Source organism: Myotis daubentonii, chromosome 5 (assembly GCF_963259705.1).
Source record: "Myotis daubentonii chromosome 5, mMyoDau2.1, whole genome shotgun sequence".
Lineage (NCBI taxonomy): Eukaryota > Metazoa > Chordata > Mammalia > Chiroptera > Vespertilionidae > Myotis > Myotis daubentonii.
Window position 1 is genome coordinate 9,829,554 of NC_081844.1, and position 288,358 is coordinate 10,117,911.

Genomic DNA, 288,358 nt, shown 5'->3' on the forward strand with positions numbered 1-288,358 from the left:
GTATTCTCCACATTTCAAATCATTATACACAAGTTCTGAGCTCTATAAACAGGAATTCTTAAAGTTCCGGAGATGTTAATATTATCAGAATTCTCGTCATTTCAAAGTTTCTACCTGTAATCTCGGGAATTGAACTCGGCTTTAAATGTACTTAGATTCTATTTACTTGTGTTTTAACTGTTTGTTACACGTTCATATTCATTTCCTGGAAAGAAAACTGAGTATTTTAAGAGTTTTAACACATTCTCACAGTTTCCTTAGAATTATATACTAGAACCTTGAGGATATATACTGTCTCAGTCAAAAAAAGCCGTGGCAACTCAGGATCAACTGTAAACATAAACAGTATTCTCCTCATTTCAAATCATTATACACAAGTACTGAGCTCTATAAACAGGAATTCTTAATGTTTGAAATGACATTGCAGTTAAAACGCCACTTAAAATAGCCTGAGTTGTTAATATTATCAGAATTGCCGACATTTCAGAGTTTTCGATCTGTAATCTTGGTAACTGAACTCGGCCTTAAATGAAGTTAGATTCTATTTACTTGTGTTTCAACTGTTTGTTACACGTTCATATTCATTTCCTGGAAAGAAAATTGTGTATTTTAAGAGTTTTAACACATTTTGACAGTTTCCTGAGAAGTATATACTAGAACCTTCAGGATATAAACTGTTTCAGTCAAAAAACGCCACAGCAACTCAGAATCAACTGTAAACATAAACAGTATTCTCCACATTTCAAATCATTATACACAAGTTCTGAGCTCTATAAACAGGAATTCTTAAAGTTCCGGAGAGGTTAATATTATCAGAATTCTCGTCATTTCAAAGTTCCTACCTGTAATCTCGGGAATTGAACTCGGCTTTAAATGTAGTTAGATTCTATTTACTTGTTTTTTAACTGTTTGTTACACGTTCATATTCATTTCCTGGAAAGAATACTGTGTATTTTAAGAGTTTTAACACATTCTCACAGTTTCCTTAGAATTATATACTAGAACCTTGAGGATATAAACTGTCTCAGTCAAAAAAAGCCAGGGCGACTCAGGATCAACTGTAAACATAAACAGTGTTCTCGTCATTTCAAATCATTATACACAAGTTCTGAGTTCTATAAACAGGAATTCTTAAAGTTTGAAATGACATTTTAGTTAAAACGCCACTTAAAAGAGCCTGAGTTGTTAATATTATCAGAATTGCCGTCATTTCAGAGCTTTCCACCTCTCATCTCGGTAACTGAACTGGGCCTTAAATGTAGTTAGATTCTATTTACTTGTGTTTCAACTGTTTGTTACACGTTCATATTCATTTCCTGGAAAGAAAATTGTGTATTTTAAGAGTTTTAACACATTTTGACAGTTTCCTGAGAAGTATATACTAGAACCTTCAGGATATAAACTGTTTCAGTCAAAAAACGCCACGGCAACTCAGAATCAACTGTAAACATAAACAGTATTCTCCACATTTCAAATCATTATACACAAGTTCTGAGCTCTATAAACAGGAATTCTTAAAGTTCCGGAGAGGTTAATATTATCAGAATTCTCGTCATTTCAAAGTTCCTACCTGTAATCTCGGGAATTGAACTCGGCTTTAAATGTAGTTAGATTCTATTTACTTGTTTTTTAACTGTTTGTTACACGTTCATATTCATTTCCTGGAAAGAAAACTGAGTATTTTAAGAGTTTTAACACATTCTCACAGTTTCCTTAGAATTATATACTAGAACCTTGAGGATATAAACTGTCTCAGTCAAAAAAAGCCATGGCGACTCAGGATCAACTGTAAACATAAACAGTGTTCTCGTCATTTCAAATCATTATACACTAGTTCTTAGCTCTATAAACAGGAATTCTTAAAGTTTGAAATGACATTTTAGTGAAAACGCCACTTAAAATAGCCTGAGTTGTTAATATTATCAGAATTGCCGTCATTTCAGAGCTTTCGACCTGTAATCTCGGTAACTGAACTCGGCCTTAAATGAAGTTAGATTCTATTTACTTGTGTTTCAACTGTTTGTTACACGTTCATATTCATTTCCTGGAAAGAAAATTGTGTATTTTAAGAGTTTTAACACATTTTGACAGTTTCCTGAGAAGTATATACTAGAACCTTCAGGATATAAACTGTTTCAGTCAAAAAACGCCACGGCAACTCAGAATCAACTGTAAACATAAACAGTATTCTCCACATTTCAAATCATTATACACAAGTTCTGAGCTCTATAAACAGGAATTCTTAAAGTTCCGGAGATGTTAATATTATCAGAATTCTCGTCATTTCAAAGTTTCTACCTCTAATCTCGGGAATTTAACTCGGCTTTAAATGTACTTAGATTCTATTTACTTGTGTTTTAACTGTTTGTTACACGTTCATATTCATTTCCTGGAAAGAAAACTGAGTATTTTAAGAGTTTTAACACATTCTCACAGTTTCCTTAGAATTATATACTAGATCCTTGAGGATATAAACTGTCTCAGTCAAAAAAAGCCGTGGCAACTCAGGATCAACTGTAAACATAAACAGTATTCTCCTCATTTCAAATCATTATACACAAGTACTGAGCTCTATAAACAGGAATTCGTAAAGTTTGAAATGACATTTTAGTTAAAACGCCACTTAAAATAGCCTGAGTTGTTAATATTATCAGAATTGCCGACATTTCAGAGTTTTCGATCTGTAATCTTGGTAACTGAACTCGGCCTTAAATGAAGTTAGATTCTATTTACTTGTGTTTCAACTGTTTGTTACACGTTCATATTCATTTCCTGGAAAGAAAATTGTGTATTTTAAGAGTTTTAACACATTTTGACAGTTTCCTGAGAAGTATATACTAGAACCTTCAGGATATAAACTGTTTCAGTCAAAAAACGCCACGGCAACTCAGAATCAACTGTAAACATACACAGTATTCTCCACATTTCAAATCATTATACACAAGTTCTGAGCTCTATAAACAGGAATTCTTAAAGTTCCGGAGATGTTAATATTATCAGAATTCTCGTCATTTCAAAGTTTATACCTGTAATCTCGGGAATTGAACTCGGCTTTAAATGTACTTAGATTCTATTTACTTGTGTTTTAACTGTTTGTTACACGTTCATATTCATTTCCTGGAAAGAAAACTGAGTATTTTAAGAGTTTTAACACATTCTCACAGTTTCCTTAGAATTATATACTAGAACCTTGAGGATATAAACTGTCTCAGTCAAAAAAAGCCGTGGCAACTCAGGATCAACTGTAAACATAAACAGTATTCTCCTCATTTCAAATCATTATACACAAGTACTGAGCTCTATAAACAGGAATTCTTAATGTTTGAAATGACATTGCAGTTAAAACGCCACTTAAAATAGCCTGAGTTGTTAATATTATCAGAATTGCCGACATTTCAGAGTTTTCGATCTGTAATCTTGGTAACTGAACTCGGCCTTAAATGAAGTTAGATTCTATTTACTTGTGTTTCAACTGTTTGTTACACGTTCATATTCATTTCCTGGAAAGAAAATTGTGTATTTTAAGAGTTTTAACACATTTTGACAGTTTCCTGAGAAGTATATACTAGAACCTTCAGGATATAAACTGTTTCAGTCAAAAAACGCCACGGCAACTCAGAATCAACTGTAAACATAAACAGTATTCTCCACATTTCAAATCATTATACACAAGTTCTGAGCTCTATAAACAGGAATTCTTAAAGTTCCGGAGAGGTTAATATTATCAGAATTCTCGTCATTTCAAAGTTCCTACCTGTAATCTCGGGAATTGAACTCGGCTTTAAATGTAGTTAGATTCTATTTACTTGTTTTTTAACTGTTTGTTACACGTTCATATTCATTTCCTGGAAAGAATACTGTGTATTTTAAGAGTTTTAACACATTCTCACAGTTTCCTTAGAATTATATACTAGAACCTTGAGGATATAAACTGTCTCAGTCAAAAAAAGCCAGGGCGACTCAGGATCAACTGTAAACATAAACAGTGTTCTCGTCATTTCAAATCATTATACACAAGTTCTGAGTTCTATAAACAGGAATTCTTAAAGTTTGAAATGACATTTTAGTTAAAACGCCACTTAAAAGAGCCTGAGTTGTTAATATTATCAGAATTGCCGTCATTTCAGAGCTTTCCACCTCTCATCTCGGTAACTGAACTGGGCCTTAAATGTAGTTAGATTCTATTTACTTGTGTTTCAACTGTTTGTTACACGTTCATATTCATTTCCTGGAAAGAAAATTGTGTATTTTAAGAGTTTTAACACATTTTGACAGTTTCCTGAGAAGTATATACTAGAACCTTCAGGATATAAACTGTTTCAGTCAAAAAACGCCACGGCAACTCAGAATCAACTGTAAACATAAACAGTATTCTCCACATTTCAAATCATTATACACAAGTTCTGAGCTCTATAAACAGGAATTCTTAAAGTTCCGGAGAGGTTAATATTATCAGAATTCTCGTCATTTCAAAGTTCCTACCTGTAATCTCGGGAATTGAACTCGGCTTTAAATGTAGTTAGATTCTATTTACTTGTTTTTTAACTGTTTGTTACACGTTCATATTCATTTCCTGGAAAGAAAACTGAGTATTTTAAGAGTTTTAACACATTCTCACAGTTTCCTTAGAATTATATACTAGAACCTTGAGGATATAAACTGTCTCAGTCAAAAAAAGCCATGGCGACTCAGGATCAACTGTAAACATAAACAGTGTTCTCGTCATTTCAAATCATTATACACTAGTTCTTAGCTCTATAAACAGGAATTCTTAAAGTTTGAAATGACATTTTAGTGAAAACGCCACTTAAAATAGCCTGAGTTGTTAATATTATCAGAATTGCCGTCATTTCAGAGCTTTCGACCTGTAATCTCGGTAACTGAACTCGGCCTTAAATGAAGTTAGATTCTATTTACTTGTGTTTCAACTGTTGGTTACACGTTCATATTCATTTCCTGGAAAGAAAATTGTGTATTTTAAGAGTTTTAACACATTTTGACAGTTTCCTGAGAAGTATATACTAGAACCTTCAGGATATAAACTGTTTCAGTCAAAAAACGCCACGGCAACTCAGAATCAACTGTAAACATAAACAGTATTCTCCACATTTCAAATCATTATACACAAGTTCTGAGCTCTATAAACAGGAATTCTTAAAGTTCCGGAGATGTTAATATTATCAGAATTCTCGTCATTTCAAAGTTTCTACCTCTAATCTCGGGAATTTAACTCGGCTTTAAATGTACTTAGATTCTATTTACTTGTGTTTTAACTGTTTGTTACACGTTCATATTCATTTCCTGGAAAGAAAACTGAGTATTTTAAGAGTTTTAACACATTCTCACAGTTTCCTTAGAATTATATACTAGATCCTTGAGGATATAAACTGTCTCAGTCAAAAAAAGCCGTGGCGACTCAGGATCAACTGTAAACATAAACAGTATTCTCCTCATTTCAAATCATTATACACAAGTACTGAGCTCTATAAACAGGAATTCGTAAAGTTTGAAATGACATTTTAGTTAAAACGCCACTTAAAATAGCCTGAGTTGTTAATATTATCAGAATTGCCGACATTTCAGAGTTTTCGATCTGTAATCTTGGTAACTGAACTCGGCCTTAAATGAAGTTAGATTCTATTTACTTGTGTTTCAACTGTTTGTTACACGTTCATATTCATTTCCTGGAAAGAAAATTGTGTATTTTAAGAGTTTTAACACATTTTGACAGTTTCCTGAGAAGTATATACTAGAACCTTCAGGATATAAACTGTTTCAGTCAAAAAACGCCACGGCAACTCAGAATCAACTGTAAACATACACAGTATTCTCCACATTTCAAATCATTATACACAAGTTCTGAGCTCTATAAACAGGAATTCTTAAAGTTCCGGAGATGTTAATATTATCAGAATTCTCGTCATTTCAAAGTTTATACCTGTAATCTCGGGAATTGAACTCGGCTTTAAATGTACTTAGATTCTATTTACTTGTGTTTTAACTGTTTGTTACACGTTCATATTCATTTCCTGGAAAGAAAACTGAGTATTTTAAGAGTTTTAACACATTCTCACAGTTTCCTTAGAATTATATACTAGAACCTTGAGGATATAAACTGTCTCAGTCAAAAAAAGCCGTGGCAACTCAGGATCAACTGTAAACATAAACAGTATTCTCCTCATTTCAAATCATTATACACAAGTACTGAGCTCTATAAACAGGAATTCTTAATGTTTGAAATGACATTGCAGTTAAAACGCCACTTAAAATAGCCTGAGTTGTTAATATTATCAGAATTGCCGACATTTCAGAGTTTTCGATCTGTAATCTTGGTAACTGAACTCGGCCTTAAATGAAGTTAGATTCTATTTACTTGTGTTTCAACTGTTTGTTACACGTTCATATTCATTTCCTGGAAAGAAAATTGTGTATTTTAAGAGTTTTAACACATTTTGACAGTTTCCTGAGAAGTATATACTAGAACCTTCAGGATATAAACTGTTTCAGTCAAAAAACGCCACGGCAACTCAGAATCAACTGTAAACATAAACAGTATTCTCCACATTTCAAATCATTATACACAAGTTCTGAGCTCTATAAACAGGAATTCTTAAAGTTCCGGAGAGGTTAATATTATCAGAATTCTCGTCATTTCAAAGTTCCTACCTGTAATCTCGGGAATTGAACTCGGCTTTAAATGTAGTTAGATTCTATTTACTTGTTTTTTAACTGTTTGTTACACGTTCATATTCATTTCCTGGAAAGAATACTGTGTATTTTAAGAGTTTTAACACATTCTCACAGTTTCCTTAGAATTATATACTAGAACCTTGAGGATATAAACTGTCTCAGTCAAAAAAAGCCAGGGCGACTCAGGATCAACTGTAAACATAAACAGTGTTCTCGTCATTTCAAATCATTATACACAAGTTCTGAGTTCTATAAACAGGAATTCTTAAAGTTTGAAATGACATTTTAGTTAAAACGCCACTTAAAAGAGCCTGAGTTGTTAATATTATCAGAATTGCCGTCATTTCAGAGCTTTCCACCTCTCATCTCGGTAACTGAACTGGGCCTTAAATGTAGTTAGATTCTATTTACTTGTGTTTCAACTGTTTGTTACACGTTCATATTCATTTCCTGGAAAGAAAATTGTGTATTTTAAGAGTTTTAACACATTTTGACAGTTTCCTGAGAAGTATATACTAGAACCTTCAGGATATAAACTGTTTCAGTCAAAAAACGCCACGGCAACTCAGAATCAACTGTAAACATAAACAGTATTCTCCACATTTCAAATCATTATACACAAGTTCTGAGCTCTATAAACAGGAATTCTTAAAGTTCCGGAGAGGTTAATATTATCAGAATTCTCGTCATTTCAAAGTTCCTACCTGTAATCTCGGGAATTGAACTCGGCTTTAAATGTAGTTAGATTCTATTTACTTGTTTTTTAACTGTTTGTTACACGTTCATATTCATTTCCTGGAAAGAAAACTGAGTATTTTAAGAGTTTTAACACATTCTCACAGTTTCCTTAGAATTATATACTAGAACCTTGAGGATATAAACTGTCTCAGTCAAAAAAAGCCATGGCGACTCAGGATCAACTGTAAACATAAACAGTGTTCTCGTCATTTCAAATCATTATACACTAGTTCTTAGCTCTATAAACAGGAATTCTTAAAGTTTGAAATGACATTTTAGTGAAAACGCCACTTAAAATAGCCTGAGTTGTTAATATTATCAGAATTGCCGTCATTTCAGAGCTTTAGACCTGTAATCTCGGTAACTGAACTCGGCCTTAAATGAAGTTAGATTCTATTTACTTGTGTTTCAACTGTTTGTTACACGTTCATATTCATTTCCTGGAAAGAAAATTGTGTATTTTAAGAGTTTTAACACATTTTGACAGTTTCCTGAGAAGTATATACTAGAACCTTCAGGATATAAACTGTTTCAGTCAAAAAACGCCACGGCAACTCAGAATCAACTGTAAACATAAACAGTATTCTCCACATTTCAAATCATTATACACAAGTTCTGAGCTCTATAAACAGGAATTCTTAAAGTTCCGGAGATGTTAATATTATCAGAATTCTCGTCATTTCAAAGTTTCTACCTCTAATCTCGGGAATTTAACTCGGCTTTAAATGTACTTAGATTCTATTTACTTGTGTTTTAACTGTTTGTTACACGTTCATATTCATTTCCTGGAAAGAAAACTGAGTATTTTAAGAGTTTTAACACATTCTCACAGTTTCCTTAGAATTATATACTAGATCCTTGAGGATATAAACTGTCTCAGTCAAAAAAAGCCGTGGCAACTCAGGATCAACTGTAAACATAAACAGTATTCTCCTCATTTCAAATCATTATACACAAGTACTGAGCTCTATAAACAGGAATTCGTAAAGTTTGAAATGACATTTTAGTGAAAACGCCACTTAAAATAGCCTGAGTTGTTAATATTATCAGAATTGCCGACAATTTAGAGTTTTCGATCTGTAATCTTGGTAACTGAACTCGGCCTTAAATGAAGTTAGATTCTATTTACTTGTGTTTCAACTGTTTGTTACACGTTCATATTCATTTCCTGGAAAGAAAATTGTGTATTTTAAGAGTTTTAACACATTTTGACAGTTTCCTGAGAAGTATATACTAGAACCTTCAGGATATAAACTGTTTCAGTCAAAAAACGCCACGGCAACTCAGAATCAACTGTAAACATAAACAGTATTCTCCACATTTCAAATCATTATACACAAGTTCTGAGCTCTATAAACAGGAATTCTTAAAGTTCCGGAGAGGTTAATATTATCAGAATTCTCGTCATTTCAAAGTTCCTACCTGTAATCTCGGGAATTGAACTCGGCTTTAAATGTAGTTAGATTCTATTTACTTGTTTTTTAACTGTTTGTTACACGTTCATATTCATTTCCTGGAAAGAATACTGTGTATTTTAAGAGTTTTAACACATTCTCACAGTTTCCTTAGAATTATATACTAGAACCTTGAGGATATAAACTGTCTCAGTCAAAAAAAGCCAGGGCGACTCAGGATCAACTGTAAACATAAACAGTGTTCTCATCATTTCAAATCATTATACACTAGTTCTTAGCTCTATAAACAGGAATTCTTAAAGTTTGAAATGACATTTTAGTGAAAACGCCACTTAAAATAGCCTGAGTTGTTAATATTATCAGAATTGCCGTCATTTCAGAGCTTTCGACCTGTAATCTCGGTAACTGAACTCGGCCTTAAATGAAGTTAGATTCTATTTACTTGTGTTTCAACTGTTTGTTACACGTTCATATTCATTTCCTGGAAAGAAAATTGTGTATTTTAGGAGTTTTAACACATTTTGACAGTTTCCTGAGAAGTATATACTAGAACCTTCAGGATATAAACTGTTTCAGTCAAAAAACGCCACGGCAACTCAGAATCAACTGTAAACATACACAGTATTCTCCACATTTCAAATCATTATACACAAGTTCTGAGCTCTATAAACAGGAATTCTTAAAGTTCCGGAGATGTTAATATTATCAGAATTCTCGTCATTTCAAAGTTTATACCTGTAATCTCGGGAATTGAACTCGGCTTTAAATGTACTTAGATTCTATTTACTTGTGTTTTAACTGTTTGTTACACGTTCATATTCATTTCCTGGAAAGAAAACTGAGTATTTTAAGAGTTTTAACACATTCTCACAGTTTCCTTAGAATTATATACTAGAACCTTGAGGATATAAACTGTCTCAGTCAAAAAAAGCCGTGGCAACTCAGGATCAACTGTAAACATAAACAGTATTCTCCTCATTTCAAATCATTATACACAAGTACTGAGCTCTATAAACAGGAATTCTTAATGTTTGAAATGACATTGCAGTTAAAACGCCACTTAAAATAGCCTGAGTTGTTAATATTATCAGAATTGCCGACATTTCAGAGTTTTCGATCTGTAATCTTGGTAACTGAACTCGGCCTTAAATGAAGTTAGATTCTATTTACTTGTGTTTCAACTGTTTGTTACACGTTCATATTCATTTCCTGGAAAGAAAATTGTGTATTTTAAGAGTTTTAACACATTTTGACAGTTTCCTGAGAAGTATATACTAGAACCTTCAGGATATAAACTGTTTCAGTCAAAAAACGCCACGGCAACTCAGAATCAACTGTAAACATAAACAGTATTCTCCACATTTCAAATCATTATACACAAGTTCTGAGCTCTATAAACAGGAATTCTTAAAGTTCCGGAGATGTTAATATTATCAGAATTCTCGTCATTTCAAAGTTTATACCTGTAATCTCGGGAATTGAACTCGGCTTTAAATGTAGTTAGATTCTATTTACTTGTTTTTTAACTGTTTGTTACACGTTCATATTCATTTCCTGGAAAGAAAACTGAGTATTTTAAGAGTTTTAACACATTCTCACAGTTTCCTTAGAATTATATAATAGAACCTTGAGGATATAAACTATCTCAGTCAAAAAAAGCCGTGGCAACTCAGGATCAACTGTAAACATAAACAGTATTCTCCTCATTTCAAATCATTATACACAAGTACTGAGCTCTATAAACAGGAATTCGTAAAGTTTGAAATGACATTTTAGTTAAAACGCCACTTAAAATAGCCTGAGTTGTTAATATTATCAGAATTGCCGACATTTCAGAGTTTTCGATCTGTAATCTTGGTAACTGAACTCGGCCTTAAATGAAGTTAGATTCTATTTACTTGTGTTTCAACTGTTTGTTACACGTTCATATTCATTTCCTGGAAAGAAAATTGTGTATTTTAAGAGTTTTAACACATTATGACAGTTTCCTGAGAAGTATACACTAGAACCTTCAGGATATAAACTGTTTCAGTCAAAAAACGCCACGGCAACTCAGAATCAACTGTAAACATAAACAGTATTCTCCACATTTCAAATCATTATACACAAGTTCTGAGCTCTATAAACAGGAATTCTTAAAGTTCCGGAGAGGTTAATATTATCAGAATTCTCGTCATTTCAAAGTTCCTACCTGTAATCTCGGGAATTGAACTCGGCTTTAAATGTAGTTAGATTCTATTTACTTGTGTTTCAACTGTTTGTTACACGTTCATATTCATTTCCTGGAAAGAAAATTGTGTATTTTAAGAGTTTTAACACATTTTGACAGTTTCCTGAGAAGTATATACTAGAACCTTCAGGATATAAACTGTTTCAGTCAAAAAACGCCACGGCAACTCAGAATCAACTGTAAACATAAACAGTATTCTCCACATTTCAAATCATTATACACAAGTTCTGAGCTCTATAAACAGGAATTCTTAAAGTTCCGGAGAGGTTAATATTATCAGAATTCTCGTCATTTCAAAGTTCCTACCTGTAATCTCGGGAATTGAACTCGGCTTTAAATGTAGTTAGATTCTATTTACTTGTTTTTTAACTGTTTGTTACACGTTCATATTCATTTCCTGGAAAGAATACTGTGTATTTTAAGAGTTTTAACACATTCTCACAGTTTCCTTAGAATTATATACTAGAACCTTGAGGATATAAACTGTCTCAGTCAAAAAAAGCCAGGGCGACTCAGGATCAACTGTAAACATAAACAGTGTTCTCATCATTTCAAATCATTATACACTAGTTCTTAGCTCTATAAACAGGAATTCTTAAAGTTTGAAATGACATTTTAGTGAAAACGCCACTTAAAATAGCCTGAGTTGTTAATATTATCAGAATTGCCGTCATTTCAGAGCTTTCGACCTGTAATCTCGGTAACTGAACTCGGCCTTAAATGAAGTTAGATTCTATTTACTTGTGTTTCAACTGTTTGTTACACGTTCATATTCATTTCCTGGAAAGAAAATTGTGTATTTTAGGAGTTTTAACACATTTTGACAGTTTCCTGAGAAGTATATACTAGAACCTTCAGGATATAAACTGTTTCAGTCAAAAAACGCCACGGCAACTCAGAATCAACTGTAAACATACACAGTATTCTCCACATTTCAAATCATTATACACAAGTTCTGAGCTCTATAAACAGGAATTCTTAAAGTTCCGGAGATGTTAATATTATCAGAATTCTCGTCATTTCAAAGTTTATACCTGTAATCTCGGGAATTGAACTCGGCTTTAAATGTACTTAGATTCTATTTACTTGTGTTTTAACTGTTTGTTACACGTTCATATTCATTTCCTGGAAAGAAAACTGAGTATTTTAAGAGTTTTAACACATTCTCACAGTTTCCTTAGAATTATATACTAGAACCTTGAGGATATAAACTGTCTCAGTCAAAAAAAGCCGTGGCAACTCAGGATCAACTGTAAACATAAACAGTATTCTCCTCATTTCAAATCATTATACACAAGTACTGAGCTCTATAAACAGGAATTCTTAATGTTTGAAATGACATTGCAGTTAAAACGCCACTTAAAATAGCCTGAGTTGTTAATATTATCAGAATTGCCGACATTTCAGAGTTTTCGATCTGTAATCTTGGTAACTGAACTCGGCCTTAAATGAAGTTAGATTCTATTTACTTGTGTTTCAACTGTTTGTTACACGTTCATATTCATTTCCTGGAAAGAAAATTGTGTATTTTAAGAGTTTTAACACATTTTGACAGTTTCCTGAGAAGTATATACTAGAACCTTCAGGATATAAACTGTTTCAGTCAAAAAACGCCACGGCAACTCAGAATCAACTGTAAACATAAACAGTATTCTCCACATTTCAAATCATTATACACAAGTTCTGAGCTCTATAAACAGGAATTCTTAAAGTTCCGGAGATGTTAATATTATCAGAATTCTCGTCATTTCAAAGTTTATACCTGTAATCTCGGGAATTGAACTCGGCTTTAAATGTAGTTAGATTCTATTTACTTGTTTTTTAACTGTTTGTTACACGTTCATATTCATTTCCTGGAAAGAAAACTGAGTATTTTAAGAGTTTTAACACATTCTCACAGTTTCCTTAGAATTATATAATAGAACCTTGAGGATATAAACTATCTCAGTCAAAAAAAGCCGTGGCAACTCAGGATCAACTGTAAACATAAACAGTATTCTCCTCATTTCAAATCATTATACACAAGTACTGAGCTCTATAAACAGGAATTCGTAAAGTTTGAAATGACATTTTAGTTAAAACGCCACTTAAAATAGCCTGAGTTGTTAATATTATCAGAATTGCCGACATTTCAGAGTTTTCGATCTGTAATCTTGGTAACTGAACTCGGCCTTAAATGAAGTTAGATTCTATTTACTTGTGTTTCAACTGTTTGTTACACGTTCATATTCATTTCCTGGAAAGAAAATTGTGTATTTTAAGAGTTTTAACACATTATGACAGTTTCCTGAGAAGTATACACTAGAACCTTCAGGATATAAACTGTTTCAGTCAAAAAACGCCACGGCAACTCAGAATCAACTGTAAACATAAACAGTATTCTCCACATTTCAAATCATTATACACAAGTTCTGAGCTCTATAAACAGGAATTCTTAAAGTTCCGGAGAGGTTAATATTATCAGAATTCTCGTCATTTCAAAGTTCCTACCTGTAATCTCGGGAATTGAACTCGGCTTTAAATGTAGTTAGATTCTATTTACTTGTTTTTTAACTGTTTGTTACACGTTCATATTCATTTCCTGGAAAGAATACTGTGTATTTTAAGAGTTTTAACACATTCTCACAGTTTCCTTAGAATTATATACTAGAACCTTGAGGATATAAACTGTCTCAGTCAAAAAAAGCCAGGGCGACTCAGGATCAACTGTAAACATAAACAGTGTTCTCGTCATTTCAAATCATTATACACTAGTTCTTAGCTCTATAAACAGGAATTCTTAAAGTTTGAAATGACATTTTAGTGAAAACGCCACTTAAAATAGCCTGAGTTGTTAATATTATCAGAATTGCCGTCATTTCAGAGCTTTCGACCTGTAATCTCGGTAACTGAACTCGGCCTTAAATGAAGTTAGATTCTATTTACTTGTGTTTCAACTGTTTGTTACACGTTCATATTCATTTCCTGGAAAGAAAATTGTGTATTTTAAGAGTTTTAACACATTTTGACAGTTTCCTGAGAAGTATATACTAGAACCTTCAGGATATAAACTGTTTCAGTCAAAAAACGCCACGGCAACTCAGAATCAACTGTAAACATAAACAGTATTCTCCACATTTCAAATCATTATACACAAGTTCTGAGCTCTATAAACAGGAATTCTTAAAGTTCCGGAGAGGTTAATATTATCAGAATTCTCGTCATTTCAAAGTTTCTACCTGTAATCTCGGGAATTGAACTCGGCTTTAAATGTACTTAGATTCTATTTACTTGTGTTTTAACTGTTTGTTACACGTTCATATTCATTTCCTGGAAAGAAAACTGAGTATTTTAAGAGTTTTAACACATTCTCACAGTTTCCTTAGAATTATATACTAGAAACTTGAGGATATAAACTGTCTCAGTCAAAAAAAGCCGTGGCAACTCAGGATCAACTGTAAACATAAACAGTATTCTCCACATTTCAAATCATTATACACAAGTTCTGAGCTCTATAAACAGGAATTCTTAAAGTTCCGGAGAGGTTAATATTATCAGAATTCTCGTCATTTCAAAGTTCCTACCTGTAATCTCGGGAATTGAACTCGGCTTTAAATGTAGTTAGATTCTATTTACTTGTTTTTTAACTGTTTGTTACACGTTCATATTCATTTCCTGGAAAGAATACTGAGTATTTTAAGAGTTTTAACACATTCTCACAGTTTCCTTAGAATTATATAATAGAACCTTGAGGATATAAACTATCTCAGTCAAAAAAAGCCGTGGCAACTCAGGATCAACTGTAAACATAAACAGTATTCTCCTCATTTCAAATCATTATACACAAGTACTGAGCTCTATAAACAGGAATTCGTAAAGTTTGAAATGACATTTTAGTTAAAACGCCACTTAAAATAGCCTGAGTTGTTAATATTATCAGAATTGCCGACATTTCAGAGTTTTCGATCTGTAATCTTGGTAACTGAACTCGGCCTTAAATGAAGTTAGATTCTATTTACTTGTGTTTCAACTGTTTGTTACACGTTCATATTCATTTCCTGGAAAGAAAATTGTGTATTTTAAGAGTTTTAACACATTTTGACAGTTTCCTGAGAAGTATACACTAGAACCTTCAGGATATAAACTGTTTCAGTCAAAAAACGCCACGGCAACTCAGAATCAACTGTAAACATAAACAGTATTCTCCACATTTCAAATCATTATACACAAGTTCTGAGCTCTATAAACAGGAATTCTTAAAGTTCCGGAGAGGTTAATATTATCAGAATTCTCGTCATTTCAAAGTTCCTACCTGTAATCTCGGGAATTGAACTCGGCTTTAAATGTAGTTAGATTCTATTTACTTGTTTTTTAACTGTTTGTTACACGTTCATATTCATTTCCTGGAAAGAATACTGTGTATTTTAAGAGTTTTAACACATTCTCACAGTTTCCTTAGAATTATATACTAGAACCTTGAGGATATAAACTGTCTCAGTCAAAAAAAGCCAGGGCGACTCAGGATCAACTGTAAACATAAACAGTGTTCTCGTCATTTCAAATCATTATACACTAGTTCTTAGCTCTATAAACAGGAATTCTTAAAGTTTGAAATGACATTTTAGTGAAAACGCCACTTAAAATAGCCTGAGTTGTTAATATTATCAGAATTGCCGTCATTTCAGAGCTTTCGACCTGTAATCTCGGTAACTGAACTCGGCCTTAAATGAAGTTAGATTCTATTTACTTGTGTTTCAACTGTTTGTTACACGTTCATATTCATTTCCTGGAAAGAAAATTGTGTATTTTAAGAGTTTTAACACATTTTGACAGTTTCCTGAGAAGTATATACTAGAACCTTCAGGATATAAACTGTTTCAGTCAAAAAACGCCACGGCAACTCAGAATCAACTGTAAACATAAACAGTATTCTCCACATTTCAAATCATTATACACAAGTTCTGAGCTCTATAAACAGGAATTCTTAAAGTTCCGGAGATGTTAATATTATCAGAATTCTCGTCATTTCAAAGTTTCTACCTGTAATCTCGGGAATTGAACTCGGCTTTAAATGTACTTAGATTCTATTTACTTGTGTTTTAACTGTTTGTTACACGTTCATATTCATTTCCTGGAAAGAAAACTGAGTATTTTAAGAGTTTTAACACATTCTCACAGTTTCCTTAGAATTATATACTAGAAACTTGAGGATATAAACTGTCTCAGTCAAAAAAAGCCGTGGCAACTCAGGATCAACTGTAAACATAAACAGTATTCTCCACATTTCAAATCATTATACACAAGTTCTGAGCTCTATAAACAGGAATTCTTAAAGTTCCGGAGAGGTTAATATTATCAGAATTCTCGTCATTTCAAAGTTCCTACCTGTAATCTCGGGAATTGAACTCGGCTTTAAATGTAGTTAGATTCTATTTACTTGTTTTTTAACTGTTTGTTACACGTTCATATTCATTTCCTGGAAAGAATACTGTGTATTTTAAGAGTTTTAACACATTCTCACAGTTTCCTTAGAATTATATACTAGAACCTTGAGGATATAAACTGTCTCAGTCAAAAAAAGCCAGGGCGACTCAGGATCAACTGTAAACATAAACAGTGTTCTCGTCATTTCAAATCATTATACACTAGTTCTTAGCTCTATAAACAGGAATTCTTAAAGTTTGAAATGACATTTTAGTGAAAACGCCACTTAAAATAGCCTGAGTTGTTAATATTATCAGAATTGCCGTCATTTCAGAGCTTTCGACCTGTAATCTCGGTAACTGAACTCGGCCTTAAATGAAGTTAGATTCTATTTACTTGTGTTTCAACTGTTTGTTACACGTTCATATTCATTTCCTGGAAAGAAAATTGTGTATTTTAAGAGTTTTAACACATTTTGACAGTTTCCTGAGAAGTATATACTAGAACCTTCAGGATATAAACTGTTTCAGTCAAAAAACGCCACGGCAACTCAGAATCAACTGTAAACATAAACAGTATTCTCCACATTTCAAATCATTATACACAAGTTCTGAGCTCTATAAACAGGAATTCTTAAAGTTCCGGAGATGTTAATATTATCAGAATTCTCGTCATTTCAAAGTTCCTACCTGTAATCTCGGGAATTGAACTCGGCTTTAAATGTACTTAGATTCTATTTACTTGTGTTTTAACTGTTTGTTACACGTTCATATTCATTTCCTGGAAAGAAAACTGAGTATTTTAAGAGTTTTAACACATTCTCACAGTTTCCTTAGAATTATATACTAGAACCTTGAGGATATAAACTGTCTCAGTCAAAAAAAGCCGTGGCAACTCAGGATCAACTGTAAACATAAACAGTATTCTCCTCATTTCAAATCATTATACACAAGTACTGAGCTCTATAAACAGGAATTCGTAAAGTTTGAAATGACATTTTAGTTAAAATGCCACTTAAAATAGCCTGAGTTGTTAATATTATCAGAATTGCCGACATTTCAGAGTTTTCGATCTGTAATCTTGGTAACTGAACTCGGCCTTAAATGAAGTTAGATTCTATTTACTTGTGTTTCAACTGTTTGTTACACGTTCATATTCATTTCCTGGAAAGAAAATTGTGTATTTTAAGAGTTTTAACACATTTTGACAGTTTCCTGAGAAGTATATACTAGAACCTTCAGGATATAAACTGTTTCAGTCAAAAAACGCCACGGCAACTCAGAATCAACTGTAAACATAAACAGTATTCTCCACATTTCAAATCATTATACACAAGTTCTGAGCTCTATAAACAGGAATTCTTAAAGTTCCGGAGAGGTTAATATTATCAGAATTCTCGTCATTTCAAAGTTTCTACCTGTAATCTCGGGAATTGAACTCGGCTTTAAATGTAGTTAGATTCTATTTACTTGTTTTTTAACTGTTTGTTACACGTTCATATTCATTTCCTGGAAAGAATACTGTGTATTTTAAGAGTTTTAACACATTCTCACAGTTTCCTTAGAATTATATACTAGAACCTTGAGGATATAAACTGTCTCAGTCAAAAAAAGCCAGGGCGACTCAGGATCAACTGTAAACATAAACAGTGTTCTCGCCATTTCAAATCATTATACACTAGTTCTTAGCTCTATAAACAGGAATTCTTAAAGTTTGAAATGACATTTTAGTGAAAACGCCACTTAAAATAGCCTGAGTTGTTAATATTATCAGAATTGCCGTCATTTCAGAGCTTTCGACCTGTAATCTCGGTACCTGAACTCGGCCTTAAATGAAGTTAGATTCTATTTACTTGTGTTTCAACTGTTTGTTACACGTTCATATTCATTTCCTGGAAAGAAAATTGTATATTTTAAGAGTTTTAACACATTTTGACAGTTTCCTGAGAAGTATATACTAGAACCTTCAGGATATAAACTGTTTCAGTCAAAAAACGCCACGGCAACTCAGAATCAACTGTAAACATAAACAGTATTCTCCACATTTCAAATCATTATACACAAGTTCTGAGCTCTATAAACAGGAATTCTTAAAGTTCCGGAGATGTTAATATTATCAGAATTCTCGTCATTTCAAAGTTTATACCTGTAATCTCGGGAATTGAACTCGGCTTTAAATGTAGTTAGATTCTATTTACTTGTGTTTTAACTGTTTGTTACACGTTCATATTCATTTCCTGGAAAGAAAACTGAGTATTTTAAGAGTTTTAACACATTCTCACAGTTTCCTTAGAATTATATACTAGAACCTTGAGGATATAAACTGTCTCAGTCAAAAAAAGCCGTGGCAACTCAGGATCAACTGTAAACATAAACAGTATTCTCCTCATTTCAAATCATTATACACAAGTACTGAGCTCTATAAACAGGAATTCTTAAAGTTTGAAATGACATTGCAGTTAAAACGCCACTTAAAAGAGCCTGAGTTGTTAATATTATCAGAATTGCCGTCATTTCAGAGCTTTCCACCTCTCATCTCGGTAACTGAACTGGGCCTTAAATGTAGTTAGATTCTATTTACTTGTGTTTCAACTGTTTGTTACACGTTCATATTCATTTCCTGGAAAGAGAATTGTGTATTTTTAGAGTTTTAACACATTTTGACAGTTTCCTGAGAAGTATATACTAGAACTTTCAGGATATAAACTGTTTCAGTCAAAAAACGCCACGGCAACTCAGGTTCACGTGTAAACATAAACAGTATTCTCCACATTTCAAGTCATTATACACAAGTTCTGAGCTCTATAAACAGGAATTCTTAAAGTTCCGGAGAGGTTAATATTATCAGAATTCTCGTCATTTCAAAGTTCCTACCTGTAATCTCGGGAATTGAACTCGGCTTTAAATGTAGTTAGATTCTATTTACTTGTTTTTTAACTGTTTGTTACACGTTCATATTCATTTCCTGGAAAGAATACTGTGTATTTTAAGAGTTTTAACACATTCTCACAGTTTCCTTAGAATTATATACTAGAACCTTGAGGATATAAACTGTCTATGTCAAAAAAAGCCAGGGTGACTCAGGATCAACTGTAAACATAAACAGTGTTCTCGTCATTTCAAATCATTATACACTAGTTCTTAGCTCTATAAACAGGAATTCTTAAAGTTTGAAATGACATTTTAGTGAAAACGCCACTTAAAATAGCCTGAGTTGTTAATATTATCAGAATTGCCGTCATTTCAGAGCTTTCGACCTGTAATCTCGGTAACTGAACTCGGCCTTAAATGAAGTTAGATTCTATTTACTTGTGTTTCAACTGTTTGTTACACGTTCATATTCATTTCCTGGAAAGAAAATTGTGTATTTTAAGAGTTTTAACACATTTTGACAGTTTCCTGAGAAGTATATACTAGAACCTTCAGGATATAAACTGTTTCAGTCAAAAAACGCCACGGCAACTCAGAATCAACTGTAAACATAAACAGTATTCTCCACATTTCAAATCATTATACACAAGTTCTGAGCTCTATAAACAGGAATTCTTAAAGTTCCGGAGATGTTAATATTATCAGAATTCTCGTCATTTCAAAGTTCCTACCTGTAATCTCGGGAATTGAACTCGGCTTTAAATGTACTTAGATTCTATTTACTTGTGTTTTAACTGTTTGTTACACGTTCATATTCATTTCCTGGAAAGAAAACTGAGTATTTTAAGAGTTTTAACACATTCTCACAGTTTCCTTAGAATTATATACTAGAACCTTGAGGATATAAACTGTCTCAGTCAAAAAAAGCCGTGGCAACTCAGGATCAACTGTAAACATAAACAGTATTCTCCTCATTTCAAATCATTATACACAAGCACTGAGCTCTATAAACAGGAATTCGTAAAGTTTGAAATGACATTTTAGTTAAAATGCCACTTAAAATAGCCTGAGTTGTTAATATTATCAGAATTGCCGACATTTCAGAGTTTTCGATCTGTAATCTTGGTAACTGAACTCGGCCTTAAATGAAGTTAGATTCCATTTACTTGTGTTTCAACTGTTTGTTACACGTTCATATTCATTTCCTGGAAAGAAAATTGTGTATTTTAAGAGTTTTAACACATTTTGACAGTTTCCTGAGAAGTATATACTAGAACCTTCAGGATATAAACTGTTTCAGTCAAAAAACGCCACGGCAACTCAGAATCAACTGTAAACATAAACAGTATTCTCCACATTTCAAATCATTATACACAAGTTCTGAGCTCTATAAACAGGAATTCTTAAAGTTCCGGAGAGGTTAATATTATCAGAATTCTCGTCATTTCAAAGTTCCTACCTGTAATCTCGGGAATTGAACTCGGCTTTAAATGTAGTTAGATTCTATTTACTTGTTTTTTAACTGTTTGTTACACGTTCATATTCATTTCCTGGAAAGAATACTGTGTATTTTAAGAGTTTTAACACATTCTCACAGTTTCCTTAGAATTATATACTAGAACCTTGAGGATATAAACTGTCTCAGTCAAAAAAAGCCGTGGCAACTCAGGATCAACTGTAAACATAAACAGTATTCTCCTCATTTCAAATCATTATACACAAGTACTGAGCTCTATAAACAGGAATTCTTAAAGTTTGAAATGACATTGCAGTTAAAACGCCACTTAAAAGAGCCTGAGTTGTTAATATTATCAGAATTGCCTTCATTTCAGAGCTTTCCACCTCTCATCTCGGTAACTGAACTGGGCCTTAAATTTAGTTAGATTCTATTTACTTGTGTTTCAACTGTTTGTTACAGGTTCATATTCATTTCCTGGAAAGAGAATTGTGTATTTTTAGAGTTTTAACACATTTTGACAGTTTCCTGAGAAGTATATACTAGAACTTTCAGGATATAAACTGTTTCAGTCAAAAAACGCCACGGCAACTCAGGTTCACGTGTAAACATAAACAGTATTCTCCACATTTCAAGTATTTATACGCAAGTTCTGAGCTCTATAAACAGGAATTCTTAAAGTTCCGGAGAGGTTAATATTATCAGAATTCTCGTCATTTCAAAGTTTCTACCTGTAATCTCGGGAATTGAACTCGGCTTTAAATGTACTTAGATTCTATTTACTTGTGTTTTGTTTGTTACACGTTCATATTCATTTCCTGGAAAGAAAACTGAGTATTTTAAGAGTTTTAACACATTCTCACAGTTTCCTTAGAATTATATAATAGAACCTTGAGGATATAAACTGTCTCAGTCAAAAAAATCCAGGGCGACTCAGGATCAACTGTAAACATAAACAGTGTTCTCGTCATTTCAAATCATTATACACTAGTTCTTAGCTATATAAACAGGAATTCTTAAAGTTTGAAATGACATTTTAGTGAAAACGCCACTTAAAATGGCCTGAGTTGTTAATATTATCAGAATTGCCGTCATTTCAGAGCTTTCGACCTGTAATCTCGGTAACTGAACTCGGCCTTAAATGAAGTTAGATTCTATTTACTTGTGTTTCAACTGTTGGTTACACGTTCATATTCATTTCCTGGAAAGAAAATTGTGTATTTTAAGAGTTTTAACACATTTTGACAGTTTCCTGAGAAGTATGTACTAGAACCTTCAGGATATAAACTGTTTCAGTCAAAAAACGCCACGGCAACTCAGAATCAACTGTAAACATAAACAGTATTCTCCACATTTCAAATCATTATACACAAGTTCTGAGCTCTATAAACAGGAATTCTTAAAGTTCCGGAGAGGTTAATATTATCAGAATTCTCGTCATTTCAAAGTTTATACCTGTAATCTCGGGAATTGAACTCGGCTTTAAATGTACTTAGATTCTATTTACTTGTGTTTTAACTGTTTGTTACACGTTCATATTCATTTCCTGGAAAGAATACTGTGTATTTTAAGAGTTTTAACACATTCTCACAGTTTCCTTAGAATTATATACTAGAACCTTGAGGATATAAACTGTCTCAGTCAAAAAAAGCCGTGGCAACTCAGGATCAACTGTAAACATAAACAGTATTCTCCTCATTTCAAATCATTATACACAAGTACTGAGCTCTATAAACAGGAATTCTTAAAGTTTGAAATGACATTGCAGTTAAAACGCCACTTAAAAGAGCCTGAGTTGTTAATATTATCAGAATTGCCGTCATTTCAGAGCTTTCCACCTCTCATCTCGGTAACTGAACTGGGCCTTAAATGTAGTTAGATTCTATTTACTTGTGTTTCAACTGTTTGTTACACGTTCATATTCATTTCCTGGAAAGAGAATTGTGTATTTTTAGAGTTTTAACACATTTTGACAGTTTCCTGAGAAGTATATACTAGAACTTTCAGGATATAAACTGTTTCAGTCAAAAAACGCCACGGCAACTCAGGTTCACGTGTAAACATAAACAGTATTCTCCACATTTCAAGTATTTATACGCAAGTTCTGAGCTCTATAAACAGGAATTCTTAAAGTTCCGGAGAGGTTAATATTATCAGAATTCTCGTCATTTCAAAGTTTCTACCTGTAATCTCGGGAATTGAACTCGGCTTTAAATGTACTTAGATTCTATTTACTTGTGTTTTGTTTGTTACACGTTCATATTCATTTCCTGGAAAGAAAACTGAGTATTTTAAGAGTTTTAACACATTCTCACAGTTTCCTTAGAATTATATAATAGAACCTTGAGGATATAAACTGTCTCAGTCAAAAAAATCCAGGGCGACTCAGGATCAACTGTAAACATAAACAGTGTTCTCGTCATTTCAAATCATTATACACTAGTTCTTAGCTATATAAACAGGAATTCTTAAAGTTTGAAATGACATTTTAGTGAAAACGCCACTTAAAATAGCCTGAGTTGTTAATATTATCAGAATTGCCGTCATTTCAGAGCTTTCGACCTGTAATCTCGGTAACTGAACTCGGCCTTAAATGAAGTTAGATTCTATTTACTTGTGTTTCAACTGTTGGTTACACGTTCATATTCATTTCCTGGAAAGAAAATTGTGTATTTTAAGAGTTTTAACACATTTTGACAGTTTCCTGAGAAGTATGTACTAGAACCTTCAGGATATAAACTGTTTCAGTCAAAAAACGCCACGGTAACTCAGAATCAACTGTAAACATAAACAGTATTCTCCACATTTCAAATCATTATACACAAGTTCTGAGCTCTATAAACAGGAATTCTTAAAGTTCCGGAGAGGTTAATATTATCAGAATTCTCGTCATTTCAAAGTTCCTACCTGTTATCTCGGGAATTGAACTCGGCTTTAAATGTAGTTAGATTCTATTTACTTGTTTTTTAACTGTTTGTTACACGTTCATATTCATTTCCTGGAAAGAATACTGTGTATTTTAAGAGTTTTAACACATTCTCACAGTTTCCTTAGAATTATATACTAGAACCTTGAGGATATAAACTGTCTCAGTCATAAAAAGCCATGGCGACTCAGGATCAACTGTAAACATAAACAGTGTTCTCGTCATTTCAAATCATTATACACTAGTTCTTAGCTCTATAAACAGGAATTCTTAAAGTTTGAAATGACATTTTAGTGAAAACGCCACTTAAAATAGCCTGAGTTGTTAATATTATCAGAATTGCCGTCATTTCAGAGCTTTCCACCACTAATCTCGGTTATTGAACTCGGCGTTAAAGGTAGTTAGATTCTATTTACTTGTGTTTCAACTGTTTGTTACACGTTCATATTCATTTCCTGGAAAGAAAATTGTGTATTTTAAGAGTTTTAACACATTTTGACAGTTTCCTGAGAAGTATGTACTAGAACCTTCAGGATATAAACTGTTTCAGTCAAAAAAGGCCACGGCAACTCAGAATCAACTGTAAACATAAACAGTATCCTCCTCATTTCAAATCATTATACACAAGTTCTGAGCTCTATAAACAGGAATTCTTAAAGTTTGAAATGACATTTTAGTGAAAACGCCACTTAAAATGGCCTGAGTTGTTAATATTATCAGAATTGCCGTCATTTCAGAGCTTTCGACCTGTAATCTCGGTAACTGAACTCGGCCTTAAATGAAGTTAGATTCTATTTACTTGTGTTTCAACTGTTGGTTACACGTTCATATTCATTTCCTGGAAAGAAAATTGTGTATTTTAAGAGTTTTAACACATTTTGACAGTTTCCTGAGAAGTATGTACTAGAACCTTCAGGATATAAACTGTTTCAGTCAAAAAACGCCACGGCAACTCAGAATCAACTGTAAACATAAACAGTATTCTCCACATTTCAAATCATTATACACAAGTTCTGAGCTCTATAAACAGGAATTCTTAAAGTTCCGGAGAGGTTAATATTATCAGAATTCTCGTCATTTCAAAGTTTATACCTGTAATCTCGGGAATTGAACTCGGCTTTAAATGTACTTAGATTCTATTTACTTGTGTTTTAACTGTTTGTTACACGTTCATATTCATTTCCTGGAAAGAAAACTGAGTATTTTAAGAGTTTTAACACATTCTCACAGTTTCCTTAGAATTATATACTAGAACCTTGAGGATATAAACTGTCTCAGTCAAAAAAAGCCGTGGCAACTCAGGATCAACTGTAAACATAAACAGTATTCTCCTCATTTCAAATCATTATACACAAGTACTGAGCTCTATAAACAGGAATTCGTAAAGTTTGAAATGACATTTTAGTTAAAATGCCACTTAAAATAGCCTGAGTTGTTAATATTATCAGAATTGCCGACATTTCAGAGTTTTCGATCTGTAATCTTGGTAACTGAACTCGGCCTTAAATGAAGTTAGATTCCATTTACTTGTGTTTCAACTGTTTGTTACACGTTCATATTCATTTCCTGGAAAGAAAATTGTGTATTTTAAGAGTTTTAACACATTTTGACAGTTTCCTGAGAAGTATATACTAGAACCTTCAGGATATAAACTGTTTCAGTCAAAAAACGCCACGGCAACTCAGAATCAACTGTAAACATAAACAGTATTCTCCACATTTCAAATCATTATACACAAGTTCTGAGCTCTATAAACAGGAATTCTTAAAGTTCCGGAGAGGTTAATATTATCAGAATTCTCGTCATTTCAAAGTTCCTACCTGTAATCTCGGGAATTGAACTCGGCTTTAAATGTAGTTAGATTCTATTTACTTGTTTTTTAACTGTTTGTTACACGTTCATATTCATTTCCTGGAAAGAATACTGTGTATTTTAAGAGTTTTAACACATTCTCACAGTTTCCTTAGAATTATATACTAGAACCTTGAGGATATAAACTGTCTCAGTCAAAAAAAGCCGTGGCAACTCAGGATCAACTGTAAACATAAACAGTATTCTCCTCATTTCAAATCATTATACACAAGTACTGAGCTCTATAAACAGGAATTCTTAAAGTTTGAAATGACATTGCAGTTAAAACGCCACTTAAAAGAGCCTGAGTTGTTAATATTATCAGAATTGCCGTCATTTCAGAGCTTTCCACCTCTCATCTCGGTAACTGAACTGGGCCTTAAATGTAGTTAGATTCTATTTACTTGTGTTTCAACTGTTTGTTACACGTTCATATTCATTTCCTGGAAAGAGAATTGTGTATTTTTAGAGTTTTAACACATTTTGACAGTTTCCTGAGAAGTATATACTAGAACTTTCAGGATATAAACTGTTTCAGTCAAAAAACGCCACGGCAACTCAGGTTCACGTGTAAACATAAACAGTATTCTCCACATTTCAAGTATTTATACGCAAGTTCTGAGCTCTATAAACAGGAATTCTTAAAGTTCCGGAGAGGTTAATATTATCAGAATTCTCGTCATTTCAAAGTTTCTACCTGTAATCTCGGGAATTGAACTCGGCTTTAAATGTACTTAGATTCTATTTACTTGTGTTTTGTTTGTTACACGTTCATATTCATTTCCTGGAAAGAAAACTGAGTATTTTAAGAGTTTTAACACATTCTCACAGTTTCCTTAGAATTATATAATAGAACCTTGAGGATATAAACTGTCTCAGTCAAAAAAATCCAGGGCGACTCAGGATCAACTGTAAACATAAACAGTGTTCTCGTCATTTCAAATCATTATACACTAGTTCTTAGCTATATAAACAGGAATTCTTAAAGTTTGAAATGACATTTTAGTGAAAACGCCACTTAAAATAGCCTGAGTTGTTAATATTATCAGAATTGCCGTCATTTCAGAGCTTTCGACCTGTAATCTCGGTAACTGAACTCGGCCTTAAATGAAGTTAGATTCTATTTACTTGTGTTTCAACTGTTGGTTACACGTTCATATTCATTTCCTGGAAAGAAAATTGTGTATTTTAAGAGTTTTAACACATTTTGACAGTTTCCTGAGAAGTATGTACTAGAACCTTCAGGATATAAACTGTTTCAGTCAAAAAACGCCACGGAAACTCAGAATCAACTGTAAACATAAACAGTATTCTCCACATTTCAAATCATTATACACAAGTTCTGAGCTCTATAAACAGGAATTCTTAAAGTTCCGGAGAGGTTAATATTATCAGAATTCTCGTCATTTCAAAGTTCCTACCTGTTATCTCGGGAATTGAACTCGGCTTTAAATGTAGTTAGATTCTATTTACTTGTTTTTTAACTGTTTGTTACACGTTCATATTCATTTCCTGGAAAGAATACTGTGTATTTTAAGAGTTTTAACACATTCTCACAGTTTCCTTAGAATTATATACTAGAACCTTGAGGATATAAACTGTCTCAGTCATAAAAAGCCATGGCGACTCAGGATCAACTGTAAACATAAACAGTGTTCTCGTCATTTCAAATCATTATACACTAGTTCTTAGCTCTATAAACAGGAATTCTTAAAGTTTGAAATGACATTTTAGTGAAAACGCCACTTAAAATAGCCTGAGTTGTTAATATTATCAGAATTGCCGTCATTTCAGAGCTTTCCACCACTAATCTCGGTTATTGAACTCGGCGTTAAAGGTAGTTAGATTCTATTTACTTGTGTTTCAACTGTTTGTTACACGTTCATATTCATTTCCTGGAAAGAAAATTGTGTATTTTAAGAGTTTTAACACATTTTGACAGTTTCCTGAGAAGTATGTACTAGAACCTTCAGGATATAAACTGTTTCAGTCAAAAAAGGCCACGGCAACTCAGAATCAACTGTAAACATAAACAGTATCCTCCTCATTTCAAATCATTATACACAAGTTCTGAGCTCTATAAACAGGAATTCTTAAAGTTTGAAATGACATTTTAGTGAAAACGCCACTTAAAATAGCCTGAGTTATTAATATTATCAGAATTGCCGTCATTTCAGAGCTTTCGACCTGTAATCTCGGTAACAGAACTCGGCCTTAAATGTAGTTAGATTCTAATTACTTGTGTTTCAACTGTTTGTTACACGTTCATATTCATTTCCGGGAAAGAAAATTGTGCATTTTAAGAGTTTTAACACATTTTGACAGTTTCCTGAGAAGTATATACTAGAACCTTCAGGATATAAACTGTTTCAGTCAAAAAACGCCACGGCAACTCAGAATCAACTGTAAACATAAACAGTATTCTCCACATTTCAAATCATTATACACAAGTTCTGAGCTCTATAAACAGGAATTCTTAAAGTTCCGGAGATGTTAATATTATCAGAATTCTCGTCATTTCAAAGTTTCTACCTGTAATCTCGGGAATTGAACTCGGCTTTAAATGTACTTAGATTCTATTTACTTGTGTTTTAACTGTTTGTTACACGTTCATATTCATTTCCTGGAAAGAAAACTGAGTATTTTAAGAGTTTTAACACATTCTCACAGTTTCCTTAGAATTATATAATAGAACCTTGAGGATATAAACTGTCTCAGTCAAAAAAAGCCGTGGCAACTCAGGATCAACTGTAAACATAAACAGTATTCTCCTCATTTCAAATCATTATACACAAGTACTGAGCTCTATAAACAGGAATTCGTAAAGTTTGAAATGACATTTTAGTTTAAACGCCACTAAAAATAGCCTGAGTTGTTAATATTATCAGAATTGCCGACATTTCAGAGTTTTCGATCTGTAATCTTGGTAACTGAACTCGGCCTTAAATGTAGTTAGATTCTATTTACTTGTGTTTCAACTGTTTGTTACACGTTCATATTCATTTCCTGGAAAGAAAATTGTGTATTTTAAGAGTTTTAACACATTTTGACAGTTTCCTGAGAAGTATATACTAGAACCTTCAGGATATAAACTGTTTCAGTCAAAAAACGCCACGGCAACTCAGAATCAACTGTAAACATAAACAGTATTCTCCACATTTCAAATCATTATACACAAGTTCTGAGCTCTATAAACAGGAATTCTTAAAGTTCCGGAGAGGTTAATATTATCAGAATTCTCGTCATTTCAAAGTTTCTACCTGTAATCTCGGGAATTGAACTCGGCTTTAAATGTAGTTAGATTCTATTTACTTGTTTTTTAACTGTTTGTTACACGTTCATATTCATTTCCTGGAAAGAATACTGTGTATTTTAAGAGTTTTAACACATTCTCACAGTTTCCTTAGAATTATATACTAGAACCTTGAGGATATAAACTGTCTCAGTCAAAAAAAGCCGTGGCAACTCAGGATCAACTGTAAACATAAACAGTATTCTCCTCATTTCAAATCATTATACACAAGTACTGAGCTCTATAAACAGGAATTCTTAAAGTTTGAAATGACATTGCAGTTAAAACGCCACTTAAAAGAGCCTGAGTTGTTAATATTATCAGAATTGCCGTCATTTCAGAGCTTTCCACCTCTCATCTCGGTAACTGAACTGGGCCTTAAATGTAGTTAGATTCTATTTACTTGTGTTTCAACTGTTTGTTACACGTTCATATTCATTTCCTGGAAAGAGAATTGTGTATTTTTAGAGTTTTAACACATTTTGACAGTTTCCTGAGAAGTATATACTAGAACTTTCAGGATATAAACTGTTTCAGTCAAAAAACGCCACGGCAACTCAGGTTCACGTGTAAACATAAACAGTATTCTCCACATTTCAAGTATTTATACGCAAGTTCTGAGCTCTATAAACAGGAATTCTTAAAGTTCCGGAGAGGTTAATATTATCAGAATTCTCGTCATTTCAAAGTTTCTACCTGTAATCTCGGGAATTGAACTCGGCTTTAAATGTACTTAGATTCTATTTACTTGTGTTTTGTTTGTTACACGTTCATATTCATTTCCTGGAAAGAAAACTGAGTATTTTAAGAGTTTTAACACATTCTCACAGTTTCCTTAGAATTATATAATAGAACCTTGAGGATATAAACTGTCTCAGTCAAAAAAATCCAGGGCGACTCAGGATCAACTGTAAACATAAACAGTGTTCTCGTCATTTCAAATCATTATACACTAGTTCTTAGCTATATAAACAGGAATTCTTAAAGTTTGAAATGACATTTTAGTGAAAACGCCACTTAAAATAGCCTGAGTTGTTAATATTATCAGAATTGCCGTCATTTCAGAGCTTTCGACCTGTAATCTCGGTAACTGAACTCGGCCTTAAATGAAGTTAGATTCTATTTACTTGTGTTTCAACTGTTGGTTACACGTTCATATTCATTTCCTGGAAAGAAAATTGTGTATTTTAAGAGTTTTAACACATTTTGACAGTTTCCTGAGAAGTATGTACTAGAACCTTCAGGATATAAACTGTTTCAGTCAAAAAACGCCACGGAAACTCAGAATCAACTGTAAACATAAACAGTATTCTCCACATTTCAAATCATTATACACAAGTTCTGAGCTCTATAAAGAGGAATTCTTAAAGTTCCGGAGAGGTTAATATTATCAGAATTCTCGTCATTTCAAAGTTCCTACCTGTTATCTCGGGAATTGAACTCGGCTTTAAATGTAGTTAGATTCTATTTACTTGTTTTTTAACTGTTTGTTACACGTTCATATTCATTTCCTGGAAAGAATACTGTGTATTTTAAGAGTTTTAACACATTCTCACAGTTTCCTTAGAATTATATACTAGAACCTTGAGGATATAAACTGTCTCAGTCATAAAAAGCCATGGCGACTCAGGATCAACTGTAAACATAAACAGTGTTCTCGTCATTTCAAATCATTATACACTAGTTCTTAGCTCTATAAACAGGAATTCTTAAAGTTTGAAATGACATTTTAGTGAAAACGCCACTTAAAATAGCCTGAGTTGTTAATATTATCAGAATTGCCGTCATTTCAGAGCTTTCCACCACTAATCTCGGTTATTGAACTCGGCGTTAAAGGTAGTTAGATTCTATTTACTTGTGTTTCAACTGTTTGTTACACGTTCATATTCATTTCCTGGAAAGAAAATTGTGTATTTTAAGAGTTTTAACACATTTTGACAGTTTCCTGAGAAGTATGTACTAGAACCTTCAGGATATAAACTGTTTCAGTCAAAAAAGGCCACGGCAACTCAGAATCAACTGTAAACATAAACAGTATCCTCCTCATTTCAAATCATTATACACAAGTTCTGAGCTCTATAAACAGGAATTCTTAAAGTTTGAAATGACATTTTAGTGAAAACGCCACTTAAAATAGCCTGAGTTATTAATATTATCAGAATTGCCGTCATTTCAGAGCTTTCGACCTGTAATCTCGGTAACAGAACTCGGCCTTAAATGTAGTTAGATTCTAATTACTTGTGTTTCAACTGTTTGTTACACGTTCATATTCATTTCCGGGAAAGAAAATTGTGCATTTTAAGAGTTTTAACACATTTTGACAGTTTCCTGAGAAGTATATACTAGAACCTTCAGGATATAAACTGTTTCAGTCAAAAAACGCCACGGCAACTCAGAATCAACTGTAAACATAAACAGTATTCTCCACATTTCAAATCATTATACACAAGTTCTGAGCTCTATAAACAGGAATTCTTAAAGTTCCGGAGATGTTAATATTATCAGAATTCTCGTCATTTCAAAGTTTCTACCTGTAATCTCGGGAATTGAACTCGGCTTTAAATGTACTTAGATTCTATTTACTTGTGTTTTAACTGTTTGTTACACGTTCATATTCATTTCCTGGAAAGAAAACTGAGTATTTTAAGAGTTTTAACACATTCTCACAGTTTCCTTAGAATTATATAATAGAACCTTGAGGATATAAACTGTCTCAGTCAAAAAAAGCCGTGGCAACTCAGGATCAACTGTAAACATAAACAGTATTCTCCTCATTTCAAATCATTATACACAAGTACTGAGCTCTATAAACAGGAATTCGTAAAGTTTGAAATGACATTTTAGTTTAAACGCCACTAAAAATAGCCTGAGTTGTTAATATTATCAGAATTGCCGACATTTCAGAGTTTTCGATCTGTAATCTTGGTAACTGAACTCGGCCTTAAATGTAGTTAGATTCTATTTACTTGTGTTTCAACTGTTTGTTACACGTTCATATTCATTTCCTGGAAAGAAAATTGTGTATTTTAAGAGTTTTAACACATTTTGACAGTTTCCTGAGAAGTATATACTAGAACCTTCAGGATATAAACTGTTTCAGTCAAAAAACGCCACGGCAACTCAGAATCAACTGTAAACATAAACAGTATTCTCCACATTTCAAATCATTATACACAAGTTCTGAGCTCTATAAACAGGAATTCTTAAAGTTCCGGAGAGGTTAATATTATCAGAATTCTCGTCATTTCAAAGTTTCTACCTGTAATCTCGGGAATTGAACTCGGCTTTAAATGTAGTTAGATTCTATTTACTTGTTTTTTAACTGTTTGTTACACGTTCATATTCATTTCCTGGAAAGAATACTGTGTATTTTAAGAGTTTTAACACATTCTCACAGTTTCCTTAGAATTATATACTAGAACCTTGAGGATATAAACTGTCTCAGTCATAAAAAGCCATGGCGACTCAGGATCAACTGTAAACATAAACAGTGTTCTCGTCATTTCAAATCATTATACACTAGTTCTTAGCTCTATAAACAGGAATTCTTAAAGTTTGAAATGACATTTTAGTGAAAACGCCACTTAAAATAGCCTGAGTTGTTAATATTATCAGAATTGCCGTCATTTCAGAGCTTTCCACCACTAATCTCGGTTATTGAACTCGGCGTTAAATGTAGTTAGATTCTATTTACTTGTGTTTCAACTGTTTGTTACACGTTCATATTCATTTCCTGGAAAGAAAATTGTGTATTTTAAGAGTTTTAACACATTTTGACAGTTTCCTGAGAAGTATGTACTAGAACCTTCAGGATATAAACTGTTTCAGTCAAAAAAGGCCACGGCAACTCAGAATCAACTGTAAACATAAACAGTATCCTCCTCATTTCAAATCATTATACACAAGTTCTGAGCTCTATAAACAGGAATTCTTAAAGTTTGAAATGACATTTTAGTTAAAACGCCACTTAAAAGAGCCTGAGTTGTTAATATTATCAGAATTGCCGTCATTTCAGAGCTTTCCACCTCTCATCTCGGTAACTGAACTGGGCCTTAAATGTAGTTAGATTCTATTTACTTGTGTTTCAACTGTTTGTTACACGTTCATATTCATTTCCTGGAAAGAAAATTGTGTATTTTAAGAGTTTTAACACATTTTGACAGTTTCCTGAGAAGTATATACTAGAACCTTCAGGATATAAACTGTTTCAGTCAAAAAACGCCACGGCAACTCAGAATCAACTGTAAACATAAACAGTAATCTCCACATTTCAAATCATTATACACAAGTTCTGAGCTCTATAAACAGGAATTCTTAAAGTTCCGGAGATGTTAATATTATCAGAATTCTCGTCATTTCAAAGTTTATACCTGTAATCTCGGGAATTGAACTCGGCTTTAAATGTACTTAGATTCTATTTACTTGTGTTTTAACTGTTTGTTACACGTTCATATTCATTTCCTGGAAAGAAAACTGAGTATTTTAAGAGTTTTAACACATTCTCACAGTTTCCTTAGAATTATATAATAGAACCTTGAGGATATAAACTGTCTCAGTCAAAAAAAGCCGTGGCAACTCAGGATCAACTGTAAACATAAACAGTATTCTCCTCATTTCAAATCATTATACACAAGAACTGAGCTCTATAAACAGGAATTCGTAAAGTTTGAAATGACATTTTAGTTAAAACGCAACTTAAAATAGCCTGAGTTGTTAATATTATCAGAATTGCCGACATTTCAGAGTTTTCGATCTGTAATCTTGGTAACTGAACTCGGCCTTAAATGAAGTTAGATTCTATTTACTTGTGTTTCAACTGTTTGTTACACGTTCATATTCATTTCCTGGAAAGAAAATTGTGTATTTTAAGAGTTTTAACACATTTTGACAGTTTCCTGAGAAGTATATACTAGAACCTTCAGGATATAAACTGTTTCAGTCAAAAAACGCCACGGTAACTCAGAATCAACTGTAAACATAAACAATATTCTCCACATTTCAAATCATTATACACAAGTTCTGAGCTCTATAAACAGGAATTCTTAAAGTTCCGGAGAGGTTAATATTATCAGAATTCTCGTCATTTCAAAGTTCCTACCTGTAATCTCGGGAATTGAACTCGGCTTTAAATGTAGTTAGATTCTATTTACTTGTTTTTTAACTGTTTGTTACACGTTCATATTCATTTCCTGGAAAGAAAACTGAGTATTTTAAGAGTTTTAACACATTCTCACAGTTTCCTTAGAATTATATACTAGAACCTTGAGGATATAAACTGTCTCAGTCAAAAAAAGCCGTGGCAACTCAGGATCAACTGTAAACATAAACAGTATTCTCCTCATTTCAAATCATTATACACAAGTACTGAGCTCTATAAACAGGAATTCGTAAAGTTTGAAATGACATTTTAGTTAAAACGCCACTTAAAATAGCCTGAGTTGTTAATTATATCAGAATTGCCGACATTTCAGAGTTTTCGATCTGTAATCTTGGTAACTGAACTCGGCCTTAAATGAAGTTAGATTCTATTTACTTGTGTTTCAACTGTTTGTTACACGTTCATATTCATTTCCTGGAAAGAAAATTGTGTATTTTAAGAGTTTTAACACATTTTGACAGTTTCCTGAGAAGTATATACTAGAACCTTCAGGATATAAACTGTTTCAGTCAAAAAACGCCACGGCAACTCAGAATCAACTGTAAACATAAACAGTATTCTCCACATTTCAAATCATTATACACAAGTTCTGAGCTCTATAAACAGGAATTCTTAAAGTTCCGGAGAGGTTAATATTATCAGAATTCTCGTCATTTCAAAGTTTCTACCTGTAATCTCGGGAATTGAACTCGGCTTTAAATGTAGTTAGATTCTATTTACTTGTTTTTTAACTGTTTGTTACACGTTCATATTCATTTCCTGGAAAGAATACTGTGTATTTTAAGAGTTTTAACACATTCTCACAGTTTCCTTAGAATTATATACTAGAACCTTGAGGATATAAACTGTCTCAGTCATAAAAAGCCATGGCGACTCAGGATCAACTGTAAACATAAACAGTGTTCTCGTCATTTCAAATCATTATACACTAGTTCTTAGCTCTATAAACAGGAATTCTTAAAGTTTGAAATGACATTTTAGTGAAAACGCCACTTAAAATAGCCTGAGTTGTTAATATTATCAGAATTGCCGTCATTTCAGAGCTTTCCACCACTAATCTCGGTTATTGAACTCGGCGTTAAATGTAGTTAGATTCTATTTACTTGTGTTTCAACTGTTTGTTACACGTTCATATTCATTTCCTGGAAAGAAAATTGTGTATTTTAAGAGTTTTAACACATTTTGACAGTTTCCTGAGAAGTATGTACTAGAACCTTCAGGATATAAACTGTTTCAGTCAAAAAAGGCCACGGCAACTCAGAATCAACTGTAAACATAAACAGTATCCTCCTCATTTCAAATCATTATACACAAGTTCTGAGCTCTATAAACAGGAATTCTTAAAGTTTGAAATGACATTTTAGTTAAAACGCCACTTAAAAGAGCCTGAGTTGTTAATATTATCAGAATTGCCGTCATTTCAGAGCTTTCCACCTCTCATCTCGGTAACTGAACTGGGCCTTAAATGTAGTTAGATTCTATTTACTTGTGTTTCAACTGTTTGTTACACGTTCATATTCATTTCCTGGAAAGAAAATTGTGTATTTTAAGAGTTTTAACACATTTTGACAGTTTCCTGAGAAGTATATACTAGAACCTTCAGGATATAAACTGTTTCAGTCAAAAAACGCCACGGCAACTCAGAATCAACTGTAAACATAAACAGTAATCTCCACATTTCAAATCATTATACACAAGTTCTGAGCTCTATAAACAGGAATTCTTAAAGTTCCGGAGATGTTAATATTATCAGAATTCTCGTCATTTCAAAGTTTATACCTGTAATCTCGGGAATTGAACTCGGCTTTAAATGTACTTAGATTCTATTTACTTGTGTTTTAACTGTTTGTTACACGTTCATATTCATTTCCTGGAAAGAAAACTGAGTATTTTAAGAGTTTTAACACATTCTCACAGTTTCCTTAGAATTATATACTAGAACCTTGAGGATATAAACTGTCTCAGTCAAAAAAAGCCGTGGCAACTCAGGATCAACTGTAAACATAAACAGTATTCTCCTCATTTCAAATCATTATACACAAGAACTGAGCTCTATAAACAGGAATTCGTAAAGTTTGAAATGACATTTTAGTTAAAACGCAACTTAAAATAGCCTGAGTTGTTAATATTATCAGAATTGCCGACATTTCAGAGTTTTCGATCTGTAATCTTGGTAACTGAACTCGGCCTTAAATGAAGTTAGATTCTATTTACTTGTGTTTCAACTGTTTGTTACACGTTCATATTCATTTCCTGGAAAGAAAATTGTGTATTTTAAGAGTTTTAACACATTTTGACAGTTTCCTGAGAAGTATATACTAGAACCTTCAGGATATAAACTGTTTCAGTCAAAAAACGCCACGGTAACTCAGAATCAACTGTAAACATAAACAATATTCTCCACATTTCAAATCATTATACACAAGTTCTGAGCTCTATAAACAGGAATTCTTAAAGTTCCGGAGAGGTTAATATTATCAGAATTCTCGTCATTTCAAAGTTCCTACCTGTAATCTCGGGAATTGAACTCGGCTTTAAATGTAGTTAGATTCTATTTACTTGTTTTTTAACTGTTTGTTACACGTTCATATTCATTTCCTGGAAAGAAAACTGAGTATTTTAAGAGTTTTAACACATTCTCACAGTTTCCTTAGAATTATATACTAGAACCTTGAGGATATAAACTGTCTCAGTCAAAAAAAGCCGTGGCAACTCAGGATCAACTGTAAACATAAACAGTATTCTCCTCATTTCAAATCATTATACACAAGTACTGAGCTCTATAAACAGGAATTCGTAAAGTTTGAAATGACATTTTAGTTAAAACGCCACTTAAAATAGCCTGAGTTGTTAATTATATCAGAATTGCCGACATTTCAGAGTTTTCGATCTGTAATCTTGGTAACTGAACTCGGCCTTAAATGAAGTTAGATTCTATTTACTTGTGTTTCAACTGTTTGTTACACGTTCATATTCATTTCCTGGAAAGAAAATTGTGTATTTTAAGAGTTTTAACACATTTTGACAGTTTCCTGAGAAGTATATACTAGAACCTTCAGGATATAAACTGTTTCAGTCAAAAAACGCCACGGCAACTCAGAATCAACTGTAAACATAAACAGTATTCTCCACATTTCAAATCATTATACACAAGTTCTGAGCTCTATAAACAGGAATTCTTAAAGTTCCGGAGAGGTTAATATTATCAGAATTCTCGTCATTTCAAAGTTTCTACCTGTAATCTCGGGAATTGAACTCGGCTTTAAATGTAGTTAGATTCTATTTACTTGTTTTTTAACTGTTTGTTACACGTTCATATTCATTTCCTGGAAAGAATACTGTGTATTTTAAGAGTTTTAACACATTCTCACAGTTTCCTTAGAATTATATACTAGAACCTTGAGGATATAAACTGTCTCAGTCATAAAAAGCCATGGCGACTCAGGATCAACTGTAAACATAAACAGTGTTCTCGTCATTTCAAATCATTATACACTAGTTCTTAGCTCTATAAACAGGAATTCTTAAAGTTTGAAATGACATTTTAGTGAAAACGCCACTTAAAATAGCCTGAGTTGTTAATATTATCAGAATTGCCGTCATTTCAGAGCTTTCCACCACTAATCTCGGTTATTGAACTCGGCGTTAAATGTAGTTAGATTCTATTTACTTGTGTTTCAACTGTTTGTTACACGTTCATATTCATTTCCTGGAAAGAAAATTGTGTATTTTAAGAGTTTTAACACATTTTGACAGTTTCCTGAGAAGTATGTACTAGAACCTTCAGGATATAAACTGTTTCAGTCAAAAAAGGCCACGGCAACTCAGAATCAACTGTAAACATAAACAGTATCCTCCTCATTTCAAATCATTATACACAAGTTCTGAGCTCTATAAACAGGAATTCTTAAAGTTTGAAATGACATTTTAGTTAAAACGCCACTTAAAAGAGCCTGAGTTGTTAATATTATCAGAATTGCCGTCATTTCAGAGCTTTCCACCTCTCATCTCGGTAACTGAACTGGGCCTTAAATGTAGTTAGATTCTATTTACTTGTGTTTCAACTGTTTGTTACACGTTCATATTCATTTCCTGGAAAGAAAATTGTGTATTTTAAGAGTTTTAACACATTTTGACAGTTTCCTGAGAAGTATATACTAGAACCTTCAGGATATAAACTGTTTCAGTCAAAAAACGCCACGGCAACTCAGAATCAACTGTAAACATAAACAGTAATCTCCACATTTCAAATCATTATACACAAGTTCTGAGCTCTATAAACAGGAATTCTTAAAGTTCCGGAGATGTTAATATTATCAGAATTCTCGTCATTTCAAAGTTTATACCTGTAATCTCGGGAATTGAACTCGGCTTTAAATGTACTTAGATTCTATTTACTTGTGTTTTAACTGTTTGTTACACGTTCATATTCATTTCCTGGAAAGAAAACTGAGTATTTTAAGAGTTTTAACACATTCTCACAGTTTCCTTAGAATTATATAATAGAACCTTGAGGATATAAACTGTCTCAGTCAAAAAAAGCCGTGGCAACTCAGGATCAACTGTAAACATAAACAGTATTCTCCTCATTTCAAATCATTATACACAAGTACTGAGCTCTATAAACAGGAATTCGTAAAGTTTGAAATGACATTTTAGTTAAAACGCCACTTAAAATAGCCTGAGTTGTTAATATTATCAGAATTGCCGACATTTCAGAGTTTTCGATCTGTAATCTTGGTAACTGAACTCGGCCTTAAATGAAGTTAGATTCTATTTACTTGTGTTTCAACTGTTTGTTACACGTTCATATTCATTTCCTGGAAAGAAAATTGTGTATTTTAAGAGTTTTAACACATTTTGACAGTTTCCTGAGAAGTATATACTAGAACCTTCAGGATATAAACTGTTTCAGTCAAAAAACGCCACGGTAACTCAGAATCAACTGTAAACATAAACAGTATTCTCCACATTTCAAATCATTATACACAAGTTCTGAGCTCTATAAACAGGAATTCTTAAAGTTCCGGAGAGGTTAATATTATCAGAATTCTCGTCATTTCAAAGTTCCTACCTGTAATCTCGGGAATTGAACTCCGCTTTAAATGTAGTTAGATTCTATTTACTTGTTTTTTAACTGTTTGTTACACGTTCGTATTCATTTCCTGGAAAGAATACTGTGTATTTTAAGAGTTTTAACACATTCTCACAGTTTCCTTAGAATTATATACTAGAACCTTGAGGATATAAACTGTCTCAGTCATAAAAAGCCATGGCGACTCAGGATCAACTGTAAACATAAACAGTGTTCTCGTCATTTCAAATCATTATACACTAGTTCTTAGCTCTATAAACAGGAATTCTTAAAGTTTGAAATGACATTTTAGTGAAAACGCCACTTAAAATAGCCTGAGTTGTTAATATTATCAGAATTGCCGTCATTTCAGAGCTTTCCACCACTAATCTCGGTTATTGAACTCGGCGTTAAATGTAGTTAGATTCTATTTACTTGTGTTTCAACTGTTTGTTACACGTTCATATTCATTTCCTGGAAAGAAAATTGTGTATTTTAAGAGTTTTAACACATTTTGACAGTTTCCTGAGAAGTATGTACTAGAACCTTCAGGATATAAACTGTTTCAGTCAAAAAAGGCCACGGCAACTCAGAATCAACTGTAAACATAAACAGTATCCTCCTCATTTCAAATCATTATACACAAGTTCTGAGCTCTATAAACAGGAATTCTTAAAGTTTGAAATGACATTTTAGTTAAAACGTCACTTAAAAGAGCCTGAGTTGTTAATATTATCAGAATTGCCGTCATTTCAGAGCTTTCCACCTCTCATCTCGGTAACTGAACTGGGCCTTAAATGTAGTTAGATTCTATTTACTTGTGTTTCAACTGTTTGTTACACATTCATATTCATTTCCTGGAAAGAAAATTGTGTATTTTAAGAGTTTTAACACATTTTGACAGTTTCCTGAGAAGTATATACTAGAACCTTCAGGATATAAACTGTTTCAGTCAAAAAACGCCACGGCAACTCAGAATCAACTGTAAACATAAACAGTATTCTCCACATTTCAAATCATTATACACAAGTTCTGAGCTCTATAAACAGGAATTCTTAAAGTTCCGGAGATGTTAATATTATCAGAATTCTCGTCATTTCAAAGTTCCTACCTGTAATCTCGGGAATTGAACTCGGCTTTAAATGTAGTTAGATTCTATTTACTTGTTTTTTAACTGTTTGTTACACGTTCATATTCATTTCCTGGAAAGAAAACTGAGTATTTTAAGAGTTTTAACACATTCTCACAGTTTCCTTAGAATTATATACTAGAACCTTGAGGATATAAACTGTCTCAGTCAAAAAAAGCCGTGGCAACTCAGGATCAACTGTAAACATAAACAGTATTCTCCTCATTTCAAATCATTATACACAAGTACTGAGCTCTATAAACAGGAATTCGTAAAGTTTGAAATGACATTTTAGTTAAAACGCCACTTAAAATAGCCTGAGTTGTTAATTATATCAGAATTGCCGACATTTCAGAGTTTTCGATCTGTAATCTTGGTAACTGAACTCGGCCTTAAATGAAGTTAGATTCTATTTACTTGTGTTTCAACTGTTTGTTACACGTTCATATTCATTTCCTGGAAAGAAAATTGTGTATTTTAAGAGTTTTAACACATTTTGACAGTTTCCTGAGAAGTATATACTAGAACCTTCAGGATATAAACTGTTTCAGTCAAAAAACGCCACGGCAACTCAGAATCAACTGTAAACATAAACAGTATTCTCCACATTTCAAATCATTATACACAAGTTCTGAGCTCTATAAACAGGAATTCTTAAAGTTCCGGAGAGGTTAATATTATCAGAATTCTCGTCATTTCAAAGTTCCTACCTATAATCTCGGGAATTGAACTCGGCTTTAAATGTAGTTAGATTCTATTTACTTGTTTTTTAACTGTTTGTTACACGTTCATATTCATTTCCTGGAAAGAATACTGTGTATTTTAAGAGTTTTAACACATTCTCACAGTTTCCTTAGAATTATATACTAGAACCTTGAGGATATAAACTGTCTCAGTCAAAAAAATCCAGGGCGACTCAGGATCAACTGTAAACATAAACAGTGTTCTCGTCATTTCAAATCATTATACACTAGTTCTTAGCTCTATAAACAGGAATTCTTAAAGTTTGAAATGACATTTTAGTGAAAACGCCACTTAAAATAGCCTGAGTTGTTAATATTATCAGAATTGCCGTCATTTCAGAGCTTTCGACCTGTAATCTCGGTAACTGAACTCGGCCTTAAATGAAGTTAGATTCTATTTACTTGTGTTTCAACTGTTTGTTACACGTTCATATTCATTTCCTGGAAAGAAAATTGTGTATTTTAAGAGTTTTAACAAATTTTGACAGTTTCCTGAGAAGTATATACTAGAACCTTCAGGATATAAACTGTTTCAGTCAAAAAACGCCACGGCAACTCAGAATCAACTGTAAACATAAACAGTATTCTCCACATTTCAAATCATTATACACAAGTTCTGAGCTCTATAAACAGGAATTCTTAAAGTTCCGGAGATGTTAATATTATCAGAATTCTCGTCATTTCAAAGTTTCTACCTGTAATCTCGGGAATTGAACTCGGCTTTAAATGTAGTTAGATTCTATTTACTTGTGTTTTAACTGTTTGTTACACGTTCATATTCATTTCCTGGAAAGAAAACTGAGTATTTTAAGAGTTTTAACACATTCTCACAGTTTCCTTAGAATTATATACTAGAACCTTGAGGATATAAACTGTCTCAGTCAAAAAAAGCCGTGGCAACTCAGGATCAACTGTAAACATAAACAGTATTCTCCTCATTTCAAATCATTATACACAAGTACTGAGCTCTATAAACAGGAATTCTTAAAGTTTGAAATGACATTTTAGTTAAAACGCCACTTAAAAGAGCCTGAGTTGTTAATATTATCAGAATTGCCGTCATTTCAGAGCTTTCCACCTCTCATCTCGGTAACTGAACTGGGCCTTAAATGTAGTTAGATTCTATTTACTTGTGTTTCAACTGTTTGTTACACGTTCATATTCATTTCCTGGAAAGAGAATTGTGTATTTTTAGAGTTTTAACACATTTTGACAGTTTCCTGAGAAGTATATACTAGAACTTTCAGGATATAAACTGTTTCAGTCAAAAAACGCCACGGCAACTCAGGTTCACGTGTAAACGTAAACAGTATTCTCCACATTTCAAGTCATTATACACAAATTCTGAGCTCTATAAACAGGAATTCTTAAAGTTCCAGAGAGGTTAATATTATCAGAATTCTCGTCATTTCAAAGTTTATACCTGTAATCTCGGGAATTGAACTTGGCTTTAAATGTAGTTAGATTCTATTTACTTGTTTTTTTAACTGTTTGTTACACGTTCATATTCATTTCCTGGAAAGAATACTGTGTATTTTAAGAGTTTTAACACATTCTCACAGTTTCCTTAGAATTATATAATAGAACCTTGAGGATATAAACTGTCTCAGTCAAAAAAAGCCGTGGCAACTCAGGATCAACTGTAAACATAAACAGTATTTTCCTCATTTCAAATCATTATACACAAGTACTGAGCTCTATAAACAGGAATTCATAAAGTTTGAAATGACATTTTAGTTAAAACGCCACTTAAAATAGCCTGAGTTGTTAATATTATCAGAATTGCCGTCATTTCAGAGCTTTCCACCTCTCATCTCGGTTACTGAACTGGGCCTTAAATGTAGTTAGATTCTATTTACTTGTGTTTCAACTGTTTGTTACACGTTCATATTCATTTCCTGGAAAGAAAATTGTGTATTTTAAGAGTTTTAACACATTTTGACAGTTTCCTGAGAAGTATATACTAGAACCTTCAGGATATAAACTGTTTCAGTCAAAAAACGCCACGGCAACTCAGAATCAACTGTAAACATAAACAGTATTCTCCACATTTCAAATCATTATACACAAGTTCTGAGCTCTATAAACAGGAATTCTTAAAGTTCCGGAGATGTTAATATTATCAGAATTCTCGTCATTTCAAAGTTCCTACCTGTAATCTCGGGAATTGAACTCGGCTTTAAATGTAGTTAGATTCTATTTACTTGTTTTTTAACTGTTTGTTACACGTTCATATTCATTTCCTGGAAAGAAAACTGAGTATTTTAAGAGTTTTAACACATTCTCACAGTTTCCTTAGAATTATATACTAGAACCTTGAGGATATAAACTGTCTCAGTCAAAAAAAGCCGTGGCAACTCAGGATCAACTGTAAACATAAACAGTATTCTCCTCATTTCAAATCATTATACACAAGTACTGAGCTCTATAAACAGGAATTCGTAAAGTTTGAAATGACATTTTAGTTAAAACGCCACTTAAAATAGCCTGAGTTGTTAATTATATCAGAATTGCCGACATTTCAGAGTTTTCGATCTGTAATCTTGGTAACTGAACTCGGCCTTAAATGAAGTTAGATTCTATTTACTTGTGTTTCAACTGTTTGTTACACGTTCATATTCATTTCCTGGAAAGAAAATTGTGTATTTTAAGAGTTTTAACACATTTTGACAGTTTCCTGAGAAGTATATACTAGAACCTTCAGGATATAAACTGTTTCAGTCAAAAAACGCCACGGCAACTCAGAATCAACTGTAAACATAAACAGTATTCTCCACATTTCAAATCATTATACACAAGTTCTGAGCTCTATAAACAGGAATTCTTAAAGTTCCGGAGAGGTTAATATTATCAGAATTCTCGTCATTTCAAAGTTCCTACCTATAATCTCGGGAATTGAACTCGGCTTTAAATGTAGTTAGATTCTATTTACTTGTTTTTTAACTGTTTGTTACACGTTCATATTCATTTCCTGGAAAGAATACTGTGTATTTTAAGAGTTTTAACACATTCTCACAGTTTCCTTAGAATTATATACTAGAACCTTGAGGATATAAACTGTCTCAGTCAAAAAAAGCCAGGGCGACTCAGGATCAACTGTAAACATAAACAGTGTTCTCGTCATTTCAAATCATTATACACTAGTTCTTAGCTCTATAAACAGGAATTCTTAAAGTTTGAAATGACATTTTAGTTAAAACGCCACTTAAAATAGCCTGAGTTGTTAATATTATCAGAATTGCCGTCATTTCAGAGCTTTCGACCTGTAATCTCGGTAACTGAACTCGGCCTTAAATGAAGTTAGATTCTATTTACTTGTGTTTCAACTGTTTGTTACACGTTCATATTCATTTCCTGGAAAGAAAATTGTGTATTTTAAGAGTTTTAACACATTTTGACAGTTTCCTGAGAAGTATATACTAGAACCTTCAGGATATAAACTGTTTCAGTCAAAAAACGCCACGGCAACTCAGAATCAACTGTAAACATAAACAGTATTCTCCACATTTCAAATCATTATACACAAGTTCTGAGCTCTATAAACAGGAATTCTTAAAGTTCCGGAGATGTTAATATTATCAGAATTCTCGTCATTTCAAAGTTTCTACCTGTAATCTCGGGAATTGAACTCGGCTTTAAATGTAGTTAGATTCTATTTACTTGTGTTTTAACTGTTTGTTACACGTTCATATTCATTTCCTGGAAAGAAAACTGAGTATTTTAAGAGTTTTAACACATTCTCACAGTTTCCTTAGAATTATATACTAGAACCTTGAGGATATAAACTGTCTCAGTCAAAAAAAGCCGTGGCAACTCAGGATCAACTGTAAACATAAACAGTATTCTCCTCATTTCAAATCATTATACACAAGTACTGAGCTCTATAAACAGGAATTCTTAAAGTTTGAAATGACATTTTAGTTAAAACGCCACTTAAAAGAGCCTGAGTTGTTAATATTATCAGAATTGCCGTCATTTCAGAGCTTTCCACCTCTCATCTCGGTAACTGAACTGGGCCTTAAATGTAGTTAGATTCTATTTACTTGTGTTTCAACTGTTTGTTACACGTTCATATTCATTTCCTGGAAAGAGAATTGTGTATTTTTAGAGTTTTAACACATTTTGACAGTTTCCTGAGAAGTATATACTAGAACTTTCAGGATATAAACTGTTTCAGTCAAAAAACGCCACGGCAACTCAGGTTCACGTGTAAACGTAAACAGTATTCTCCACATTTCAAGTCATTATACACAAATTCTGAGCTCTATAAACAGGAATTCTTAAAGTTCCAGAGAGGTTAATATTATCAGAATTCTCGTCATTTCAAAGTTTATACCTGTAATCTCGGGAATTGAACTTGGCTTTAAATGTAGTTAGATTCTATTTACTTGTTTTTTTAACTGTTTGTTACACGTTCATATTCATTTCCTGTAAAGAATACTGTGTATTTTAAGAGTTTTAACACATTCTCACAGTTTCCTTAGAATTATATACTAGAACCTTGAGGATATAAACTGTCTCAGTCAAAAAAAGCCGTGGCAACTCAGGATCAACTGTAAACATAAACAGTATTTTCCTCATTTCAAATCATTATACACAAGTACTGAGCTCTATAAACAGGAATTCATAAAGTTTGAAATGACATTTTAGTTAAAACGCCACTTAAAATAGCCTGAGTTGTTAATATTATCAGAATTGCCGTCATTTCAGAGATTTCCACCACTAATCTCGGTTATTGAACTCGGCGTTAAATGTAGTTAGATTCTATTTACTTGTGTTTCAACTGTTTGTTACACGTTCATATTCATTTCCTGGAAAGAAAATTGTGTATTTTAAGAGTTTTAACACATTTTGACAGTTTCCTGAGAAGTATGTACTAGAACCTTCAGGATATAAACTGTTTCAGTCAAAAAAGGCCACGGCAACTCAGAATCAACTGTAAACATAAACAGTATCCTCCTCATTTCAAATCATTATACACAAGTTCTGAGCTATATAAACAGGAATTCTTAAAGTTTGAAATGACATTTTAGTTAAAACGCCACTTAAAAGAGCCTGAGTTGTTAATATTATCAGAATTGCCGTCATTTCAGAGCTTTCCACCTCTCATCTCGGTAACTGAACTGGGCCTTAAATGTAGTTAGATTCTATTTACTTGTGTTTCAACTGTTTGTTACACGTTCATATTCATTTCCTGGAAAGAAAATTGTGTATTTTAAGAGTTTTAACACATTTTGACAGTTTCCTGAGAAGTATATACTAGAACCTTCAGGATATAAACTGTTTCAGTCAAAAAACGCCACGGCAACTCAGAATCAACTGTAAACATAAACAGTATTCTCCACATTTCAAATCATTATACACAAGTTCTGAGCTCTATAAACAGGAATTCTTAAAGTTCCGGAGATGTTAATATTATCAGAATTCTCGTCATTTCAAAGTTTCTACCTGTAATCTCGGGAATTGAACTCGGCTTTAAATGTACTTAGATTCTATTTACTTGTTTTTTAACTGTTTGTTACACGTTCATATTCATTTCCTGGAAAGAAAACTGAGTATTTTAAGAGTTTTAACACATTCTCACAGTTTCCTTAGAATTATATACTAGAACCTTGAGGATATAAACTGTCTCAGTCAAAAAAAGCCGTGGCAACTCAGGATCAACTGTAAACATAAACAGTATTCTCCTCATTTCAAATCATTATACACAAGTACTGAGCTCTATAAACAGGAATTCTTAATGTTTGAAATGACATTGCAGTTAAAACGCCACTTAAAATAGCCTGAGTTGTTAATATTATCAGAATTGCCGTCATTTCAGAGCTTTTGACCTGTAATCTCGGTAACTGAACTCGGCCTTAAATGAAGTTAGATTCTATTTACTTGTGTTTCAACTGTTTGTTACACGTTCATATTCATTTCCTGGAAAGAAAATTGTGTATTTTAAGAGTTTTAACACATTTTGACAGTTTCCTGAGAAGTATATACTAGAACCTTCAGGATATAAACTGTTTCAGTCAAAAAACGCCACGGCAACTCAGAATCAACTGTAAACATAAACAGTATTCTCCACATTTCAAATAATTATACACAAGTTCTGAGCTCTATAAACAGGAATTCTTAAAGTTCCGGAGAGGTTAATATTATCAGAATTCTCGTCATTTCAAAGTTCCTACCTGTAATCTCGGGAATTGAACTCGGCTTTAAATGTAGTTAGATTCTATTTACTTGTTTTTTAACTGTTTGTTACAAGTTCATATTCATTTCCTGGAAAGAATACTGTGTATTTTAAGAGTTTTAACACATTCTCACAGTTTCCTTAGAATTATATACTAGAACCTTGAGGATATAAACTGTCTCAGTCAAAAAAAGCCAGGGCGACTCAGGATCAACTGTAAACATAAACAGTGTTCTCGTCATTTCAAATCATTATACACTAGTTCTTAGCTCTATAAACAGGAATTCTTAAAGTTTGAAATGACATTTTAGTGAAAACGCCACTTAAAATAGCCTGAGTTGTTAATATTATCAGAATTGCCGTCATTTCAGAGCTTTCGACCTGTAATCTCGGTAACTGAACTCGGCCTTAAATGAAGTTAGATTCTATTTACTTGTGTTTCAACTGTTTGTTACACGTTCATATTCATTTCCTGGAAAGAAAATTGTGTATTTTAAGAGTTTTAACACATTTTGACAGTTTCCTGAGAAGTATATACTAGAACCTTCAGGATATAAACTGTTTCAGTCAAAAAACGCCACGGCAACTCAGAATCAACTGTAAACATAAACAGTATTCTCCACATTTCAAATCATTATACACAAGTTCTGAGCTCTATAAACAGGAATTCTTAAAGTTCCGGAGATGTTAATATTATCAGAATTCTCGTCATTTCAAAGTTTCTACCTCTAATCTCGGGAATTGAACTCGGCTTTAAATGTACTTAGATTCTATTTACTTGTGTTTTAACTGTTTGTTACACGTTCATATTCATTTCCTGGAAAGAAAACTGAGTATTTTAAGAGTTTTAACACATTCTCACAGTTTCCTTAGAATTATATACTAGAACCTTGAGGATATAAACTGTCTCAGTCAAAAAAAGCCGTGGCAACTCAGGATCAACTGTAAACATAAACAGTATTCTCCTCATTTCAAATCATTATACACAAGTACTGAGCTCTATAAACAGGAATTCGTAAAGTTTGAAATGACATTTTAGTTAAAACGCCACTTAAAATAGCCTGAGTTGTTAATATTATCAGAATTGCCGACATTTCAGAGTTTTCGATCTGTAATCTTGGTAACTGAACTCGGCCTTAAATGAAGTTAGATTCTATTTACTTGTGTTTCAACTGTTTGTTACACGTTCATATTCATTTCCTGGAAAGAAAATTGTGTATTTTAAGAGTTTTAACACATTTTGACAGTTTCCTGAGAAGTATATACTAGAACCTTCAGGATATAAACTGTTTCAGTCAAAAAACGCCACGGCAACTCAGAATCAACTGTAAACATAAACAGTATTCTCCACATTTCAAATCATTATACACAAGTTCTGAGCTCTATAAACAGGAATTCTTAAAGTTCCGGAGAGGTTAATATTATCAGAATTCTCGTCATTTCAAAGTTCCTACCTGTAATCTCGGGAATTGAACTCGGCTTTAAATGTAGTTAGATTCTATTTACTTGTTTTTTAACTGTTTGTTACAGGTTCATATTCATTTCCTGGAAAGAATACTGTGTATTTTAAGAGTTTTAACACATTCTCACAGTTTCCTTAGAATTATATACTAGAACCTTGAGGATATAAACTGTCTCAGTCAAAAAAAGCCAGGGCGACTCAGGATCAACTGTAAACATAAACAGTGTTCTCGTCATTTCAAATCATTATACACTAGTTCTTAGCTCTATAAACAGGAATTCTTAAAGTTTGAAATGACATTTTAGTGAAAACGCCACTTAAAATAGCCTGAGTTGTTAATATTATCAGAATTGCCGTCATTTCAGAGCTTTCGACCTGTAATCTCGGTAACTGAACTCGGCCTTAAATGAAGTTAGATTCTATTTACTTGTGTTTCAACTGTTTGTTACACGTTCATATTCATTTCCTGGAAAGAAAATTGTGTATTTTAAGAGTTTTAACACATTTTGACAGTTTCCTGAGAAGTATATACTAGAACTTTCAGGATATAAACTGTTTCAGTCAAAAAACGCCACGGCAACTCAGGTTCACGTGTAAACGTAAACAGTATTCTCCACATTTCAAGTCATTATACACAAATTCTGAGCTCTATAAACAGGAATTCTTAAAGTTCCAGAGAGGTTAATATTATCAGAATTCTCGTCATTTCAAAGTTTATACCTGTAATCTCGGGAATTGAACTTGGCTTTAAATGTAGTTAGATTCTATTTACTTGTTTTTTTAACTGTTTGTTACACGTTCATATTCATTTCCTGGAAAGAATACTGTGTATTTTAAGAGTTTTAACACATTCTCACAGTTTCCTTAGAATTATATAATAGAACCTTGAGGATATAAACTGTCTCAGTCAAAAAAAGCCGTGGCAACTCAGGATCAACTGTAAACATAAACAGTATTTTCCTCATTTCAAATCATTATACACAAGTACTGAGCTCTATAAACAGGAATTCATAAAGTTTGAAATGACATTTTAGTTAAAACGCCACTTAAAATAGCCTGAGTTGTTAATATTATCAGAATTGCCGTCATTTCAGAGCTTTCCACCTCTCATCTCGGTTACTGAACTGGGCCTTAAATGTAGTTAGATTCTATTTACTTGTGTTTCAACTGTTTGTTACACGTTCATATTCATTTCCTGGAAAGAAAATTGTGTATTTTAAGAGTTTTAACACATTTTGACAGTTTCCTGAGAAGTATATACTAGAACCTTCAGGATATAAACTGTTTCAGTCAAAAAACGCCACGGCAACTCAGAATCAACTGTAAACATAAACAGTATTCTCCACATTTCAAATCATTATACACAAGTTCTGAGCTCTATAAACAGGAATTCTTAAAGTTCCGGAGATGTTAATATTATCAGAATTCTCGTCATTTCAAAGTTCCTACCTGTAATCTCGGGAATTGAACTCGGCTTTAAATGTAGTTAGATTCTATTTACTTGTTTTTTAACTGTTTGTTACACGTTCATATTCATTTCCTGGAAAGAAAACTGAGTATTTTAAGAGTTTTAACACATTCTCACAGTTTCCTTAGAATTATATACTAGAACCTTGAGGATATAAACTGTCTCAGTCAAAAAAAGCCGTGGCAACTCAGGATCAACTGTAAACATAAACAGTATTCTCCTCATTTCAAATCATTATACACAAGTACTGAGCTCTATAAACAGGAATTCGTAAAGTTTGAAATGACATTTTAGTTAAAACGCCACTTAAAATAGCCTGAGTTGTTAATTATATCAGAATTGCCGACATTTCAGAGTTTTCGATCTGTAATCTTGGTAACTGAACTCGGCCTTAAATGAAGTTAGATTCTATTTACTTGTGTTTCAACTGTTTGTTACACGTTCATATTCATTTCCTGGAAAGAAAATTGTGTATTTTAAGAGTTTTAACACATTTTGACAGTTTCCTGAGAAGTATATACTAGAACCTTCAGGATATAAACTGTTTCAGTCAAAAAACGCCACGGCAACTCAGAATCAACTGTAAACATAAACAGTATTCTCCACATTTCAAATCATTATACACAAGTTCTGAGCTCTATAAACAGGAATTCTTAAAGTTCCGGAGAGGTTAATATTATCAGAATTCTCGTCATTTCAAAGTTCCTACCTATAATCTCGGGAATTGAACTCGGCTTTAAATGTAGTTAGATTCTATTTACTTGTTTTTTAACTGTTTGTTACACGTTCATATTCATTTCCTGGAAAGAATACTGTGTATTTTAAGAGTTTTAACACATTCTCACAGTTTCCTTAGAATTATATACTAGAACCTTGAGGATATAAACTGTCTCAGTCAAAAAAAGCCAGGGCGACTCAGGATCAACTGTAAACATAAACAGTGTTCTCGTCATTTCAAATCATTATACACTAGTTCTTAGCTCTATAAACAGGAATTCTTAAAGTTTGAAATGACATTTTAGTTAAAACGCCACTTAAAATAGCCTGAGTTGTTAATATTATCAGAATTGCCGTCATTTCAGAGCTTTCGACCTGTAATCTCGGTAACTGAACTCGGCCTTAAATGAAGTTAGATTCTATTTACTTGTGTTTCAACTGTTTGTTACACGTTCATATTCATTTCCTGGAAAGAAAATTGTGTATTTTAAGAGTTTTAACACATTTTGACAGTTTCCTGAGAAGTATATACTAGAACCTTCAGGATATAAACTGTTTCAGTCAAAAAACGCCACGGCAACTCAGAATCAACTGTAAACATAAACAGTATTCTCCACATTTCAAATCATTATACACAAGTTCTGAGCTCTATAAACAGGAATTCTTAAAGTTCCGGAGATGTTAATATTATCAGAATTCTCGTCATTTCAAAGTTTCTACCTGTAATCTCGGGAATTGAACTCGGCTTTAAATGTAGTTAGATTCTATTTACTTGTGTTTTAACTGTTTGTTACACGTTCATATTCATTTCCTGGAAAGAAAACTGAGTATTTTAAGAGTTTTAACACATTCTCACAGTTTCCTTAGAATTATATACTAGAACCTTGAGGATATAAACTGTCTCAGTCAAAAAAAGCCGTGGCAACTCAGGATCAACTGTAAACATAAACAGTATTCTCCTCATTTCAAATCATTATACACAAGTACTGAGCTCTATAAACAGGAATTCTTAAAGTTTGAAATGACATTTTAGTTAAAACGCCACTTAAAAGAGCCTGAGTTGTTAATATTATCAGAATTGCCGTCATTTCAGAGCTTTCCACCTCTCATCTCGGTAACTGAACTGGGCCTTAAATGTAGTTAGATTCTATTTACTTGTGTTTCAACTGTTTGTTACACGTTCATATTCATTTCCTGGAAAGAGAATTGTGTATTTTTAGAGTTTTAACACATTTTGACAGTTTCCTGAGAAGTATATACTAGAACTTTCAGGATATAAACTGTTTCAGTCAAAAAACGCCACGGCAACTCAGGTTCACGTGTAAACGTAAACAGTATTCTCCACATTTCAAGTCATTATACACAAATTCTGAGCTCTATAAACAGGAATTCTTAAAGTTCCAGAGAGGTTAATATTATCAGAATTCTCGTCATTTCAAAGTTTATACCTGTAATCTCGGGAATTGAACTTGGCTTTAAATGTAGTTAGATTCTATTTACTTGTTTTTTTAACTGTTTGTTACACGTTCATATTCATTTCCTGTAAAGAATACTGTGTATTTTAAGAGTTTTAACACATTCTCACAGTTTCCTTAGAATTATATACTAGAACCTTGAGGATATAAACTGTCTCAGTCAAAAAAAGCCGTGGCAACTCAGGATCAACTGTAAACATAAACAGTATTTTCCTCATTTCAAATCATTATACACAAGTACTGAGCTCTATAAACAGGAATTCATAAAGTTTGAAATGACATTTTAGTTAAAACGCCACTTAAAATAGCCTGAGTTGTTAATATTATCAGAATTGCCGTCATTTCAGAGATTTCCACCACTAATCTCGGTTATTGAACTCGGCGTTAAATGTAGTTAGATTCTATTTACTTGTGTTTCAACTGTTTGTTACACGTTCATATTCATTTCCTGGAAAGAAAATTGTGTATTTTAAGAGTTTTAACACATTTTGACAGTTTCCTGAGAAGTATGTACTAGAACCTTCAGGATATAAACTGTTTCAGTCAAAAAAGGCCACGGCAACTCAGAATCAACTGTAAACATAAACAGTATCCTCCTCATTTCAAATCATTATACACAAGTTCTGAGCTATATAAACAGGAATTCTTAAAGTTTGAAATGACATTTTAGTTAAAACGCCACTTAAAAGAGCCTGAGTTGTTAATATTATCAGAATTGCCGTCATTTCAGAGCTTTCCACCTCTCATCTCGGTAACTGAACTGGGCCTTAAATGTAGTTAGATTCTATTTACTTGTGTTTCAACTGTTTGTTACACGTTCATATTCATTTCCTGGAAAGAAAATTGTGTATTTTAAGAGTTTTAACACATTTTGACAGTTTCCTGAGAAGTATATACTAGAACCTTCAGGATATAAACTGTTTCAGTCAAAAAACGCCACGGCAACTCAGAATCAACTGTAAACATAAACAGTATTCTCCACATTTCAAATCATTATACACAAGTTCTGAGCTCTATAAACAGGAATTCTTAAAGTTCCGGAGATGTTAATATTATCAGAATTCTCGTCATTTCAAAGTTTCTACCTGTAATCTCGGGAATTGAACTCGGCTTTAAATGTACTTAGATTCTATTTACTTGTTTTTTAACTGTTTGTTACACGTTCATATTCATTTCCTGGAAAGAAAACTGAGTATTTTAAGAGTTTTAACACATTCTCACAGTTTCCTTAGAATTATATACTAGAACCTTGAGGATATAAACTGTCTCAGTCAAAAAAAGCCGTGGCAACTCAGGATCAACTGTAAACATAAACAGTATTCTCCTCATTTCAAATCATTATACACAAGTACTGAGCTCTATAAACAGGAATTCTTAATGTTTGAAATGACATTGCAGTTAAAACGCCACTTAAAATAGCCTGAGTTGTTAATATTATCAGAATTGCCGTCATTTCAGAGCTTTTGACCTGTAATCTCGGTAACTGAACTCGGCCTTAAATGAAGTTAGATTCTATTTACTTGTGTTTCAACTGTTTGTTACACGTTCATATTCATTTCCTGGAAAGAAAATTGTGTATTTTAAGAGTTTTAACACATTTTGACAGTTTCCTGAGAAGTATATACTAGAACCTTCAGGATATAAACTGTTTCAGTCAAAAAACGCCACGGCAACTCAGAATCAACTGTAAACATAAACAGTATTCTCCACATTTCAAATAATTATACACAAGTTCTGAGCTCTATAAACAGGAATTCTTAAAGTTCCGGAGAGGTTAATATTATCAGAATTCTCGTCATTTCAAAGTTCCTACCTGTAATCTCGGGAATTGAACTCGGCTTTAAATGTAGTTAGATTCTATTTACTTGTTTTTTAACTGTTTGTTACAAGTTCATATTCATTTCCTGGAAAGAATACTGTGTATTTTAAGAGTTTTAACACATTCTCACAGTTTCCTTAGAATTATATACTAGAACCTTGAGGATATAAACTGTCTCAGTCAAAAAAAGCCAGGGCGACTCAGGATCAACTGTAAACATAAACAGTGTTCTCGTCATTTCAAATCATTATACACTAGTTCTTAGCTCTATAAACAGGAATTCTTAAAGTTTGAAATGACATTTTAGTGAAAACGCCACTTAAAATAGCCTGAGTTGTTAATATTATCAGAATTGCCGTCATTTCAGAGCTTTCGACCTGTAATCTCGGTAACTGAACTCGGCCTTAAATGAAGTTAGATTCTATTTACTTGTGTTTCAACTGTTTGTTACACGTTCATATTCATTTCCTGGAAAGAAAATTGTGTATTTTAAGAGTTTTAACACATTTTGACAGTTTCCTGAGAAGTATATACTAGAACCTTCAGGATATAAACTGTTTCAGTCAAAAAACGCCACGGCAACTCAGAATCAACTGTAAACATAAACAGTATTCTCCACATTTCAAATCATTATACACAAGTTCTGAGCTCTATAAACAGGAATTCTTAAAGTTCCGGAGATGTTAATATTATCAGAATTCTCGTCATTTCAAAGTTTCTACCTCTAATCTCGGGAATTGAACTCGGCTTTAAATGTACTTAGATTCTATTTACTTGTGTTTTAACTGTTTGTTACACGTTCATATTCATTTCCTGGAAAGAAAACTGAGTATTTTAAGAGTTTTAACACATTCTCACAGTTTCCTTAGAATTATATACTAGAACCTTGAGGATATAAACTGTCTCAGTCAAAAAAAGCCGTGGCAACTCAGGATCAACTGTAAACATAAACAGTATTCTCCTCATTTCAAATCATTATACACAAGTACTGAGCTCTATAAACAGGAATTCGTAAAGTTTGAAATGACATTTTAGTTAAAACGCCACTTAAAATAGCCTGAGTTGTTAATATTATCAGAATTGCCGACATTTCAGAGTTTTCGATCTGTAATCTTGGTAACTGAACTCGGCCTTAAATGAAGTTAGATTCTATTTACTTGTGTTTCAACTGTTTGTTACACGTTCATATTCATTTCCTGGAAAGAAAATTGTGTATTTTAAGAGTTTTAACACATTTTGACAGTTTCCTGAGAAGTATATACTAGAACCTTCAGGATATAAACTGTTTCAGTCAAAAAACGCCACGGCAACTCAGAATCAACTGTAAACATAAACAGTATTCTCCACATTTCAAATCATTATACACAAGTTCTGAGCTCTATAAACAGGAATTCTTAAAGTTCCGGAGAGGTTAATATTATCAGAATTCTCGTCATTTCAAAGTTCCTACCTGTAATCTCGGGAATTGAACTCGGCTTTAAATGTAGTTAGATTCTATTTACTTGTTTTTTAACTGTTTGTTACAGGTTCATATTCATTTCCTGGAAAGAATACTGTGTATTTTAAGAGTTTTAACACATTCTCACAGTTTCCTTAGAATTATATACTAGAACCTTGAGGATATAAACTGTCTCAGTCAAAAAAAGCCAGGGCGACTCAGGATCAACTGTAAACATAAACAGTGTTCTCGTCATTTCAAATCATTATACACTAGTTCTTAGCTCTATAAACAGGAATTCTTAAAGTTTGAAATGACATTTTAGTGAAAACGCCACTTAAAATAGCCTGAGTTGTTAATATTATCAGAATTGCCGTCATTTCAGAGCTTTCGACCTGTAATCTCGGTAACTGAACTCGGCCTTAAATGAAGTTAGATTCTATTTACTTGTGTTTCAACTGTTTGTTACACGTTCATATTCATTTCCTGGAAAGAAAATTGTGTATTTTAAGAGTTTTAACACATTTTGACAGTTTCCTGAGAAGTATATACTAGAACCTTCAGGATATAAACTGTTTCAGTCAAAAAACGCCACGGCAACTCAGAATCAACTGTAAACATAAACAGTATTCTCCACATTTCAAATCATTATACACAAGTTCTGAGCTCTATAAACAGGAATTCTTAAAGTTCCGGAGATGTTAATATTATCAGAATTCTCGTCATTTCAAAGTTTCTACCTCTAATCTCGGGAATTGAACTCGGCTTTAAATGTACTTAGATTCTATTTACTTGTGTTTTAACTGTTTGTTACACGTTCATATTCATTTCCTGGAAAGAAAACTGAGTATTTTAAGAGTTTTAACACATTCTCACAGTTTCCTTAGAATTATATACTAGAACCTTGAGGATATAAACTGTCTCAGTCAAAAAAAGCCGTGGCAACTCAGGATCAACTGTAAACATAAACAGTATTCTCCTCATTTCAAATCATTATACACAAGTACTGAGCTCTATAAACAGGAATTCGTAAAGTTTGAAATGACATTTTAGTTAAAACGCCACTTAAAATAGCCTGAGTTGTTAATATTATCAGAATTGCCGACATTTCAGAGTTTTCGATCTGTAATCTTGGTAACTGAACTCGGCCTTAAATGAAGTTAGATTCTATTTACTTGTGTTTCAACTGTTTGTTACACGTTCATATTCATTTCCTGGAAAGAAAATTGTGTATTTTAAGAGTTTTAACACATTTTGACAGTTTCCTGAGAAGTATATACTAGAACCTTCAGGATATAAACTGTTTCAGTCAAAAAACGCCACGGCAACTCAGAATCAACTGTAAACATAAACAGTATTCTCCACATTTCAAATCATTATACACAAGTTCTGAGCTCTATAAACAGGAATTCTTAAAGTTCCGGAGAGGTTAATATTATCAGAATTCTCGTCATTTCAAAGTTCCTACCTGTAATCTCGGGAATTGAACTCGGCTTTAAATGTAGTTAGATTCTATTTACTTGTTTTTTAACTGTTTGTTACAGGTTCATATTCATTTCCTGGAAAGAATACTGTGTATTTTAAGAGTTTTAACACATTCTCACAGTTTCCTTAGAATTATATACTAGAACCTTGAGGATATAAACTGTCTCAGTCAAAAAAAGCCAGGGCGACTCAGGATCAACTGTAAACATAAACAGTGTTCTCGTTATTTCAAATCATTATACACTAGTTCTTAGCTCTATAAACAGGAATTCTTAAAGTTTGAAATGACATTTTAGTGAAAACGCCACTTAAAATAGCCTGAGTTGTTAATATTATCAGAATTGCCGTCATTTCAGAGCTTTCCACCTCTCATCTCGGTAACTGAACTCGGCCTTAAATGAAGTTAGATTCTATTTACTTGTGTTTCAACTGTTTGTTACACGTTCATATTCATTTCCTGGAAAGAAAATTGTGTATTTTAAGAGTTTTAACACATTTTGACAGTTTCCTGAGAAGTATATACTAGAACCTTCAGGATATAAACTGTTTCAGTCAAAAAACGCCACGGCAACTCAGAATCAACTGTAAACATAAACAGTATTCTCCACATTTCAAATCATTATACACAAGTTCTGAGCTCTATAAACAGGAATTCTTAAAGTTCCGGAGATGTTAATATTATCAGAATTCTCGTCATTTCAAAGTTTCTACCTCTAATCTCGGGAATTGAACTCGGCTTTAAATGTACTTAGATTCTATTTACTTGTGTTTTAACTGTTTGTTACACGTTCATATTCATTTCCTGGAAAGAAAACTGAGTATTTTAAGAGTTTTAACACATTCTCACAGTTTCCTTAGAATTATATACTAGAACCTTGAGGATATAAACTGTCTCAGTCAAAAAAAGCCGTGGCAACTCAGGATCAACTGTAAACATAAACAGTATTCTCCTCATTTCAAATCATTATACACAAGTACTGAGCTCTATAAACAGGAATTCGTAAAGTTTGAAATGACATTTTAGTTAAAACGCCACTTAAAATAGCCTGAGTTGTTAATATTATCAGAATTGCCGACATTTCAGAGTTTTCGATCTGTAATCTTGGTAACTGAACTCGGCCTTAAATGAAGTTAGATTCTATTTACTTGTGTTTCAACTGTTTGTTACACGTTCATATTCATTTCCTGGAAAGAAAATTGTGTATTTTAAGAGTTTTAACACATTTTGACAGTTTCCTGAGAAGTATATACTAGAACCTTCAGGATATAAACTGTTTCAGTCAAAAAACGCCACGGCAACTCAGAATCAACTGTAAACATAAACAGTATTCTCCACATTTCAAATCATTATACACAAGTTCTGAGCTCTATAAACAGGAATTCTTAAAGTTCCGGAGAGGTTAATATTATCAGAATTCTCGTCATTTCAAAGTTCCTACCTGTAATCTCGGGAATTGAACTCGGCTTTAAATGTAGTTAGATTCTATTTACTTGTTTTTTAACTGTTTGTTACAGGTTCATATTCATTTCCTGGAAAGAATACTGTGTATTTTAAGAGTTTTAACACATTCTCACAGTTTCCTTAGAATTATATACTAGAACCTTGAGGATATAAACTGTCTCAGTCAAAAAAAGCCAGGGCGACTCAGGATCAACTGTAAACATAAACAGTGTTCTCGTCATTTCAAATCATTATACACTAGTTCTTAGCTCTATAAACAGGAATTCTTAAAGTTTGAAATGACATTTTAGTGAAAACGCCACTTAAAATAGCCTGAGTTGTTAATATTATCAGAATTGCCGTCATTTCAGAGCTTTCGACCTGTAATCTCGATAACTGAACTCGGCCTTAAATGAAGTTAGATTCTATTTACTTGTGTTTCAACTGTTTGTTACACGTTCATATTCATTTCCTGGAGAGAAAATTGTGTATTTTAAGAGTTTTAACACATTTTGACAGTTTCCTGAGAAGTATATACTAGAACCTTCAGGATATAAACTGTTTCAGTCAAAAAACGCCACGGCAACTCAGAATCAACTGTAAACATAAACAGTATTCTCCACATTTCAAATCATTATACACAAGTTCTGAGCTCTATAAACAGGAATTCTTAAAGTTCCGGAGATGTTAATATTATCAGAATTCTCGTCATTTCAAAGTTTCTACCTCTAATCTCGGGAATTGAACTCGGCTTTAAATGTACTTAGATTCTATTTACTTGTGTTTTAACTGTTTGTTACACGTTCATATTCATTTCCTGGAAAGAAAACTGAGTATTTTAAGAGTTTTAACACATTCTCACAGTTTCCTTAGAATTATATACTAGAACCTTGAGGATATAAACTGTCTCAGTCAAAAAAAGCCGTGGCAACTCAGGATCAACTGTAAACATAAACAGTATTCTCCTCATTTCAAATCATTATACACAAGTACTGAGCTCTATAAACAGGAATTCGTAAAGTTTGAAATGACATTTTAGTTAAAACGCCACTTAAAATAGCCTGAGTTGTTAATATTATCAGAATTGCCGACATTTCAGAGTTTTCGATCTGTAATCTTGGTAACTGAACTCGGCCTTAAATGAAGTTAGATTCTATTTACTTGTGTTTCAACTGTTTGTTACACGTTCATATTCATTTCCTGGAAAGAAAATTGTGTATTTTAAGAGTTTTAACACATTTTGACAGTTTCCTGAGAAGTATATACTAGAACCTTCAGGATATAAACTGTTTCAGTCAAAAAACGCCACGGCAACTCAGAATCAACTGTAAACATAAACAGTATTCTCCACATTTCAAATCATTATACACAAGTTCTGAGCTCTATAAACAGGAATTCTTAAAGTTCCGGAGAGGTTAATATTATCAGAATTCTCGTCATTTCAAAGTTCCTACCTGTAATCTCGGGAATTGAACTCGGCTTTAAATGTAGTTAGATTCTATTTACTTGTTTTTTAACTGTTTGTTACAGGTTCATATTCATTTCCTGGAAAGAATACTGTGTATTTTAAGAGTTTTAACACATTCTCACAGTTTCCTTAGAATTATATACTAGAACCTTGAGGATATAAACTGTCTCAGTCAAAAAAAGCCAGGGCGACTCAGGATCAACTGTAAACATAAACAGTGTTCTCGTCATTTCAAATCATTATACACAAGTACTGAGCTCTATAAACAGGAATTCTTAAAGTTTGAAATGACATTGCAGTTAAAACGCCACTTAAAAGAGCCTGAGTTGTTAATATTATCAGAATTGCCGTCATTTCAGAGCTTTCGACCTGTAATCTCGGTAACTGAACTCGGCATTAAATGAAGTTAGATTCTATTTACTTGTGTTTCAACTGTTTGTTACACGTTCATATTCATTTCCTGGAAAGAAAATTGTGTATTTTAAGAGTTTTAACACATTTTGACAGTTTCCTGAGAAGTATATACTAGAACCTTCAGGATATAAACTGTTTCAGTCAAAAAACGCCACGGCAACTCAGAATCAACTGTAAACATAAACAGTATTCTCCACATTTCAAATCATTATACACAAGTTCTGAGCTCTATAAACAGGAATTCTTAAAGTTCCGGAGATGTTAATATTATCAGAATTCTCGTCATTTCAAAGTTTATACCTGTAATCTCGGGAATTGAACTCGGCTTTAAATGTACTTAGATTCTATTTACTTGTGTTTTAACTGTTTGTTACACGTTCATATTCATTTCCTGGAAAGAAAACTGAGTATTTTAAGAGTTTTAACACATTCTCACACTTTCCTTAGAATTATATACTAGAACCTTGAGGATATAAACTGTCTCAGTCAAAAAAAGCCGTGGCAACTCAGGATCAACTGTAAACATAAACAGTATTCTCCTCATTTCAAATCATTATACACAAGTACTGAGCTCTATAAACAGGAATTCTTAATGTTTGAAATGACATTGCAGTTAAACCGCCACTTAAAAGAGCCTGAGTTGTTAATATTATCAGAATTGCCGTCATTTCAGAGCTTTCCACCTCTCATCTCGGTAACTGAACTGGGCCTTAAATGTAGTTAGATTCTATTTACTTGTGTTTCAACTGTTTGTTACACGTTCATATTCATTTCCTGGAAAGAGAATTGTGTATTTTTAGAGTTTTAACACATTTTGACAGTTTCCTGAGAAGTATATACTAGAACTTTCAGGATATAAACTGTTTCAGTCAAAAAACGGCACGGCAACTCAGGTTCACGAGTAAACATAAACAGTTTTCTCCACATTTCAAGTCATTATACACAAGTTCTGAGCTCTATAAACAGGAATTCTTAAAGTTCCGGAGAGGTTAATATTATCAGAATTCTCGTCATTTCAAAGTTTCTACCTGTAATCTCGGGAATTGAACTCGGCTTTAAATGTACTTAGATTCTATTTACTTGTGTTTTAACTGTTTGTTACACGTTCATATTCATTTCCTGGAAAGAATACTGTGTATTTTAAGAGTTTTAACACATTCTCACAGTTTCCTTAGAATTATATACTAGAACCTTGAGGATATAAACTGTCTCAGTCAAAAAAAGCCAGGGCGACTCAGGATCAACTGTAAACATAAACAGTATTCTCCTCATTTCAAATCATTATACACAAGTACTGAGCTCTATAAACAGGAATTCTTAAAGTTTGAAATGACATTGTAGTTAAAACGCCACTTAAAAGAGCCTGAGTTGTTAATATTATCAGAATTGCCGTCATTTCAGAGCTTTCCACCTCTCATCTCGGTAACTGAACTGGGCCTTAAATGTAGTTAGATTCTATTTACTTGTGTTTCAACTGTTTGTTACACGTTCATATTCATTTCCTGGAAAGAATACTGTGTATTTTAAGAGTTTTAACACATTCTCACAGTTTCCTTAGAATTATATACTAGAACCTTGAGGATATAAACTGTCTCAGTCAAAAAAAGCCAGGGCGACTCAGGATCAACTGTAAACATAAACAGTATTCTCCTCATTTCAAATCATTATACACTAGTTCTTAGCTCTATAAACAGGAATTCTTAAAGTTTGAAATGACATTTTAGTGAAAACGCCACTTAAAATAGCCTGAGTTGTTAATATTATCAGAATTGCCGTCATTTCAGAGCTTTCGACCTGTAATCTCGGTAACTGAACTCGGCCTTAAATGAAGTTAGATTCTATTTACTTGTGTTTCAACTGTTTGTTACACGTTCATATTCATTTCCTGGAAAGAAAATTGTGTATTTTAAGAATTTTAACACATTTTGACAGTTTCCTGAGAAGTATATACTAGAACCTTCAGGATATAAACTGTTTCAGTCAAAAAACGCCACGGCAACTCAGAATCAACTGTAAACATAAACAGTATTCTCCACATTTCAAATCATTATACACAAGTTCTGAGCTCTATAAACAGGAATTCTTAAAGTTCCGGAGATGTTAATATTATCAGAATTCTCGTCATTTCAAAGTTTCTACCTGTAATCTCGGGAATTGAACTCGGCTTTAAATGTAGTTAGATTCTATTTACTTGTTTTTTAACTGTTTGTTACAGGTTCATATTCATTTCCTGGAAAGAATACTGTGTATTTTAAGAGTTTTAACACATTCTCACAGTTTCCTTAGAATTATATACTAGAACCTTGAGGATATAAACTGTCTCAGTCAAAAAAAGCCAGGGCGACTCAGGATCAACTGTAAACATAAACAGTGTTCTCGTCATTTCAAATCATTATACACTAGTTCTTAGCTCTATAAACAGGAATTCTTAAAGTTTGAAATGACATTTTAGTGAAAACGCCACTTAAAATAGCCTGAGTTGTTAATATTATCAGAATTGCCGTCATTTCAGACCTTTCGACCTGTAATCTCGGTAACTGAACTCGGCCTTAAATGAAGTTAGATTCTATTTACTTGTGTTTCAACTGTTTGTTACACGTTCATATTCATTTCCTGGAAAGAAAATTGTGTATTTTAAGAGTTTTAACACATTTTGACAGTTTCCTGAGAAGTATATACTAGAACCTTCAGGATATAAACTGTTTCAGTCAAAAAACGCCACGGCAACTCAGAATCAACTGTAAACATAAACAGTATTCTCCACATTTCAAATCATTATACACAAGTTCTGAGCTCTATAAACAGGAATTCTTAAAGTTCCGGAGATGTTAATATTATCAGAATTCTCGTCATTTCAAAGTTTCTACCTCTAATCTCGGGAATTGAACTCGGCTTTAAATGTACTTAGATTCTATTTACTTGTGTTTTAACTGTTTGTTACACGTTCATATTCATTTCCTGGAAAGAAAACTGAGTATTTTAAGAGTTTTAACACATTCTCACAGTTTCCTTAGAATTATATACTAGAACCTTGAGGATATAAACTGTCTCAGTCAAAAAAAGCCGTGGCAACTCAGGATCAACTGTAAACATAAACAGTATTCTCCTCATTTCAAATCATTATACACAAGTACTGAGCTCTATAAACAGGAATTCGTAAAGTTTGAAATGACATTTTAGTTAAAACGCCACTTAAAATAGCCTGAGTTGTTAATATTATCAGAATTGCCGACATTTCAGAGTTTTCGATCTGTAATCTTGGTAACTGAACTCGGCCTTAAATGTACTTAGATTCTATTTACTTGTGTTTTAACTGTTTGTTACACGTTCATATTCATTTCCTGGAAAGAAAATTGTGTATTTTAAGAGTTTTAACACATTTTGACAGTTTCCTGAGAAGTATATACTAGAACCTTCAGGATATAAACTGTTTCAGTCAAAAAACGCCACGGCAACTCAGAATCAACTGTAAACATAAACAGTATTCTCCACATTTCAAATCATTATACACAAGTTCTGAGCTCTATAAACAGGAATTCTTAAAGTTCCGGAGAGGTTAATATTATCAGAATTCTCGTCATTTCAAAGTTCCTACCTATAATCTCGGGAATTGAACTCGGCTTTAAATGTAGTTAGATTCTATTTACTTGTTTTTTAACTGTTTGTTACACGTTCATATTCATTTCCTGGAAAGAATACTGTGTATTTTAAGAGTTTTAACACATTCTCACAGTTTCCTTAGAATTATATACTAGAACCTTGAGGATATAAACTGTCTCAGTCAAAAAAAGCCAGGGCGACTCAGGATCAACTGTAAACATAAACAGTGTTCTCGTCATTTCAAATCATTATACACTAGTTCTTAGCTCTATAAACAGGAATTCTTAAAGTTCCGGAGAGGTTAATATTATCAGAATTCTCGTCATTTCAAAGTTCCTACCTGTAATCTCGGGAATTGAACTCGGCTTTAAATGTAGTTAGATTCTATTTACTTGTTTTTTAACTGTTTGTTACAGGTTCATATTCATTTCCTGGAAAGAATACTGTGTATTTTAAGAGTTTTAACACATTCTCACAGTTTCCTTAGAATTATATACTAGAACCTTGAGGATATAAACTGTCTCAGTCAAAAAAAGCCAGGGCGACTCAGGATCAACTGTAAACATAAACAGTGTTCTCGTCATTTCAAATCATTATACACTAGTTCTTAGCTCTATAAACAGGAATTCTTAAAGTTTGAAATGACATTTTAGTGAAAACGCCACTTAAAATAGCCTGAGTTGTTAATATTATCAGAATTGCCGTCATTTCAGAGCTTTCGACCTGTAATCTCGGTAACTGAACTCGGCATTAAATGAAGTTAGATTCTATTTACTTGTGTTTCAACTGTTTGTTACACGTTCATATTCATTTCCTGGAAAGAAAATTGTGTATTTTAAGAGTTTTAACACATTTTGACAGTTTCCTGAGAAGTATATACTAGAACCTTCAGGATATAAACTGTTTCAGTCAAAAAACGCCACGGCAACTCAGAATCAACTGTAAACATAAACAGTATTCTCCACATTTCAAATCATTATACACAAGTTCTGAGCTCTATAAACAGGAATTCTTAAAGTTCCGGAGATGTTAATATTATCAGAATTCTCGTCATTTCAAAGTTTATACCTGTAATCTCGGGAATTGAACTCGGCTTTAAATGTACTTAGATTCTATTTACTTGTGTTTTAACTGTTTGTTACACGTTCATATTCATTTCCTGGAAAGAAAACTGAGTATTTTAAGAGTTTTAACACATTCTCACACTTTCCTTAGAATTATATACTAGAACCTTGAGGATATAAACTGTCTCAGTCAAAAAAAGCCGTGGCAACTCAGGATCAACTGTAAACATAAACAGTATTCTCCTCATTTCAAATCATTATACACAAGTACTGAGCTCTATAAACAGGAATTCTTAATGTTTGAAATGACATTGCAGTTAAACCGCCACTTAAAAGAGCCTGAGTTGTTAATATTATCAGAATTGCCGTCATTTCAGAGCTTTCCACCTCTCATCTCGGTAACTGAACTGGGCCTTAAATGTAGTTAGATTCTATTTACTTGTGTTTCAACTGTTTGTTACACGTTCATATTCATTTCCTGGAAAGAGAATTGTGTATTTTTAGAGTTTTAACACATTTTGACAGTTTCCTGAGAAGTATATACTAGAACTTTCAGGATATAAACTGTTTCAGTCAAAAAACGGCACGGCAACTCAGGTTCACGAGTAAACATAAACAGTTTTCTCCACATTTCAAGTCATTATACACAAGTTCTGAGCTCTATAAACAGGAATTCTTAAAGTTCCGGAGAGGTTAATATTATCAGAATTCTCGTCATTTCAAAGTTTCTACCTGTAATCTCGGGAATTGAACTCGGCTTTAAATGTACTTAGATTCTATTTACTTGTGTTTTAACTGTTTGTTACACGTTCATATTCATTTCCTGGAAAGAATACTGTGTATTTTAAGAGTTTTAACACATTCTCACAGTTTCCTTAGAATTATATACTAGAACCTTGAGGATATAAACTGTCTCAGTCAAAAAAAGCCAGGGCGACTCAGGATCAACTGTAAACATAAACAGTATTCTCCTCATTTCAAATCATTATACACAAGTACTGAGCTCTATAAACAGGAATTCTTAAAGTTTGAAATGACATTGTAGTTAAAACGCCACTTAAAAGAGCCTGAGTTGTTAATATTATCAGAATTGCCGTCATTTCAGAGCTTTCCACCTCTCATCTCGGTAACTGAACTGGGCCTTAAATGTAGTTAGATTCTATTTACTTGTGTTTCAACTGTTTGTTACACGTTCATATTCATTTCCTGGAAAGAGAATTGTGTATTTTTAGAGTTTTAACACATTTTGACAGTTTCCTGAGAAGTATATACTAGAACTTTCAGGATATAAACTGTTTCAGTCAAAAAACGCCACGGCAACTCAGGTTCACGTGTAAACATAAACAGTATTCTCCACATTTCAAGTCATTATACACAAGTTCTGAGCTCTATAAACAGGAATTCTTAAAGTTCCGGAGAGGTTAATATTATCAGAATTCTCGTCATTTCAAAGTTTCTACCTGTAATCTCGGGAATTGAACTCGGCTTTAAATGTAGTTAGATTCTATTTACTTGTGTTTTTAACTGTTTGTTACACGTTCATATTCATTTCCTGGAAAGAATACTGTGTATTTTAAGAGTTTTAACACATTCTCACAGTTTCCTTAGAATTATATACTAGAACCTTGAGGATATAAACTGTCTCAGTCAAAAAAAGCCAGGGCGACTCAGGATCAACTGTAAACATAAACAGTATTCTCCTCATTTCAAATCATTATACACTAGTTCTTAGCTCTATAAACAGGAATTCTTAAAGTTTGAAATGACATTTTAGTGAAAACGCCACTTAAAATAGCCTGAGTTGTTAATATTATCAGAATTGCCGTCATTTCAGAGCTTTCGACCTGTAATCTCGGTAACTGAACTCGGCCTTAAATGAAGTTAGATTCTATTTACTTGTGTTTCAACTGTTTGTTACACGTTCATATTCATTTCCTGGAAAGAAAATTGTGTATTTTAAGAATTTTAACACATTTTGACAGTTTCCTGAGAAGTATATACTAGAACCTTCAGGATATAAACTGTTTCAGTCAAAAAACGCCACGGCAACTCAGAATCAACTGTAAACATAAACAGTATTCTCCACATTTCAAATCATTATACACAAGTTCTGAGCTCTTTAAACAGGAATTCTTAAAGTTCCGGAGAGGTTAATATTATCAGAATTCTCGTCATTTCAAAGTTTCTACCTCTAATCTCGGGAATTGAACTCGGCTTTAAATGTACTTAGATTCTATTTACTTGTGTTTTAACTGTTTGTTACACGTTCATATTCATTTCCTGGAAAGAAAACTGAGTATTTTAAGAGTTTTAACACATTCTCACAGTTTCCTTAGAATTATATACTAGAACCTTGAGGATATAAACTGTCTCAGTCAAAAAAAGCCGTGGCAACTCAGGATCAACTGTAAACATAAACAGTATTCTCCTCATTTCAAATCATTATACACAAGTACTGAGCTCTATAAACAGGAATTCTTAAAGTTTGAAATGACATTTTAGTGAAAACGCCACTTAAAATAGCCTGAGTTGTTAATATTATCAGAATTGCCGTCATTTCAGAGCTTTCGACCTGTAATCTCGGTAACTGAACTCGGCCTTAAATGAAGTTAGATTCTATTTACTTGTGTTTCAACTGTTTGTTACACGTTCATATTCATTTCCTGGAAAGAAAATTGTGTATTTTAAGAGTTTTAACACATTTTGACAGTTTCCTGAGAAGTATATACTAGAACCTTCAGGATATAAACTGTTTCAGTCAAAAAACGCCACGGCAACTCAGAATCAACTGTAAACATAAACAGTATTCTCCACATTTCAAATCATTATACACAAGTTCTGAGCTCTATAAACAGGAATTCTTAAAGTTCCGGAGATGTTAATATTATCAGAATTCTCGTCATTTCAAAGTTTCTACCTCTAATCTCGGGAATTGAACTCGGCTTTAAATGTAGTTAGATTCTATTTACTTGTTTTTTAACTGTTTGTTACAGGTTCATATTCATTTCCTGGAAAGAATACTGTGTATTTTAAGAGTTTTAACACATTCTCACAGTTTCCTTAGAATTATATACTAGAACCTTGAGGATATAAACTGTCTCAGTCAAAAAAAGCCAGGGCGACTCAGGATCAACTGTAAACATAAACAGTGTTCTCGTCATTTCAAATCATTATACACTAGTTCTTAGCTCTATAAACAGGAATTCTTAAAGTTTGAAATGACATTTTAGTGAAAACGCCACTTAAAATAGCCTGAGTTGTTAATATTATCAGAATTGCCGTCATTTCAGAGCTTTCCACCTCTCATCTCGGTAACTGAACTCGGCCTTAAATGAAGTTAGATTCTATTTACTTGTGTTTCAGCTGTTTGTTACACGTTCATATTCATTTCCTGGAAAGAAAATTGTGTATTTTAAGAGTTTTAACACATTTTGACAGTTTCCTGAGAAGTATATACTAGAACCTTCAGGATATAAACTGTTTCAGTCAAAAAACGCCACGGCAACTCAGAATCAACTGTAAACATAAACAGTATTCTCCACATTTCAAATCATTATACACAAGTTCTGAGCTCTATAAACAGGAATTCTTAAAGTTCCGGAGATGTTAATATTATCAGAATTCTCGTCATTTCAAAGTTTCTACCTCTAATCTCGGGAATTGAACTCGGCTTTAAATGTACTTAGATTCTATTTACTTGTGTTTTAACTGTTTGTTACACGTTCATATTCATTTCCTGGAAAGAAAACTGAGTATTTTAAGAGTTTTAACACATTCTCACAGTTTCCTTAGAATTATATACTAGAACCTTGAGGATATAAACTGTCTCAGTCAAAAAAAGCCGTGGCAACTCAGGATCAACTGTAAACATAAACAGTATTCTCCTCATTTCAAATCATTATACACAAGTACTGAGCTCTATAAACAGGAATTCGTAAAGTTTGAAATGACATTTTAGTTAAAACGCCACTTAAAATAGCCTGAGTTGTTAATATTATCAGAATTGCCGACATTTCAGAGTTTTCGATCTGTAATCTTGGTAACTGAACTCGGCCTTAAATGAAGTTAGATTCTATTTACTTGTGTTTCAACTGTTTGTTACACGTTCATATTCATTTCCTGGAAAGAAAATTGTGTATTTTAAGAGTTTTAACACATTTTGACAGTTTCCTGAGAAGTATATACTAGAACCTTCAGGATATAAACTGTTTCAGTCAAAAAACGTCACGGCAACTCAGAATCAACTGTAAACATAAACAGTATTCTCCACATTTCAAATCATTATACACAAGTTCTGAGCTCTATAAACAGGAATTCTTAAAGTTCCGGAGAGGTTAATATTATCAGAATTCTCGTCATTTCAAAGTTCCTACCTGTAATCTCGGGAATTGAACTCGGCTTTAAATGTAGTTAGATTCTATTTACTTGTTTTTTAACTGTTTGTTACAGGTTCATATTCATTTCCTGGAAAGAATACTGTGTATTTTAAGAGTTTTAACACATTCTCACAGTTTCCTTAGAATTATATACTAGAACCTTGAGGATATAAACTGTCTCAGTCAAAAAAAGCCAGGGCGACTCAGGATCAACTGTAAACATAAACAGTGTTCTCGTCATTTCAAATCATTATACACTAGTTCTTAGCTCTATAAACAGGAATTCTTAAAGTTTGAAATGACATTTTAGTGAAAACGCCACTTAAAATAGCCTGAGTTGTTAATATTATCAGAATTGCCGTCATTTCAGAGCTTTCGACCTGTAATCTCGGTAACTGAACTCGGCCTTAAATGAAGTTAGATTCTATTTACTTGTGTTTCAACTGTTTGTTACACGTTCATATTCATTTCCTGGAGAGAAAATTGTGTATTTTAAGAGTTTTAACACATTTTGACAGTTTCCTGAGAAGTATATACTAGAACCTTCAGGATATAAACTGTTTCAGTCAAAAAACGCCACGGCAACTCAGAATCAACTGTAAACATAAACAGTATTCTCCACATTTCAAATCATTATACACAAGTTCTGAGCTCTATAAACAGGAATTCTTAAAGTTCCGGAGATGTTAATATTATCAGAATTCTCGTCATTTCAAAGTTTCTACCTCTAATCTCGGGAATTGAACTCGGCTTTAAATGTAGTTAGATTCTATTTACTTGTTTTTTAACTGTTTGTTACAGGTTCATATTCATTTCCTGGAAAGAATACTGTGTATTTTAAGAGTTTTAACACATTCTCACAGTTTCCTTAGAATTATATACTAGAACCTTGAGGATATAAACTGTCTCAGTCAAAAAAAGCCAGGGCGACTCAGGATCAACTGTAAACATAAACAGTGTTCTCGTCATTTCAAATCATTATACACTAGTTCTTAGCTCTATAAACAGGAATTCTTAAAGTTTGAAATGACATTTTAGTGAAAACGCCACTTAAAATAGCCTGAGTTGTTAATATTATCAGAATTGCCGTCATTTCAGAGCTTTCCACCTCTCATCTCGGTAACTGAACTCGGCCTTAAATGAAGTTAGATTCTATTTACTTGTGTTTCAACTGTTTGTTACACGTTCATATTCATTTCCTGGAAAGAAAATTGTGTATTTTAAGAGTTTTAACACATTTTGACAGTTTCCTGAGAAGTATATACTAGAACCTTCAGGATATAAACTGTTTCAGTCAAAAAACGCCACGGCAACTCAGAATCAACTGTAAACATAAACAGTATTCTCCACATTTCAAATCATTATACACAAGTTCTGAGCTCTATAAACAGGAATTCTTAAAGTTCCGGAGAGGTTAATATTATCAGAATTCTCGTCATTTCAAAGTTCCTACCTGTAATCTCGGGAATTGAACTCGGCTTTAAATGTAGTTAGATTCTATTTACTTGTTTTTTAACTGTTTGTTACAGGTTCATATTCATTTCCTGGAAAGAATACTGTGTATTTTAAGAGTTTTAACACATTCTCACAGTTTCCTTAGAATTATATACTAGAACCTTGAGGATATAAACTGTCTCAGTCAAAAAAAGCCAGGGCGACTCAGGATCAACTGTAAACATAAACAGTGTTCTCGTCATTTCAAATCATTATACACTAGTTCTTAGCTCTATAAACAGGAATTCTTAAAGTTTGAAATGACATTTTAGTGAAAACGCCACTTAAAATAGCCTGAGTTGTTAATATTATCAGAATTGCCGTCATTTCAGAGCTTTCGACCTGTAATCTCGGTAACTGAACTCGGCATTAAATGAAGTTAGATTCTATTTACTTGTGTTTCAACTGTTTGTTACACGTTCATATTCATTTCCTGGAAAGAAAATTGTGTATTTTAAGAGTTTTAACACATTTTGACAGTTTCCTGAGAAGTATATACTAGAACCTTCAGGATATAAACTGTTTCAGTCAAAAAACGCCACGGCAACTCAGAATCAACTGTAAACATAAACAGTATTCTCCACATTTCAAATCATTATACACAAGTTCTGAGCTCTATAAACAGGAATTCTTAAAGTTCCGGAGATGTTAATATTATCAGAATTCTCGTCATTTCAAAGTTTATACCTGTAATCTCGGGAATTGAACTCGGCTTTAAATGTACTTAGATTCTATTTACTTGTGTTTTAACTGTTTGTTACACGTTCATATTCATTTCCTGGAAAGAAAACTGAGTATTTTAAGAGTTTTAACACATTCTCACAGTTTCCTTAGAATTATATACTAGAACCTTGAGGATATAAACTGTCTCAGTCAAAAAAAGCCGTGGCAACTCAGGATCAACTGTAAACATAAACAGTATTCTCCTCATTTCAAATCATTATACACAAGTACTGAGCTCTATAAACAGGAATTCTTAATGTTTGAAATGACATTGCAGTTAAACCGCCACTTAAAAGAGCCTGAGTTGTTAATATTATCAGAATTGCCGTCATTTCAGAGCTTTCCACCTCTCATCTCGGTAACTGAACTGGGCCTTAAATGTAGTTAGATTCTATTTACTTGTGTTTCAACTGTTTGTTACACGTTCATATTCATTTCCTGGAAAGAGAATTGTGTATTTTTAGAGTTTTAACACATTTTGACAGTTTCCTGAGAAGTATATACTAGAACTTTCAGGATATAAACTGTTTCAGTCAAAAAACGCCACGGCAACTCAGGTTCACGTGTAAACATAAACAGTTTTCTCCACATTTCAAGTCATTATACACAAGTTCTGAGCTCTATAAACAGGAATTCTTAAAGTTCCGGAGAGGTTAATATTATCAGAATTCTCGTCATTTCAAAGTTTCTACCTGTAATCTCGGGAATTGAACTCGGCTTTAAATGTACTTAGATTCTATTTACTTGTGTTTTAACTGTTTGTTACACGTTCATATTCCTTTCCTGGAAAGAATACTGTGTATTTTAAGAGTTTTAACACATTCTCACAGTTTCCTTAGAATTATATACTAGAACCTTGAGGATATAAACTGTCTCAGTCAAAAAAAGCCAGGGCGACTCAGGATCAACTGTAAACATAAACAGTATTCTCCTCATTTCAAATCATTATACACAAGTACTGAGCTCTATAAACAGGAATTCTTAATGTTTGAAATGACATTGCAGTTAAACCGCCACTTAAAAGAGCCTGAGTTGTTAATATTATCAGAATTGCCGTCATTTCAGAGCTTTCCACCTCTCATCTCGGTAACTGAACTGGGCCTTAAATGTAGTTAGATTCTATTTACTTGTGTTTCAACTGTTTGTTACACGTTCATATTCATTTCCTGGAAAGAGAATTGTGTATTTTTAGAGTTTTAACACATTTTGACAGTTTCCTGAGAAGTATATACTAGAACTTTCAGGATATAAACTGTTTCAGTCAAAAAACGCCACGGCAACTCAGGTTCACGTGTAAACATAAACAGTATTCTCCACATTTCAAGTCATTATACACAAGTTCTGAGCTCTATAAACAGGAATTCTTAAAGTTCCGGAGAGGTTAATATTATCAGAATTCTCGTCATTTCAAAGTTTCTACCTGTAATCTCGGGAATTGAACTCGGCTTTAAATGTACTTAGATTCTATTTACTTGTGTTTTAACTGTTTGTTACACGTTCATATTCATTTCCTGGAAAGAAAACTGAGTATTTTAAGAGTTTTAACACATTCTCACAGTTTCCTTAGAATTATATACTAGAACCTTGAGGATATAAACTGTCTCAGTCAAAAAAAGCCGTGGCAACTCAGGATCAACTGTAAACATAAACAGTATTCTCCTCATTTCAAATCATTATACACAAGTACTGAGCTCTATAAACAGGAATTCGTAAAGTTTGAAATAACATTTTAGTTAAAACGCCACTTAAAATAGCCTGAGTTGTTAATATTATCAGAATTGCCGTCATTTCAGAGCTTTCGACCTGTAATCTCGGTAACTGAACTCGGCATTAAATGAAGTTAGATTCTATTTACTTGTGTTTCAACTGTTTGTTACACGTTCATATTCATTTCCTGGAAAGAAAATTGTGTATTTTAAGAGTTTTAACACATTTTGACAGTTTCCTGAGAAGTATATACTAGAACCTTCAGGATATAAACTGTTTCAGTCAAAAAACGCCACGGCAACTCAGAATCAACTGTAAACATAAACAGTATTCTCCACATTTCAAATCATTATACACAAGTTCTGAGCTCTATAAACAGGAATTCTTAAAGTTCCGGAGATGTTAATATTATCAGAATTCTCGTCATTTCAAAGTTTCTACCTCTAATCTCGGGAATTGAACTCGGCTTTAAATGTACTTAGATTCTATTTACTTGTGTTTTAACTGTTTGTTACACGTTCATATTCATTTCCTGGAAAGAAAACTGAGTATTTTAAGAGTTTTAACACATTCTCACAGTTTCCTTAGAATTATATAATAGAACCTTGAGGATATAAACTGTCTCAGTCAAAAAAAGCCGTGGCAACTCAGGATCAACTGTAAACATAAACAGTATTCTCCTCATTTCAAATCATTATACACAAGTACTGAGCTCTATAAACAGGAATTCGTAAAGTTTGAAATGACATTTTAGTTAAAACGCCACTTAAAATAGCCTGAGTTGTTAATATTATCAGAATTGCCGTCATTTCAGAGCTTTCGACCTGTAATCTCGGTAACTGAACTCGGCATTAAATGAAGTTAGATTCTATTTACTTGTGTTTCAACTGTTTGTTACACGTTCATATTCATTTCCTGGAAAGAAAATTGTGTATTTTAAGAGTTTTAACACATTTTGACAGTTTCCTGAGAAGTATATACTAGAACCTTCAGGATATAAACTGTTTCAGTCAAAAAACGCCACGGCAACTCAGAATCAACTGTAAACATAAACAGTATTCTCCACATTTCAAATCATTATACACAAGTTCTGAGCTCTATAAACAGGAATTCTTAAAGTTCCGGAGATGTTAATATTATCAGAATTCTCGTCATTTCAAAGTTTATACCTGTAATCTCGGGAATTGAACTCGGCTTTAAATGTACTTAGATTCTATTTACTTGTGTTTTAACTGTTTGTTACACGTTCATATTCATTTCCTGGAAAGAAAACTGAGTATTTTAAGAGTTTTAACACATTCTCACACTTTCCTTAGAATTATATACTAGAACCTTGAGGATATAAACTGTCTCAGTCAAAAAAAGCCGTGGCAACTCAGGATCAACTGTAAACATAAACAGTATTCTCCTCATTTCAAATCATTATACACAAGTACTGAGCTCTATAAACAGGAATTCTTAATGTTTGAAATGACATTGCAGTTAAACCGCCACTTAAAAGAGCCTGAGTTGTTAATATTATCAGAATTGCCGTCATTTCAGAGCTTTCCACCTCTCATCTCGGTAACTGAACTGGGCCTTAAATGTAGTTAGATTCTATTTACTTGTGTTTCAACTGTTTGTTACACGTTCATATTCATTTCCTGGAAAGAGAATTGTGTATTTTTAGAGTTTTAACACATTTTGACAGTTTCCTGAGAAGTATATACTAGAACTTTCAGGATATAAACTGTTTCAGTCAAAAAACGGCACGGCAACTCAGGTTCACGTGTAAACATAAACAGTTTTCTCCACATTTCAAGTCATTATACACAAGTTCTGAGCTCTATAAACAGGAATTCTTAAAGTTCCGGAGAGGTTAATATTATCAGAATTCTCGTCATTTCAAAGTTTCTACCTGTAATCTCGGGAATTGAACTCGGCTTTAAATGTACTTAGATTCTATTTACTTGTGTTTTAACTGTTTGTTACACGTTCATATTCATTTCCTGGAAAGAATACTGTGTATTTTAAGAGTTTTAACACATTCTCACAGTTTCCTTAGAATTATATACTAGAACCTTGAGGATATAAACTGTCTCAGTCAAAAAAAGCCAGGGCGACTCAGGATCAACTGTAAACATAAACAGTATTCTCCTCATTTCAAATCATTATACACAAGTACTGAGCTCTATAAACAGGAATTCTTAAAGTTTGAAATGACATTGTAGTTAAAACGCCACTTAAAAGAGCCTGAGTTGTTAATATTATCAGAATTGCCGTCATTTCAGAGCTTTCCACCTCTCATCTCGGTAACTGAACTGGGCATTAAATGTAGTTAGATTCTATTTACTTGTGTTTCAACTGTTTGTTACACGTTCATATTCATTTCCTGGAAAGAGAATTGTGTATTTTTAGAGTTTTAACACATTTTGACAGTTTCCTGAGAAGTATATACTAGAACTTTCAGGATATAAACTGTTTCAGTCAAAAAACGCCACGGCAACTCAGGTTCACGTGTAAACATAAACAGTATTCTCCACATTTCAAGTCATTATACACAAGTTCTGAGCTCTATAAACAGGAATTCTTAAAGTTCCGGAGAGGTTAATATTATCAGAATTCTCGTCATTTCAAAGTTTCTACCTGTAATCTCGGGAATTGAACTCGGCTTTGAATGTAGTTAGATTCTATTTACTTGTGTTTTTAACTGTTTGTTACACGTTCATATTCATTTCCTGGAAAGAATACTGTGTATTTTAAGAGTTTTAACACATTCTCACAGTTTCCTTAGAATTATATACTAGAACCTTGAGGATATAAACTGTCTCAGTCAAAAAAAGCCAGGGCGACTCAGGATCAACTGTAAACATAAACAGTATTCTCCTCATTTCAAATCATTATACACTAGTTCTTAGCTCTATAAACAGGAATTCTTAAAGTTTGAAATGACATTTTAGTGAAAACGCCACTTAAAATAGCCTGAGTTGTTAATATTATCAGAATTGCCGTCATTTCAGAGCTTTCGACCTGTAATCTCGGTAACTGAACTCGGCCTTAAATGAAGTTAGATTCTATTTACTTGTGTTTCAACTGTTTGTTACACGTTCATATTCATTTCCTGGAAAGAAAATTGTGTATTTTAAGAGTTTTAACACATTTTGACAGTTTCCTGAGAAGTATATACTAGAACCTTCAGGATATAAACTGTTTCAGTCAAAAAACGCCACGGCAACTCAGAATCAACTGTAAACATAAACAGTATTCTCCACATTTCAAATCATTATACACAAGTTCTGAGCTCTATAAACAGGAATTCTTAAAGTTCCGGAGAGGTTAATATTATCAGAATTCTCGTCATTTCAAAGTTCCTACCTGTAATCTCGGGAATTGAACTCGGCTTTAAATGTAGTTAGATTCTATTTACTTGTTTTTTAACTGTTTGTTACAGGTTCATATTCATTTCCTGGAAAGAATACTGTGTATTTTAAGAGTTTTAACACATTCTCACAGTTTCCTTAGAATTATATACTAGAACCTTGAGGATATAAACTGTCTCAGTCAAAAAAAGCCAGGGCGACTCAGGATCAACTGTAAACATAAACAGTGTTCTCGTCATTTCAAATCATTATACACTAGTTCTTAGCTCTATAAACAGGAATTCTTAAAGTTTGAAATGACATTTTAGTGAAAACGCCACTTAAAATAGCCTGAGTTGTTAATATTATCAGAATTGCCGTCATTTCAGAGCTTTCGACCTGTAATCTCGGTAACTGAACTCGGCCTTAAATGAAGTTAGATTCTATTTACTTGTGTTTCAACTGTTTGTTACACGTTCATATTCATTTCCTGGAAAGAAAATTGTGTATTTTAAGAGTTTTAACACATTTTGACAGTTTCCTGAGAAGTATATACTAGAACCTTCAGGATATAAACTGTTTCAGTCAAAAAACGCCACGGCAACTCAGAATCAACTGTAAACATAAACAGTATTCTCCACATTTCAAATCATTATACACAAGTTCTGAGCTCTATAAACAGGAATTCTTAAAGTTCCGGAGATGTTAATATTATCAGAATTCTCGTCATTTCAAAGTTTCTACCTGTAATCTCGGGAATTGAACTCGGCTTTAAATGTACTTAGATTCTATTTACTTGTGTTTTAACTGTTTGTTACACGTTCATATTCATTTCCTGGAAAGAAAACTGAGTATTTTAAGAGTTTTAACACATTCTCACAGTTTCCTTAGAATTATATACTAGAACCTTGAGGATATAAACTGTCTCAGTCAAAAAAAGCCGTGGCAACTCAGGATCAACTGTAAACATAAACAGTATTCTCCTCATTTCAAATCATTATACACAAGTACTGAGCTCTATAAACAGGAATTCGTAAAGTTTGAAATGACATTTTAGTTAAAACGCCACTTAAAATAGCCTGAGTTGTTAATATTATCAGAATTGCCGACATTTCAGAGTTTTCGATCTGTAATCTTGGTAACTGAACTCGGCCTTAAATGAAGTTAGATTCTATTTACTTGTGTTTCAACTGTTTGTTACACGTTCATATTCATTTCCTGGAAAGAAAATTGTGTATTTTAAGAGTTTTAACACATTTTGACAGTTTCCTGAGAAGTATATACTAGAACCTTCAGGATATAAACTGTTTCAGTCAAAAAACACCACGGCAACTCAGAATCAACTGTAAACATAAACAGTATTCTCCACATTTCAAATCATTATACACAAGTTCTGAGCTCTATAAACAGGAATTCTTAAAGTTCCGAAGAGGTTAATATTATCAGAATTCTCGTCATTTCAAAGTTCCTACCTGTAATCTCGGGAATTGAACTCGGCTTTAAATGTAGTTAGATTCTATTTACTTGTTTTTTAACTGTTTGTTACACGTTCATATTCATTTCCTGGAAAGAATACTGTGTATTTTAAGAGTTTTAACACATTCTCACAGTTTCCTTAGAATTATATACTAGAACCTTGAGGATATAAACTGTCTCAGTCAAAAAAAGCCAGGGCGACTCAGGATCAACTGTAAACATAAACAGTGTTCTCGTCATTTCAAATCATTATACACTAGTTCTTAGCTCTATAAACAGGAATTCTTAAAGTTTGAAATGACATTTTAGTGAAAACGCCACTTAAAATAGCCTGAGTTGTTAATATTATCAGAATTGCCGTCATTTCAGAGCTTTCGACCTGTAATCTCGGTAACTGAACTCGGCCTTAAATGAAGTTAGATTCTATTTACTTGTGTTTCAACTGTTTGTTACACGTTCATATTCATTTCCTGGAAAGAAAATTGTGTATTTTAAGAGTTTTAACACATTTTGACAGTTTCCTGAGAAGTATATACTAGAACCTTCAGGATATAAACTGTTTCAGTCAAAAAACGCCACGGCAACTCAGAATCAACTGTAAACATAAACAGTATTCTCCACATTTCAAATCATTATACACAAGTTCTGAGCTCTATAAACAGGAATTCTTAAAGTTCCGGAGATGTTAATATTATCAGAATTCTCGTCATTTAAAAGTTTCTACCTGTAATCTCGGGAATTGAACTCGGCTTTAAATGTACTTAGATTCTATTTACTTGTGTTTTAACTGTTTGTTACACGTTCATATTCATTTCCTGGAAAGAAAACTGAGTATTTTAAGAGTTTTAACACATTCTCACAGTTTCCTTAGAATTATATACTAGAACCTTGAGGATATAAACTGTCTCAGTCAAAAAAAGCCGTGGCAACTCAGGATCAACTGTAAACATAAACAGTATTCTCCTCATTTCAAATCATTATACACAAGTACTGAGCTCTATAAACAGGAGTTCTTAATGTTTGAAATGACATTGCAGTTAAAACGCCACTTAAAATAGCCTGAGTTGTTAATATTATCAGAATTGCCGTCATTTCAGAGCTTTCGACCTGTAATCTCGGTAACTGAACTCGGCCTTAAATGAAGTTAGATTCTATTTACTTGTGTTTCAACTGTTTGTTACACGTTCATATTCATTTCCTGGAAAGAAAATTGTGTATTTTAAGAGTTTTAACACATTTTGACAGTTTCCTGAGAAGTATATACTAGAACCTTCAGGATATAAACTGTTTCAGTCAAAAAACGCCACGGCAACTCAGAATCAACTGTAAACATAAACAGTATTCTCCACATTTCAAATCATTATACACAAGTTCTGAGCTCTATAAACAGGAATTCTTAAAGTTCCGGAGAGGTTAATATTGTCAGAATTCTCGTCATTTCAAAGTTCCTACCTGTAATCTCGGGAATTGAACTCGGCTTTAAATGTAGTTAGATTCTATTTACTTGTTTTTTAACTGTTTGTTACAAGTTCATATTCATTTCCTGGAAAGAATACTGTGTATTTTAAGAGTTTTAACACATTCTCACAGTTTCCTTAGAATTATATACTAGAACCTTGAGGATATAAACTGTCTCAGTCAAAAAAAGCCGTGGCAACTCAGGATCAACTGTAAACATAAACAGTATTCTCCTCATTTCAAATCATTATACACAAGTACTGAGCTCTATAAACAGGAATTCGTAAAGTTTGAAATGACATTTTAGTTAAAACGCCACTTAAAATAGCCTGAGTTGTTAATATTATCAGAATTGCCGACATTTCAGAGTTTTCGATCTATAATCTTGGTAACTGAACTCGGCCTTAAATGAAGTTAGATTCTATTTACTTGTGTTTCAACTGTTTGTTACACGTTCATATTCATTTCCTGGAAAGAAAATTGTGTATTTTAAGAGTTTTAACACATTTTGACAGTTTCCTGAGAAGTATATACTAGAACCTTCAGGATATAAACTGTTTCAGTCAAAAAACGCCACGGCAACTCAGAATCAACTGTAAACATAAACAGTATTCTCCACATTTCAAATCATTATACACAAGTTCTGAGCTCTATAAACAGGAATTCTTAAAGTTCCGGAGAGGTTAATATTATCAGAATTCTCGTCATTTCAAAGTTCCTACCTGTAATCTCGGGAATTGAACTCGGCTTTAAATGTAGTTAGATTCTATTTACTTGTTTTTTAACTGTTTGTTACAGGTTCATATTCATTTCCTGGAAAGAATACTGTGTATTTTAAGAGTTTTAACACATTCTCACAGTTTCCTTAGAATTATATACTAGAACCTTGAGGATATAAACTGTCTCAGTCAAAAAAAGCCAGGGCGACTCAGGATCAACTGTAAACATAAACAGTATTCTCCTCATTTCAAATCATTATACACAAGTACTGAGCTCTATAAACAGGAATTCTTAATGTTTGAAATGACATTGCAGTTAAACCGCCACTTAAAAGAGCCTGAGTTGTTAATATTATCAGAATTGCCGTCATTTCAGAGCTTTCCACCTCTCATCTCGGTAACTGAACTGGGCCTTAAATGTAGTTAGATTCTATTTACTTGTGTTTCAACTGTTTGTTACACGTTCATATTCATTTCCTGGAAAGAGAATTGTGTATTTTTAGAGTTTTAACACATTTTGACAGTTTCCTGAGAAGTATATACTAGAACTTTCAGGATATAAACTGTTTCAGTCAAAAAACGGCACGGCAACTCAGGTTCACGTGTAAACATAAACAGTTTTCTCCACATTTCAAGTCATTATACACAAGTTCTGAGCTCTATAAACAGGAATTCTTAAAGTTCCGGAGAGGTTAATATTATCAGAATTCTCGTCATTTCAAAGTTTCTACCTGTAATCTCGGGAATTGAACTCGGCTTTAAATGTACTTAGATTCTATTTACTTGTGTTTTAACTGTTTGTTACACGTTCATATTCATTTCCTGGAAAGAATACTGTGTATTTTAAGAGTTTTAACACATTCTCACAGTTTCCTTAGAATTATATACTAGAACCTTGAGGATATAAAGTGTCTCAGTCAAAAAAAGCCAGGGCGACTCAGGATCAACTGTAAACATAAACAGTATTCTCCTCATTTCAAATCATTATACACAAGTACTGAGCTCTATAAACAGGAATTCTTAAAGTTTGAAATGACATTGTAGTTAAAACGCCACTTAAAAGAGCCTGAGTTGTTAATATTATCAGAATTGCCGTCATTTCAGAGCTTTCCACCTCTCATCTTGGTAACTGAACTGGGCCTTAAATGTAGTTAGATTCTATTTACTTGTGTTTCAACTGTTTGTTACACGTTCATATTCATTTCCTGGAAAGAGAATTGTGTATTTTTAGAGTTTTAACACATTTTGACAGTTTCCTGAGAAGTATATACTAGAACTTTCAGGATATAAACTGTTTCAGTCAAAAAACGCCACGGCAACTCAGGTTCACCTGTAAACATAAACAGTATTCTCCACATTTCAAGTCATTATACACAAGTTCTGAGCTCTATAAACAGGAATTCTTAAAGTTCCGGAGAGGTTAATATTACCAGAATTCTCGTCATTTCAAAGTTTCTACCTGTAATCTCGGGAATTGAACTCGGCTTTAAATGTAGTTAGATTCTATTTACTTGTTTTTTTAACTGTTTGTTACACGTTCATATTCATTTCCTGGAAAGAATACTGTGTATTTTAAGAGTTTTAACACATTCTCACAGTTTCCTTAGAATTATATACTAGAACCTTGAGGATATAAACTGTCTCAGTCAAAAAAAGCCAGGGCGACTCAGGATCAACTGTAAACATAAACAGTATTCTCCTCATTTCAAATCATTATACACTAGTTCTTAGCTCTATAAACAGGAATTCTTAAAGTTTGAAATGACATTTTAGTGAAAACGCCACTTAAAATAGCCTGAGTTGTTAATATTATCAGAATTGCCGTCATTTCAGAGCTTTCGACCTGTAATCTCGGTAACTGAACTCGGCCTTAAATGAAGTTAGATTCTATTTACTTGTGTTTCAACTGTTTGTTACACGTTCATATTCATTTCCTGGAAAGAAAATTGTGTATTTTAAGAGTTTTAACACATTTTGACAGTTTCCCTAGAAGTATATACTAGAACCTTCAGGATATAAACTGTTTCAGTCAAAAAACGCCACGGCAACTCAGAATCAACTGTAAACATAAACAGTATTCTCCACATTTCAAATCATTATACACAAGTTCTGAGCTCTATAAACAGGAATTCTTAAAGTTCCGGAGATGTTAATATTATCAGAATTCTCGTCATTTCAAAGTTTCTACCTCTAATCTCGGGAATTGAACTCGGCTTTAAATGTACTTAGATTCTATTTACTTGTGTTTTAACTGTTTGTTACACGTTCATATTCATTTCCTGGAAAGAAAACTGAGTATTTTAAGAGTTTTAACACATTCTCACAGTTTCCTTAGAATTATATACTAGAACCTTGAGGATATAAACTGTCTCAGTCAAAAAAAGCCGTGGCAACTCAGGATCAACTGTAAACATAAACAGTATTCTCCTCATTTCAAATCATTATACACAAGTACTGAGCTCTATAAACAGGAATTCGTAAAGTTTGAAATGACATTTTAGTTAAAACGCCACTTAAAATAGCCTGAGTTGTTAATATTATCAGAATTGCCGACATTTCAGAGTTTTCGATCTGTAATCTTGGTAACTGAACTCGGCCTTAAATGAAGTTAGATTCTATTTACTTGTGTTTCAACTGTTTGTTACACGTTCATATTCATTTCCTGGAAAGAAAATTGTGTATTTTAAGAGTTTTAACACATTTTGACAGTTTCCTGAGAAGTATATACTAGAACCTTCAGGATATAAACTGTTTCAGTCAAAAAACGCCACGGCAACTCAGAATCAACTGTAAACATAAACAGTATTCTCCACATTTCAAATCATTATACACAAGTTCTGAGCTCTATAAACAGGAATTCTTAAAGTTCCGGAGAGGTTAATATTATCAGAATTCTCGTCATTTCAAAGTTCCTACCTGTAATCTCGGGAATTGAACTCGGCTTTAAATGTAGTTAGATTCTATTTACTTGTTTTTTAACTGTTTGTTACAGGTTCATATTCATTTCCTGGAAAGAATACTGTGTATTTTAAGAGTTTTAACACATTCTCACAGTTTCCTTAGAATTATATACTAGAACCTTGAGGATATAAACTGTCTCAGTCAAAAAAAGCCAGGGCGACTCAGGATCAACTGTAAACATAAACAGTGTTCTCGTCATTTCAAATCATTATACACTAGTTCTTAGCTCTATAAACAGGAATTCTTAAAGTTTGAAATGACATTTTAGTGAAAACGCCACTTAAAATAGCCTGAGTTGTTAATATTATCAGAATTGCCGTCATTTCAGAGCTTTCGACCTGTAATCTCGGTAACTGAACTCGGCCTTAAATGAAGTTAGATTCTATTTACTTGTGTTTCAACTGTTTGTTACACGTTCATATTCATTTCCTGGAAAGAAAATTGTGTATTTTAAGAGTTTTAACACATTTTGACAGTTTCCTGAGAAGTATATACTAGAACCTTCAGGATATAAACTGTTTCAGTCAAAAAACGCCACGGCAACTCAGAATCAACTGTAAACATAAACAGTATTCTCCACATTTCAAATCATTATACACAAGTTCTGAGCTCTATAAACAGGAATTCTTAAAGTTCCGGAGATGTTAATATTATCAGAATTCTCGTCATTTCAAAGTTTCTACCTGTAATCTCGGGAATTGAACTCGGCTTTAAATGTACTTAGATTCTATTTACTTGTGTTTTAACTGTTTGTTACACGTTCATATTCATTTCCTGGAAAGAAAACTGAGTATTTTAAGAGTTTTAACACATTCTCACAGTTTCCTTAGAATTATATACTAGAACCTTGAGGATATAAACTGTCTCAGTCAAAAAAAGCCGTGGCAACTCAGGATCAACTGTAAACATAAACAGTATTCTCCTCATTTCAAATCATTATACACAAGTACTGAGCTCTATAAACAGGAATTCTTAATGTTTGAAATGACATTGCAGTTAAAACGCCACTTAAAATAGCCTGAGTTGTTAATATTATCAGAATTGCCGACATTTCAGAGTTTTCGATCTGTAATCTTGGTAACTGAACTCGGCCTTAAATGAAGTTAGATTCTATTTACTTGTGTTTCAACTGTTTGTTACACGTTCATATTCATTTCCTGGAAAGAAAATTGTGTATTTTAAGAGTTTTAACACATTTTGACAGTTTCCTGAGAAGTATATACTAGAACCTTCAGGATATAAACTGTTTCAGTCAAAAAACGCCACGGCAACTCAGAATCAACTGTAAACATAAACAGTATTCTCCACATTTCAAATCATTATACACAAGTTCTGAGCTCTATAAACAGGAATTCTTAAAGTTCCGGAGATGTTAATATTATCAGAATTCTCGTCATTTCAAAGTTCCTACCTGTAATCTCGGGAATTGAACTCGGCTTTAAATGTAGTTAGATTCTATTTACTTGTTTTTTAACTGTTTGTTACACGTTCATATTCATTTCCTGGAAAGAATACTGTGTATTTTAAGAGTTTTAACACATTCTCACAGTTTCCTTAGAATTATATACTAGAACCTTGAGGATATAAACTGTCTCAGTCATAAAAAGCCATGGCGACTCAGGATCAACTGTAAACATAAACAGTGTTCTCGTCATTTCAAATCATTATACACTAGTTCTTAGCTCTATAAACAGGAATTCTTAAAGTTTGAAATGACATTTTAGTGAAAACGCCACTTAAAATAGCCTGAGTTGTTAATATTATCAGAATTGCCGTCATTTCAGAGCTTTCGACCTGTAATCTCGGTAACTGAACTCGGCCTTAAATGAAGTTAGATTCTATTTACTTGTGTTTCAACTGTTTGTTACACGTTCATATTCATTTCCTGGAAAGAAAATTGTGTATTTTAAGAGTTTTAACACATTTTGACAGTTTCCTGAGAAGTATATACTAGAACCTTCAGGATATAAACTGTTTCAGTCAAAAAACGCCACGGCAACTCAGAATCAACTGTAAACATAAACAGTATTCTCCACATTTCAAATCATTATACACAAGTTCTGAGCTCTATAAACAGGAATTCTTAAAGTTCCGGAGATGTTAATATTATCAGAATTCTCGTCATTTCAAAGTTTATACCTGTAATCTCGGGAATTGAACTCGGCTTTAAATGTACTTAGATTATATTTACTTGTGTTTTAACTGTTTGTTACACGTTCATATTCATTTCCTGGAAAGAAAACTGAGTATTTTAAGAGTTTTAACACATTCTCACAGTTTCCTTAGAATTATATACTAGAACCTTGAGGATATAAACTGTCTCAGTCAAAAAAAGCCGTGGCAACTCAGGATCAACTGTAAACATAAACAGTATTCTCCTCATTTCAAATCATTATACACAAGTACTGAGCTCTATAAACAGGAATTCTTAATGTTTGAAATGACATTGCAGTTAAACCGCCACTTAAAAGAGCCTGAGTTGTTAATATTATCAGAATTGCCGTCATTTCAGAGCTTTCCACCTCTCATCTCGGTAACTGAACTGGGCCTTAAATGTAGTTAGATTCTATTTACTTGTGTTTCAACTGTTTGTTACACGTTCATATTCATTTCCTGGAAAGAGAATTGTGTATTTTTAGAGTTTTAACACATTTTGACAGTTTCCTGAGAAGTATATACTAGAACCTTCAGGATATAAACTGTTTCAGTCAAAAAACGCCACGGCAACTCAGGTTCACGTGTAAACATAAACAGTTTTCTCCACATTTCAAGTCATTATACACAAGTTCTGAGCTCTATAAACAGGAATTCTTAAAGTTCCGGAGAGGTTAATATTATCAGAATTCTCGTCATTTCAAAGTTTCTACCTGTAATCTCGGGAATTGAACTCGGCTTTAAATGTACTTAGATTCTATTTACTTGTGTTTTAACTGTTTGTTACACGTTCATATTCATTTCCTGGAAAGAAAACTGAGTATTTTAAGAGTTTTAACACATTCTCACAGTTTCCTTAGAATTATATACTAGAACCTTGAGGATATAAACTGTTTCAGTCAAAAAGGCCAGGGCAACTCAGAATCAACTGTAAACATAAACAGTATCCTCCTCATTTCAAATCATTATACACAAGTTCTGAGCTCTATAAACAGGAATTCTTAAAGTTTGAAATGACATTTTAGTTAAAACGCCACTTAAAAGAGCCTGAGTTGTTAATATTATCAGAATTGCCGTCATTTCAGAGCTTTCCACCTCTCATCTCGGTAACTGAACTGGGCCTTAAATGTAGTTAGATTCTATTTACTTGTGTTTCAACTGTTGGTTACACGTTCATATTCATTTCCTGGAAAGAAAATTGTGTATTTTAAGAGTTTTAACACATTTTGACAGTTTCCTGAGAAGTATATACTAGAACCTTCAGGATATAAACTGTTTCAGTCAAAAAACGCCACGGCAACTCAGAATCAACTGTAAACATAAACAGTATTCTCCACATTCCAAATCATTATACACAAGTTCTGAGCTCTATAAACAGGAATTCTTAAAGTTCCGGAGATGTTAATATTATCAGAATTCTCGTCATTTCAAAGTTTCTACCTGTAATCTCGGGAATTGAACTCGGCTTTAAATGTACTTAGATTCTATTTACTTGTGTTTTAACTGTTTGTTACACGTTCATATTCATTTCCTGGAAAGAAAACTGAGTATTTTAAGAGTTTTAACACATTCTCACAGTTTCCTTAGAATTATATACTAGAACCTTCAGGATATGAACTGTCTCAGTCAAAAAAAGCCATGGCAACTCAGGATCAACTGTAAACATAAACAGTATTCTCCTCATTTTAAATCATTATACACAAGTACTGAGCTCTATAAACAGGAATTCTTAAAGTTTGAAATGACATTTTAGTGAAAACGCCACTTAAAATAGCCTGAGTTGTTAATATTATCAGAATTGCCGTCATTTCAGAGCTTTCCACCACTAATCTCGGTTATTGAACTCGGCGTTAAATGTAGTTAGATTCTATTTACTTGTGTTTCAACTGTTTGTTACACGTTCATATTCATTTCCTGGAAAGAAAATTGTGTATTTTAAGAGTTTTAACACATTTTGACAGTTTCCTGAGAAGTATGTACTAGAACCTTCAGGATATAAACTGTTTCAGTCAAAAAAGGCCACGGCAACTCAGAATCAACTGTAAACATAAACAGTATCCTCCTCATTTCAAATCATTATACACAAGTTCTGATCTCTATAAACAGGAATTCTTAAAGTTCCGGAGAGGTTAATATTATCAGAATTCTCGTCATTTCAAAGTTTCTACCTGTAATCTCGAGAATTGAACTCGGCTTTAAATGTAGTTAGATTCTATTTACTTGTTTTTTAACTGTTTGTTACACGTTCATATTCATTTCCTGGAAAGAATACTGTGTATTTTAAGAGTTTTAACACATTCTCACAGTTTCCTTAGAATTATATACTAGAACCTTGAGGATATAAACTGTCTCAGTCAAAAAAAGCCATGGAGACTCAGGATCAACTGTAAACATAAACAGTGTTCTCGTCATTTCAAATCATTATACACTAGTTCTTAGCTCTATAAACAGGAATTCTTAAAGTTTGAAATGACATTTTAGTGAAAACGCCACTTAAAAGAGCCTGAGTTGTTAATATCAGAATTGCCGTCATTTCAGAGCTTTCCACCTCTCATCTCGGTAACTGAACTGGGCCTTAAATGTAGTTAGATTCTATTTACTTGTGTTTCAACTGTTTGTTACATGTTCATATTCATTTCCTGGAAAGAGAATTGTGTATTTTTAGAGTTTTAACACATTTTGACAGTTTCCTGAGAAGTATATACTAGAACCTTCAGGATATAAACTGTTTCAGTCAAAAAACGCCACGGCAACTCAGAATCAACTGTAAACATAAACAGTATTCTCCACATTTCAAATCATTATACACAAGTTCTGAGCTCTATAAACAGGAATTCTTAAAGTTCCGGAGATGTTAATATTATCAGAATTCTCGTCATTTCAAAGTTTCTACCTGTAATCTCGGGAATTGAACTCGGCTTTAAATGTACTTAGATTGTATTTACTTGTGTTTTAACTGTTTGTTACACGTTCATATTCATTTCCTGGAAAGAAAACTGAGTATTTTAAGAGTTTTAACACATTCTCACAGTTTCCTTAGAATTATATACTAGAACCTTGAGGATATAAACTGTCTCAGTCAAAAAAAGCCAGGGCGACTCAGGATCAACTGTAAACATAAACAGTATTCTCCTCATTTCAAATCATTATACACTAGTTCTTAGCTCTATAAACAGGAATTCTTAAAGTTTGAAATGACATTTTAGTGAAAACGCCACTTAAAATAGCCTGAGTTGTTAATATTATCAGAATTGCCGTCATTTCAGAGCTTTCGACCTGTAATCTCGGTAACTGAACTCGGCCTTAAATGAAGTTAGATTCTATTTACTTGTGTTTCAACTGTTTGTTACACGTTCATATTCATTTCCTGGAAAGAAAATTGTGTATTTTAAGAGTTTTAACACATTTTGACAGTTTCCTGAGAAGTATATACTAGAACCTTCAGGATATAAACTGTTTCAGTCAAAAAACGCCACGGCAACTCAGAATCAACTGTAAACATAAACAGTATTCTCCACATTTCAAATCATTATACACAAGTTCTGAGCTCTATAAACAGGAATTCTTAAAGTTCCGGAGATGTTAATATTATCAGAATTCTCGTCATTTCAAAGTTTCTACCTGTAATCTCGGGAATTGAACTCGGCTTTAAATGTAGTTAGATTCTATTTACTTGTGTTTCAACTGTTTGTTACACGTTCATATTCATTTCCTGGAAAGAGAATTGTGTATTTTTAGAGTTTTAACACATTTTGACAGTTTCCTGAGAAGTATATACTAGAACCTTCAGGATATAAACTGTTTCAGTCAAAAAACGCCACGGCAACTCAGGTTCACGTGTAAACATAAACAGTTTTCTCCACATTTCAAGTCATTATACACAAGTTCTGAGCTCTATAAACAGGAATTCTTAAAGTTCCGGAGAGGTTAATATTATCAGAATTCTCGTCATTTCAAAGTTTCTACCTGTAATCTCGGGAATTGAACTCGGCTTTAAATGTACTTAGATTCTATTTACTTGTGTTTTAACTGTTTGTTACACGTTCATATTCATTTCCTGGAAAGAAAACTGAGTATTTTAAGAGTTTTAACACATTCTCACAGTTTCCTTAGAATTATATAATAGAACCTTGAGGATATAAACTGTCTCAGTCAAAAAAAGCCGTGGCAACTCAGGATCAACTGTAAACATAAACAGTATTCTCCTCATTTCAAATCATTATACACAAGTACTGAGCTCTATAAACAGGAATTCGTAAAGTTTGAAATGACATTTTAGTTAAAACGCCACTTAAAATAGTCTGAGTTTTTAATATTATCAGAATTGCCGACATTTCAGAGTTTTCGATCTGTAATCTTGGTAACTGAACTCGGCCTTAAATGAAGTTAGATTCTATTTACTTGTGTTTCAACTGTTTGTTACACGTTCATATTCATTTCCTGGAAAGAAAATTGTGTATTTTAAGAGTTTTAACACATTTTGACAGTTTCCTGAGAAGTATATACTAGAACCTTCAGGATATAAACTTTCAGTCAAAAAACGCCACGGCAACTCAGAATCAACTGTAAACATAAACAGTATTCTCCACATTTCAAATCATTATACACAAGTTCTGAGCTCTATAAACAGGAATTCTTAAAGTTCCGGAGAGGTTAATATTATCAGAATTCTCGTCATTTCAATGTTCCTACCTGTAATCTCGGGAATTGAACTCGGCTTTAAATGTACTTAGATTCTATTTACTTGTGTTTTAACTGTTTGTTACACGTTCATATTCATTTCCTGGAAAGAAAACTGAGTATTTTAAGAGTTTTAACACATTCTCACAGTTTCCTTAGAATTATATACTAGAACCTTGAGGATATAAACTGTTTCAGTCAAAAAGGCCAGGGCAACTCAGAATCAACTGTAAACATAAACAGTATCCTCCTCATTTCAAATCATTATACACAAGTTCTGAGCTCTATAAACAGGAATTCTTAAAGTTTGAAATGACATTTTAGTTAAAACGCCACTTAAAAGAGCCTGAGTTGTTAATATTATCAGAATTGCCGTCATTTCAGAGCTTTCCACCTCTCATCTCGGTAACTGAACTGGGCCTTAAATGTAGTTAGATTCTATTTACTTGTGTTTCAACTGTTGGTTACACGTTCATATTCATTTCCTGGAAAGAAAATTGTGTATTTTAAGAGTTTTAACACATTTTGACAGTTTCCTGAGAAGTATATACTAGAACCTTCAGGATATAAACTGTTTCAGTCAAAAAACGCCACGGCAACTCAGAATCAACTGTAAACATAAACAGTATTCTCCACATTCCAAATCATTATACACAAGTTCTGAGCTCTATAAACAGGAATTCTTAAAGTTCCGGAGATGTTAATATTATCAGAATTCTCGTCATTTCAAAGTTTCTACCTGTAATCTCGGGAATTGAACTCGGCTTTAAATGTACTTAGATTCTATTTACTTGTGTTTTAACTGTTTGTTACACGTTCATATTCATTTCCTGGAAAGAAAACTGAGTATTTTAAGAGTTTTAACACATTCTCACAGTTTCCTTAGAATTATATAATAGAACCTTGAGGATATAAACTGTCTCAGTCAAAAAAAGCCGTGGCAACTCAGGATCAACTGTAAACATAAACAGTATTCTCCTCATTTCAAATCATTATACACAAGTACTGAGCTCTATAAACAGGAATTCGTAAAGTTTGAAATGACATTTTAGTTAAAACGCCACTTAAAATAGCCTGAGTTGTTAATATTATCAGAATTGCCGTCATTTCAGAGCTTTCGACCTGTAATCTCGGTAACTGAACTCGGCCTTAAATGAAGTTAGATTCTATTTACTTGTGTTTCAACTGTTTGTTACACGTTCATATTCATTTCCTGGAAAGAAAATTGTGTATTTTAAGAGTTTTAACACATTTTGACAGTTTCCTGAGAAGTATATACTAGAACCTTCAGGATATAAACTGTTTCAGTCAAAAAACGCCACGGCAACTCAGAATCAACTGTAAACATAAACAGTATTCTCCACATTTCAAATCATTATACACAAGTTCTGAGCTCTATAAACAGGAATTCTTAAAGTTCCGGAGATGTTAATATTATCAGAATTCTCGTCATTTCAAAGTTTCTACCTGTAATCTCGGGAATTGAACTCGGCTTTAAATGTACTTAGATTCTATTTACTTGTGTTTTAACTGTTTGTTACACGTTCATATTCATTTCCTGGAAAGAAAACTGAGTATTTTAAGAGTTTTAACACATTCTCACAGTTTCCTTAGAATTATATACTAGAACCTTCAGGATATGAACTGTCTCAGTCAAAAAAAGCCATGGCAACTCAGGATCAACTGTAAACATAAACAGTATTCTCCTCATTTTAAATCATTATACACAAGTACTGAGCTCTATAAACAGGAATTCTTAAAGTTTGAAATGACATTTTAGTGAAAACGCCACTTAAAATAGCCTGAGTTGTTAATATTATCAGAATTGCCGTCATTTCAGAGCTTTCCACCACTAATCTCGGTTATTGAACTCGGCGTTAAATGTAGTTAGATTCTATTTACTTGTGTTTCAACTGTTTGTTACACGTTCATATTCATTTCCTGGAAAGAAAATTGTGTATTTTAAGAGTTTTAACACATTTTGACAGTTTCCTGAGAAGTATGTACTAGAACCTTCAGGATATAAACTGTTTCAGTCAAAAAAGGCCACGGCAACTCAGAATCAACTGTAAACATAAACAGTATCCTCCTCATTTCAAATCATTATACACAAGTTCTGATCTCTATAAACAGGAATTCTTAAAGTTCCGGAGAGGTTAATATTATCAGAATTCTCGTCATTTCAAAGTTTCTACCTGTAATCTCGAGAATTGAACTCGGCTTTAAATGTAGTTAGATTCTATTTACTTGTTTTTTAACTGTTTGTTACACGTTCATATTCATTTCCTGGAAAGAATACTGTGTATTTTAAGAGTTTTAACACATTCTCACAGTTTCCTTAGAATTATATACTAGAACCTTGAGGATATAAACTGTCTCAGTCAAAAAAAGCCATGGAGACTCAGGATCAACTGTAAACATAAACAGTGTTCTCGTCATTTCAAATCATTATACACTAGTTCTTAGCTCTATAAACAGGAATTCTTAAAGTTTGAAATGACATTTTAGTGAAAACGCCACTTAAAAGAGCCTGAGTTGTTAATATCAGAATTGCCGTCATTTCAGAGCTTTCCACCTCTCATCTCGGTAACTGAACTGGGCCTTAAATGTAGTTAGATTCTATTTACTTGTGTTTCAACTGTTTGTTACATGTTCATATTCATTTCCTGGAAAGAGAATTGTGTATTTTTAGAGTTTTAACACATTTTGACAGTTTCCTGAGAAGTATATACTAGAACCTTCAGGATATAAACTGTTTCAGTCAAAAAACGCCACGGCAACTCAGAATCAACTGTAAACATAAACAGTATTCTCCACATTTCAAATCATTATACACAAGTTCTGAGCTCTATAAACAGGAATTCTTAAAGTTCCGGAGATGTTAATATTATCAGAATTCTCGTCATTTCAAAGTTTCTACCTGTAATCTCGGGAATTGAACTCGGCTTTAAATGTACTTAGATTGTATTTACTTGTGTTTTAACTGTTTGTTACACGTTCATATTCATTTCCTGGAAAGAAAACTGAGTATTTTAAGAGTTTTAACACATTCTCACAGTTTCCTTAGAATTATATACTAGAACCTTGAGGATATAAACTGTCTCAGTCAAAAAAAGCCAGGGCGACTCAGGATCAACTGTAAACATAAACAGTATTCTCCTCATTTCAAATCATTATACACTAGTTCTTAGCTCTATAAACAGGAATTCTTAAAGTTTGAAATGACATTTTAGTGAAAACGCCACTTAAAATAGCCTGAGTTGTTAATATTATCAGAATTGCCGTCATTTCAGAGCTTTCGACCTGTAATCTCGGTAACTGAACTCGGCCTTAAATGAAGTTAGATTCTATTTACTTGTGTTTCAACTGTTTGTTACACGTTCATATTCATTTCCTGGAAAGAAAATTGTGTATTTTAAGAGTTTTAACACATTTTGACAGTTTCCTGAGAAGTATATACTAGAACCTTCAGGATATAAACTGTTTCAGTCAAAAAACGCCACGGCAACTCAGAATCAACTGTAAACATAAACAGTATTCTCCACATTTCAAATCATTATACACAAGTTCTGAGCTCTATAAACAGGAATTCTTAAAGTTCCGGAGATGTTAATATTATCAGAATTCTCGTCATTTCAAAGTTTCTACCTGTAATCTCGGGAATTGAACTCGGCTTTAAATGTACTTAGATTCTATTTACTTGTGTTTTAACTGTTTGTTACACGTTCATATTCATTTCCTGGAAAGAAAACTGAGTATTTTAAGAGTTTTAACACATTCTCACAGTTTCCTTAGAATTATATACTAGAACCTTCAGGATATAAACTGTCTCAGTCAAAAAAAGCCGAGGCAACTCAGGATCAACTGTAAACATAAACAGTATTCTCCTCATTTTAAATCATTATACACAAGTACTGAGCTCTATAAACAGGAATTCTTAAAGTTTGAAATGACATTTTAGTGAAAACGCCACTTAAAATAGCCTGAGTTGTTAATATTATCAGAATTGCCGTCATTTCAGAGCTTTCCACCACTAATCTCGGTTATTGAACTCGGCGTTAAATGTAGTTAGATTCTATTTACTTGTGTTTCAACTGTTTGTTACACGTTCATATTCATTTCCTGGAAAGAAAATTGTGTATTTTAAGAGTTTTAACACATTTTGACAGTTTCCTGAGAAGTATATACTAGAACCTTCAGGATATAAACTGTTTCAGTCAAAAAACGCCACGGCAACTCAGAATCAACTGTAAACATAAACAGTATTCTCCACATTTCAAATCATTATACACAAGTTCTGAGCTCTATAAACAGGAATTCTTAAAGTTCCGGAGATGTTAATATTATCAGAATTCTCGTCATTTCAAAGTTTCTACCTGTAATCTCGGGAATTGAACTCGGCTTTAAATGTACTTAGATTCTATTTACTTGTGTTTTAACTGTTTGTTACACGTTCATATTCATTTCCTGGAAAGAAAACTGAGTATTTTAAGAGTTTTAACACATTCTCACAGTTTCCTTAGAATTATATACTAGAACCTTCAGGATATAAACTGTCTCAGTCAAAAAAAGCCGAGGCAACTCAGGATCAACTGTAAACATAAACAGTATTCTCCTCATTTTAAATCATTATACACAAGTACTGAGCTCTAGAAACAGGAATTCTTAAAGTTTGAAATGACATTTTAGTGAAAACGCCACTTAAAATAGCCTGAGTTGTTAATATTATCAGAATTGCCGTCATTTCAGAGCTTTCCACCACTAATCTCGGTTATTGAACTCGGCGTTAAATGTAGTTAGATTCTATTTACTTGTGTTTCAACTGTTTGTTACACGTTCATATTCATTTCCTGGAAAGAAAATTGTGTATTTTAAGAGTTTTAACACATTTTGACAGTTTCCTGAGAAGTATGTACTAGAACCTTCAGGATATAAACTGTTTCAGTCAAAAAAGGCCACGGCAAATCAGAATCAACTGTAAACATAAACAGTATCCTCGTCATTTCAAGTCATTATACACAAGTTCTGAGCTCTATAAACAGGAATTCTTAAAGTTCCGGAGATGTTAATATTATCAGAATTCTCGTCATTTCAAAGTTTCTACCTGTAATCTCGGGAAATGAACTCGGCTTTAAATGTACTTAGATTCTATTTACTTGTGTTTTAACTGTTTGTTACACGTTCATATTCATTTCCTGGAAAGAAAACTGAGTATTTTAAGAGTTTTAACACATTCTCACAGTTTCCTTAGAATTATATACTAGAACCTTGAGGATATAAACTGTCTCAGTCAAAAAAAGCCGTGGCAACTCAGGATCAACTGTAAACATAAACAGTATTCTCCTCATTTCAAATCATTATACACTAGTACTGAGCTCTATAAACAGGAATTCTTAAAGTTTGAAATGACATTTTAGTGAAAACGCCACTTAAAATAGCCTGAGTTGTTAATATTATCAGAATTGCCGTCATTTCAGAGCTTTCCAACTCTCATCTCGGTAACTGAACTGGGCCTTAAATGTAGTTAGATTCTATTTACTTGTGTTTCAACTGTTTGTTACACGTTCATATTCATTTCCTGGAAAGAGAATTGTGTATTTTTAGAGTTTTAACACATTTTGACAGTTTCCTGAGAAGTATATACTAGAACTTTCAGGATATAAACTGTTTCAGTCAAAAAACGCCACGGCAACTCAGAATCAACTGTAAACATAAACAGTATTCTCCACATTTCAAGTCATTATACACAAGTTCTGAGCTCTATAAACAGGAATTCTTAAAGTTCCGGAGATGTTAATATTATCAGAATTCTCGTCATTTCAAAGTTTCTACCTGTAATCTCGGGAATTGAACTCGGCTTTAAATGTACTTAGATTCTATTTACTTGTGTTTTAACTGTTTGTTACACGTTCATATTCATTTCCTGGAAAGAAAACTGAGTATTTTAAGAGTTTTAACACATTCTCACAGTTTCCTTAGAATAATATACTAGAACCTTGAGGATATAAACTGTCTCAGTCAAAAAAAGCCGTGGCAACTCAGGATCAACTGTAAACATAAACAGTATTCTCCTCATTTCAAATCATTATACACAAGTACTGAGCTCTATAAACAGGAATTCTTAAAGTTTGAAATGACATTGCAGTTAAAACGCCACTTAAAAGAGCCTGAGTTGTTAATATTATCAGAATTGCCGTCATTTCAGAGCTTTCCACCTCTCATCTCGGTAACTGAAATGGGCCTTAAATGTAGTTAGATTCTATTTACTTGTGTTTCAACTGTTTGTTACACGTTCATATTCATTTCCTGGAAAGAGAATTGTGTATTTTTAGAGTTTTAACACATTTTGACAGTTTCCTGAGAAGTATATACTAGAACCTTCAGGATATAAACTGTTTCAGTCAAAAAACGCCACGGCAACTCAGGTTCACGTGTAAACATAAACAGTATTCTCCACATTTCAAGTCATTATACACAAGTTCTGAGCTCTATAAACAGGAATTCTTAAAGTTCCGGAGAGGTTAATATTATCAGAATTCTCGTCATTTCAAAGTTTCTACCTGTAATCTCGGGAATTGAACTCGGCTTTAAATGTAGTTAGATTCTATTTACTTGTTTTTTAACTGTTTGTTACACGTTCATATTCATTTCCTGGAAAGAATACTGTGTATTTTAAGAGTTTTAACACATTCTCACAGTTTCCTTAGAATTATATACTAGAACCTTGAGGATATAAACTGTCTCAGTCAAAAAAAGCCAGGGCGACTCAGGATCAACTGTAAACATAAACAGTGTTCTCGTCATTTCAAATCATTATACACTAGTTCTTAGCTCTATAAACAGGAATTCTTAAAGTTTGAAATGACATTTTAGTGAAAACGCCACTTAAAATAGCCTGAGTTGTTAATATTATCAGAATTGCCGTCATTTCAGAGCTTTCGGCCTGTAATCTCGGTAACTGAACTCGGCCTTAAATGAAGTTAGATTCTATTTACTTGTGTTTCAACTGTTTGTTACACGTTCATATTCATTTCCTGGAAAGAAAATTGTGTATTTTAAGAGTTTTAAAACATTTTGACAGTTTCCTGAGAAGTATATACTAGAACCTTCAGGATATAAACTGTTTCAGTCAAAAAACGCCACGGCAACTCAGAATCAACTGTAAACATAAACAGTATTCTCCACATTTCAAATCATTATACACAAGTTCTGAGCTCTATAAACAGGAATTCTTAAAGTTCCGGAGATAATATTATCAGAATTCTCGTCATTTCAAAGTTTCTACCTGTAATCTCGGGAATTGAACTCGGCTTTAAATGTACTTAGATTCTATTTACTTGTGTTTTAACTGTTTGTTACACGTTCATATTCATTTCCTGGAAAGAAAACTGAGTATTTTAAGAGTTTTAACACATTCTCACAGTTTCCTTAGAATTATATACTAGAACCTTGAGGATATAAACTGTCTCAGTCAAAAAAAGCCGTGGCAACTCAGGATCAACTGTAAACATAAACAGTATTCTCCTCATTTTAAATCATTATACACAAGTACTGAGCTCTATAAACAGGAATTCTTAAAGTTTGAAATGACATTTTAGTGAAAACGCCACTTAAAATAGCCTGAGTTGTTAATATTATCAGAATTGCCGTCATTTCAGAGCTTTCTACCACTAATCTCGGTTATTGAACTCGGCGTTAAATGTAGTTAGATTCTATTTACTTGTGTTTCAACTGTTTGTTACACGTTCATATTCATTTCCTGGAAAGAAAATTGTGTATTTTAAGAGTTTTAACACATTTTGACAGTTTCCTGAGAAGTATGTACTAGAACCTTCAGGATATAAACTGTTTCAGTCAAAAAACGCCATGGCAACTCAGAATCAACTGTAAACATAAACAGTATCCTCCTCATTTCAAATCATTATACACAAGTTCTGAGCTCTATAAACAGGAATTCTTAAAGTTCCGGAGAGGTTAATATTATCAGAATTCTCGTCATTTCAAAGTTTCTACCTGTAATCTCGGGAATTGAACTCGGCTTTAAATGTAGTTAGATTCTATTTACTTGTTTTTTAACTGTTTGTTACACGTTCATATTCATTTCCTGGAAAGAATACTGTGTATTTTAAGAGTTTTAACACATTCTCACAGTTTCCTTAGAATTATATACTAGAACCTTGAGGATATAAACTGTCTCAGTCAAAAAAAGCCAGGGCGACTCAGGATCAACTGTAAACATAAACAGTGTTCTCGTCATTTCAAATCATTATACACTAGTTCTTAGCTCTATAAACAGGAATTCTTAAAGTTTGAAATGACATTTTAGTGAAAACGCCACTTAAAATAGCCTGAGTTGTTAATATTATCAGAATTGCCGTCATTTCAGAGCTTTCGACCTGTAATCTCGGTAACTGAACTCGGCCTTAAATGAAGTTAGATTCTATTTACTTGTGTTTCAACTGTTTGTTACACGTTCATATTCATTTCCTGGAAAGAAAATTTATATTTTAAGAGTTTTAACACATTTTGACAGTTTCCTGAGAAGTATATACTAGAACCTTCAGGATATAAACTGTTTCAGTCAATAAACGCCACGGCAACTCAGAATCAACTGTAAACATAAACAGTATTCTCCACATTTCAAATCATTATACACAAGTTCTGAGCTCTATAAACAGGAATTCTTAAAGTTCCGGAGATGTTAATATTATCAGAATTCTCGTCATTTCAAAGTTTCTACCTGTAATCTCGGGAATTGAACTCGGCTTTAAATGTACTTAGATTCTATTTACATGTGTTTTAACTGTTTGTTACACGTTCATATTCATTTCCTGGAAAGAAAACTGAGTATTTTAAGAGTTTTAACACATTCTCATAGTTTCCTTGGAATTATATACTAGAACCTTGAGGATATAAACTGTCTCAGTCAAAAAAAGCCGTGGCAACTCAGGATCAACTGTAAACATAAACAGTATTCTCCTCATTTTAAATCATTATACACAAGTACTGAGCTCTATAAACAGGAATTCTTAAAGTTTGAAATGACATTTTAGTGAAAACGCCACTTAAAATAGCCTGAGTTGTTAATATTATCAGAATTGCCGTCACTTCAGAGCTTTCCACCACTAATCTCGGTTATTGAACTCGGCGTTAAATGTAGTTAGATTCTATTTACTTGTGTTTCAACTGTTTGTTACACGTTCATATTCATTTCCTGGAAAGAAAATTGTGTATTTTAAGAGTTTTAACACATTTTGACAGTTTCCTGAGAAGTATGTACTAGAACCTTCAGGATATAAACTGTTTCAGTCAAAAAATGCCACGGCAACTCAGAATCAACTGTAAACATAAACAGTATCCTCCTCATTTCAAATCATTATACACAAGTTCTGAGCTCTATAAACAGGAATTCTTAAAGTTCCGGAGAGGTTAATATTATCAGAATTCTCGTCATTTCAAAGTTTCTACCTGTAATCTCGGGAATTGAACTCGGCTTTAAATGTAGTTAGATTCTATTTACTTGTTTTTTAACTGTTTGTTACACGTTCATATTCATTTCCTGGAAAGAATACTGTGTATTTTAAGAGTTTTAACACATTCTCACAGTTTCCTTAGAATTATATACTAGAACCTTGAGGATATAAACTGTCTCAGTCAAAAAAAGCCATGGCGACTCAGTATCAACTGTAAACATAAACAGTGTTCTCGTCATTTCAAATCATTATACACTACTTCTTAGCTGTATAAACAGGAATTCTTAAAGTTTGAAATGACATTTTAGTGAAAACGCCACTTAAAATAGCCTGAGTTGTTAATATTATCAGAATTGCCGTCATTTCAGAGCTTTCGACCTGTAATCTCGGTAACTGAACTCGACCTTAAATGAAGTTAGATTCTATTTACTTGTGTTTCAACTGTTTGTTACACGTTCATATTCATTTCCTGGAAAGAAAATTGTGTATTTTAAGAGTTTTAACACATTTTGACAGTTTCCTGAGAAGTATATACTAGAACCTTCAGGATATAAACTGTTTCAGTCAAAAAACGCCACGGCAACTCAGAATCAACTGTAAACATAAACAGTATTCTCCACATTTCAAATCATTATACACAAGTTCTGAGCTCTATAAACAGGAATTCTTAAAGTTCCGGAGATGTTAATATTATCAGAATTCTCGTCATTTCAAAGTTTCTACCTGTAATCTCGGGAATTGAACTCGGCTTTAAATGTACTTAGATTCTATTTACTTGTGTTTTAACTGTTTGTTACACGTTCATATTCATTTCCTGGAAAGAAAACTGAGTATTTTAAGAGTTTTAACACATTCTCACAGTTTCCTTAGAATTATATACTAGAACCTTCAGGATATAAACTGTCTCAGTCAAAAAAAGCCGAGGCAACTCAGGATCAACTGTAAACATAAACAGTATTCTCCTCATTTTAAATCATTATACACAAGTACTGAGCTCTAGAAACAGGAATTCTTAAAGTTTGAAATGACATTTTAGTGAAAACGCCACTTAAAATAGCCTGAGTTGTTAATATTATCAGAATTGCCGTCATTTCAGAGCTTTCCACCACTAATCTCGGTTATTGAACTCGGCGTTAAATGTAGTTAGATTCTATTTACTTGTGTTTCAACTGTTTGTTACACGTTCATATTCATTTCCTGGAAAGAAAATTGTGTATTTTAAGAGTTTTAACACATTTTGACAGTTTCCTGAGAAGTATGTACTAGAACCTTCAGGATATAAACTGTTTCAGTCAAAAAACGCCACGGCAACTCAGAATCAACTGTAAACATAAACAGTATTCTCCACATTTCAAGTCATTATACACAAGTTCTGAGCTCTATAAACAGGAATTCTTAAAGTTCCGGAGATGTTAATATTATCAGAATTCTCGTCATTTCAAAGTTTCTACCTGTAATCTCGGGAATTGAACTCGGCTTTAAATGTACTTAGATTCTATTTACTTGTGTTTTAACTGTTTGTTACACGTTCATATTCATTTCCTGGAAAGAAAACTGAGTATTTTAAGAGTTTTAACACATTCTCACAGTTTCCTTAGAATAATATACTAGAACCTTGAGGATATAAACTGTCTCAGTCAAAAAAAGCCGTGGCAACTCAGGATCAACTGTAAACATAAACAGTATTCTCCTCATTTCAAATCATTATACACAAGTACTGAGCTCTATAAACAGGAATTCTTAAAGTTTGAAATGACATTGCAGTTAAAACGCCACTTAAAAGAGCCTGAGTTGTTAATATTATCAGAATTGCCGTCATTTCAGAGCTTTCCACCTCTCATCTCGGTAACTGAAATGGGCCTTAAATGTAGTTAGATTCTATTTACTTGTGTTTCAACTGTTTGTTACACGTTCATATTCATTTCCTGGAAAGAGAATTGTGTATTTTTAGAGTTTTAACACATTTTGACAGTTTCCTGAGAAGTATATACTAGAACCTTCAGGATATAAACTGTTTCAGTCAAAAAACGCCACGGCAACTCAGGTTCACGTGTAAACATAAACAGTATTCTCCACATTTCAAGTCATTATACACAAGTTCTGAGCTCTATAAACAGGAATTCTTAAAGTTCCTGAGAGGTTAATATTATCAGAATTCTCGTCATTTCAAAGTTTCTACCTGTAATCTCGGGAATTGAACTCGGCTTTAAATGTAGTTAGATTCTATTTACTTGTTTTTTAACTGTTTGTTACACGTTCATATTCATTTCCTGGAAAGAATACTGTGTATTTTAAGAGTTTTAACACATTCTCACAGTTTCCTTAGAATTATATACTAGAACCTTGAGGATATAAACTGTCTCAGTCAAAAAAAGCCAGGGCGACTCAGGATCAACTGTAAACATAAACAGTGTTCTCGTCATTTCAAATCATTATACACTAGTTCTTAGCTCTATAAACAGGAATTCTTAAAGTTTGAAATGACATTTTAGTGAAAACGCCACTTAAAATAGCCTGAGTTGTTAATATTATCAGAATTGCCGTCATTTCAGAGCTTTCGACCTGTAATCTCGGTAACTGAACTCGGCCTTAAATGAAGTTAGATTCTATTTACTTGTGTTTCAACTGTTTGTTACACGTTCATATTCATTTCCTGGAAAGAAAATTGTGTATTTTAAGAGTTTTAAAACATTTTGACAGTTTCCTGAGAAGTATATACTAGAACCTTCAGGATATAAACTGTTTCAGTCAAAAAACGCCACGGCAACTCAGAATCAACTGTAAACATAAACAGTATTCTCCACATTTCAAATCATTATACACAAGTTCTGAGCTCTATAAACAGGAATTCTTAAAGTTCCGGAGATAATATTATCAGAATTCTCGTCATTTCAAAGTTTCTACCTGTAATCTCGGGAATTGAACTCGGCTTTAAATGTACTTAGATTCTATTTACTTGTGTTTTAACTGTTTGTTACACGTTCATATTCATTTCCTGGAAAGAAAACTGAGTATTTTAAGAGTTTTAACACATTCTCACAGTTTCCTTAGAATTATATACTAGAACCTTGAGGATATAAACTGTCTCAGTCAAAAAAAGCCGTGGCAACTCAGGATCAACTGTAAACATAAACAGTATTCTCCTCATTTTAAATCATTATACACAAGTACTGAGCTCTATAAACAGGAATTCTTAAAGTTTGAAATGACATTTTAGTGAAAACGCCACTTAAAATAGCCTGAGTTGTTAATATTATCAGAATTGCCGTCATTTCAGAGCTTTCTACCACTAATCTCGGTTATTGAACTCGGCGTTAAATGTAGTTAGATTCTATTTACTTGTGTTTCAACTGTTTGTTACACGTTCATATTCATTTCCTGGATAGAAAATTGTGTATTTTAAGAGTTTTAACACATTTTGACAGTTTCCTGAGAAGTATGTACTAGAACCTTCAGGATATAAACTGTTTCAGTCAAAAAACGCCATGGCAACTCAGAATCAACTGTAAACATAAACAGTATCCTCCTCATTTCAAATCATTATACACAAGTTCTGAGCTCTATAAACAGGAATTCTTAAAGTTCCGGAGAGGTTAATATTATCAGAATTCTCGTCATTTCAAAGTTTCTACCTGTAATCTCGGGAATTGAACTCGGCTTTAAATGTAGTTAGATTCTATTTACTTGTTTTTTAATTGTTTGTTACACGTTCATATTCATTTCCTGGAAAGAATACTGTGTATTTTAAGAGTTTTAACACATTCTCACAGTTTCCTTAGAATTATATACTAGAACCTTGAGGATATAAACTGTCTCAGTCAAAAAAAGCCAGGGCGACTCAGGATCAACTGTAAACATAAACAGTGTTCTCGTCATTTCAAATCATTATACACTAGTTCTTAGCTCTATAAACAGGAATTCTTAAAGTTTGAAATGACATTTTAGTGAAAACGCCACTTAAAATAGCCTGAGTTGTTAATATTATCAGAATTGCCGTCATTTCAGAGCTTTCGACCTGTAATCTCGGTAACTGAACTCGGCCTTAAATGAAGTTAGATTCTATTTACTTGTGTTTCAACTGTTTGTTACACGTTCATATTCATTTCCTGGAAAGAAAATTTATATTTTAAGAGTTTTAACACATTTTGACAGTTTCCTGAGAAGTATATACTAGAACCTTCAGGATATAAACTGTTTCAGTCAATAAACGCCACGGCAACTCAGAATCAACTGTAAACATAAACAGTATTCTCCACATTTCAAATCATTATACACAAGTTCTGAGCTCTATAAACAGGAATTCTTAAAGTTCCGGAGATGTTAATATTATCAGAATTCTCGTCATTTCAAAGTTTCTACCTGTAATCTCGGGAATTGAACTCGGCTTTAAATGTACTTAGATTCTATTTACATGTGTTTTAACTGTTTGTTACACGTTCATATTCATTTCCTGGAAAGAAAACTGAGTATTTTAAGAGTTTTAACACATTCTCATAGTTTCCTTGGAATTATATACTAGAACCTTGAGGATATAAACTGTCTCAGTCAAAAAAAGCCGTGGCAACTCAGGATCAACTGTAAACATAAACAGTATTCTCCTCATTTTAAATCATTATACACAAGTACTGAGCTCTATAAACAGGAATTCTTAAAGTTTGAAATGACATTTTAGTGAAAACGCCACTTAAAATAGCCTGAGTTGTTAATATTATCAGAATTGCCGTCATTTCAGAGCTTTCCACCACTAATCTCGGTTATTGAACTCGGCGTTAAATGTAGTTAGATTCTATTTACTTGTGTTTCAACTGTTTGTTACACGTTCATATTCATTTCCTGGAAAGAAAATTGTGTATTTTAAGAGTTTTAACACATTTTGACAGTTTCCTGAGAAGTATGTACTAGAACCTTCAGGATATAAACTGTTTCAGTCAAAAAATGCCACGGCAACTCAGAATCAACTGTAAACATAAACAGTATCCTCCTCATTTCAAATCATTATACACAAGTTCTGAGCTCTATAAACAGGAATTCTTAAAGTTCCGGAGAGGTTAATATTATCAGAATTCTCGTCATTTCAAAGTTTCTACCTGTAATCTCAGGAATTGAACTCGGCTTTAAATGTAGTTAGATTCTATTTACTTTTTTTTTACCTGTTTGTTACACGTTCATATTCATTTCCTGGAAAGAATACTGTGTATTTTAAGAGTTTTAACACATTCTCACAGTTTCCTTAGAATTATATACTAGAACCTTGAGGATATAAACTGTCTCAGTCAAAAAAAGCCATGGCGACTCAGGATCAAGTGTAAACATAAACAGTGTTCTCGTCATTTCAAATCATTATACACTAGTTCTTAGCTGTATAAACAGGAATTCTTAAAGTTTGAAATGACATTTTAGTGAAAACGCCACTTAAAATAGCCTGAGTTGTTAATATTATCAGAATTGCCGTCATTTCAGAGCTTTCGACCTGTAATCTCGGTAACTGAACTCGGCCTTAAATGAAGTTAGATTCTATTTACTTGTGTTTCAACTGTTTGTTACACGTTCATATTCATTTCCTGGAAAGAAAATTGTGTATTTTAAGAGTTTTAACACATTTTGACAGTTTCCTGAAAAGTATGTACTAGAACCTTCAGGATATAAACTGTTTCAGTCAAAAAAGGCCACGGCAACTCAGAATCAACTGTAAACATAAACAGTATCCTCCTCATTTCAAATCATTATACACAAGTTCTGATCTCTATAAACAGGAATTCTTAAAGTTCCGGAGAGGTTAATATTATCAGAATTCTCGTCATTTCAAAGTTTCTACCTGTAATCTCGGGAATTGAACTCGGCTTTAAATGTAGTTAGATTCTATTTACTTGTTTTTTAACTGTTTGTTACACGTTCATATTCATTTCCTTGAAAGAATACTGTGTATTTTAAGAGTTTTAACACATTCTCACAGTTTCCTTAGAATTATATACTAGAACCTTGAGGATATAAACTGTCTCAGTCAAAAAAAGCCATGGCGACTCAGGATCAACTGCAAACATAAACAGTGTTCTCGTCATTTCAAATCATTATACACTAGTTCTTAGCTCTATAAACAGGAATTCTTAAAGTTTGAAATGACATTTTAGTGAAAACGCCACTTAAAATAGCCTGAGTTGTTAATATTATCAGAATTGCCGTCATTTCAGAGCTTTCGACCTGTAATCTCGGTAACTGAACTCGGCCTTAAATGAAGTTAGATTCTATTTACTTGTGTTTCAACTGTTTGTTACACGTTCATATTCATTTCCTGGAAAGAAAATTGTGTATTTTAAGAGTTTTAACACATTTTGACAGTTTCCTGAGAAGTATATACTAGAACCTTCAGGATATAAACTGTTTCAGTCAAAAAACGCCACGGCAACTCAGAATCAACTGTAAACATAAACGGTATTCTCCACATTTCAAATCATTATACACAAGTTCTGAGCTCTATAAACAGGAATTCTTAAAGTTCCGGAGATAATATTATCAGAATTCTCGTCATTTCAAAGTTTCTACCTGTAATCTCGGGAATTGAACTCGGCTTTAAATGTACTTAGATTCTATTTACTTGTGTTTTAACTGTTTGTTACACGTTCATATTCATTTCCTGGAAAGAAAACTGAGTATTTTAAGAGTTTTAACACATTCTCACAGTTTCCTTAGAATTATATACTAGAACCTTGAGGATATAAACTGTCTCAGTCAAAAAAAGCCGTGGCAACTCAGGATCAACTGTAAACATAAACAGTATTCTCCTCATTTTAAATCATTATACACAAGTACTGAGCTCTATAAACAGGAATTCTTAAAGTTTGAAATGACATTTTAGTGAAAACGCCACTTAAAATAGCTTGAGTTGTTAATATTATCAGAATTGCCGTCATTTCAGAGCTTTCCACCACTAATCTCGGTTATTGAACTCGGCGTTAAATGTAGTTAGATTCTATTTACTTGTGTTTCAACTGTTTGTTACACGTTCATATTCATTTCCTGGAAAGAAAATTGTGTATTTTAAGAGTTTTAACACATTTTGACAGTTTCCTGAGAAGTATGTACTAGAACCTTCAGGATATAAACTGTTTCAGTCAAAAAAGGCCACGGCAACTCAGAATCAACTGTAAACATAAACAGTATCCTCCTCATTTCAAATCATTATACACAAGTTCTGAGCTCTATAAACAGGAATTCTTAAAGTTCCGGAGAGGTTAATATTATCAGAATTCTCGTCATTTCAAAGTTTCTACCTGTAATCTCGGGAATTGAACTCGGCTTTAAATGTAGTTAGATTCTATTTACTTTTTTTTTACCTGTTTGTTACACGTTCATATTCATTTCCTGGAAAGAATACTGTGTATTTTAAGAGTTTTAACACATTCTCACAGTTTCCTTAGAATTATATACTAGAACCTTGAGGATATAAACTGTCTCAGTCAAAAAAAGCCATGGAGACTCAGGATCAACTGTAAACATAAACAGTGTTCTCGTCATTTCAAATCATTATACACTAGTTCTTAGCTCTATAAACAGGAGTTCTTAAAGTTTGAAATGACATTTTAGTGAAAACGCCACTTAAAAGAGCCTGAGTTGTTAATATCAGAATTGCCGTCATTTCAGAGCTTTCCACCTCTCATCTCGGTAACTGAACTGGGCCTTAAATGTAGTTAGATTCTATTTACTTGTGTTTCAACTGTTTGTTACATGTTCATATTCATTTCCTGGAAAGAGAATTGTGTATTTTTAGAGTTTTAACACATTTTGACAGTTTCCTGAGAAGTATATACTAGAACCTTCAGGATATAAACTGTTTCAGTCAAAAAACGCCACGGCAACTCAGAATCAACTGTAAACATAAACAGTATTCTCCACATTTCAAATCATTATACACAAGTTCTGAGCTCTATAAACAGGAATTCTTAAAGTTCCGGAGATGTTAATATTATCAGAATTCTCGTCATTTCAAAGTTTCTACCTGTAATCTCGGGAATTGAACTCGGCTTTAAATGTACTTAGATTGTATTTACTTGTGTTTTAACTGTTTGTTACACGTTCATATTCATTTCCTGGAAAGAAAACTGAGTATTTTAAGAGTTTTAACACATTCTCACAGTTTCCTTAGAATTATATACTAGAACCTTGAGGATATAAACTGTCTCAGTCAAAAAAAGCCAGGGCGACTCAGGATCAACTGTAAACATAAACAGTATTCTCCTCATTTCAAATCATTATACACTAGTTCTTAGCTCTATAAACAGGAATTCTTAAAGTTTGAAATGACATTTTAGTGAAAACGCCACTTAAAATAGCCTGAGTTGTTAATATTATCAGAATTGCCGTCATTTCAGAGCTTTCGACCTGTAATCTCGGTAACTGAACTCGGCCTTAAATGAAGTTAGATTCTATTTACTTGTGTTTCAACTGTTTGTTACACGTTCATATTCATTTCCTGGAAAGAAAATTGTGTATTTTAAGAGTTTTAACACATTTTGACAGTTTCCTGAGAAGTATATACTAGAACCTTCAGGATATAAACTGTTTCAGTCAAAAAACGCCACGGCAACTCAGAATCAACTGTAAACATAAACAGTATTCTCCACATTTCAAATCATTATACACAAGTTCTGAGCTCTATAAACAGGAATTCTTAAAGTTCCGGAGATGTTAATATTATCAGAATTCTCGTCATTTCAAAGTTTCTACCTGTAATCTCGGGAATTGAACTCGGCTTTAAATGTACTTAGATTCTATTTACTTGTGTTTTAACTGTTTGTTACACGTTCATATTCATTTCCTGGAAAGAAAACTGAGTATTTTAAGAGTTTTAACACATTCTCACAGTTTCCTTAGAATTATATACTAGAACCTTCAGGATATAAACTGTCTCAGTCAAAAAAAGCCGAGGCAACTCAGGATCAACTGTAAACATAAACAGTATTCTCCTCATTTTAAATCATTATACACAAGTACTGAGCTCTATAAACAGGAATTCTTAAAGTTTGAAATGACATTTTAGTGAAAACGCCACTTAAAATAGCCTGAGTTGTTAATATTATCAGAATTGCCGTCATTTCAGAGCTTTCCACCACTAATCTCGGTTATTGAACTCGGCGTTAAATGTAGTTAGATTCTATTTACTTGTGTTTCAACTGTTTGTTACACGTTCATATTCATTTCCTGGAAAGAAAATTGTGTATTTTAAGAGTTTTAACACATTTTGACAGTTTCCTGAGAAGTATATACTAGAACCTTCAGGATATAAACTGTTTCAGTCAAAAAACGCCACGGCAACTCAGAATCAACTGTAAACATAAACAGTATTCTCCACATTTCAAATCATTATACACAAGTTCTGAGCTCTATAAACAGGAATTCTTAAAGTTCCGGAGATGTTAATATTATCAGAATTCTCGTCATTTCAAAGTTTCTACCTGTAATCTCGGGAATTGAACTCGGCTTTAAATGTACTTAGATTCTATTTACTTGTGTTTTAACTGTTTGTTACACGTTCATATTCATTTCCTGGAAAGAAAACTGAGTATTTTAAGAGTTTTAACACATTCTCACAGTTTCCTTAGAATTATACACTAGAACCTTCAGGATATAAACTGTCTCAGTCAAAAAAAGCCGAGGCAACTCAGGATCAACTGTAAACATAAACAGTATTCTCCTCATTTTAAATCATTATACACAAGTACTGAGCTCTAGAAACAGGAATTCTTAAAGTTTGAAATGACATTTTAGTGAAAACGCCACTTAAAATAGCCTGAGTTGTTAATATTATCAGAATTGCCGTCATTTCAGAGCTTTCCACCACTAATCTCGGTTATTGAACTCGGCGTTAAATGTAGTTAGATTCTATTTACTTGTGTTTCAACTGTTTGTTACACGTTCATATTCATTTCCTGGAAAGAAAATTGTGTATTTTAAGAGTTTTAACACATTTTGACAGTTTCCTGAGAAGTATGTACTAGAACCTTCAGGATATAAACTGTTTCAGTCAAAAAAGGCCACGGCAACTCAGAATCAACTGTAAACATAAACAGTATCCTCCTCATTTCAAATCATTATACACAAGTTCTGAGCTCTATAAACAGGAATTCTTAAAGTTCCGGAGAGGTTAATATTATCAGAATTCTCGTCATTTCAAAGTTTCTACCTGTAATCTCGGGAATTGAACTCGGCTTTAAATGTAGTTAGATTCTATTTACTTGTTTTTTAACTGTTTGTTACACGTTCATATTCATTTCCTGGAAAGAATACTGTGTATTTTAAGAGTTTTAACACATTCTCACAGTTTCCTTAGAATTATATACTAGAACCTTGAGGATATAAACTGTCTCAGTCAAAAAAAGCCATGGCGACTCAGTATCAACTGTAAACATAAACAGTGTTCTCGTCATTTCAAATCATTATACACTACTTCTTAGCTGTATAAAGAGGAATTCTTAAAGTTTGAAATGACATTTTAGTGAAAACGCCACTTAAAATAGCCTGAGTTGTTAATATTATCAGAATTGCCGTCATTTCAGAGCTTTCGACCTGTAATCTCGGTAACTGAACTCGGCCTTAAATGAAGTTAGATTCTATTTACTTGTGTTTCAACTGTTTGTTACACGTTCATATTCATTTCCTGGAAAGAAAATTGTGTATTTTAAGAGTTTTAACACATTTTGACAGTTTCCTGAGAAGTATATACTAGAACTTTCAGGATATAAACTGTTTCAGTCAAAAAACGCCACGGCAACTCAGGTTCACGTGTAAACATAAACAGTATTCTCCACATTTCAAGTCATTATACACAAGTTCTGAGCTCTATAAACAGGAATTCTTAAAGTTCCGGAGAGGTTAATATTATCAGAATTCTCGTCATTTCAAAGTTTCTACCTGTAATCTCGGGAATTGAACTCGGCTTTAAATGTAGTTAGATTCTATTTACTTGTTTTTTAACTGTTTGTTACACGTTCATATTCATTTCCTGGAAAGAATACTGTGTATTTTAAGAGTTTTAACACATTCTCACAGTTTCCTTAGAATTATATACTAGAACCTTGAGGATATAAACTGTCTCAGTCAAAAAAAGCCAGGGCGACTCAGGATCAACTGTAAACATAAACAGTATTCTCCTCATTTCAAATCATTATACACTAGTTCTTAGCTCTATAAACAGGAATTCTTAAAGTTTGAAATGACATTTTAGTGAAAACGCCACTTAAAATAGCCTGAGTTGTTAATATTATCAGAATTGCCGTCATTTCAGAGCTTTCGACCTGTAATCTCGGTAACTGAACTCGACCTTAAATGAAGTTAGATTCTATTTACTTGTGTTTCAACTGTTTGTTACACGTTCATATTCATTTCCTGGAAAGAAAATTGTGTATTTTAAGAGTTTTAACACATTTTGACAGTTTCCTGAGAAGTATATACTAGAACCTTCAGGATATAAACTGTTTCAGTCAAAAAACGCCACGGCAACTCAGAATCAACTGTAAACATAAACAGTATTCTCCACATTTCAAATCATTATACACAAGTTCTGAGCTCTATAAACAGGAATTCTTAAAGTTCCGGAGATGTTAATATTATCAGAATTCTCGTCATTTCAAAGTTTCTACCTGTAATCTCGGGAATTGAACTCGGCTTTAAATGTACTTAGATTCTATTTACTTGTGTTTTAACTGTTTGTTACACGTTCATATTCATTTCCTGGAAAGAAAACTGAGTATTTTAAGAGTTTTAACACATTCTCACAGTTTCCTTAGAATTATATACTAGAACCTTCAGGATATAAACTGTCTCAGTCAAAAAAAGCCGAGGAAACTCAGGATCAACTGTAAACATAAACAGTATTCTCCTCATTTTAAATCATTATACACAAGTACTGAGCTCTAGAAACAGGAATTCTTAAAGTTTGAAATGACATTTTAGTGAAAACGCCACTTAAAATAGCCTGAGTTGTTAATATTATCAGAATTGCCGTCATTTCAGAGCTTTCCACCACTAATCTCGGTTATTGAACTCGGCGTTAAATGTAGTTAGATTCTATTTACTTGTGTTTCAACTGTTTGTTACACGTTCATATTCATTTCCTGGAAAGAAAATTGTGTATTTTAAGAGTTTTAACACATTTTGACAGTTTCCTGAGAAGTATGTACTAGAACCTTCAGGATATAAACTGTTTCAGTCAAAAAAGGCCACGGCAAATCAGAATCAACTGTAAACATAAACAGTATCCTCGTCATTTCAAGTCATTATACACAAGTTCTGAGCTCTATAAACAGGAATTCTTAAAGTTCCGGAGATGTTAATATTATCAGAATTCTCGTCATTTCAAAGTTTCTACCTGTAATCTCGGGAAATGAACTCGGCTTTAAATGTACTTAGATTCTATTTACTTGTGTTTTAACTGTTTGTTACACGTTCATATTCATTTCCTGGAAAGAAAACTGAGTATTTTAAGAGTTTTAACACATTCTCACAGTTTCCTTAGAATTATATACTAGAACCTTGAGGATATAAACTGTCTCAGTCAAAAAAAGCCGTGGCAACTCAGGATCAACTGTAAACATAAACAGTATTCTCCTCATTTCAAATCATTATACACAAGTACTGAGCTCTATAAACAGGAATTCTTAAAGTTTGAAATGACATTTTAGTGAAAACGCCACTTAAAATAGCCTGAGTTGTTAATATTATCAGAATTGCCGTCATTTCAGAGCTTTCCAACTCTCATCTCGGTAACTGAACTGGGCCTTAAATGTAGTTAGATTCTATTTACTTGTGTTTCAACTGTTTGTTACACGTTCATATTCATTTCCTGGAAAGAGAATTGTGTATTTTTAGAGTTTTAACACATTTTGACAGTTTCCTGAGAAGTATATACTAGAACTTTCAGGATATAAACTGTTTCAGTCAAAAAACGCCACGGCAACTCAGAATCAACTGTAAACATAAACAGTATTCTCCACATTTCAAGTCATTATACACAAGTTCTGAGCTCTATAAACAGGAATTCTTAAAGTTCCGGAGATGTTAATATTATCAGAATTCTCGTCATTTCAAAGTTTCTACCTGTAATCTCGGGAATTGAACTCGGCTTTAAATGTACTTAGATTCTATTTACTTGTGTTTTAACTGTTTGTTACACGTTCATATTCATTTCCTGGAAAGAAAACTGAGTATTTTAAGAGTTTTAACACATTCTCACAGTTTCCTTAGAATAATATACTAGAACCTTGAGGATATAAACTGTCTCAGTCAAAAAAAGCCGTGGCAACTCAGGATCAACTGTAAACATAAACAGTATTCTCCTCATTTCAAATCATTATACACAAGTACTGAGCTCTATAAACAGGAATTCTTAAAGTTTGAAATGACATTGCAGTTAAAACGCCACTTAAAAGAGCCTGAGTTGTTAATATTATCAGAATTGCCGTCATTTCAGAGCTTTCCACCTCTCATCTCGGTAACTGAAATGGGCCTTAAATGTAGTTAGATTCTATTTACTTGTGTTTCAACTGTTTGTTACACGTTCATATTCATTTCCTGGAAAGAGAATTGTGTATTTTTAGAGTTTTAACACATTTTGACAGTTTCCTGAGAAGTATATACTAGAACCTTCAGGATATAAACTGTTTCAGTCAAAAAACGCCACGGCAACTCAGGTTCACGTGTAAACATAAACAGTATTCTCCACATTTCAAGTCATTATAAACAAGTTCTGAGCTCTATAAACAGGAATTCTTAAAGTTCCGGAGAGGTTAATATTATCAGAATTCTCGTCATTTCAAAGTTTCTACCTGTAATCTCGGGAATTGAACTCGGCTTTAAATGTAGTTAGATTCTATTTACTTGTTTTTTAACTGTTTGTTACACGTTCATATTCATTTCCTGGAAAGAATACTGTGTATTTTAAGAGTTTTAACACATTCTCACAGTTTCCTTAGAATTATATACTAGAACCTTGAGGATATAAACTGTCTCAGTCAAAAAAAGCCAGGGCGACTCAGGATCAACTGTAAACATAAACAGTGTTCTCGTCATTTCAAATCATTATACACTAGTTCTTAGCTCTATAAACAGGAATTCTTAAAGTTTGAAATGACATTTTAGTGAAAACGCCACTTAAAATAGCCTGAGTTGTTAATATTATCAGAATTGCCGTCATTTCAGAGCTTTCGACCTGTAATCTCGGTAACTGAACTCGGCCTTAAATGAAGTTAGATTCTATTTACTTGTGTTTCAACTGTTTGTTACACGTTCATATTCATTTCCTGGAAAGAAAATTTATATTTTAAGAGTTTTAACACATTTTGACAGTTTCCTGAGAAGTATATACTAGAACCTTCAGGATATAAACTGTTTCAGTCAATAAACGCCACGGCAACTCAGAATCAACTGTAAACATAAACAGTATTCTCCACATTTCAAATCATTATACACAAGTTCTGAGCTCTATAAACAGGAATTCTTAAAGTTCCGGAGATGTTAATATTATCAGAATTCTCGTCATTTCAAAGTTTCTACCTGTAATCTCGGGAATTGAACTCGGCTTTAAATGTACTTAGATTCTATTTACATGTGTTTTAACTGTTTGTTACACGTTCATATTCATTTCCTGGAAAGAAAACTGAGTATTTTAAGAGTTTTAACACATTCTCATAGTTTCCTTGGAATTATATACTAGAACCTTGAGGATATAAACTGTCTCAGTCAAAAAAAGCCGTGGCAACTCAGGATCAACTGTAAACATAAACAGTATTCTCCTCATTTTAAATCATTATACACAAGTACTGAGCTCTATAAACAGGAATTCTTAAAGTTTGAAATGACATTTTAGTGAAAACGCCACTTAAAATAGCCTGAGTTGTTAATATTATCAGAATTGCCGTCATTTCAGAGCTTTCCACCACTAATCTCGGTTATTGAACTCGGCGTTAAATGTAGTTAGATTCTATTTACTTGTGTTTCAACTGTTTGTTACACGTTCATATTCATTTCCTGGAAAGAAAATTGTGTATTTTAAGAGTTTTAACACATTTTGACAGTTTCCTGAGAAGTATGTACTAGAACCTTCAGGATATAAACTGTTTCAGTCAAAAAATGCCACGGCAACTCAGAATCAACTGTAAACATAAACAGTATCCTCCTCATTTCAAATCATTATACACAAGTTCTGAGCTCTATAAACAGGAATTCTTAAAGTTCCGGAGAGGTTAATATTATCAGAATTCTCGTCATTTCAAAGTTTCTACCTGTAATCTCGGGAATTGAACTCGGCTTTAAATGTAGTTAGATTCTATTTACTTTTTTTTTACCTGTTTGTTACACGTTCATATTCATTTCCTGGAAAGAATACTGTGTATTTTAAGAGTTTTAACACATTCTCACAGTTTCCTTAGAATTATATACTAGAACCTTGAGGATATAAACTGTCTCAGTCAAAAAAAGCCATGGCGACTCAGGATCAACTGTAAACATAAACAGTGTTCTCGTCATTTCAAATCATTATACACTAGTTCTTAGCTGTATAAACAGGAATTCTTAAAGTTTGAAATGACATTTTAGTGAAAACGCCACTTAAAATAGCCTGAGTTGTTAATATTATCAGAATTGCCGTCATTTCAGAGCTTTCGACCTGTAATCTCGGTAACTGAACTCGGCCTTAAATGAAGTTAGATTCTATTTACTTGTGTTTCAACTGTTTGTTACACGTTCATATTCATTTCCTGGAAAGAAAATTGTGTATTTTAAGAGTTTTAACACATTTTGACAGTTTCCTGAAAAGTATGTACTAGAACCTTCAGGATATAAACTGTTTCAGTCAAAAAAGGCCACGGCAACTCAGAATCAACTGTAAACATAAACAGTATCCTCCTCATTTCAAATCATTATACACAAGTTCTGATCTCTATAAACAGGAATTCTTAAAGTTCCGGAGAGGTTAATATTATCAGAATTCTCGTCATTTCAAAGTTTCTACCTGTAATCTCGGGAATTGAACTCGGCTTTAAATGTAGTTAGATTCTATTTACTTGTTTTTTAACTGTTTGTTACACGTTCATATTCATTTCCTGGAAAGAATACTGTGTATTTTAAGAGTTTTAACACATTCTCACAGTTTCCTTAGAATTATATACTAGAACCTTGAGGATATAAACTGTCTCAGTCAAAAAAAGCCATGGCGACTCAGGATCAACTGCAAACATAAACAGTGTTCTCGTCATTTCAAATCATTATACACTAGTTCTTAGCTCTATAAACAGGAATTCTTAAAGTTTGAAATGACATTTTAGTGAAAACGCCACTTAAAATAGCCTGAGTTGTTAATATTATCAGAATTGCCGTCATTTCAGAGCTTTCGACCTGTAATCTCGGTAACTGAACTCGGCCTTAAATGAAGTTAGATTCTATTTACTTGTGTTTCAACTGTTTGTTACACGTTCATATTCATTTCCTGGAAAGAAAATTGTGTATTTTAAGAGTTTTAACACATTTTGACAGTTTCCTGAGAAGTATATACTAGAACCTTCAGGATATAAACTGTTTCAGTCAATAAACGCCACGGCAACTCAGAATCAACTGTAAACATAAACAGTATTCTCCACATTTCAAATCATTATACACAAGTTCTGAGCTCTATAAACAGGAATTCTTAAAGTTCCGGAGATAATATTATCAGAATTCTCGTCATTTCAAAGTTTCTACCTGTAATCTCGGGAATTGAACTCGGCTTTAAATGTACTTAGATTCTATTTACTTGTGTTTTAACTGTTTGTTACACGTTCATATTCATTTCCTGGAAAGAAAACTGAGTATTTTAAGAGTTTTAACACATTCTCACAGTTTCCTTAGAATTATATACTAGAACCTTGAGGATATAAACTGTCTCAGTCAAAAAAAGCCGTGGCAACTCAGGATCAACTGTAAACATAAACAGTATTCTCCTCATTTCAAATCATTATACACAAGTACTGAGCTCTATAAACAGGAATTCTTAAAGTTTGAAATGACATTTTAGTGAAAACGCCACTTAAAATAGCCTGAGTTGTTAATATTATCAGAATTGCCGTCATTTCAGAGCTTTCCAACTCTCATCTCGGTAACTGAACTGGGCCTTAAATGTAGTTAGATTCTATTTACTTGTGTTTCAACTGTTTGTTACACGTTCATATTCATTTCCTGGAAAGAGAATTGTGTATTTTTAGAGTTTTAACACATTTTGACAGTTTCCTGAGAAGTATATACTAGAACTTTCAGGATATAAACTGTTTCAGTCAAAAAACGCCACGGCAACTCAGAATCAACTGTAAACATAAACAGTATTCTCCACATTTCAAGTCATTATACACAAGTTCTGAGCTCTATAAACAGGAATTCTTAAAGTTCCGGAGATGTTAATATTATCAGAATTCTCGTCATTTCAAAGTTTCTACCTGTAATCTCGGGAATTGAACTCGGCTTTAAATGTACTTAGATTCTATTTACTTGTGTTTTAACTGTTTGTTACACGTTCATATTCATTTCCTGGAAAGAAAACTGAGTATTTTAAGAGTTTTAACACATTCTCACAGTTTCCTTAGAATAATATACTAGAACCTTGAGTATATAAACTGTCTCAGTCAAAAAAAGCCGTGGCAACTCAGGATCAACTGTAAACATAAACAGTATTCTCCTCATTTCAAATCATTATACACAAGTACTGAGCTCTATAAACAGGAATTCTTAAAGTTTGAAATGACATTGCAGTTAAAACGCCACTTAAAAGAGCCTGAGTTGTTAATATTATCAGAATTGCCGTCATTTCAGAGCTTTCCACCTCTCATCTCGGTAACTGAAATGGGCCTTAAATGTAGTTAGATTCTATTTACTTGTGTTTCAACTGTTTGTTACACGTTCATATTCATTTCCTGGAAAGAGAATTGTGTATTTTTAGAGTTTTAACACATTTTGACAGTTTCCTGAGAAGTATATACTAGAACCTTCAGGATATAAACTGTTTCAGTCAAAAAACGCCACGGCAACTCAGGTTCACGTGTAAACATAAACAGTATTCTCCACATTTCAAGTCATTATACACAAGTTCTGAGCTCTATAAACAGGAATTCTTAAAGTTCCGGAGAGGTTAATATTATCAGAATTCTCGTCATTTCAAAGTTTCTACCTGTAATCTCGGGAATTGAACTCGGCTTTAAATGTAGTTAGATTCTATTTACTTGTTTTTTAACTGTTTGTTACACGTTCATATTCATTTCCTGGAAAGAATACTGTGTATTTTAAGAGTTTTAACACATTCTCACAGTTTCCTTAGAATTATATACTAGAACCTTGAGGATATAAACTGTCTCAGTCAAAAAAAGCCAGGGCGACTCAGGATCAACTGTAAACATAAACAGTGTTCTCGTCATTTCAAATCATTATACACTAGTTCTTAGCTCTATAAACAGGAATTCTTAAAGTTTGAAATGACATTTTAGTGAAAACGCCACTTAAAATAGCCTGAGTTGTTAATATTATCAGAATTGCCGTCATTTCAGAGCTTTCGACCTGTAATCTCGGTAACTGAACTCGGCCTTAAATGAAGTTAGATTCTATTTACTTGTGTTTCAACTGTTTGTTACACGTTCATATTCATTTCCTGGAAAGAAAATTTATATTTTAAGAGTTTTAACACATTTTGACAGTTTCCTGAGAAGTATATACTAGAACCTTCAGGATATAAACTCTTTCAGTCAATAAACGCCACGGCAACTCAGAATCAACTGTAAACATAAACAGTATTCTCCACATTTCAAATCATTATACACAAGTTCTGAGCTCTATAAACAGGAATTCTTAAAGTTCCGGAGATGTTAATATTATCAGAATTCTCGTCATTTCAAAGTTTCTACCTGTAATCTCGGGAATTGAACTCGGCTTTAAATGTACTTAGATTCTATTTACATGTGTTTTAACTGTTTGTTACACGTTCATATTCATTTCCTGGAAAGAAAACTGAGTATTTTAAGAGTTTTAACACATTCTCATAGTTTCCTTGGAATTATATACTAGAACCTTGAGGATATAAACTGTCTCAGTCAAAAAAAGCCGTGGCAACTCAGGATCAACTGTAAACATAAACAGTATTCTCCTCATTTTAAATCATTATACACAAGTACTGAGCTCTATAAACAGGAATTCTTAAAGTTTGAAATGACATTTTAGTGAAAACGCCACTTAAAATAGCCTGAGTTGTTAATATTATCAGAATTGCCGTCATTTCAGAGCTTTCCACCACTAATCTCGGTTATTGAACTCGGCGTTAAATGTAGTTAGATTCTATTTACTTGTGTTTCAACTGTTTGTTACACGTTCATATTCATTTCCTGGAAAGAAAATTGTGTATTTTAAGAGTTTTAACACATTTTGACAGTTTCCTGAGAAGTATGTACTAGAACCTTCAGGATATAAACTGTTTCAGTCAAAAAATGCCACGGCAACTCAGAATCAACTGTAAACATAAACAGTATCCTCCTCATTTCAAATCATTATACACAAGTTCTGAGCTCTATAAACAGGAATTCTTAAAGTTCCGGAGAGGTTAATATTATCAGAATTCTCGTCATTTCAAAGTTTCTACCTGTAATCTCGGGAATTGAACTCGGCTTTAAATGTAGTTAGATTCTATTTACTTTTTTTTTACCTGTTTGTTACACGTTCATATTCATTTCCTGGAAAGAATACTGTGTATTTTAAGAGTTTTAACACATTCTCACAGTTTCCTTAGAATTATATACTAGAACCTTGAGGATATAAACTGTCTCAGTCAAAAAAAGCCATGGCGACTCAGGATCAACTGTAAACATAAACAGTGTTCTCGTCATTTCAAATCATTATACACTAGTTCTTAGCTGTATAAACAGGAATTCTTAAAGTTTGAAATGACATTTTAGTGAAAACGCCACTTAAAATAGCCTGAGTTGTTAATATTATCAGAATTGCCGTCATTTCAGAGCTTTCGACCTGTAATCTCGGTAACTGAACTCGGCCTTAAATGAAGTTAGATTCTATTTACTTGTGTTTCAACTGTTTGTTACACGTTCATATTCATTTCCTGGAAAGAAAATTGTGTATTTTAAGAGTTTTAACACATTTTGACAGTTTCCTGAAAAGTATGTACTAGAACCTTCAGGATATAAACTGTTTCAGTCAAAAAAGGCCACGGCAACTCAGAATCAACTGTAAACATAAACAGTATCCTCCTCATTTCAAATCATTATACACAAGTTCTGATCTCTATAAACAGGAATTCTTAAAGTTCCGGAGAGGTTAATATTATCAGAATTCTCGTCATTTCAAAGTTTCTACCTGTAATCTCGGGAATTGAACTCGGCTTTAAATGTAGTTAGATTCTATTTACTTGTTTTTTAACTGTTTGTTACACGTTCATATTCATTTCCTGGAAAGAATACTGTGTATTTTAAGAGTTTTAACACATTCTCACAGTTTCCTTAGAATTATATACTAGAACCTTGAGGATATAAACTGTCTCAGTCAAAAAAAGCCATGGCGACTCAGGATCAACTGCAAACATAAACAGTGTTCTCGTCATTTCAAATCATTATACACTAGTTCTTAGCTCTATAAACAGGAATTCTTAAAGTTTGAAATGACATTTTAGTGAAAACGCCACTTAAAATAGCCTGAATTGTTAATATTATCAGAATTGCCGTCATTTCAGAGCTTTCGACCTGTAATCTCGGTAACTGAACTCGGCCTTAAATGAAGTTAGATTCTATTTACTTGTGTTTCAACTGTTTGTTACACGTTCATATTCATTTCCTGGAAAGAAAATTGTGTATTTTAAGAGTTTTAACACATTTTGACAGTTTCCTGAAAAGTATATTCTAGAACCTTCAGGATATAAACTGTTTCAGTCAATAAACGCCACGGCAACTCAGAATCAACTGTAAACATAAACAGTATTCTCCACATTTCAAATCATTATACACAAGTTCTGAGCTCTATAAACAGGAATTCTTAAAGTTCCGGAGATAATATTATCAGAATTCTCGTCATTTCAAAGTTTCTACCTGTAATCTCGGGAATTGAACTCGGCTTTAAATGTACTTAGATTCTATTTACTTGTGTTTTAACTGTTTGTTACACGTTCATATTCATTTCCTGGAAAGAAAACTGAGTATTTTAAGAGTTTTAACACATTCTCACAGTTTCCTTAGAATTATATACTAGAACCTTGAGGATATAAACTGTCTCAGTCAAAAAAAGCCGTGGCAACTCAGGATCAACTGTAAACATAAACAGTATTCTCCTCATTTTAAATCATTATACACAAGTACTGAGCTCTATAAACAGGAATTCTTAAAGTTTGAAATGACATTTTAGTGAAAACGCCACTTAAAATAGCCTGAGTTGTTAATATTATCAGAATTGCCGTCATTTCAGAGCTTTCCACCACTAATCTCGGTTATTGAACTCGGCGTTAAATGTAGTTAGATTCTATTTACTTGTGTTTCAACTGTTTGTTACACGTTCATATTCATTTCCTGGAAAGAAAATTGTGTATTTTAAGAGTTTTAACACATTTTGACAGTTTCCTGAGAAGTATGTACTAGAACCTTCAGGATATAAACTGTTTCAGTCAAAAAACGCCACGGCAACTCAGAATCAACTGTAAACATAAACAGTATCCTCCTCATTTCAAATCATTATACACAAGTTCTGAGCTCTATAAACAGGAATTCTTAAAGTTCCGGAGAGGTTAATATTATCAGAATTCTCGTCATTTCAAAGTTTCTACCTGTAATCTCGGGAATTGAACTCGGCTTTAAATGTAGTTAGATTCTATTTACTTGTTTTTTAACTGTTTGTTACACGTTCATATTCATTTCCTGGAAAGAATACTGTGTATTTTAAGAGTTTTAACACATTCTCACAGTTTCCTTAGAATTATATACTAGAACCTTGAGGATATAAACTGTCTCAGTCAAAAAAAGCCAGGGCGACTCAGGATCAACTGTAAACATAAACAGTGTTCTCGTCATTTCAAATCATTATACACTAGTTCTTAGCTCTATAAACAGGAATTCTTAAAGTTTGAAATGACATTTTAGTGAAAACGCCACTTAAAATAGCCTGAGTTGTTAATATTATCAGAATTGCCGTCATTTCAGAGCTTTCGACCTGTAATCTCGGTAACTGAACTCGGCCTTAAATGAAGTTAGATTCTATTTACTTGTGTTTCAACTGTTTGTTACACGTTCATATTCATTTCCTGGAAAGAAAATTGTGTATTTTAAGAGTTTTAACACATTTTGACAGTTTCCTGAGAAGTATATACTAGAACCTTCAGGATATAAACTGTTTCAGTCAATAAACGCCACGGCAACTCAGAATCAACTGTAAACATAAACAGTATTCTCCACATTTCAAATCATTATACAAAAGTTCTGAGCTCTATAAACAGGAATTCTTAAAGTTCCGGAGATGTTAATATTATCAGAATTCTCGTCATTTCAAAGTTTCTACCTGTAATCTCGGGAATTGAACTCGGCTTTAAATGTACTTAGATTCTATTTACTTGTGTTTTAACTGTTTGTTACACGTTCATATTCATTTCCTGGAAAGAAAACTGAGTATTTTAAGAGTTTTAACACATTCTCACAGTTTCCTTGGAATTATATACTAGAACCTTGAGGATATAAACTGTCTCAGTCAAAAAAAGCCGTGGCAACTCATGATCAACTGTAAACATAAACAGTATTCTCCTCATTTTAAATCATTATACACAAGTACTGAGCTCTATAAACAGGAATTCTTAAAGTTTGAAATGACATTTTAGTGAAAACGCCACTTAAAATAGCCTGAGTTGTTAATATTATCAGAATTGCCGTCATTTCAGAGCTTTCCACCACTAATTTCGGTTATTGAACTCGGCGTTAAATGTAGTTAGATTCTATTTACTTGTGTTTCAACTGTTTGTTACACGTTCATATTCATTTCCTGGAAAGAAAATTGTGTATTTTAAGAGTTTTAACACATTTTGACAGTTTCCTGAGAAGTATGTACTTGAACCTTCAGGATATAAACTGTTTCAGTCAAAAAAGGCCACGGCAACTCAGAATCAACTGTAAACATAAACAGTATCCTCCTCATTTCAAATCATTATACACAAGTTCTGAGCTCTATAAACAGGAATTCTTAAAGTTCCGGAGAGGTTAATATTATCAGAATTCTCGTCATTTCAAAGTTTCTACCTGTAATCTCGGGAATTGAACTCGGCTTTAAATGTAGTTAGATTCTATTTACTTTTTTTTTACCTGTTTGTTACACGTTCATATTCATTTCCTGGAAAGAATACTGTGTATTTTAAGAGTTTTAACACATTCTCACAGTTTCCTTAGAATTATATACTAGAACCTTGAGGATATAAACTGTCTCAGTCAAAAAAAGCCGTGGCAACTCAGGATCAACTGTAAACATAAACAGTATTCTCCTCATTTTAAATCATTATACACAAGTACTGAGCTCTATAAACAGGAATTCTTAAAGTTTGAAATGACATTTTAGTGAAAACGCCACTTAAAATAGCCTGAGTTGTTAATATTATCAGAATTGCCGTCATTTCAGAGCTTTCCACCACTAATCTCGGTTATTGAACTCGGCGTTAAATGTAGTTAGATTCTATTTACTTGTGTTTCAACTGTTTGTTACACGTTCATATTCATTTCCTGGAAAGAAAATTGTGTATTTTAAGAGTTTTAACACATTTTGACAGTTTCCTGAGAAGTATGTACTAGAACCTTCAGGATATAAACTGTTTCAGTCAAAAAACGCCACGGCAACTCAGAATCAACTGTAAACATAAACAGTATCCTCCTCATTTCAAATCATTATACACAAGTTCTGAGCTCTATAAACAGGAATTCTTAAAGTTCCGGAGAGGTTAATATTATCAGAATTCTCGTCATTTCAAAGTTTCTACCTGTAATCTCGGGAATTGAACTCGGCTTTAAATGTAGTTAGATTCTATTTACTTGTTTTTTAACTGTTTGTTACACGTTCATATTCATTTCCTGGAAAGAATACTGTGTATTTTAAGAGTTTTAACACATTCTCACAGTTTCCTTAGAATTATATACTAGAACCTTGAGGATATAAACTGTCTCAGTCAAAAAAAGCCAGGGCGACTCAGGATCAACTGTAAACATAAACAGTGTTCTCGTCATTTCAAATCATTATACACTAGTTCTTAGCTCTATAAACAGGAATTCTTAAAGTTTGAAATGACATTTTAGTGAAAACGCCACTTAAAATAGCCTGAGTTGTTAATATTATCAGAATTGCCGTCATTTCAGAGCTTTCGACCTGTAATCTCGGTAACTGAACTCGGCCTTAAATGAAGTTAGATTCTATTTACTTGTGTTTCAACTGTTTGTTACACGTTCATATTCATTTCCTGGAAAGAAAATTGTGTATTTTAAGAGTTTTAACACATTTTGACAGTTTCCTGAGAAGTATATACTAGAACCTTCAGGATATAAACTGTTTCAGTCAATAAACGCCACGGCAACTCAGAATCAACTGTAAACATAAACAGTATTCTCCACATTTCAAATCATTATACAAAAGTTCTGAGCTCTATAAACAGGAATTCTTAAAGTTCCGGAGATGTTAATATTATCAGAATTCTCGTCATTTCAAAGTTTCTACCTGTAATCTCGGGAATTGAACTCGGCTTTAAATGTACTTAGATTCTATTTACTTGTGTTTTAACTGTTTGTTACACGTTCATATTCATTTCCTGGAAAGAAAACTGAGTATTTTAAGAGTTTTAACACATTCTCACAGTTTCCTTGGAATTATATACTAGAACCTTGAGGATATAAACTGTCTCAGTCAAAAAAAGCCGTGGCAACTCATGATCAACTGTAAACATAAACAGTATTCTCCTCATTTTAAATCATTATACACAAGTACTGAGCTCTATAAACAGGAATTCTTAAAGTTTGAAATGACATTTTAGTGAAAACGCCACTTAAAATAGCCTGAGTTGTTAATATTATCAGAATTGCCGTCATTTCAGAGCTTTCGACCACTAATTTCGGTTATTGAACTCGGCGTTAAATGTAGTTAGATTCTATTTACTTGTGTTTCAACTGTTTGTTACACGTTCATATTCATTTCCTGGAAAGAAAATTGTGTATTTTAAGAGTTTTAACACATTTTGACAGTTTCCTGAGAAGTATGTACTTGAACCTTCAGGATATAAACTGTTTCAGTCAAAAAAGGCCACGGCAACTCAGAATCAACTGTAAACATAAACAGTATCCTCCTCATTTCAAATCATTATACACAAGTTCTGAGCTCTATAAACAGGAATTCTTAAAGTTCCGGAGAGGTTAATATTATCAGAATTCTCGTCATTTCAAAGTTTCTACCTGTAATCTCGGGAATTGAACTCGGCTTTAAATGTAGTTAGATTCTATTTACTTTTTTTTTACCTGTTTGTTACACGTTCATATTCATTTCCTGGAAAGAATACTGTGTATTTTAAGAGTTTTAACACATTCTCACAGTTTCCTTAGAATTATATACTAGAACCTTGAGGATATAAACTGTCTCAGTCAAAAAAAGCCATGGCGACTCAGGATCAACTGCAAACATAAACAGTGTTCTCGTCATTTCAAATCATTATACACTAGTTCTTAGCTGTATAAACAGGAATTCTTAAAGTTTGAAATGACATTTTAGTGAAAACGCCACTTAAAATAGCCTGAGTTGTTAATATTATCAGAATTGCCGTCATTTCAGAGCTTTCGACCTGTAATCTCGGTAACTGAACTCGGCCTTAAATGAAGTTAGATTCTATTTACTTGTGTTTCAACTGTTTGTTACACGTTCATATTCATTTCCTGGAAAGAAAATTGTGTATTTTAAGAGTTTTAACACATTTTGACAGTTTCCTGAAAAGTATGTACTAGAACCTTCAGGATATAAACTGTTTCAGTCAAAAAAGGCCATGGCAACTCAGAATCAACTGTAAACATAAACAGTATCCTCCTCATTTCAAATCATTATACACAAGTTCTGATCTCTATAAACAGGAATTCTTAAAGTTCCGGAGAGGTTAATATTATCAGAATTCTCGTCATTTCAAAGTTTCTACCTGTAATCTCGGGAATTGAACTCGGCTTTAAATGTAGTTAGATTCTATTTACTTGTTTTTTAACTGTTTGTTACACGTTCATATTCATTTCCTTGAAAGAATACTGTGTATTTTAAGAGTTTTAACACATTCTCACAGTTTCCTTAGAATTATATACTAGAACCTTGAGGATATAAACTGTCTCAGTAAAAAAAAGCCATGGCGACTCAGGATCAACTGCAAACATAAACAGTGTTCTCGTCATTTCAAATCATTATACACTAGTTCTTAGCTCTATAAACAGGAATTCTTAAAGTTTGAAATGACATTTTAGTGAAAACGCCACTTAAAATAGCCTGAGTTGTTAATATTATCAGAATTGCCGTCATTTCAGAGCTTTCGACCTGTAATCTCGGTAACTGAACTCGGCCTTAAATGAAGTTAGATTCTATTTACTTGTGTTTCAACTGTTTGTTACACGTTCATATTCATTTCCTGGAAAGAAAATTGTGTATTTTAAGAGTTTTAACACATTTTGACAGTTTCCTGAGAAGTATATACTAGAACCTTCAGGATATAAACTGTTTCAGTCAAAAAAGGCCACGGCAACTCAGAATCAACTGTAAACATAAACAGTATTCTCCACATTTCAAATCATTATACACAAGTTCTGAGCTCTATAAACAGGAATTCTTAAAGTTCCGGAGAGGTTAATATTATCAGAATTCTCGTCATTTCAAAGTTTCTACCTGTAATCTCGGGAATTGAACTCGGCTTTAAATGTAGTTAGATTCTATTTACTTTTTTTTTACCTGTTTGTTACACGTTCATATTCATTTCCTGGAAAGAATACTGTGTATTTTAAGAGTTTTAACACATTCTCACAGTTTCCTTAGAATTATATACTAGAACCTTGAGGATATAAACTGTCTCAGTCAAAAAAAGCCATGGCGACTCAGGATCAACTGTAAACATAAACAGTGTTCTCGTCATTTCAAATCATTATACACTAGTTCTTAGCTGTATAAAGAGGAATTCTTAAAGTTTGAAATGACATTTTAGTGAAAACGCCACTTAAAATAGCCTGAGTTGTTAATATTATCAGAATTGCCGTCATTTCAGAGCTTTCGACCTGTAATCTCGGTAACTGAACTCGGCCTTAAATGAAGTTAGATTCTATTTACTTGTGTTTCAACTGTTTGTTACACGTTCATATTCATTTCCTGGAAAGAAAATTGTGTATTTTAAGAGTTTTAACACATTTTGACAGTTTCCTGAAAAGTATGTACTAGAACCTTCAGGATATAAACTGTTTCAGTCAAAAAAGGCCACGGCAACTCAGAATCAACTGTAAACATAAACAGTATCCTCCTCATTTCAAATCATTATACACAAGTTCTGAGCTCTATAAACAGGAATTCTTAAAGTTCCGGAGAGGTTAATATTATCAGAATTCTCGTCATTTCAAAGTTTCTACCTGTAATCTCGGGAATTGAACTCGGCTTTAAATGTAGTTAGATTCTATTTACTTGTTTTTTAACTGTTTGTTACACGTTCATATTCATTTCCTTGAAAGAATACTGTGTATTTTAAGAGTTTTAACACATTCTCACAGTTTCCTTAGAATTATATACTAGAACCTTGAGGATATAAACTGTCTCAGTCAAAAAAAGCCATGGCGACTCAGGATCAACTGCAAACATAAACAGTGTTCTCGTCATTTCAAATCATTATACACTAGTTCTTAGCTCTATAAACAGGAATTCTTAAAGTTTGAAATGACATTTTAGTGAAAACGCCACTTAAAATAGCCTGAGTTGTTAATATTATCAGAATTGCCGTCATTTCAGAGCTTTCCACCACTAATCTCGCTTATTGAACTCGGCGTTAAATGTAGTTAGATTCTATTTACTTATGTTTCAACTGTTTGTTACACGTTCATATTCATTTCCTGGAAAGAAAATTGTGTATTTTAAGAGTTTTAACACATTTTGACAGTTTCCTGAGAAGTATGTACTAGAACCTTCAGGATATAAACTGTTTCAGTCAAAAAAGGCCACGGCAACTCAGAATCAACTGTAAACATAAACAGTATCCTCCTCATTTCAAATCATTATACACAAGTTCTGAGCTCTATAAACAGGAATTCTTAAAGTTCCGGAGAGGTTAATATTATCAGAATTCTCGTCATTTCAAAGTTTCTACCTGTAATCTCGGGAATTGAACTCGGCTTTAAATGTAGTTAGATTCTATTTACTTTTTTTTTACCTGTTTGTTACACGTTCATATTCATTTCCTGGAAAGAATACTGTGTATTTTAAGAGTTTTAACACATTCTCACAGTTTCCTTAGAATTATATACTAGAACCTTGAGGATATAAACTGTCTCAGTCAAAAAAAGCCATGGCGACTCAGGATCAACTGTAAACATAAACAGTGTTCTCGTCATTTCAAATCATTATACACTAGTTCTTAGCTGTATAAACAGGAATTCTTAAAGTTTGAAATGACATTTTAGTGAAAACGCCACTTAAAATAGCCTGAGTTGTTAATATTATCAGAATTGCCGTCATTTCAGAGCTTTCGACCTGTAATCTCGGTAACTGAACTCGGCCTTAAATGAAGTTAGATTCTATTTACTTGTGTTTCAACTGTTTGTTACACGTTCATACTCATTTCCTGGAAAGAAAATTGTGTATTTTAAGAGTTTTAACACATTTTGACAGTTTCCTGAAAAGTATGTACTAGAACCTTCAGGATATAAACTGTTTCAGTCAAAAAAGGCCACGGCAACTCAGAATCAACTGTAAACATAAACAGTATCCTCCTCATTTCAAATCATTATACACAAGTTCTGATCTCTATAAACAGGAATTCTTAAAGTTCCGGAGAGGTTAATATTATCAGAATTCTCGTCATTTCAAAGTTTCTACCTGTAATCTCGGGAATTGAACTCGGCTTTAAATGTAGTTAGATTCTATTTACTTGTTTTTTAACTGTTTGTTACACGTTCATATTCATTTCCTTGAAAGAATACTGTGTATTTTAAGAGTTTTAACACATTCTCACAGTTTCCTTAGAATTATATACTAGAACCTTGAGGATATAAACTGTCTCAGTCAAAAAAAGCCATGGCGACTCAGGATCAACTGCAAACATAAACAGTGTTCTCGTCATTTCAAATCATTATACACTAGTTCTTAGCTCTATAAACAGGAATTCTTAAAGTTTGAAATGACATTTTAGTGAAAACGCCACTTAAAATAGCCTGAGTTGTTAATATTATCAGAATTGCCGTCATTTCAGAGCTTTCGACCTGTAATCTCGGTAACTGAACTCGGCCTTAAATGAAGTTAGATTCTATTTACTTGTGTTTCAACTGTTTGTTACACGTTCATATTCATTTCCTGGAAAGAAAATTGTGTATTTTAAGAGTTTTAACACATTTTGACAGTTTCCTGAAAAGTATGTACTAGAACCTTCAGGATATAAACTGTTTCAGTCAAAAAAGGCCACGGCAACTCAGAATCAACTGTAAACATAAACAGTATCCTCCTCATTTCAAATCATTATACACAAGTTCTGATCTCTATAAACAGGAATTCTTAAAGTTCCGGAGAGGTTAATATTATCAGAATTCTCGTCATTTCAAAGTTTCTACCTGTAATCTCGGGAATTGAACTCGGCTTTAAATGTAGTTAGATTCTATTTACTTGTTTTTTAACTGTTTGTTACACGTTCATATTCATTTCCTTGAAAGAATACTGTGTATTTTAAGAGTTTTAACACATTCTCACAGTTTCCTTAGAATTATATACTAGAACCTTGAGGATATAAACTGTCTCAGTCAAAAAAAGCCATGGCGACTCAGGATCAACTGCAAACATAAACAGTGTTCTCGTCATTTCAAATCATTATACACTAGTTCTTAGCTCTATAAACAGGAATTCTTAAAGTTTGAAATGACATTTTAGTGAAAACGCCACTTAAAATAGCCTGAGTTGTTAATATTATCAGAATTGCCGTCATTTCATTGCTTTCGACCTGTAATCTCGGTAACTGAACTCGGCCTTAAATGAAGTTAGATTCTATTTACTTGTGTTTCAACTGTTTGTTACACGTTCATATTCATTTCCTGGAAAGAAAATTGTGTATTTTAAGAGTTTTAACACATTTTGACAGTTTCCTGAGAAGTATATACTAGAACCTTCAGGATATAAACTGTTTCAGTCAAAAAACGCCACGGCAACTCAGAATCAACTGTAAACATAAACGGTATTCTCCACATTTCAAATCATTATACACAAGTTCTGAGCTCTATAAACAGGAATTCTTAAAGTTCCGGAGATAATATTATCAGAATTCTCGTCATTTCAAAGTTTCTACCTGTAATCTCGGGAATTGAACTCGGCTTTAAATGTAGTTAGATTCTATTTACTTTTTTTTTACCTGTTTGTTACACGTTCATATTCATTTCCTGGAAAGAATACTGTGTATTTTAAGAGTTTTAACACATTCTCACAGTTTCCTTAGAATTATATACTAGAACCTTGAGGATATAAACTGTCTCAGTCAAAAAAAGCCATGGCGACTCAGGATCAACTGTAAACATAAACAGTGTTCTCGTCATTTCAAATCATTATACACTAGTTCTTAGCTGTATAAACAGGAATTCTTAAAGTTTGAAATGACATTTTAGTGAAAACGCCACTTAAAATAGCCTGAGTTGTTAATATTATCAGAATTGCCGTCATTTCAGAGCTTTCCACCACTAATCTCGGTTATTGAACTCGGCGTTAAATGTAGTTAGATTCTATTTACTTGTGTTTCAACTGTTTGTTACACGTTCATATTCATTTCCTGGAAAGAAAATTGTGTATTTTAAGAGTTTTAACACATTTTGACAGTTTCCTGAGAAGTATGTACTAGAACCTTCAGGATATAAACTGTTTCAGTCAAAAAACGCCACGGCAACTCAGAATCAACTGTAAACATAAACAGTATCCTCCTCATTTCAAATCATTATACACAAGTTCTGAGCTCTATAAACAGGAATTCTTAAAGTTCCGGAGAGGTTAATATTATCAGAATTCTCGTCATTTCAAAGTTTCTACCTGTAATCTCGGGAATTGAACTCGGCTTTAAATGTAGTTAGATTCTATTTACTTGTTTTTTAACTGTTTGTTACACGTTCATATTCATTTCCTGGAAAGAATACTGTGTATTTTAAGAGTTTTAACACATTCTCACAGTTTCCTTAGAATTATATACTAGAACCTTGAGGATATAAACTGTCTCAGTCAAAAAAAGCCAGGGCGACTCAGGATCAACTGTAAACATAAACAGTGTTCTCGTCATTTCAAATCATTATACACTAGTTCTTAGCTCTATAAACAGGAATTCTTAAAGTTTGAAATGACATTTTAGTGAAAACGCCACTTAAAATAGCCTGAGTTGTTAATATTATCAGAATTGCCGTCATTTCAGAGCTTTCGACCTGTAATCTCGGTAACTGAACTCGGCCTTAAATGAAGTTAGATTCTATTTACTTGTGTTTCAACTGTTTGTTACACGTTCATATTCATTTCCTGGAAAGAAAATTGTGTATTTTAAGAGTTTTAACACATTTTGACAGTTTCCTGAGAAGTATATACTAGAACCTTCAGGATATAAACTGTTTCAGTCAATAAACGCCACGGCAACTCAGAATCAACTGTAAACATAAACAGTATTCTCCACATTTCAAATCATTATACACAAGTTCTGAGCTCTATAAACAGGAATTCTTAAAGTTCCGGAGATGTTAATATTATCAGAATTCTCGTCATTTCAAAGTTTCTACCTGTAATCTCGGGAATTGAACTCGGCTTTAAATGTACTTAGATTCTATTTACTTGTGTTTTAACTGTTTGTTACACGTTCATATTCATTTCCTGGAAAGAAAACTGAGTATTTTAAGAGTTTTAACACATTCTCACAGTTTCCTTGGAATTATATACTAGAACCTTGAGGATATAAACTGTCTCAGTCAAAAAAAGCCGTGGCAACTCATGATCAACTGTAAACATAAACAGTATTCTCCTCATTTTAAATCATTATACACAAGTACTGAGCTCTATAAACAGGAATTCTTAAAGTTTGAAATGACATTTTAGTGAAAACGCCACTTAAAATAGCCTGAGTTGTTAATATTATCAGAATTGCCGTCATTTCAGAGCTTTCCACCACTAATTTCGGTTATTGAACTCGGCGTTAAATGTAGTTAGATTCTATTTACTTGTGTTTCAACTGTTTGTTACACGTTCATATTCATTTCCTGGAAAGAAAATTGTGTATTTTAAGAGTTTTAACACATTTTGACAGTTTCCTGAGAAGTATGTACTTGAACCTTCAGGATATAAACTGTTTCAGTCAAAAAAGGCCACGGCAACTCAGAATCAACTGTAAACATAAACAGTATCCTCCTCATTTCAAATCATTATACACAAGTTCTGAGCTCTATAAACAGGAATTCTTAAAGTTCCGGAGAGGTTAATATTATCAGAATTCTCGTCATTTCAAAGTTTCTACCTGTAATCTCGGGAATTGAACTCGGCTTTAAATGTAGTTAGATTCTATTTACTTTTTTTTTACCTGTTTGTTACACGTTCATATTCATTTCCTGGAAAGAATACTGTGTATTTTAAGAGTTTTAACACATTCTCACAGTTTCCTTAGAATTATATACTAGAACCTTGAGGATATAAACTGTCTCAGTCAAAAAAAGCCATGGCGACTCAGGATCAAGTGTAAACATAAACAGTGTTCTCGTCATTTCAAATCATTATACACTAGTTCTTAGCTGTATAAACAGGAATTCTTAAAGTTTGAAATGACATTTTAGTGAAAACGCCACTTAAAATAGCCTGAGTTGTTAATATTATCAGAATTGCCGTCATTTCAGAGCTTTCGACCTGTAATCTCGGTAACTGAACTCGGCCTTAAATGAAGTTAGATTCTATTTACTTGTGTTTCAACTGTTTGTTACACGTTCATATTCATTTCCTGGAAAGAAAATTGTGTATTTTAAGAGTTTTAACACATTTTGACAGTTTCCTGAAAAGTATGTACTAGAACCTTCAGGATATAAACTGTTTCAGTCAAAAAAGGCCATGGCAACTCAGAATCAACTGTAAACATAAACAGTATCCTCCTCATTTCAAATCATTATACACAAGTTCTGATCTCTATAAACAGGAATTCTTAAAGTTCCGGAGAGGTTAATATTATCAGAATTCTCGTCATTTCAAAGTTTCTACCTGTAATCTCGGGAATTGAACTCGGCTTTAAATGTAGTTAGATTCTATTTACTTGTTTTTTAACTGTTTGTTACACGTTCATATTCATTTCCTTGAAAGAATACTGTGTATTTTAAGAGTTTTAACACATTCTCACAGTTTCCTTAGAATTATATACTAGAACCTTGAGGATATAAACTGTCTCAGTCAAAAAAAGCCATGGCGACTCAGGATCAACTGCAAACATAAACAGTGTTCTCGTCATTTCAAATCATTATACACTAGTTCTTAGCTCTATAAACAGGAATTCTTAAAGTTTGAAATGACATTTTAGTGAAAACGCCACTTAAAATAGCCTGAGTTGTTAATATTATCAGAATTGCCGTCATTTCAGAGCTTTCGACCTGTAATCTCGGTAACTGAACTCGGCCTTAAATGAAGTTAGATTCTATTTACTTGTGTTTCAACTGTTTGTTACACGTTCATATTCATTTCCTGGAAAGAAAATTGTGTATTTTAAGAGTTTTAACACATTTTGACAGTTTCCTGAGAAGTATATACTAGAACCTTCAGGATATAAACTGTTTCAGTCAAAAAACGCCACGGCAACTCAGAATCAACTGTAAACATAAAAAGTATTCTCCACATTTCAAATCATTATACACAAGTTCTGAGCTCTATAAACAGGAATTCTTAAAGTTCCGGAGATAATATTATCAGAATTCTCGTCATTTCAAAGTTTCTAACTGTAATCTCGGGAATTGAACTCGGCTTTAAATGTACTTAGATTCTATTTACTTGTGTTTTAACTGTTTGTTACACGTTCATATTCATTTCCTGGAAAGAAAACTGAGTATTTTAAGAGTTTTAACACATTCTCACAGTTTCCTTAGAATTATATACTAGAACCTTGAGGATATAAACTGTCTCAGTCAAAAAAAGCCGTGGCAACTCAGGATCAACTGTAAACATAAACAGTATTCTCCTCATTTTAAATCATTATACACAAGTACTGAGCTCTATAAACAGGAATTCTTAAAGTTTGAAATGACATTTTAGTGAAAACGCCACTTAAAATAGCCTGAGTTGTTAATATTATCAGAATTGCCGTCATTTCAGAGCTTTCCACCACTAATCTCGCTTATTGAACTCGGCGTTAAATGTAGTTAGATTCTATTTACTTATGTTTCAACTGTTTGTTACACGTTCATATTCATTTCCTGGAAAGAAAATTGTGTATTTTAAGAGTTTTAACACATTTTGACAGTTTCCTGAGAAGTATGTACTAGAACCTTCAGGATATAAACTGTTTCAGTCTAAAAAGGCCACGGCAACTCAGAATCAACTGTAAACATAAACAGTATCCTCCTCATTTCAAATCATTATACACAAGTTCTGAGCTCTATAAACAGGAATTCTTAAAGTTCCGGAGAGGTTAATATTATCAGAATTCTCGTCATTTCAAAGTTTCTACCTGTAATCTCGGGAATTGAACTCGGCTTTAAATGTAGTTAGATTCTATTTACTTTTTTTTTACCTGTTTGTTACACGTTCATATTCATTTCCTGGAAAGAATACTGTGTATTTTAAGAGTTTTAACACATTCTCACAGTTTCCTTAGAATTATATACTAGAACCTTGAGGATATAAACTGTCTCAGTCAAAAAAAGCCATGGCGACTCAGGATCAAGTGTAAACATAAACAGTGTTCTCGTCATTTCAAATCATTATACACTAGTTCTTAGCTGTATAAACAGGAATTCTTAAAGTTTGAAATGACATTTTAGTGAAAACGCCACTTAAAATAGCCTGAGTTGTTAATATTATCAGAATTGCCGTCATTTCAGAGCTTTCGACCTGTAATCTCGGTAACTGAACTCGGCCTTAAATGAAGTTAGATTCTATTTACTTGTGTTTCAACTGTTTGTTACACGTTCATATTCATTTCCTGGAAAGAAAATTGTGTATTTTAAGAGTTTTAACACATTTTGACAGTTTCCTGAAAAGTATGTACTAGAACCTTCAGGATATAAACTGTTTCAGTCAAAAAACGCCACGGCAACTCAGAATCAACTGTAAACATAAACAGTATCCTCCTCATTTCAAATCATTATACACAAGTTCTGAGCTCTATAAACAGGAATTCTTAAAGTTCCGGAGAGGTTAATATTATCAGAATTCTCGTCATTTCAAAGTTTCTACCTGTAATCTCGGGAATTGAACTCGGCTTTAAATGTAGTTAGATTCTATTTACTTGTTTTTTAACTGTTTGTTACACGTTCATATTCATTTCCTTGAAAGAATACTGTGTATTTTAAGAGTTTTAACACATTCTCACAGTTTCCTTAGAATTATATACTAGAACCTTGAGGATATAAACTGTCTCAGTCAAAAAAAGCCATGGCGACTCAGGATCAACTGCAAACATAAACAGTGTTCTCGTCCTTTCAAATCATTATACACTAGTTCTTAGCTCTATAAACAGGAATTCTTAAAGTTTGAAATGACATTTTAGTGAAAACGCCACTTAAAATAGCCTGAGTTGTTAATATTATCAGAATTGCCGTCATTTCAGAGCTTTCGACCTGTAATCTCGGTAACTGAACTCGGCCTTAAATGAAGTTAGATTCTATTTACTTGTGTTTCAACTGTTTGTTACACGTTCATATTCATTTCCTGGAAAGAAAATTGTGTATTTTAAGAGTTTTAACACATTTTGACAGTTTCCTGAGAAGTATATACTAGAACCTTCAGGATATAAACTGTTTCAGTCAATAAACGCCACGGCAACTCAGAATCAACTGTAAACATAAACAGTATTCTCCACATTTCAAATCATTATACACAAGTTCTGAGCTCTATAAACAGGAATTCTTAAAGTTCCGGAGATAATATTATCAGAATTCTCGTCATTTCAAAGTTTCTACCTGTAATCTCGGGAATTGAACTCGGCTTTAAATGTACTTAGATTCTATTTACTTGTGTTTTAACTGTTTGTTACACGTTCATATTCATTTCCTGGAAAGAAAACTGAGTATTTTAAGAGTTTTAACACATTCTCACAGTTTCCTTAGAATTATATACTAGAACCTTGAGGATATAAACTGTCTCAGTCAAAAAAAGCCGTGGCAACTCAGGATCAACTGTAAACATAAACAGTATTCTCCTCATTTTAAATCATTATACACAAGTACTGAGCTCTATAAACAGGAATTCTTAAAGTTTGAAATGACATTTTAGTGAAAACGCCACTTAAAATAGCCTGAGTTGTTAATATTATCAGAATTGCCGTCATTTCAGAGCTTTCCACCACTAATCTCGGTTATTGAACTCGGCGTTAAATGTAGTTAGATTCTATTTACTTGTGTTTCAACTGTTTGTTACACGTTCATATTCATTTCCTGGAAAGAAAATTGTGTATTTTAAGAGTTTTAACACATTTTGACAGTTTCCTGAGAAGTATGTACTAGAACCTTCAGGATATAAACTGTTTCAGTCAAAAAACGCCACGGCAACTCAGAATCAACTGTAAACATAAACAGTATCCTCCTCATTTCAAATCATTATACACAAGTTCTGAGCTCTATAAACAGGAATTCTTAAAGTTCCGGAGAGGTTAATATTATCAGAATTCTCGTCATTTCAAAGTTTCTACCTGTAATCTCGGGAATTGAACTCGGCTTTAAATGTAGTTAGATTCTATTTACTTGTTTTTTAACTGTTTGTTACACGTTCATATTCATTTCCTGGAAAGAATACTGTGTATTTTAAGAGTTTTAACACATTCTCACAGTTTCCTTAGAATTATATACTAGAACCTTGAGGATATAAACTGTCTCAGTCAAAAAAAGCCAGGGCGACTCAGGATCAACTGTAAACATAAACAGTGTTCTCGTCATTTCAAATCATTATACACTAGTTCTTAGCTCTATAAACAGGAATTCTTAAAGTTTGAAATGACATTTTAGTGAAAACGCCACTTAAAATAGCCTGAGTTGTTAATATTATCAGAATTGCCGTCATTTCAGAGCTTTCGACCTGTAATCTCGGTAACTGAACTCGGCCTTAAATGAAGTTAGATTCTATTTACTTGTGTTTCAACTGTTTGTTACACGTTCATATTCATTTCCTGGAAAGAAAATTGTGTATTTTAAGAGTTTTAACACATTTTGACAGTTTCCTGAGAAGTATATACTAGAACCTTCAGGATATAAACTGTTTCAGTCAATAAACGCCACGGCAACTCAGAATCAACTGTAAACATAAACAGTATTCTCCACATTTCAAATCATTATACACAAGTTCTGAGCTCTATAAACAGGAATTCTTAAAGTTCCGGAGATGTTAATATTATCAGAATTCTCGTCATTTCAAAGTTTCTACCTGTAATCTCGGGAATTGAACTCGGCTTTAAATGTACTTAGATTCTATTTACTTGTGTTTTAACTGTTTGTTACACGTTCATATTCATTTCCTGGAAAGAAAACTGAGTATTTTAAGAGTTTTAACACATTCTCACAGTTTCCTTGGAATTATATACTAGAACCTTGAGGATATAAACTGTCTCAGTCAAAAAAAGCCGTGGCAACTCAGGATCAACTGTAAACATAAACAGTATTCTCCTCATTTTAAATCATTATACACAAGTACTGAGCTCTATAAACAGGAATTCTTAAAGTTTGAAATGACATTTTAGTGAAAACGCCACTTAAAATAGCCTGAGTTGTTAATATTATCAGAATTGCCGTCATTTCAGAGCTTTCGACCTGTAATCTCGGTAACTGAACTCGGCCTTAAATGAAGTTAGATTCTATTTACTTGTGTTTCAACTGTTTGTTACACGTTCATATTCATTTCCTGGAAAGAAAATTGTGTATTTTAAGAGTTTTAACACATTTTGACAGTTTCCTGAAAAGTATGTACTAGAACCTTCAGGATATAAACTGTTTCAGTCAAAAAAGGCCACGGCAACTCAGAATCAACTGTAAACATAAACAGTATCCTCCTCATTTCAAATCATTATACACAAGTTCTGATCTCTATAAACAGGAATTCTTAAAGTTCCGGAGAGGTTAATATTATCAGAATTCTCGTCATTTCAAAGTTTCTACCTGTAATCTCGGGAATTGAACTCGGCTTTAAATGTAGTTAGATTCTATTTACTTGTTTTTTAACTGTTTGTTACACGTTCATATTCATTTCCTTGAAAGAATACTGTGTATTTTAAGAGTTTTAACACATTCTCACAGTTTCCTTAGAATTATATACTAGAACCTTGAGGATATAAACTGTCTCAGTCAAAAAAAGCCATGGCGACTCAGGATCAACTGCAAACATAAACAGTGTTCTCGTCATTTCAAATCATTATACACTAGTTCTTAGCTCTATAAACAGGAATTCTTAAAGTTTGAAATGACATTTTAGTGAAAACGCCACTTAAAATAGCCTGAGTTGTTAATATTATCAGAATTGCCGTCATTTCAGAGCTTTCGACCTGTAATCTCGGTAACTGAACTCGGCCTTAAATGAAGTTAGATTCTATTTACTTGTGTTTCAACTGTTTGTTACACGTTCATATTCATTTCCTGGAAAGAAAATTGTGTATTTTAAGAGTTTTAACACATTATGACAGTTTCCTGAGAAGTATATACTAGAACCTTCAGGATATAAACTGTTTCAGTCAAAAAACGCCACGGCAACTCAGAATCAACTGTAAACATAAACAGTATTCTCCACATTTCAAATCATTATACACAAGTTCTGAGCTCTATAAACAGGAATTCTTAAAGGTCCGGAGATGTTAATATTATCAGAATTCTCGTCATTTCAAAGTTTATACCTGTAATCTCGGGAATTGAACTCGGCTTTAAATGTACTTAGATTCCATTTACTTGTGTTTTAACTGTTTGTTACACGTTCATATTCATTTCCTGGAAAGAAAACTGAGTATTTTAAGAGTTTTAACACATTCTCACAGTTTCCTTAGAATTATATACTAGAACCTTGAGGATATAAACTGTCTCAGTCAAAAAAAGCCGTGGTAACTCAGGATCAACTGTAAACATAAACAGTATTCTCCTCATTTCAAATCATTATACACAAGTACTGAGCTCTATAAACAGGAATTCTTAAAGTTTGAAATGACATTGCAGTTAAAACGCCACTTAAAAGAGCCTGAGTTGTTAATATTATCAGAATTGCCGTCGTTTCAGAGCTTTCCACCTCTCATCTCGGTAACTGAACTGGGCCTTAAATGTAGTTAGATTCTATTTACTTGTGTTTCAACTGTTTGTTACACGTTCATATTCATTTCCTGGAAAGAGAATTGTGTATTTTTAGAGTTTTAACACATTTTGACAGTTTCCTGAGAAGTATATACTAGAACTTTCAGGATATAAACTGTTTCAGTCAAAAAACGCCACGGCAACTCAGGTTCACGTGTAAACATAAACAGTATTCTCCACATTTCAAGTCATTATACACAAGTTCTGAGCTCTATAAACAGGAATTCTTAAAGTTCCGGAGAGGTTAATATTATCAGAATTCTCGTCATTTCAAAGTTTCTACCTGTAATCTCGGGAATTGAACTCGGCTTTAAATGTAGTTAGATTCTATTTACTTGTTTTTTAACTGTTTGTTACACGTTCATATTCATTTCCTGGAAAGAATACTGTGTATTTTAAGAGTTTTAACACATTCTCACAGTTTCCTTAGAATTATATACTAGAACCTTGAGGATATAAACTGTCTCAGTCAAAAAAAGCCAGGGCGACTCAGGATCAACTGTAAACATACACAGTGTTCTCGTCATTTCAAATCATTATACACTAGTTCTTAGCTCTATAAACAGGAATTCTTAAAGTTTGAAATGACATTTTAGTGAAAACGCCACTTAAAATAGCCTGAGTTGTTAATATTATCAGAATTGCCGTCATTTCAGAGCTTTCGACCTGTAATCTCGGTAACTGAACTCGGCCTTAAATGAAGTTAGATTCTATTTACTTGTGTTTCAACTGTTTGTTACACGTTCATATTCATTTCCTGGAAAGAAAATTGTGTATTTTAAGAGTTTTAACACATTTTGACAGTTTCCTGAGAAGTATGTACTAGAACCTTCAGGATATAAACTGTTTCAGTCAAAAAAGGCCACGGCAACTCAGAATCAACTGTAAACATAAACAGTATTCTCCACATTTCAAATCATTATACACAAGTTCTGAGCTCTATAAACAGGAATTCTTAAAGGTCCGGAGATGTTAATATTATCAGAATTCTCGTCATTTCAAAGTTTATACCTGTAATCTCGGGAATTGAACTCGGCTTTAAATGTACTTAGATTCCATTTACTTGTGTTTTAACTGTTTGTTACACGTTCATATTCATTTCCTGGAAAGAAAACTGAGTATTTTAAGAGTTTTAACACATTCTCACAGTTTCCTTAGAATTATATACTAGAACCTTGAGGATATAAACTGTCTCAGTCAAAAAAAGCCGTGGTAACTCAGGATCAACTGTAAACATAAACAGTATTCTCCTCATTTCAAATCATTATACACAAGTACTGAGCTCTATAAACAGGAATTCTTAAAGTTTGAAATGACATTGCAGTTAAAACGCCACTTAAAAGAGCCTGAGTTGTTAATATTATCAGAATTGCCGTCGTTTCAGAGCTTTCCACCTCTCATCTCGGTAACTGAACTGGGCCTTAAATGTAGTTAGATTCTATTTACTTGTGTTTCAACTGTTTGTTACACGTTCATATTCATTTCCTGGAAAGAGAATTGTGTATTTTTAGAGTTTTAACACATTTTGACAGTTTCCTGAGAAGTATATACTAGAACTTTCAGGATATAAACTGTTTCAGTCAAAAAACGCCACGGCAACTCAGGTTCACGTGTAAACATAAACAGTATTCTCCACATTTCAAGTCATTATACACAAGTTCTGAGCTCTATAAACAGGAATTCTTAAAGTTCCGGAGAGGTTAATATTATCAGAATTCTCGTCATTTCAAAGTTTCTACCTGTAATCTCGGGAATTGAACTCGGCTTTAAATGTAGTTAGATTCTATTTACTTGTTTTTTAACTGTTTGTTACACGTTCATATTCATTTCCTGGAAAGAATACTGTGTATTTTAAGAGTTTTAACACATTCTCACAGTTTCCTTAGAATTATATACTAGAACCTTGAGGATATAAACTGTCTCAGTCAAAAAAAGCCAGGGCGACTCAGGATCAACTGTAAACATACACAGTGTTCTCGTCATTTCAAATCATTATACACTAGTTCTTAGCTCTATAAACAGGAATTCTTAAAGTTTGAAATGACATTTTAGTGAAAACGCCACTTAAAATAGCCTGAGTTGTTAATATTATCAGAATTGCCGTCATTTCAGAGCTTTCGACCTGTAATCTCGGTAACTGAACTCGGCCTTAAATGAAGTTAGATTCTATTTACTTGTGTTTCAACTGTTTGTTACACGTTCATATTCATTTCCTGGAAAGAAAATTGTGTATTTTAAGAGTTTTAACACATTTTGACAGTTTCCTGAGAAGTATGTACTAGAACCTTCAGGATATAAACTGTTTCAGTCAAAAAAGGCCACGGCAACTCAGAATCAACTGTAAACATAAACAGTATCCTCCTCATTTCAAATCATTATACACAAGTTCTGAGCTCTATAAACAGGAATTCTTAAAGTTCCGGAGAGGTTAATATTATCAGAATTCTCGTCATTTCAAAGTTTCTACCTGTAATCTCGGGAATTGAACTCGGCTTTAAATGTAGTTAGATTCTATTGACTTTTTTTTTACCTGTTTGTTACACGTTCATATTCATTTCCTAGAAAGAATACTGTGTATTTTAAGAGTTTTAACACATTCTCACAATTTCCTTAGAATTATATACTAGAACCTTGAGGATATAAACTGTCTCAGTCAAAAAAAGCCATGGCGACTCAGGATCAACTGTAAACATAAACAGTGTTCTCGTCATTTCAAATCATTATACACTAGTTCTTAGCTCTATAAACAGGAATTCTTAAAGTTTGAAATGACATTTTAGTGAAAACGCCACTTAAAATAGCCTGAGTTGTTAATATTATCAGAATTGCCGTCATTTCAGAGCTTTCGACCTGTAATCTCGGTAACTGAACTCGGCCTTAAATGAAGTTAGATTCTATTTACTTGTGTTTCAACTGTTTGTTACACGTTCATATTCATTTCCTGGAAAGAAAATTGTGTATTTAAAGAGTTTTAACACATTTTGACAGTTTCCTGAGAAGTATATACTAGAACCTTCAGGATATAAACTGTTTCAGTCACAAAACGCCACGGCAACTCAGAATCAACTGTAAACATAAACAGTATTCTCCACATTTCAAGTCATTATACACAAGTTCTGAGCTCTATAAACAGGAATTCTTAAAGTTCCGGAGATAATATTATCAGAATTCTCGTCATTTCAAAGTTTCTACCTGTAATCTCGGGAATTGAACTCGGCTTTAAATGTACTTAGATTCTATTTACTTGTGTTTTAACTGTTTGTTACACGTTCATATTCATTTCCTGGAAAGAAAACTGAGTATTTTAAGAGTTTTAACACATTCTCACAGTTTCCTTAGAATTATATACTAGAACCTTGAGGATATAAACTGTCTCAGTCAAAAAAAGCCGTGGCAACTCAGGATCAACTGTAAACATAAACAGTATTCTCCTCATTTTAAATCATTATACACAAGTACTGAGCTCTATAAACAGGAATTCTTAAAGTTTGAAATGACATTTTAGTGAAAACGCCACTTAAAATAGCCTGAGTTGTTAATATTATCAGAATTGCCGTCATTTCAGAGCTTTCAACCTCTAATCTCGGTAACTGAACTCGGCGTTAAATGTAGTTAGATTCTATTTACTTGTGTTTCAACTGTTTGTTACACGTTCATATTCATTTCCTGGAAAGAAAATTGTGTATTTTAAGAGTTTTAACACATTTTGACAGTTTCCTGAGAAGTATGTACTAGAACCTTCAGGATATAAACTGTTTCAGTCAAAAAAGGCCACGGCAACTCAGAATCAACTGTAAACATAAACAGTATACTCCTCATTTCTAATCATTATACACAAGTTCTGAGCTCTATAAACAGGAATTCTTAAAGTTCCGGAGAGGTTAATATTATCAGAATTCTCGTCATTTCAAAGTTTCTACCTGTAATCTCGGGAATTGAACTCGGCTTTAAATGTAGTTAGATTCTATTTACTTGTTTTTTAACTGTTTGTTACACGTTCTTATTCATTTCCTGGAAAGAATACTGTGTATTTTAAGAGTTTTAACACATTCTCACAGTTTCCTTAGAATTATATACTAGAACCTTGAGGATATAAACTGTCTCAGTCAAAAAAAGCCAGGGCGACTCAGGATCAACTGTAAACATAAACAGTGTTCTCGTCATTTCAAATCATTATACACTAGTTCTTAGCTCTATAAACAGGAATTCTTAAAGTTTGAAATGACATTTTAGTGAAAACGCCACTTAAAATAGCCTGAGTTGTTAATATTATCAGAATTGCCGTCATTTCAGAGCTTTCGACCTGTAATCTCGGTAACTGAACTCGGCCTTAAATGAAGTTAGATTCTATTTACTTGTGTTTCAACTGTTTGTTACACGTTCATATTCATTTCCTGGAAAGAAAATTGTGTATTTTAAGAGTTTTAACACATTTTGACAGTTTCCTGAGAAGTATATACTAGAACCTTCAGGATATAAACTGTTTCAGTCAAAAAACGCCACGGCAACTCAGAATCAACTGTAAACATAAACAGTATTCTCCACATTTCAAATCATTATACACAAGTTCTGAGCTCTATAAACAGGAATTCTTAAAGTTCCGGAGATGTTAATATTATCAGAATTCTCGTCATTTCAAAGTTTATACCTGTAATCTCGGGAATTTAACTCGGCTTTAAATGTACTTAGATTCTATTTACTTGTGTTTTAACTGTTTGTTACACGTTCATATTCATTTCCTGGATGAAAACTGAGTATTTTAAGAGTTTTAACACATTCTCACAGTTTCCTTAGAATTATATACTAGAACCTTGAGGATATAAACTGTCTCAGTCAAAAAAAGCCGTGGCAACTCAGGATCAACTGTAAACATAAACAGTATTCTCCTCATTTCAAATCATTATACACAAGTACTGAGCTCTATAAACAGGAATTCTTAAAGTTTGAAATGACATTGCAGTTAAAACGCCACTTAAAAGAGCCTGAGTTGTTAATATTATCAGAATTGCCGTCGTTTCAGAGCTTTCCACCTCTCATCTCGGTAACTGAACTGGGCCTTAAATGTAGTTAGATTCTATTTACTTGTGTTTCAACTGTTTGTTACACGTTCATATTCATTTCCTGGAAAGAGAATTGTGTATTTTTAGAGTTTTAACACATTTTGACAGTTTCCTGAGAAGTATATACTAGAACTTTCAGGATATAAACTGTTTCAGCCAAAAAACGCCACGGCAACTCAGGTTCACGTGTAAACATAAACAGTATTCTCCACATTTCAAGTCATTATACACAAGTTCTGAGCTCTATAAACAGGAATTCTTAAAGTTCCGGAGAGGTTAATATTATCAGAATTCTCGTCATTTCAAAGTTTCTACCTGTAATCTCGGGAATTGAACTCGGCTTTAAATGTAGTTAGATTCTATTTACTTGTTTTTTAACTGTTTGTTACACGTTCATATTCATTTCCTGGAAAGAATACTGTGTATTTTAAGAGTTTTAACACATTCTCACAGTTTCCTTAGAATTATATACTAGAACCTTGAGGATATAAACTGTCTCAGTCAAAAAAAGCCATGGCGACTCAGGATCAACTGTAAACATAAACAGTGTTCTCGTCATTTCAAATCATTATACACTAGTTCTTAGCTCTATAAACAGGAATTCTTAAAGTTTGAAATGACATTTTAGTGAAAACGCCACTTAAAATAGCCTGAGTTGTTAATATTATCAGAATTGCCGTCATTTCAGAGCTTTCCACCACTAATCTCGGTTATTGAACTCGGCGTTAAATGTAGTTAGATTCTATTTACTTGTGTTTCAACTGTTTGTTACACGTTCATATTCATTTCCTGGAAAGAAAATTGTGTATTTTAAGATTTTTAACACATTTTGACAGTTTCCTGAGAAGTATGTACTAGAACCTTCAGGATATAAACTGTTTCAGTCAAAAAAGGCCACGGCAACTCAGAATCAACTGTAAACATAAACAGTATCCTCCTCATTTCAAATCATTATACACAAGTTCTGAGCTCTATAAACAGGAATTCTTAAAGTTCCGGAGAGGTTAATATTATCAGAATTCTCGTCATTTCAAAGTTTCTACCTGTAATCTCGGGAATTGAACTCGGCTTTAAATGTAGTTAGATTCTATTTACTTGTTTTTTAACTGTTTGTTACACGTTCATATTCATTTCCTGGAAAGAATACTGTGTATTTTAAGAGTTTTAACACATTCTCACAGTTTCCTTAGAATTATATACTAGAACCTTGAGGATATAAACTGTCTCAGTCAAAAAAAGCCAGGGCGACTCAGGATCAACTGTAAACATAAACAGTGTTCTCGTCATTTCAAATCATTATACACTAGTTCTTAGCTCTATAAACAGGAATTCTTAAAGTTTGAAATGACATTGCAGTTAAAACGCCACTTAAAAGAGCCTGAGTTGTTAATATTATCAGAATTGCCGTCATTTCAGAGCTTTCCACCTCTCATCTCGGTAACTGAACTGGGCCTTAAATGTAGTTAGATTCTATTTACTTGTGTTTCAACTGTTTGTTACACGTTCATATTCATTTCCTGGAAAGAGAATTGTGTATTTTTAGAGTTTTAACACATTTTGACAGTTTCCTGAGAAGTATATACTAGAACTTTCAGGATATAAACTGTTTCAGTCAAAAAACGCCACGGCAACTCAGGTTCACGTGTAAACATAAACAGTATTCTCCACAGTTCAAGTCATTATACACAAGTTCTGAGCTCTATAAACAGGAATTCTTAAAGTTCCGGAGAGGTTAATATTATCAGAATTCTCGTCATTTCAAAGTTTCTACCTGTAATCTCGGGAATTGAACTCGGCTTTAAATGTAGTTAGATTCTATTTACTTGTTTTTTAACTGTTTGTTACACGTTCATATTCATTTCCTGGAAAGAATACTGTGTATTTTAAGAGTTTTAACACATTCTCACAGTTTCCTTAGAATTATATACTAGAACCTTGAGGATATAAACTGTCTCAGTCAAAAAAAGCCATGGCGACTCAGGATCAACTGTAAACATAAACAGTGTTCTCGTCATTTCAAATCATTATACACTAGTTCTTAGCTCTATAAACAGGAATTCTTAAAGTTTGAAATGACATTTTAGTGAAAACGCCACTTAAAATAGCCTGAGTTGTTAATATTATCAGAATTGCCGTCATTTCAGAGCTTTCGACCTGTAATCTCGGTAACTGAACTCGGCCTTAAATGAAGTTAGATTCTATTTACTTGTGTTTCAACTGTTTGTTACACGTTCATATTCATTTCCTGGAAAGAAAATTGTGTATTTTAAGAGTTTTAATACATTTTGACAGTTTCCTGAGAAGTATATACTAGAACCTTCAGGATATAAACTGTTTCAGTCAAAAAACGCCACGGCAACTCAGAATCAATTGTAAACATAAACAGTATTCTCCACATTTCAAATCTTTATACAGAAGTTCTGAGCTCTATAAACAGGAATTCTTAAAGTTCCGGAGATGTTAATATTATCAGAATTCTCGTCATTTCAAAGTTTCTACCTGTAATCTCGGGAATAGAACTCGGCTTTAAATGTACTTAGATTCTATTTACTTGTGTTTTAACTGTTTGTTACACGTTCATATTCATTTCCTGGAAAGAAAACTGTGTATTTTAAGAGTTTTAACACATTCTCACAGTTTCCTTAGAATTATATACTAGAACCTTGGGGATATAAACTGTCTCAGTCAAAAAATCCGTGGCAACTCAGGATCAACTGTAAACATAAACAGTATTCTCCTCATTTCAAATCATTATACACAAGTACTGAGCTCTATAAACAGGAATTCTTAAAGTTTGAAATGACATTTTAGTGAAAACGCCACTTAAAATAGCCTGAGTTGTTAATATTATCAGAATTGCCGTCATTTCAGAGCTCTCGACCTGTAATCTCGGTAACTGAACTCGGCCTTAAATGTAGTTAGATTCTATTTACTTGTGTTTCAACTGTTTGTTACACGTTCATATTCATTTCCTGGAAAGAAAATTGTGTATTTTAAGAGTTTTAACACATTTTGACAGTTTCCTGAGAAGTATATACTAGAACCTTCAGGATATAAACTGTTTCAGTCAAAAAACGCCACGGCAACTCAGGTTCAAGTATAAACATAAACAGTATTCTCCTCATTTCAAATCATTATACACAAGTTCTGAGCTCTATAAACAGGAATTCTTAAAGTTCCGGAGAGGTTAATATTATCAGAATTCTCGTCATTTCAAAGTTTCTACCTGTAATCTCGGGAATTGAACTCGGCTTTAAATGTAGTTAGATTCTATTTACTTTTGTTTTAACTGTTACACGTTCATATTCTTTTCCTGGAAAGAAAACTGTGTATTTTAAGAGTTTTAACACATTCTCACAGTTTCCTTAGAATTATATACTAGAACCTTCAGGATATAAACTGTCTCAGTCAAAAAAAGCCGTGGCAACTCAGGATCAACTGTAAACATAAACAGTGTTCTCGTCATTTCAAATCATTATACACAAGTTCTGAGCTCTATAAACAGGAATTCTTAAAGTTTGAAATGACATTTTAGTGAAAACGCCACTTAAAATAGCCCGAGTTTTTAATATTATCAGAATTGCCGTCATTTCAGAGCTCTCGACCTGTAATCTCGGTAACTGAACTCGTCCTTAAATGTAGTTAGATTCTATTTACTTGTGTTTCAACTGTTTGTTACACGTTCATATTCATTTCCTGGAAAGAAAATTGTGCATTTTAAGAGTTTTAACACATTTTGACAGTTTCCTGAGAAGTATATACTAGAACCTTCAGGATATAAACTGTTTCAGTCAAAAAAATCCATGGCGACTCAGGATCAACTGTAAACATAAACAGTGTTCTCGTCATTTCAAATCATTATACACTAGTTCTGAGCTCTATAAACAGGAATTCTTAAAGTTTGAAATGACATTTTAGTGAAAACGCCACTTAAAATAGCCCGAGTTTTTAATATTATCAGAATTGCCGTCATTTCAGAGCTTTCAACCTCTAATCTCGGTAACTGAACTCGGCGTTAAATGTAGTTAGATTCTATTTACTTGTGTTTGAACTGTTTGTTACACGTTCATATTCATTTCCTGGAAAGAAAATTGTGTATTTTAAGAGTTTTAACACATTTTGACAGTTTCCTGAGAAGTATGTACTAGAACCTTCAGGATATAAACTGTTTCAGTCAAAAAAGGCCACGGCAACTCAGAATCAACTGTAAACATAAACAGTATCATCCTCATTTCAAATCATTATACACAAGTTCTGAGCTCTATAAACAGGAATTCTTAAAGTTTGAAATGACATTTTAGTTAAAACGCCACTTAAAAGAGCCTGAGTTGTTAATATTATCAGAATTGCCGTCATTTCAGAGCTTTCCACCTCTCATCTCGGTAACTGAACTGGGCCTTAAATGTAGTTAGATTCTATTTACTTGTGTTTCAACTGTTTGTTACACGTTCATATTCATTTCCTGGAAAGAGAATTGTGTATTTTTAGAGTTTTAACACATTTTGACAGTTTCCTGAGAAGTATATACTAGAACTTTCAGGATATAAACTGTTTCAGTCAAAAAACGCCACGGCAACTCAGGTTCACCTGTAAACATAAACAGTATTCTCCACATTTCAAGTCATTATACACAAGTTCTGAGCTCTATAAACAGGAATTCTTAAAGTTCCGGAGAAGTTAATATTATCAGAATTCTCGTCATTTCAAAGTTTCTACCTGTAATCTCGGGAATTGAACTCGGCTTTAAATGTAGTTAGATTCTATTTACTTGTGTTTTAACTGTTTGTTACACGTTCATGTTCATTTCCTGGAAAGGAAACTGTGTATTTTAAGAGTTTTAACACATTCTCACAGTTTCCTTAGAATTATATACTAGAACCTTGAGGATATAAACTGTCTCAGTCAAAAAAAGCCATGGCGACTCAGGATCAACTGTAAACATAAACAGTGTTCTCCTCATTTCAAATCATTATACACTAGTTCTTAGCTCTATAAACAGGAATTCTTAAAGTTTGAAATGACATTTTAGTGAAAACGCCACTTAAAATAGCCTGAGTTATTAATATTATCAGAATTGCCGTCATTTCAGAGCTTTCGACCTGTAATCTCGGTAACTGAACTCGGCCTTAAATGTAGTTAGATTCTATTTACTTGTGTTTCAACTGTTTGTTACACGTTCATATTCTTTTCCTGGAAAGAAAATTGTGTATTTTAAGAGTTTTAACACATTTTGACAGTTTCCTGAGAAGTATATACTAGAACATTCAGGATATAAACTGTTTCAGTCAAAAAAGGCCACGGCAACTCAGAATCAACTGTAAACATAAACAGTATACTCCTCATTTCGAATCATTATACACAAGTTCTGAGCTCTATAAACAGGAATTCTTAAAGTTCCGGAGAGGTTAATATTATCAGAATTCTCGTCATTTCAAAGTTTCTACCTGTAATCTCGGGAATTGAACTCGGCTTTAAATGTAGTTAGATTCTATTTACTTGTTTTTTAACTGTTTGTTACACGTTCTTATTCATTTCCTGGAAAGAATACTGTGTATTTTAAGAGTTTTAACACATTCTCACAGTTTCCTTAGAATTATATACTAGAACCTTGAGGATATAAACTGTCTCAGTCAAAAAAAGCCAGGGCGACTCAGGATCAACTGTAAACATAAACAGTGTTCTCGTCATTTCAAATCATTATACACTAGTTCTTAGCTCTATAAACAGGAATTCTTAAAGTTTGAAATGACATTTTAGTGAAAACGCCACTTAAAATAGCCTGAGTTGTTAATATTATCAGAATTGCCGTCATTTCAGAGCTTTCGACCTGTAATCTCGGTAACTGAACTCGGCCTTAAATGAAGTTAGATTCTATTTACTTGTGTTTCAACTGTTTGTTACACGTTCATATTCATTTCCTGGAAAGAAAATTGTGTATTTTAAGAGTTTTAACACATTTTGACAGTTTCCTGAGAAGTATATACTAGAACCTTCAGGATATAAACTGTTTCAGTCAAAAAACGCCACGGCAACTCAGAATCAACTGTAAACATAAACAGTATTCTCCACATTTCAAATCATTATACACAAGTTCTGAGCTCTATAAACAGGAATTCTTAAAGTTCCGGAGATGTTAATATTATCAGAATTCTCGTCATTTCAAAGTTTATACCTGTAATCTCGGGAATTTAACTCGGCTTTAAATGTACTTAGATTCTATTTACTTGTGTTTTAACTGTTTGTTACACGTTCATATTCATTTCCTGGATGAAAACTGAGTATTTTAAGAGTTTTAACACATTCTCACAGTTTCCTTAGAATTATATACTAGAACCTTGAGGATATAAACTGTCTCAGTCAAAAAAAGCCGTGGCAACTCAGGATCAACTGTAAACATAAACAGTATTCTCCTCATTTCAAATCATTATACACAAGTACTGAGCTCTATAAACAGGAATTCTTAAAGTTTGAAATGACATTGCAGTTAAAACGCCACTTAAAAGAGCCTGAGTTGTTAATATTATTAGAATTGCCGTCATTTCAGAGCTTTCCACCTCTCATCTCGGTAACTGAACTGGGCCTTAAATGTAGTTAGATTCTATTTACTTGTGTTTCAACTGTTTGTTACACGTTCATATTCATTTCCTGGAAAGAGAATTGTGTATTTTTAGAGTTTTAACACATTTTGACAGTTTCCTGAGAAGTATATACTAGAACTTTCAGGATATAAACTGTTTCAGCCAAAAAACGCCACGGCAACTCAGGTTCACGTGTAAACATAAACAGTATTCTCCACATTTCAAGTCATTATACACAAGTTCTGAGCTCTATAAACAGGAATTCTTAAAGTTCCGGAGAGGTTAATATTATCAGAATTCTCGTCATTTCAAAGTTTCTACCTGTAATCTCGGGAATTGAACTCGGCTTTAAATGTAGTTAGATTCTATTTACTTGTTTTTTAACTGTTTGTTACACGTTCATATTCATTTCCTGGAAAGAATACTGTGTATTTTAAGAGTTTTAACACATTCTCACAGTTTCCTTAGAATTATATACTAGAACCTTGAGGATATAAACTGTCTCAGTCAAAAAAAGCCATGGCGACTCAGGATCAACTGTAAACATAAACAGTGTTCTCGTCATTTCAAATCATTATACACTAGTTCTTAGCTCTATAAACAGGAATTCTTAAAGTTTGAAATGACATTTTAGTGAAAACGCCACTTAAAATAGCCTGAGTTGTTAATATTATCAGAATTGCCGTCATTTCAGAGCTTTCCACCACTAATCTCGGTTATTGAACTCGGCGTTAAATGTAGTTAGATTCTATTTACTTGTGTTTCAACTGTTTGTTACACGTTCATATTCATTTCCTGGAAAGAAAATTGTGTATTTTAAGATTTTTAACACATTTTGACAGTTTCCTGAGAAGTATGTACTAGAACCTTCAGGATATAAACTGTTTCAGTCAAAAAAGGCCACGGCAACTCAGAATCAACTGTAAACATAAACAGTATCCTCCTCATTTCAAATCATTATACACAAGTTCTGAGCTCTATAAACAGGAATTCTTAAAGTTCCGGATAGGTTAATATTATCAGAATTCTCGTCATTTCAAAGTTTCTACCTGTAATCTCGGGAATTGAACTCGGCTTTAAATGTAGTTAGATTCTATTTACTTGTTTTTTAACTGTTTGTTACACGTTCATATTCATTTCCTGGAAAGAATACTGTGTATTTTAAGAGTTTTAACACATTCTCACAGTTTCCTTAGAATTATATACTAGAACCTTGAGGATATAAACTGTCTCAGTCAAAAAAAGCCAGGGCGACTCAGGATCAACTGTAAACATAAACAGTGTTCTCGTCATTTCAAATCATTATACACTAGTTCTTAGCTCTATAAACAGGAATTCTTAAAGTTTGAAATGACATTGCAGTTAAAACGCCACTTAAAAGAGCCTGAGTTGTTAATATTATCAGAATTGCCGTCATTTCAGAGCTTTCCACCTCTCATCTCGGTAACTGAACTGGGCCTTAAATGTAGTTAGATTCTATTTACTTGTGTTTCAACTGTTTGTTACACGTTCATATTCATTTCCTGGAAAGAGAATTGTGTATTTTTAGAGTTTTAACACATTTTGACAGTTTCCTGAGAAGTATATACTAGAACTTTCAGGATATAAATTGTTTCAGTCAAAAAACGCCACGGCAACTCAGGTTCACGTGTAAACATAAACAGTATTCTCCACAGTTCAAGTCATTATACACAAGTTCTGAGCTCTATAAACAGGAATTCTTAAAGTTCCGGAGAGGTTAATATTATCAGAATTCTCGTCATTTCAAAGTTTCTACCTGTAATCTCGGGAATTGAACTCGGCTTTAAATGTAGTTAGATTCTATTTACTTGTTTTTTAACTGTTTGTTACACGTTCATATTCATTTCCTGGAAAGAATACTGTGTATTTTAAGAGTTTTAACACATTCTCACAGTTTCCTTAGAATTATATACTAGAACCTTGAGGATTTAAACTGTCTCAGTCAAAAAAAGCCATGGCGACTCAGGATCAACTGTAAACATAAACAGTGTTCTCGTCATTTCAAATCATTATACACTAGTTCTTAGCTCTATAAACAGGAATTCTTAAAGTTTGAAATGACATTTTTGTGAAAACGCCACTTAAAATAGCCTGAGTTGTTAATATTATCAGAATTGCCGTCATTTCAGAGCTTTCGACCTGTAATCTCGGTAACTGAACTCGGCCTTAAATGAAGTTAGATTCTATTTACTTGTGTTTCAACTGTTTGTTACACGTTCATATTCATTTCCTGGAAAGAAAATTGTGTATTTTAAGAGTTTTAATACATTTTGACAGTTTCCTGAGAAGTATATACTAGAACCTTCAGGATATAAACTGTTTCAGTCAAAAAACGCCACGGCAACTCAGAATCAATTGTAAACATAAACAGTATTCTCCACATTTCAAATCTTTATACACAAGTTCTGAGCTCTATAAACAGGAATTCTTAAAGTTCCGGAGATGTTAATATTATCAGAATTCTCGTCATTTCAAAGTTTCTACCTGTAATCTCGGGAATTGAACTCGGCTTTAAATGTACTTAGATTCTATTTACTTGTGTTTTAACTGTTTGTTACACGTTCATATTCATTTCCTGGAAAGAAAACTGTGTATTTTAAGAGTTTTAACACATTCTCACAGTTTCCTTAGAATTATATACTAGAACCTTGGGGATATAAACTGTCTCAGTCAAAAAATCCGTGGCAACTCAGGATCAACTGTAAACATAAACAGTATTCTCCTCATTTCAAATCATTATACACAAGTACTGAGCTCTATAAACAGGAATTCTTAAAGTTTGAAATGACATTTTAGTGAAAACGCCACTTAAAATAGCCTGAGTTGTTAATATTATCAGAATTGCCGTCATTTCAGAGCTCTCGACCTGTAATCTCGGTAACTGAACTCGGCCTTAAATGTAGTTAGATTCTATTTACTTGTGTTTCAACTGTTTGTTACACGTTCATATTCATTTCCTGGAAAGAAAATTGTGTATTTTAAGAGTTTTAACACATTTTGACAGTTTCCTGAGAAGTATATACTAGAACCTTCAGGATATAAACTGTTTCAGTCAAAAAACGCCACGGCAACTCAGGTTCAAGTATAAACATAAACAGTATTCTCCTCATTTCAAATCATTATACACAAGTTCTGAGCTCTATAAACAGGAATTCTTAAAGTTCCGGAGAGGTTAATATTATCAGAATTCTCGTCATTTCAAAGTTTCTACCTGTAATCTCGGGAATTGAACTCGGCTTTAAATGTAGTTAGATTCTATTTACTTTTGTTTTAACTGTTACACGTTCATATTCTTTTCCTGGAAAGAAAACTGTGTATTTTAAGAGTTTTAACACATTCTCACAGTTTCCTTAGAATTATATACTAGAACCTTCAGGATATAAACTGTCTCAGTCAAAAAAAGCCGTGGCAACTCAGGATCAACTGTAAACATAAACAGTGTTCTCGTCATTTCAAATCATTATACACAAGTTCTGAGCTCTATAAACAGGAATTCTTAAAGTTTGAAATGACATTTTAGTGAAAACGCCACTTAAAATAGCCCGAGTTTTTAATATTATCAGAATTGCCGTCATTTCAGAGCTCTCGACCTGTAATCTCGGTAACTGAACTCGTCCTTAAATGTAGTTAGATTCTATTTACTTGTGTTTCAACTGTTTGTTACACGTTCATATTCATTTCCTGGAAAGAAAATTGTGCATTTTAAGAGTTTTAACACATTTTGACAGTTTCCTGAGAAGTATATACTAGAACCTTCAGGATATAAACTGTTTCAGTCAAAAAAATCCATGGCGACTCAGGATCAACTGTAAACATAAACAGTGTTCTCGTCATTTCAAATCATTATACACTAGTTCTGAGCTCTATAAACAGGAATTCTTAAAGTTTGAAATGACATTTTAGTGAAAACGCCACTTAAAATAGCCCGAGTTTTTAATATTATCAGAATTGCCGTCATTTCAGAGCTTTCAACCTCTAATCTCGGTAACTGAACTCGGCGTTAAATGTAGTTAGATTCTATTTACTTGTGTTTGAACTGTTTGTTACATGTTCATATTCATTTCCTGGAAAGAAAATTGTGTATTTTAAGAGTTTTAACACATTTTGACAGTTTCCTGAGAAGTATGTACTAGAACCTTCAGGATATAAACTGTTTCAGTCAAAAAAGGCCACGGCAACTCAGAATCAACTGTAAACATAAACAGTATCATCCTCATTTCAAATCATTATACACAAGTTCTGAGCTCTATAAACAGGAATTCTTAAAGTTTGAAATGACATTTTAGTTAAAACGCCACTTAAAAGAGCCTGAGTTGTTAATATTATCAGAATTGCCGTCATTTCAGAGCTTTCCACCTCTCATCTCGGTAACTGAACTGGGCCTTAAATGTAGTTAGATTCTATTTACTTGTGTTTCAACTGTTTGTTACACGTTCATATTCATTTCCTGGAAAGAGAATTGTGTATTTTTAGAGTTTTAACACATTTTGACAGTTTCCTGAGAAGTATATACTAGAACTTTCAGGATATAAACTGTTTCAGTCAAAAAACGCCACGGCAACTCAGGTTCACGTGTAAACATAAACAGTATTCTCCACATTTCAAGTCATTATACACAAGTTCTGAGCTCTATAAACAGGAATTCTTAAAGTTCCGGAGAAGTTAATATTATCAGAATTCTCGTAATTTCAAAGTTTCTACCTGTAATCTCGGGAATTGAACTCGGCTTTAAATGTAGTTAGATTCTATTTACTTGTGTTTTAACTGTTTGTTACACGTTCATGTTCATTTCCTGGAAAGAAAACTGTGTATTTTAAGAGTTTTAACACATTCTCACAGTTTCCTTAGAATTATATACTAGAACCTTGAGGATATAAACTGTCTCAGTCAAAAAAAGCCATGGCGACTCAGGATCAACTGTAAACATAAACAGTGTTCTCCTCATTTCAAATCATTATACACTAGTTCTTAGCTCTATAAACAGGAATTCTTAAAGTTTGAAATGACATTTTAGTGAAAACGCCACTTAAAATAGCCTGAGTTATTAATATTATCAGAATTGCCGTCATTTCAGAGCTTTCGACCTGTAATCTCGGTAACTGAACTCGGCCTTAAATGTAGTTAGATTCTATTTACTTGTGTTTCAACTGTTTGTTACACGTTCATATTCTTTTCCTGGAAAGAAAATTGTGTATTTTAAGAGTTTTAACACATTTTGACAGTTTCCTGAGAAGTATATACTAGAACATTCAGGATATAAACTGTTTCAGTCAAAAAACGCCACGGCAACTCAGAATCAACTGTAAACATAAACAGTATTCTCCACATTTCAAATCATTATACACAAGTTCTGAGCTCTATAAACAGGAATTCTTAAAGTTCCGGAGAGGTTAATATTATCAGAATTCTCGTCATTTCGAAGTTTCTACCTGTAATCTCGGGAATTGAACTCGGCTTTAAATGTACTTAGATTCTATTTACTTGTGTTTTAACTGTTTGTTACACGTTTATATTCATTTCCTGGAAAGAAAACTGAGTATTATAAGAGTTTTAACACATTCTCACAGTTTCCTTAGAATTATATACTAGAACCTTGAGGATATAAACTGTCTCAGTCAAAAAAAGCCGTGGCAACTCAGGATCAACTGTAAACATAAACAGTATTCTCCTCATTTCAAATCATTATACGCAAGTACTGAGCTCTATAAACAGGAATTCTTAAAGTTTGAAATGACATTGTAGTTAAAACGCCACTTAAAAGAGCCTGAGTTGTTAATATTATCAGAATTGCCGTCATTTCAGAGCTTTCCACCTCTCATCTCGGTAACTGAACTCGGCCTTAAATGTAGTTAGATTCTATTTACTTGTGTTTCAAGTGTTTGTTACACGTTCATATTCATTTCCTGGAAAGAAAATTGTGTATTTTAAGAGTTTTAACACATTTTGACAGTTTCCTGAGAAGTATATACTAGAACTTTCAGGATATAAACTGTTTCAGTCAAAAAACGCCACGGCAACTCAGGTTCACGTGTAAACATAAACAGTATTCTCCACATTTCAAGTCATTATACACAAGTTCTGAGCTCTATAAACAGGAATTCTTAAAGTTCCGGAGAGGTTAATATTATCAGAATTCTCGTCATTTCAAAGTTTCTACCTGTAATCTCGGGAATTGAACTCGGCTTTAAATGTAGTTAGATTCTATTTACTTGTGTTTTAACTGTTTGTTACACGTTCATGTTCATTTCCTGGAAAGAAAACTGTGTATTTTAAGAGTTTTAACACATTCTCACAGTTTCCTTAGAATTATATACTAGAACCTTGAGGATATAAACTGTCTCAGTCAAAAAAAGCCATGGCGACTCAGGATCAACTGTAAACATAAACAGTGTTCTCCTCATTTCAAATCATTATACACTAGTTCTTAGCTCTATAAACAGGAATTCTTAAAGTTTGAAATGACATTTTAGTGAAAACGCCACTTAAAATAGCCTGAGTTATTAATATTATCAGAATTGCCGTCATTTCAGAGCTTTCGACCTGTAATCTCGGTAACTGAACTCGGCCTTAAATGTAGTTAGATTCTATTTACTTGTGTTTCAACTGTTTGTTACACGTTCATATTCTTTTCCTGGAAAGAAAATTGTGTATTTTAAGAGTTTTAACACATTTTGACAGTTTCCTGAGAAGTATATACTAGAACATTCAGGATATAAACTGTTTCAGTCAAAAAACGCCACGGCAACTCAGAATCAACTGTAAACATAAACAGTATTCTCCACATTTCAAATCATTATACACAAGTTCTGAGCTCTATAAACAGGAATTCTTAAAGTTCCGGAGATGTTAATATTATCAGAATTCTCGTCATTTCAAAGTTTCTACCTGTAATCTCGGGAATTGAACTCGGCTTTAAATGTACTTAGATTCTATTTACTTGTGTTTTAACTGTTTGTTACACGTTCATATTCATTTCCTGGAAAGAAAACTGAGTATTATAAGAGTTTTAACACATTCTCACAGTTTCCTTAGAATTATATACTAGAACCTTGAGGATATAAACTGTCTCAGTCAAAAAAAGCCGTGGCAACTCAGGATCAACTGTAAAGATAAACAGTATTCTCCTCATTTCAAATCATTATACGCAAGTACTGAGCTCTATAAACAGGAATTCTTAAAGTTTGAAATGACATTGTAGTTAAAACGCCACTTAAAATAGCCTGAGTTGTTAATATTATCAGAATTGTCGTCATTTAAGAGCTTTCGACCTGTAATCTCGGTAACTGAACTCGGCCTTAAATGTAGTTAGATTCTATTTACTTGTGTTTCAACTGTTTGTTACACGTTCATATTCATTTCCTGGAAAGAAAATTGTGTATTTTAAGAGTTTTAACACATTTTGACAGTTTCCTGAGAAGTATATACTAGAACCTTCAGGATATAAACTGTTTCAGTCAAAAAACGCCACGGCAACTCAGAATCAACTGTAAACATAAACAGTATTCTCCACATTTCAAATCATTATACACAAGTTCTGAGCTCTATAAACAGGAATTCTTAAAGTTCCGGAGAGGTTAATATTATCAGAATTCTCGTCATTTCAAAGTTTATACCTGTAATCTCGGGAATTGAACTCGCCTTTAAATGTAGTTAGATTCTATTAACTTGTGTTTTAACTGTTTGTTACACGTTCATATTCATTTCCTGGAAAGAAAACTGTGTGTTTTAAGAGTTTTAACACATTCTCACAGTTTCCTTAGAATTATATACTAGAACCTTCAGGATATAAACTGTCTCAGTCAAAAAAAGCCATGGCGACTCAGGATCAACTGTAAACATAAACAGTGTTCTCGTCATTTCAAATCATTATACACTAGTTCTGAGCTCTATAAACAGGAATTCTTAAAGTTTGAAATGACATTGTAGTTAAAACGCCACTTAAAAGAGCCTGAGTTGTTAATATTATCAGAATTGCCGTCATTTCAGAGCTTTCCACCTCTCATCTCGGTAACTGAACTCGGCCTTAAATGTAGTTAGATTCTATTTACTTGTGTTTCAACTGTTTGTTACACGTTCATATTCATTTCCTGGAAAGAAAATTGTGTATTTTAAGAGTTTTAACACATTTTGACAGTTTCCTGAGAAGTATATACTAGAACCTTCAGGATATAAACTGTTTCAGTCAAAAAACGCCACGGCAACTCAGAATCAACTGTAAACATAAACAGTATTCTCCACATTTCAAATCATTATACACAAGTTCTGAGCTCTATAAACAGGAATTCTTAAAGTTCCTGAGAGGTTAATATTATCAGAATTCTCGTCATTTCAAAGTTTATACCTGTAATCTCGGGAATTGAACTCGCCTTTAAATGTAGTTAGATTCTATTAACTTGTGTTTTAACTGTTTGTTACACGTTCATATTCATTTCCTGGAAAGAAAACTGTGTGTTTTAAGAGTTTTAACACATTCTCACAGTTTCCTTAGAATTATATACTAGAACCTTCAGGATATAAACTGTCTCAGTCAAAAAAAGCCATGGCGACTCAGGATCAACTGTAAACATAAACAGTGTTCTCGTCATTTCAAATCATTATACACTAGTTCTGAGCTCTATAAACAGGAATTCTTAAAGTTTGAAATGACATTTTAGTGAAAACGCCACTTAAAATAGCCTCAGTTGTTAATATTATCAGAATTGCCGTCATTTCAGAGCTTTCCACCTCTAATCTCGGTAACTGAACTCGGCGTTAAATGTAGTTAGATTCTATTTACTTGTGTTTCAACTGTTTGTTACACGTTCATATTCATTTCCTGGAAAGAAAATTGTGTATTTTAAGAGTTTTAACACATTTTGACAGTTTCCTGAGAAGTATATACTAGAACTTTCAGGATATAAAATGTTTCAGTCAAAAAAGGCCACGGCAACTCAGAATCAACTGTAAACATAAACTGTATCCTCCTCATTTCAAATCATTATACACAAGTTCTGAGCTCTATAAACAGGAATTCTTAAAGTTCCGGAGAGGTTAATATTATCAGAATTCTCGTCATTTCAAAGTTTCTACCTGTAATCTCGGGAATTGAACTCGGCTTTAAATGTAGTTAGCTTCTATTTACTTGTGTTTTAACTGTTTGTTATACGTTCATATTCATTTCCTGGAAAGAATACTGTGTATTTTAAGAGTTTTAACACATGCTCACAGTTTCCTTAGAATTATATACTAGAACCTTGAGGATATAAACTGTCTCAGTCAAAAAAAGCCATGGCGACTCAGGATCAACTGTAAATATAAACAGTGTTCTCGTCATTTCAAATCATTATACACTAGTTCTGAGCTCTATAAACAGGAATTCTTAAAGTTTGAAATGACATTTTAGTGAAAACGCCACTTAAAATAGCCTGAGTTATTAATATTATCAGAATTGCCGTCATTTCAGAGCTTTCGACCTGTAATCTCGGTAACTGAACTCGGCCTTAAATGTAGTTAGATTCTATTTACTTGTGTTTCAACTGTTTGTTACACGTTCATATTCTTTTCCTGGAAAGAAAATTGTGTATTTTAAGAGTTTTAACACATTTTGACAGTTTCCTGAGAAGTATATACTAGAACATTCAGGATATAAACTGTTTCAGTCAAAAAACGCCACGGCAACTCAGAATCAACTGTAAACATAAACAGTATTCTCCACATTTCAAATCATTATACACAAGTTCTGAGCTCTATAAACAGGAATTCTTAAAGTTCCGGAGATGTTAATATTATCAGAATTCTCGTCATTTCAAAGTTTCTACCTGTAATCTCGGGAATTGAACTCGGCTTTAAATGTACTTAGATTCTATTTACTTGTGTTTTAACTGTTTGTTACACGTTCATATTCATTTCCTGGAAAGAAAACTGAGTATTTTAAGAGTTTTAACACATTCTCACAGTTTCCTTAGAATTATATACTAGAACCTTGAGGATATAAACTGTCTCAGTCAAAAAAAGCCGTGGCAACTCAGGATCAACTGTAAACATAAACAGTATTCTCCTCATTTCAAATCATTATACGCAAGTACTGAGCTCTGTAAACAGGAATTCTTAAAGTTTGAAATGACATTGTAGTTAAAACGCCACTTAAAATAACCTGAGTTGTTAATATTATCAGAATTGTCGTCATTTCAGAGCTTTCGACCTGTAATCTCGGTAACTGAACTCGGCCTTAAATGTAGTTAGATTCTATTTACTTGTGTTTCAACTGTTTGTTACACGTTCATATTCATTTCCTGGAAAGAAAATTGTGTATTTTAAGAGTTTTAACACATTATGACAGTTTCCTGAGAAGTATATACTAGAACCTTCAGGATATAAACTGTTTCAGTCAAAAAACGCCACGGCAACTCAGAATCAACTGTAAACATAAACAGTATTCTCCACATTTCAAATCATTATACACAAGTTCTGAGCTCTATAAACAGGAATTCTTAAAGTTCCGGAGAGGTTAATATTATCAGAATTCTCATCATTTCAAAGTTTATACCTGTAATCTCGGGAATTGAACTCGCCTTTAAATGTAGTTAGATTCTATTAACTTGTGTTTTAACTGTTTGTTACACGTTCATATTCATTTCCTGGAAAGAAAACTGTGTGTTTTAAGAGTTTTAACACATTCTCACAGTTTCCTTAGAATTATATACTAGAACCTACAGGATATAAACTGTCTCAGTCAAAAGAAGCCATGGCGACTCAGGATCAACTGTAAACATAAACAGTGTTCTCGTCATTTCAAATCATTATACACTAGTTCTGAGCTCTATAAACAGGAATTCTTAAAGTTTGAAATGACATTTTAGTGAAAACGCCACTTAAAATAGCCTCAGTTGTTAATATTATCAGAATTGCCGTCATTTCAGAGCTTTCCACCTCTAATCTCGGTAACTGAACTCGGCGTTAAATGTAGTTAGATTCTATTTACTTGTGTTTCAACTGTTTGTTACACGTTCATATTCATTTCCTGGAAAGAAAATTGTGTATTTTAAGAGTTTTAACACATTTTGACAGTTTCCTGAGAAGTATGTACTAGAACCTTCAGGATATAAACTGTTTCAGTCAAAAAACGCCACGGCAACTCAGAATCAACTGTAAACATAAACAGTATCCTCCTCATTTCAAATCATTATACACAAGTTCTGAGCTCTATAAACAGGAATTCTTAAAGTTCCGGAGATGTTAATATTATCAGAATTCTCGTCATTTCAAAGTTTCTACCTGTAATCTCGGGAATTGAACTCGGCTTTAAATGTACTTAGATTCTATTTACTTGTGTTTTAACTGTTTGTTACACGTTCATATTCATTTCCTGGAAAGAAAACTGAGTATTTTAAGAGTTTTAACACATTCTCACAGTTTCCTTAGAATTATATACTAGAACCTTGAGGATATAAACTGTCTCAGTAAAAAAAGCCGTGGCAACTCAGGATCAACTGTAAACATAAACAGTATTCTCCTCATTTCAAATCATTATACACAAGTACTGAGCTCTATAAACAGGAATTCTTAAAGTTTGAAATGACATTGTAGTTAAAACGCCACTTAAAAGAGCCTGAGTTGTTAATATTATCAGAATTGCCGTCATTTCAGAGCTTTCCACCTCTCATCTCGGTAACTGAACTGGGCCTTAAATGTAGTTAGATTCTATTTACTTGTGTTTCAACTGTTTGTTACACGTTCATATTCATTTCCTGGAAAGAGAATTGTGTATTTTAAGAGTTTTAACACATTTTGACAGTTTCCTGAGAAGTATATACTAGAACCTTCAGGATATAAACTGTTTCAGTCAAAAAACGCCACGGCAACTCAGAATCAACTGTAAACATAAACAGTATTCTCCACATTTCAAATCATTATACACAAGTTCTGAGCTCTATAAACAGGAATTCTTAAAGTTCCGGAGAGGTTAATATTATCAGAATTCTCGTCATTTCAAAGTTTCTACCTGTAATCTCGGGAATTGAACTCGGCTTTAAATGTAGTTAGATTCTATTTACTTGTGTTTTAACTATTTGTTACACGTTCATATTCATTTCCTGGAAAGAAAACTGTGTATTTTAAGAGTTTTAACACATTCTCACAGTTTCCTTAGAATTATATACTAGAACCTTCAGGATATAAACTGTCTCAGTCAAAAAAAGCCATGGCGACTCAGGATCAACTGTAAACATAAACAGTGTTCTCGTCATTTCAAATCATTATACACTAGTTCTGAGCTCTATAAACAGGAATTCTTAAAGTTTGAAATGACATTTTAGTGAAAAGCCACTTAAAATAGCCCGAGTTTTTAATATTATCAGAATTGCCGTCATTTCAGAGCTTTCAACCTCTAATCTCGGTAACTGAACTCGGCCTTAAATGTAGTTAGATTCTATTTACTTGTGTTTGAACTGTTTGTTACACGTTCATATTCATTTCCTGGAAAGAAAATTGTGTATTTTAAGAGTTTTAACACATTTTGACAGTTTCCTGAGAAGTATATACTAGAACCTTCAGGATATAAACTGTTTCAGTCAAAAAACGCCACGGCAACTCAGGTTCACGTGTAAACATAAACAGTATTCTCCACATTTCAAGTCATTATACACAAGTTCTGAGCTCTATAAACAGGAATTCTTAAAGTTCCGGAGATGTTAATATTATCAGAATTCTCGTCATTTCAAAGTTTCTACCTGTAATCTCGGGAATTGAACTCGGCTTTAAATGTACTTAGATTCTATTTACTTGTGTTTTAACTGTTTGTTACACGTTCATATTCATTTCCTGGAAAGAAAACTGAGTATTTTAAGAGTTTTAACACATTCTCACAGTTTCCTTAGAATTATATACTAGAACCTTGAGGATATAAACTGTCTCAGTAAAAAAAGCCGTGGCAACTCAGGATCAACTGTAAACATAAACAGTATTCTCCTCATTTCAAATCATTATACACAAGTACTGAGCTCTATAAACAGGAATTCTTAAAGTTTGAAATGACATTGTAGTTAAAACGCCACTTAAAAGAGCCTGAGTTGTTAATATTATCAGAATTGCCGTCATTTCAGAGCTTTCCACCTCTCATCTCGGTAACTGAACTGGGCCTTAAATGTAGTTAGATTCTATTTACTTGTGTTTCAACTGTTTGTTACACGTTCATATTCATTTCCTGGAAAGAGAATTGTGTATTTTAAGAGTTTTAACACATTTTGACAGTTTCCTGAGAAGTATATACTAGAACTTTCAGGATATAAACTGTTTCAGTCAAAAAAGGCCACGGCAACTCAGAATCAACTGTAAACATAAACTGTATCCTCCTCATTTCAAATCATTATACACAAGTTCTGAGCTCTATAAACAGGAATTCTTAAAGTTCCGGAGAGGTTAATATTATCAGAATTCTCGTCATTTCAAAGTTTCTACCTGTAATCTCGGGAATTGAACTCGGCTTTAAATGTAGTTAGATTCTATTTACTTGTGTTTTAACTGTTTGTTACACGTTCATATTCATTTCCTGGAAAGAATACTGTGTATTTTAAGAGTTTTAACACATGCTCACAGTTTCCTTAGAATTATATACTAGAACCTTGAGGATATAAACTGTCTCAGTCAAAAAAAGCCATGGCGACTCAGGATCAACTGTAAATATAAACAGTGTTCTCGTCATTTCAAATCATTATACACAAGTACTGAGCTCTATAAACAGGAATTCTTAAAGTTTGAAATGAGATTTTAGTGAAAACGCCACTTAAAATAGCCCGAGTTTTTAATATTATCAGAATTGCCGTCATTTCAGAGCTTTCGACCTGTAATCTAGGTAACTGAACTCGGCCTTAAATGTAGTTAGATTCTATTTACTTGTGTTTCAACTGTTTGTTACACGTTCATATTCATTTCCTGGAAAGAAAATTGTGTATTTTAAGAGTTTTAACACATTTTGACAGTTTCCTGAGAAGTATATACTAGAACCTTCAGGATATAAACTGTTTCAGTCAAAAAACGCCACGGCAACTCAGAATCAACTGTAAACATAAACAGTATTCTCCACATTTCAAATCATTATACACAAGTTCTGAGCTCTATAAACAGGAATTCTTAAAGTTCCGGAGATGTTAATATTATCAGAATTCTCGTCATTTCAAAGTTTCTACCTGTAATCTCGGGAATTGAACTCGGCTTTAAATGTACTTAGATTCTATTTACTTGTGTTTTAACTGTTTGTTACACGTTCATATTCATTTCCTGGAAAGAAAACTGAGTATTTTAAGAGTTTTAACACATGCTCACAGTTTCCTTAGAATTATATACTAGAACCTTGAGGATATAAACTGTCTCAGTCAAAAAAAGCCGTGGCAACTCAGGATCAACTGTAAACATAAACAGTATTCTCCTCATTTCAAATCATTATACACAAGTACTGAGCTCTATAAACAGGAATTCGTAAAGTTTGAAATGACATTTTAGTTAAAACGCCACTTAAAATAGCCTGAGTTGTTAATATTATCAGAATTGCCGACATTTCAGAGTTTTCGATCTGTAATCTCGGTAACTGAACTGGGCCTTAAATGTAGTTAGATTCTATTTACTTGTGTTTCAACTGTTTGTTACACGTTCATATTCATTTCCTGGAAAGAAAATTGTGTATTTTAAGAGTTTTAACACATTTTGACAGTTTCCTGAGAAGTACATACTAAAACCTTCAGGATATAAACTGTTTCAGTCAAAAAACGCCACGGCAACTCAGAATCAACTGTAAACATAAACAGTATTCTCCACATTTCAAATCATTATACACAAGTTCTGAGCTCTATAAACAGGAATTCTTAAAGTTCCGGAGAGGTTAATATTATCAGAATTCTCGTCATTTCAAAGTTTATACCTGTAATCTCGGGAATTGAACTCGGCTTTAAATGTAGTTAGATTCTATTTACTTGTGTTTTAACTGTTTGTTACACGTTCATATTCATTTCCTGGAAAGAAAACTGTGTATTTTAAGAGTTTTAACACATTCTCACAGTTTCCTTAGAATTATATACTAGAACCTTCAGGATATAAACTGTCTCAGTCAAAAAAAGCCATGGCGACTCAGGATCAACTGTAAACATAAACAGTGTTCTCGTCATTTCAAATCATTATACACTAGTTCTGAGCTCTATAAACAGGAATTCTTAAAGTTTGAAATGACATTTTAGTGAAAAGCCACTTAAAATAGCCCGAGTTTTTAATATTATCAGAATTGCCGTCATTTCAGAGCTTTCAACCTCTAATCTCGGTAACTGAACTCGGCCTTAAATGTAGTTAGATTCTATTTACTTGTGTTTGAACTGTTTGTTACACGTTCATATTCATTTCCTGGAAAGAAAATTGTGTATTTTAAGAGTTTTAACACATTTTGACAGTTTCCTGAGAAGTATATACTAGAACCTTCAGGATATAAACTGTTTCAGTCAAAAAACGCCACGGCAACTCAGGTTCACGTGTAAACATAAACAGTATTCTCCACATTTCAAGTCATTATACACAAGTTCTGAGCTCTATAAACAGGAATTCTTAAAGTTCCGGAGATGTTAATATTATCAGAATTCTCGTCATTTCAAAGTTTCTACCTGTAATCTCGGGAATTGAACTCGGCTTTAAATGTACTTAGATTCTATTTACTTGTGTTTTAACTGTTTGTTACACGTTCATATTCATTTCCTGGAAAGAAAACTGAGTATTTTAAGAGTTTTAACACATTCTCACAGTTTCCTTAGAATTATATACTAGAACCTTGAGGATATAAACTGTCTCAGTCAAAAAAAGCCGTGGCAACTCAGGATCAACTGTAAACATAAACAGTATTCTCCTCATTTCAAATCATTATACACAAGTACTGAGCTCTATAAACAGGAATTCTTAAAGTTTGAAATGACATTGTAGTTAAAACGCCACTTAAAAGAGCCTGAGTTGTTAATATTATCAGAATTGCCGTCATTTCAGAGCTTTCCACCTCTCATCTCGGTAACTGAACTGGGCCTTAAATGTAGTTAGATTCTATTTACTTGTGTTTCAACTGTTTGTTACACGTTCATATTCATTTCCTGGAAAGAGAATTGTGTATTTTAAGAGTTTTAACACATTTTGACAGTTTCCTGAGAAGTATATACTAGAACTTTCAGGATATAAACTGTTTCAGTCAAAAAAGGCCACGGCAACTCAGAATCAACTGTAAACATAAATTGTATCCTCCTCATTTCAAATCATTATACACAAGTTCTGAGCTCTATAAACAGGAATTCTTAAAGTTCCGGAGAGGTTAATATTATCAGAATTCTCGTCATTTCAAAGTTTCTACCTGTAATCTCGGGAATTGAACTCGGCTTTAAATGTAGTTAGATTCTATTTACTTGTGTTTTAACTGTTTGTTACACGTTCATATTCATTTCCTGGAAAGAATACTGTGTATTTTAAGAGTTTTAACACATGCTCACAGTTTCCTTAGAATTATATACTAGAACCTTGAGGATATAAACTGTCTCAGTCAAAAAAAGCCGTGGCAACTCAGGATCAACTGTAAACATAAACAGTATTCTCCTCATTACAAATCATTATACACAAGTACTGAGCTCTATAAACAGGAATTCTTAAAGTTTGAAATGACATTTTAGTTAAAACGCCACTTAAAATAGCCTGAGTTGTTAATATTATCAGAATTGCCGTCATTTCAGAGCTTTCGACCTGTAATCTAGGTAACTGAACTCGGCCTTAAATGTAGTTAGATTCTATTTACTTGTGTTTCAACTGTTTCTTACACGTTCATATTCATTTCCTGGAAAGAAAATTGTGTATTTTAAGAGTTTTAACACATTTTGACAGTTTCCTGAGAAGTATATACTAGAACCTTCAGGATATAAACTGTTTCAGTCAAAAAACGCCACGGCAACTCAGAATCAACTGTAAACATAAACAGTATTCTCCACATTTCAAATCATTATACACAAGTTCTGAGCTCTATAAACAGGAATTCTTAAAGTTCCGGAGATGTTAATATTATCAGAATTCTCGTCATTTCAAAGTTTCTACCTGTAATCTCGGGAATTGAACTCGGCTTTAAATGTACTTAGATTCTATTTACTTGTGTTTTAACTGTTTGTTACACGTTCATATTCATTTCCTGGAAAGAAAACTGAGTATTTTAAGAGTTTTAACACATGCTCACAGTTTCCTTAGAATTATATACTAGAACCTTGAGGATATAAACTGTCTCAGTCAAAAAAAGCCGTGGCAACTCAGGATCAACTGTAAACATAAACAGTATTCTCCTCATTTCAAATCATTATACACAAGTACTGAGCTCTATAAACAGGAATTCGTAAAGTTTGAAATGACATTTTAGTTAAAACGCCACTTAAAATAGCCTGAGTTGTTAATATTATCAGAATTGCCGACATTTCAGAGTTTTCGATCTGTAATCTCGGTAACTGAACTGGGCCTTAAATGTAGTTAGATTCTATTTACTTGTGTTTCAACTGTTTGTTACACGTTCATATTCATTTCCTGGAAAGAAAATTGTGTATTTTAAGAGTTTTAACACATTTTGACAGTTTCCTGAGAAGTATATACTAAAACCTTCAGGATATAAACTGTTTCAGTCAAAAAACGCCACGGCAACTCAGAATCAACTGTAAACATAAACAGTATTCTCCACATTTCAAATCATTATACACAAGTTCTGAGCTCTATAAACAGGAATTCTTAAAGTTCCGGAGATGTTAATATTATCAGAATTCTCGTCATTTCAAAGTTTATACCTGTAATCTCGGGAATTGAACTCGGCTTTAAATGTAGTTAGATTCTATTTACTTGTTTTTTAACTGTTTGTTACACGTTCATATTCATTTCCTGGAAAGAAAACTGAGTATTTTAAGAGTTTTAACACATTCTCACAGTTTCCTTAGAATTATATACTAGAACCTTGAGGATATAAACTGTCTCAGTCAAAAAAAGCCGTGGCAACTCAGGATCAACTGTAAACATAAACAGTGTTCTCGTCATTTCAAATCATTATACACAAGTACTGAGCTCTATAAACAGGAATTCTTAAAGTTTGAAATGACATTTTAGTTAAAACGCCACTTAAAATAGCCTGAGTTGTTAATATTATCAGAATTGCCGACATTTCAGAGTTTTCGATCGGTAATCTTGGTAACTGAACTCGGCCTTAAATGAAGTTAGATTCTATTTACTTGTGTTTCAACTGTTTGTTACACGTTCATATTCATTTCCTGGAAAGAAAATTGTGTATTTTAAGAGTTTTAACACATTTTGACAGTTTCCTGAGAAGTATATACTAGAACCTTCAGGATATAAACTGTTTCAGTCAAAAAACGCCACGGCAACTCAGAATCAACTGTAAACATAAACAGTATTCTCCACATTTCAAATCATTATACACAAGTTCTGAGCTCTATAAACAGGAATTCTTAAAGTTCCGGAGAGGTTAATATTATCAGAATTCTCGTCATTTCAAAGTTTCTACCTGTAATCTCGGGAATTGAACTCGGCTTTAAATGTAGTTAGATTCTATTTACTTGTGTTTTAACTGTTTGTTACACGTTCATATTCATTTCCTGGAAAGAAAACTGTGTATTTTAAGAGTTTTAACACATTCTCACAGTTTCCTTAGAATTATATACTAGAACCTTCAGGATATAAACTGTCTCAGTCAAAAAAAGCCATGGCGACTCAGGATCAACTGTAAACATAAACAGTGTTCTCGTCATTTCAAATCATTATACACTAGTTCTGAGCTCTATAAACAGGAATTCTTAAAGTTTGAAATGAAATTTTAGTGAAAACGCCACTTAAAATAGCCCGAGTTTTTAATATTATCAGAATTGCCGTCATTTCAGAGCTTTCAACCTCTAATCTCGGTAACTGAACTCGGCCTTAAATGTAGTTAAATTCTATTTACTTGTGTTTGAACTGTTTGTTACACGTTCATATTCATTTCCTGGAAGGAAAATTGTGTATTTTAAGAGTTTTAACACATTTTGACAGTTTCCTGAGAAGTATATACTAGAACCTTCAGGATATAAACTGTTTCAGTCAAAAAAAGCCACGGCAACTCAGGTTCACGTGTAAACATAAACAGTATTCTCCACATTTCAAGTCATTATACACAAGTTCTGAGCTCTATAAACAGGAATTCTTAAAGTTCCGGAGATGTTAATATTATCAGAATTCTCGTCATTTCAAAGTTTCTACCTGTAATCTCGGGAATTGAACTCGGCTTTAAATGTACTTAGATTCTATTTACTTGTGTTTTAACTGTTTGTTACACGTTCATATTCATTTCCTGGAAAGAAAACTAAGTATTTTAAGAGTTTTAACACATTCTCACAGTTTCCTTAGAATTATATACTAGAACCTTGAGGATATAAACTGTCTCAGTAAAAAAAGCCGTGGCAACTCAGGATCAACTGTAAACATAAACAGTATTCTCCTCATTTCAAATCATTATACACAAGTACTGAGCTCTATAAACAGGAATTCTTAAAGTTTGAAATGACATTGTAGTTAAAACGCCACTTAAAAGAGCCTGAGTTGTTAATATTATCAGAATTGCCGTCATTTCAGAGCTTTCCACCTCTCATCTCGGTAACTGAACTGGGCCTTAAATGTAGTTAGATTCTATTTACTTGTGTTTCAACTGTTTGTTACACGTTCATATTCATTTCCTGGAATGAGAATTGTGTATTTTAAGAGTTTTAACACATTTTGACAGTTTCCTGAGAAGTATATACTAGAACTTTCAGGATATAAACTGTTTCAGTCAAAAAAGGCCACGGCAACTCAGAATCAACTGTAAACATAAACTGTATCCTCCTCATTTCAAATCATTATACACAAGTTCTGAGCTCTATAAACAGGAATTCTTAAAGTTCCGGAGAGGTTAATATTATCAGAATTCTCATCATTTCAAAGTTTCTACCTGTAATCTCGGGAATTGAACTCGGCTTTAAATGTAGTTAGATTCTATTTACTTGTGTTTTAACTGTTTGTTACACGTTCATATTCATTTCCTGGAAAGAATACTGTGTATTTTAAGAGTTTTAACACATGCTCACAGTTTCCTTAGAATTATATACTAGAACCTTGAGGATATAAACTGTCTCAGTCAAAAAAAGCCATGGCGACTCAGGATCAACTGTAAATATAAACAGTGTTCTCGTCATTTCAAATCATTATACACAAGTACTGAGCTCTATAAACAGGAATTCTTAAAGTTTGAAATGAGATTTTAGTGAAAACGCCACTTAAAATAGCCCGAGTTTTTAATATTATCAGAATTGCCGTCATTTCAGAGCTTTCGACCTGTAATCTAGGTAACTGAACTCGGCCTTAAATGTAGTTAGATTCTATTTACTTGTGTTTCAACTGTTTGTTACACGTTCATATTCATTTCCTGGAAAGAAAATTGTGTATTTTAAGAGTTTTAACACATTTTGACAGTTTCCTGAGAAGTATATACTAGAACCTTCAGGATATAAACTGTTTCAGTCAAAAAACGCCACGGCAACTCAGAATCAACTGTAAACATAAACAGTATTCTCCACATTTCAAATCATTATACACAAGTTCTGAGCTCTATAAACAGGAATTCTTAAAGTTCCGGAGATGTTAATATTATCAGAATTCTCGTCATTTCAAAGTTTCTACCTGTAATCTCGGGAATTGAACTCGGCTTTAAATGTACTTAGATTCTATTTACTTCTGTTTTAACTGTTTGTTACACGTTCATATTCATTTCCTGGAAAGAAAACTGAGTATTTTAAGAGTTTTAACACATGCTCACAGTTTCCTTAGAATTATATACTAGAACCTTGAGGATATAAACTGTCTCAGTCAAAAAAAGCCGTGGCAACTCAGGATCAACTGTAAACATAAACAGTATTCTCCTCATTTCAAATCATTATACACAAGTACTGAGCTCTATAAACAGGAATTCGTAAAGTTTGAAATGACATTTTAGTTAAAACGCCACTTAAAATAGCCTGAGTTGTTAATATTATCAGAATTGCCGACATTTCAGAGTTTTCGATCTGTAATCTCGGTAACTGAACTGGGCCTTAAATGTAGTTAGATTCTATTTACTTGTGTTTCAACTGTTTGTTACACGTTCATATTCATTTCCTGGAAAGAAAATTGTGTATTTTAAGAGTTTTAACACATTTTGACAGTTTCCTGAGAAGTATATACTAAAACCTTCAGGATATAAACTGTTTCAGTCAAAAAACGCCACGGCAACTCAGAATCAACTGTAAACATAAACAGTATTCTCCACATTTCAAATCATTATACACAAGTTCTGAGCTCTATAAACAGGAATTCTTAAAGTTCCGGAGATGTTAATATTATCAGAATTCTCGTCATTTCAAAGTTTATACCTGTAATCTCGGGAATTGAACTCGGCTTTAAATGTACTTAGATTCTATTTACTTGTTTTTTAACTGTTTGTTACACGTTCATATTCATTTCCTGGAAAGAAAACTGAGTATTTTAAGAGTTTTAACACATTCTCACAGTTTCCTTAGAATTATATACTAGAACCTTGAGGATATAAACTGTCTCAGTCAAAAAAAGCCGTGGCAACTCACGATCAACTGTAAACATAAACAGTGTTCTCGTCATTTCAAATCATTATACACAAGTACTGAGCTCTATAAACAGGAATTCTTAAAGTTTGAAATGACATTTTAGTTAAAACGCCACTTAAAATAGCCTGAGTTGTTAATATTATCAGAATTGCCGACATTTCAGAGTTTTCGATCGGTAATCTTGGTAACTGAACTCGGCCTTAAATGAAGTTAGATTCTATTTACTTGTGTTTCAACTGTTTGTTACACGTTCATATTCATTTCCTGGAAAGAAAATTGTGTATTTTAAGAGTTTTAACACATTTTGACAGTTTCCTGAGAAGTATATACTAGAACCTTCAGGATATAAACTGTTTCAGTCAAAAAACGCCACGGCAACTCAGAATCAACTGTAAACATAAACAGTATTCTCCACATTTCAAATCATTATACACAAGTTCTGAGCTCTATAAACAGGAATTCTTAAAGTTCCGGAGAGGTTAATATTATCAGAATTCTCGTCATTTCAAAGTTTCTACCTGTAATCTCGGGAATTGAACTCGGCTTTAAATGTAGTTAGATTCTATTTACTTGTGTTTTAACTGTTTGTTACACGTTCATATTCATTTCCTGGAAAGAAAACTGTGTATTTTAAGAGTTTTAACACATTCTCACAGTTTCCTTAGAATTATATACTAGAACCTTCAGGATATAAACTGTCTCAGTCAAAAAAAGCCATGGCGACTCAGGATCAACTGTAAACATAAACAGTGTTCTCGTCATTTCAAATCATTATACACTAGTTCTGAGATCTATAAACAGGAATTCTTAAAGTTTGAAATGAAATTTTAGTGAAAACGCCACTTAAAATAGCCCGAGTTTTTAATATTATCAGAATTGCCGTCATTTCAGAGCTTTCAACCTCTAATCTCGGTAACTGAACTCGGCCTTAAATGTAGTTAGATTCTATTTACTTGTGTTTGAACTGTTTGTTACACGTTCATATTCATTTCCTGGAAGGAAAATTGTGTATTTTAAGAGTTTTAACACATTTTGACAGTTTCCTGAGAAGTATATACTAGAACCTTCAGGATATAAACTGTTTCAGTCAAAAAAAGCCACGGCAACTCAGGTTCACGTGTAAACATAAACAGTATTCTCCACATTTCAAGTCATTATACACAAGTTCTGAGCTCTATAAACAGGAATTCTTAAAGTTCCGGAGATGTTAATATTATCAGAATTCTCGTCATTTCAAAGTTTCTACCTGTAATCTCGGGAATTGAACTCGGCTTTAAATGTACTTAGATTCTATTTACTTGTGTTTTAACTGTTTGTTAAACGTTCATATTCATTTCCTGGAAAGAAAACTAAGTATTTTAAGAGTTTTAACACATTCTCACAGTTTCCTTAGAATTATATACTAGAACCTTGAGGATATAAACTGTCTCAGTAAAAAAAGCCGTGGCAACTCAGGATCAACTGTAAACATAAACAGTATTCTCCTCATTTCAAATCATTATACACAAGTACTGAGCTCTATAAACAGGAATTCTTAAAGTTTGAAATGACATTGTAGTTAAAACGCCACTTAAAAGAGCCTGAGTTGTTAATATTATCAGAATTGCCGTCATTTCAGAGCTTTCCACCTCTCATCTCGGTAACTGAACTGGGCCTTAAATGTAGTTAGATTCTATTTACTTGTGTTTCAACTGTTTGTTACACGTTCATATTCATTTCCTGGAATGAGAATTGTGTATTTTAAGAGTTTTAACACATTTTGACAGTTTCCTGAGAAGTATATACTAGAACTTTCAGGATATAAACTGTTTCAGTCTAAAAAGGCCACGGCAACTCAGAATCAACTGTAAACATAAACTGTATCCTCCTCATTTCAAATCATTATACACAAGTTCTGAGCTCTATAAACAGGAATTCTTAAAGTTCCGGAGAGGTTAATATTATCAGAATTCTCGTCATTTCAAAGTTTCTACCTGTAATCTCGGGAATTGAACTCGGCTTTAAATGTAGTTAGATTCTATTTACTTGTGTTTTAACTGTTTGTTACACGTTCATATTCATTTCCTGGAAAGAATACTGTGTATTTTAAGAGTTTTAACACATTCTCACAGTTTCCTTAGAATTATATACTAGAACCTTGAGGATATAAACTGTCTCAGTCAAAAATAGCCATGGCGACTCAGGATCAACTGTAAATATAAACAGTGTTCTCGTCATTTCAAATCATTATACACTAGTTCTTAGCTCTATAAACAGGAATTCTTAAAGTTTGAAATGACATTTTAGTGAAAACGCCACTTAAAATAGCCTGAGTTGTTAATATTATCAGAATTGCCGACATTTCAGAGTTTTCGATCGGTAATCTTGGTAACTGAACTCGGCCTTAAATGAAGTTAGATTCTATTTACTTGTGTTTCAACTGTTTGTTACACGTTCATATTCATTTCCTGGAAAGAAAATTGTGTATTTTAAGAGTTTTAACACATTTTGACAGTTTCCTGAGAAGTATATACTAGAACCTTCAGGATATAAACTGTTTCAGTCAAAAAACGCCACGGCAACTCAGAATCAACTGTAAACATAAACAGTATTCTCCACATTTCAAATCATTATACACAAGTTCTGAGCTCTATAAACAGGAATTCTTAAAGTTCCGGAGAGGTTAATATTATCAGAATTCTCGTCATTTCAAAGTTTCTACCTGTAATCTCGGGAATTGAACTCGGCTTTAAATGTAGTTAGATTGTATTTACTTGTGTTTTAACTGTTTGTTACACGTTCATATTCATTTCCTGGAAAGAAAACTGTGTATTTTAAGAGTTTTAACACATTCTCACAGTTTCCTTAGAATTATATACTAGAACCTTCAGGATATAAACGGTCTCAGTCAAAAAAAGCCATGGCGACTCAGGATCAACTGTAAACATAAACAGTGTTCTCGTCATTTCAAATCATTATACACTAGTTCTGAGCTCTATAAACAGGAATTCTTAAAGTTTGAAATGAAATTTTAGTGAAAACGCCACTTAAAATAGCCCGAGTTTTTAATATTATCAGAATTGCCGTCATTTCAGAGCTTTCAACCTCTAATCTCGGTAACTGAACTCGGCCTTAAATGTAGTTAGATTCTATTTACTTGTGTTTGAACTGTTTGTTACACGTTCATATTCATTTCCTGGAAGGAAAATTGTGTATTTTAAGAGTTTTAACACATTTTGACAGTTTCCTGAGAAGTATATACTAGAACCTTCAGGATATAAACTGTTTCAGTCAAAAAAAGCCACGGCAACTCAGGTTCACGTGTAAACATAAACAGTATTCTCCACATTTCAAGTCATTATACACAAGTTCTGAGCTCTATAAACAGGAATTCTTAAAGTTCCGGAGATGTTAATATTATCAGAATTCTCGTCATTTCAAAGTTTCTACCTGTAATCTCGGGAATTGAACTCGGCTTTAAATGTACTTAGATTCTATTTACTTGTGTTTTAACTGTTTGTTACACGTTCATATTCATTTCCTGGAAAGAAAACTAAGTATTTTAAGAGTTTTAACACATTCTCACAGTTTCCTTAGAATTATATACTAGAACCTTGAGGATATAAACTGTCTCAGTAAAAAAAGCCGTGGCAACTCAGGATCAACTGTAAACATAAACAGTATTCTCCTCATTTCAAATCATTATACACAAGTACTGAGCTCTATAAACAGGAATTCTTAAAGTTTGAAATGACATTGTAGTTAAAACGCCACTTAAAAGAGCCTGAGTTGTTAATATTATCAGAATTGCCGTCATTTCAGAGCTTTCCACCTCTCATCTCGGTAACTGAACTGGGCCTTAAATGTAGTTAGATTCTATTTACTTGTGTTTCAACTGTTTGTTACACGTTCATATTAATTTCCTGGAATGAGAATTGTGTATTTTAAGAGTTTTAACACATTTTGACAGTTTCCTGAGAAGTATATACTAGAACTTTCAGGATATAAACTGTTTCAGTCAAAAAAGGCCACGGCAACTCAGAATCAACTGTAAACATAAACTGTATCCTCCTCATTTCAAATCATTATACACAAGTTCTGAGCTCTATAAACAGGAATTCTTAAAGTTCCGGAGAGGTTAATATTATCAGAATTCTCATCATTTCAAAGTTTCTACCTGTAATCTCGGGAATTGAACTCGGCTTTAAATGTAGTTAGATTCTATTTACTTGTGTTTTAACTGTTTGTTACACGTTCATATTCATTTCCTGGAAAGAATACTGTGTATTTTAAGAGTTTTAACACATGCTCACAGTTTCCTTAGAATTATATACTAGAACCTTGAGGATATAAACTGTCTCAGTCAAAAAAAGCCATGGCGACTCAGGATCAACTGTAAATATAAACAGTGTTCTCGTCATTTCAAATCATTATACACAAGTACTGAGCTCTATAAACAGGAATTCTTAAAGTTTGAAATGAGATTTTAGTGAAAACGCCACTTAAAATAGCCCGAGTTTTTAATATTATCAGAATTGCCGTCATTTCAGAGCTTTCGACCTGTAATCTAGGTAACTGAACTCGGCCTTAAATGTAGTTAGATTCTATTTACTTGTGTTTCAACTGTTTGTTACACGTTCATATTCATTTCCTGGAAAGAAAATTGTGTATTTTAAGAGTTTTAACACATTTTGACAGTTTCCTGAGAAGTATATACTAGAACCTTCAGGATATAAACTGTTTCAGTCAAAAAACGCCACGGCAACTCAGAATCAACTGTAAACATAAACAGTATTCTCCACATTTCAAATCATTATACACAAGTTCTGAGCTCTATAAACAGGAATTCTTAAAGTTCCGGAGATGTTAATATTATCAGAATTCTCGTCATTTCAAAGTTTCTACCTGTAATCTCGGGAATTGAACTCGGCTTTAAATGTACTTAGATTCTATTTACTTGTGTTTTAACTGTTTGTTACACGTTCATATTCATTTCCTGGAAAGAAAACTGAGTATTTTAAGAGTTTTAACACATGCTCACAGTTTCCTTAGAATTATATACTAGAACCTTGAGGATATAAACTGTCTCAGTCAAAAAAAGCCGTGGCAACTCAGGATCAACTGTAAACATAAACAGTATTCTCCTCATTTCAAATCATTATACACAAGTACTGAGCTCTATAAACAGGAATTCTTAAAGTTTGAAATGACATTTTAGTTAAAATGCCACTTAAAATAGCCTGAGTTGTTAATATTATCAGAATTGCCGACATTTCAGAGTTTTCGATCTGTAATCTCAGTAACTGAACTGGGCCTTAAATGTAGTTAGATTCTATTTACTTGTGTTTCAACTGTTTGTTACACGTTCATATTCATTTCCTGGAAAGAAAATTGTGTATTTTAAGAGTTTTAACACATTTTGACAGTTTCCTGAGAAGTATATACTAAAACCTTCAGGATATAAACTGTTTCAGTCAAAAAACGCCACGGCAACTCAGAATCAACTGTAAACATAAACAGTATTCTCCACATTTCAAATCATTATACACAAGTTCTGAGCTCTATAAACAGGAATTCTTAAAGTTCCGGAGATGTTAATATTATCAGAATTCTCGTCATTTCAAAGTTTATACCTGTAATCTCGGGAATTGAACTCGGCTTTAAATGTAGTTAGATTCTATTTACTTGTTTTTTAACTGTTTGTTACACGTTCATATTCATTTCCTGGAAAGAAAACTGAGTATTTTAAGAGTTTTAACACATTCTCACAGTTTCCTTAGAATTATATACTAGAACCTTGAGGATATAAACTGTCTCAGTCAAAAAAAGCCGTGGCAACTCAGGATCAACTGTAAACATAAACAGTGTTCTCGTCATTTCAAATCATTATACACAAGTACTGAGCTCTATAAACAGGAATTCTTAAAGTTTGAAATGACATTTTAGTTAAAACGCCACTTAAAATAGCCTGAGTTGTTAATATTATCAGAATTGCCGACATTTCAGAGTTTTCGATCGGTAATCTTGGTAACTGAACTCGGCCTTAAATGAAGTTAGATTCTATTTACTTGTGTTTCAACTGTTTGTTACACGTTCATATTCATTTCCTGGAAAGAAAATTGTGTATTTTAAGAGTTTTAACACATTTTGACAGTTTCCTGAGAAGTATATACTAGAACCTTCAGGATATAAACTGTTTCAGTCAAAAAACGCCACGGCAACTCAGAATCAACTGTAAACATAAACAGTATTCTCCACATTTCAAATCATTATACACAAGTTCTGAGCTCTATAAACAGGAATTCTTAAAGTTCCGGAGAGGTTAATATTATCAGAATTCTCGTCATTTCAAAGTTTCTACCTGTAATCTCGGGAATTGAACTCGGCTTTAAATGTAGTTAGATTCTATTTACTTGTGTTTTAACTGTTTGTTACACGTTCATATTCATTTCCTGGAAAGAAAACTGTGTATTTTAAGAGTTTTAACACATTCTCACAGTTTCCTTAGAATTATATACTAGAACCTTGAGGATATAAACTGTCTCAGTCAAAAAAAGCCATGGCGACTCAGGATCAACTGTAAACATAAACAGTGTTCTCGTCATTTCAAATCATTATACACTAGTTCTGAGCTCTATAAACAGGAATTCTTAAAGTTTGAAATGAAATTTTAGTGAAAACGCCACTTAAAATAGCCCGAGTTTTTAATATTATCAGAATTGCCGTCATTTCAGAGCTTTCAACCTCTAATCTCGGTAACTGAACTCGGCCTTAAATGTAGTTAGATTCTATTTACTTGTGTTTGAACTGTTTGTTACACGTTCATATTCATTTCCTGGAAGGAAAATTGTGTATTTTAAGAGTTTTAACACATTTTGACAGTTTCCTGAGAAGTATATACTAGAACCTTCAGGATATAAACTGTTTCAGTCAAAAAAAGCCACGGCAACTCAGGTTCACGTGTAAACATAAACAGTATTCTCCACATTTCAAGTCATTATACACAAGTTCTGAGCTCTATAAACAGGAATTCTTAAAGTTCCGGAGATGTTAATATTATCAGAATTCTCGTCATTTCAAAGTTTCTACCTGTAATCTCGGGAATTGAACTCGGCTTTAAATGTACTTAGATTCTATTTACTTGTGTTTTAACTGTTTGTTACACGTTCATATTCATTTCCTGGAAAGAAAACTAAGTATTTTAAGAGTTTTAACACATTCTCACAGTTTCCTTAGAATTATATACTAGAACCTTGAGGATATAAACTGTCTCAGTAAAAAAAGCCGTGGAAACTCAGGATCAACTGTAAACATAAACAGTATTCTCCTCATTTCAAATCATTATACACAAGTACTGAGCTCTATAAACAGGAATTCTTAAAGTTTGAAATGACATTGTAGTTAAAACGCCACTTAAAAGAGCCTGAGTTGTTAATATTATCAGAATTGCCGTCATTTCAGAGCTTTCCACCTCTCATCTCGGTAACTGAACTGGGCCTTAAATGTAGTTAGATTCTATTTACTTGTGTTTCAACTGTTTGTTACACGTTCATATTAATTTCTTGGAATGAGAATTGTGTATTTTAAGAGTTTTAACACATTTTGACAGTTTCCTGAGAAGTATATACTAGAACTTTCAGGATATAAACTGTTTCAGTCAAAAAAGGCCACGGCAACTCAGAATCAACTGTAAACATAAACTGTATCCTCCTCATTTCAAATCATTATACACAAGTTCTGAGCTCTATAAACAGGAATTCTTAAAGTTCCGGAGAGGTTAATATTATCAGAATTCTCATCATTTCAAAGTTTCTACCTGTAATCTCGGGAATTGAACTCGGCTTTAAATGTAGTTAGATTCTATTTACTTGTGTTTTAACTGTTTGTTACACGTTCATATTCATTTCCTGGAAAGAATACTGTGTATTTTAAGAGTTTTAACACATTCTCACAGTTTCCTTAGAATTATATACTAGAACCTTGAGGATATAAACTGTCTCAGTCAAAAATAGCCATGGCGACTCAGGATCAACTGTAAATATAAACAGTGTTCTCGTCATTTCAAATCATTATACACTAGTTCTTAGCTCTATAAACAGGAATTCTTAAAGTTTGAAATGACATTTTAGTGAAAACGCCACTTAAAATAGCCTGAGTTGTTAATATTATCAGAATTGCCGTCATTTCAGAGCTTTCGACCTGTAATCTAGGTAACTGAACTCGGCCTTAAATGTAGTTAGATTCTATTTACTTGTGTTTCAACTGTTTGTTACACGTTCATATTCATTTCCTGGAAAGAAAATTGTGTATTTTAAGAGTTTTAACACATTTTGACAGTTTCCTGAGAAGTATATACTAGAACCTTCAGGATATAAACTGTTTCAGTCAAAAAACGCCACGGCAACTCAGAATCAACTGTAAACATAAACAGTATTCTCCACATTTCAAATCATTATACACAAGTTCTGAGCTCTATAAACAGGAATTCTTAAAGTTCCGGAGAGGTTAATATTATCAGAATTCTCGTCATTTCAAAGTTTCTACCTGTAATCTCGGGAATTGAACTCGGCTTTAAATGTAGTTAGATTCTATTTACTTGTGTTTTAACTGTTTGTTACACGTTCATATTCATTTCCTGGAAAGAAAACTGTGTATTTTAAGAGTTTTAACACATTCTCACAGTTTCCTTAGAATTATATACTAGAACCTTGAGGATATAAACTGTCTCAGTCAAAAAAAGCCGTGGCAACTCAGGATCAACTGTAAACATAAACAGTATTCTCCTCATTTCAAATCATTATACACAAGTACTGAGCTCTATAAACAGGAATTCTTAAAGTTTGAAATGACATTTTAGTTAAAACGCCACTTAAAATAGCCTGAGTTGTTAATATTATCAGAATTGCCGACATTTCAGAGTTTTCGATCTGTAATCTTGGTAACTGAACTCGGCCTTAAATGAAGTTAGATTCTATTTACTTGTGTTTCAACTGTTTGTTACACGTTCATATTCATTTCCTGGAAAGAAAATTGTGTATTTTAAGAGTTTTAACACATTTTGACAGTTTCCTGAGAAGTATATACTAGAACCTTCCGGATATAAACTGTTTCAGTCAAAAAACGCCACGGCAACTCAGAATCAACTGTAAACATAAACAGTATTCTCCACATTTCAAATCATTATACACAAGTTCTGAGCTCTATAAACAGGAATTCTTAAAGTTCCGGAGAGGTTAATATTATCAGAATTCTCGTCATTTCAAAGTTTCTACTTGTAATCTCGGGAATTGAACTCGGCTTTAAATGTAGTTAGATTCTATTTACTTGTGTTTTAACTGTTTGTTACACGTTCATATTCATTTCCTGGAAAGAAAACTGTGTATTTTAAGAGTTTTAACACATTCTCACAGTTTCCTTAGAATTATATACTAGAACCTTGAGGATATAAACTGTCTCATTCAAAAAAAGCCATGGCGACTCAGGATCAACTGTAAACATAAACAGTGTTCTCGTCATTTCAAATCATTATACACTAGTTCTGAGCTCTATAAACAGGAAATCTTAAAGTTTGAAATGACATTTTAGTGAAAACGCCACTTAAAATAGCCCGAGTTTTTAATATTATCAGAATTGCCGTCATTTCAGAGCTTTCAAACTCTAATCTCGGTAACTGAACTCGGCCTTAAATGTAGTTAGATTCTATTTACTTGTGTTTGAACTGTTTGTTACACGTTCATATTCATTTCCTGGAAAGAAAATTGTGTATTTTAAGAGTTTTAACACATTTTGACAGTTTCCTGAGAAGTATATACTAGAACCTTCAGGATATAAACTGTTTCAGTCAAAAAACGCCACGGCAACTCAGGTTCACGTGTAAACATAAACAGTATTCTCCACATTTCAAGTCATTATACACAAATTCTGAGCTCTATAAACAGGAATTCTTAAAGTTCCGGAGATGTTAATATTATCAGAATTCTCGTCATTTCAAAGTTTCTACCTGTAATCTCGGGAATTGAACTCGGCTTTAAATGTACTTAGATTCTATTTACTTGTGTTTTAACTGTTTGTTACACGTTCATATTCATTTCCTGGAAAGAAAACTGAGTATCTTAAGAGTTTTAACACATTCTCACAGTTTCCTTAGAATTATATACTAGAACCTTGAGGATATAAACTGTCTCAGTAAAAAAAGCCGTGGCAACTCAGGATCAACTGTAAACATAAACAGTATTCTCCTCATTTCAAATCATTATACACAAGTACTGAGCTCTATAAACAGGAATTCTTAAAGTTTGAAATGACATTGTAGTTAAAACGCCACTTAAAAGAGCCTGAGTTGTTAATATTATCAGAATTGCCGTCATTTCAGAGCTCTCGACCTGTAATCTCGGTAACTGAACTCGGCCTTAAATGTAGTTAGATTCTATTTACTTGTGTTTCAACTGTTTGTTACACGTTCATATTCATTTCCTGGAAAGAAAATTGTGTATTTTAAGAGTTTTAACACATTTTGACAGTTTCCTTAGAATTATATACTAGAACCTTGAGGATATAAACTGGCTCAGTCAAAAAAAGCCATGGCGACTCAGGATCAACTGTAAACATAAACAGTGTTCTCGTCATTTCAAATCATTATACACTAGTTCTGAGCTCTATAAACAGGAATTCTTAAAGTTTGAAATGACATTTTAGTGAAAACGCCACTTAAAATAGCCCGAGTTTTTAATATTATCAGAATTGCCGTCATTTCAGAGCTTTCAACCTCTAATCTCGGTAACTGAACTCGGTGTTAAATGTAGTTAGATTCTATTTACTTGTGTTTGAACTGTTTGTTACACGTTCATATTCATTTCCTGGAAAGAAAATTGTGTATTTTAAGAGTTTTAACATATTTTGACAGTTTCCTGAGAAGTATATACTAGAACCTTCAGGATATAAACTGTTTCAGTCAAAAAACGCCACGGCAACTCAGGTTCACGCGTAAACATAAACAGTATTCTCCAGATTTCAAGTCATTATACACAACTTCTGAGCTCTATAAACAGGAATTCTTAAAGTTCCGGAGAGGTTAATATTATTAGAATTCTCGTCATTTCAAAGTTTCTACCTGTAATCTCGGGAATTGAACTCGCCTTTAAATGTAGTTAGATTCTATTTACTTGTGTTTTCACACTTTGTTACACGTTCATATTCATTTCCTGGAAAGAAAACTGAGTATCTTAAGAGTTTTAACACATTCTCACAGTTTCCTTAGAATTATATACTAGAACCTTGAGGATATAAACTGTCTCAGTAAAAAAAGCCGTGGCAACTCAGGATCAACTGTAAACATAAACAGTATTCTCCTCATTTCAAATCATTATACACAAGTACTGAGCTCTATAAACAGGAATTCTTAAAGTTTGAAATGACATTGTAGTTAAAACGCCACTTAAAAGAGCCTGAGTTGTTAATATTATCAGAATTGCCGTCATTTCAGAGCTTTCCACCTCTCATCTCGGTAACTGAACTGGGCCTTAAATGTAGGTAGATTCTATTTACTTGTGTTTCAAGTGTTTGTTACACGTTCGTATTCATTTCCTGGAAAGAGAATTGTGTATTTTAAGAGTTTTAACACATTTTGACAGTTTCCTGAGAAGTATATACTAGAACTTTCAGGATATAAACTGTTTCAGTCAAAAAAGGCCACGGCAACTCAGAATCAACTGTAAACATAAACTGTATCCTCCTCATTTCAAATCATTATACACAAGTTCTGAGCTCTATAAACAGGAATTCTTAAAGTTCCGGAGAGGTTAATATTATCAAAATTCTCGTCATTTCAAAGTTTCTACCTGTAATCTCGGGAATTGAACTCGGCTTTAAATGTAGTTAGATTCTATTTACTTGTGTTTTAACTGTTTGTTCCACGTTCATATTCATTTCCTGGAAAGAATACTGTGTATTTTAAGAGTTTTAACACATGCTCACAGTTTCCTTAGAATTATATACTAGAACCTTGAGGATATAAACTGTCTCAGTCAAAAAAAGCCATGGCGACTCAGGATCAACTGTAAATATAAACAGTGTTCTCGTCATTTCAAATCATTATACACTAGTTCTTAGCTCTATAAACAGGAATTCTTAAAGTTTGAAATGACATTTTAGTGAAAACGCCACTTAAAATAGCCTGAGTTGTTAATATTATCAGAATTGCCGACATTTCAGAGTTTTCGATCTGTAATCTTGGTAACTGAACTCGGCCTTAAATGAAGTTAGATTCTATTTACTTGTGTTTCAACTGTTTGTTACACGTTCATATTCATTTCCTGGAAAGAAAATTGTGTATTTTAAGAGTTTTAACACATTTTGACAGTTTCCTGAGAAGTATATACTAGAACCTTCAGGATATAAACTGTTTCAGTCAAAAAACGCCACGGCAACTCAGAATCAACTGTAAACATAAACAGTATTCTCCACATTTCAAATCATTATACACAAGTTCTGAGCTCTATAAACAGGAATTCTTAAAGTTCCGGAGAGGTTAATATTATCAGAATTCTCGTCATTTCAAAGTTTCTACCTGTAATCTCGGGAATTGAACTCGGCTTTAAATGTAGTTAGATTCTATTTACTTGTGTTTTAACTGTTTGTTACACGTTCATATTCATTTCCTGGAAAGAAAGTTGTGTATTTTAAGAGTTTTAACACATTCTCACAGTTTCCTTAGAATTATATACTAGAACCTTGAGGATATAAACTGTCTCAGTCAAAAAAAGCCATGGCGACTCAGGATCAACTGTAAATATAAACAGTGTTCTCGTCATTTCAAATCATTATACACTAGTTCTGAGCTCTATAAACAGGAATTCTTAAAGTTGAAATGACATTTTAGTGAAAACGCCACTTAAAATAGCCCGAGTTTTTAATATTATCAGAATTGCCGTCATTTCAGAGCTTTCAACCTCTAATCTCGGTAACTGAACTCGGCCTTAAATGTAGTAAGATTCTATTTACTTGTGTTTGAACTGTTTGTTACACGTTCATATTCATTTCCTGGAAAGAAAATTGTGTATTTTAAGAGTTTTAACACATTTTGACAGTTTCCTGAGAAGTATATACTAGAACCTTCAGGATATAAACTGTTTCAGTCAAAAAACGCCACGGCAACTCAGGTTCACGTGTAAACATAAACAGTATTCTCCACATTTCAAGTCATTATACACAAGTACTGAGCTCTATAAACAGGAATTCTTAAAGTTTGAAATGACAATTTAGTTAAAACGCCACTTAAAATAGCCGGAGTTGTTAATATTATCAGAATTGCCATCATTTCAGAGCTCTCGACCTGTAATCTCGGTAACTGAACTCGGCCTTAAATGTAGTTAGATTCTATTTACTTGTGTTTCAACTGTTTGTTACACGTTCATATTCATTTCCTGGAAAGAAAATTGTGTATTTTAAGAGTTTTCACACATTTTGACAGTTTCCTGAGAAGTATATCCTAGAACCTTCAGGATATAAACTGTTTCAGTCAAAAAACGCCATTGCAACTCAGAATCAACTGTAAACATAAACAGTATTCTCCACATTTCAAATCATTATACACAAGTTCTGAGCTCTATAAACAGGAATTCTTAAAGTTCCGGAGATGTTAATATTATCAGAATTCTCGTCATTTGAAAGTTTCTACCTGTAATCTCGGGAATTGAACTCTTCTTTAAATGTACTTAGATTCTATTTACTTGTGTTTTAACTGTTTGTTACACGTTCATATTCATTTCCTGGAAAGAATACTGTGTATTTTAAGAGTTTTAACACATTCTCACAGTTTCATTAGAATTATATACTAGAACCTTGGGGATATAAACTGTCTCAGTCAAAAAAGCCGTGGCAACTCAGGATCAACTGTAAACATAAACAGTATTCTCCTCAATTCAAATCATTATACACAAGTACTGAGCTCTGTAAACAGGAATTCTTAAAGTTTGAAATGACATTTTAGTGAAAACGCCACTTAAAATAGCCTGAGTTGTTAATATTATAAGAATTGCCGTCATTTCAGAGCTTTCGACCTGTAATCTCGGTAACTGAACTGGGCCTTAAATGTAGTTAGATTCTATTTACTTGTGTTTCAACTGTTTGTTACACGTTCATATTCATTTCCTGGAAAGAAAATTGTGTATTTTAAGAGTTTTAACACATTTTGACAGTTTCCTGAAAAGTATATACTAGAACCTTCAGGATATAAACTGTTTCAGTCAAAAAAAGCCGTGGCAACTCAGGATCAACTGTAAACATAAACAGTGTTCTCGTCATTTCAAATCATTATACACAAGTTCTGAGCTCTATAAACAGGAATTCTTAAAGTTCCGGAGAGGTTAATATTATCAGAATTCTCGTCATTTCAAAGTTTCTACCTGTAATCTCGGGAATTGAACTCGGCTTTAAATGTAGTTAGATTCTATTTACTTGTGTTTTAACTGTTACACGTTCATATTCTTTTCCTGGAAAGAAAACTGTGTATTTTAAGAGTTTTAACACATTCTCACAGTTTCCTTAGAATTATATACTAGAACCTTCAGGATATAAACTGTCTCAGTCAAAAAAAGCCGTGGCAACTCAGGATCAACTGTAAACATAAACAGTGTTCTCGTCATTTCAAATCATTATACACAAGTTCTGAGCTCTATAAACAGGAATTCTTAAAGTTTGAAATGACATTTTAGTGAAAACGCCACTTAAAATAGCCCGAGTTTTTAATATTATCAGAATTGCCGTCATTTCAGAGCTCTCGACCTGTAATCTCGGTAACTGAACTCGGCCTTAAATGTAGTTAGATTCTATTTACTTGTGTTTCAACTGTTTGTTACACGTTCATATTCATTTCCTGGAAAGAAAATTGTGTATTTTAAGAGTTTTAACACATTTTGACAGTTTCCTTAGAATTATATACTAGAACCTTGAGGATATAAACTGGCTCAGTCAAAAAAAGCCATGGCGACTCAGGATCAACTGTAAACATAAACAGTGTTCTCGTCATTTCAAATCATTATACACTAGTTCTGAGCTCTATAAACAGGAATTCTTAAAGTTTGAAATGACATTTTAGTGAAAACGCCACTTAAAATAGCCCGAGTTTTTAATATTATCAGAATTGCCGTCATTTCAGAGCTTTCAACCTCTAATCTCGGTAACTGAACTCGGTGTTAAATGTAGTTAGATTCTATTTACTTGTGTTTGAACTGTTTGTTACACGTTCATATTCATTTCCTGGAAAGAAAATTGTGTATTTTAAGAGTTTTAACATATTTTGACAGTTTCCTGAGAAGTATATACTAGAACCTTCAGGATATAAACTGTTTCAGTCAAAAAACGCCACGGCAACTCAGGTTCACGCGTAAACATAAACAGTATTCTCCAGATTTCAAGTCATTATACACAACTTCTGAGCTCTATAAACAGGAATTCTTAAAGTTCCGGAGAGGTTAATATTATTAGAATTCTCGTCATTTCAAAGTTTCTACCTGTAATCTCGGGAATTGAACTCGCCTTTAAATGTAGTTAGATTCTATTTACTTGTGTTTTCACACTTTGTTACACGTTCATATTCATTTCCTGGAAAGAAAACTGTGTATTTTAAGAGTTTTAACACATTCTCACAGTTTCCTTAGAATTATATACTAGAACCTTCAGGATATAAACTGTCTCAGTCAAAAAAAGCCATGGCGACTCAGGATCAACTGTAAACATAAACAGTGTTCTCGTCATTTCAAATCATTATACACTAGTTCTGAGCTCTATAAACAGGAATTCTTAAAGTTTGAAATGACATTTTAGTGAAAACGCCACTTAAAATAGCCCGAGTTTTTAATATTATCAGAATTGCCGTCATTTCAGAGCTTTCAACCTCTAATCTCGGTAACTGAACTCGGCGTTAAAGGTAGTTAGATTCTATTTACTTGTGTTTCAAGTGTTTGTTACACGTTCATATTCATTTCCTGGAAAGAAAATTGTGTATTTTAAGAGTTTTAACACATTTTGACAGTTTCCTGAGAAGTATATACTAGAACCTTCAGGATATAAACTGTTTCAGTCACAAAACGCCACGGCAACTCAGAATCAACTGTAAACATAAACAGTATTCTCCTCATTTCAAATCATTATACACAAGTTCTGAGCTCTATAAACAGGAATTCTTAAAGTTCCGGAGAGGTTAATATTATCAGAATTCTCGTCATTTCAAAGTTTCTACCTGTAATCTCGGGAATTGAACTCGCCTTTAAATGTAGTTAGATTCTATTTACTTGTGTTTTAACTGTTTGTTACACGTTCATATTCATTTCCTGGAAAGAAAACTGTGTATTTTAAGAGTTTTAACACATTCTCACAGTTTCCTTAGAATTATATACTAGAACCTTGGGGATATAAACTGTCTCAGTCAAAAAAAGCCGTGGCAACTCAGGATCAACTGTAAACATAAACAGTATTCTCCTCATTTCAAATCATTATACACAAGTACTGAGCTCTATAAACAGGAATTCTTAAAGTTTGAAATGACATTTTAGTGAAAACGCCACTTAAAATAGCCTGAGTTGTTAATATTATCAGAATTGCCCTTATTTCAGAGCTCTCGACCTGTAATCTCGGTAACTGAACTCGGCCTTAAATGTAGTTAGATTCTATTTACTTGTGTTTCAACTGTTTGTTACACGTTCATATTCATTTCCTGGAAAGAAAATTGTGTATTTTAAGAGTTTTAACACATTTTGACAGTTTCCTGAGAAGTATATACTAGAACCTTCAGGATATAAACTGTTTCAGTCAAAAAACGCCACGGCAACTCAGGTTCAAGTATAAACATAAACAGTATTCTCCTCATTTCAAATCATTATACACAAGTTCTGAGCTCTATAAACAGGAATTCTTAAAGTTCCGGAGAGGTTAATATTATCAGAATTCTCGTCATTTCAAAGTTTCTACCTGTAATCTCGGGAATTGAACTCGGCTTTAAATGTAGTTAGATTCTATTTACTTTTATTTTAACTGTTACACGTTCATATTCTTTTCCTGGAAAGAAAACTGTGTATTTTAAGAGTTTTAACACATTCTCACAGTTTCCTTAGAATTATATACTAGAACCTTCAGGATATAAACTGTCTCAGTCAAAAAAAGCCGTGGCAACTCAGGATCAACTGTAAACATAAACAGTGTTCTCGTCATTTCAAATCATTATACACAAGTTCTGAGCTCTATAAACAGGAATTCTTAAAGTTTGAAATGACATTTTAGTGAAAACGCCACTTAAAATAGCCCGAGTTTTTAATATTATCAGAATTGCCGTCATTTCAGAGCTCTCGACCTGTAATCTCGGTAACTGAACTTGGCCTTAAATGTAGTTAGATTCTATTTACTTGTGTTTCAACTGTTTGTTACACGTTCATATTCATTTCCTGGAAAGAAAATTGTGTATTTTAAGAGTTTTAACACATTTTGACAGTTTCCTGAGAAGTATATACTAGAACCTTCAGGATATAAACTGTTTCAGTCAAAAAAATCCATGGCGACTCAGGATCAACTGTAAACATAAACAGTGTTCTCGTCATTTCAAATCATTATACACTAGTTCTGAGCTCTATAAACAGGAATTCTTAAAGTTTGAAATGACATTTTAGTGAAAACGCCACTTAAAATAGCCCGAGTTTTTAATATTATCAGAATTGCCGTCATTTCAGAGCTTTCAACCTCTAATCTCGGTAACTGAACTCGGCGTTAAATGTAGTTAGATTCTATTTACTTGTGTTTGAACTGTTTGTTACACGTTCATATTCATTTCCTGGAAAGAAAATTGTGTATTTTAAGAGTTTTAACATATTTTGACAGTTTCCTGAGAAGTATATACTAGAACCTTCAGGATATAAACTGTTTCAGTCAAAAAACGCCACGGCAACTCAGGTTCACGCGTAAACATAAACAGTATTCTCCAGATTTCAAGTCATTATACACAACTTCTGAGCTCTATAAACAGGAATTCTTAAAGTTCCGGAGAGGTTAATATTATTAGAATTCTCGTCATTTCAAAGTTTCTACCTGTAATCTCGGGAATTGAACTCGCCTTTAAATGTAGTTAGATTCTATTTACTTGTGTTTTCACTGTTTGTTACACGTTCATATTCATTTCCTGGAAAGAAAACTGTGTATTTTAAGAGTTTTAACACATTCTCACAGTTTCCTTAGAATTATATACTAGAACCTTCAGGATATAAACTGTCTCAGTCAAAAAAAGCCATGGCGACTCAGGATCAACTGTAAACATAAACAGTGTTCTCGTCATTTCAAATCATTATACACTAGTTCTGAGCTCTATAAACAGGAATTCTTAAAGTTTGAAATGACATTTTAGTGAAAACGCCACTTAAAATAGCCCGAGTTTTTAATATTATCAGAATTGCCGTCATTTCAGAGCTTTCAACCTCTAATCTCGGTAACTGAACTCGGCGTTAAAGGTAGTTAGATTCTATTTACTTGTGTTTCAAGTGTTTGTTACACGTTCATATTCATTTCCTGGAAAGAAAATTGTGTATTTTAAGAGTTTTAACACATTTTGACAGTTTCCTGAGAAGTATATACTAGAACCTTCAGGATATAAACTGTTTCAGTCACAAAACGCCACGGCAACTCAGAATCAACTGTAAACATAAACAGTATTCTCCTCATTTCAAATCATTATACACAAGTTCTGAGCTCTATAAACAGGAATTCTTAAAGTTCCGGAGAGGTTAATATTATCAGAATTCTCGTCATTTCAAAGTTTCTACCTGTAATCTCGGGAATTGAACTCGCCTTTAAATGTAGTTAGATTCTATTTACTTGTGTTTTAACTGTTTGTTACACGTTCATATTCATTTCCTGGAAAGAAAACTGTGTATTTTAAGAGTTTTAACACATTCTCACAGTTTCCTTAGAATTATATACTAGAACCTTGGGGATATAAACTGTCTCAGTCAAAAAAAGCCGTGGCAACTCAGGATCAACTGTAAACATAAACAGTATTCTCCTCATTTCAAATCATTATACACAAGTACTGAGCTGTATAAACAGGAATTCTTAAAGTTTGAAATGACATTTTAGTGAAAACGCCACTTAAAATAGCCTGAGTTGTTAATATTATCAGAATTGCCCTTATTTCAGAGCTCTCGACCTGTAATCTCGGTAACTGAACTCGGCCTTAAATGTAGTTAGATTCTATTTACTTGTGTTTCAACTGTTTGTTACACGTTCATATTCATTTCCTGGAAAGAAAATTGTGTATTTTAAGAGTTTTAACACATTTTGACAGTTTCCTGAGAAGTATATACTAGAACCTTCAGGATATAAACTGTTTCAGTCAAAAAACGCCACGGCAACTCAGGTTCAAGTATAAACATAAACAGTATTCTCCTCATTTCAAATCATTATACACAAGTTCTGAGCTCTATAAACAGGAATTCTTAAAGTTCCGGAGAGGTTAATATTATCAGAATTCTCGTCATTTCAAAGTTTCTACCTGTAATCTCGGGAATTGAACTCGGCTTTAAATGTAGTTAGATTCTATTTACTTTTGTTTTAACTGTTACACGTTCATATTCTTTTCCTGGAAAGAAAACTGTGTATTTTAAGAGTTTTAACACATTCTCACAGTTTCCTTAGAATTATATACTAGAACCTTCAGGATATAAACTGTCTCAGTCAAAAAAAGCCGTGGCAACTCAGGATCAACTGTAAACATAAACAGTGTTCTCGTCATTTCAAATCATTATACACAAGTTCTGAGCTCTATAAACAGGAATTCTTAAAGTTTGAAATGACATTTTAGTGAAAACGCCACTTAAAATAGCCCGAGTTTTTAATATTATCAGAATTGCCGTCATTTCAGAGCTCTCGACCTGTAATCTCGGTAACTGAACTTGGCCTTAAATGTAGTTAGATTCTATTTACTTGTGTTTCAACTGTTTCTTACACGTTCATATTCATTTCCTGGAAAGAAAATTGTGTATTTTAAGAGTTTTAACACATTTTGACAGTTTCCTGAGAAGTATATACTAGAACCTTCAGGATATAAACTGTTTCAGTCAAAAAAATCCATGGCGACTCAGGATCAACTGTAAACATAAACAGTGTTCTCGTCATTTCAAATCATTATACACTAGTTCTGAGCTCTATAAACAGGAATTCTTAAAGTTTGAAATGACATTTTAGTGAAAACGCCACTTAAAATAGCCCGAGTTTTTAATATTATCAGAATTGCCGTCATTTCAGAGCTTTCAACCTCTAATCTCGGTAACTGAACTCGGCGTTAAATGTAGTTAGATTCTATTTACTTGTGTTTGAACTGTTTGTTACACGTTCATATTCATTTCCTGGAAAGAAAATTGTGTATTTTAAGAGTTTTAACACATTTTGACAGTTTCCTGAGAAGTATATACTAGAACCTTCAGGATATAAACTGTTTCAGTCAAAAAACGCCACGGCAACTCAGGTTCACGCGTAAACATAAACAGTATTCTCCACATTTCAAGTCATTATACACAAGTTCTGAGCTCTATAAACAGGAATTCTTAAAGTTCCGGAGAGGTTAATATTATCAGAATTCTCGTCATTTCAAAGTTTCTACCTGTAATCTCGGGAATTGAACTCGCCTTTAAATGTAGTTAGATTCTATTTACTTGTGTTTTAACTGTTTGTTACACGTTCATATTCATTTCCTGGAAAGAAAACTGTGTATTTTAAGAGTTTTAACACATTCTCACAGTTTCCTTAGAATTATATACTAGAACCTTCAGGATATAAACTGTCTCAGTCAAAAAAAGCCATGGCGACTCAGAATCAACTGTAAACATAAACAGTGTTCTCGTCATTTCAAATCATTATACACTAGTTCTGAGCTCTATAAACAGGAATTCTTAAAGTTTGAAATGACATTTTAGTGAAAACGCCACTTAAAATAGCCCGAGTTTTTAATATTATCAGAATTGCCGTCATTTCAGAGCTTTCAACCTCTAATCTCGGTAACTGAACTCGGCGTTAAATGTACTTAGATTCTATTTACTTGTGTTTCAAGTGTTTGTTACACGTTCATATTCATTTCCTGGAAAGAAAATTGTGTATTTTAAGAGTTTTAACACATTTTGACAGTTTCCTGAGAAGTATATACTAGAACCTTCAGGATATAAACTGTTTCAGTCAAAAAACGCCACGGCAACTCAGGTTCAAGTATAAACATAAACAGTATTCTCCTCATTTCAAATCATTATACACAAGTTCTGAGCTCTATAAACAGGAATTCTTAAAGTTCCGGAGAGGTTAATATTATCAGAATTCTCGTCATTTCAAAGTTTCTACCTGTAATCTCGGGAATTGAACTCGGCTTTAAATGTAGTTAGATTCTATTTACTTGTGTTTTAACTGTTACACGTTCATATTCTTTTCCTGGAAAGAAAACTGTGTATTTTAAGAGTTTTAACACATTCTCACAGTTTCCTTAGAATTATATACTAGAACTTTCAGGATATAAACTGTCTCAGTCAAAAAAAGCCGTGGCAACTCAGGATCAACTGTAAACATAAACAGTGTTCTCGTCATTTCAAATCATTATACACAAGTTCTGAGCTCTATAAACAGGAATTCTTAAAGTTTGAAATGACATTTTAGTGAAAACGCCACTTAAAATAGCCCGAGTTTTTAATATTATCAGAATTGCCGTCATTTCAGAGCTTTCAACCTCTAATCTCGGTAACTGAACTCGGCGTTAAATGTAGTTAGATTCTATTTACTTGTGTTTCAACTGTTTGTTACACGTTCATATTCATTTCCTGGAAAGAAAATTGTGTATTTTAAGAGTTTTAACACATTTTGACAGTTTCCTGGGAAGTATATACTAGAACCTTCAGGATATAAACTGTTTCAGTCACAAAACGCCACGGCAACTCAGAATCAACTGTAAACATAAACAGTATTCTCCTCATTTCAAATCATTATACACAAGTTCTGAGCTCTATAAACAGGAATTCTTAAAGTTCCGGAGAGGTTAATATTATCAGAATTCTCGTCATTTCAAAGTTTCTACCTGTAATCTCGGGAATTGAACTCGCCTTTAAATGTAGTTAGATTCTATTTACTTGTGTTTTCACTGTTTGTTACACGTTCATATTCATTTCCTGGAAAGAAAACTGTGTATTTTAAGAGTTTTAACACATTCTCACAGTTTCCTTAGAATTATATACTAGAACCTTCAGGATATAAACTGTCTCAGTCAAAAAAAGCCATGGCGACTCAGGATCAACTGTAAACATAAACAGTGTTCTCGTCATTTCAGATCATTATACACTAGTTCTGAGCTCTATAAACAGGAATTCTTAAAGTTTGAAATGACATTTTAGTGAAAACGCCACTTAAAATAGCCCGAGTTTTTAATATTATCAGAATTGCCGTCATTCCAGAGCTTTCAACCTCTAATCTCGGTAACTGAACTCGGCGTTAAATGTAGTTAGATTCTATTTACTTGTGTTTGAACTGTTTGTTACACGTTCATATTCATTTCCTGGAAAGAAAATTGTGTATTTTAAGAGTTTTAACACATTTTGACAGTTTCCTGAGAAGTATATACTAGAACCTTCAGGATATAAACTGTTTCAGTCAAAAAACGCCACGGCAACTCAGGTTCACGCGTAAACATAAACAGTATTCTCCACATTTCAAGTCATTATACACAAGTTCTGAGCTCTATAAACAGGAATTCTTAAAGTTCCGGAGAGGTTAATATTATCAGAATTCTCGTCATTTCAAAGTTTCTACCTGTAATCTCGGGAATTGAACTCGCCTTTAAATGTAGTTAGATTCTATTTACTTGTGTTTTAACTGTTTGTTACACGTTCATATTCATTTCCTGGAAAGAAAACTGTGTATTTTAAGAGTTTTAACACATTCTCACAGTTTCCTTAGAATTATATACTAGAACCTTCAGGATATAAACTGTCTCAGTCAAAAAAAGCCATGGCGACTCAGAATCAACTGTAAACATAAACAGTGTTCTCGTCATTTCAAATCATTATACACTAGTTCTGAGCTCTATAAACAGGAATTCTTAAAGTTTGAAATGACATTTTAGTGAAAACGCCACTTAAAATAGCCCGAGTTTTTAATATTATCAGAATTGCCGTCATTTCAGAGCTTTCAACCTCTAATCTCGGTAACTGAACTCGGCGTTAAATGTACTTAGATTCTATTTACTTGTGTTTCAAGTGTTTGTTACACGTTCATATTCATTTCCTGGAAAGAAAATTGTGTATTTTAAGAGTTTTAACACATTTTGACAGTTTCCTGAGAAGTATATACTAGAACCTTCAGGATATAAACTGTTTCAGTCAAAAAACGCCACGGCAACTCAGGTTCAAGTATAAACATAAACAGTATTCTCCTCATTTCAAATCATTATACACAAGTTCTGAGCTCTATAAACAGGAATTCTTAAAGTTCCGGAGAGGTTAATATTATCAGAATTCTCGTCATTTCAAAGTTTCTACCTGTAATCTCGGGAATTGAACTCGGCTTTAAATGTAGTTAGATTCTATTTACTTGTGTTTTAACTGTTACACGTTCATATTCTTTTCCTGGAAAGAAAACTGTGTATTTTAAGAGTTTTAACACATTCTCACAGTTTCCTTAGAATTATATACTAGAACTTTCAGGATATAAACTGTCTCAGTCAAAAAAAGCCGTGGCAACTCAGGATCAACTGTAAACATAAACAGTGTTCTCGTCATTTCAAATCATTATACACAAGTTCTGAGCTCTATAAACAGGAATTCTTAAAGTTTGAAATGACATTTTAGTGAAAACGCCACTTAAAATAGCCCGAGTTTTTAATATTATCAGAATTGCCGTCATTTCAGAGCTTTCAACCTCTAATCTCGGTAACTGAACTCGGCGTTAAATGTAGTTAGATTCTATTTACTTGTGTTTCAACTGTTTGTTACACGTTCATATTCATTTCCTGGAAAGAAAATTGTGTATTTTAAGAGTTTTAACACATTTTGACAGTTTCCTGGGAAGTATATACTAGAACCTTCAGGATATAAACTGTTTCAGTCACAAAACGCCACGGCAACTCAGAATCAACTGTAAACATAAACAGTATTCTCCTCATTTCAAATCATTATACACAAGTTCTGAGCTCTATAAACAGGAATTCTTAAAGTTCCGGAGAGGTTAATATTATCAGAATTCTCGTCATTTCAAAGTTTCTACCTGTAATCTCGGGAATTGAACTCGCCTTTAAATGTAGTTAGATTCTATTTACTTGTGTTTTCACTGTTTGTTACACGTTCATATTCATTTCCTGGAAAGAAAACTGTGTATTTTAAGAGTTTTAACACATTCTCACAGTTTCCTTAGAATTATATACTAGAACCTTCAGGATATAAACTGTCTCAGTCAAAAAAAGCCATGGCGACTCAGGATCAACTGTAAACATAAACAGTGTTCTCGTCATTTCAGATCATTATACACTAGTTCTGAGCTCTATAAACAGGAATTCTTAAAGTTTGAAATGACATTTTAGTGAAAACGCCACTTAAAATAGCCCGAGTTTTTAATATTATCAGAATTGCCGTCATTCCAGAGCTTTCAACCTCTAATCTCGGTAACAGAACTCGGCGTTAAATGTAGTTAGATTCTATTTACTTGTGTTTGAACTGTTTGTTACACGTTCATATTCATTTCCTGGAAAGAAAATTGTGTATTTTAAGAGTTTTAACACATTTTGACAGTTTCCTGAGAAGTATATACTAGAACCTTCAGGATATAAACTGTTTCAGTCACAAAACGCCACGGCAACTCAGGTTCACGCGTAAACATAAACAGTATTCTCCACATTTCAAGTCATTATACACAAGTTCTGAGCTCTATAAACAGGAATTCTTAAAGTTCTGGAGAGGTTAATATTATCAGAATTCTCGTCATTTCAAAGTTTCTACCTGTAATCTCGGGAATTGAACTCGCCTTTAAATGTAGTTAGATTCTATTTACTTGTGTTTTAACTGTTTGTTACACGTTCATATTCATTTCCTGGAAAGAAAACTGTGTATTTTAAGAGTTTTAACACATTCTCACAGTTTCCTTAGAATTATATACTAGAACCTTCAGGATATAAACTGTCTCAGTCAAAAAAAGCCATGGCGACTCAGAATCAACTGTAAACATAAACAGTGTTCTCGTCATTTCAAATCATTATACACTAGTTCTGAGCTCTATAAACAGGAATTCTTAAAGTTTGAAATGACATTTTAGTGAAAACGCCACTTAAAATAGCCCGAGTTTTTAATATTATCAGAATTGCCGTCATTTCAGAGCTTTCAACCTCTAATCTCGGTAACTGAACTCGGCGTTAAATGTACTTAGATTCTATTTACTTGTGTTTCAAGTGTTTGTTACACGTTCATATTCATTTCCTGGAAAGAAAATTGTGTATTTTAAGAGTTTTAACACATTTTGACAGTTTCCTGAGAAGTATATACTAGAACCTTCAGGATATAAACTGTTTCAGTCAAAAAACGCCACGGCAACTCAGGTTCAAGTATAAACATAAACAGTATTCTCCTCATTTCAAATCATTATACACAAGTTCTGAGCTCTATAAACAGGAATTCTTAAAGTTCCGGAGAGGTTAATATTATCAGAATTCTCGTCATTTCAAAGTTTCTACCTGTAATCTCGGGAATTGAACTCGGCTTTAAATGTAGTTAGATTCTATTTACTTGTGTTTTAACTGTTACACGTTCATATTCTTTTCCTGGAAAGAAAACTGTGTATTTTAAGAGTTTTCACACATTCTCACAGTTTCCTTAGAATTATATACTAGAACTTTCAGGATATAAACTGTCTCAGTCAAAAAAAGCCGTGGCAACTCAGGATCAACTGTAAACATAAACAGTGTTCTCGTCATTTCAAATCATTATACACAAGTTCTGAGCTCTATAAACAGGAATTCTTAAAGTTTGAAATGACATTTTAGTGAAAACGCCACTTAAAATAGCCCGAGTTTTTAATATTATCAGAATTGCCGTCATTTCAGAGCTTTCAACCTCTAATCTCGGTAACTGAACTCGGCGTTAAATGTAGTTACATTCTATTTACTTGTGTTTCAACTGTTTGTTACACGTTCATATTCATTTCCTGGAAAGAAAATTGTGTATTTTAAGAGTTTTAACACATTCTCACAGTTTCCTGGGAAGTATATACTAGAACCTTCAGGATATAAACTGTTTCAGTCACAAAACGCCACGGCAACTCAGAATCAACTGTAAACATAAACAGTATTCTCCTCATTTCAAATCATTATACACAAGTTCTGAGCTCTATAAACAGGAATTCTTAAAGTTCCGGAGAGGTTAATATTATCAGAATTCTCGTCATTTCAAAGTTTCTACCTGTAATCTCGGGAATTGAACTCGCCTTTAAATGTAGTTAGATTCTATTTACTTGTGTTTTCACTGTTTGTTACACGTTCATATTCATTTCCTGGAAAGAAAACTGTGTATTTTAAGAGTTTTAACACATTCTCACAGTTTCCTTAGAATTATATACTAGAACCTTCAGGATATAAACTGTCTCAGTCAAAAAAAGCCATGGCGACTCAGGATCAACTGTAAACATAAACAGTGTTCTCGTCATTTCAAATCATTATACACTAGTTCTGAGCTCTATAAACAGGAATTCTTAAAGTTTGAAATGACATTTTAGTGAAAACGCCACTTAAAATAGCCCGAGTTTTTAATATTATCAGAATTGCCGTCATTTCAGAGCTTTCAACCTCTAATCTCGGTAACTGAACTCGGCGTTAAATGTAGTTAGATTCTATTTACTTGTGTTTCAAGTGTTTGTTACACGTTCATATTCATTTCCTGGAAAGAAAATTGTGTATTTTAAGAGTTTTAACACATTTTGACAGTTTCCTGAGAAGTATATACTAGAACCTTCAGGATATAAACTGTTTCAGTCACAAAACGCCACGGCAACTCAGAATCAACTGTAAACATAAACAGTATTCTCCTCATTTCAAATCATTATACACAAGTTCTGAGCTCTATAAACAGGAATTCTTAAAGTTCCGGAGAGGTTAATATTATCAGAATTCTCGTCATTTCAAAGTTTCTACCTGTAATCTCGGGAATTGAACTCGCCTTTAAATGTAGTTAGATTCTATTTACTTGTGTTTTAACTGTTTGTTACACGTTCATATTCATTTCCTGGAAAGAAAACTGTGTATTTTAAGAGTTTTCACACATTCTCACAGTTTCCTTAGAATTATATACTAGAACCTTGGGGATATAAACTGTCTCAGTCAAAAAAAGCCGTGGCAACTCAGGATCAACTGTAAACATAAACAGTATTCTCCTCATTTCAAATCATTATACACAAGTACTGAGCTCTATAAACAGGAATTCTTAAAGTTTGAAATGACATTTTAGTGAAAACGCCACTTAAAATAGCCTGAGTTGTTAATATTATCAGAATTGCCCTCATTTCAGAGCTCTCGACCTGTAATCTCGGTAACTGAACTCGGCGTTAAATGTAGTTAGATTCTATTTACTTGTGTTTCAACTGTTTGTTACACGTTCATATTCATTTCCTGGAAAGAAAATTGTGTATTTTAAGAGTTTTAACACATTTTGACAGTTTCCTGAGAAGTATATACTAGAACCTTCAGGATATAAACTGTTTCAGTCAAAAAACGCCACGGCAACTCAGGTTCAAGTATAAACATAAACAGTATTCTCCTCATTTCAAATCATTATACACAAGTTCTGAGCTCTATAAACAGGAATTCTTAAAATTCCGGAGAGGTTAATATTATCAGAATTCTCGTCATTTCAAAGTTTCTACCTGTAATCTCGGGAATTGAACTCGCCTTTAAATGTAGTTAGATTCTATTTACTTGTGTTTTAACTGTTTGTTACACGTTCATATTCATTTCCTGGAAAGAAAACTGTGTATTTTAAGAGTTTTAACACATTCTCACAGTTTCCTTAGAATTATATACTAGAACCTTCAGGATATAAACTGTCTCAGTCAAAAAAAGCCATGGCGACTCAGGATCAACTGTAAACATAAACAGTGTTCTCGTCATTTCAAATCATTATACACTAGTTCTGAGCTCTATAAACAGGAATTCTTAAAGTTTGAAATGACATTTTAGTGAAAACGCCACTTAAAATAGCCCGAGTTTTTAATATTATCAGAATTGCCGTCATTTCAGAGCTTTCAACCTCTAATCTCGGTAACTGAACTCGGCGTTAAATGTAGTTAGATTCTATTTACTTGTGTTTCAAGTGTTTGTTACACGTTCATATTCATTTCCTGGAAAGAAAATTGTGTATTTTAAGAGTTTTAACACATTTTGACAGTTTCCTGAGAAGTATATACTAGAACCTTCAGGATATAAACTGTTTCAGTCACAAAACGCCACGGCAACTCAGAATCAACTGTAAACATAAACAGTATTCTCCTCATTTCAAATCATTATACACAAGTTCTGAGCTCTATAAACAGGAATTCTTAAAGTTCCGGAGAGGTTAATATTATCAGAATTCTCGTCATTTCAAAGTTTCTACCTGTAATCTCGGGAATTGAACTCGCCTTTAAATGTAGTTAGATTCTATTTACTTGTGTTTTAACTGTTTGTTACACGTTCATATTCATTTCCTGGAAAGAAAACTGTGTATTTTAAGAGTTTTCACACATTCTCACAGTTTCCTTAGAATTATATACTAGAACCTTGGGGATATAAACTGTCTCAGTCAAAAAAAGCCGTGGCAACTCAGGATCAACTGTAAACATAAACAGTATTCTCCTCATTTCAAATCATTATACACAAGTACTGAGCTCTATAAACAGGAATTCTTAAAGTTTGAAATGACATTTTAGTGAAAACGCCACTTAAAATAGCCTGAGTCGTTAATATTATCAGAATTGCCGTCATTTCAGAGCTCTCGACCTGTAATCTCGGTAACTGAACTCGGCGTTAAATGTAGTTAGATTCTATTTACTTGTGTTTCAACTGTTTGTTACACGTTCATATTCATTTCCTGGAAAGAAAATTGTGTATTTTAAGAGTTTTAACAAATTTTGACAGTTTCCTGAGAAGTATATACTAGAACCTTCAGGATATAAACTGTTTCAGTCAAAAAACGCCACGGCAACTCAGGTTCAAGTATAAACATAAACAGTATTCTCCTCATTTCAAATCATTATACACAAGTTCTGAGCTCTATAAACAGGAATTCTTAAAGTTCCGGAGAGGTTAATATTATCAGAATTCTCGTCATTTCAAAGTTTCTACCTGTAATCTCGGGAATTGAACTCGGCTTTAAATGTAGTTAGATTCTATTTACTTTTGTTTTAACTGTTACACGTTCATATTCTTTTCCTGGAAAGAAAACTGTGTATTTTAAGAGTTTTAACACATTCTCACAGTTTCCTTAGAATTATATACTAGAACCTTCAGGATATAAACTGTCTCAGTCAAAAAAATCCATGGCGACTCAGGATCAACTGTAAACATAAACAGTGTTCTCGTCATTTCAAATCATTATACACTAGTTCTGAGCTCTATAAACAGGAATTCTTAAAGTTTGAAATGACATTTTAGTGAAAACGCCACTTAAAATAGCCCGAGTTTTTAATATTATCAGAATTGCCGTCATTTCAGAGCTTTCAACCTCTAATCTCGGTAACTGAACTCGGCGTTAAATGTAGTTAGATTCTATTTACTTGTGTTTCAAGTGTTTGTTACACGTTCATATTCATTTCCTGGAAAGAAAATTGTGTATTTTAAGAGTTTTAACACATTTTGACAGTTTCCTGAGAAGTATATACTAGAACCTTCAGGATATAAACTGTTTCAGTCACAAAACGCCACGGCAACTCAGAATCAACTGTAAACATAAACAGTATTCTCCTCATTTCAAATCATTATACACAAGTTCTGAGCTCTATAAACAGGAATTCTTAAAGTTCCGGAGAGGTTAATATTATCAGAATTCTCGTCATTTCAAAGTTTCTACCTGTAATCTCGGGAATTGAACTCGCCTTTAAATGTAGTTAGATTCTATTTACTTGTGTTTTAACTGTTTGTTACACGTTCATATTCATTTCCTGGAAAGAAAACTGTGTATTTTAAGAGTTTTCACACATTCTCACAGTTTCCTTAGAATTATATACTAGAACCTTGGGGATATAAACTGTCTCAGTCAAAAAAAGCCGTGGCAACTCAGGATCAACTGTAAACATAAACAGTATTCTCCTCATTTCAAATCATTATACACAAGTACTGAGCTCTATAAACAGGAATTCTTAAAGTTTGAAATGACATTTTAGTGAAAACGCCACTTAAAATAGCCTGAGTTGTTAATATTATCAGAATTGCCCTCATTTCAGAGCTCTCGACCTGTAATCTCAGTAACTGAACTCGGCGTTAAATGTAGTTAGATTCTATTTACTTGTGTTTCAACTGTTTGTTACACGTTCATATTCATTTCCTGGAAAGAAAATTGTGTATTTTAAGAGTTTTAACACATTTTGACAGTTTCCTGAGAAGTATATACTAGAACCTTCAGGATATAAACTGTTTCAGTCAAAAAACGCCACGGCAACTCAGGTTCAAGTATAAACATAAACAGTATTCTCCTCATTTCAAATCATTATACACAAGTTCTGAGCTCTATAAACAGGAATTCTTAAAGTTCCGGAGAGGTTAATATTATCAGAATTCTCATCATTTCAAAGTTTCTACCTGTAATCTCGGGAATTGAACTCGCCTTTAAATGTAGTTAGATTCTATTTACTTGTGTTTTAACTGTTTGTTACACGTTCATATTCATTTCCTGGAAAGAAAACTGTGTGTTTTAAGAGTTTTCACACATTCTCACAGTTTCCTTAGAATTATATACTAGAACCTTGGGGATATAAACTGTCTCAGTCAAAAAAAGCCGTGGCAACTCAGGATCAACTGTAAACATAAACAGTATTCTCCTCATTTCAAATCATTATACACAAGTACTGAGCTCTATAAACAGGAATTCTTAAAGTTTGAAATGACATTTTAGTGAAAACGCCACTTAAAATAGCCTGAGTTGTTAATATTATCAGAATTGCCGTCATTTCAGAGCTCTCGACCTGTAATCTCGGTAACTGAACTCGGCGTTAAATGTAGTTGGATTCTATTTACTTGTGTTTCAACTGTTTGTTACACGTTCATATTCATTTCCTGGAAAGAAAATTGTGTATTTTAAGAGTTTTAACACATTTTGACAGTTTCCTGAGAAGTATATACTAGAACCTTCAGGATATAAACTGTTTCAGTCAAAAAACGCCACGGCAACTCAGGTTCAAGTATAAACATAAACAGTATTCTCCTCATTTCAAATCATTATACACAAGTTCTGAGCTCTATAAACAGGAATTCTTAAAGTTCCGGAGAGGTTAATATTATCAGAATTCTCGTCATTTCAAAGTTTCTACCTGTAATCTCGGGAATTGAACTCGGCTTTAAATGTAGTTAGATTCTATTTACTTTTGTTTTAACTGTTACACGTTCATATTCTTTTCCTGGAAAGAAAACTGTGTATTTTAAGAGTTTTAACACATTCTCACAGTTTCCTTAGAATTATATACTAGAACCTTCAGGATATAAACTGTCTCAGTCAAAAAAATCCATGGCGACTCAGGATCAACTGTAAACATAAACAGTGTTCTCGTCATTTCAAATCATTATACACTAGTTCTGAGCTCTATAAACAGGAATTCTTAAAGTTTGAAATGACATTTTAGTGAAAACGCCACTTAAAATAGCCCGAGTTTTTAATATTATCAGAATTGCCGTCATTTCAGAGCTTTCAACCTCTAATCTCGGTAACTGAACTTGGCGTTAAATGTAGTTAGATTCTATTTACTTGTGTTTCAAGTGTTTGTTACACGTTCATATTCATTTCCTGGAAAGAAAATTGCGTATTTTAAGAGTTTTAACACATTTTGACAGTTTCCTGAGAAGTATATACTAGAACCTTCAGGATATAAACTGTTTCATTCAAAAAACGCCACGGCAACTCAGAATCAACTGTAAACATAAACAGTATTCTCCTCATTTCAAATCATTATACACAAGTTCTGAGCTCTATAAACAGGAATTCTTAAAGTTCCGGAGAGGTTAATATTATCAGAATTCTCGTCATTTCAAAGTTTCTACCTGTAATCTCAGGAATTGAACTCGCCTTTAAATGTAGTTAGATTCTATTTACTTGTGTTTTAACTGTTTGTTACACGTTCATATTCATTTCCTGGAAAGAAAACTGTGTATTTTAAGAGTTTTCACACATTCTACAGTTTCCTTAGAATTATATACTAGAACCTTGGGGATATAAACTGTCTCAGTCAAAAAAAGCCGTGGCAACTCAGGATCAACTGTAAACATAAACAGTATTCTCCTCATTTCAAATCATTATACACAAGTACTGAGCTCTATAAACAGGAATTCTTAAAGTTTGAAATGACATTTTAGTGAAAACGCCACTTAAAATAGCCTGAGTTGTTAATATTATCAGAATTGCCGTCATTTCAGAGCTCTCGACCTGTAATCTCGGTAACTGAACTCGGCGTTAAATGTAGTTAGATTCTATTTACTTGTGTTTCAACTGTTTGTTACACGTTCATATTCATTTCCTGGAAAGAAAATTGTGTATTTTAAGAGTTTTAACACATTTTGACAGTTTCCTGAGAAGTATATACTAGAACCTTCAGGATATAAACTGTTTCAGTCAAAAAACGCCACGGCAACTCAGGTTCAAGTATAAACATAAACAGTATTCTCCTCATTTCAAATCATTATACACAAGTTCTGAGCTCTATAAACAGGAATTCTTAAAGTTCCGGAGAGGTTAATATTATCAGAATTCTCGTCATTTCAAAGTTTCTACCTGTAATCTCGGGAATTGAACTCGGCTTTAAATGTAGTTAGATTCTATTTACTTTTGTTTTAACTGTTACACGTTCATATTCTTTTCCTGGAAAGAAAACTGTGTATTTTAAGAGTTTTAACACATTCTCACAGTTTCCTTAGAATTATATACAAGAACCTTCAGGATATAAACTGTCTCAGTCAAAAAAAGCCGTGGCAACTCAGGATCAACTGTAAACATAAACAGTGTTCTCGTCATTTCAAATCATTATACACAAGTTCTGAGCTCTATAAACAGGAATTCTTAAAGTTTGAAATGACATTTTAGTGAAAACGCCACTTAAAATAGCCCGAGTTTTTAATATTATCAGAATTGCCGTCATTTCAGAGCTCTCGACCTGTAATCTCGGTAACTGAACTCGGCCTTAAATGTAGTTAGATTCTATTTACTTGTGTTTCAACTGTTTGTTACACGTTCATATTCATTTCCTGGAAAGAAAATTGTGTATTTTAAGAGTTTTAACACATTTTGACAGTTTCCTGAGAAGTATATACTAGAACCTTCAGGATATAAACTGTTTCAGTCACAAAACGCCACGGCAACTCAGAATCATCTGTAAACATAAACAGTATTCTCCTCATTTCAAATCATTATACACAAGTTCTGAGCTCTATAAACAGGAATTCTTAAAGTTCCGGAGAGGTTAATATTATCAGAATTCTCGTCATTTCAAAGTTTCTACCTGTAATCTCGTGAATTGAACTCGCCTTTAAATGTAGTTAGATTCTATTTACTTGTGTTTTAACTGTTTGTTACACGTTCATATTCATTTCCTGGAAAGAAAACTGTGTATTTTAAGAGTTTTAACACATTCTCACATTTTCCTTAGAATTATATACTAGAACCTTCAGGATATAAACTGTCTCAGTCAAAAAAATCCATGGCGACTCAGGATCAACTGTAAACATAAACAGTGTTCTCGTCATTTCAAATCATTATACACTAGTTCTGAGCTCTATAAACAGGAATTCTTAAAGTTTGAAATGACATTTTAGTGAAAACGCCACTTAAAATAGCCCGAGTTTTTAATATTATCAGAATTGCCGTCATTTCAGAGCTTTCAACCTCTAATCTCGGTAACTGAACTCGGCGTTAAATGTAGTTAGATTCTATTTACTTGTGTTTCAAGTGTTTGTTACACGTTCATATTCATTTCCTGGAAAGAAAATTGTGTATTTTAAGAGTTTTAACACATTTTGACAGTTTCCTGAGAAGTATATACTAGAACCTTCAGGATATAAACTGTTTCAGTCACAAAACGCCACGGCAACTCAGAATCAACTGTAAACATAAACAGTATTCTCCTCATTTCAAATCATTATACACAAGTTCTGAGCTCTATAAACAGGAATTCTTAAAGTTCCGGAGAGGTTAATATTATCAGAATTCTCGTCATTTCAAAGTTTCTACCTGTAATCTCGGGAATTGAACTCGCCTTTAAATGTAGTTAGATTCTATTTACTTGTGTTTTAACTGTTTGTTACACGTTCATATTCATTTCCTGGAAAGAAAACTGTGTATTTTAAGAGTTTTCACACATTCTCACAGTTTCCTTAGAATTATATACTAGAACCTTGGGGATATAAACTGTCTCAGTCAAAAAAAGCCGTGGCAACTCAGGATCAACTGTAAACATAAACAGTATTCTCCTCATTTCAAATCATTATACACAAGTACTGAGCTCTATAAACAGGAATTCTTAAAGTTTTAAATGACATTTTAGTGAAAACGCCACTTAAAATAGCCTGAGTTGTTAATATTATCAGAATTGCCCTCATTTCAGAGCTCTCGACCTGTAATCTCAGTAACTGAACTCGGCGTTAAATGTAGTTAGATTCTATTTACTTGTGTTTCAACTGTTTGTTACACGTTCATATTCATTTCCTGGAAAGAAAATTGTGTATTTTAAGAGTTTTAACACATTTTGACAGTTTCCTGAGAAGTATATACTAGAACCTTCAGGATATAAACTGTTTCAGTCAAAAAACGCCACGGCAACTCAGGTTCAAGTATAAACATAAACAGTATTCTCCTCATTTCAAATCATTATACACAAGTTCTGAGCTCTATAAACAGGAATTCTTAAAGTTCCGGAGAGGTTAATATTATCAGAATTCTCGTCATTTCAAAGTTTCTACCTGTAATCTCGGGAATTGAACTCGCCTTTAAATGTAGTTAGATTCTATTTACTTGTGTTTTAACTGTTTGTTACACGTTCATATTCATTTCCTGGAAAGAAAACTGTGTGTTTTAAGAGTTTTCACACATTCTCACAGTTTCCTTAGAATTATATACTAGAACCTTGGGGATATAAACTGTCTCAGTCAAAAAAAGCCGTGGCAACTCAGGATCAACTGTAAACATAAACAGTATTCTCCTCATTTCAAATCATTATACACAAGTACTGAGCTCTATAAACAGGAATTCTTAAAGTTTGAAATGACATTTTAGTGAAAACGCCACTTAAAATAGCCTGAGTTGTTAATATTATCAGAATTGCCGTCATTTCAGAGCTCTCGACCTGTAATCTCGGTAACTGAACTCGGCGTTAAATGTAGTTGGATTCTATTTACTTGTGTTTCAACTGTTTGTTACACGTTCATATTCATTTCCTGGAAAGAAAATTGTGTATTTTAAGAGTTTTAACACATTTTGACAGTTTCCTGAGAAGTATATACTAGAACCTTCAGGATATAAACTGTTTCAGTCAAAAAACGCCACGGCAACTCAGGTTCAAGTATAAACATAAACAGTATTCTCCTCATTTCAAATCATTATACACAAGTTCTGAGCTCTATAAACAGGAATTCTTAAAGTTCCGGAGAGGTTAATATTATCAGAATTCTCGTCATTTCAAAGTTTCTACCTGTAATCTCGGGAATTGAACTCGGCTTTAAATGTAGTTAGATTCTATTTACTTTTGTTTTAACTGTTACACGTTCATATTCTTTTCCTGGAAAGAAAACTGTGTATTTTAAGAGTTTTAACACATTCTCACAGTTTCCTTAGAATTATATACTAGAACCTTCAGGATATAAACTGTCTCAGTCAAAAAAATCCATGGCGACTCAGGATCAACTGTAAACATAAACAGTGTTCTCGTCATTTCAAATCATTATACACTAGTTCTGAGCTCTATAAACAGGAATTCTTAAAGTGTGAAATGACATTTTAGTGAAAACGCCACTTAAAATAGCCCGAGTTTTTAATATTATCAGAATTGCCGTCATTTCAGAGCTTTCAACCTCTAATCTCGGTAACTGAACTCGGCGTTAAATGTAGTTAGATTCTATTTACTTGTGTTTCAAGTGTTTGTTACACGTTCATATTCATTTCCTGGAAAGAAAATTGTGTATTTTAAGAGTTTTAACACATTTTGACAGTTTCCTGAGAAGTATATACTAGAACCTTCAGGATATAAACTGTTTCAGTCACAAAACGCCACGGCAACTCAGAATCAACTGTAAACATAAACAGTATTCTCCTCATTTCAAATCATTATACACAAGTTCTGAGCTCTATAAACAGGAATTCTTAAAGTTCCGGAGAGGTTAATATTATCAGAATTCTCGTCATTTCAAAGTTTCTACCTGTAATCTCGGGAATTGAACTCGCCTTTAAATGTAGTTAGATTCTATTTACTTGTGTTTTAACTGTTTGTTACACGTTCATATTCATTTCCTGGAAAGAAAACTGTGTATTTTAAGAGTTTTCACACATTCTCACAGTTTCCTTAGAATTATATACTAGAACCTTGGGGATATAAACTGTCTCAGTCAAAAAAAGCCGTGGCAACTCAGGATCAACTGTAAACATAAACAGTATTCTCCTCATTTCAAATCATTATACACAAGTACTGAGCTCTATAAACAGGAATTCTTAAAGTTTGAAATGACATTTTAGTGAAAACGCCACTTAAAATAGCCTGAGTTGTTAATATTATCAGAATTGCCGTCATTTCAGAGCTCTCGACCTGTAATCTCGGTAACTGAACTCGGCGTTAAATGTAGTTAGATTCTATTTACTTGTGTTTCAACTGTTTGTTACACGTTCATATTCATTTCCTGGAAAGAAAATTGTGTATTTTAAGAGTTTTAACACATTTTGACAGTTTCCTGAGAAGTATATACTAGAACCTTCAGGATATAAACTGTTTCAGTCAAAAAACGCCACGGCAACTCAGGTTCAAGTATAAACATAAACAGTATTCTCCTCATTTCAAATCATTATACACAAGTTCTGAGCTCTATAAACAGGAATTCTTAAAGTTCCGGAGAGGTTAATATTATCAGAATTCTGGTCATTTCAAAGTTTCTACCTGTAATCTCGGGAATTGAACTCGGCTTTAAATGTAGTTAGATTCTATTTACTTTTGTTTTAACTGTTACACGTTCATATTCTTTTCCTGGAAAGAAAACTGTGTATTTTAAGAGTTTTAACACATTCTCACAGTTTCCTTAGAATTATATACTAGAACCTTCAGGATATAAACTGTCTCAGTCAAAAAAATCCATGGCGACTCAGGATCAACTGTAAACATAAACAGTGTTCTCGTCATTTCAAATCATTATACACTAGTTCTGAGCTCTATAAACAGGAATTCTTAAAGTTTGAAATGACATTTTAGTGAAAACGCCACTTAAAATAGCCCGAGTTTTTAATATTATCAGAATTGCCGTCATTTCAGAGCTTTCAACCTCTAATCTCGGTAACTGAACTCGGCGTTAAATGTAGTTAGATTCTATTTACTTGTGTTTCAAGTGTTTGTTACACGTTCATATTCATTTCCTGGAAAGAAAATTGTGTATTTTAAGAGTTTTAACACATTTTGACAGTTTCCTGAGAAGTATATACTAGAACCTTCAGGATATAAACTGTTTCAGTCACAAAACGCCACGGCAACTCAGAATCAACTGTAAACATAAACAGTATTCTCCTCATTTCAAATCATTATACACAAGTTCTGAGCTCTATAAACAGGAATTCTTAAAGTTCCGGAGAGGTTAATATTATCAGAATTCTCGTCATTTCAAAGTTTCTACCTGTAATCTCGGGAATTGAACTCGCCTTTAAATGTAGTTAGATTCTATTTACTTGTGTTTTAACTGTTTGTTACACGTTCATATTCATTTCCTGGAAAGAAAACTGTGTATTTTAAGAGTTTTCACACATTCTCACCGTTTCCTTAGAATTATATACTAGAACCTTGGGGATATAAACTGTCTCAGTCAAAAAAAGCCGTGGCAACTCAGGATCAACTGTAAACATAAACAGTATTCTCCTCATTTCAAATCATTATACACAAGTACTGAGCTCTATAAACAGGAATTCTTAAAGTTTGAAATGACATTTTAGTGAAAACGCCACTTAAAATAGCCTGAGTTGTTAATATTATCAGAATTGCCGTCATTTCAGAGCTCTCGACCTGTAATCTCGGTAACTGAACTCGGCGTTAAATGTAGTTAGATTCTATTTACTTGTGTTTCAACTGTTTGTTACACGTTCATATTCATTTCCTGGAAAGAAAATTGTGTATTTTAAGAGTTTTAACACATTTTGACAGTTTCCTGAGAAGTATATACTAGAACCTTCAGGATATAAACTGTTTCAGTCAAAAAACGCCACGGCAACTCAGGTTCAAGTATAAACATAAACAGTATTCTCCTCATTTCAAATCATTATACACAAGTTCTGAGCTCTATAAACAGGAATTCTTAAAGTTCCGGAGAGGTTAATATTATCAGAATTCTCGTCATTTCAAAGTTTCTACCTGTAATCTCGGGAATTGAACTCGGCTTTAAATGTAGTTAGATTCTATTTACTTTTGTTTTAACTGTTACACGTTCATATTCTTTTCCTGGAAAGAAAACTGTGTATTTTAAGAGTTTTAACACATTCTCACAGTTTCCTTAGAATTATATACTAGAACCTTCAGGATATAAACTGTCTCAGTCAAAAAAATCCATGGCGACTCAGGATCAACTGTAAACATAAACAGTGTTCTCGTCATTTCAAATCATTATACACTAGTTCTGAGCTCTATAAACAGGAATTCTTAAAGTTTGAAATGACATTTTAGTGAAAACGCCACTTAAAATAGCCCGAGTTTTTAATATTATCAGAATTGCCGTCATTTCAGAGCTTTCAACCTCTAATCTCGGTAACTGAACTCGGCGTTAAATGTAGTTAGATTCTATTTACTTGTGTTTCAAGTGTTTGTTACACGTTCATATTCATTTCCTGGAAAGAAAATTGTGTATTTTAAGAGTTTTAACACATTTTGACAGTTTCCTGAGAAGTATATACTAGAACCTTCAGGATATAAACTGTTTCAGTCAAAAAACGCCACGGCAACTCAGAATCAACTGTAAACATAAACAGTATTCTCCTCATTTCAAATCATTATACACAAGTTCTGAGCTCTATAAACAGGAATTCTTAAAGTTCCGGAGAGGTTAATATTATCAGAATTCTCGTCATTTCAAAGTTTCTACCTGTAATCTCGGGAATTGAACTCGCCTTTAAATGTAGTTAGATTCTATTTACTTGTGTTTTAACTGTTTGTTACACGTTCATATTCATTTCCTGGAAAGAAAACTGTGTATTTTAAGAGTTTTCACACATTCTCACAGTTTCCTTAGAATTATATACTAGAACCTTGGGGATATAAACTGTCTCAGTCAAAAAAAGCCGTGGCAACTCAGGATCAACTGTAAACATAAACAGTATTCTCCTCATTTCAAATCATTATACACAAGTACTGAGCTCTATAAACAGGAATTCTTAAAGTTTGAAATGACATTTTAGTGAAAACGCCACTTAAAATAGCCTGAGTTGTTAATATTATCAGAATTGCCGTCATTTCAGAGCTCTCGACCTGTAATCTCGGTAACTGAACTCGGCGTTAAATGTAGTTAGATTCTATTTACTTGTGTTTCAACTGTTTGTTACACGTTCATATTCATTTCCTGGAAAGAAAATTGTGTATTTTAAGAGTTTTAACACATTTTGACAGTTTCCTGAGAAGTATATACTAGAACCTTCAGGATATAAACTGTTTCAGTCAAAAAACGCCACGGCAACTCAGGTTCAAGTATAAACATAAACAGTATTCTCCTCATTTCAAATCATTATACACAAGTTCTGAGCTCTATAAACAGGAATTCTTAAAGTTCCGGAGAGGTTAATATTATCAGAATTCTCGTCATTTCAAAGTTTCTACCTGTAATCTCGGGAATTGAACTCGGCTTTAAATGTAGTTAGATTCTATTTACTTTTGTTTTAACTGTTACACGTTCATATTCTTTTCCTGGAAAGAAAACTGTGTATTTTAAGAGTTTTAACACATTCTCACAGTTTCCTTAGAATTATATACAAGAACCTTCAGGATATAAACTGTCTCAGTCAAAAAAAGCCGTGGCAACTCAGGATCAACTGTAAACATAAACAGTGTTCTCGTCATTTCAAATCATTATACACAAGTTCTGAGCTCTATAAACAGGAATTCTTAAAGTTTGAAATGACATTTTAGTGAAAACGCCACTTAAAATAGCCCGAGTTTTTAATATTATCAGAATTGCCGTCATTTCAGAGCTCTCGACCTGTAATCTCGGTAACTGAACTCGGCCTTAAATGTAGTTAGATTCTATTTACTTGTGTTTCAACTGTTTGTTACACGTTCATATTCATTTCCTGGAAAGAAAATTGTGTATTTTAAGAGTTTTAACACATTTTGACAGTTTCCTGAGAAGTATATACTAGAACCTTCAGGATATAAACTGTTTCAGTCACAAAACGCCACGGCAACTCAGAATCATCTGTAAACATAAACAGTATTCTCCTCATTTCAAATCATTATACACAAGTTCTGAGCTCTATAAACAGGAATTCTTAAAGTTCCGGAGAGGTTAATATTATCAGAATTCTCGTCATTTCAAAGTTTCTACCTGTAATCTCGTGAATTGAACTCGCCTTTAAATGTAGTTAGATTCTATTTACTTGTGTTTTAACTGTTTGTTACACGTTCATATTCATTTCCTGGAAAGAAAACTGTGTATTTTAAGAGTTTTAACACATTCTCACATTTTCCTTAGAATTATATACTAGAACCTTCAGGATATAAACTGTCTCAGTCAAAAAAATCCATGGCGACTCAGGATCAACTGTAAACATAAACAGTGTTCTCGTCATTTCAAATCATTATACACTAGTTCTGAGCTCTATAAACAGGAATTCTTAAAGTTTGAAATGACATTTTAGTGAAAACGCCACTTAAAATAGCCCGAGTTTTTAATATTATCAGAATTGCCGTCATTTCAGAGCTTTCAACCTCTAATCTCGGTAACTGAACTCGGCGTTAAATGTAGTTAGATTCTATTTACTTGTGTTTCAAGTGTTTGTTACACGTTCATATTCATTTCCTGGAAAGAAAATTGTGTATTTTAAGAGTTTTAACACATTTTGACAGTTTCCTGAGAAGTATATACTAGAACCTTCAGGATATAAACTGTTTCAGTCACAAAACGCCACGGCAACTCAGAATCAACTGTAAACATAAACAGTATTCTCCTCATTTCAAATCATTATACACAAGTTCTGAGCTCTATAAACAGGAATTCTTAAAGTTCCGGAGAGGTTAATATTATCAGAATTCTCGTCATTTCAAAGTTTCTACCTGTAATCTCGGGAATTGAACTCGCCTTTAAATGTAGTTAGATTCTATTTACTTGTGTTTTAACTGTTTGTTACACGTTCATATTCATTTCCTGGAAAGAAAACTGTGTATTTTAAGAGTTTTCACACATTCTCACAGTTTCCTTAGAATTATATACTAGAACCTTGGGGATATAACTTGTCTCAGTCAAAAAAAGCCGTGGCAACTCAGGATCAACTGTAAACATAAACAGTATTCTCCTCATTTCAAATCATTATACACAAGTACTGAGCTCTATAAACAGGAATTCTTAAAGTTTGAAATGACATTTTAGTGAAAACGCCACTTAAAATAGCCTGAGTTGTTAATATTATCAGAATTGCCGTCATTTCAGAGCTCTCGACCTGTAATCTCGGTAACTGAACTCGGCGTTAAATGTAGTTAGATTCTATTTACTTGTGTTTCAACTGTTTGTTACACGTTCATATTCATTTCCTGGAAAGAAAATTGTGTATTTTAAGAGTTTTAACACATTTTGACAGTTTCCTGAGAAGTATATACTAGAACCTTCAGGATATAAACTGTTTCAGTCAAAAAACGCCACGGCAACTCAGGTTCAAGTATAAACATAAACAGTATTCTCCTCATTTCAAATCATTATACACAAGTTCTGAGCTCTATAAACAGGAATTCTTAAAGTTCCGGAGAGGTTAATATTATCAGAATTCTCGTCATTTCAAAGTTTCTACCTGTAATCTCGGGAATTGAACTCGGCTTTAAATGTAGTTAGATTCTATTTACTTTTGTTTTAACTCTTACACGTTCATATTCTTTTCCTGGAAAGAAAACTGTGTATTTTAAGAGTTTTAACACATTCTCACAGTTTCCTTAGAATTATATACAAGAACCTTCAGGATATAAACTGTCTCAGTCAAAAAAAGCCGTGGCAACTCAGGATCAACTGTAAACATAAACAGTGTTCTCGTCATTTCAAATCATTATACACAAGTTCTGAGCTCTATAAACAGGAATTCTTAAAGTTTGAAATGACATTTTAGTGAAAACGCCACTTAAAATAGCCCGAGTTTTTAATATTATCAGAATTGCCGTCATTTCAGAGCTCTCGACCTGTAATCTCGGTAACTGAACTCGGCCTTAAATGTAGTTAGATTCTATTTACTTGTGTTTCAACTGTTTGTTACACGTTCATATTCATTTCCTGGAAAGAAAATTGTGTATTTTAAGAGTTTTAACACATTTTGACAGTTTCCTGAGAAGTATATACTAGAACCTTCAGGATATAAACTGTTTCAGTCACAAAACGCCACGGCAACTCAGAATCATCTGTAAACATAAACAGTATTCTCCTCATTTCAAATCATTATACACAAGTTCTGAGCTCTATAAACAGGAATTCTTAAAGTTCCGGAGAGGTTAATATTATCAGAATTCTCGTCATTTCAAAGTTTCTACCTGTAATCTCGTGAATTGAACTCGCCTTTAAATGTAGTTAGATTCTATTTACTTGTGTTTTAACTGTTTGTTACACGTTCATATTCATTTCCTGGAAAGAAAACTGTGTATTTTAAGAGTTTTAACACATTCTCACATTTTCCTTAGAATTATATACTAGAACCTTCAGGATATAAACTGTCTCAGTCAAAAAAATCCATGGCGACTCAGGATCAACTGTAAACATAAACAGTGTTCTCGTCATTTCAAATCATTATACACTAGTTCTGAGCTCTATAAACAGGAATTCTTAAAGTTTGAAATGACATTTTAGTGAAAACGCCACTTAAAATAGCCCGAGTTTTTAATATTATCAGAATTGCCGTCATTTCAGAGCTTTCAACCTCTAATCTCGGTAACTGAACTCGGCGTTAAATGTAGTTAGATTCTATTTACTTGTGTTTCAAGTGCTTGTTACACGTTCATATTCATTTCCTGGAAAGAAAATTGTGTATTTTAAGAGTTTTAACACATTTTGACAGTTTCCTGAGAAGTATATACTAGAACCTTCAGGATATAAACTGTTTCAGTCACAAAACGCCACGGCAACTCAGAATCAACTGTAAACATAAACAGTATTCTCCTCATTTCAAATCATTATACACAAGTTCTGAGCTCTATAAACAGGAATTCTTAAAGTTCCGGAGAGGTTAATATTATCAGAATTCTCGTCATTTCAAAGTTTCTACCTGTAATCTCGGGAATTGAACTCGCCTTTAAATGTAGTTAGATTCTATTTACTTGTGTTTTAACTGTTTGTTACACGTTCATATTCATTTCCTGGAAAGAAAACTGTGTATTTTAAGAGTTTTCACACATTCTCACAGTTTCCTTAGAATTATATACTAGAACCTTGGGGATATAACTTGTCTCAGTCAAAAAAAGCCGTGGCAACTCAGGATCAACTGTAAACATAAACAGTATTCTCCTCATTTCAAATCATTATACACAAGTACTGAGCTCTACAAACAGGAATTCTTAAAGTTTGAAATGACATTTTAGTGAAAACGCCACTTAAAATAGCCTGAGTTGTTAATATTATCAGAATTGCCGTCATTTCAGAGCTCTCGACCTGTAATCTCGGTAACTGAACTCGGCGTTAAATGTAGTTAGATTCTATTTACTTGTGTTTCAACTGTTTGTTACACTTTCATATTCATTTCCTGGAAAGAAAAATGTGTATTTTAAGAGTTTTAACACATTTTGACAGTTTCCTGAGAAGTATATACTAGAACCTTCAGGATATAAACTGTTTCAGTCAAAAAACGCCACGGCAACTCAGGTTCAAGTATAAACATAAACAGTATTCTCCTCATTTCAAATCATTATACACAAGTTCTGAGCTCTATAAACAGGAATTCTTAAAGTTCCGGAGAGGTTAATATTATCAGAATTCTCGTCATTTCAAAGTTTCTACCTGTAATCTCGGGAATTGAACTCGGCTTTAAATGTAGTTAGATTCTATTTACTTTTGTTTTAACTGTTACACGTTCATATTCTTTTCCTGGAAAGAAAACTGTGTATTTTAAGAGTTTTAACACATTCTCACAGTTTCCTTAGAATTATATACTAGAACCTTCAGGATATAAACTGTCTCAGTCAAAAAAATCCATGGCGACTCAGGATCAACTGTAAACATAAACAGTGTTCTCGTCATTTCAAATCATTATACACTAGTTCTGAGCTCTATAAACAGGAATTCTTAAAGTTTGAAATGACATTTTAGTGAAAACGCCACTTAAAATAGCCCGAGTTTTTAATATTATCAGAATTGCCGTCATTTCAGAGCTTTCAACCTCTAATCTCGGTAACTGAACTCGGCGTTAAATGTACTTAGATTCTATTTACTTGTGTTTCAAGTGTTTGTTACACGTTCATATTCATTTCCTGGAAAGAAAATTGTGTATTTTAAGAGTTTTAACACATTTTGACAGTTTCCTGAGAAGTATATACTAGAACCTTCAGGATATAAACTGTTTCAGTCAAAAAACGCCACGGCAACTCAGGTTCAAGTATAAACATAAACAGTATTCTCCTCATTTCAAATCATTATACACAAGTTCTGAGCTCTATAAACAGGAATTCTTAAAGTTCCGGAGAGGTTAATATTATCAGAATTCTCGTCATTTCAAAGTTTCTACCTGTAATCTCGGGAATTGAACTCGCCTTTAAATGTAGTTAGATTCTATTTACTTGTGTTTTAACTGATTGTTACACGTTCATATTCATTTCCTGGAAAGAAAACTGTGTATTTTAAGAGTTTTCACACATTCTCACAGTTTCCTTAGAATTATATACTAGAACCTTGGGGATATAAACTGTCTCAGTCAAAAAAAGCCGTGGCAACTCAGGATCAACTGTAAACATAAACAGTATTCTCCTCATTTCAAATCATTATACACAAGTACTGAGCTCTATAAACAGGAATTCTTAAAGTTTGAAATGACATTTTAGTGAAAACGCCACTTAAAATAGCCTGAGTTGTTAATATTATCAGAATTGCCGTCATTTCAGAGCTCTCGACCTGTAATCTCGGTAACTGAACTCGGCGTTAAATGTAGTTAGATTCTATTTACTTGTGTTTCAACTGTTTGTTACACGTTCATATTCATTTCCTGGAAAGAAAATTGTGTATTTTAAGAGTTTTACCACATTTTGACAGTTTCCTGAGAAGTATATACTAGAACCTTCAGGATATAAACTGTTTCAGTCAAAAAACGCCACGGCAACTCAGGTTCAAGTATAAACATAAACAGTATTCTCCTCATTTCAAATCATTATACACAAGTTCTGAGCTCTATAAACAGGAATTCTTAAAGTTCCGGAGAGGTTAATATTATCAGAATTCTCGTCATTTCAAAGTTTCTACCTGTAATCTCGGGAATTGAACTCGCCTTTAAATGTAGTTAGATTCTATTTACTTTTGTTTTAACTGTTACACGTTCATATTCTTTTCCTGGAAAGAAAACTGTGTATTTTAAGAGTTTTAACACATTCTCACAGTTTCCTTAGAATTATATACAAGAACCTTCAGGATATAAACTGTCTCAGTCAAAAAAAGCCGTGGCAACTCAGGATCAACTGTAAACATAAACAGTGTTCTCGTCATTTCAAATCATTATACACAAGTTCTGAGCTCTATAAACAGGAATTCTAAAAGTTTGAAATGACATTTTAGTGAAAACGCCACTTAAAATAGCCCGAGTTTTTAATATTATCAGAATTGCCGTCATTTCAGAGCTCTCGACCTGTAATCTCGGTAACTGAACTCGGCCTTAAATGTAGTTAGATTCTATTTACTTGTGTTTCAACTGTTTGTTACACGTTCATATTCATTTCCTGGAAAGAAAATTGTGTATTTTAAGAGTTTTAACACATTTTGACAGTTTCCTGAGAAGTATATACTAGAACCTTCAGGATATAAACTGTTTCAGTCACAAAACGCCACGGCAACTCAGAATCAACTGTAAACATAAACAGTATTCTCCTCATTTCAAATCATTATACACAAGTTCTGAGCTCTATAAACAGGAATTCTTAAAGTTCCGGAGAGGTTAATATTATCAGAATTCTCGTCATTTCAAAGTTTCTACCTGTAATCTCGGGAATTGAACTCGCCTTTAAATGTAGTTAGATTCTATTTACTTGTGTTTTAACTGTTTGTTACACGTTCATATTCATTTCCTGGAAAGAAAACTGTGTATTTTAAGAGTTTTCACACATTCTCACAGTTTCCTTAGAATTATATACTAGAACCTTGGGGATATAAACTGTCTCAGTCAAAAAAAGCCGTGGCAACTCAGGATCAACTGTAAACATAAACAGTATTCTCCTCATTTCAAATCATTATACACAAGTACTGAGCTCTATAAACAGGAATTCTTAAAGTTTGAAATGACATTTTAGTGAAAACGCCACTTAAAATAGCCTGAGTTGTTAATATTATCAGAATTGCCGTCATTTCAGAGCTCTCGACCTGTAATCTCGGTAACTGAACTCGGCGTTAAATGTAGTTAGATTCTATTTACTTGTGTTTCAACTGTTTGTTACACGTTCATATTCATTTCCTGGAAAGAAAATTGTGTATTTTAAGAGTTTTAACACATTTTGACAGTTTCCTGAGAAGTATATACTAGAACCTTCAGGATATAAACTGTTTCAGTCAAAAAACGCCACGGCAACTCAGGTTCAAGTATAAACATAAACAGTATTCTCCTCATTTCAAATCATTATACACAAGTTCTGAGCTCTATAAACAGGAATTCTTAAAGTTCCGGAGAGGTTAATATTATCAGAATTCTCGTCATTTCAAAGTTTCTACCTGTAATCTCGGGAATTGAACTCGCCTTTAAATGTAGTTAGATTCTATTTACTTTTGTTTTAACTGTTACACGTTCATATTCATTTCCTGGAAAGAAAACTGTGTATTTTAAGAGTTTTAACACATTCTCACAGTTTCCTTAGAATTATATACTAGAACCTTCAGGATATAAACTGTCTCAGTCAAAAAAAGCCATGGCGACTCAGGATCAACTGTAAACATAAACAGTGTTCTCGTCATTTCAAATCATTATACACTAGTTCTGAGCTCTATAAACAGGAATTCTTAAAGTTTGAAATGACATTTTAGTGAAAACGCCACTTAAAATAGCCCGAGTTTTTAATATTATCAGAATTGCCGTCATTTCAGAGCTTTCAACCTCTAATCTCGGTAACTGAACTCGGCGTTAAATGTAGTTAGATTCTATTTACTTGTGTTTCAAGTGTTTGTTACACGTTCATATTCATTTCCTGGAAAGAAAATTGTGTATTTTAAGAGTTTTAACACATTTTGACAGTTTCCTGAGAAGTATATACTAGAACCTTCAGGATATAAACTGTTTCAGTCACAAAACGCCACGGCAACTCAGAATCATCTGTAAACATAAACAGTATTCTCCTCATTTCAAATCATTATACACAAGTTCTGAGCTCTATAAACAGGAATTCTTAAAGTTCCGGAGAGGTTAATATTATCAGAATTCTCGTCATTTCAAAGTTTCTACCTGTAATCTCGGGAATTGAACTCGCCTTTAAATGTAGTTAGATTCTATTTACTTGTTTTTAACTGTTTGTTACACGTTCATATTCATTTCCTGGAAAGAAAACTGTGTATTTTAAGAGTTTTAACACATTCTCACAGTTTCCTTAGAATTATATACTAGAACCTTCAGGATATAAACTGTCTCAGTCAAAAAAATCCATGGCGACTCAGGATCAACTGTAAACATAAACAGTGTTCTCGTCATTTCAAATCATTATACACTAGTTCTGAGCTCTATAAACAGGAATTCTTAAAGTTTGAAATGACATTTTAGTGAAAACGCCACTTAAAATAGCCCGAGTTTTTAATATTATCAGAATTGCCGTCATTTCAGAGCTTTCAACCTCTAATCTCGGTAACTGAACTCGGCGTTAAATGTAGTTAGATTCTATTTACTTGTGTTTCAAGTGTTTGTTACACGTTCATATTCATTTCCTGGAAAGAAAATTGTGTATTTTAAGAGTTTTAACACATTTTGACAGTTTCCTGAGAAGTATATACTAGAACCTTCAGGATATAAACTGTTTCAGTCAAAAAACGCCACGGCAACTCAGAATCAACTGTAAACATAAACAGTATTCTCCTCATTTCAAATCATTATACACAAGTTCTGAGCTCTATAAACAGGAATTCTTAAAGTTCCGGAGAGGTTAATATTATCAGAATTCTCGTCATTTCAAAGTTTCTACCTGTAATCTCGGGAATTGAACTCGCCTTTAAATGTAGTTAGATTCTATTTACTTGTGTTTTAACTGTTTGTTACACGTTCATATTCATTTCCTGGAAAGAAAACTGTGTATTTTAAGAGTTTTCACACATTCTCACAGTTTCCTTAGAATTATATACTAGAACCTTGGGGATATAAACTGTCTCAGTCAAAAAAAGCCGTGGCAACTCAGGATCAACTGTAAACATAAACAGTATTCTCCTCATTTCAAATCATTATACACAAGTACTGAGCTCTATAAACAGGAATTCTTAAAGTTTGAAATGACATTTTAGTGAAAACGCCACTTAAAATAGCCTGAGTTGTTAATATTATCAGAATTGCCGTCATTTCAGAGCTCTCGACCTGTAATCTCGGTAACTGAACTCGGCGTTAAATGTAGTTAGATTCTATTTACTTGTGTTTCAACTGTTTGTTACACGTTCATATTCATTTCCTGGAAAGAAAATTGTGTATTTTAAGAGTTTTAACACATTTTGACAGTTTCCTGAGAAGTATATACTAGAACCTTCAGGATATAAACTGTTTCAGTCAAAAAACGCCACGGCAACTCAGGTTCAAGTATAAACATAAACAGTATTCTCCTCATTTCAAATCATTATACACAAGTTCTGAGCTCTATAAACAGGAATTCTTAAAGTTCCGGAGAGGTTAATATTATCAGAATTCTCGTCATTTCAAAGTTTCTACCTGTAATCTCGGGAATTGAACTCGGCTTTAAATGTAGTTAGATTCTATTTACTTTTGTTTTAACTGTTACACGTTCATATTCTTTTCCTGGAAAGAAAACTGTGTATTTTAAGAGTTTTAACACATTCTCACAGTTTCCTTAGAATTATATACAAGAACCTTCAGGATATAAACTGTCTCAGTCAAAAAAAGCCGTGGCAACTCAGGATCAACTGTAAACATAAACAGTGTTCTCGTCATTTCAAATCATTATACACAAGTTCTGAGCTCTATAAACAGGAATTCTTAAAGTTTGAAATGACATTTTAGTGAAAACGCCACTTAAAATAGCCCGAGTTTTTAATATTATCAGAATTGCCGTCATTTCAGAGCTCTCGACCTGTAATCTCGGTAACTGAACTCGGCCTTAAATGTAGTTAGATTCTATTTACTTGTGTTTCAACTGTTTGTTACACGTTCATATTCATTTCCTGGAAAGAAAATTGTGTATTTTAAGAGTTTTAACACATTTTGACAGTTTCCTGAGAAGTATATACTAGAACCTTCAGGATATAAACTGTTTCAGTCACAAAACGCCACGGCAACTCAGAATCATCTGTAAACATAAACAGTATTCTCCTCATTTCAAATCATTATACACAAGTTCTGAGCTCTATAAACAGGAATTCTTAAAGTTCCGGAGAGGTTAATATTATCAGAATTCTCGTCATTTCAAAGTTTCTACCTGTAATCTCGTGAATTGAACTCGCCTTTAAATGTAGTTAGATTCTATTTACTTGTGTTTTAACTGTTTGTTACACGTTCATATTCATTTCCTGGAAAGAAAACTGTGTATTTTAAGAGTTTTAACACATTCTCACATTTTCCTTAGAATTATATACTAGAACCTTCAGGATATAAACTGTCTCAGTCAAAAAAATCCATGGCGACTCAGGATCAACTGTAAACATAAACAGTGTTCTCGTCATTTCAAATCATTATACACTAGTTCTGAGCTCTATAAACAGGAATTCTTAAAGTTTGAAATGACATTTTAGTGAAAACGCCACTTAAAATAGCCCGAGTTTTTAATATTATCAGAATTGCCGTCATTTCAGAGCTTTCAACCTCTAATCTCGGTAACTGAACTCGGCGTTAAATGTAGTTAGATTCTATTTACTTGTGTTTCAAGTGTTTGTTACACGTTCATATTCATTTCCTGGAAAGAAAATTGTGTATTTTAAGAGTTTTAACACATTTTGACAGTTTCCTGAGAAGTATATACTAGAACCTTCAGGATATAAACTGTTTCAGTCACAAAACGCCACGGCAACTCAGAATCAACTGTAAACATAAACAGTATTCTCCTCATTTCAAATCATTATACACAAGTTCTGAGCTCTATAAACAGGAATTCTTAAAGTTCCGGAGAGGTTAATATTATCAGAATTCTCGTCATTTCAAAGTTTCTACCTGTAATCTCGGGAATTGAACTCGCCTTTAAATGTAGTTAGATTCTATTTACTTGTGTTTTAACTGTTTGTTACACGTTCATATTCATTTCCTGGAAAGAAAACTGTGTATTTTAAGAGTTTTCACACATTCTCACAGTTTCCTTAGAATTATATACTAGAACCTTGGGGATATAACTTGTCTCAGTCAAAAAAAGCCGTGGCAACTCAGGATCAACTGTAAACATAAACAGTATTCTCCTCATTTCAAATCATTATACACAAGTACTGAGCTCTATAAACAGGAATTCTTAAAGTTTGAAATGACATTTTAGTGAAAACGCCACTTAAAATAGCCTGAGTTGTTAATATTATCAGAATTGCCGTCATTTCAGAGCTCTCGACCTGTAATCTCGGTAACTGAACTCGGCGTTAAATGTAGTTAGATTCTATTTACTTGTGTTTCAACTGTTTGTTACACGTTCATATTCATTTCCTGGAAAGAAAATTGTGTATTTTAAGAGTTTTAACACATTTTGACAGTTTCCTGAGAAGTATATACTAGAACCTTCAGGATATAAACTGTTTCAGTCAAAAAACGCCACGGCAACTCAGGTTCAAGTATAAACATAAACAGTATTCTCCTCATTTCAAATCATTATACACAAGTTCTGAGCTCTATAAACAGGAATTCTTAAAGTTCCGGAGAGGTTAATATTATCAGAATTCTCGTCATTTCAAAGTTTCTACCTGTAATCTCGGGAATTGAACTCGGCTTTAAATGTAGTTAGATTCTATTTACTTTTGTTTTAACTGTTACACGTTCATATTCTTTTCCTGGAAAGAAAACTGTGTATTTTAAGAGTTTTAACACATTCTCACAGTTTCCTTAGAATTATATACAAGAACCTTCAGGATATAAACTGTCTCAGTCAAAAAAAGCCGTGGCAACTCAGGATCAACTGTAAACATAAACAGTGTTCTCGTCATTTCAAATCATTATACACAAGTTCTGAGCTCTATAAACAGGAATTCTTAAAGTTTGAAATGACATTTTAGTGAAAACGCCACTTAAAATAGCCCGAGTTTTTAATATTATCAGAATTGCCGTCATTTCAGAGCTCTCGACCTGTAATCTCGGTAACTGAACTCGGCCTTAAATGTAGTTAGATTCTATTTACTTGTGTTTCAACTGTTTGTTACACGTTCATATTCATTTCCTGGAAAGAAAATTGTGTATTTTAAGAGTTTTAACACATTTTGACAGTTTCCTGAGAAGTATATACTAGAACCTTCAGGATATAAACTGTTTCAGTCACAAAACGCCACGGCAACTCAGAATCATCTGTAAACATAAACAGTATTCTCCTCATTTCAAATCATTATACACAAGTTCTGAGCTCTATAAACAGGAATTCTTAAAGTTCCGGAGAGGTTAATATTATCAGAATTCTCGTCATTTCAAAGTTTCTACCTGTAATCTCGTGAATTGAACTCGCCTTTAAATGTAGTTAGATTCTATTTACTTGTGTTTTAACTGTTTGTTACACGTTCATATTCATTTCCTGGAAAGAAAACTGTGTATTTTAAGAGTTTTAACACATTCTCACAGTTTCCTTAGAATTATATACTAGAACCTTCAGGATATAAACTGTCTCAGTCAAAAAAATCCATGGCGACTCAGGATCAACTGTAAACATAAACAGTGTTCTCGTCATTTCAAATCATTATACACTAGTTCTGAGCTCTATAAACAGGAATTCTTAAAGTTTGAAATGACATTTTAGTGAAAACGCCACTTAAAATAGCCCGAGTTTTTAATATTATCAGAATTGCCGTCATTTCAGAGCTTTCAACCTCTAATCTCGGTAACTGAACTCGGCGTTAAATGTAGTTAGATTCTATTTACTTGTGTTTCAAGTGTTTGTTACACGTTCATATTCATTTCCTGGAAAGAAAATTGTGTATTTTAAGAGTTTTAACACATTTTGACAGTTTCCTGAGAAGTATATACTAGAACCTTCAGGATATAAACTGTTTCAGTCACAAAACGCCACGGCAACTCAGAATCAACTGTAAACATAAACAGTATTCTCCTCATTTCAAATCATTATACACAAGTTCTGAGCTCTATAAACAGGAATTCTTAAAGTTCCGGAGAGGTTAATATTATCAGAATTCTCGTCATTTCAAAGTTTCTACCTGTAATCTCGGGAATTGAACTCGCCTTTAAATGTAGTTAGATTCTATTTACTTGTGTTTTAACTGTTTGTTACACGTTCATATTCATTTCCTGGAAAGAAAACTGTGTATTTTAAGAGTTTTCACACATTCTCACAGTTTCCTTAGAATTATATACTAGAACCTTGGGGATATAACTTGTCTCAGTCAAAAAAAGCCGTGGCAACTCAGGATCAACTGTAAACATAAACAGTATTCTCCTCATTTCAAATCATTATACACAAGTACTGAGCTCTACAAACAGGAATTCTTAAAGTTTGAAATGACATTTTAGTGAAAACGCCACTTAAAATAGCCTGAGTTGTTAATATTATCAGAATTGCCGTCATTTCAGAGCTCTCGACCTGTAATCTCGGTAACTGAACTCGGCGTTAAATGTAGTTAGATTCTATTTACTTGTGTTTCAACTGTTTGTTACACTTTCATATTCATTTCCTGGAAAGAAAATTGTGTATTTTAAGAGTTTTAACACATTTTGACAGTTTCCTGAGAAGTATATACTAGAACCTTCAGGATATAAACTGTTTCAGTCAAAAAACGCCACGGCAACTCAGGTTCAAGTATAAACATAAACAGTATTCTCCTCATTTCAAATCATTATACACAAGTTCTGAGCTCTATAAACAGGAATTCTTAAAGTTCCGGAGAGGTTAATATTATCAGAATTCTCGTCATTTCAAAGTTTCTACCTGTAATCTCGGGAATTGAACTCGGCTTTAAATGTAGTTAGATTCTATTTACTTTTGTTTTAACTGTTACACGTTCATATTCTTTTCCTGGAAAGAAAACTGTGTATTTTAAGAGTTTTAACACATTCTCACAGTTTCCTTAGAATTATATACTAGAACCTTCAGGATATAAACTGTCTCAGTCAAAAAAATCCATGGCGACTCAGGATCAACTGTAAACATAAACAGTGTTCTCGTCATTTCAAATCATTATACACTAGTTCTGAGCTCTATAAACAGGAATTCTTAAAGTTTGAAATGACATTTTAGTGAAAACGCCACTTAAAATAGCCCGAGTTTTTAATATTATCAGAATTGCCGTCATTTCAGAGCTTTCAACCTCTAATCTCGGTAACTGAACTCGGCGTTAAATGTAGTTAGATTCTATTTACTTGTGTTTCAAGTGTTTGTTACACGTTCATATTCATTTCCTGGAAAGAAAATTGTGTATTTTAAGAGTTTTAACACATTTTGACAGTTTCCTGAGAAGTATATACTAGAACCTTCAGGATATAAACTGTTTCAGTCAAAAAACGCCACGGCAACTCAGGTTCAAGTATAAACATAAACAGTATTCTCCTCATTTCAAATCATTATACACAAGTTCTGAGCTCTATAAACAGGAATTCTTAAAGTTCCGGAGAGGTTAATATTATCAGAATTCTCGTCATTTCAAAGTTTCTACCTGTAATCTCGGGAATTGAACTCGCCTTTAAATGTAGTTAGATTCTATTTACTTGTGTTTTAACTGTTTGTTACACGTTCATATTCATTTCCTGGAAAGAAAACTGTGTATTTTAAGAGTTTTCACACATTCTCACAGTTTCCTTAGAATTATATACTAGAACCTTGGGGATATAAACTGTCTCAGTCAAAAAAAGCCGTGGCAACTCAGGATCAACTGTAAACATAAACAGTATTCTCCTCATTTCAAATCATTATACACAAGTACTGAGCTCTATAAACAGGAATTCTTAAAGTTTGAAATGACATTTTAGTGAAAACGCCACTTAAAATAGCCTGAGTTGTTAATATTATCAGAATTGCCGTCATTTCAGAGCTCTCGACCTGTAATCTCGGTAACTGAACTCGGCGTTAAATGTAGTTAGATTCTATTTACTTGTGTTTCAACTGTTTGTTACACGTTCATATTCATTTCCTGGAAAGAAAATTGTGTATTTTAAGAGTTTTACCACATTTTGACAGTTTCCTGAGAAGTATATACTAGAACCTTCAGGATATAAACTGTTTCAGTCAAAAAACGCCACGGCAACTCAGGTTCAAGTATAAACATAAACAGTATTCTCCTCATTTCAAATCATTATACACAAGTTCTGAGCTCTATAAACAGGAATTCTTAAAGTTCCGGAGAGGTTAATATTATCAGAATTCTCGTCATTTCAAAGTTTCTACCTGTAATCTCAGGAATTGAACTCGCCTTTAAATGTAGTTAGATTCTATTTACTTTTGTTTTAACTGTTACACGTTCATATTCTTTTCCTGGAAAGAAAACTGTGTATTTTAAGAGTTTTAACACATTCTCACAGTTTCCTTAGAATTATATACAAGAACCTTCAGGATATAAACTGTCTCAGTCAAAAAAAGCCGTGGCAACTCAGGATCAACTGTAAACATAAACAGTGTTCTCGTCATTTCAAATCATTATACACAAGTTCTGAGCTCTATAAACAGGAATTCTAAAAGTTTGAAATGACATTTTAGTGAAAACGCCACTTAAAATAGCCCGAGTTTTTAATATTATCAGAATTGCCGTCATTTCAGAGCTCTCGACCTGTAATCTCGGTAACTGAACTCGGCCTTAAATGTAGTTAGATTCTATTTACTTGTGTTTCAACTGTTTGTTACACGTTCATATTCATTTCCTGGAAAGAAAATTGTGTATTTTAAGAGTTTTAACACATTTTGACAGTTTCCTGAGAAGTATATACTAGAACCTTCAGGATATAAACTGTTTCAGTCACAAAACGCCACGGCAACTCAGAATCATCTGTAAACATAAACAGTATTCTCCTCATTTCAAATCATTATACACAAGTTCTGAGCTCTATAAACAGGAATTCTTAAAGTTCCGGAGAGGTTAATATTATCAGAATTCTCGTCATTTCAAAGTTTCTACCTGTAATCTCGTGAATTGAACTCGCCTTTAAATGTAGTTAGATTCTATTTACTTGTGTTTTAACTGTTTGTTACACGTTCATATTCATTTCCTGGAAAGAAAACTGTGTATTTTAAGAGTTTTAACACATTCTCACATTTTCCTTAGAATTATATACTAGAACCTTCAGGATATAAACTGTCTCAGTCAAAAAAATCCATGGCGACTCAGGATCAACTGTAAACATAAACAGTGTTCTCGTCATTTCAAATCATTATACACTAGTTCTGAGCTCTATAAACAGGAATTCTTAAAGTTTGAAATGACATTTTAGTGAAAACGCCACTTAAAATAGCCCGAGTTTTTAATATTATCAGAATTGCCGTCATTTCAGAGCTTTCAACCTCTAATCTCGGTAACTGAACTCGGCGTTAAATGTAGTTAGATTCTATTTACTTGTGTTTCAAGTGTTTGTTACACGTTCATATTCATTTCCTGGAAAGAAAATTGTGTATTTTAAGAGTTTTAACACATTTTGACAGTTTCCTGAGAAGTATATACTAGAACCTTCAGGATATAAACTGTTTCAGTCACAAAACGCCACGGCAACTCAGAATCAACTGTAAACATAAACAGTATTCTCCTCATTTCAAATCATTATACACAAGTTCTGAGCTCTATAAACAGGAATTCTTAAAGTTCCGGAGAGGTTAATATTATCAGAATTCTCGTCATTTCAAAGTTTCTACCTGTAATCTCGGGAATTGAACTCGCCTTTAAATGTAGTTAGATTCTATTTACTTGTGTTTTAACTGTTTGTTACACGTTCATATTCATTTCCTGGAAAGAAAACTGTGTATTTTAAGAGTTTTCACACATTCTCACAGTTTCCTTAGAATTATATACTAGAACCTTGGGGATATAAACTGTCTCAGGCAAAAAAAGCCGTGGCAACTCAGGATCAACTGTAAACATAAACAGTATTCTCCTCATTTCAAATCATTATACACAAGTACTGAGCTCTATAAACAGGAATTCTTAAAGTTTGAAATGACATTTTAGTGAAAACGCCACTTAAAATAGCCTGAGTTGTTAATATTATCAGAATTGCCGTCATTTCAGAGCTCTCGACCTGTAATCTCGGTAACTGAACTCGGCGTTAAATGTAGTTAGATTCTATTTACTTGTGTTTCAAATGTTTGTTACACGTTCATATTCATTTCCTGGAAAGAAAATTGTGTATTTTAAGAGTTTTAACACATTTTGACAGTTTCCTGAGAAGTATATACTAGAACCTTCAGGATATAAACTGTTTCAGTCAAAAAACGCCACGGCAACTCAGGTTCAAGTATAAACATAAACAGTATTCTCCTCATTTCAAATCATTATACACAAGTTCTGAGCTCTATAAACAGGAATTCTTAAAGTTCCGGAGAGGTTAATATTATCAGAATTCTCGTCATTTCAAAGTTTCTACCTGTAATCTCGGGAATTGAACTCGGCTTTAAATGTAGTTAGATTCTATTTACTTTTGTTTTAACTGTTACACGTTCATATTCTTTTCCTGGAAAGAAAACTGTGTATTTTAAGAGTTTTAACACATTCTCACAGTTTCCTTAGAATTATATACAAGAACCTTCAGGATATAAACTGTCTCAGTCAAAAAAAGCCGTGGCAACTCAGGATCAACTGTAAACATAAACAGTGTTCTCGTCATTTCAAATCATTATACACAAGTTCTGAGCTCTATAAACAGGAATTCTAAAAGTTTGAAATGACATTTTAGTGAAAACGCCACTTAAAATAGCCCGAGTTTTTAATATTATCAGAATTGCCGTCATTTCAGAGCTCTCGACCTGTAATCTCGGTAACTGAACTCGGCCTTAAATGTAGTTAGATTCTATTTACTTGTGTTTCAACTGTTTGTTACACGTTCATATTCATTTCCTGGAAAGAAAATTGTGTATTTTAAGAGTTTTAACACATTTTGACAGTTTCCTGAGAAGTATATACTAGAACCTTCAGGATATAAACTGTTTCAGTCACAAAACGCCACGGCAACTCAGAATCATCTGTAAACATAAACAGTATTCTCCTCATTTCAAATCATTATACACAAGTTCTGAGCTCTATAAACAGGAATTCTTAAAGTTCCGGAGAGGTTAATATTATCAGAATTCTCGTCATTTCAAAGTTTCTACCTGTAATCTCGTGAATTGAACTCGCCTTTAAATGTAGTTAGATTCTATTTACTTGTGTTTTAACTGTTTGTTACACGTTCATATTCATTTCCTGGAAAGAAAACTGTGTATTTTAAGAGTTTTAACACATTCTCACAGTTTCCTTAGAATTATATACTAGAACCTTCAGGATATAAACTGTCTCAGTCAAAAAAATCCATGGCGACTCAGGATCAACTGTAAACATAAACAGTGTTCTCGTCATTTCAAATCATTATACACTAGTTCTGAGCTCTATAAACAGGAATTCTTAAAGTTTGAAATGACATTTTAGTGAAAACGCCACTTAAAATAGCCCGAGTTTTTAATATTATCAGAATTGCCGTCATTTCAGAGCTTTCAACCTCTAATCTCGGTAACTGAACTCGGCGTTAAATGTAGTTAGATTCTATTTACTTGTGTTTCAAGTGTTTGTTACACGTTCATATTCATTTCCTGGAAAGAAAATTGTGTATTTTAAGAGTTTTAACACATTTTGACAGTTTCCTGAGAAGTATATACTAGAACCTTCAGGATATAAACTGTTTCAGTCACAAAACGCCACGGCAACTCAGAATCAACTGTAAACATAAACAGTATTCTCCTCATTTCAAATCATTATACACAAGTTCTGAGCTCTATAAACAGGAATTCTTAAAGTTCCGGAGAGGTTAATATTATCAGAATTCTCGTCATTTCAAAGTTTCTACCTGTAATCTCGGGAATTGAACTCGCCTTTAAATGTAGTTAGATTCTATTTACTTGTGTTTTAACTGTTTGTTACACGTTCATATTCATTTCCTGGAAAGAAAACTGTGTATTTTAAGAGTTTTCACACATTCTCACAGTTTCCTTAGAATTATATACTAGAACCTTGGGGATATAAACTGTCTCAGTCAAAAAAAGCCGTGGCAACTCAGGATCAACTGTAAACATAAACAGTATTCTCCTCATTTCAAATCATTATACACAAGTACTGAGCTCTACAAACAGGAATTCTTAAAGTTTGAAATGACATTTTAGTGAAAACGCCACTTAAAATAGCCTGAGTTGTTAATATTATCAGAATTGCCGTCATTTCAGAGCTCTCGACCTGTAATCTCGGTAACTGAACTCGGCGTTAAATGTAGTTAGATTCTATTTACTTGTGTTTCAACTGTTTGTTACACTTTCATATTCATTTCCTGGAAAGAAAATTGTGTATTTTAAGAGTTTTAACACATTTTGACAGTTTCCTGAGAAGTATATACTAGAACCTTCAGGATATAAACTGTTTCAGTCAAAAAACGCCACGGCAACTCAGGTTCAAGTATAAACATAAACAGTATTCTCCTCATTTCAAATCATTATACACAAGTTCTGAGCTCTATAAACAGGAATTCTTAAAGTTCCGGAGAGGTTAATATTATCAGAATTCTCGTCATTTCAAAGTTTCTACCTGTAATCTCGGGAATTGAACTCGGCTTTAAATGTAGTTAGATTCTATTTACTTTTGTTTTAACTGTTACACGTTCATATTCTTTTCCTGGAAAGAAAACTGTGTATTTTAAGAGTTTTAACACATTCTCACAGTTTCCTTAGAATTATATACAAGAACCTTCAGGATATAAACTGTCTCAGTCAAAAAAAGCCGTGGCAACTCAGGATCAACTGTAAACATAAACAGTGTTCTCGTCATTTCAAATCATTATACACAAGTTCTGAGCTCTATAAACAGGAATTCTTAAAGTTTGAAATGACATTTTAGTGAAAACGCCACTTAAAATAGCCCGAGTTTTTAATATTATCAGAATTGCCGTCATTTCAGAGCTCTCGACCTGTAATCTCGGTAACTGAACTCGGCCTTAAATGTAGTTAGATTCTATTTACTTGTGTTTCAACTGTTTGTTACACGTTCATATTCATTTCCTGGAAAGAAAATTGTGTATTTTAAGAGTTTTAACACATTTTGACAGTTTCCTGAGAAGTATATACTAGAACCTTCAGGATATAAACTGTTTCAGTCAAAAAAATCCATGGCGACTCAGGATCAACTGTAAACATAAACAGTGTTCTCGTCATTTCAAATCATTATACACTAGTTCTGAGCTCTATAAACAGGAATTCTTAAAGTTTGAAATGACATTTTAGTGAAAACGCCACTTAAAATAGCCCGAGTTTTTAATATTATCAGAATTGCCGTCATTTCAGAGCTTTCAACCTCTAATCTCGGTAACTGAACTCGGCGTTAAATGTAGTTAGATTCTATTTACTTGTCTTTGAACTGTTTGTTACATGTTCATATTCATTTCCTGGAAAGAAAATTGTGTATTTAAGAGTTTTAACACATTTTGACAGTTTCCTGAGAAGTATATACTAGAACCTTCAGGATATAAACTGTTTCAGTCAAAAAACGCCACGGCAACTCAGGTTCAAGTATAAACATAAACAGTATTCTCCTCATTTCAAATCATTATACACAAGTTCTGAGCTCTATAAACAGGAATTCTTAAAGTTCCGGAGAGGTTAATATTATCAGAATTCTCGTCATTTCAAAGTTTCTACCTGTAATCTCGGGAATTGAACTCGCCTTTAAATGTAGTTAGATTCTATTTACTTGTGTTTTAACTGTTTGTTACACGTTCATATTCATTTCCTGGAAAGAAAACTGTGTATTTTAAGAGTTTTAACACATTCTCACAGTTTCCTTAGAATTATATACTAGAACCTTCAGGATATAAACTGTCTCAGTCAAAAAAAGCCATGGCGACTCAGGATCAACTGTAAACATAAACAGTGTTCTCGTCATTTCAAATCATTATACACTAGTTCTGAGCTCTATAAACAGGAATTCTTAAAGTTTGAAATGACATTTTAGTGAAAACGCCACTTAAAATAGCCCGAGTTTTTAATATTATCAGAATTGCCGTCATTTCAGAGCTTTCAACCTCTAATCTCGGTAACTGAACTCGGCGTTAAATGTAGTTAGATTCTATTTACTTGTGTTTCAAGTGTTTGTTACACGTTCATATTCATTTCCTGGAAAGAAAATTGTGTATTTTAAGAGTTTTAACACATTTTGACAGTTTCCTGAGAAGTATATACTAGAACCTTCAGGATATAAACTGTTTCAGTCACAAAACGCCACGGCAACTCAGAATCATCTGTAAACATAAACAGTATTCTCCTCATTTCAAATCATTATACACAAGTTCTGAGCTCTATAAACAGGAATTCTTAAAGTTCCGGAGAGGTTAATATTATCAGAATTCTCGTCATTTCAAAGTTTCTACCTGTAATCTCGGGAATTGAACTCGCCTTTAAATGTAGTTAGATTCTATTTACTTGTTTTTAACTGTTTGTTACACGTTCATATTCATTTCCTGGAAAGAAAACTGTGTATTTTAAGAGTTTTAACACATTCTCACAGTTTCCTTAGAATTATATACTAGAACCTTCAGGATATAAACTGTCTCAGTCAAAAAAATCCATGGCGACTCAGGATCAACTGTAAACATAAACAGTGTTCTCGTCATTTCAAATCATTATACACTAGTTCTGAGCTCTATAAACAGGAATTCTTAAAGTTTGAAATGACATTTTAGTGAAAACGCCACTTAAAATAGCCCGAGTTTTTAATATTATCAGAATTGCCGTCATTTCAGAGCTTTCAACCTCTAATCTCGGTAACTGAACTCGGCGTTAAATGTAGTTAGATTCTATTTACTTGTGTTTCAAGTGTTTGTTACACGTTCATATTCATTTCCTGGAAAGAAAATTGTGTATTTTAAGAGTTTTAACACATTTTGACAGTTTCCTGAGAAGTATATACTAGAACCTTCAGGATATAAACTGTTTCAGTCAAAAAACGCCACGGCAACTCAGGTTCACGCGTAAACATAAACAGTATTCTCCACATTTCAAGTCATTATACACAAGTTCTGAGCTCTATAAACAGGAATGCTTAAAGTTCCGCAGAGGTTAATATTATCAGAATTCTCGTCATTTCAAAGTTTCTACCTGTAATCTCGGGAATTGAACTCGCCTTTAAATGTAGTTAGATTCTATTTACTTGTGTTTTAACTGTTTGTTACACGTTCATATCCATTTCCTGGAAAGAAAACTGTGTATTTTAAGAGTTTTAACACATTCTCACAGTTTCCTTAGAATTATATACTAGAACCTTCAGGATATAAACTGTCTCAGTCAAAAAAAGCCACGGCGACTCAGGATCAACTGTAAACATAAACAGTGTTCTCGTCATTTCAAATCATTATACACTAGTTCTGAGCTCTATAAACAGGAATTCTTAAAGTTTGAAATGACATTTTAGTGAAAACGCCACTTAAAATAGCCCGAGTTTTTAATATTATCAGAATTGCCGTCATTTCAGAGCTTTCAACCTCTAATCTCGGTAACTGAACTCGGCGTTAAATGAAGTTAGATTCTATTTACTTGTGTTTCAACTGTTTGTTACACGTTCATATTCATTTCCTGGAAAGAAAATTGTGTATTTTAAGAGTTTTAACACATTTTGACAGTTTCCTGAGAAGTATATACTAGAACCTTCAGGATATAAACTGTTTCAGTCACAAAACGCCACGGCAACTCAGAATCATCTGTAAACATAAACAGTATTCTCCTCATTTCAAATCATTATACACAAGTTCTGAGCTCTATAAACAGGAATTCTTAAAGTTCCGGAGAGGTTAATATTATCAGAATTCTCGTCATTTCAAAGTTTCTACCTGTAATCTCGTGAATTGAACTCGCCTTTAAATGTAGTTAGATTCTATTTACTTGTGTTTTAACTGTTTGTTACACGTTCATATTCATTTCCTGGAAAGAAAACTGTGTATTTTAAGAGTTTTAACACATTCTCACAGTTTCCTTAGAATTATATACTAGAACCTTCAGGATATAAACTGTCTCAGTCAAAAAAAGCCATGGCGACTCAGGATCAACTGTAAACATAAACAGTGTTCTCGTCATTTCAAATCATTATACACTAGTTCTGAGCTCTATAAACAGGAATTCTTAAAGTTTGAAATGACATTTTAGTGAAAACGCCACTTAAAATAGCCCGAGTTTTTAATATTATCAGAATTGCCGTCATTTCAGAGCTTTCAACCTCTAATCTCGGTAACTGAACTCGGCGTTAAATGTAGTTAGATTCTATTTACTTGTGTTTCAAGTGTTTGTTACACGTTCATATTCATTTCCTGGAAAGAAAATTGTGTATTTTAAGAGTTTTAACACATTTTGACAGTTTCCTGAGAAGTATATACTAGAACCTTCAGGATATAAACTGTTTCAGTCACAAAACGCCACGGCAACTCAGAATCATCTGTAAACATAAACAGTATTCTCCTCATTTCAAATCATTATACACAAGTTCTGAGCTCTATAAACAGGAATTCTTAAAGTTCCGGAGAGGTTAATATTATCAGAATTCTCGTCATTTCAAAGTTTCTACCTGTAATCTCGGGAATTGAACTCGCCTTTAAATGTAGTTAGATTCTATTTACTTGTGTTTTAACTGTTTGTTACACGTTCATATTCATTTCCTGGAAAGAAAACTGTGTATTTTAAGAGTTTTCACACATTCTCACAGTTTCCTTAGAATTATATACTAGAACCTTGGGGATATAAACTGTCTCAGTCAAAAAAAGCCGTGGCAACTCAGGATCAACTGTAAACATAAACAGTATTCTCCTCATTTCAAATCATTATACACAAGTACTGAGCTCTATAAACAGGAATTCTTAAAGTTTGAAATGACATTTTAGTGAAAACGTCACTTAAAATAGCCTGAGTTGTTAATATTATCAGAATTGCCGTCATTTCAGAGCTCTCGACCTGTAATCTCGGTAACTGAACTCGGCGTTAAATGTAGTTAGATTCTATTTACTTGTGTTTCAACTGTTTGTTACACGTTCATATTCATTTCCTGGAAAGAAAATTGTGTATTTTAAGAGTTTTAACACATTTTGACAGTTTCCTGAGAAGTATATACTAGAACCTTCAGGATATAAACTGTTTCAGTCACAAAACGCCACGGCAACTCAGGTTCAAGTATAAACATAAACAGTATTCTCCTCATTTCAAATCATTATACACAAGTTCTGAGCTCTATAAACAGGAATTCTTAAAGTTCCGGAGAGGTTAATATTATCAGAATTCTCGTCATTTCAAAGTTTCTACCTGTAATCTCGTGAATTGAACTCGCCTTTAAATGTAGTTAGATTCTATTTACTTGTGTTTTAACTGTTTGTTACACGTTCATATTCATTTCCTGGAAAGAAAACTGTGTATTTTAAGAGTTTTAACACATTCTCACAGTTTCCTTAGAATTATATACTAGAACCTTCAGGATATAAACTGTCTCAGTCAAAAAAATCCATGGCGACTCAGGATCAACTGTAAACATAAACAGTGTTCTCGTCATTTCAAATCATTATACACTAGTTCTGAGCTCTATAAACAGGAATTCTTAAAGTTTGAAATGACATTTTAGTGAAAACGCCACTTAAAATAGCCCGAGTTTTTAATATTATCAGAATTGCCGTCATTTCAGAGCTTTCAACCTCTAATCTCGGTAACTGAACTCGGCGTTAAATGTAGTTAGATTCTATTTACTTGTGTTTCAAGTGTTTGTTACACGTTCATATTCATTTACTGGAAAGAAAATTGTGTATTTTAAGAGTTTTAACACATTTTGACAGTTTCCTGAGAAGTATATACTAGAACCTTCAGGATATAAACTGTTTCAGTCAAAAAACGCCACGGCAACTCAGGTTCACGCGTAAACATAAACAGTATTCTCCACATTTCAAGTCATTATACACAAGTTCTGAGCTCTATAAACAGGAATTCTTAAAGTTCCGGAGAGGTTAATATTATCAGAATTCTCGTCATTTCAAAGTTTCTACCTGTAATCTCGGGAATTGAACTCGCCTTTAAATGTAGTTAGATTCTATTTACTTGTGTTTTAACTGTTTGTTACACGTTCATATTCATTTCCTGGAAAGAAAACTGTGTATTTTAAGAGTTTTAACACATTCTCACAGTTTCCTTAGAATTATATACTAGAACCTTCAGGATATAAACTGTCTCAGTCAAAAAAAGCCATGGCGACTCAGGATCAACTGTAAACATAAACAGTGTTCTCGTCATTTCAAATCATTATACACTAGTTCTGAGCTCTATAAACAGGAATTCTTAAAGTTTGAAATGACATTTTAGTGAAAACGCCACTTAAAATAGCCCGAGTTTTTAATATTATCAGAATTGCCGTCATTTCAGAGCTTTCAACCTTTAATCTCGGTAAGTGAACTCGGCGTTAAATGTAGTTAGATTCTATTTACTTGTGTTTCAAGTGTTTGTTACACGTTCATATTCATTTCCTGGAAAGAAAATTGTGTATTTTAAGAGTTTTAACACATTTTGACAGTTTCCTGAGAAGTATATACTAGAACCTTCAGGATATAAACTGTTTCAGTCACAAAATGCCACGGCAACTCAGAATCATCTGTAAACATAAACAGTATTCTCCTCATTTCAAATCATTATACACAAGTTCTGAGCTCTATAAACAGGAATTCTTAAAGTTCCGGAGAGGTTAATATTATCAGAATTCTCGTCATTTCAAAGTTTCTACCTGTAATCTCGTGAATTGAACTCGCCTTTAAATGTAGTTAGATTCTATTTACTTGTGTTTTAACTGTTTGTTACACGTTCATATTCATTTCGTGGAAAGAAAACTGTGTATTTTAAGAGTTTTAACACATTCTCACAGTTTCCTTAGAATTATATACTAGAACCTTCAGGATATAAACTGTCTCAGTCAAAAAAATCCATGGCGACTCAGGATCAACTGTAAACATAAACAGTGTTCTCGTCATTTCAAATCATTATACACTAGTTCTGAGCTCTATAAACAGGAATTCTTAAAGTTTGAAATGACATTTTAGTGAAAACGCCACTTAAAATAGCCCGAGTTTTTAATATTATCAGAATTGCCGTCATTTCAGAGCTTTCAACCTCTAATCTCGGTAACTGAACTCGGCGTTAAATGTAGTTAGATTCTATTTACTTGTGTTTCAAGTGTTTGTTACACGTTCATATTCATTTCCTGGAAGGAAAATTGTGTATTTTAAGAGTTTTAACACATTTTGACAGTTTCCTGAGAAGTATATACTAGAACCTTCAGGATATAAACTGTTTCAGTCAAAAAAATCCATGGCGACTCAGGATCAACTGTAAACATAAACAGTGTTCTCGTCATTTCAAATCATTATACACTAGTTCTGAGCTCTATAAACAGGAATTCTTAAAGTTTGAAATGACATTTTAGTGAAAACGCCACTTAAAATAGCCCGAGTATTTAATATTATCAGAATTGCCGTCATTTCAGAGCTTTCAACCTCTAATCTCGGTAACTGAACTCGGCGTTAAATGTAGTTAGATTCTATTTACTTGTGTTTCAACTGTTTGTTACATGTTCATATTCATTTCCTGGAAAGAAAATTGTGTATTTTAAGAGTTTTAACACATTTTGACAGTTTCCTGAGAAGTATATACTAGAACCTTCAGGATATAAACTGTTTCAGTCAAAAAACGCCACGGCAACTCAGGTTCAAGTATAAACATAAACAGTATTCTCCTCATTTCAAATCATTATACACAAGTTCTGAGCTCTATAAACAGGAATTCTTAAAGTTCCGGAGAGGTTAATATTATCAGAATTCTCGTCATTTCAAAGTTTCTACCTGTAATCTCGGGAATTGAACTCGGCTTTAAATGTAGTTAGATTCTATTTACTTTTGTTTTAACTGTTACACGTTCATATTCTTTTCCTGGAAAGAAAACTGTGTATTTTAAGAGTTTTAACACATTCTCACAGTTTCCTTAGAATTATATACTAGAACCTTCAGGATATAAACTGTCTCAGTCAAAAAAAGCCGTGGCAACTCAGGATCAACTGTAAACATAAACACTGTTCTCGTCATTTCAAATCATTATACACAAGTTCTGAGCTCTATAAACAGGAATTCTTAAAGTTTGAAATGACATTTTAGTGAGAACGCCACTTAAAATAGCCCGAGTTTTTAATATTATCAGAATTGCCGTCATTTCAGAGCTCTCGACCTGTAATCTCGGTAACTGAACTCGGCCTTAAATGTAGTTAGATTCTATTTACTTGTGTTTCAACTGTTTGTTACACGTTCATATTCATTTCCTGGAAAAAAAATTGTGTATTTTAAGAGTTTTAACACATTTTGACAGTTTCCTGAGAAGTATATACTAGAACCTTCAGGATATAAACTGTTTCAGTCAAAAAAATCCATGGCGACTCAGGATCAACTGTAAACATAAACAGTGTTCTCGTCATTTCAAATCATTATACACTAGTTCTGAGCTCTATAAACAGGAATTCTTAAAGTTTGAAATGGCATTTTAGTGAAAACGCCACTTAAAATAGCCCGAGTTTTTAATATTATCAGAATTGCCGTCATTTCAGAGCTTTCAACCTGTAATCTCGGTAACTCAACTCGGCGTTAAATGTAGTTAGATTCTATTTACTTGTGTTTGAACTGTTTGTTACACGTTCATATTCATTTCCTGGAAAGAAAATTGTGTATTTTAAGAGTTTTAACACATTTTGACAGTTTCCTGAGAAGTATATACTAGAACCTTCAGGATATAAACTGTTTCAGTCACAAAACGCCACGGCAACTCAGGTTCAAGTATAAACATAAACAGTATTCTCCTCATTTCAAATCATTATACACAAGTTCTGAGCTCTATAAACAGGAATTCTTAAAGTTCCGGAGAGGTTAATATTATCAGAATTCTCGTCATTTCAAAGTTTCTACCTGTAATCTCGTGAATTGAACTCGCCTTTAAATGTAGTTAGATTCTATTTACTTGTGTTTTAACTGTTTGTTACACGTTCATATTCATTTCGTGGAAAGAAAACTGTGTATTTTAAGAGTTTTAACACATTCTCACAGTTTCCTTAGAATTATATACTAGAACCTTCAGGATATAAACTGTCTCAGTCAAAAAAATCCATGGCGACTCAGGATCAACTGTAAACATAAACAGTGTTCTCGTCATTTCAAATCATTATACACTAGTTCTGAGCTCTATAAACAGGAATTCTTAAAGTTTGAAATGACATTTTAGTGAAAACGCCACTTAAAATAGCCCGAGTTTTTAATATTATCAGAATTGCCGTCATTTCAGAGCTTTCAACCTCTAATCTCGGTAACTGAACTCGGCGTTAAATGTAGTTAGATTCTATTTACTTGTGTTTCAAGTGTTTGTTACACGTTCATATTCATTTCCTGGAAAGAAAATTGTGTATTTTAAGAGTTTTAACACATTTTGACAGTTTCCTGAGAAGTATATACTAGAACCTTCAGGATATAAACTGTTTCAGTCAAAAAACGCCACGGCAACTCAGGTTCACGCGTAAACATAAACAGTATTCTCCACATTTCAAGTCATTATACACAAGTTCTGAGCTCTATAAACAGGAATTCTTAAAGTTCCGGAGAGGTTAATATTATCAGAATTCTCGTCATTTCAAAGTTTCTACCTGTAATCTCGGGAATTGAACTCGCCTTTAAATGTAGTTAGATTCTATTTACTTGTGTTTTAACTGTTTGTTACACGTTCATATTCATTTCCTGGAAAGAAAACTGTGTATTTTAAGAGTTTTAACACATTCTCACAGTTTCCTTAGAATTATATACTAGAAACTTCAGGATATAAACTGTCTCAGTCAAAAAAAGCCATGGCGACTCAGGATCAACTGTAAACATAAACAGTGTTCTCGTCATTTCAAATCATTATACACTAGTTCTGAGCTCTATAAACAGGAATTCTTAAAGTTTGAAATGGCATTTTAGTGAAAACGCCACTTAAAATAGCCCGAGTTTTTAATATTATCAGAATTGCCGTCATTTCAGAGCTTTCAACCTGTAATCTCGGTAACTCAACTCGGCGTTAAATGTAGTTAGATTCTATTTACTTGTGTTTGAACTGTTTGTTACACGTTCATATTCATTTCCTGGAAAGAAAATTGTGTATTTTAAGAGTTTTAACACATTTTGACAGTTTCCTGAGAAGTATATACTAGAACCTTCAGGATATAAACTGTTTCAGTCACAAAACGCCACGGCAACTCAGAATCATCTGTAAACATAAACAGTATTCTCCTCATTTCAAATCATTATACACAAGTTCTGAGCTCTATAAACAGGAATTCTTAAAGTTCCGGAGAGGTTAATATTATCAGAATTCTCGTCATTTCAAAGTTTCTACCTGTAATCTCGGGAATTGAACTCGCCTTTAAATGTAGTTAGATTCTATTTACTTGTGTTTTAACTGTTTGTTACACGTTCATATTCATTTCCTGGAAAGAAAACTGTGTATTTTAAGAGTTTTAACACATTCTCACAGTTTCCTTAGAATTATATACTAGAACCTTCAGGATATAAACTGTCTCAGTCAAAAAAAGCCATGGCGACTCAGGATCAACTGTAAACATAAACAGTGTTCTCGTCATTTCAAATCATTATACACTAGTTCTGAGCTCTATAAACAGGAATTCTTAAAGTTTGAAATGACATTTTAGTGAAAACGCCACTTAAAATAGCCCGAGTTTTTAATATTATCAGAATTGCCGTCATTTCAGAGCTTTCAACCTCTAATCTCGGTAACTGAACTCGGCGTTAAATGTAGTTAGATTCTATTTACTTGTGTTTCAACTGTTTGTTACACGTTCATATTCATTTCCTGGAAAGAAAATTGTGTATTTTAAGAGTTTTAACACATTTTGACAGTTCCTGAGAAGTATATACTAGAACCTTCAGGATATAAACTGTTTCAGTCACAAAACGCCACGGCAACTCAGAATCATCTGTAAACATAAACAGTATTCTCCTCATTTCAAATCATTATACACAAGTTCTGAGCTCTATAAACAGGAATTCTTAAAGTTCCGGAGAGGTTAATATTATCAGAATTCTCGTCATTTCAAAGTTTCTACCTGTAATCTCGGGAATTGAACTCGCCTTTAAATGTAGTTAGATTCTATTTACTTGTGTTTTAACTGTTTGTTACACGTTCATATTCATTTCCTGGAAAGAAAACTGTGTATTTTAAGAGTTTTCACACATTCTCACAGTTTCCTTAGAATTATATACTAGAACCTTGGGGATATAAACTGTCTCAGTCAAAAAAAGCCGTGGCAACTCAGGATCAACTGTAAACATAAACAGTATTCTCCTCATTTCAAATCATTATACACAAGTACTGAGCTCTATAAACAGGAATTCTTAAAGTTTGAAATGACATTTTAGTGAAAACGTCACTTAAAATAGCCTGAGTTGTTAATATTATCAGAATTGCCGTCATTTCAGAGCTCTCGACCTGTAATCTCGGTAACTGAACTCGGCGTTAAATGTAGTTAGATTCTATTTACTTGTGTTTCAACTGTTTGTTACACGTTCATATTCATTTCCTGGAAAGAAAATTGTGTATTTTAAGAGTTTTAACACATTTTGACAGTTTCCTGAGAAGTATATACTAGAACCTTCAGGATATAAACTGTTTCAGTCAAAAAACGCCACGGCAACTCAGGTTCAAGTATAAACATAAACAGTATTCTCCTCATTTCAAATCATTATACACAAGTTCTGAGCTCTATAAACAGGAATTCTTAAAGTTCCGGAGAGGTTAATATTATCAGAATTCTCGTCATTTCAAAGTTTCTACCTGTAATCTCGTGAATTGAACTCGCCTTTAAATGTAGTTAGATTCTATTTACTTGTGTTTTAACTGTTTGTTACACGTTCATATTCATTTCCTGGAAAGAAAACTGTGTATTTTAAGAGTTTTAACACATTCTCACAGTTTCCTTAGAATTATATACTAGAACCTTCAGGATATAAACTGTCTCAGTCAAAAAAATCCATGGCGACTCAGGATCAACTGTAAACATAAACAGTGTTCTCGTCATTTCAAATCATTATACACTAGTTCTGAGCTCTATAAACAGGAATTCTTAAAGTTTGAAATGACATTTTAGTGAAAACGCCCCTTAAAATAGCCCGAGTTTTTAATATTATCAGAATTGCCGTCATTTCAGAGCTTTCAACCTCTAATCTCGGTAACTGAACTCGGCGTTAAATGTAGTTAGATTCTATTTACTTGTGTTTCAAGTGTTTGTTACACGTTCATATTCATTTCCTGGAAAGAAAATTGTGTATTTTAAGAGTTTTAACACATTTTGACAGTTTCCTGAGAAGTATATACTAGAACCTTCAGGATATAAACTGTTTCAGTCAAAAAACGCCACGGCAACTCAGGTTCACGCGTAAACATAAACAGTATTCTCCACATTTCAAGTCATTATACACAAGTTCTGAGCTCTATAAACAGGAATTCTTAAAGTTCCGGAGAGGTTAATATTATCAGAATTCTCGTCATTTCAAAGTTTCTACCTGTAATCTCGGGAATTGAACTCGCCTTTAAATGTAGTTAGATTCTATTTACTTGTGTTTTAACTGTTTGTTACACGTTCATATTCATTTCCTGGAAAGAAAACTGTGTATTTTAAGAGTTTTAACACATTCTCACAGTTTCCTTAGAATTATATACTAGAACCTTCAGGATATAAACTGTCTCAGTCAAAAAAAGCCATGGCGACTCAGGATCAACTGTAAACATAAACAGTGTTCTCGTCATTTCAAATCATTATACACTAGTTCTGAGCTCTATAAACAGGAATTCTTAAAGTTTGAAATGACATTTTAGTGAAAACGCCACTTAAAATAGCCCGAGTTTTTAATATTATCAGAATTGCCGTCATTTCAGAGCTTTCAACCTCTAATCTCGGTAACTGAACTCGGCGTTAAATGTAGTTAGATTCTATTTACTTGTGTTTCAAGTGTTTGTTACACGTTCATATTCATTTCCTGGAAAGAAAATTGTGTATTTTAAGAGTTTTAACACATTTTGACAGTTTCCTGAGAAGTATATACTAGAACCTTCAGGATATAAACTGTTTCAGTCAAAAAACGCCACGGCAACTCAGGTTCAAGTATAAACATAAACAGTATTCTCCTCATTTCAAATCATTATACACAAGTTCTGAGCTCTATAAACAGGAATTCTTAAAGTTCCGGAGAGGTTAATATTATCAGAATTCTCGTCATTTCAAAGTTTCTACCTGTAATCTCGGGAATTGAACTCGCCTTTAAATGTAGTTAGATTCTATTTACTTGTGTTTTAACTGTTTGTTACACGTTCATATTCATTTCCTGGAAAGAAAACTGTGTATTTTAAGAGTTTTAACACATTCTCACAGTTTCCTTAGAATTATATACTAGAACCTTCAGGATATAAACTGTCTCAGTCAAAAAAATCCATGGCGACTCAGGATCAACTGTAAACATAAACAGTGTTCTCGTCATTTCAAATCATTATACACTAGTTCTGAGCTCTATAAACAGGAATTCTTAAAGTTTGAAATGACATTTTAGTGAAAACGCCACTTAAAATAGCCCGAGTTTTTAATATTATCAGAATTGCCGTCATTTCAGAGCTTTCAACCTCTAATCTCGGTAACTGAACTCGGCGTTAAATGTAGTTAGATTCTATTTACTTGTGTTTCAACTGTTTGTTACACGTTCATATTCATTTCCTGGAAAGAAAATTGTGTATTTTAAGAGTTTTAACACATTATGACAGTTCCTGAGAAGTATATACTAGAACCTTCAGGATATAAACTGTTTCAGTCACAAAACGCCACGGCAACTCAGAATCATCTGTAAACATAAACAGTATTCTCCTCATTTCAAATCATTATACACAAGTTCTGAGCTCTATAAACAGGAATTCTTAAAGTTCCGGAGAGGTTAATATTATCAGAATTCTCGTCATTTCAAAGTTTCTACCTGTAATCTCGTGAATTGAACTCGCCTTTAAATGTAGTTAGATTCTATTTACTTGTGTTTTAACTGTTTGTTACACGTTCATATTCATTTCCTGGAAAGAAAACTGTGTATTTTAAGAGTTTTAACACATTCTCACAGTTTCCTTAGAATTATATACTAGAACCTTCAGGATATAAACTGTCTCAGTCAAAAAAATCCATGGCGACTCAGGATCAACTGTAAACATAAACAGTGTTCTCGTCATTTCAAATCATTATACACTAGTTCTGAGCTCTATAAACAGGAATTCTTAAAGTTTGAAATGACATTTTAGTGAAAACGCCACTTAAAATAGCCCGAGTTTTTAATATTATCAGAATTGCCGTCATTTCAGAGCTTTCAACCTCTAATCTCGGTAACTGAACTCGGCGTTAAATGTAGTTAGATTCTATTTACTTGTGTTTCAAGTGTTTGTTACACGTTCATATTCATTTCCTGGAAAGAAAATTGTGTATTTTAAGAGTTTTAACACATTTTGACAGTTTCCTGAGAAGTATATACTAGAACCTTCAGGATATAAACTGTTTCAGTCAAAAAACGCCACGGCAACTCAGGTTCACGCGTAAACATAAACAGTATTCTCCACATTTCAAGTCATTATACACAAGTTCTGAGCTCTATAAACAGGAATTCTTAAAGTTCCGGAGAGGTTAATATTATCAGAATTCTCGTCATTTCAAAGTTTCTACCTGTAATCTCGGGAATTGAACTCGCCTTTAAATGTAGTTAGATTCTATTTACTTGTGTTTTAACTGTTTGTTACACGTTCATATTCATTTCCTGGAAAGAAAACTGTGTATTTTAAGAGTTTTAACACATTCTCACAGTTTCCTTAGAATTATATACTAGAACCTTCAGGATATAAACTGTCTCAGTCAAAAAAAGCCATGGCGACTCAGGATCAACTGTAAACATAAACAGTGTTCTCGTCATTTCAAATCATTATACACTAGTTCTGAGCTCTATAAACAGGAATTCTTAAAGTTTGAAATGACATTTTAGTGAAAACGCCACTTAAAATAGCCCGAGTTTTTAATATTATCAGAATTGCCGTCATTTCAGAGCTTTCAACCTCTAATCTCGGTAACTGAACTCGGCGTTAAATGTAGTTAGATTCTATTTACTTGTGTTTCAAGTGTTTGTTACACGTTCATATTCATTTCCTGGAAAGAAAATTGTGTATTTTAAGAGTTTTAACACATTTTGACAGTTTCCTGAGAAGTATATACTAGAACCTTCAGGATATAAACTGTTTCAGTCACAAAACGCCACGGCAACTCAGAATCATCTGTAAACATAAACAGTATTCTCCTCATTTCAAATCATTATACACAAGTTCTGAGCTCTATAAACAGGAATTCTTAAAGTTCCGGAGAGGTTAATATTATCAGAATTCTCGTCATTTCAAAGTTTCTACCTGTAATCTCGGGAATTGAACTCGCCTTTAAATGTAGTTAGATTCTATTTACTTGTGTTTTAACTGTTTGTTACACGTTCATATTCATTTCCTGGAAAGAAAACTGTGTATTTTAAGAGTTTTAACACATTCTCACAGTTTCCTTAGAATTATATACTAGAACCTTCAGGATATAAACTGTCTCAGTCAAAAAAAGCCATGGCGACTCAGGATCAACTGTAAACATAAACAGTGTTCTCGTCATTTCAAATCATTATACACTAGTTCTGAGCTCTATAAACAGGAATTCTTAAAGTTTGAAATGACATTTTAGTGAAAACGCCACTTAAAATAGCCCGAGTTTTTAATATTATCAGAATTGCCGTCATTTCAGAGCTTTCAACCTCTAATCTCGGTAACTGAACTCGGCGTTAAATGTAGTTAGATTCTATTTACTTGTGTTTCAAGTGTTTGTTACACGTTCATATTCATTTCCTGGAAAGAAAATTGTGTATTTTAAGAGTTTTAACACATTTTGACAGTTTCCTGAGAAGTATATACTAGAACCTTCAGGATATAAACTGTTTCAGTCACAAAACGCCACGGCAACTCAGAATCATCTGTAAACATAAACAGTATTCTCCTCATTTCAAATCATTATACACAAGTTCTGAGCTCTATAAACAGGAATTCTTAAAGTTCCGGAGAGGTTAATATTATCAGAATTCTCGTCATTTCAAAGTTTCTACCTGTAATCTCGTGAATTGAACTCGCCTTTAAATGTAGTTAGATTCTATTTACTTGTGTTTTAACTGTTTGTTACACGTTCATATTCATTTTGTGGAAAGAAAACTGTGTATTTTAAGAGTTTTAACACATTCTCACAGTTTCCTTAGAATTATATACTAGAACCTTCAGGATATAAACTGTCTCAGTCAAAAAAATCCATGGCGACTCAGGATCAACTGTAAACATAAACAGTGTTCTCGTCATTTCAAATCATTATACACTAGTTCAGAGCTCTATAAACAGGAATTCTTAAAGTTTGAAATGACATTTTAGTGAAAACGCCACTTAAAATAGCCCGAGTTTTTAATATTATCAGAATTGCCGTCATTTCAGAGCTTTCAACCTCTAATCTCGGTAACTGAACTCGGCGTTAAATGTAGTTAGATTCTATTTACTTGTGTTTCAAGTGTTTGTTACACGTTCATATTCATTTCCTGGAAGGAAAATTGTGTATTTTAAGAGTTTTAACACATTTTGACAGTTTCCTGAGAAGTATATACTAGAACCTTCAGGATATAAACTGTTTCAGTCAAAAAACGCCACGGCAACTCAGGTTCACGCGTAAACATAAACAGTATTCTCCACATTTCAAGTCATTATACACAAGTTCTGAGCTCTATAAACAGGAATTCTTAAAGTTCCGGAGAGGTTAATATTATCAGAATTCTCGTCATTTCAAAGTTTCTACCTGTAATCTCGGGAATTGAACTCGGCTTTAAATGTAGTTAGATTCTATTTACTTTTGTTTTAACTGTTACACGTTCATATTCTTTTCCTGGAAAGAAAACTGTGTATTTTAAGAGTTTTAACACATTCTCACAGTTTCCTTAGAATTATATACTAGAACCTTCAGGATATAAACTGTCTCAGTCAAAAAAAGCCGTGGCAACTCAGGATCAACTGTAAACATAAACACTGTTCTCGTCATTTCAAATCATTATACACAAGTTCTGAGCTCTATAAACAGGAATTCTTAAAGTTTGAAATGACATTTTAGTGAGAACGCCACTTAAAATAGCCCGAGTTTTTAATATTATCAGAATTGCCGTCATTTCAGAGCTCTCGACCTGTAATCTCGGTAACTGAACTCGGCCTTAAATGTAGTTAGATTCTATTTACTTGTGTTTCAACTGTTTGTTACACGTTCATATTCATTTCCTGGAAAGAAAATTGTGTATTTTAAGAGTTTTAACACATTTTGACAGTTTCCTGAGAAGTATATACTAGAACCTTCAGGATATAAACTGTTTCAGTCAAAAAAATCCATGGCGACTCAGGATCAACTGTAAACATAAACAGTGTTCTCGTCATTTCAAATCATTATACAGTAGTTCTGAGCTCTATAAACAGGAATTCTTAAAGTTTGAAATGGCATTTTAGTGAAAACGCCACTTAAAATAGCCCGAGTTTTTAATATTATCAGAATTGCCGTCATTTCAGAGCTTTCAACCTGTAATCTCGGTAACTCAACTCGGCGTTAAATGTAGTTAGATTCTATTTACTTGTGTTTGAACTGTTTGTTACACGTTCATATTCATTTCCTGGAAAGAAAATTGTGTATTTTAAGAGTTTTAACACATTTTGACAGTTTCCTGAGAAGTATATACTAGAACCTTCAGGATATAAACTGTTTCAGTCAAAAAACGCCACGGCAACTCAGGTTCAAGTATAAACATAAACAGTATTCTCCTCATTTCAAATCATTATACACAAGTTCTGAGCTCTATAAACAGGAATTCTTAAAGTTCCGGAGAGGTTAATATTATCAGAATTCTCGTCATTTCAAAGTTTCTACCTGTAATCTCGTGAATTGAACTCGCCTTTAAATGTAGTTAGATTCTATTTAATTGTGTTTTAACTGTTTGTTACACGTTCATATTCATTTCCTGGAAAGAAAACTGTGTATTTTAAGAGTTTTAACACATTCTCACAGTTTCCTTAGAATTATATACTAGAACCTTCAGGATATAAACTGTCTCAGTCAAAAAAATCCATGGCGACTCAGGATCAACTGTAAACATAAACAGTGTTCTCGTCATTTCAAATCATTATACACTAGTTCTGAGCTCTATAAACAGGAATTCTTGAAGTTTGAAATGACATTTTAGTGAAAACGCCACTTAAAATAGCCCGAGTTTTTAATATTATCAGAATTGCCGTCATTTCAGAGCTTTCAACCTCTAATCTCGGTAACTGAACTCGGCGTTAAATGTAGTTAGATTCTATTTACTTGTGTTTCAACTGTTTGTTACACGTTCATATTCATTTCCTGGAAAGAAAATCGTGTATTTTAAGAGTTTTAACACATTTTGACAGTTCCTGAGAAGTATATACTAGAACCTTCAGGATATAAACTGTTTCAGTCACAAAACGCCACGGCAACTCAGAATCATCTGTAAACATAAACAGTATTCTCCTCATTTCAAATCATTATACACAAGTTCTGAGCTCTATAAACAGGAATTCTTAAAGTTCCGGAGAGGTTAATATTATCAGAATTCTCGTCATTTCAAAGTTTCTACCTGTAATCTCGGGAATTGAACTCGCCTTTAAATGTAGTTAGATTCTATTTACTTGTGTTTTAACTGTTTGTTACACGTTCATATTCATTTCCTGGAAAGAAAACTGTGTATTTTAAGAGTTTTAACACATTCTCACAGTTTCCTTAGAATTATATACTAGAACCTTCAGGATATAAACTGTCTCAGTCAAAAAAAGCCATGGCGACTCAGGATCAACTGTAAACATAAACAGTGTTCTCGTCATTTCAAATCATTATACACTAGTTCAGAGCTCTATAAACAGGAATTCTTAAAGTTTGAAATGACATTTTAGTGAAAACGCCACTTAAAATAGCCCAAGTTTTTAATATTATCAGAATTGCCTTCATTTCAGAGCTTTCAACCTCTAATCTCGGTAACTGAACTCGGCGTTAAATGTAGTTAGATTCTATTTACTTGTGTTTCAAGTGTTTGTTACACGTTCATATTCATTTCCTGGAAGGAAAATTGTGTATTTTAAGAGTTTTAACACATTTTGACAGTTTCCTGAGAAGTATATACTAGAACCTTCAGGATATAAACTGTTTCAGTCAAAAAAATCCATGGCGACTCAGGATCAACTGTAAACATAAACAGTGTTCTCGTCATTTCAAATCATTATACACTAGTTCTGAGCTCTATAAACAGGAATTCTTAAAGTTTGAAATGACATTTTAGTGAAAACGCCACTTAAAATAGCCCGAGTATTTAATATTATCAGAATTGCCGTCATTTCAGAGCTTTCAACCTCTAATCTCGGTAACTGAACTCGGCGTTAAATGTAGTTAGATTCTATTTACTTGTGTTTGAACTGTTTGTTACATGTTCATATTCATTTCCTGGAAAGAAAATTGTGTATTTTAAGAGTTTTAACACATTTTGACAGTTTCCTGAGAAGTATATACTAGAACCTTCAGGATATAAACTGTTTCAGTCAAAAAACGCCACGGCAACTCAGGTTCAAGTATAAACATAAACAGTATTCTCCTCATTTCAAATCATTATACACAAGTTCTGAGCTCTATAAACAGGAATTCTTAAAGTTCCGGAGAGGTTAATATTATCAGAATTCTCGTCATTTCAAAGTTTCTACCTGTAATCTCGGGAATTGAACTCGGCTTTAAATGTAGTTAGATTCTATTTACTTTTGTTTTAACTGTTACACGTTCATATTCTTTTCCTGGAAAGAAAACTGTGTATTTTAAGAGTTTTAACACATTCTCACAGTTTCCTTAGAATTATATACTAGAACCTTCAGGATATAAACTGTCTCAGTCAAAAAAAGCCGTGGCAACTCAGGATCAACTGTAAACATAAACACTGTTCTCGTCATTTCAAATCATTATACACAAGTTCTGAGCTCTATAAACAGGAATTCTTAAAGTTTGAAATGACATTTTAGTGAGAACGCCACTTAAAATAGCCCGAGTTTTTAATATTATCAGAATTGCCGTCATTTCAGAGCTCTCGACCTGTAATCTCGGTAACTGAACTCGGCCTTAAATGTAGTTAGATTCTATTTACTTGTGTTTCAACTGTTTGTTACACGTTCATATTCATTTCCTGGAAAGAAAATTGTGTATTTTAAGAGTTTTAACACATTTTGACAGTTTCCTGAGAAGTATATACTAGAACCTTCAGGATATAAACTGTTTCAGTCAAAAAAATCCATGGCGACTCAGGATCAACTGTAAACATAAACAGTGTTCTCGTCATTTCAAATCATTATACACTAGTTCTGAGCTCTATAAACAGGAATTCTTAAAGTTTGAAATGGCATTTTAGTGAAAACGCCACTTAAAATAGCCCGAGTTTTTAATATTATCAGAATTGCCGTCATTTCAGAGCTTTCAACCTCTAATCTCGGTAACTCAACTCGGCGTTAAATGTAGTTAGATTCTATTTACTTGTGTTTGAACTGTTTGTTACACGTTCATATTCATTTCCTGGAAAGAAAATTGTGTATTTTAAGAGTTTTAACACATTTTGACAGTTTCCTGAGAAGTATATACTAGAACCTTCAGGATATAAACTGTTTCAGTCACAAAACGCCACGGCAACTCAGAATCATCTGTAAACATAAACAGTATTCTCCTCATTTCAAATCATTATACACAAGTTCTGAGCTCTATAAACAGGAATTCTTAAAGTTCCGGAGAGGTTAATATTATCAGAATTCTCGTCATTTCAAAGTTTCTACCTGTAATCTCGGGAATTGAACTCGCCTTTAAATGTAGTTAGATTCTATTTACTTGTGTTTTAACTGTTTGTTACACGTTCATATTCATTTCCTGGAAAGAAAACTGTGTATTTTAAGAGTTTTAACACATTCTCACAGTTTCCTTAGAATTATATACTAGAACCTTCAGGATATAAACTGTCTCAGTCAAAAAAATCCATGGCGACTCAGGATCAACTGTAAACATAAACAGTGTTCTCGTCATTTCAAATCATTATACACTAGTTCTGAGCTCTATAAACAGGAATTCTTAAAGTTTGAAATGACATTTTAGTGAAAACGCCACTTAAAATAGCCCGAGTTTTTAATATTATCAGAATTGCCGTCATTTCAGAGCTTTCAACCTCTAATCTCGGTAACTGAACTCGGCGTTAAATGTAGTTAGATTCTATTTACTTGTGTTTCAACTGTTTGTTACACGTTCATATTCATTTCCTGGAAAGAAAATTGTGTATTTTAAGAGTTTTAACACATTTTGACAGTTCCTGAGAAGTATATACTAGAACCTTCAGGATATAAACTGTTTCAGTCACAAAACGCCACGGCAACTCAGAATCATCTGTAAACATAAACAGTATTCTCCTCATTTCAAATCATTATACACAAGTTCTGAGCTCTATAAACAGGAATTCTTAAAGTTCCGGAGAGGTTAATATTATCAGAATTCTCGTCATTTCAAAGTTTCTACCTGTAATCTCGGGAATTGAACTCGCCTTTAAATGTAGTTAGATTCTATTTACTTGTGTTTTAACTGTTTGTTACACGTTCATATTCATTTCCTGGAAAGAAAACTGTGTATTTTAAGAGTTTTCACACATTCTCACAGTTTCCTTAGAATTATATACTAGAACCTTGGGGATATAAACTGTCTCAGTCAAAAAAAGCCGTGGCAACTCAGGATCAACTGTAAACATAAACAGTATTCTCCTCATTTCAAATCATTATACACAAGTACTGAGCTCTATAAACAGGAATTCTTAAAGTTTGAAATGACATTTTAGTGAAAACGTCACTTAAAATAGCCTGAGTTGTTAATATTATCAGAATTGCCGTCATTTCAGAGCTCTCGACCTGTAATCTCGGTAACTGAACTCGGCGTTAAATGTAGTTAGATTCTATTTACTTGTGTTTCAACTGTTTGTTACACGTTCATATTCATTTCCTGGAAAGAAAATTGTGTATTATAAGAGTTTTAACACATTTTGACAGTTTCCTCAGAAGTATATACTAGAACCTTCAGGATATAAACTGTTTCAGTCAAAAAACGCCACGGCAACTCAGGTTCAAGTATAAACATAAACAGTATTCTCCTCATTTCAAATCATTATACACAAGTTCTGAGCTCTATAAACAGGAATTCTTAAAGTTCCGGACAGGTTAATATTATCAGAATTCTCGTCATTTCAAAGTTTCTACCTGTAATCTCGTGAATTGAACTCGCCTTTAAATGTAGTTAGATTCTATTTACTTGTGTTTTAACTGTTTGTTACACGTTCATATTCATTTCCTGGAAAGAAAACTGTGTATTTTAAGAGTTTTAACACATTCTCACAGTTTCCTTAGAATTATATACTAGAACCTTCAGGATATAAACTGTCTCAGTCAAAAAAAGCCGTGGCAACTCAGGATCAACTGTAAACATAAACACTGTTCTCGTCATTTCAAATCATTATACACAAGTTCTGAGCTCTATAAACAGGAATTCTTAAAGTTTGAAATGACATTTTAGTGAGAACGCCACTTAAAATAGCCCGAGTTTTTAATATTATCAGAATTGCCGTCATTTCAGAGCTCTCGACCTGTAATCTCGGTAACTGAACTCGGCCTTAAATGTAGTTAGATTCTATTTACTTGTGTTTCAACTGTTTGTTACACGTTCATATTCATTTCCTGGAAAGAAAATTGTGTATTTTAAGAGTTTTAACACATTTTGACAGTTTCCTGAGAAGTATATACTAGAACCTTCAGGATATAAACTGTTTCAGTCAAAAAAATCCATGGCGACTCAGGATCAACTGTAAACATAAACAGTGTTCTCGTCATTTCAAATCATTATACACTAGTTCTGAGCTCTATAAACAGGAATTCTTAAAGTTTGAAATGGCATTTTAGTGAAAACGCCACTTAAAATAGCCCGAGTTTTTAATATTATCAGAATTGCCGTCATTTCAGAGCTTTCAACCTCTAATCTCGGTAACTCAACTCGGCGTTAAATGTAGTTAGATTCTATTTACTTGTGTTTGAACTGTTTGTTACACGTTCATATTCATTTCCTGGAAAGAAAATTGTGTATTTTAAGAGTTTTAACACATTTTGACAGTTTCCTGAGAAGTATATACTAGAACCTTCAGGATATAAACTGTTTCAGTCACAAAACGCCACGGCAACTCAGAATCATCTGTAAACATAAACAGTATTCTCCTCATTTCAAATCATTATACACAAGTTCTGAGCTCTATAAACAGGAATTCTTAAAGTTCCGGAGAGGTTAATATTATCAGAATTCTCGTCATTTCAAAGTTTCTACCTGTAATCTCGGGAATTGAACTCGCCTTTAAATGTAGTTAGATTCTATTTACTTGTGTTTTAACTGTTTGTTACACGTTCATATTCATTTCCTGGAAAGAAAACTGTGTATTTTAAGAGTTTTAACACATTCTCACAGTTTCCTTAGAATTATATACTAGAACCTTCAGGATATAAACTGTCTCAGTCAAAAAAATCCATGGCGACTCAGGATCAACTGTAAACATAAACAGTGTTCTCGTCATTTCAAATCATTATACACTAGTTCTGAGCTCTATAAACAGGAATTCTTAAAGTTTGAAATGACATTTTAGTGAAAACGCCACTTAAAATAGCCCGAGTTTTTAATATTATCAGAATTGCCGTCATTTCAGAGCTTTCAACCTCTAATCTCGGTAACTGAACTCGGCGTTAAATGTAGTTAGATTCTATTTACTTGTGTTTCAACTGTTTGTTACACGTTCATATTCATTTCCTGGAAAGAAAATTGTGTATTTTAAGAGTTTTAACACATTTTGACAGTTCCTGAGAAGTATATACTAGAACCTTCAGGATATAAACTGTTTCAGTCACAAAACGCCACGGCAACTCAGAATCATCTGTAAACATAAACAGTATTCTCCTCATTTCAAATCATTATACACAAGTTCTGAGCTCTATAAACAGGAATTCTTAAAGTTCCGGAGAGGTTAATATTATCAGAATTCTCGTCATTTCAAAGTTTCTACCTGTAATCTCGGGAATTGAACTCGCCTTTAAATGTAGTTAGATTCTATTTACTTGTGTTTTAACTGTTTGTTACACGTTCATATTCATTTCCTGGAAAGAAAACTGTGTATTTTAAGAGTTTTCACACATTCTCACAGTTTCCTTAGAATTATATACTAGAACCTTGGGGATATAAACTGTCTCAGTCAAAAAAAGCCGTGGCAACTCAGGATCAACTGTAAACATAAACAGTATTCTCCTCATTTCAAATCATTATACACAAGTACTGAGCTCTATAAACAGGAATTCTTAAAGTTTGAAATGACATTTTAGTGAAAACGTCACTTAAAATAGCCTGAGTTGTTAATATTATCAGAATTGCCGTCATTTCAGAGCTCTCGACCTGTAATCTCGGTAACTGAACTCGGCGTTAAATGTAGTTAGATTCTATTTACTTGTGTTTCAACTGTTTGTTACACGTTCATATTCATTTCCTGGAAAGAAAATTGTGTATTATAAGAGTTTTAACACATTTTGACAGTTTCCTCAGAAGTATATACTAGAACCTTCAGGATATAAACTGTTTCAGTCAAAAAACGCCACGGCAACTCAGGTTCAAGTATAAACATAAACAGTATTCTCCTCATTTCAAATCATTATACACAAGTTCTGAGCTCTATAAACAGGAATTCTTAAAGTTCCGGACAGGTTAATATTATCAGAATTCTCGTCATTTCAAAGTTTCTACCTGTAATCTCGTGAATTGAACTCGCCTTTAAATGTAGTTAGATTCTATTTACTTGTGTTTTAACTGTTTGTTACACGTTCATATTCATTTCCTGGAAAGAAAACTGTGTATTTTAAGAGTTTTAACACATTCTCACAGTTTCCTTAGAATTATATACTAGAACCTTCAGGATATAAACTGTCTCAGTCAAAAAAATCCATGGCGACTCAGGATCAACTGTAAACATAAACAGTGTTCTCGTCATTTCAAATCATTATACACTAGTTCTGAGCTCTATAAACAGGAATTCTTAAAGTTTGAAATGACATTTTAGTGAAAACGCCACTTAAAATAGCCCGAGTTTTTAATATTATCAGAATTGCCGTCATTTCAGAGCTTTCAACCTCTAATCTCGGTAACTGAACTCGGCGTTAAATGTAGTTAGATTCTATTTACTTGTGTTTCAAGTGTTTGTTACACGTTCATATTCATTTCCTGGAAAGAAAATTGTGTATTTTAAGAGTTTTAACACATTTTGACAGTTTCCTGAGAAGTATATACTAGAACCTTCAGGATATAAACTGTTTCAGTCAAAAAACGCCACGGCAACTCAGGTTCACGCGTAAACATAAACAGTATTCTCCACATTTCAAGTCATTATACACAAGTTCTGAGCTCTATAAACAGGAATTCTTAAAGTTCCGGAGAGGTTAATATTATCAGAATTCTCGTCATTTCAAAGTTTCTACCTGTAATCTCGGGAATTGAACTCGCCTTTAAATGTAGTTAGATTCTATTTACTTGTGTTTTAACTGTTTGTTACACGTTCATATTCATTTCCTGGAAAGAAAACTGTGTATTTTAAGAGTTTTAACACATTCTCACAGTTTCCTTAGAATTATATACTAGAACCTTCAGGATATAAACTGTCTCAGTCAAAAAAAGCCATGGCGACTCAGGATCAACTGTAAACATAAACAGTGTTCTCGTCATTTCAAATCATTATACACTAGTTCTGAGCTCTATAAACAGGAATTCTTAAAGTTTGAAATGACATTTTAGTGAGAACGCCACTTAAAATAGCCCGAGTTTTTAATATTATCAGAATTGCCGTCATTTCAGAGCTCTCGACCTGTAATCTCGGTAACTGAACTCGGCCTTAAATGTAGTTAGATTCTATTTACTTGTGTTTCAACTGTTTGTTACACGTTCATATTCATTTCCTGGAAAGAAAATTGTGTATTTTAAGAGTTTTAACACATTTTGACAGTTTCCTGAGAAGTATATACTAGAACCTTCAGGATATAAACTGTTTCAGTCAAAAAAATCCATGGCGACTCAGGATCAACTGTAAACATAAACAGTGTTCTCGTCATTTCAAATCATTATACACTAGTTCTGAGCTCTATAAACAGGAATTCTTAAAGTTTGAAATGGCATTTTAGTGAAAACGCCACTTAAAATAGCCCGAGTTTTTAATATTATCAGAATTGCCGTCATTTCAGAGCTTTCAACCTCTAATCTCGGTAACTCAACTCGGCGTTAAATGTAGTTAGATTCTATTTACTTGTGTTTGAACTGTTTGTTACACGTTCATATTCATTTCCTGGAAAGAAAATTGTGTATTTTAAGAGTTTTAACACATTTTGACAGTTTCCTGAGAAGTATATACTAGAACCTTCAGGATATAAACTGTTTCAGTCACAAAACGCCACGGCAACTCAGAATCATCTGTAAACATAAACAGTATTCTCCTCATTTCAAATCATTATACACAAGTTCTGAGCTCTATAAACAGGAATTCTTAAAGTTCCGGAGAGGTTAATATTATCAGAATTCTCGTCATTTCAAAGTTTCTACCTGTAATCTCGGGAATTGAACTCGCCTTTAAATGTAGTTAGATTCTATTTACTTGTGTTTTAACTGTTTGTTACACGTTCATATTCATTTCCTGGAAAGAAAACTGTGTATTTTAAGAGTTTTAACACATTCTCACAGTTTCCTTAGAATTATATACTAGAACCTTCAGGATATAAACTGTCTCAGTCAAAAAAATCCATGGCGACTCAGGATCAACTGTAAACATAAACAGTGTTCTCGTCATTTCAAATCATTATACACTAGTTCTGAGCTCTATAAACAGGAATTCTTAAAGTTTGAAATGACATTTTAGTGAAAACGCCACTTAAAATAGCCCGAGTTTTTAATATTATCAGAATTGCCGTCATTTCAGAGCTTTCAACCTCTAATCTCGGTAACTGAACTCGGCGTTAAATGTAGTTAGATTCTATTTACTTGTGTTTCAACTGTTTGTTACACGTTCATATTCATTTCCTGGAAAGAAAATTGTGTATTTTAAGAGTTTTAACACATTTTGACAGTTCCTGAGAAGTATATACTAGAACCTTCAGGATATAAACTGTTTCAGTCACAAAACGCCACGGCAACTCAGAATCATCTGTAAACATAAACAGTATTCTCCTCATTTCAAATCATTATACACAAGTTCTGAGCTCTATAAACAGGAATTCTTAAAGTTCCGGAGAGGTTAATATTATCAGAATTCTCGTCATTTCAAAGTTTCTACCTGTAATCTCGGGAATTGAACTCGCCTTTAAATGTAGTTAGATTCTATTTACTTGTGTTTTAACTGTTTGTTACACGTTCATATTCATTTCCTGGAAAGAAAACTGTGTATTTTAAGAGTTTTCACACATTCTCACAGTTTCCTTAGAATTATATACTAGAACCTTGGGGATATAAACTGTCTCAGTCAAAAAAAGCCGTGGCAACTCAGGATCAACTGTAAACATAAACAGTATTCTCCTCATTTCAAATCATTATACACAAGTACTGAGCTCTATAAACAGGAATTCTTAAAGTTTGAAATGACATTTTAGTGAAAACGTCACTTAAAATAGCCTGAGTTGTTAATATTATCAGAATTGCCGTCATTTCAGAGCTCTCGACCTGTAATCTCGGTAACTGAACTCGGCGTTAAATGTAGTTAGATTCTATTTACTTGTGTTTCAACTGTTTGTTACACGTTCATATTCATTTCCTGGAAAGAAAATTGTGTATTATAAGAGTTTTAACACATTTTGACAGTTTCCTCAGAAGTATATACTAGAACCTTCAGGATATAAACTGTTTCAGTCAAAAAACGCCACGGCAACTCAGGTTCAAGTATAAACATAAACAGTATTCTCCTCATTTCAAATCATTATACACAAGTTCTGAGCTCTATAAACAGGAATTCTTAAAGTTCCGGACAGGTTAATATTATCAGAATTCTCGTCATTTCAAAGTTTCTACCTGTAATCTCGTGAATTGAACTCGCCTTTAAATGTAGTTAGATTCTATTTACTTGTGTTTTAACTGTTTGTTACACGTTCATATTCATTTCCTGGAAAGAAAACTGTGTATTTTAAGAGTTTTAACACATTCTCACAGTTTCCTTAGAATTATATACTAGAACCTTCAGGATATAAACTGTCTCAGTCAAAAAAATCCATGGCGACTCAGGATCAACTGTAAACATAAACAGTGTTCTCGTCATTTCAAATCATTATACACTAGTTCTGAGCTCTATAAACAGGAATTCTTAAAGTTTGAAATGACATTTTAGTGAAAACGCCACTTAAAATAGCCCGAGTTTTTAATATTATCAGAATTGCCGTCATTTCAGAGCTTTCAACCTCTAATCTCGGTAACTGAACTCGGCGTTAAATGTAGTTAGATTCTATTTACTTGTGTTTCAAGTGTTTGTTACACGTTCATATTCATTTCCTGGAAAGAAAATTGTGTATTTTAAGAGTTTTAACACATTTTGACAGTTTCCTGAGAAGTATATACTAGAACCTTCAGGATATAAACTGTTTCAGTCAAAAAACGCCACGGCAACTCAGGTTCACGCGTAAACATAAACAGTATTCTCCACATTTCAAGTCATTATACACAAGTTCTGAGCTCTATAAACAGGAATTCTTAAAGTTCCGGAGAGGTTAATATTATCAGAATTCTCGTCATTTCAAAGTTTCTACCTGTAATCTCGGGAATTGAACTCGCCTTTAAATGTAGTTAGATTCTATTTACTTGTGTTTTAACTGTTTGTTACACGTTCATATTCATTTCCTGGAAAGAAAACTGTGTATTTTAAGAGTTTTAACACATTCTCACAGTTTCCTTAGAATTATATACTAGAACCTTCAGGATATAAACTGTCTCAGTCAAAAAAAGCCATGGCGACTCAGGATCAACTGTAAACATAAACAGTGTTCTCGTCATTTCAAATCATTATACACTAGTTCTGAGCTCTATAAACAGGAATTCTTAAAGTTTGAAATGACATTTTAGTGAAAACGCCACTTAAAATAGCCCGAGTTTTTAATATTATCAGAATTGCCGTCATTTCAGAGCTTTCAACCTCTAATCTCGGTAACTGAACTCGGCGTTAAATGTAGTTAGATTCTATTTACTTGTGTTTCAAGTGTTTGTTACACGTTCATATTCATTTCCTGGAAAGAAAATTGTGTATTTTAAGAGTTTTAACACATTTTGACAGTTTCCTGAGAAGTATATACTAGAACCTTCAGGATATAAACTGTTTCAGTCACAAAACGCCACGGCAACTCAGAATCATCTGTAAACATAAACAGTATTCTCCTCATTTCAAATCATTATACACAAGTTCTGAGCTCTATAAACAGGAATTCTTAAAGTTCCGGAGAGGTTAATATTATCAGAATTCTCGTCATTTCAAAGTTTCTACCTGTAATCTCGGGAATTGAACTCGCCTTTAAATGTAGTTAGATTCTATTTACTTGTGTTTTAACTGTTTGTTACACGTTCATATTCATTTCCTGGAAAGAAAACTGTGTATTTTAAGAGTTTTAACACATTCTCACAGTTTCCTTAGAATTATATACTAGAACCTTCAGGATATAAACTGTCTCAGTCAAAAAAAGCCATGGCGACTCAGGATCAACTGTAAACATAAACAGTGTTCTCGTCATTTCAAATCATTATACACTAGTTCTGAGCTCTATAAACAGGAATTCTTAAAGTTTGAAATGACATTTTAGTGAAAACGCCACTTAAAATAGCCCGAGTTTTTAATATTATCAGAATTGCCGTCATTTCAGAGCTTTCAACCTCTAATCTCGGTAACTGAACTCGGCGTTAAATGTAGTTAGATTCTATTTACTTGTGTTTCAAGTGTTTGTTACACGTTCATATTCATTTCCTGGAAAGAAAATTGTGTATTTTAAGAGTTTTAACACATTTTGACAGTTTCCTGAGAAGTATATACTAGAACCTTCAGGATATAAACTGTTTCAGTCAAAAAACGCCACGGCAACTCAGGTTCACGCGTAAACATAAACAGTATTCTCCACATTTCAAGTCATTATACACAAGTTCTGAGCTCTATAAACAGGAATTCTTAAAGTTCCGGAGAGGTTAATATTATCAGAATTCTCGTCATTTCAAAGTTTCTACCTGTAATCTCGGGAATTGAACTCGCCTTTAAATGTAGTTAGATTCTATTTACTTGTGTTTTAACTGTTACACGTTCATATTCTTTTCCTGGAAAGAAAACTGTGTATTTTAAGAGTTTTAACACATTCTCACAGTTTCCTTAGAATTATATACTAGAACCTTCAGGATATAAACTGTCTCAGTCAAAAAAAGCCGTGGCAACTCAGGATCAACTGTAAACATAAACACTGTTCTCGTCATTTCAAATCATTATACACAAGTTCTGAGCTCTATAAACAGGAATTCTTAAAGTTTGAAATGACATTTTAGTGAGAACGCCACTTAAAATAGCCCGAGTTTTTAATATTATCAGAATTGCCGTCATTTCAGAGCTCTCGACCTGTAATCTCGGTAACTGAACTCGGCCTTAAATGTAGTTAGATTCTATTTACTTGTGTTTCAACTGTTTGTTACACGTTCATATTCATTTCCTGGAAAGAAAATTGTGTATTTTAAGAGTTTTAACACATTTTGACAGTTTCCTGAGAAGTATATACTAGAACCTTCAGGATATAAACTGTTTCAGTCAAAAAAATCCATGGCGACTCAGGATCAACTGTAAACATAAACAGTGTTCTCGTCATTTCAAATCATTATACACTAGTTCTGAGCTCTATAAACAGGAATTCTTAAAGTTTGAAATGGCATTTTAGTGAAAACGCCACTTAAAATAGCCCGAGTTTTTAATATTATCAGAATTGCCGTCATTTCAGAGCTTTCAACCTCTAATCTCGGTAACTCAACTCGGCGTTAAATGTAGTTAGATTCTATTTACTTGTGTTTGAACTGTTTGTTACACGTTCATATTCATTTCCTGGAAAGAAAATTGTGTATTTTAAGAGTTTTAACACATTTTGACAGTTTCCTGAGAAGTATATACTAGAACCTTCAGGATATAAACTGTTTCAGTCACAAAACGCCACGGCAACTCAGAATCATCTGTAAACATAAACAGTATTCTCCTCATTTCAAATCATTATACACAAGTTCTGAGCTCTATAAACAGGAATTCTTAAAGTTCCGGAGAGGTTAATATTATCAGAATTCTCGTCATTTCAAAGTTTCTACCTGTAATCTCGGGAATTGAACTCGCCTTTAAATGTAGTTAGATTCTATTTACTTGTGTTTTAACTGTTTGTTACACGTTCATATTCATTTCCTGGAAAGAAAACTGTGTATTTTAAGAGTTTTAACACATTCTCACAGTTTCCTTAGAATTATATACTAGAACCTTCAGGATATAAACTGTCTCAGTCAAAAAAATCCATGGCGACTCAGGATCAACTGTAAACATAAACAGTGTTCTCGTCATTTCAAATCATTATACACTAGTTCTGAGCTCTATAAACAGGAATTCTTAAAGTTTGAAATGACATTTTAGTGAAAACGCCACTTAAAATAGCCCGAGTTTTTAATATTATCAGAATTGCCGTCATTTCAGAGCTTTCAACCTCTAATCTCGGTAACTGAACTCGGCGTTAAATGTAGTTAGATTCTATTTACTTGTGTTTCAACTGTTTGTTACACGTTCATATTCATTTCCTGGAAAGAAAATTGTGTATTTTAAGAGTTTTAACACATTTTGACAGTTCCTGAGAAGTATATACTAGAACCTTCAGGATATAAACTGTTTCAGTCACAAAACGCCACGGCAACTCAGAATCATCTGTAAACATAAACAGTATTCTCCTCATTTCAAATCATTATACACAAGTTCTGAGCTCTATAAACAGGAATTCTTAAAGTTCCGGAGAGGTTAATATTATCAGAATTCTCGTCATTTCAAAGTTTCTACCTGTAATCTCGGGAATTGAACTCGCCTTTAAATGTAGTTAGATTCTATTTACTTGTGTTTTAACTGTTTGTTACACGTTCATATTCATTTCCTGGAAAGAAAACTGTGTATTTTAAGAGTTTTCACACATTCTCACAGTTTCCTTAGAATTATATACTAGAACCTTGGGGATATAAACTGTCTCAGTCAAAAAAAGCCGTGGCAACTCAGGATCAACTGTAAACATAAACAGTATTCTCCTCATTTCAAATCATTATACACAAGTACTGAGCTCTATAAACAGGAATTCTTAAAGTTTGAAATGACATTTTAGTGAAAACGTCACTTAAAATAGCCTGAGTTGTTAATATTATCAGAATTGCCGTCATTTCAGAGCTCTCGACCTGTAATCTCGGTAACTGAACTCGGCGTTAAATGTAGTTAGATTCTATTTACTTGTGTTTCAACTGTTTGTTACACGTTCATATTCATTTCCTGGAAAGAAAATTGTGTATTATAAGAGTTTTAACACATTTTGACAGTTTCCTCAGAAGTATATACTAGAACCTTCAGGATATAAACTGTTTCAGTCAAAAAACGCCACGGCAACTCAGGTTCAAGTATAAACATAAACAGTATTCTCCTCATTTCAAATCATTATACACAAGTTCTGAGCTCTATAAACAGGAATTCTTAAAGTTCCGGACAGGTTAATATTATCAGAATTCTCGTCATTTCAAAGTTTCTACCTGTAATCTCGTGAATTGAACTCGCCTTTAAATGTAGTTAGATTCTATTTACTTGTGTTTTAACTGTTTGTTACACGTTCATATTCATTTCCTGGAAAGAAAACTGTGTATTTTAAGAGTTTTAACACATTCTCACAGTTTCCTTAGAATTATATACTAGAACCTTCAGGATATAAACTGTCTCAGTCAAAAAAATCCATGGCGACTCAGGATCAACTGTAAACATAAACAGTGTTCTCGTCATTTCAAATCATTATACACTAGTTCTGAGCTCTATAAACAGGAATTCTTAAAGTTTGAAATGACATTTTAGTGAAAACGCCACTTAAAATAGCCCGAGTTTTTAATATTATCAGAATTGCCGTCATTTCAGAGCTTTCAACCTCTAATCTCGGTAACTGAACTCGGCGTTAAATGTAGTTAGATTCTATTTACTTGTGTTTCAAGTGTTTGTTACACGTTCATATTCATTTCCTGGAAAGAAAATTGTGTATTTTAAGAGTTTTAACACATTTTGACAGTTTCCTGAGAAGTATATACTAGAACCTTCAGGATATAAACTGTTTCAGTCAAAAAACGCCACGGCAACTCAGGTTCACGCGTAAACATAAACAGTATTCTCCACATTTCAAGTCATTATACACAAGTTCTGAGCTCTATAAACAGGAATTCTTAAAGTTCCGGAGAGGTTAATATTATCAGAATTCTCGTCATTTCAAAGTTTCTACCTGTAATCTCGGGAATTGAACTCGCCTTTAAATGTAGTTAGATTCTATTTACTTGTGTTTTAACTGTTTGTTACACGTTCATATTCATTTCCTGGAAAGAAAACTGTGTATTTTAAGAGTTTTAACACATTCTCACAGTTTCCTTAGAATTATATACTAGAACCTTCAGGATATAAACTGTCTCAGTCAAAAAAAGCCATGGCGACTCAGGATCAACTGTAAACATAAACAGTGTTCTCGTCATTTCAAATCATTATACACTAGTTCTGAGCTCTATAAACAGGAATTCTTAAAGTTTGAAATGACATTTTAGTGAAAACGCCACTTAAAATAGCCCGAGTTTTTAATATTATCAGAATTGCCGTCATTTCAGAGCTTTCAACCTCTAATCTCGGTAACTGAACTCGGCGTTAAATGTAGTTAGATTCTATTTACTTGTGTTTCAAGTGTTTGTTACACGTTCATATTCATTTCCTGGAAAGAAAATTGTGTATTTTAAGAGTTTTAACACATTTTGACAGTTTCCTGAGAAGTATATACTAGAACCTTCAGGATATAAACTGTTTCAGTCACAAAACGCCACGGCAACTCAGAATCATCTGTAAACATAAACAGTATTCTCCTCATTTCAAATCATTATACACAAGTTCTGAGCTCTATAAACAGGAATTCTTAAAGTTCCGGAGAGGTTAATATTATCAGAATTCTCGTCATTTCAAAGTTTCTACCTGTAATCTCGGGAATTGAACTCGCCTTTAAATGTAGTTAGATTCTATTTACTTGTGTTTTAACTGTTTGTTACACGTTCATATTCATTTCCTGGAAAGAAAACTGTGTATTTTAAGAGTTTTAACACATTCTCACAGTTTCCTTAGAATTATATACTAGAACCTTCAGGATATAAACTGTCTCAGTCAAAAAAAGCCATGGCGACTCAGGATCAACTGTAAACATAAACAGTGTTCTCGTCATTTCAAATCATTATACACTAGTTCTGAGCTCTATAAACAGGAATTCTTAAAGTTTGAAATGACATTTTAGTGAAAACGCCACTTAAAATAGCCCGAGTTTTTAATATTATCAGAATTGCCGTCATTTCAGAGCTTTCAACCTCTAATCTCGGTAACTGAACTCGGCGTTAAATGTAGTTAGATTCTATTTACTTGTGTTTCAAGTGTTTGTTACACGTTCATATTCATTTCCTGGAAAGAAAATTGTGTATTTTAAGAGTTTTAACACATTTTGACAGTTTCCTGAGAAGTATATACTAGAACCTTCAGGATATAAACTGTTTCAGTCACAAAACGCCACGGCAACTCAGAATCATCTGTAAACATAAACAGTATTCTCCTCATTTCAAATCATTATACACAAGTTCTGAGCTCTATAAACAGGAATTCTTAAAGTTCCGGAGAGGTTAATATTATCAGAATTCTCGTCATTTCAAAGTTTCTACCTGTAATCTCGTGAATTGAACTCGCCTTTAAATGTAGTTAGATTCTATTTACTTGTGTTTTAACTGTTTGTTACACGTTCATATTCATTTCCTGGAAAGAAAACTGTGTATTTTAAGAGTTTTAACACATTCTCACAGTTTCCTTAGAATTATATACTAGAACCTTCAGGATATAAACTGTCTCAGTCAAAAAAATCCATGGCGACTCAGGATCAACTGTAAACATAAACAGTGTTCTCGTCATTTCAAATCATTATACACTAGTTCAGAGCTCTATAAACAGGAATTCTTAAAGTTTGAAATGACATTTTAGTGAAAACGCCACTTAAAATAGCCCGAGTATTTAATATTATCAGAATTGCCGTCATTTCAGAGCTTTCAACCTCTAATCTCGGTAACTGAACTCGGCGTTAAATGTAGTTAGATTCTATTTACTTGTGTTTCAAGTGTTTGTTACACGTTCATATTCATTTCCTGGAAAGAAAATTGTGTATTTTAAGAGTTTTAACACATTTTGACAGTTTCCTGAGAAGTATATACTAGAACCTTCAGGATATAAACTGTTTCAGTCAAAAAACGCCACGGCAACTCAGGTTCACGCGTAAACATAAACAGTATTCTCCACATTTCAAGTCATTATACACAAGTTCTGAGCTCTATAAACAGGAATTCTTAAAGTTCCGGAGAGGTTAATATTATCAGAATTCTCGTCATTTCAAAGTTTCTACCTGTAATCTCGGGAATTGAACTCGCCTTTAAATGTAGTTAGATTCTATTTACTTGTGTTTTAACTGTTTGTTACACGTTCATATTCATTTCCTGGAAAGAAAACTGTGTATTTTAAGAGTTTTAACACATTCTCACAGTTTCCTTAGAATTATATACTAGAACCTTCAGGATATAAACTGTCTCAGTCAAAAAAAGCCATGGCGACTCAGGATCAACTGTAAACATAAACAGTGTTCTCGTCATTTCAAATCATTATACACTAGTTCTGAGCTCTATAAACAGGAATTCTTAAAGTTTGAAATGACATTTTAGTGAAAACGCCACTTAAAATAGCCCGAGTTTTTAATATTATCAGAATTGCCGTCATTTCAGAGCTTTCAACCTCTAATCTCGGTAACTGAACTCGGCGTTAAATGTAGTTAGATTCTATTTACTTGTGTTTCAAGTGTTTGTTACACGTTCATATTCATTTCCTGGAAAGAAAATTGTGTATTTTAAGAGTTTTAACACATTTTGACAGTTTCCTGAGAAGTATATACTAGAACCTTCAGGATATAAACTGTTTCAGTCACAAAACGCCACGGCAACTCAGAATCATCTGTAAACATAAACAGTATTCTCCTCATTTCAAATCATTATACACAAGTTCTGAGCTCTATAAACAGGAATTCTTAAAGTTCCGGAGAGGTTAATATTATCAGAATTCTCGTCATTTCAAAGTTTCTACCTGTAATCTCGGGAATTGAACTCGCCTTTAAATGTAGTTAGATTCTATTTACTTGTGTTTTAACTGTTTGTTACACGTTCATATTCATTTCCTGGAAAGAAAACTGTGTATTTTAAGAGTTTTAACACATTCTCACAGTTTCCTTAGAATTATATACTAGAACCTTCAGGATATAAACTGTCTCAGTCAAAAAAATCCATGGCGACTCAGGATCAACTGTAAACATAAACAGTGTTCTCGTCATTTCAAATCATTATACACTAGTTCAGAGCTCTATAAACAGGAATTCTTAAAGTTTGAAATGACATTTTAGTGAAAACGCCACTTAAAATAGCCCGAGTATTTAATATTATCAGAATTGCCGTCATTTCAGAGCTTTCAACCTCTAATCTCGGTAACTGAACTCGGCGTTAAATGTAGTTAGATTCTATTTACTTGTGTTTCAAGTGTTTGTTACACGTTCATATTCATTTCCTGGAAAGAAAATTGTGTATTTTAAGAGTTTTAACACATTTTGACAGTTTCCTGAGAAGTATATACTAGAACCTTCAGGATATAAACTGTTTCAGTCAAAAAACGCCACGGCAACTCAGGTTCACGCGTAAACATAAACAGTATTCTCCACATTTCAAGTCATTATACACAAGTTCTGAGCTCTATAAACAGGAATTCTTAAAGTTCCGGAGAGGTTAATATTATCAGAATTCTCGTCATTTCAAAGTTTCTACCTGTAATCTCGGGAATTGAACTCGCCTTTAAATGTAGTTAGATTCTATTTACTTGTGTTTTAACTGTTTGTTACACGTTCATATTCATTTCCTGGAAAGAAAACTGTGTATTTTAAGAGTTTTAACACATTCTCACAGTTTCCTTAGAATTATATACTAGAACCTTCAGGATATAAACTGTCTCAGTCAAAAAAAGCCATGGCGACTCAGGATCAACTGTAAACATAAACAGTGTTCTCGTCATTTCAAATCATTATACACTAGTTCTGAGCTCTATAAACAGGAATTCTTAAAGTTTGAAATGACATTTTAGTGAAAACGCCACTTAAAATAGCCCGAGTTTTTAATATTATCAGAATTGCCGTCATTTCAGAGCTTTCAACCTCTAATCTCGGTAACTGAACTCGGCGTTAAATGTAGTTAGATTCTATTTACTTGTGTTTCAAGTGTTTGTTACACGTTCATATTCATTTCCTGGAAAGAAAATTGTGTATTTTAAGAGTTTTAACACATTTTGACAGTTTCCTGAGAAGTATATACTAGAACCTTCAGGATATAAACTGTTTCAGTCACAAAACGCCACGGCAACTCAGAATCATCTGTAAACATAAACAGTATTCTCCTCATTTCAAATCATTATACACAAGTTCTGAGCTCTATAAACAGGAATTCTTAAAGTTCCGGAGAGGTTAATATTATCAGAATTCTCGTCATTTCAAAGTTTCTACCTGTAATCTCGGGAATTGAACTCGCCTTTAAATGTAGTTAGATTCTATTTACTTGTGTTTTAACTGTTTGTTACACGTTCATATTCATTTCCTGGAAAGAAAACTGTGTATTTTAAGAGTTTTAACACATTCTCACAGTTTCCTTAGAATTATATACTAGAACCTTCAGGATATAAACTGTCTCAGTCAAAAAAAGCCATGGCGACTCAGGATCAACTGTAAACATAAACAGTGTTCTCGTCATTTCAAATCATTATACACTAGTTCTGAGCTCTATAAACAGGAATTCTTAAAGTTTGAAATGACATTTTAGTGAAAACGCCACTTAAAATAGCCCGAGTTTTTAATATTATCAGAATTGCCGTCATTTCAGAGCTTTCAACCTCTAATCTCGGTAACTGAACTCGGCGTTAAATGTAGTTAGATTCTATTTACTTGTGTTTCAAGTGTTTGTTACACGTTCATATTCATTTCCTGGAAAGAAAATTGTGTATTTTAAGAGTTTTAACACATTTTGACAGTTTCCTGAGAAGTATATACTAGAACCTTCAGGATATAAACTGTTTCAGTCACAAAACGCCACGGCAACTCAGAATCATCTGTAAACATAAACAGTATTCTCCTCATTTCAAATCATTATACACAAGTTCTGAGCTCTATAAACAGGAATTCTTAAAGTTCCGGAGAGGTTAATATTATCAGAATTCTCGTCATTTCAAAGTTTCTACCTGTAATCTCGGGAATTGAACTCGCCTTTAAATGTAGTTAGATTCTATTTACTTGTGTTTTAACTGTTTGTTACACGTTCATATTCATTTCCTGGAAAGAAAACTGTGTATTTTAAGAGTTTTAACACATTCTCACAGTTTCCTTAGAATTATATACTAGAACCTTCAGGATATAAACTGTCTCAGTCAAAAAAATCCATGGCGACTCAGGATCAACTGTAAACATAAACAGTGTTCTCGTCATTTCAAATCATTATACACTAGTTCAGAGCTCTATAAACAGGAATTCTTAAAGTTTGAAATGACATTTTAGTGAAAACGCCACTTAAAATAGCCCGAGTATTTAATATTATCAGAATTGCCGTCATTTCAGAGCTTTCAACCTCTAATCTCGGTAACTGAACTCGGCGTTAAATGTAGTTAGATTCTATTTACTTGTGTTTGAACTGTTTGTTACATGTTCATATTCATTTCCTGGAAAGAAAATTGTGTATTTTAAGAGTTTTAACACATTTTGACAGTTTCCTGAGAAGTATATACTAGAACCTTCAGGATATAAACTGTTTCAGTCAAAAAACGCCACGGCAACTCAGGTTCAAGTATAAACATAAACAGTATTCTCCTCATTTCAAATCATTATACACAAGTTCTGAGCTCTATAAACAGGAATTCTTAAAGTTCCGGAGAGGTTAATATTATCAGAATTCTCGTCATTTCAAAGTTTCTACCTGTAATCTCGGGAATTGAACTCGGCTTTAAATGTAGTTAGATTCTATTTACTTTTGTTTTAACTGTTACACGTTCATATTCTTTTCCTGGAAAGAAAACTGTGTATTTTAAGAGTTTTAACACATTCTCACAGTTTCCTTAGAATTATATACTAGAACCTTCAGGATATAAACTGTCTCAGTCAAAAAAAGCCGTGGCAACTCAGGATCAACTGTAAACATAAACAGTGTTCTCGTCATTTCAAATCATTATACACAAGTTCTGAGCTCTATAAACAGGAATTCTTAAAGTTTGAAATGACATTTTAGTGAGAACGCCACTTAAAATAGCCCGAGTTTTTAATATTATCAGAATTGCCGTCATTTCAGAGCTCTCGACCTGTAATCTCGGTAACTGAACTCGGCCTTAAATGTAGATAGATTCTATTTACTTGTGTTTGAACTGTTTGTTACACGTTCATATTCATTTCCTGGAAAGAAAATTGTGTATTTTAAGAGTTTTAACACATTTTGACAGTTTCCTGAGAAGTATATACTAGAACCTTCAGGATATAAACTGTTTCAGTCAAAAAACGCCACGGCAACTCAGGTTCACGCGTAAACATAAACAGTATTCTCCACATTTCAAGTCATTATACACAAGTTCTGAGCTCTATAAACAGGAATTCTTAAAGTTCCGGAGAGGTTAATATTATCAGAATTCTCGTCATTTCAAAGTTTCTACCTGTAATCTCGGGAATTGAACTCGCCTTTAAATGTAGTTAGATTCTATTTACTTGTGTTTTAACTGTTTGTTACACGTTCAGATTCATTTCCTGGAAAGAAAACTGTGTATTTTAAGAGTTTTAACACATTCTCACAGTTTCCTTAGAATTATATACTAGAACCTTCAGGATATAAACTGTCTCAGTCAAAAAAAGCCATGGCGACTCAGGATCAACTGTAAACATAAACAGTGTTCTCGTCATTTCAAATCATTATACACTAGTTCTGAGCTCTATAAACAGGAATTCTTAAAGTTTGAAATGACATTTTAGTGAAAACGCCACTTAAAATAGCCCGAGTTTTTAATATTATCAGAATTGCCGTCATTTCAGAGCTTTCAACCTCTAATCTCGGTAACTGAACTCGGCGTTAAATGTAGTTAGATTCTATTTACTTGTGTTTCAACTGTTTGTTACACGTTCATATTCATTTCCTGGAAAGAAAATTGTGTATTTTAAGAGTTTTAACACATTTTGACAGTTTCCTGAGAAGTATATACTAGAACCTTCAGGATATAAACTGTTTCAGTCACAAAACGCCACGGCAACTCAGAATCATCTGTAAACATAAACAGTATTCTCCTCATTTCAAATCATTATACACAAGTTCTGAGCTCTATAAACAGGAATTCTTAAAGTTCCGGAGAGGTTAATATTATCAGAATTCTCGTCATTTCAAAGTTTCTACCTGTAATCTCGGGAATTGAACTCGCCTTTAAATGTAGTTAGATTCTATTTACTTGTGTTTTAACTGTTTGTTACACGTTCATATTCATTTCCTGGAAAGAAAACTGTGTATTTTAAGAGTTTTAACACATTCTCACAGTTTCCTTAGAATTATATACTAGAACCTTCAGGATATAAACTGTCTCAGTCAAAAAAAGCCATGGCGACTCAGGATCAACTGTAAACATAAACAGTGTTCTCGTCATTTCAAATCATTATACACTAGTTCTGAGCTCTATAAACAGGAATTCTTAAAGTTTGAAATGACATTTTAGTGAAAACGCCACTTAAAATAGCCCGAGTATTTAATATTATCAGAATTGCCGTCATTTCAGAGCTTTCAACCTCTAATCTCGGTAACTGAACTCGGCGTTAAATGTAGTTAGATTCTATTTACTTGTGTTTCAAGTGTTTGTTACACGTTCATATTCATTTCCTGGAAAGAAAATTGTGTATTTTAAGAGTTTTAACACATTTTGACAGTTTCCTGAGAAGTATATACTAGAACCTTCAGGATATAAACTGTTTCAGTCAAAAAACGCCACGGCAACTCAGGTTCACGCGTAAACATAAACAGTATTCTCCACATTTCAAGTCATTATACACAAGTTCTGAGCTCTATAAACAGGAATTCTTAAAGTTCCGGAGAGGTTAATATTATCAGAATTCTCGTCATTTCAAAGTTTCTACCTGTAATCTCGGGAATTGAACTCGCCTTTAAATGTAGTTAGATTCTATTTACTTGTGTTTTAACTGTTTGTTACACGTTCATATTCATTTCCTGGAAAGAAAACTGTGTATTTTAAGAGTTTTAACACATTCTCACAGTTTCCTTAGAATTATATACTAGAACCTTCAGGATATAAACTGTCTCATGCATAAAAAGCCATGGCGACTCAGGATCAACTGTAAACATAAACAGTGTTCTCGTCATTTCAAATCATTATACACTAGTTCTGAGCTCTATAAACAGGAATTCTTAAAGTTTGAAATGACATTTTAGTGAAAACGCCACTTAAAATAGCCCGAGTTTTTAATATTATCAGAATTGCCGTCATTTCAGAGCTTTCAACCTCTAATCTCGGTAACTGAACTCGGCGTTAAATGTAGTTAGATTCTATTTACTTGTGTTTCAAGTGTTTGTTACACGTTCATATTCATTTCCTGGAAAGAAAATTGTGTATTTTAAGAGTTTTAACACATTTTGACAGTTTCCTGAGAAGTATATACTAGAACCTTCAGGATATAAACTGTTTCAGTCACAAAACGCCACGGCAACTCAGAATCATCTGTAAACATAAACAGTATTCTCCTCATTTCAAATCATTATACACAAGTTCTGAGCTCTATAAACAGGAATTCTTAAAGTTCCGGAGAGGTTAATATTATCAGAATTCTCGTCATTTCAAAGTTTCTACCTGTAATCTCGGGAATTGAACTCGCCTTTAAATGTAGTTAGATTCTATTTACTTGTGTTTTAACTGTTTGTTACACGTTCATATTCATTTCCTGGAAAGAAAACTGTGTATTTTAAGAGTTTTAACACATTCTCACAGTTTCCTTAGAATTATATACTAGAACCTTCAGGATATAAACTGTCTCAGTCAAAAAAATCCATGGCGACTCAGGATCAACTGTAAACATAAACAGTGTTCTCGTCATTTCAAATCATTATACACTAGTTCAGAGCTCTATAAACAGGAATTCTTAAAGTTTGAAATGACATTTTAGTGAAAACGCCACTTAAAATAGCCCGAGTATTTAATATTATCAGAATTGCCGTCATTTCAGAGCTTTCAACCTCTAATCTCGGTAACTGAACTCGGCGTTAAATGTAGTTAGATTCTATTTACTTGTGTTTGAACTGTTTGTTACATGTTCATATTCATTTCCTGGAAAGAAAATTGTGTATTTTAAGAGTTTTAACACATTTTGACAGTTTCCTGAGAAGTATATACTAGAACCTTCAGGATATAAACTGTTTCAGTCAAAAAACGCCACGGCAACTCAGGTTCAAGTATAAACATAAACAGTATTCTCCTCATTTCAAATCATTATACACAAGTTCTGAGCTCTATAAACAGGAATTCTTAAAGTTCCGGAGAGGTTAATATTATCAGAATTCTCGTCATTTCAAAGTTTCTACCTGTAATCTCGGGAATTGAACTCGGCTTTAAATGTAGTTAGATTCTATTTACTTTTGTTTTAACTGTTACACGTTCATATTCTTTTCCTGGAAAGAAAACTGTGTATTTTAAGAGTTTTAACACATTCTCACAGTTTCCTTAGAATTATATACTAGAACCTTCAGGATATAAACTGTCTCAGTCAAAAAAAGCCGTGGCAACTCAGGATCAACTGTAAACATAAACAGTGTTCTCGTCATTTCAAATCATTATACACAAGTTCTGAGCTCTATAAACAGGAATTCTTAAAGTTTGAAATGACATTTTAGTGAGAACGCCACTTAAAATAGCCCGAGTTTTTAATATTATCAGAATTGCCGTCATTTCAGAGCTCTCGACCTGTAATCTCGGTAACTGAACTCGGCCTTAAATGTAGATAGATTCTATTTACTTGTGTTTGAACTGTTTGTTACACGTTCATATTCATTTCCTGGAAAGAAAATTGTGTATTTTAAGAGTTTTAACACATTTTGACAGTTTCCTGAGAAGTATATACTAGAACCTTCAGGATATAAACTGTTTCAGTCAAAAAACGCCACGGCAACTCAGGTTCACGCGTAAACATAAACAGTATTCTCCACATTTCAAGTCATTATACACAAGTTCTGAGCTCTATAAACAGGAATTCTTAAAGTTCCGGAGAGGTTAATATTATCAGAATTCTCGTCATTTCAAAGTTTCTACCTGTAATCTCGGGAATTGAACTCGCCTTTAAATGTAGTTAGATTCTATTTACTTGTGTTTTAACTGTTTGTTACACGTTCAGATTCATTTCCTGGAAAGAAAACTGTGTATTTTAAGAGTTTTAACACATTCTCACAGTTTCCTTAGAATTATATACTAGAACCTTCAGGATATAAACTGTCTCAGTCAAAAAAAGCCATGGCGACTCAGGATCAACTGTAAACATAAACAGTGTTCTCGTCATTTCAAATCATTATACACTAGTTCTGAGCTCTATAAACAGGAATTCTTAAAGTTTGAAATGACATTTTAGTGAAAACGCCACTTAAAATAGCCCGAGTTTTTAATATTATCAGAATTGCCGTCATTTCAGAGCTTTCAACCTCTAATCTCGGTAACTGAACTCGGCGTTAAATGTAGTTAGATTCTATTTACTTGTGTTTCAAGTGTTTGTTACACGTTCATATTCATTTCCTGGAAAGAAAATTGTGTATTTTAAGAGTTTTAACACATTTTGACAGTTTCCTGAGAAGTATATACTAGAACCTTCAGGATATAAACTGTTTCAGTCACAAAACGCCACGGCAACTCAGAATCATCTGTAAACATAAACAGTATTCTCCTCATTTCAAATCATTATACACAAGTTCTGAGCTCTATAAACAGGAATTCTTAAAGTTCCGGAGAGGTTAATATTATCAGAATTCTCGTCATTTCAAAGTTTCTACCTGTAATCTCGTGAATTGAACTCGCCTTTAAATGTAGTTAGATTCTATTTACTTGTGTTTTAACTGTTTGTTACACGTTCATATTCATTTCCTGGAAAGAAAACTGTATTTTAAGAGTTTTAACACATTCTCACAGTTTCCTTAGAATTATATACTAGAACCTTCAGGATATAAACTGTCTCAGTCAAAAAAAGCCGTGGCAACTCAGGATCAACTGTAAACATAAACAGTGTTCTCGTCATTTCAAATCATTATAAACTAGTTCAGAGCTCTATAAACAGGAATTCTTAAAGTTTGAAATGACATTTTAGTGAAAACGCCACTTAAAATAGCCCGAGTATTTAATATTATCAGAATTGCCGTCATTTCAGAGCTTTCAACCTCTAATCTCGGTAACTGAACTCGGCGTTAAATGTAGTTAGATTCTATTTACTTGTGTTTCAAGTGTTTGTTACACGTTCATATTCATTTCCTGGAAAGAAAATTGTGTATTTTAAGAGTTTTAACACATTTTGACAGTTTCCTGAGAAGTATATACTAGAACCTTCAGGATATAAACTGTTTCAGTCAAAAAACGCCACGGCAACTCAGGTTCACGCGTAAACATAAACAGTATTCTCCACATTTCAAGTCATTATACACAAGTTCTGAGCTCTATAAACAGGAATTCTTAAAGTTCCGGAGAGGTTAATATTATCAGAATTCTCGTCATTTCAAAGTTTCTACCTGTAATCTCGGGAATTGAACTCGCCTTTAAATGTAGTTAGATTCTATTTACTTGTGTTTTAACTGTTTGTTACACGTTCAGATTCATTTCCTGGAAAGAAAACTGTGTATTTTAAGAGTTTTAACACATTCTCACAGTTTCCTTAGAATTATATACTAGAACCTTCAGGATATAAACTGTCTCAGTCAAAAAAAGCCATGGCGACTCAGGATCAACTGTAAACATAAACAGTGTTCTCGTCATTTCAAATCATTATACACTAGTTCTGAGCTCTATAAACAGGAATTCTTAAAGTTTGAAATGACATTTTAGTGAAAACGCCACTTAAAATAGCCCGAGTTTTTAATATTATCAGAATTGCCGTCATTTCAGAGCTTTCAACCTCTAATCTCGGTAACTGAACTCGGCGTTAAATGTAGTTAGATTCTATTTACTTGTGTTTCAAGTGTTTGTTACACGTTCATATTCATTTCCTGGAAAGAAAATTGTGTATTTTAAGAGTTTTAACACATTTTGACAGTTTCCTGAGAAGTATATACTAGAACCTTCAGGATATAAACTGTTTCAGTCACAAAACGCCACGGCAACTCAGAATCATCTGTAAACATAAACAGTATTCTCCTCATTTCAAATCATTATACACAAGTTCTGAGCTCTATAAACAGGAATTCTTAAAGTTCCGGAGAGGTTAATATTATCAGAATTCTCGTCATTTCAAAGTTTCTACCTGTAATCTCGGGAATTGAACTCGCCTTTAAATGTAGTTAGATTCTATTTACTTGTGTTTTAACTGTTTGTTACACGTTCATATTCATTTCCTGGAAAGAAAACTGTGTATTTTAAGAGTTTTAACACATTCTCACAGTTTCCTTAGAATTATATACTAGAACCTTCAGGATATAAACTGTCTCAGTCAAAAAAAGCCATGGCGACTCAGGATCAACTGTAAACATAAACAGTGTTCTCGTCATTTCAAATCATTATACACTAGTTCTGAGCTCTATAAACAGGAATTCTTAAAGTTTGAAATGACATTTTAGTGAAAACGCCACTTAAAATAGCCCGAGTTTTTAATATTATCAGAATTGCCGTCATTTCAGAGCTTTCAACCTCTAATCTCGGTAACTGAACTCGGCGTTAAATGTAGTTAGATTCTATTTACTTGTGTTTCAAGTGTTTGTTACACGTTCATATTCATTTCCTGGAAAGAAAATTGTGTATTTTAAGAGTTTTAACACATTTTGACAGTTTCCTGAGAAGTATATACTAGAACCTTCAGGATATAAACTGTTTCAGTCACAAAACGCCACGGCAACTCAGAATCATCTGTAAACATAAACAGTATTCTCCTCATTTCAAATCATTATACACAAGTTCTGAGCTCTATAAACAGGAATTCTTAAAGTTCCGGAGAGGTTAATATTATCAGAATTCTCGTCATTTCAAAGTTTCTACCTGTAATCTCGTGAATTGAACTCGCCTTTAAATGTAGTTAGATTCTATTTACTTGTGTTTTAACTGTTTGTTACACGTTCATATTCATTTCCTGGAAAGAAAACTGTGTATTTTAAGAGTTTTAACACATTCTCACAGTTTCCTTAGAATTATATACTAGAACCTTGGGGATATAAACTGTCTCAGTCAAAAAAATCCATGGCGACTCAGGATCAACTGTAAACATAAACAGTGTTCTCGTCATTTCAAATCATTATACACTAGTTCAGAGCTCTATAAACAGGAATTCTTAAAGTTTGAAATGACATTTTAGTGAAAACGCCACTTAAAATAGCCCGAGTATTTAATATTATCAGAATTGCCGTCATTTCAGAGCTTTCAACCTCTAATCTCGGTAACTGAACTCGGCGTTAAATGTAGTTAGATTCTATTTACTTGTGTTTGAACTGTTTGTTACATGTTCATATTCATTTCCTGGAAAGAAAATTGTGTATTTTAAGAGTTTTAACACATTTTGACAGTTTCCTGAGAAGTATATACTAGAACCTTCAGGATATAAACTGTTTCAGTCAAAAAACGCCACGGCAACTCAGGTTCAAGTATAAACATAAACAGTATTCTCCTCATTTCAAATCATTATACACAAGTTCTGAGCTCTATAAACAGGAATTCTTAAAGTTCCGGAGAGGTTAATATTATCAGAATTCTCGTCATTTCAAAGTTTCTACCTGTAATCTCGGGAATTGAACTCGGCTTTAAATGTAGTTAGATTCTATTTACTTTTGTTTTAACTGTTACACGTTCATATTCTTTTCCTGGAAAGAAAACTGTGTATTTTAAGAGTTTTAACACATTCTCACAGTTTCCTTAGAATTATATACTAGAACCTTCAGGATATAAACTGTCTCAGTCAAAAAAAGCCGTGGCAACTCAGGATCAACTGTAAACATAAACAGTGTTCTCGTCATTTCAAATCATTATACACAAGTTCTGAGCTCTATAAACAGGAATTCTTAAAGTTTGAAATGACATTTTAGTGAGAACGCCACTTAAAATAGCCCGAGTTTTTAATATTATCAGAATTGCCGTCATTTCAGAGCTCTCGACCTGTAATCTCGGTAACTGAACACGGCCTTAAATGTAGATAGATTCTATTTACTTGTGTTTCAACTGTTTGTTACACGTTCATATTCATTTCCTGGAAAGAAAATTGTGTATTTTAAGAGTTTTAACACATTTTGACAGTTTCCTGAGAAGTATATACTAGAACCTTCAGGATATAAACTGTTTCAGTCAAAAAAATCCATGGCGACTCAGGATCAACTGTAAACATAAACAGTGTTCTCGTCATTTCAAATCATTATACACTAGTTCTGAGCTCTATAAACAGGAATTCTTAAAGTTTGAAATGACATTTTAGTGAAAACGCCACTTAAAATAGCCCGAGTTTTTAATATTATCAGAATTGCCGTCATTTCAGAGCTTTCAACCTCTAATCTCGGTAACTGAACTCGGCGTTAAATGTAGTTAGATTCTATTTACTTGTGTTTGAACTGTTTGTTACACGTTCATATTCATTTCCTGGAAAGAAAATTGTGTATTTTAAGAGTTTTAACACATTTTGACAGTTTCCTGAGAAGTATATACTAGAACCTTCAGGATATAAACTGTTTCAGTCAAAAAACGCCACGGCAACTCAGGTTCACGCGTAAACATAAACAGTATTCTCCACATTTCAAGTCATTATACACAAGTTCTGAGCTCTATAAACAGGAATTCTTAAAGTTCCGGAGAGGTTAATATTATCAGAATTCTCGTCATTTCAAAGTTTCTACCTGTAATCTCGGGAATTGAACTCGCCTTTAAATGTAGTTAGATTCTATTTACTTGTGTTTTAACTGTTTGTTACACGTTCAGATTCATTTCCTGGAAAGAAAACTGTGTATTTTAAGAGTTTTAACACATTCTCACAGTTTCCTTAGAATTATATACTAGAACCTTCAGGATATAAACTGTCTCAGTCAAAAAAAGCCATGGCGACTCAGGATCAACTGTAAACATAAACAGTGTTCTCGTCATTTCAAATCATTATACACTAGTTCTGAGCTCTATAAACAGGAATTCTTAAAGTTTGAAATGACATTTTAGTGAAAACGCCACTTAAAATAGCCCGAGTTTTTAATATTATCAGAATTGCCGTCATTTCAGAGCTTTCAACCTCTAATCTCGGTAACTGAACTCGGCGTTAAATGTAGTTAGATTCTATTTACTTGTGTTTCAAGTGTTTGTTACACGTTCATATTCATTTCCTGGAAAGAAAATTGTGTATTTTAAGAGTTTTAACACATTTTGACAGTTTCCTGAGAAGTATATACTAGAACCTTCAGGATATAAACTGTTTCAGTCACAAAACGCCACGGCAACTCAGAATCATCTGTAAACATAAACAGTATTCTCCTCATTTCAAATCATTATACACAAGTTCTGAGCTCTATAAACAGAATTCTTAAAGTTCTGGAGAGGTTAATATTATCAGAATTCTCGTCATTTCAAAGTTTCTACCTGTAATCTCGGGAATTGAACTCGCCTTTAAATGTAGTTAGATTCTATTTACTTGTGTTTTAACTGTTTGTTACACGTTCATATTCATTTCCTGGAAAGAAAACTGTGTATTTTAAGAGTTTTAACACATTCTCACAGTTTCCTTAGAATTATATACTAGAACCTTCAGGATATAAACTGTCTCAGTCAAAAAAATCCATGGCGACTCAGGATCAACTGTAAACATAAACAGTGTTCTCGTCATTTCAAATCATTATACACTAGTTCTGAGCTCTATAAACAGGAATTCCTAAAGTTTGAAATGACATTTTAGTGAAAACGCCTCTTAAAATAGCCCGAGTTTTTAATATTATCAGAATTGCCGTCATTTCAGAGCTTTCAACCTCTAATCTCGGTAACTGAACTCGGCGTTAAATGTAGTTAGATTCTATTTCCTTGTGTTTCAAGTGTTTGTTACACGTTCATATTCATTTCCTGGAAAGAAAATTGTGTATTTTAAGAGTTTTAACACATTTTGACAGTTTCCTGAGAAGTATATACTAGAACCTTCAGGATATAAACTGTTTCAGTCACAAAACGCCACGGCAACTCAGAATCAACTGTAAACATAAACAGTATTCTCCTCATTTCAAATCATTATACTCAAGTTCTGAGCTCTATAAACAGGAATTCTTAAAGTTCCGGAGAGGTTAATATTATCAGAATTCTCGTCATTTCAAAGTTTCTACCTGTAATCTCGGGAATTGAACTCGCCTTTAAATGTAGTTAGATTCTATTTACTTGTGTTTTAACTGTTTGTTACACGTTCATATTCATTTCCTGGAAAGAAAACTGTGTATTTTAAGAGTTTTCACACATTCTCACAGTTTCCTTAGAATTATATACTAGAACCTTGGGGATATAAACTGTCTCAGTCAAAAAAAGCCGTGGCAACTCAGGATCAACTGTAAACATAAACAGTATTCTCCTCATTTCAAATCATTATACACAAGTACTGAGCTCTATAAACAGGAATTCTTAAAGTTTGAAATGACATTTTAGTGAAAACGCCACTTAAAATAGCCTGAGTTGTTAATATTATCAGAATTGCCGTCATTTCAGAGCTCTCGACCTGTAATCTCGGTAACTGAACTCGGCGTTAAATGTAGTTAGATTCTATTTACTTGTGTTTCAACTGTTTGTTACACGTTCATATTCATTTCCTGGAAAGAAAATTGTGTATTTTAAGAGTTTTAACACATTTTGACAGTTTCCTGAGAAGTATATACTAGAACCTTCAGGATATAAACTGTTTCAGTCAAAAAACGCCACGGCAACTCAGGTTCAAGTATAAACATAAACAGTATTCTCCTCATTTCAAATCATTATACACAAGTTCTGAGCTCTATAAACAGGAATTCTTAAAGTTCCGGAGAGGTTAATATTATCAGAATTCTCGTCATTTCAAAGTTTCTACCTGTAATCTCGGGAATTGAACTCGGCTTTAAATGTAGTTAGATTCTATTTACTTTTGTTTTAACTGTTACACGTTCATATTCTTTTCCTGGAAAGAAAACTGTGTATTTTAAGAGTTTTAACACATTCTCACAGTTTCCTTAGAATTATATACAAGAACCTTCAGGATATAAACTGTCTCAGTCAAAAAAAGCCGTGGCAACTCAGGATCAACTGTAAACATAAACAGTGTTCTGGTCATTTCAAATCATTATACACAAGTTCTGAGCTCTATAAACAGGAATTCTTAAAGTTTGAAATGACATTTTAGTGAAAACGCCACTTAAAATAGCCCGAGTTTTTAATATTATCAGAATTGCCGTCATTTCAGAGCTCTCGACCTGTAATCTCGGTAACTGAACTCGGCCTTAAATATAGTTAGATTCTATTTACTTGTGTTTCAACTGTTTGTTACACGTTCATATTCATTTCCTGGAAAGAAAATTGTGTATTTTAAGAGTTTTAACACATTTTGACAGTTTCCTGAGAAGTATATACTAGAACCTTCAGGATATAAACTGTTTCAGTCAAAAAAATCCATGGCGACTCAGGATCAACTGTAAACATAAACAGTGTTCTCGTCATTTCAAATCATTATACACTAGTTCTGAGCTCTATAAACAGGAATTCTTAAAGTTTGAAATGACATTTTAGTGAAAACGCCACTTAAAATAGCCCGAGTATTTAATATTATCAGAATTGCCGTCATTTCAGAGCTTTCAACCTCTAATCTCGGTAACTGAACTCGGCGTTAAATGTAGTTAGATTCTATTTACTTGTGTTTGAACTGTTTGTTACATGTTCATATTCATTTCCTGGAAAGAAAATTGTGTATTTTAAGAGTTTTAACACATTTTGACAGTTTCCTGAGAAGTATATACTAGAACCTTCAGGATATAAACTGTTTCAGTCAAAAAACGCCACGGCAACTCAGGTTCAAGTATAAACATAAACAGTATTCTCCTCATTTCAAATCATTGTACACAAGTTCTGAGCTCTATAAACAGGAATTCTTAAAGTTCCGGAGAGGTTAATATTATCAGAATTCTCGTCATTTCAAAGTTTCTACCTGTAATCTCGGGAATTGAACTCGGCTTTAAATGTAGTTAGATTCTATTTACTTGTGTTTTAACTGTTACACGTTCATATTCTTTTCCTGGAAAGAAAACTGTGTATTTTAAGAGTTTTAACACATTCTCACAGTTTCCTTAGAATTATATACTAGAACCTTGGGGATATAAACTGTCTCAGTCAAAAAAAGCCGTGGCAACTCAGGATCAACTGTAAACATAAACAGTGTTCTCGTCATTTCAAATCTTTATACACAAGTTCTGAGCTCTATAAACAGGAATTCTTAAAGTTTGAAATGACATTTTAGTGAAAACGCCACTTAAAATAGCCCGAGTTTTTAATATTATCAGAATTGCCGTCATTTCAGAGCTCTCGACCTGTAATCTCGGTAACTGAACTCGGCCTTAAATGTAGTTAGATTCTATTTACTTGTGTTTGAACTGTTTGTTACACGTTCATATTCATTTCCTGGAAAGAAAATTGTGTATTTTAAGAGTTTTAACACATTTTGACAGTTTCCTGAAAAGTATATACTAGAACCTTCAGGATATAAACTGTTTCAGTCAAAAAACGCCACGGCAACTCAGGTTCATGCGTAAACATAAACAGTATTCTCCACATTTCAAGTCATTGTACACAAGTTCTGAGCTCTATAAACAGGAATTCTTAAAGTTCCGGAGAGGTTAATATTATCAGAATTCTCGTCATTTCAAAGTTTCTACCTGTAATCTCGGGAATTGAACTCGCCTTTAAATGTAGTTAGATTCTATTTACTTGTGTTTTAACTGTTTGTTACACGTTCATATTCATTTCCTGGAAAGAAAACTGTGTATTTTAAGAGTTTTAACACATTCTCACAGTTTCCTTAGAATTATATACTAGAACCTTCAGGATATAAACTGTCTCAGTCAAAAAAAGCCATGGCGACTCAGGATCAACTGTAAACATAAACAGTGTTCTCGTCATTTCAAATCATTATACACTAGTTCTGAGCTCTATAAACAGGAATTCTTAAAGTTTGAAATGACATTTTAGTGAAAACGCCACTTAAAATAGCCCGAGTTTTTAATATTATCAGAATTGCCGTCATTTCAGAGCTTTCAACCTCTAATCTCGGTAACTGAACTCGGCGTTAAATGTAGTTAGATTCTATTTACTTGTGTTTTAACTGTTTGTTACACGTTCATATTCATTTCCTGGAAGAAAATTGTGTATTTTAAGAGTTTTAACACATTTTGACAGTTTCCTGAGAAGTATATACTAGAACCTTCAGGATATAAACTGTTTCAGTCACAAAACGCCACGGCAACTCAGAATCATCTGTAAACATAAACAGTATTCTCCTCATTTCAAATCATTATACACAAGTTCTGAGCTCTATAAACAGGAATTCTTAAAGTTCCGGAGAGGTTAATATTATCAGAATTCTCGTCATTTCAAAGTTTCTACCTGTAATCTCGGGAATTGAACTCGCCTTTAAATGTAGTTAGATTCTATTTACGTGTTTGTTACACGTTCATATTCATTTCCTGGAAAGAAAACTGTGTATTTTAAGAGTTTTAACACATTCTCACAGTTTCCTTAGAATTATATACTAGAACCTTCAGGATATAAACTGTCTCAGTCAAAAAAATCCATGGCGACTCAGGATCAACTGTAAACATAAACAGTGTTCTCGTCATTTCAAATCATTATACACTAGTTCTGAGCTCTATAAACAGGAATTCTTAAAGTTTGAAATGACATTTTAGTGAAAACGCCACTTAAAATAGCCTGAGTTGTTAATATTATCAGAATTGCCGTCATTTCAGAGCTCTCGACCTGTAATCTCGGTAACTGAACTCGGCCTTAAATGTAGTTAGATTCTATTTACTTGTGTTTCAACTGTTTGTTACACGTTCATATTCATTTCCTGGAAAGAAAATTGTGTATTTTAAGAGTTTTAACACATTTTGACAGTTTCCTGAGAAGTATATACTAGAACCTTCAGGATATAAACTGTTTCAGTCACAAAACGCCACGGCAACTCAGAATCAAGTGTAAACATAAACAGTATTCTCCTCATTTCAAATCATTATACACAAGTTCTGAGCTCTATAAACAGGAATTCTTAAAGTTCCGGAGAGGTTAATATTATCAGAATTCTCGTCATTTCAAAGTTTCTACCTGTAATCTCGGGAATTGAACTCGCCTTTAAATGTAGTTAGATTCTATTTACGTGTTTGTTACACGTTCATATTCATTTCCTGGAAAGAAAACTGTGTATTTTAAGAGTTTTAACACATTCTCACAGTTTCCTTAGAATTATATACTAGAACCTTCAGGATATAAACTGTCTCAGTCAAAAAAATCCATGGCGACTCAGGATCAACTGTAAACATAAACAGTGTTCTCGTCATTTCAAATCATTATACACTAGTTCTGAGCTCTATAAACAGGAATTCTTAAAGTTTGAAATGACATTTTAGTGAAAACGCCACTTAAAATAGCCTGAGTTGTTAATATTATCAGAATTGCCGTCATTTCAGAGCTCTCGACCTGTAATCTCGGTAACTGAACTCGGCCTTAAATGTAGTTAGATTCTATTTACTTGTGTTTCAACTGTTTGTTACACGTTCATATTCATTTCCTGGAAAGAAAATTGTGTATTTTAAGAGTTTTAACACATTTTGACAGTTTCCTGAGAAGTATATACTAGAACCTTCAGGATATAAACTGTTTCAGTCACAAAACGCCACGGCAACTCAGAATCAAGTGTAAACATAAACAGTATTCTCCTCATTTCAAATCATTATACACAAGTTCTGAGCTCTATAAACAGGAATTCTTAAAGTTCCGGAGAGGTTAATATTATCAGAATTCTCGTCATTTCAAAGTTTCTACCTGTAATCTCGGGAATTGAACTCGCCTTTAAATGTAGTTAGATTCTATTTACTTGTGTTTTAACTGTTTGTTACACGTTCATATTCATTTCCTGGAAAGAAAACTGTGTATTTTAAGAGTTTTAACACATTCTCACAGTTTCCTTAGAATTATATACTAGAACCTTGGGGATATAAACTGTCTCAGTCAAAAAAAGCCGTGGCAACTCAGGATCAACTGTAAACATAAACAGTATTCTCCTCATTTCAAATCATTATACACAAGTACTGAGCTCTATAAACAGGAATTCTTAAAGTTTGAAATGACATTTTAGTGAAAACGCCACTTAAAATAGCCCGAGTTTTTAATATTATCAGAATTGCCGCCATTTCAGAGCTCTCGACCTGTAATCTCGGTAACTGAACTCGGCGTTAAATGTAGTTAGATTCTATTTACTTGTGTTTCAACTGTTTGTTACACGTTCATATTCATTTCCTGGAAAGAAAATTGTGTATTTTAAGAGTTTTAACACATTTTGACAGTTTCCTGAGAAGTATATACTAGAACCTTCAGGATATAAACTGTTTCAGTCAAAAAACGCCACGGCAACTCAGGTTCAAGTATAAACATAAACAGTATTCTCCTCATTTCAAATCATTATACACAAGTTCTGAGCTCTATAAACAGGAATTCTTAAAGTTCCGGAGAGGTTAATATTATCAGAATTCTCGTCATTTCAAAGTTTCTACCTGTAATCTCGGGAATTGAACTCGGCTTTAAATGTAGTTAGATTCTATTTACTTTTGTTTTAACTGTTACACGTTCATATTCTTTTCCTGGAAAGAAAACTGTGTATTTTAAGAGTTTTAACACATTCTCACAGTTTCCTTAGAATTATATACTAGAACCTTCAGGATATAAACTGTCTCAGTCAAAAAAATCCATGGCGACTCAGGATCAACTGTAAACATAAACAGTGTTCTCGTCATTTCAAATCATTATACACTAGTTCTGAGCTCTATAAACAGGAATTCTTAAAGTTTGAAATGACATTTTAGTGAAAACGCCACTTAAAATAGCCCGAGTTTTTAATATTATCAGAATTGCCGTCATTTCAGAGCTTTCAACCTCTAATCTCGGTAACTGAACTCGGCGTTAAATGTAGTTAGATTCTATTTACTTGTGTTTCAAGTGTTTGTTACACGTTCATATTCATTTCCTGGAAAGAAAATTGTGTATTTTAAGAGTTTTAACACATTTTGACAGTTTCCTGAGAAGTATATACTAGAACCTTCAGGATATAAACTGTTTCAGTCAAAAAAATCCATGGCGACTCACGATCAACTGTAAACATAAACAGTGTTCTCGTCATTTCAAATCATTATACACTAGTTCTGAGCTCTATAAACAGGAATTCTTAAAGTTTGAAATGACATTTTAGTGAAAACGCCACTTAAAATAGCCCGAGTATTTAATATTATCAGAATTGCCGTCATTTCAGAGCTTTCAACCTCTAATCTCGGTAACTGAACTCGGCGTTAAATGTAGTTAGATTCTATTTACT